Source organism: Coccinella septempunctata, chromosome 8 (assembly GCF_907165205.1).
Source record: "Coccinella septempunctata chromosome 8, icCocSept1.1, whole genome shotgun sequence".
Taxonomy (NCBI): Eukaryota; Metazoa; Arthropoda; class Insecta; order Coleoptera; family Coccinellidae; genus Coccinella; species Coccinella septempunctata.
The window spans coordinates 16,559,537-16,832,411 of NC_058196.1; the positions used below are offsets into that span (position 1 = coordinate 16,559,537).

The 272,875-nt window shown below is 35.9% G+C and overlaps 7 protein-coding genes across 15 annotated transcripts in view; 4 read left to right on the top strand and 3 right to left on the bottom strand.

Annotated features, from left to right (window-relative positions):
• LOC123318850 overlaps positions 1-2,567 on the top strand; it is a 7,957-nt gene extending 5,390 nt beyond the window's left edge. For both annotated transcript variants that reach the window (XM_044905608.1, XM_044905607.1), the window contains exon 2: positions 1,906-2,567. In XM_044905608.1, coding sequence (XP_044761543.1) covers positions 1,906-2,450 — 545 coding nt within the window. In that variant the 3' untranslated portion in view covers positions 2,451-2,567. The remainder of the gene's footprint in view (positions 1-1,905) is intronic.
• A 2,028-nt stretch (positions 2,568-4,595) lies between these two features.
• LOC123319565 (neurogenic protein mastermind-like) lies at positions 4,596-135,667 on the bottom strand. Of its 8 annotated transcripts, XM_044906605.1 has the most exons (13): positions 134,967-135,667; positions 134,613-134,916; positions 114,893-115,121; positions 65,777-65,897; positions 63,892-64,145; positions 59,409-60,038; positions 55,867-56,157; positions 13,221-13,680; positions 11,657-11,866; positions 10,728-11,018; positions 8,935-9,156; positions 7,231-7,472; positions 4,596-5,884 (listed from the first exon to the last, which is right to left on the bottom strand). In XM_044906605.1, exons 3-13 carry the CDS (start codon positions 115,073-115,075, stop codon positions 5,612-5,614), a joined length of 3,177 nt encoding a protein of 1,058 aa, XP_044762540.1. In that variant the 5' UTR covers positions 115,076-115,121; positions 134,613-134,916; positions 134,967-135,667; the 3' UTR covers positions 4,596-5,611. The 8 variants fall into 8 exon arrangements, with proteins under 8 accessions (XP_044762540.1, XP_044762542.1, XP_044762543.1 ...); XM_044906607.1 differs by having other exon boundaries at positions 65,777-65,894; positions 134,613-135,667; XM_044906608.1 differs by having other exon boundaries at positions 13,272-13,680; positions 134,613-135,666.
• Positions 135,668-154,232: 18,565 nt separating this feature from the next.
• Positions 154,233-187,176, bottom strand: LOC123319234 (CD151 antigen). The gene is made up of 5 exons (XM_044906103.1): positions 186,628-187,176; positions 173,452-173,673; positions 167,937-168,119; positions 158,241-158,450; positions 154,233-154,907 (listed from the first exon to the last, which is right to left on the bottom strand). Exons 1-5 carry the CDS (start codon positions 186,688-186,690, stop codon positions 154,602-154,604), a joined length of 984 nt encoding a protein of 327 aa, XP_044762038.1. The 5' UTR covers positions 186,691-187,176; the 3' UTR covers positions 154,233-154,601.
• A 3,896-nt stretch (positions 187,177-191,072) lies between these two features.
• On the top strand, positions 191,073-193,247 carry LOC123319313 (zinc finger protein 711-like). Its single transcript, XM_044906209.1, has 2 exons — positions 191,073-191,265; positions 192,218-193,247. Exons 1-2 carry the CDS (start codon positions 191,135-191,137, stop codon positions 193,245-193,247), a joined length of 1,161 nt encoding a protein of 386 aa, XP_044762144.1. The 5' UTR covers positions 191,073-191,134.
• A 2,390-nt stretch (positions 193,248-195,637) lies between these two features.
• LOC123318722 (protein mago nashi) lies at positions 195,638-196,284 on the bottom strand. Its single transcript, XM_044905441.1, has one exon. The coding sequence runs from the start codon at positions 196,173-196,175 to the stop codon at positions 195,735-195,737; it is 441 nt and encodes a 146-aa protein (XP_044761376.1). The 5' UTR covers positions 196,176-196,284; the 3' UTR covers positions 195,638-195,734.
• A 9,382-nt stretch (positions 196,285-205,666) lies between these two features.
• LOC123318715 (soluble guanylate cyclase 89Db-like) lies at positions 205,667-243,321 on the top strand. Its single transcript, XM_044905421.1, has 13 exons — positions 205,667-205,945; positions 214,938-215,137; positions 216,558-216,751; positions 217,858-217,994; positions 223,826-224,071; positions 227,586-227,824; positions 236,675-236,782; positions 236,842-237,010; positions 237,068-237,211; positions 239,286-239,439; positions 239,515-239,624; positions 242,483-242,572; positions 243,153-243,321. Exons 1-13 carry the CDS (start codon positions 205,904-205,906, stop codon positions 243,219-243,221), a joined length of 1,902 nt encoding a protein of 633 aa, XP_044761356.1. The 5' UTR covers positions 205,667-205,903; the 3' UTR covers positions 243,222-243,321.
• A 4,708-nt stretch (positions 243,322-248,029) lies between these two features.
• LOC123318833 (soluble guanylate cyclase 89Da-like) lies at positions 248,030-264,649 on the top strand. Its single transcript, XM_044905584.1, has 13 exons — positions 248,030-248,099; positions 248,149-248,348; positions 249,774-249,967; positions 250,020-250,156; positions 251,748-251,987; positions 252,055-252,272; positions 254,421-254,528; positions 255,716-255,884; positions 255,974-256,117; positions 256,431-256,584; positions 260,556-260,665; positions 264,039-264,128; positions 264,507-264,649. The coding sequence occupies exons 1-13, from the start codon at positions 248,058-248,060 to the stop codon at positions 264,576-264,578; spliced, it is 1,878 nt and encodes a 625-aa protein (XP_044761519.1). The 5' UTR covers positions 248,030-248,057; the 3' UTR covers positions 264,579-264,649.
• The last annotated feature ends 8,226 nt before the right edge of the window (positions 264,650-272,875 follow it).

The following is a 272,875-nucleotide window of genomic DNA, read 5'->3' on the forward strand; positions in this document are numbered from 1 at the left end:
AAAATCTGGAACGTGTCAGATTTTTGGAGGATATGTTAATTGGACCCAAAGCAAGCTTCTTTTCAAAGGACTGACAATTTGGACGTGACGCAAGGTCACAGCGGTCCTTTAAAAATGTAAAAAAAAAATCGTTACTTGTACTTGTACTCAAGCGTGTCAGTTTTTCATACAGATGGTTAATCTTGGTGTTGTAGACGTGTTGACCCATTAATCTGACACAAATCAGTAGGGGGGTTTCTTAATCTGACACTTTGAAGATTATTGAAATGCATTTTTTTCGAATATCTCCTTGCCTGTACGTCTTATCGTTTTTGTATTCATCATGAAAGTTGTAGATAATAAATTTCTATACAACTTCCGTTTGAAGCAATTTTGCCCAGTCTTAACCGTTTTCGAGTTAGAGGGCGATAAGTGCGAGGAGTTTAGCCACACATACGAAAGGCCAAGGTCAATGTAGAAACCCAGTCTAATGCACATTAATCGCCATATATCTCAAGAACGTTTGAACGTAGAAAAAATTGCTTGAGACAAAATTTGTAGGAAATGTTATGCTCTACAACTTTTATAATGAATGCGGAAAAGATTTGAAGCCAAGGGAAGGAGATAATTCAAAAAAACTGATTTTTGTGGCCTTTATGGCCAATTTTTATTGTTTCGGATTGTTGAAGTTACCTTTTTATTCCGGTTTTCATTCATTTTCTTCATATGGTCGTTCAACACTGGTATGTTTATGTCTTTCTAAATTAGTTCATTGGTATGATACCAAGGTGCTCCTTTTATCTATTATAAGCAAATGTTCTTTGCAATTTACGGATGCCTGAGTGAGATGTTTCCTTCCAGATCGCTGCTGCGTGTTATTATCGGCCTTATTTGTCTCGTATATTCTCAATTTATTTCTTCCATCTAATTTGCTGTTCTTGTTTAGTATTGGGTAGAGATAGCTTCTGATTTTTCTAGCTTGATGTTTATTTCTTTGATATTATGTGTGTTGAAATTGAGTTTTTGTCCAATGTAACTCCCAAGTACTTGGTGCTCTTCTTCCATGGAATTGGGATGCTATATGCTATTCCATGTGTAGATATAATATTACCACTAGGTTTGAATCCTGTGATTTTCTATAATAAAATAGTAGAGCACTGCTCCTTTCTGAATTCACTTCAATTCTCCTTTTCTTCATCTAATGATCTAGTCAAGCTGTCGCTTGAGCCATATTTATTGATAACCAAAAATTAACAGTTTCCGAGATATTTGAGTTCTTGTGTTTTTCAAAACATTTCTAACCTTACTTCATTTTTCGTCAATTTTTTTCTACGTTGACCAAGTTAGATTATAATTTTGGATTATTTTCATCAGAAAAAGATATGATACTTATGAAAGAAGCAGAACTATCCTGTATTAGATGTAGAGAAAGAATTAGTATGATTTAAAAGTTATTGGTACATGAAGAAAATAAAATTCAATTTCTAATATAAATTTGCCTGCATTTTTCAAATTCCAGAATTTATGTATGAAAAAATTATTTCAAAAACTTGCCTAATTCCTTCTTTATTTCCTAAAAAAGTTTTCGTTAGAATGCAAGCACTATTTATTTCAGCTGATTCTGATTTGAAAGGGGATAGAAGCAAAGGAAGAAGAGTAATGAATTAAATATTTTTTATTGCAATAAAACTCAAAATTTCATTAGAAAATGTATTCATAAATAATGTTCAAAATGACCTCCACCATTCCTTATACAAGCGCGTGACGAAAAATGAAGTAAGGTGTGAAATTTTTTGAAAAACGCAAGAACTCAAATATCTCGGAAACTGTTGATTTTTGGTTATCAATAAATATGGTTCAAACGACAACAAATGAGTGATACTAACACCTCTTCCAAGGTATATTGTTTTATCCATATTGTTACAGGTAATGTATGCAAGGAGCGATGGAACAGAATCAGAGACAACTATAGAAAGGCTTTGAATCTGCGCAGGACCAAAAGCGACCAAGGTGTATCAAATCTGAAAGCTCCAAAATACTCCCAAGAGCTCTCATTTTTGATTCCATATTTTACCAATGATGAAGAACGGCAATCAAACCTGTCACCTGAAGGCGTTGACAGTAACCTCGAGGAAGTAAAGGTTGAAACACCTCCTGATTTTAATAATCTATACAATAATGAAGCCAATGATACACAAGATTCACTATCAATATCGTCTGTGATATCGTCGCGGACTGTTGGTAAAAAGTCAGAGTGCGCAGCTTCACAAGGTCCAAATGCAGCCAATGTCATTCCAGAATACTCATCAGAAACAGCACTAAATAGAAGCCAGAGTAGTGATCCTTTACTTCACTTTTTCATTAATATGGCAGAAACAGTTAAGACGTTTCCGGTACCAGACCAAGTTACCATAAAAGCACAATTGTTTCAAATGGTTAATGAAGTAGAGATGAGACTTGCGCTTCAATAACCCCTGTTTAGATCAAAAATCTTCCTTTTCCACCTTGTTTCAAATGTAACCCCCTACCCCTTTTTTTCATGGCAATCTGCATAAGTTTCCTAAGTTACACCTGAAATTGGATAATTATTGTAATATTGTAAGTGCCTTCTTTCTAAAATAAACTAATGTTAATTTTAGTTTTCTTCATGATTCCTACGAACTGGGGATGAGATTGAGGAAATTTTCTTGGGCTACGAGGGTAAATTAATAGCGGGTCAGCAGATAATTTATGCCAGAGTTTTCTGAACCACCTCGAAACGTCGAATTTCCCCTCATATGACGAATTTTCGTCGTATACAGGGTGTAGTTGAAAGTGAGGCTTTTTTTTCAACAGAAGGTAGTCAGAAAAAAGTTTTTCTGCAAAAATCACCTATACAAAACTTTCAAAATGAACAAATTGAAAAAAAAAAAATTTAAAATGATTACCCAAATAGATCCTAATACGACCATGGTCCGTTTGTTAGGTGATTTATCGCAAAGCAGTGGGAAGAAACTAATCTCCTGATTCGACCATGTGGTTTCATTTAGGATAATGACTCGTTCGATATTTACGTGGTAATGAAAATGGAAAAGGATTGCCGAATTGTTGTCGTTATTTCTTAGTAACTTACACGATTTTATGAAATGGCTCATTTCGATACCAACTAGCAGAAAAGTCTTAGGGCACATGTGTGAAAATTAGAATAACACTTCAAAATCTCACCAATAAAATTCGTCTAAATTATTCACAACTTTGTTCACAATGGGCATCAAAATCTTCTTGTTCGAACATTCCAAAAATCGTCGTAAAATGGGGGAAACATCATAGCACTCTTTCAGCATAACCACTTTCAAGAAACTGCCTCGATATTCTACATTATTTTTGCGATAAACGATAATACAATTATGATTATCTTAAAAGTGACCTGATGCATCTAATCCGATGAACTTGGTACTGAACCATTTAATTGTCCAGCCATATGTTTATGTTTTGTTTTTTTTTGCGATGCCGGTGTTATGCACCTTCCATATTCTCGTACTTGATATTAAATGAAATTTTGTCGGGGTTGTATCTCAGCCATCTTGGATATTTTATATAGACAATTTTTGGTCAAACGACTTATTTTGATGAGTTCTACCTTCTGTCAAAAAAAAAAGTCTCTCCTTTGAAAACACCCTATCTATTAGCAGATGATGTAAGATTCTTTAGTTGGGTGTTAGCCATTGTGCTCAAGTTGAAATAAAATGATTTAATTCCTATAATGAATTACATTGACACCGAATATTTTACGAGAGGAATGAGGAACATCAGAGGTTTTAGGTAGATACAATTCAGTTAGGTATGAACCTCTGTCCTGAAGACACAAAAAATAAGTTCGGATGAGGCCCCAGATGGTTTATATTCAGAATCGAGCCTGGTTAAGTGATGTTGCAATCAAGTTATACAATTTTCTTCAAACAATTGGGACAATGATACAGTTTTAATTCCATTTCGTTCAGGTCCCTGATGGTTTAGATTCACAACTGCGTCCTTTAGTTGTTTCAGAAGGGATGAAGGATTGTTTTTCAAACGGAAGGAACGTTTGCATTGAATTGATTATTACCAGCAATAACCAGCTACAACTCGCTTGAAATCGATTAATGTGTGGTGTTTGGGAGAGGCACCCAAAAAAAATTCAAACAAATGTTTAACCGGGCTCTGTAGGTAGCATTACAGTTGAGTTACCCAACTGCTTGCCCAAACTCTATTTCACATCGTTCGGACAACGTGCGGTTTCCGCACTTGTTAGGAAAGTAACTATTTATTCCTAGATTTTTCAGCATATGACAACATATTAAACTTACTCACTTATGGTGAATTCCAGATTCATGACAGGACAACATTTTCCGGTTCAGCTAGTAAGTACTAAATAACTCTGAGAAAGGCAATCGGAATGGAATATCACCGGTAGTTCATGAAGTACTCAATCTGCAGAATGGCAGAATCTACACAAACATTCGTTCGAAAACAATTGAGATATTGGAACAGGCTAGCATTAACATTAACCACCCATTAAATAGAAAAATTGTACGATACAATATCATTCAATAATCAGATTAACTTTTCAGTTCAAATATCAGTAAATAAAACTACAGTTTATAACATTTGTTATTTTAATTTAATTTCACTATTATATAAATGCTTTTTCTGATACAGTTCCATCTTTTCTTTAGAATATGTTCGAAAATTTCGTGTACTTTATGTTCGCTCGAGATTTGTATTACCTAGAAGTTATAATACTCAATATGATAATCATTAATGGACAAACGATCTCAACAGGAATGGAACAGAAAAATAATCGCTATATAATGTAACCAAATTCGAATATATAACATATAAATGCATGGAAACACAACCGTACAATATTTCGATATATTTTTCATGGGCAGTGTTCAATTCGCGGAACTGATAAAGAACCATTAATAAGATCTTGCATCACACTTCACAATTGGTAAAAGAATGGGGGAATTTTTAAACAACGGATAAAACCATAAAGCAGTACAAAAATAATTCTGGAATGTTTCGAACAGTTCAGGAAGTGAATCAGTATAATTTCATAATCATTCAAGCTTGTCGATTATAAAATTTTACATAATAAATTCATTTACAAAAATCGGTGTATTGGAAACAAAGAAGATTAACATGAGAAACTGTAAAATATTGCTATGTGCCTGTAAAATTAAATGAACCATTAAAGAAATTAAGAATCCATTTATTTGTCATACCATTGTTATTCTGATTCAGGTAAGCCGAATAACCAAATACTCGATGATTGGTAGAGATAACAATTAGTATAACGTGAAATTTATACAAATATTCCTTAGTTTTTCAGAATATTGCTATCAGTTATTCCATTCACAATCAATATAATTTCGGGAGGGAAGCCATTATTCGTAATTTACAAACAGCACCTGCCTGGTCGTCATTTAAATTCTAAAATATCTCATTCCATTGAATTCAACACTGTCCGTTTGGTACTGAATTATTAAAAATATATTCTTCTCGAAATCATTAACAGAAGCCACGTTAAACTATGAACGTATAAATATTTACAAAAATATATAATATTCTTTTATAAAAATTATCAACAGAAGTATATAAAAAAATTACTTTAAAAATCTAAGTTGAACCCCGAATCGGCGTCGAACGAATTTAGCAGTTCTTGATCCGTGAAAGGGGCAGAGTCTGATGTTGGTAGGTTGTCCAGAAACTCTAAATTGAAGTCTGAAGCACCTGGATTGAAGTTGCTCAATGGATTGTTGTTAGCCGAAGGATTATTTACAAGTTGATTCATATTATTCTGCTGTTGTTGGTGCTGCTGTTGCAACGCCTGGTTCAAAGAAATGGATTGACTCTGTTGCATGTGGATATTTGTCATGGACATCTAGAATGGGGAATAAAATTAATCGAATAAAAGAGGATTGATTCATCCGAAGTATAAACTATACTTCATTCAAATTTATTTTAGCAGTCGGTTGGCCATGAAATATTTTTCTCAAGTTTTTGTAACTAGAACGAAGTTAGGTTGGCACTCATGAAATGTCGTTAATGTCATAACGCCGTTGCCACAACTAAGATGTTTTAGACATCTTAGCCACAACTAATATCAATTTCTATTACGAAAATTCGAAAATGCCGAAAGTGATTGAAAAAAGGGACAAGGTTTCAGGAAGTGCTATTTAGAATTCAGGTCCGCTCATTCAAATAGTTATACCCTGATATTCTAAAATCCACAATACGTCAGACGATAGCGAACATATTCAATGTAAGAGAATTTATATAATGTTTCATCTGAATCTAAAAGACTTATATTTCAGCTGAATATTTCCACAATCAGAAAGATTGTGAATGAAGAGTATGACAAAGAATTTCCTTCTATTGGAAGACCCAAAAAAGTGGTGGTATTTGAGAATTTTATTTTTGAGTGAATTAATGCGAAAAGTATACTACAGGATTTTCGATAAATGTCATCGGAGAATAAGTTCCCTAAAATGGATTTTTCTATTTTTCATTTTTTCATTTTTTTTTTTTCTATTTATTATAATTACATCAATGTATTAAGATGAATAGCCGCAAATACGCGCAAGTTGCCCTGTTACTTGTTTATTCATGTGAAATTTTTGTTCAACGGTGAAATTGCATCTTAACTTGAAACTTCCTTCAACTCCTTTTACTTATATTGATGCAAGATGATTTTTGTTGAAGAATTTAACATTCTTATAATTATCTGTTAATTCCTTCGGGAGATACCCATTCCCAACCACTGCATCATATGCATTTCATCTTCGGGTGAATATTTTCGAAATCTACAAATGATATAAGCCAATAAAGATAACGAACATTAACTCTCCTCAAGCGAGTGCATATTATGATATTATACTGATCTCTTGTATTTTCCATGCAAATAACTGGATTTGGTATGCCTTCAATCAGTTTGTATAAACTTCAATTATGTTCGTCACATATTTTCCGAAGAGATTCGACATTGTGATAAAATACGTAATAACAGAAACTTTTAAGTAGAACGGGCAACCTAGCGTTGATTTAAAACCCAAAAATGTTTTGACAAGCTTCATAACCCCACATTTTCGTACTATACAGAGTGAAATGTGTCAAATTTCCATGGCCAACCGACTGCTAAAATAAAGTTGAATGAAGTATACATAGCAAAGATTATAGATCTTTGCTACATAGTTTTTCATGTTTACATAAAAAATCCAGGATTCCTACCTGTGTGTTTTGCTGTTGCTGCATCATGTTCTGCTGCTGCATTAGCTGCATCTGCTGCTGATTCATACTGGCCATCTGACCAATTGGACCTCCAGCTCCTGGTCCTTGGTTCATCACAGAACCCATGGATTGCTGGCCGCCCGGACCCATACCTCCTGAGCCCATTCCGAGCTGCATTCGCATCTGCTGTTGTTGAAGCGAGGTCATCTGCTGCATGTTATTACCTGGGTTCATTCCAAAACCTACGACAGAGATGGGTGAATAAAATAAAACAGTTTCGAAGGTATACTCCTTATAGAGCAAAAATTTCGATATTATTTTATCGTTACGGAAAAAACTGAGGGCTCAAAAAGGTTTTCGAGTAGAGGTTGTTTCTTCATGATTATCTGTTATTTATAAACGACTGAACCGCATAACTCAAACAACGATGCCAACTATTTGAAGCAGCCGATCTTTTCTTGAAAACCAGTGGGTGCATCTAAGCACTGAATAAATCGATGCGACATCTGCATTCAACGACCTAAGCTTTTTCATACAAGGCTACCGAAAAGTAGATATTTGCGTATATTTTTCTCTCTGCCATCATAGTATTCTGTCGATTGTGAGGTCCCGTTGTTTTGATTATATTTCATAGCCTTTCGTCGTTTAACTCAATTAATTTATCAGTAGTTTCAATCCTCGCTTAAACCGGACGTATTTCAACCTCCCCCAGGAGTTTCTAAGAATATTCTGTTCTTCGATGATTTCTAAAAAACTGCTTCATTCCAAAGGTACAGGGTGAAAATTTTGCGACAACCTTGTTCAATATGAGTATGATCGCTTGATTGGTCGAGATGGACCATATTCGATCCTTGGACCTAAATCCCCTAGATTATTTCTTGTCTAAGGTTGAAAGTTCACGGTACTCCAGGGGGTGTAAATCAGTTAGAAACTAATCCGATGAGCTTGAAAGAGTTCTGTAATCAATGATGAGAATATTGAATGCTTATATTCAAGCTGGAAGAAGTCCTTTTGAAAATTTATTGTAGATTAAACAATGTTCCATGTGCTTCTTAATGATAAAATGTTCTCTCGCAAATTTGGCTTACCCTTTATTCTTCAAATGAAGGGGGTTTTCAAAAATCATCGAAGAACAAAATATTCTTAGAATAGTCCAGGGAATAACCCTTTGAATTTTTGCTGCCAAAATTTATCTGTATTAACTGTAGATTTGAAGAAACATATTTGAAAAATATTCAGGAAGAACAACTATGGGGCACATCACCTCCAATAAAATGGAGGCAGCACATTTCAAATTGACCATGAAATTACCGCATTTTATTGAGATACCCGCCCTCAGCTATCGCAACGTCTAACTTATTTTTCTCCTTTTTGGGGAAAACATCGATACTGCTTGCATTTCTGAAATTTCCTCATTACAAATTGTTTGTTCAGCTGATCTTTTACTAGCAAAGTTGCCTTTGGTTTCGCTTGTGACTTTCAATAATTTTACCACGTGTCGTGATGTTACATATTCCTCGTTTGATGATCCAAAATGATACATTTGTCACATCTAAAACTGCCGCCTATATTTCTCTTTGATATACTAGGGCACTAATTGAATTATTGCAAAATGAATCTGATCCGTATCAATCTCAGGGCTAATGAAATCATGTACCTAAATTACCACAAACTTCCAAACTCATGAGAGGAAATTGCGCTTACCGTGTTGGAAACTCGGCCTAATCTGATTACTGAAGCTTTGGCTCTGTTGCTGTTGCAAGAGCAGATGCCTCCATTCGGGTTTCTGTTGCATATTGTCCAGAGGACTGGCCATGGGGTTCTGCTGCCTTGGGTATATGTTTCTAGAAGCCATATGTTGCTGTTGCTGCTGTTGTTGTTGCTGCTGTTGCAGCATGTAAACGTTGTGTGGCCTCATCATGGGTCCTGAAATAAGTATTCAATTTAATGCTCAGTTAATTAGTATTGTGGCGAGGAAGTAAGTTCTCAGTAGCTGTTTAACCGTAGAAATTGAAGCCAAATAAATATGCATAAAAAAATTAATAAAATGAAGGTATTGAACGAATCTGGTGGAGATAAAAAAAATATTTTCCTCAAACCAATTTCGGGTCCTGTTCAATGATATTCGACAGTTTTTATCAAAATTTTCCTCGTGATAATATGTACAAAAATAACGCTGAAAATCACAGTTTCATAATCGAATGTATGGCCCCCTTTAATTTTAAAGCTTATTTTAAACCAACTAACGGCCGGTTTCTTAATCCAACCTAAAGTCGCTTTAATTTCAAAGCTTCTTTCAACCCTACTAAAAATGACACTAAAAAGGAAGCTTTAAGCTTAAAGTGACTTTAAATTTGATTATGAAACTGGACGTTAATTTGATTATGAAACTGGACGTAAAAATGACAGTAAAGGAAGCTTTAAGCTTGTGACTTTAAATTCGAATATGAAACTGGACGTTAAAGCCCGTTTGACCTTAAAGCTTCCCTTACGACCGGTTTCATAATCAAACCAAAAATAGCTTTAATTTTAAAGCCTCCTTCTTTAACCCTACTAACGGCCGGTTTCATAATCAAACCTAAAGTCGCTTTAATATTAAAGTTTCCTTTAAACCTACTAAAAATGACAGTAAAGGAAGCTTTAAGCTTAAAGTGACTTTTAAATTTGATTATGAAACTGGACGTAAAAATGACAGTAAAGGTAGCTTTAAGCTTAAAGTTATTTTAAATTTGATTATGAAAGTGGATGTTAGTGCCATATTGAGTAGAACTAAATGGAGCTTTATTAGTATAGATTTTGTTATAAAACTGGCAGTAAGTTTCAAATCTCTTCAACTGACTCGTTCGTAATTCAAGCTACAGGGTGCCGATTGACGAGCAGGTGGCATATGCGTGCGGGAACGAAATAGGAGGAGTTAATCCCGCATCGTTTGGGAAAATGACTCTTTGCGACTTGAAATGCGTGCGGGAAATAAGTTGAACGCGCACGCTTGTAGAAAATAGTTATTTTCCTATAAAGTGCGGGCAAGACACTTTCCGCAAGAGTTAGGAACAATATTTTTTCTACAAGCGTTTGAAATATATAAATATATCAATTGCACGATACAGATCATATCTCATTTGATTGATTCATATAAAATGACAGACGTAATTTTGCATGTCGTTACCATGGGTTACTCATCGTTGACGTTCGGTGCATAGAGACATGATAGAATTTAATTTATTCTATAAGATTTGCGTGCGGGAAAAACCCCTGCTAATCCAAATAGCAGGCGTTTTTCCCGCACGTTTTGGAAAAGTGACTCTTTGCAACTTGAAATGCGTGCGGGAAAAAGGTTGAACGCGCACGCTTGTAGAAAAACTATATTTCTGTAGTTGAACTACCATCCGTGGTCGCTTAGTACCAAGAATAGGTATCACTACTCTTCAAGTTGTCAAAGCACATGAAAATGATCTTGAAATTTTAACTGGCCTAACAAATAAAACTCATAAACTAACCTGATGGAGGAATGGGCTGATGCGGCATTCTCCTCATTCCTGCACCGTATCTGGGCTGCATCATTCCAGCACTGGTTTTGTAATCAGGAGGTGGGGGTCTGGCTATCTGTTGCTGTTGCATGGCTGCTGCGGCAGCTTGCTGTTGTTGCTGATTCCGGAACATCTGCTGCTGCTGCAACAGCTTCTGCTGTTGTTCCATCGCCATCTGTTGTTGCTGGCTCATCATTCTGCCGCCCATCTGGGCATTCATGGGGTTCATTCCGGGGTTCGGGCCCATGTTCGATCCCATAGCTGAGTGGAAAGTTATAAAATTAATCGATGAAAACATTTTTGTATTTTATGTACTTTCTAGAAAAAAAATCGGAACTCATAACGCGCGTTCTTTATAAATGATTTGAACATCGCAGTAGGCTCCGAATTATTCTAAATATCATGGAAATTCGAAATTTACAATTATAATTACTGTAGTCCCAATAATTATTGAAATTTCGGGAAAATTATTGAAATCTCGAAAATAACAATATTTCAACGGACACTCTGCGATGTTAGGATCATTAATAAAGACTCTGTACCATAACATTATGCCCACAATGAATATGTAAATACTCATGTTACAATAGTATTCATCAGTCTCCTAAAATTCGAAATAAAAACTACTCAAGGAAAATTCCTAGCCGATCCTCACACTATCCGAAATGCTAACTCGATAAAAGTGTTAGAACGGTAGTTCTTCAACGCTGAAAAGGATGAAGACCAACTTGCGAAACTTAACAGTCAACCATTTCAGCAATAGAAAATCTTATTAGGGAATTGTAGCAGCATCCGCTTTTCTATAACGAAGTCATGGAAGAGTTTGAGAAAAAGGATGAAAGGTGAATTTAAAAAAATTACCTCATAATGTATTATAAGTTCAATAAAAAATGACATACCTGTTACGCCGTTTGCTCTTTGTCTCAAACTCTGCTGTGTGAAATTGATGGTTTGATTTTGAGTCATGGAGTAAGTTTCGTTCATGCCACCCATCGATGGGTGTAGTTGTGATCCGCCCATCATGGAATTACCGCCCATGGCGCCCATGCCACTCTGCATACCTCCAGAAGACATTCCTCCAGGGTTCTGCATGCCAGGCTGCATATTCCCTAGAAAAACATAGTAACAATTTGAATTTGTTTCTTTATTCGCCTATTAAAAGAATCGGTTATGAACAAATGGGTTGGCCGGGAAATTTCAAGAATCTGGTAAAATTGATGTTTTCCAGGATCCCACGATTAATTTGACAGAGACTTTTAGGCGGTGTTTGCGAAACATTCTTTGGATGAGGCGAAGTCGAGTGTGCTTCGAGTGGTACTTAAAGCTGCAATCGACACGTTAAAAGTAAACACTCAATCAGCGCTGGCATTGTAAACATACCATTTCAGGAGAAATCGGGATCGGTTGAAAGTGAAAGACAGCAACTTAGTTTTCTCGTTTGACATCTTTTACGATGTTGCCTATGGATTCAAAGTGTATTGAAGTATTTTTTCATCGACCTGAATAAAAAGTGACAATCACGTACACATTGCCAAACGAAAAGTCGACTATTTTTGAAGGCGAGTACTTTTCGTACTGATTTACTTTTCGTCTGGGTTTCGTCACTAAGTGATATATTAGATCCCGGGGTGATTAAGATTGAATCAATTTTGTGAATACAGAATTTGATGAAAATATAAGTGCCTGTGACAATAACTGTCATTTGATGTTGTCAAATTAATTCTTTACGAAAGCGGCTAGATTTTACCAGTGAATTAGGTTCGTTGTCTGAATGTTAGTGTTCAGTATAATCAAGAATAGAGTGATAGCGATATGGATAACAGTAACACTTCGCCAGAGCTCAGGGAATTGGCAATTACGGAAACCTAGCACCTAGATGAGGCCTTTAAACGGGAAACTTCTTACCTTTACTTTCGTCGAAAAGATGGCAACATTTAAAGAACGTCTTTTTTCAATTTCACCAGGATACGAATTGTAGCCAATGGCGAGACTTTTTGAGAAATTTCTTCATGTAGAACTTCATAGAAGAGATAATTACACCTCGGAAAGTTGATAACATGGATGAATATTCGTTTTTCAATGAAACAAATTTTAAATTTTTTTTCCGTTTGAAGAATAAAAAAATTTCTGACTTTCCGTGGTGACCAACTGATTGAATTGAATTATAATGAAAACCCCATATAAATTAGTGGTTTCTGACGTTCATTTTCCCTTTTTGAACTGACCACTAAAACGTTGGTAAAGAAAACATGTAATTTAGTTCTTTGTCGCATACTTCTTTCTTCATTCTGATAAAGCTCTCCTGAAATTTCCCGGTATCCCCTCAGTAAATCTCTCGATTACAAAAGTCTTACTCTGACAGAGTTCTGCTGAGTATGATCCACCAACAAAGACACCCGAAAAGTTTGGTCGGAAGACCTACCAAACCATCTGGCTTAAAAATTTTGAAAAAATGACACCTACCTACAAACTTTCTGGGAACACCTGATTTCATTTCCCTCACTAAGTACCCACCTGGTCCTGGACCTTGCATCCCGACGCCTCCCATGTTTTGCATCCCTTGCATTGGGTTCCCCATGCCTCCCTGCTGGGACCCCATATGTTGGGAAGTGGGGATCTGTTGCTGTTGAGCGTTTGACATCATGGGATTGTTCATGCCCGTCTGGCTGTTCATATTTACATTGCCGTGGACATTTTGGGGGTTGTTTCCGCCCATCTGAGACTGCGCCTGGGAGGGCATCTGGTTCTGTTGGGCATTTTGCTGCTGCTGCTGTTGCTGCTGCTGTTGTTGTTGTTGCTGCTGCTGCTGGGAGGAGTTGTTTTGCGATTGATGTTGCTGGTTGAAATGCAAGCCTTGATGTGTGGCAATGGAGACATTTCCCTTGATGTCACCAGAGAGTTGTAGATGCTGGCCAGCGGAAACCTGGAAATGGATGAATATTAAATTAAACTTTTGTGAAACTACATTCGGTTTACTATCTGGATTTCTTTCGTTCGAAATTAGTAGGATATATTATACGAATGACATAACAAGGTCTACAATGTTGATAGAGAGAAACGTCGTGTTCATACTCTTCTGGAATAAATTTAGCGGTTATATCATGAATGCTCCGTGAGGGCGGCTCGTCATACAGATGGGCACCAAAATTCATGATGTACATACGTTTCGAACCTAGCGTAATTTTCATAAATGAATTCAAAAAATTAGAAAGCCTAGAATAGATATCCAGATGAAAATCCTCCAATTCAAATTCGGGATAATGTAGCATCCCATTGTATATTGGATTTCCAGAAATAATTTCAGGCAGTTGGATTTACTTGTCAAAAAATAACAGTCACCTCCACTTTTTATAAAATTGAAAAAATATAATTGACTGTGATTTTGACGATTTCTAAAAGTTCTCAAAATAATTTTTTTTGAAGTTACAGATCTGAAACTTGAACCTTTCATAGACAATTTTTTACGAATAATCCACTGACAATCTTCAATTTTTTCTGTTAGGTTTCGAATTATGAGGCAAAGTTTTGTTTTTTTAATGTTAACTATTCATTATTGAGAAGGTATCTCGATTCTCAGCAGAAAAACGTTGAGCCGGTTGGATAATAATTTACGAAATTTCGGTTCTTTCGAGTAAACAGCGCGAAAAATTATATCACATCACAAGCCTCACAAGGCTTGTTTCCGTAATCATTCAGCATTTTCCGAAGTTTTCGAAGCAGTTAGAAAATAATAATTTATAATAATGAAGTATGCAAATTTTATCAATTATAATTAATTCTTTGCCAGATAATTAGAAATCTAGAAGTGTCAAATTTTTCAAGATCATCAGTCGATTACTTCCTGTAGAAGGTTCAAGATTTAGATCTGCAACTTCAAAGACAAAAAAGTTATGAGAACTTTTCGAAATCATCAAAATCTTAATTTTTCCTAATAACTCAAAAACGAAGGCTCAAAGAAGGCTACAGTTCTCTATTTCTCTTAAAAAAAACATACGGAAACATCTAGTTTCCGAGATCCTTTCATTGGACATCGAATTTGGGACATTAGATTAGCTTTATTGGTGATATTGCAAAACAAGTTTTTGCTTTCACAAGTCATAAATACAAAACTTTAAATAAACACGAATAAGATAAATATAAAAGATATAGATCGAATAGTTAAAAGTCACTAAAATTGAATAATAAATAATAATAAAACAGAGTCAATAAACTATGATGTATATGTATATTTGAAATAAAATAATCTATATTAATAAAAGAGGATCTATGGTTTACTTCAAAATGCTTTATTGTTCAAACTATCGCACCAAATTGGACAATTCTTTTTTTGTTGTGTTTATTATTGTTACTGCAAGGTTTATATAACAAAATATTTCCAAAAAAAATTGTACAGAACAGAAAAAAAGGCATTCCTTTTTCTTACGACCAATCGAGCAATCACGATGAGTTAGTTATTATTATCTACCCTAGAAATAATTTAAATTGCAAAACTAGGTTTGCCGGGTCAGCTAGTTTGAAATAAACAAGTAGTGTTCAGAAAACCTCAAATTAACTCACAGACAAAGAAATACAACCTGTACAGGATGTTTTCAAAGGTGAAGCTTTTTTTGGACAGAAGTTAAAACTCATCAAATGAAATGTACCAAAAATCATAAATCATATATATATATATATATCACGGATTCTTTACAGCTGTCGCCGTTTCTCCGTCCCCAACTTCCATCTTTTCCTGTCGTGACATGTATCCTCCTCCAGATCTCTGGCCGACATCGCCTCTTCCACATCGTCCCTCCAACTTCTCCGTGGTCTTCCCCTCTTCCTTCGTTCCGGTAGTACCCATTCTAAAATCTTTCGGGGCCATCTGTCGTCTAGCATTCTCTTTACATGTCCAAACCAAACCAATTGCCTTCTTTCAATCTCTTCCGCTATTGACCGACCCATATCCATTTCTGCTCTTATAATTTCATTCCTAACTCTTTCTAATCTTGATCGTCTACAGCTTCTTCTAAGGAAATCCATTTCGGTTGCCATAATCTTTCTCCTATTTATCTGCGATACATCCCACACTTCCGCCCCATACAGTGCTACACTTTGCACCATACTTCTGTATATATGTTTCTTGGTACTCTTAGTTATATTTTTGTCCCACAGCAGAGAATTAAGTGTGCGTGTAACGGTTCTTCCTTTATTGATTCTCTCCTGTATCTCGTCCTTACTGTTCCCTTGTTTATTCAGAATAGCCCCCAGATACTTGCATTTTTCTACTCCCTTAATCATTTCATTGTCCAAGTTCAGATTTTTGATTTCTTCGTCGCCCACTATGAGATATTCGCATTTGGACATGTTCAGGGTCAATCCCGCCAACTCATATTCTTCCTTCAGTTTTCGGACCATATACGCAAGGTCGTCTTCATCTTCGGCTACTACGATCTGATCATCAGCAAAGTACAACGTGAACAGGTTATCATCTCCCACTTTAATTCCCATATTCCTGCATTTTTTTGTCCATCTCACTAGGGATCTGTCCAAATAAATCTTGAAGAGAGTTGGGGACAGACAACAGCCCTGTCTCAGGCCTTTTGAGGTTTCAAAGGAATGAGTCAGCTTAATCCCTAATTTAATTCTAGCATGGTTCTGTTTATAGTAGTTTTTAACAGCCATAATAAGATTTGCACCTATCCCTAGATCCTCCATTGCCTGCCACATTCGTGAGACCGGTACGCTATCGTACGCCTTTTCAAGATCGATCAGTGCTATATGTGTTTCTCTATTGCGTTGTACCCTCTTCTCTGCAGCGATTTTTATTGTGAAGATATTGTCTACTGTTGACCGTCCCGCTCGGAATCCAGCTTGTTCTTCAGGTTGCCTAGTCTTGATCTCTTCCTCAATTAGGTTTTTTAAAATTCTGGAGTAAACTCTTCCAATGGTAGGGATCACTGCGATTTCTATGTAATTCCTAGGATCAGATTTTGATCCTTTTTTATGAATTGGTGAAATGTAAGATGTTCGCCACTCTTCTGGGGGTTCTTCACCATTCAAACAGCGTTCGAACAGTTTTCTGAGCATTTCAAATAGTTTAGCAGGGCCATACTTAATTAATTCCGGATTTATTCCACCTGGGCCTGGAGATTTTCTAAGTTTTGTAGCATTTATTGCCTGCTGAACGACCTCAATATTCAAAGGAATCTTTTGTGTTTCCTCCATTTTAGATTCACAAGGAATGAAACTGTCTCTTGTTTCTACCAGTAAATCTTTGAAGTGCTTTACCCACATTGTCTCTGGTATGCTATTAAAATATGATGGGGTTCCATTTGAGGCTTTTATTGTCTTCCAAACCTCCGAGCTCCTAGTACCTCCTAGTTGGTTATCGATATATTGGCACCTTTTCTCCCATTCATTATTTTTCTTTTTTATAACTTGTTGTTTGATTTCTCTGTTCATCCGTTTATATTCCGCTCGAGTCTCATCGTCGTTTGTCTGTAAAAGCTTCAAGTATGTTTCTTTTTTGGCTAGAATTTTCCCTTCAATATCATTATCCTACCAGAACGGTTTATTAGATTTCTTCATGGCATTTCCAAGGGCCTCTTCAGCAGCTTTTTTGATACAATCTTTTATATGCTGATATTCGTCTTTTATGGATCGACTTGAGATTGTTAGCTTCTGTTCTAGTCTCGATGAATATAATCGTCTTGTACTTTCGTGTTGTAAACTTTCCAGATTGAATTTCTGATAATCTATGTTATCGGTATCTTTTGCTTCTTTCTGTAGGGTGTTTCCAATAAATGGTATATAAATTTTGGCCATTACAAGTCTATGATCAGATCCACATTCAGCCCCTCTATTTACTCTTACATCTTTCACTACCAAGCCAGATCTTTGCTTGATTATTAGGTAATCTATTATAGATTTTAAACCTCTGGTGTGTTGGTACCAGGTATATTTGTGTATATTCTTGTGGGCAAAGAAGGTATTCATAATTTTCAGCTCATATTCTTCACAGATATTTATTAATCTCTCTCCATTGTTATTCAGTACCTCCTCTCCGTGTATACCTACCACTTTGCTGCTGCGCTGTCTCCCGACTCTCGCATTGAGATCTCCTGCAACAATTATTTCATGGCTATTTGGAATGTCCTCTATAATTTCTCTTAGAGCTTCCTCAAAATTGTCTTTGGCCTGGACTGTAGCGTCATCGTTTAAAGCGTATACGCCTAAAATTGTTATACTTCTTCCTCGAAGTTGAATCGTCACTTCAATAAATCTTTCACTCAGTGGCTCCCAAGATCTTATTTTGTTTTTATATTTGTTATGAATCAGGATGGATACACCGGCTTTGGCTCTTTGATCTTTCCCTACACCAGAGAAGAAGTGTATATACTCTCTTAGACTCTCACTTCCGATTCCCTTTTTCTTGGTCTCTGATAGAACGATGATATCCACTTTCCGTTTCATACAATCTTGTAGTATTTCCTGTTGTTTATTGCGAATGCCCTGAATATTCCATATACCAAATCTCAAAGTCCATTTCCGTTGCTGTGTTCGTTTGCCATAAGATCCGTCCAATATCCGAGATTTATTTCTGTTGGGTTTTTTAGCGTTTAGCGTTTTTCACAAGTGTAGGTTGCTGGCCTAACGACTCAACCCCCATTCTGGAGGACCAAGGTTTGATTTCGGAGTAACCTTCTCCTAGATGGTTGCCTTCTCTACGGCTGAGGAGTCCATCATAAATCATATATAATATAAGTAAAACATTCAACATGGCTGACTTTGAAGGGAATTCAGTGAAATTTCGAATATGGAACCGATAATTCTAAGACAAACTGGCCGATTCAGTGGGTATGTGGAATTGAAAGGTACGGTCACACGTCGATCGTTTTGGTTTTATCCTTTCGTGAATTTCGAATCTCAAAAGATTGCAATAGGGAATACTCCTCCTGACAAAAATGATGTATCTTTTATGAAATATCTTTGAAACGTCACATTTTCAAATAACCACTTCAACCGTTTCCCAAAAAAAAATTATATTAAGTACTTAAAAATTAAAAATAAAAATGGGTATTTAAAATTTGAAGAGTTTTGTGTCAATTGCACGAGCTGGCAACGTCGACTGAAATATGCGTTGATAATAAAGGACAACAAATACATTATCTTGATGAGATAGACAAAGATGGCTGTCTATGAAGTCTGCGACGAACGAGGAAGGTCGTAAAATTTTATAGGATTTTTATGCCCGGTTGCTGTTGAGGCTCGCCAGTAAGTACGCGCCTTATGATGGCTGTTATTTTATAAACAAGGTGATCGGACATTGTTCTTCTCATTGTCTTGTATGCGCTGTTGCCGAATCGTAAACTCCGCACAAAGCGATTTAAATTTTAATACCCCATATTTGAAGATTGATTTTGAATAGTTTCCGTGGTGAATTTGAAAAATTCATGAATGACACTCATAATTATTCAGTTTAAACTTTCATATGCACTGATAACCCAAATTGAGGTGAATTCCCCATTGTTGGTGTAATAGTTTATTTTGAAGAGTTCTACCACCTTTTAAAAATGAAGACCCACACCTTTGAAAACATTTGGTATTTATGGAAGTATAGAAACTTCCCTAGTTTAGTTAATAGTTTGGTAAGGGTTTAACATTTCACGGCGACCTTAAGGTCTATGGTGCCCCACATCAGAGCTGTTCTCACAACTGCGCCATCTATACAGCTCGCCCTCCAGAGTTCCAATGAACTCCAGTATCTGAGAGGGCCAAGGCTTCAAGGAGGCAAATTCACTAGTGCCTCAAAATGTTATTTTATAGCCATTATGGAGGTCCATACCAATTTCAGTTGATTAGAAGCTCCAGATAGCATTCATTCATCAAGGCAGCTTCGATTTATTATCATAGCCGTTCGAAGTGCGAGCCGGCAAAGCAGCACGATGCGGACAAACGGCCCGGAAGATCCGGCAACGTCCGCGTGCATCAGAATCGCACAAATCGGACATCGCACACACTGCAACAATTCCACCGTCCATCGGCCTCCTGCCGGAGCTGCGCGCGCTCCGTGGCGCAGGTCTCATTTTCTCCTAATTGTAATTTATACCGGGAGGACGATTTTAATTCGCAATTCGCTAATTAGATTCGTGGAGACGGACGGGTGAGGAGGGAGCGGGGAAGGGGGAGGGAGGAGGTGGAGGAGAACCGTTAACGGAGCGGTGTCACAGCGCCGTGTCTCACGCTGGAGGTCCGGCGATAACGGAGGGTTCCAAGGTTCAGGCGAAGGCAATTGAGTTGCGCCAGTAGTTTCGAGTTATCGCCGAGGTGAAGTTGGCAAGCAGCGAAGCATGAAAATTGCATTTTCTCGTTTCTACGTTATCACAGGAGTAATAAGCGTGAATATACAGGGTGCTACCCGATGAGAGCTCCAAATTCATGTATTTTCACACTTATGCTAATTGAAATTATTGGTTCTTTGGAATTATTCATTCATTTGAAATTCAAGGGAACGTCCAACTATTCAACCGGTGAAATGAATTAGATATAACATCAATTAAAACATTGTTGCTGTTATCAGAAGAATATAAAACATGAAGTTTAACACATTATCTCGTAATTTCCAAACTTCACGAAACTCAAACATCGAAATCAAAATTTTCTGCATATCGACTCATATCCTGAAATGCTACCCATCATGAACCTCAAAAACATATATTGTTGAGATTTTTTTCGTCGAAATTCACAGGGTAGAGATGGAGATTAATGAAATTTAGTAGGAGAGTGATTGAACATTATAAATGACCTCAATCCCCTTCAACTTTTTTGTACCACTGTGGTAGTGTGGTGTAGATTTCATCGCTTTTCATCCTCCTGAATTTTTTTATTTTTTTATTTATCATTCAAAAATATTCGAAAAATGCCGATGTAATTGAATTGAAAGTCAGTAACTAGTTGTAAAGAACCAATAGAAAAAATTTGCGAAACTCCGTGGCGATAGCTCAACTAGAAAAAAATCAAATCAAAAAAGTTTGAACAAGCGCGCTAAAGCTCTTGACGTCACATCCGGATTCTGATCTTTCTTCTCGAAAGTGTACTTTTGTAATGTTATCATAGTAGTGGTATACTAATCAAATTTTTTCTACTGTGTGTATGTCAATTGGTTGCTATTGGTAACCTAATAGAATAAAGAGATATGGATGAATAATACTCTTTTCACTGTATCTCGACCAACGATTATAGAGTAGAAAAATGGGAAACAAAGCGACTGAAGTGATGTGAGCGCCATCTGTGTTTCAAATGTGTCACTAAAACCGTAAAACTGTGGTTGAAATATTAATTTGAGGCCATTTGCAGAAACATATGAAATTTTGTAACATTTCAGATGGCCATTTTGATCAAAGAGGTTCGAGGTTTTGATTGTTCAAATTCTCTTATCGTTATCAAATTTTTTATCTAATTTCTTGGTGAAAACCTCAAAATATCGTCCGAAAATTGTTGCATAGTAAAGAACTGTGGATCAAAAATGGATATTCCGAAATTGAGTTTTTTAATTTACTAATGAAAATGGAAATGTAAGTATTAAAACTCGTACCATGTGACTCGGTCATTGATTGATTTTTATTTTCAGTGTTCCGAAGTGGATGTTTGTTTTCTGGTTACAACAAAGTCGACATTGAAATTTAATACAAGGAATAGAATTTGAATTTCGCGCCCTTGAATATAAAACAGAAAACTGTTATCAAACAGTTTTTCAGCGTCATCTCATTGTCAAATGTGGCAAACACGGGCCAAAATGTAGTCGGTCTTCAGTACTAGAGATATGAGGGCGTCTCCTTTCTTTATACTGTACAATCTTCGATCTCTACTTTACTCTACTAATCAACCATAGATTAGAGTTATGTAGATTGGAAACTTCCATACTACAAGACGAAACCGTTTTTTTGCGCCCTCTCTTGACCTGGGGTGAATTAATGGGTGTTTCTTTCAATATACAATTAATAGATGACGCTGGAAAAAAGTAGATTTCCTTCAACCTTCAACTTCATTCACAGGACAAGGAGAGATTTGTGTTCTGTCATTTGAAATTTTGAAGATTAATCTTTTTGAATTGAAATGTTTGAAAATATTTTATATATCCTAGTTTAGGCAGCGAGTTATTATTCCTATAATTTTGTGAGGTTTTTTCATCCCCTTCAGGTAATGCGAAGGACATTTTCATTTAACTGTTTTATTTTTACCTATTGAATTATGCATTTTCAAATGGACTTGTTAACATTCGATACATTGAAGTTGTAACGAACGATACTACCAATTTTACTCACTTATGAAATGACTCAATTTTAATATTTTTCAACTATTGATCAATAAGGTATCGGAAAGAGTAAATCAAATATCAAAAGGGAAAATATCAAACTATATTTCCGGATATCCGATTAGAAAAAAAAATTCATTCCCGTGCTGGAGAAGGCGTAATTCTACGTGAAAGTTACGATTGTGGCGACTGTGAAATAGCTTATCATGAAAAACTTTCCCATACCTACTAAAATGGTTTGAATTTAAGACTGGACTCCTGGTATAAACGAAAAAATAAACCTTTATTGAGTTATATTATACAATAAAGAATGCCATATTATACTTATTTTTTCCTTTGCATTAATCGGTTTTTTACTTTGAAAATTATTCAAATGAAAGAATACTACTGCGGTGATTTCTTCGTATCATAAAAATACTAAACTACTGATATTTCATCTGAACTAAATACCAGTACATTGGTGTTTATATTATTTGATACGAATAAATTGTCAAGTAGTTTTCTTGCTTTCACATGGACAACTCGAATTTCCAGCAATGTATGGAGAATATACTGAAAACACAGAAATTATATTCGTTCTTTTTGTTTGACAACACACAGCTTTTTTTTCAAAACCAGATCTACTCAAGCTTCACCCCAGTCCACCAGAGGTCGCGGTGAACAATGTTTCAAAATATTGTGAGAGTTTCCTATCTACACCACCTTAATCTATGTAATCAACTAATTGACATACGGACACAATGACATGTTGACTCAATGGTCTCAATGACTACAACTGACATATGAAATAATTAAACTCTTTTTCTTCTTTTAACATCCTCGGAAAGAAAACAGTGTTCGCAAATTTTGAATCTCACTCAATTTTCGATATAATCAAACACCGTACGCCGCTGGCCCGTCTATCGTGAGGCCATCACCCGACTACTTTATCAGTAACTCATTCCGAATAGCAATGAGACTCGGGTTGACTCAAATAGGCGTTTACTCGACCGATTGATGAATTTGTTACATTGTAACAAAATCCCGGTTTCGCTTTAATCGTTCGTCACGTCAATATCCCCGTCGTGTGAATTAAACTTGGCGAACTGCCTTCGTATTTATTCTGAAGATTGATAGGGAGGACAAAAGAACTGAGAATTGGTAACTGGCAGCTATCGAGACAGCCTATTACATTTTTCACACTGCTACACGTAAACTGCTCATTTATGTATTCACGAATTCACGTAGCACATTTAAATAAACAATATTTGGATCAAATAAATTACTCCAATAGATTTGTTATCAAGTATTAAATCTTACAAATATTATAAATGTTTTAGTCTGTGCACAGCCTTTTGTAAGACGTCTCTGTAGACTTAATACTTCCGAGTTAAAAGCCATTATGATTCAAAATAAAGTTCCTTTGGAGATGGTCTTATGGTATGATATGAAACATAAGTATAACTAAATGTGACCCTCATCTTCGGCATTCACAGCTGAAGAAAAATGCTCCTTATACCCTTACCACATTTGGTTTCAACGATTATGGCAGGTTGCAGAATTACAAATTAAGGTAACTTCAAAAAATTATGTCTGCTACATCAACTGAAACTTCTGAGAATACAAGAGGCTGAGTATTTTCTGAGTTACTTCAAAGTCAGCTCGAGTGCATCAAAATCCGATTCTGACTAGGTACCTCAGTGCTGAAGTTAAGGATGTGCTCACTAGTATCGTCTTCCTGCTTAGGGTTTCATCGACGATATTGAGTTTGTTTACGTGTGCACTTATATTAGTTCTCACATAGTCCAGGAGAGGCCCTATGGAGGTTACGTACGCGACCGACAAGGGCCCAAAGTTTCGTCCATCTGTCATTGTAATTGAGTTCCTTCATCAGAGAGTTATTAACTTAGTTCCTCCTGCTGAAGATTAAGTCTATTGGTTTCCAAATGAGTTTCAGTATGTTGCACCCTCCTGATTCAGGGATAATCTATCTGCACTTGATGATTGCTTGATTATCCGATAGGATTTATATTGACCCTTCAGTTCAGATCCAATCAAGAAGATGTATAGCGAATAAGTTGATGGCGAAAACTTCTGCCTGAGGCGCAGTCGTAAACCTGCCTAGACTGGCCCTACTAACAAGTCTGGGCCGGTAGACCACGGCTCCAAAACAGTTTTGAAGCCGTCTGCAAATCAGTAATCTCCTTTCTGGTTCGTTGAGAGGTAGGTGTGATTAGATTCAAATAGCCTGGTCCTCTCTAAACAATTACATTTCATCAGCGCAGCTACCTAGTGATGTCATGATCAAAAAATTGAGCATTGAGCAGATGATATGTAAAAGGGAAGAATGGGAAAGGATAAACACCACACAAAATCTTTAAAAAAATACCATGAAATACTGATATGGGAGTGTCGAAGAAAGCTCAACGAAATAGGCAAGAAGAACAAGGTCTCACTAGTCTGGCTTCCCAGTCGAAGGAAATTAAGAGGACAACACACCTGCCAGAAAGGGAGCAAAAACGCCACCTTTACTGGCCCAGAACTTTTCTCTAGGTATAGGAAAATGCACTGGCCTCCTTTCAGAACATTGTCGCCTCATGAAGCATCTGATGAGAATGGGCTTATCAGAAGCTGACCAGTGTAGATTCTGTGGGGAAGAGGAGGAAACTCCTTGTCGCAGAGTGCCAATTGTAAGTCAAAGTAAAGAATGCCTTGGGCGAGAAAATATTAGGATGAACGAAAACTTCTTGAAACCTTCCTAGAACTGGAGTTCATTGAAGCTTTTAAGCTTGAGGGCAAGCTGTAGATGGCGCAGTGCTGAGAACAGCTATGATGGTCGAGCGCAATAGATCTTTAGGTCGCGTGGTTTAAGGTGTGATGATAAATTTATAGGTTGGTTAGGTAAGGTTAGATAAGGTCAGGTTAGGTCGTTTATACGTAGATTATGAAAAAAGTAAGTTGCTGGTGTTGACTCTTCTCGTACTAAAACGTAGAGCTATGGAGAGGTGGGGGAAATCGAAAAGCTACTCTATGGCAGCAGAGAATTATACGATGTGACAATGATTCCTGATGCTCAGAATCGATTTCAAATGGATTTATTATGAATTTGTCATTTAATGAATACAATTTTTCGATCGCCTCGTCGCGTTTTTGTGCTATCATCTGAATAATGATAGTCACAACCTTGTACATCATCATTTTCCCATCACCAAAGAAGTCTTGGAGCATATGGACTGCTCTGAAATTTTCTTGAATGTGCTCAAATTCAGGTTGACCACATCCAATCTGCCTTTTCATACTAAATACAGAACATATTCGGTTAAAGTAGCATCAACAAAGAATTTCCGACCAGAACATTATGACGCAGTAGTAAACATAGCAATTAACAAATACAAAAGGTTTTCAATTCATTCTTCGTGCTTGAGTAAGTCGTTGAGTAACTCGTGACCATGGCGGCGGCGTTTAATGGTACAAGGAGCAGCGTGGACGTAGGAAATGACTAACAGATAACGAAGAGGGGCATGCCGATAATGACCGGAGCGTGGGCATCGTCGCCGACGCTACTGGTCCTTCGAGAGGCGATTGCACCCTGAGAGCACGAGATTTACGTGCCTCGAGTATGAGTGACATGTTCAATTTCATATACATCTGGACCGGATTATTTCTGTTCGTAGTTGGGAGGGTCATCGTTTACTTTATATAACTGAGCTTATATTGTTTTACTTCTTCGTTCTACGAAGAATGACAGGAAAAATAAAGGGATTTTGACCAGAGACATGTTGTTTCTTTCTTCATTCCAAAATGAAATATCAATAAATATTTAACCAGAGTGAGATTTATTATCCGTAACCGTACGTTATTTTTGAAGTTACTTCCAGATTGAAGCAATGTAAAACGTATTTCTACAATATTACTAAAAATTACAAATGCGCTGCCAATGGGCGAGAGGACCTTTTGCGACCTTGACCTTGTCGAAATTCCAAATTCATAATAAGAGGTGCTGGGCTACCAGGAAAGAATATAAATTTTCAATTGTTCAAAACTAGTAGGTTTGGGTTAGTAGAGGTTAGTAAATAAAAACAGATTTGAAGGAAATTAGCAAAATCTACTTTGTGGTGTTGTGAAGATTCGTGAAAAATTTTATAACGCCATCTAATGATTCGAGTAAAATTTTGCACGTCTTCGTATCAGTACTTATTTATAACTGTGAAGTGAGTTTCAATTCTATGGAATCGATATTTTTTTCGTAATGGAGAAAAAAACTGAGTTGTCTATTATCCCGAAACTAGAGTTTATTTCCTGAACTTATGAAATTACCGCGAGGTACACGAAACTGAATATTGAATTATCAATATTGATCGATTGATTTCGAAGAAATCATGTTTTATAGTTTGATATCGGTTAATGGCCTCGGCCAGTCTATGGCAAAATTTGCTCGAAGTTCGTTTAATCTTTGCTCGTTCCTTATCTCTCTGACGTATTTCTGCAACAGACGATAAGAGTTTCGCACCTCTCTCTTATCAATTAGGATACGGTCGAATTTATTGTGAATGAGAGCATTTTATAGCGTATTTCATTGGAAGAAATTGTCAACATTTCAGTTTGGAATGAGGACTGCTCCTGTTGATCATACGTAAGATGTAAATCTGGCCGTTTACGGCGGAGCCGAACCCATCGAGCCAAGTTTGCACACGTAGAAAATAGAGGGAGCCATCAATTCGATCGAGCCTAGGACGTTTACTTCACTAGTATAAGTGCCGTGTAAATATGCATCTTCACCGTGATTTGATCTTGATCAACAATATGAATGAGAAACTTGTTTAACTGCCACTGCAGTTTGTATTTATGTGAAGAAGAAAACGAAAAAGTAGTGGCAGAAAAAATGGTTTGTCGAAATTAAGATGTCTAAAACTCACTGTATTCACTGATTCGATTTTGTTTTTAATCTCGTGGGGATATGGGATCAGTTTCGTTTTTCCTACTGTAGGTAGCGCTGTTTGGAATTTGACAGAGCATTGTCAATTGATATTTGAAAATAATTCGAATACTTTCCTACGACTACGACGAATATGTTGTATTTATATATAAGCGATTATTGTGTGTGTGTGAAAATGTATTAGTTTCGAGAAAGGGGTGTAGAACATTCATTTATGCAAATGCAACATGTCGTTCAGTAAGTTCAGTTTTCTGTATGCAGAATCAAGAACTACAGCTAAGAATTCGGTGTTGTTGGAATTTGAGGCAGAACCCAATCAGATGAACGGATATAGCTAAGTTTTATGGCAACTTCAGCAATATTTCAAAAAAACTGTAGCCCCCATCATACTTTTGTTGTATTGGCCCTGATAATATTTTTCGAAGTCATCATATCTTGAAGAAAAAGATCTTCTTGTTCATCCTAGTGTGCAGGATTTTTTCACCTATCACATATAGGTGCAGACGCTGTGTGATATTTACAACTGTACTCTGAATTTTTTTGGGTATTATTCAAAAAATAAGAACTGTTCAATCCTTATTTTCCTGATTGATTGAAACTGCAGAAATTATTGAAGATCTGTGACCAGATTTAAGCTGTGTCTGGACTTCTAAGTTCTACTGGGATGTCAATCATTCTTGAATGGACTACATCTTTTCGCATTGAAAATTGATATGACAGCACAATGTCCGAGCCAAACTGTCTCAATTGTGATTGCCGACACTGAGCAACTATCTGACTCCAGTCTTTGGACAACAATAAATGTTTATTTTCCATTCCATGTTCCAAGGTTGAAGTCTACCCACATCCGATATTTCGTACGTATTCAGAAAGGAACATACATATACCTACACACAGGCAAGGGAAACTCCCCTAGCTATCGAAACGGAGATCCTGATATATATCTATTTCTGTTCGATAGAAAAGGGGGTTCCTCATATGAAGGATCGGTTGAAAGGGTCCGATATGAGTGTACACCAGTAGAAAGCGACATTTGTCGAGCCGTACGGAACTCATTTACATAATGAATCCGCCGTTTCCTCTAAGTTCAGTGGCAGTACACGTATGAAACAAGAATTTTTATGCAGGAAGTATGATGTCACAAGACTTACATCACAGAGGGACATCATTCGAAAACGACAAAGAATTGGTATCTTTGCTAAATTGGGAAATCCTTGGTCATGCCATAACTTTAGAACGACTAGACCGATTTCATTCATCCTTTTTCTATAATTTTGTAATATTTTGTACCTGTAGAAGGATTTTATAGAAAGGAAATCCAGAAAAATGGAGCATTTCCCGTTGTAGTCCTACTATATTTGTGTTTCCTGAACGATTGGGATCGTTTTATTGAAATTTGTTTCGTGGGTTTCAGATAGGCCTCAGAAGATTCACAACCAAGCCCTGTAATTTTTTGTATACATGAGTATCCCAAGATAAGGCAAGAGTTCATAATTTGAGAAAAATCCAACCGTATGAAAAATTAATATTGTGTTGGATCTCCACGATGTCAAATGCACACAGAAATACTGACACACTCCTAATGAAAATGGTCGATTACCTTTCGAGATATCTCATCCAAGGCAACTTGTATAGGGTGTCCCAAATTCGATGCCCACAGAGATTATCTAGATAACTATAAGGTTTTTTGTCTAAAAAAATAAAAAATATGTCGAGAATGGTATCGAAAAACTGAATGAATTAAATAAAATTTTTGGAAAACCTGTAACGGGATGCTTTTCAAAAAATTTGTGAGTAAAAAACCGTGTTGACAAATATAGGGTGTCCCATTTGAAAAACACTGACTCTCCTCTATATCTCTGAAATGGTAATTAATTTCTATGATCAGTTACGAGCATCCATTTTTTTTAGTTCTTATTGAGATTTACAATCTACTTTCTGAAGTATCAAGTAAATGTGATGTATGCATAGTCTATACCCCATTCACATTTATTTTAGCAGTCGGTTGGCCATTAAATAATTTTCTCAAGTTTTTGTAACTAGAACGGAGTAAGGTTGGCACTCATGAAATGTCGTTGATGTCATAACGCCGTTGCCACAACTAATAGATATCAATTTTTATTACGAAAATTCCGGGTTAATCTTTTTGAAATCTACAACTGATGTAACGTATTCAAACTTTAGCCAAAGAAGATAACGAACATTAACTATCCTCAAGCTAGTGCAAATTATGATATTATACTGATCTCCTTTATTTTCCATGCAAATAACTGGATTTGGTATGCCTTCAATCAGTTTGTATAAACTTCAATTATGTTCGTCACATATTTTCCGAATAGATTCGACATTGTGATAAAATACGTAATAACAGAAACTTTTACGTAGAACGGGCAACATAGCGTTGATTCAAAACCCAAAAATGTTTTGACAAGCTACATAACCTCATATTTTCGTACTATACAGAGTGAAATGTGTCGAATTTTCATGGCCAACCGAGTGCTAAAATAAAAGTGAATGGAGTATATGAGAAAATGAATGCCGGTTGGTCGACACGTCTTTCTAGCTTCAGGTGGTATTTTCTTGAGTAGTTTTCTATTGCGGTGATGACAAAGGGGACTCATTATTATCATAATAATAATGAATGGTGTGGTTGGAGATTATCTGAATATTTGATGCTTTAATTCAACCCCAGAATTGGATGCCGTATGCCCTATTAGTTCGATGATTGCCTTGTAAATATGTAACTTATTTGAAAGGTTCAATTTGGATTTCCTGCCATTTTTCTGATTTTCAGATTTGTTTCGTTTTTTTTTAACATTGATATGTTGTCTCCAGTATCACACCCTTCGAATGTAAACAACATTCAGCCTACAAGATCCAATAACAATTGAGACATCAAATAACGATTTGTTATAACGATATGTAGGCGTCTTACTAATCTGAAATCGACAAAAAATGACCTATTGTTTTCCGTTGAGGCGGATTAATGATTTCTTTATGGATACACCAAGAAAAGCAACGGATAATTATCATCTTTCATAATTGGCGGAAAATAATATTTTTTTCTTTAATGAAACTTTGAAAATTTTTGTAACTGGATCATTTGAGGCATATCGTGTAATTTCACAGAATTGTTCGTTCGAATTTTCAATATGATAATTAGAACAACAGTTTCAGATTGAAAGATGTTTGAAGTAACGGTTCCATAAACCACATTTTCTTTCAACAAATCGATAGTAGCTTTAGAAACCTGGGTTGGAGTTCTTGATTGATTTTGGCTCTAGCTGCAGCAACAGCTTCCACTATTGTCAATTAGTTAGTGGAAACCGTTTCAAAGATTTCTAAAAATTTGTGTACTTTCAGTCACAGAACTGAAATATGTTAATCTAACCTAGAAAAGTATATGAAAATGAGAAATATTTAAATTTGCAGCATATTCATCAGCATTCAAAATTGACACAACTATGTTTCCAATTCGTACGATTAAATTGAGAACATAAGCAGCTATACAAAATTCAAATAACCGTCGGTAAGTGCATAGATCGGCATAGATTCACATATAATAAGTCTATAGATCGATTTCACACACAATACCAACCTGAATTCCGCAACACAAAATCTGAACTTATGCGCTATTACCAACTTAAAATCGATTTTCCATAGCCACCCGAGATGTCAATCATTCCTGAATGAACTATACCATGGAAACATCCAAAATCAAGCATTTTGGGATACCCTGTACAACCAATTATCCCAACTGATGTAAGTCTTTGTTCAAACCAATCGACATCAAGATACTTATGTTCAGTTTACGTTCACAGAAACTCGGAAATCAAAGGAAAAGAGGAGAACAAAACACCTGCCAGAAAAGGAGCACAAGCGGCTTTTATTGGCCTGTTACCAATAGAAAAATGAACACAGAAAAAAGTAATCCAGGAGGACAAAGAAAACGAAAAAGAAACACTGGTAGAATATGTCAAAAACTTCAATAATGCGGTATCTGAAAAGTATCTGGATCTTGGCGAAAATACACCTCCTGACTAGCATACCTACTTACAGAGCATCGTCGTGCGAGGAATGTAAGGCAGCACCTAATGAGAATAGGTCTAGCAAAAATTTGACTAATACAGATTCTGTAGGAAGAAGGGAGAAACCTTGGAACACTCATTGACAGAATCAACTCCATACTTTACCAATAAAGAACTAATTGTGGAATTAGAGGTTTTAGTTGGTATATAGTGTAAATTCCGCCGCATCGAAAGCAATTTTCTTCTTTTCGATAGTAAGGTCGATATGACATGAGAACTGACCAGCCTCCCAATCCCCCAAGATGATCTCGTCGCCACCAATTCCACCCCATAAATTCACCGAAGATTGGAGCATCACAGAGAGGGATTTATGTGGGAACGATCATTTCCAGAACTGGAAAACATCGTGGGACAGTAGGATAAATGAGTTCTCGCCCGCGTCTCTTCTTCTTCCTCGAGATCTATGGTCTTGACACTTCACTGGTAACGGATGAACGTGGACTGACCACTGAACCATATTTCTCCCGGAGATACGACCCGTATATTGTCGAAAAATCGCCACGGAAAAGTGGTTGATGAGGCGATAAATAAAGAGTCGGTCTGAAGGACTGTTGAGCAAAGATTCATTTGATAAAGTGGTCCTGAACCTACGGGACAACGACGCAATGTGGCGCGAAAACAGAGGAGAAATTCAATCCGACAATTTTTCCTGCGTACAGGTACCAGCAGGCGGAGATCCGACAAGTGCTCGTACACGTAACGAAATGAGGATTATCTTTCAATCATTCGCGTTTGTTCGTGGGAAAAACGTTCCACTTCCTCTTCGCAGCACCGTTAGATGGTAAGCAGTCCAACTGCTTGGCTCTGGGCTTTACGCGAATATCATTGTGAACAATTCCAACCGAGATTTGCAATTTTCTGAAACGTCAAGTGTATATACAGGCTGTGCCAGCAGAGGAATAGCGATTGAACCAGCTGCATCCAACAGAAATACTGCGGGGGGGAAACTGCTATCGCGTTCGTCTAATTGAGAAGTCTGCTTATCGCTTAAAATATTTTCGAATTCTAGTCAATTCCGGTTTTTTCACAATTTTTTGATCATGCTATAACTTTCAGAGATGTTTGAGCCTATTAGCAAATACTAACCCACACCTGCTGCTTCGCACAATAATTGAAGAAAGAGAATGAGAAGAAAATATCAACAAACCTCACCATGAAAACTGAAATCGACAAGAAATAGTAATTAATAATCCGCATAAAAAATGCATAAGTATGTAACGAAAACCCTCACGATGAAGAAAACTGAAAACAGGGGTAATTACTCCCAAGTACCCCCTCCCCCCGAAAATTTTAAAGGTCGTTGCAGTCGTTGACGATGTTGACATGTTAGGTGTCAACACTGTCAACATAGTTGAACATAGCAGCATCAACGTAATCGGAATTGAATGCAGTATACTCCATTCACATTTATTTTAGCAGTCGGTTTGCCATGAAATGATTTTCTCAAGTTTTTGTAACTAGAAATATCGAAATGTCATAACTCCGTTGCTACATCTAATGTCAATTCTTATTACGAAAATGCCGAAAGTGATTGAAAAAAGAGACAGGGTTTCAGGAAGTGCTATTCAGAATTCAGGTCCGCTCATTCAAATAGTTATATGCTGATATTCTAAAACCCACAATACGTCAGACGGTAGCGAACATATTCAATGTAAGAGAATTTATATAATGTTTCATCTGAATCTAAACGACTTATATCTCAGCAGAATATTTCCACAATCAGAAAGATTGTGAATGAAGAGGATGACAAATAATTTCCTTCTATTGGGAGACCCACAAAGTGGTGGCATTTGAGAATTGTATGTTTGAGTGAATTAATACGAAAAGTTTACTACAGGATTTTCGATGAATGTCATCGTAAAATAAGTTTCCGAAAATTGATTTTTCTATTTTTCATTTGACTTGTCCTATACATTGTAAATATCTTAAGGTAATAATAAATACCTAATTATTATTTTTATATCAATGTATAGAGATGAATAGTCACAAATACGCGCCAGTTGTCCTGTTAATTGTTTATTCATGTAAAATTTTTGTTCAAAGGTGAAGTTCATCTTGACTTGAAACTTCCTTCAATTCCTTTTACTTATATTGATGCAAGATGATTTTTGTTGAAGAATTTAACATTCTTGTAATTATCTGTTAATTCCTTCGAGAGATACACCCATTAGCAACCACTGCATCATATGCATTTCATCTTCGGGTTAATATTTTTGAAATCCACAGCAGATGTAACGTATTCAAACTTTAGCCAAAGAAGATAACGAACATTAACTTTCCTCAAGCTAGTGCATATTATGATATTTTACTGATCTCTTGTATTTCCCATGCAAATAATTGGATTTGGTATGCCTTCAATCAGTTTGTATAAACTTCAATTATGTTCGTCACATATTTTCCGAAGAGATTCGACATTGTGATGAAATACGTAATTTTACGTAGAACGGATAACATAGCGCTGATTTAAAACCCAAAAATGTTTTGACAGGCGTCATAACCCCACATTTTCTCACTATATATACAGAATGAAATGTGTCAAATTTCCATGGCCAACCGAGTGCTAAAATAAAAGTGAATGGAGTATAGATATTCATATTGCCAATCGTAAGCAAAACACAAAAATAAATAAATCTAGTTTTGCTAACTTAATAACCTTCAAAACACGGCGAGTTTGTATCTTGATATTTCGAACGCTTTGTAGTTCTGAGACAAGGATTATGATGCAGGTATTATGAAACAAATATTATATCTCCATTATTTTTTGCATCGTAGTTGGGAGCCATAGTACAGGGTCTTTATAAGTGATTGTGTAGTATCACTTTCAATGTATGTTATGTGTTATTTCCAACTGGAAATCAATGTTATCGCCGGATTAACTCAACGATCTCTATAACTCCCCAATACTAAATTTATTTTAAACTTTTGTTGAAATCTAAAAGTAGATGATAGTTTTCGTTTACATTGAGGAAGGGTGATTTTCTTATCAACTAATTAAAAGTTAATGGACAGTTTCATTTTCTACATTATTCATTATTCAATTATGGATTTTCATCAAGTATCGGCAACATCAATTCAATAAAAAATTTTTTGCTTCCCCTGATATTCCAGACGTAACTTATGGATTATTACATTAGGATAGGCTGTTTATGGAAAAGATTCCAAGACCTTGTCCGAAAATTAGTAGTCTGGTGGAGAAGGGATATAATAAGCTGCATCCACATTATGCAGCTATGTGCCGAGTGGCTTTGCCAATTGGCAAAATCTCATCGGCAAAGCCAACGACAGAAGACACATCCACATTAACATGGGTGTACACAGTCTGAATTGCAACTGAAGCTGCTCGAGGCCACTGAGGCCAGCAGTTGGCACATCCTCACTATACATTTCCATTGACTTCCTTTGATGGACACCGACAGTTCAGCGATTTTTCAGCGGCACACAGCGGCATGGTGGCATAAGCCGACAGTGCATCCACATACGCAGCGGCTTTGCTGAGCAGCCTTGCCAATGGGGAATTCTCCTCAATTTGGGTTATCACTGCATAAGTTTAAACTGAATAATTATTTTGAAATTCTCCGCGGAAACTATTCAAAATCATCCTTCAAATATGGGGTTTTAAAATTTAAATCGCTTTGTGTGGAATTTACGATTTGGCAACAGCACATACAAGACAATGAAAAGAACAATGTCCGATCAGCTTGTTTATAAAATAACTGCTGTTGATCTACAGGCGCGTACTTACTGGCGAGCTTCAACTGCAACCGTCCATAAAAATCCCATAAAATTTTACGACCTTCCTCGTTCGTCGCAGACTTCATAGACAGCCATCTTTGTCTATGTCATCAAGATAATGTATTTGTTGTCCTTTATTATCAAGGCATATTTCAGTCGATGTTGCCAACTTGTGCAATCCACATGAAACGCTTTAAATTTTAAATACCCATTTTTATTTTTCATTTTTAAGTGCTTTAAATAATTTTTTTTTGGGAAACGGTTGAAATGGTTATTTCAAAATGTGACGTTTCAAAGATATTTCATAAAAAATAAATCATTTTCGTCAGAAAGAGTAATTCCTATTGGCACACAGCGGAATAATGTGGATGCAGCTATACACACATACCTATAGAAAATATTGAAAAAAATTAAAGTTGTTGTGTTGTATCTAAGCAGGGGCTACTGAAACATAAACATGAAATTCCCACACTATTAGTTGACAAGGATCTCTTAAATTTGCATAAAGCTGCCTTCATGAGAACGAGACACAAGAAAATGTGTTGACTCGCAATAGGTAAAAAAAATTTAATAATAAAAAAGACATTCCTCTTCACGAGCTGTTCACCCCCCTATCCTGTCCCGACGTTTACCGGAGAAAATAATTCGATGGTACACGGTTTTATTAACTCACCCCTGTATATGAAGATTCATGGGAGGTTTATTCGCAATTCAGAATGGAGGTGCAGATGGGATGAATCCGGGAAAGAAATCGTTGGTTATACGAAATAAAACTGAACTCCCACATCCCTGAACTCCAATATTCGCACCCCTCCCCCATAACTTGACATTTCTGGCGTCACCCATCAATATTTGGCCCGAGGCGAACACCTCCAACATCTTGTCGTTCTCGTTACCGCGCTGCGACCAATTTCATTTGAATTTTAGTCGAATCATTTGCCCCCGCCGTTCAAACCGGCAATTTCTAGAGTGCTTTCAGCCATTACGTCGTCTAGGGCATCCCCTAAACCCCGTTTTCGACGGGGCGAACGATCTGGCTTCCAGCCCTTGGTCCCGATTCAATTTCCAACTCTACGTTCGAAGGAAAATCGTGAAACGCCAAACTTCGCTCGACAGAAACGGTTTAATTGATTTGGATAATGAGGATGTGGATAAACCATGCTTATTCCTAAGTTCGACAACCTCCGTTTCTTTCTGATGCGGTGTTACAGTTTGTGGTTAATTGGGCGTTCAGAATAATCGTAGAGAAATCTGATGAAATTATCGATACTTTCTAACGTTTTTTATGCCCCGGATTGAAGCAAATCTAGGGACATCCTTAGTTCAGTTTCGAGAGGATTTTAGGTTGAGTTCACATAGACGGCTACCTTGGTTCCTGTTTCTAAACATGAGGCATGTTTTGAAGCTTTGGATAACAAAAACAATTCCGCGGAAAAAATCACGAAATCTCATTCGGAGGACGTAGATTCAGAATCTGTGACAGAGTATAGTTGGGCAGCCCACAAAGCTAAATCGGGATTTACTCGAGCGTCCTGGAGACCTAGTGGATTTTGAAGATTAGATGGTAGAAAGAAAAAAAGGTTCTATTATGTATGCACTTTCAGCGGTGAAGAAAGCGTCTGCAGGGTCTCAAAGATGTAAATAAAAATCGTCAGGTGTACATACTCGATTGTGTCAGATTAAGGTACTGTATATGCCCTACGCGTCTCTGATAATGAATTCATGCTTATCTGACAGTTTGCGCGGTGGAACTGGCCGTACGGAAGAGTTGAAAATGGTAAAAAAAAAATTCCAGCGAGTCAGATTTTTTGAGGATATGTTAATGGGACCCAAAGGAAGCTACTTTTCAAGGGACTGACAATTTGGACTTGACGCAAGGTCACAGCGGTCCTTTGAAAATGTAAAAAAAATCGTTACTTGTACATACTCGAGCGTATCAGATTTTCATACAAATGGTTAATCTGGGTGTTGTAGACGTGTTGACCCATTAATCTGACACTAATCAGGGGGGGTTTTCTTATTCTGACCCTTTGAAGATGATAAAAATCCCCTTTTTTCGAATATTTTCCTCCCTGTACCCGTAATCGTTTTTGTATTCATTACGAAAGTTGTAGATAATAAAATTCTACACAACTTTTGTCTGAAGCAATTTCACATACTCTTAACCGGTCTCGAGTTAGAGGGCGATAAGTGCGAGAAGCTTAGCCACACATGCGAAAGGGCAAGGTCAATGTAGAATCCCAGTCTAATCTACAATTGTCAAACTTGCAAGGTATTTCTATGATGACAATTTCGAAATTAGTCACAAAAATTTTAGTGTTGTCTGTGACGGAACCTTAGAATGTACTATTTTCCAACGAGTGAATTTTCGCTTCAGCATGTATCGCTAAATACCTCGCATTAATCGCCATATATCTCAAAAACGTTTGAACGTAGAAAAAATTGCTTGGGACAAAATTTGTAGATAATTTTATGCTCTACAACTTTCATAATGAATGCGAAAAAGATTTGAAGCCCAGGGCAGGAGATAATTCAAAAAAACTGATTTTTGTGACCTTTATGGCCAATTTTCATTATTTCGGCTTGCTAAAACTGTCAGATTATATTTTTTCCGTTATTCTTGAATCATTAGCTTCAAAATAAGAATAAACGCCACCGCGCTCGAGAATGTACACGTGACGTTTTTTTTTTAACTTTGGCGCCCTCCCACACATTTTCGACACGCTTAAATTGTCAGATTAAGGGAATATATACTTTTCAACATGTAATTAACCACATATATCTTAATCTGACACGCTCGAGTATGTACAATGATCGTTTTTTTTTTTACTATTCTGACAGGCCGTCCTAGACAATTCCCCCTATATACGGGTCTAATTTTTGGTAGAGGTACTCTACAGAGTCCAAGATATGTCCCCTTATATTAATCTGACACGCTTGAGTAAATCCCGAATTTCCCTCTTTGGTATGTCCGTGTGTGCAATATAATATAATAAAAATGACGAAAATGTTGCTGTAACAGTTTCTGCAATGAAATGCATCTTTTTGGCCACATATCGTGTAAGTGCTGCAAAAATTCGAGCTGTTGGGGAAGGTTAAGGTTCTGAAGCAACTTATGCTCATCGTGCAAGAACACTAGGTAGGTTAAATTGCTTCTGTAGCACATAGTATGGTGACATTACAGGCCGTTTCTTTATTCGCATTTCTGCATATCACACCATATTGGGTCTGAAGGCGCGTATACTCTTCTGTCAATACAAAAACTTGAGTGTCGACTATCACAATGTCGTGTCTTTGGATGTAGAGACTTCATAAAATGAACCTGAATTTCACAGGATTGAGCCATGAGGCTCATCGTCATCGATTTGACACCAAGATAAAAAATAAACCAACGTGCCGACATGGCACGAAAAATTGTTGAAATATTCCAACTCCTTCTTGGTGACCCAGTTCATCTATCAATTCGAAATCAATGGTCACGAACTTATCCCTCGAAACGGAACCCAACTCACTTAAGAGTAACGTCTGATGACTCCCAACCAAGAAATCCGTTAAGCCTGAGGCGAACACCCTATACAGCGGGTAATCTAACATTGAAATTGCTCAAGTTCCCGTTGCTTTCTGCACCAGTGCACGAAACAACAATTGTATCTAGCACAGATGCCAGTTTGGGCGAAAATTCAGACCTTGGGATCTTTGTGTCCAACGTTGAGATGGTGAAAACTGTGGAAAAGGTCAATTCAATGGAGAACTGGTTTGCCAGCAATGGATATTTAGAGTTGATAATAGGTGAAGGCAATTATCTGTTGGATATTAGATTATTTTAATTTGGAGTATGCCATATGCCATACTTTTAAAACCTAAGCAAATCCCACAGATACGTGGTCAACTATAAGTCCCTACTCAGACTTACTCAATATGAGACTCCGATAGTTTGAAAACTGCCTTGGGCGTGGTGATGACTGACGCACTCAGCCGGTCTGAACACGTGGACTCCGTTTGCCGCAATCTTTGACAGAGTTTTTAGTAGCTGATCTGTTTCAACGTGTTTGCATCTGCTCAAGTCTTACATAAGACCTATTCTTGAATATGCCCTATGGATACAGTAGACCTGATTATAAATATAGGTTGCTCATCCTTAAACTGAGTACCCTTGAGCAAAGAAGATTGAAAGGCGATCTTATAACGAAATTTAGATTTCTACATGGGTATTCCGGAGGGGACACTTTTTGTCGAACAGAGTTTTCCATGTTTGGAACAAACTACCGTATACCTAATGTTGTGTGTGCGCCTAATGTAAACAAATTCAAGGTGATGTTTGATAGCTGGTGCAGAACTAACCAAAATTGATTTGATCCTTCTTTTTATCTTATTATTTCTTTTTGTTTTGTTTTTTTTCTGTATATTTAGGAATTTTCAGCTTTTTTTCTGCATATTGCCCTTTCGGCGTCTCTTCTTTTGTTCTATTTATTTTGAGCCACATAGATTATACCCCAGTTTTTGTATACTATACAAATAAATAAATAAATAAATAAAACTATCCTATCTGACGAGATATTCTACACTCTTATACCTGTACAAAACGGGTCATATGACGAAACCATCGGAGGCTGTGAAAACGTCAAAGTATTTGTCATTCATTCATTCATTGCTGTATACTGTTACCGGGAATAAATCTACAAAAAGACATACAAAAAAAAGAACAGACTTATAATTTCTTAGGGCTAATTGCGACTGTGTGCCCTCCTGTGACTGAAGAGACCCAACTGTGACCTACAGATTCTTCCACACTCATAGCATAGATAGTCACCAGATCGGGCCGCCGCTGTATCCTTCTCGAGTCTTCATTATAACTGTAGACCAAAGAGCTCCACTGTGATCTGTCTAACGCTAGTTGTTCCCAGTTATGATTTGCATTAACTGATTTTAGGGATTGATGTAGTGTATCCTTTAACCGCTTATACTGGCCTCCTGGTTTCCGGGCTCCCTCTGTCAATTCGTCATACAAATCTGTTTTGGGGAGTCTTGCGTCTTGCATCCTCAGAATGTGGCCGCTCCATATGAATCGGGCCCTTGTTACTTGAGTCTCAATTGTTGTACAACTCGCGCGTTGCAAGATTTCTACATTCGAAACTTTATGGAACCGTCTGCTGTGTATTATCTGTCTTAGATGACGTTGTTGCGTTTGTTCAAGCTGTTTAATATGTCGCCTGTAGGGCGTCCAGCTTTCGCTTCCGTAAAGAAGCGACTGCTTTGTAAACAGCTGTCCTGGTCTTCAGATTGAGGTCGTGATTTTGAAACACTCTGACCTTTTGTTTCCAGAATGCCTGTGATGCCGAATTGATACGGTTGTGTACTTCCGTGTCTAGGTTAGCCCTAGTATTTATGAAACTTCCTACTTATTTGTAGGAAAGAAGTGTACGTAGAATATTGTAAATCTAGTCAGAAATACGAAGAATTGAGCAGCTTTACATCGGTAGTGCAACGATATTTCTAACCAACTTAGAAGAGATTATTCGATTTTCACCAAATGAGTTTTTAAACCACTGCCACGTGTTTCGCTATGACAATAGCATCTTCAGGTGGGTAAAAGTAAACTGAAATATTTGGTATCGAAACAAAATATATAAGCCAGCAGAGCAATTATAGTAGATCATAAAATAATAATAATATAAGAAAATGAAACTTTCTATTAATTCATAATAAAATCTTTATTCCTCGATGTTATCGGAAACTATTATCTATCCTTAAATTTCAACGTTTTTTACTATCAATTTAATTTTTTTTTCAAGTAATTCAGCATTTGCGTTGCTTCTAATAACTAAATAATTAAAAAAAAAACCAGATTTTGGTTCTAATCTCTTTGTGCTTTCCAATGAGCCCACACATTTTGAAAAACGGAAGTTGCATAGGGTTGCGGCTAAGGGGTTGAAAAATTTTATTGCCGAAAAATCAATTGACGGGTTTTTATTTTGGGTTACTGGTTGAAGAAATATTAATTTCATTCCAGGCTCATGCCCAGCCATGTATATTAAAAAAGAGTAAATATTACTGATATGTTCATGAAAGTACTATAACTTTTATTATGAAACATTTCTCAAAATAATATCTTCCTCAACTAATCCTCGAATTCCCTTGATATCGAAGAAGGCGGTTTCATATTCCGAACTGGCAACAGCGCAGGCAACGACAGTGGCGGCGCACGGTCGACAACGGATTTCTATTGCAGGAGACCGTAACACATTCCGACGTCGTCGGTTCAGCAGGAATCGGCGTGCTCGTCTGCTGTTGCCACTTATTTGCCTTGGTGCTTATCGTAATCGCGATCTCGTGCTCGACGGTGCACCGGGCTAGATTGGCCAATTAAATTGTCGGAGCGGGTAGCTGTCATGGACTTAGAAATCCGGTATTTTTAACTTTTATACAATTCGGGAGCGCTCGCTTTTATCAGCCGATTGATGGAATAAAGGGAGAGGGAGGGAGCGCAATGTGTGCGAAATAAATTTATTCAATTTGAAATTATTAAACATCTGAATCTTTAGAAGCGAACACATAAAAATTTTTATTTATTAAATAGGGGGGGCAATCCATCTCCGCTTTTTCAAATTATTGGTTCCTACATATTAGTTTCCTAAGCACCGAGTGAGAGAGGCAAGGAGGGAAGACGATCGGATCTAGAAGGAGACAACAGCTCTATTTATCCAAACCGCTGCGTCTGGCCGGCCGCTAACCTAACCAAACGAAAGTCGATTAATCTGGGCCAGTAATCTCAAGATACGAACGTTGTGCATTAGTTTTTATTCACTCTGTATATCGTTGCCTTGGAAGCCAAAAGGTCAATGCCTATGGCACTGCACCGCTATTTCGAGAAAAATCGGTTTGAATAACAATCGACTGGAACAAGGTGATGTTAACTTTAATTTTAAAGCTATTCGATCGAGGTTCAGCAGAAATTTAAAAAATATATGGTTCTTTATGCATAGCATCTTAGATTTTGCGAAAGTTTCGTATTTGAAAAAAAAAGTGGGTTACGCCTTTTGCCTTCAAGGCGTGAAAGATAATATAGGGTCTTCAAAATGATTGTAACACCGCCATCCGTAGGTGTCAATATTGAAATTTTATGATATTAAATTCCCAACTTCATAATAAAGAGCAGCGCAACTGAAATATTATTTATTCATTCTATTGTTTACAGGGTGAGTCTTTGACTCGTACAAATATTTCAACTGTAGATTATTGGAGTAAGAAAAAGAGCCTTTTACCTTTACAATTTATTCCGAATCGGCTAGGTTCAAAAGATACAGGCTGTTGAAAAACCATAAAAAATATTATTTTTAGTTCTCCAAACGGTTTATCGAATGAAATGAATTTCGGAATATAGTTTTTCATTTACGTCTTCCAGTTTTCTCATTTTGACCATTACGTACCATAAAAATAACAAAAATTCAAAGAACCCAACTCTTGAAATTAAGCCGGACGCTATCTAATGAATACTTGAAAGTTTTGTAAAATAAAAAGGTCCTTCATATTGTCTCGTATAATGCGCCGCTTTCGAGTATTTCGATGTTCAAAAATGAAAAATATCTGAGAAATTCGAAAAATTGGGTAATTTGATCTAATGCAACTCTTTAAAAGATCCACAGATGTGTAGTGCCACAGATTCTGAAAATGATTTTGTTTTTATAGAGCTCATTATGAAAACTTGAAATGGCTGTATCTTTTTATCAGGGCCAAATAGGAAAAAATGGTATAGGAAAAAATGTTTCTTTGGACCTCAAGAATCTACTGTTGAAATATTTGTAAGAGTCAAAGCCTCACCTCGTATATGTAGAATGTTCTACAGGTTTATACCCAAAACAAGGCACGTAATAATAAAAAATATATTATGGTTTCTATAAGTGAAAAGATAATGAAAATAAATCGAAGTCAAAAAACAGTTGAAAATATCCAAATGAGGACTCACACAGTTACAGGAATCACAGATATTATAAAGTGGTAGGTAAATATTTAAGTGCATTGGTTCGCAGTGTTGGCATATAAAATGTCATTACGATAATTTATAATGACCCTGTATAGTGTGGGCAAAACTCGATTGAATTGCAGCTCTGCAACCGTAAAAGCTAGGGAAAAATGGATGTCATATTTTTGACCTCGATTTTCAAAGAATGGGTACCTAATGGACAAGACCTTAATCTTCTTTTGTTTTCAAGTTCAAGTGAGAACTAATTTTTCGACTCTTTGAAATAGTGCCTCTATATCGTTAAGTTTCAGTAGTATCGACAAACAAATGTGAGTAACAACCGAAGCATGCTCAGCAAATTCTCTCGAGCAGGAGCCAGCTCTGAAATAAGAAAAAAAGCTTCAGAAATTCGAGATTTTTGACGTTCATCATTTTTATCGAACGCAAACGTGAACAAATTTATTTCAGTCTTCAGTTTGACAAAAAAAAAGTGAAGTAAGCACCGGTAACAGGGTTGGTAATACCGCTTCAAATTATCGTTAACGAAGAGGTGTCCTCGTTATTTATATGAAATTATGTAATTTTATGGTTTTTTAAGGTAAATTGTCCCGAAAATGTGGATCCCTTGAGCTGCTAGTTACTTTTATTTTTCGAAATATACACCCTACGTTCTTTCACATATTCCAATCTCATTTTTTTTCATTCAGAATATATACTAACTATTCTTCGTATTTCGAATTAAAAAAAACCTCAAGTTAGCAGGTTATTTTCATTGTTAATGCGAATATTTGAAGTTTGTTTTCATTTTCCCAGCATCTTTTCGAATATATGAAATGAAAGTGATCATCTTATTCTCTCATAGACTGATATAACATAGAGGCATAAAGTTATATAAGTACGCTAGCGCACTATCCTATTATCACTGAAAATAAATGGTTTTTGAGTTTTTTGTTGTTGGAAGAACAATTAGAGACACAGAAAAAAATATGGGTTTGGGATATGTCAACAACGTGTTTGTACTGTATATAAAAAATAATTGAAACGAATTGAAACTGAATTGGCAGGCGGAAAAAAAATTTATGTACATAAAGAAAGTGACTGTGGAGTGTTACATTTGTTTTTCGATATAACTGAAACTTCATGAAATATAGGCACAATTTCAAAGAGTCGAAAAATGAGTTTTCACTTATAACTTGAGAACAAAAAAGACGGAGGGATGCAGTTTTGACCACTATCTATCTTTTGAAAATCGAGATCGAAAATGTTCCTTCCACTTTTTCCTATCTCTTAGCTCAGAGCTGTCATTCAATCCCATCAAATTTTGCCCATCCTGCACCCATTACTATATTCATTATGTGTGAAAAGTCTGTAGTTTCCTAGATTTTGCCCACGAATCACAAATACTTCGAATTTTACCTGCTGCATAATTGCATTAAAATTGCGGAAGCTCTAGATAAGTAGAATTAGAATTAAGAAATGTTAAGAAATCTTTGCGTCGTCTACTTAAGTAACTCAGTATTGCCTTCACCCTCCTGAAGAAGCGATGGTATAGTGGTAAGTGAAAACGCAACCTAGTGAAAGTCATGTAATTTAGTCTCTTCAGTTAAAATATCCCGTTGTGTTTTTTGTCCAAATCGAAGCTGAAGAATTATTTGTAATGATAAAAATTATTTTCCTGTCCCTATTCACGATTAACAACCACTAGTTCAACGGCGAGTAAACGCTTCGAAAAGAGCGTTCTTTTATGACGAACAGTTAACAGTCGTTTCAATGACACCCCTTATACAATGTCACAATTGCGTTCGTAGTGTATTATTCAATTCGTCCTACTCATTAAGGGTCAGGGGTGTGCCAAGAGTCAATGTGCTGATGATTGCCACGATCAGTTGGACAAACATCGATCCGGCTTTGGAAGGAAGGGAGGGTGAGGGGGGTGAGATATCACGACATGTGGGTTGAGCATTGGCTATGATACGGCCGTGCGGACTGTGAAGGTTATGCAAACGCGTCCCCAATTGAATTTCGTTATTCAACCTTGTGTATTAAATGATTGATTCCTGCATGGTGGTTATACCTCTGCCCCACAAAAAGGTCACTCAATAAGTTTGGGGCCAATAGGAAATCGACGTTATCATTTTTATTGTATTCGCGTAGGTACACTGAAGGCTTGAAAATAATTTCTGGAATAATCGAGGAGTTGAAGAGAGGATTTTTCAAATGATGTCGAATCAGCCTTCAGCTCGAATGACCAATCAAATATTCCTTTAAAATTGTATTTATTTAACAATTATAAATAAAAATGTGAGTTGTAATCATTTGAAAACTCGCGTTCAGATATATTGGTTTCCTCTCCCGTCTTTGGGGTTCTTCTAAGTAGGTGAAATCACGGGAATCGAATCGTTTGGTACTTGACTAGTTTTATATAGAGGTAGAGTATTTAGATCAGAATGTGAATGTGAGGTGAAATACTGAAGGAATTGGAGAATCAATATTTTGCTTAATACATTTTTTTTGAAGGAAAATTGATGACATTACATATATTATTATCCTCTTCTTGATAATAAGTATTACCATCGAACTTACTTTGCTCCCCTATTGAAAAGAGCAAAGTTTTCAATTGAAATGTACAGGTAAACATGATATACGAGGATATATTGAAAAATTCTTAGCCTACTTTAGAACCAAACAAAATTTCAATGTCAAAATATTTCATTACTTAACATATTCCCCTCTTTCTTTCTATTTATTACAACGAACCTGCAACGTCTCTAGACCTTTCAAAAAAACGTTTCTTCTTGCTCTGCAAACCAGACCTCCACAGCTTTTATTACCTCCTCGTTGGAAGAAAATTTACGACCTTTTAAATTTTTTTTCAGTTAAGAAAAGATGATAGTCGGAAGGAGCCAAATCTGGTGAATGAGGGAGGTGTTCTAGTAATTCAAACCCTAAATCACGAATTGTTTGCATGGCAACACGGTATTTGTGTGCAGGGGCGTTGTCCCGAAAAACAAAACACCTTTGGATAGCTTCTCGCGTCTTTTTTCTTCAATTTTTTCCCGTGGAGTGGTCAGTAATGTCGAATAGTAATCTCCGGTTATTGTTCTACCCTTATCCAAAAAATCAATCATGATTACTCCATGGCAATTCCAACAAACCGAAGCAAGAACTTTTCCAGCAGATTTTTGGACACGAAACTTCTTAGGTCTTGGAGTGTCACCATTCCATCGATTGTTGCTTTGTTTCTGGATCGTAGAAATGAACCCAAGTCTCATCCATAGTAACAATTCGGTTTAAGAATTCTACATCGTTTTCAAATCGAGCACAGATCCAACGCGATGCTCCTACCCTAGCATGCTTTTGGTCAACATTCAAACATTTGGGGATCCATTTTGCAGCAATTTTTTTCATGTCCAAATTGACGTGAACTATATGATGAACGCCAATTCGACAGTCTGGTAAAATCATGTCATGAACTGCATCGATATTTTCGGGGACTAACACAGAAACTGGCCTTCCCGATCGGTCATCATCTTCAATGGAAAATTTATCTCTTTTGAAGCTTGCAGTCCAATTTTTCACGGTCGCATACGAACGACATTGATCACCAAGGGTATTAAGCATATCTTCGTAAATCTGCTTACCTCTTGACCCTTTAAAATACAGGTACTTGGCTCGATACTCCAATTTTTCGATTTTCACAATTTCTTCTTTCTTTTAATTTATTCCGTAACTCTGGTTTACTTTTTTGACCTCAAACTTCACACTTGTAATGAGTTATTGTTCGTTGCTATGGTAACGCGATATTTTTTTATGCATGGAACTGGTCTTGGCTAACTATATATCAATACATCCTCGTAGACCTCGTATTTCTTCTAAAAAATGAAGAATAAGTCGGTTGTTCACAGAAGTAGTTGTAATAATTTTTTTTGTATTCAAACTGAAAATATTCGGAATTGTTGCAACCTTTATAACCTTGAGTTCGAACAAAATTAGAAAAACATAAGAAGAGCAATGAGTGCTGTAATAAACTGCCTATTATGTATCATTGACCTACCTCCACTGCCAGAAAAATTCTACATTCCCAACAAAAAAAATTGCAGCATCCAAAAAACCATCGAAAATTTTTAAGAAGAACTAGAAACGACAGTAGGTAAACGTTTTTTTGCTCTTTTCTTCTTAGGGCTGAACTAGCGAACATACATATTCTGTTGGAGACCAAACCTCTCAGAATTTCCAAAAACAAAGTCAACAAACGTTTCGGAGTCTATATCAGACTCCTTCGTCTGAGGAAGTTAAACTCCAAGGTAACTGCGTCCGTCGTAGGTGTTATATAGTACCATAACTTGAAGCACTCGCTAGACTGGGCCGGCTTGCCGTCCCAGAGCGATAAGTGTAAGAAAAGATTAAAGAGGACTTCGAAATCAAACAATTCGGGATGACCGAAATAAGTTATACCTACTACGTTATATGAGGGAATTAAACGTTATAATTCAGAGTTAGTTTCAAAGAATAAAATTTTTATAATTATTTTCTTTTTCTCGATTATTTTTCACCCTGCATACTCTGATGAACCGTCATTGATTTGAGTAAGTTTTTCTTGAGGAGAACATCCCTCAGCATATAGAATTTATGAAGAAGTGGTCTTATTCTTTTCGGTATGGAACCTAGATATATTAAGACCATCTCAAATGTTGATCGATAACGAATACTAAATACTTGATGTTGATGATGAGCTTCTGAAGGAGAAAAAAAATGAAAGAGAAACACTCTGGTGGAATCTTCCAAGGATCGACTCCAAAAAGTTCCTTAGGAACTTCAACATTTCAAAATCTAGGTAGAATCTGGATCGTAGCAAGAATATGCTACACATCCTTACTGGATTCCTCACAGGACATCTTCGCCTGAGGAAGAACCTAATGAAGATGGGTCTAGCAAAAACTTGTCTCAATGAGTAGAATATAAAAATCATAATACTATGAGCTGAGGTAGTATGATCGACCTGCCTTCGGCAACCTTTCACAACATTAATTCGCAGGTAATCAGACGTGAGAGAAGATTCTAATTTTCACTGCGTTCTCGATTTCAAATTTATATTTGAAACTAATGCAAGACAGAAATACAGCGGAGTTGGGTTACTTGAACGAAACCTACCGCTTTCAGCTAGAAACTCCAATGCAGATAGCGTCGGTCGTCGGAGATATCACTTATCGGGCAGGCCAAAGGGTCCGGCGCAACCCCTTCTGTGTGTTGTATCGATTGTGAGCGTCGACCACGTGATCTCCGCTCGTCGAGGACGTTCCGACGTACGTCGTAGAGGAGACACGCTCGTTTCCCGCTAAATTCTTTGACGAAAGTTCGCGGATTGGATCAACAGATGTTCGGATCAGTGGCGTACAGGGTGGATTATTGAGATGGCAGGGTTGAAAATCCCAAATTTTAAGATTGTTTGAGCGAGATGGATAAAAAAAGGCAAAACAACTGCTAGCAATACTAAGTCCACGGTACATAGTCATGTACTGTCTCCGTCAGTACAGGGTGGGCAAATTTCGATGTTTTAGCACAACAGCTTTTAAACCAGAGAAAATAGACAAAATCTGATACCCCATTCTCGTTCTCTTTTTCTGAGAAACTAACAATTGTAGTAGTGATTTTTGGCCACTTTCTTTTGTTTTTGAGTTATAAGCGAAAATTGAAAAAATGGCGATATTGAAATAAATTTATATCTCCGCTAATAATGATGATAGAGCTCTGAAATTGAAACATTATACAAGCACTTTTTTACGTAGAACCCAGTGGCGTGCTGGCCTTTTTAGCAGGATTTTGAATTACGAAGCTATTACCCAAAGTTATGTTTTTTTGAATGGGAACACTAGTTTTCTGTGCAATTCTTTGAAAGCTTAGTTTTCACAGATTTCAAAAATATATAACATCATATGGTTTGTATCAATATAAATGATAGAATCATTGTCAAAATGGTCAAAAACCTTTTTTCTCAATATTTCTATTATTTCAACTTTTGATGAGCACAGAAACATATAGCATCGTATGATTACCACTGTCTCCCTCTATAAGTCTTTTCATTATTATGGAAATTTATTAAATATATCTTAATTCATATTTTGTGGAAATTTGTAAAATGCATAGATAGAATGACATTGCCGGAAGGAGACTGCTTTTGTTATAGGAAACTCTATTTTTCTGTGCTCGTCAAAAGTTGAAACCATTGAAATATTGCGAAAAAAGGTTTTTGACCATTTTCTATTATTCATATTGATACAAACCATATGATGTTATATATTTTTGAAATCAGTAAAAATAAGCTTTCAAAAAATTGCACAGAAAACTAGTGTTCCCATTTAAAAAAACATATTATAACTTTGGGTAATAGCTTCGTAATTAAAAATCCTGCTAAAAAGGCGCCACTGTATTCTACGTAAAAAAGTGCCTGTATAATGTTTCAATTTTAGAGCTCTATCATCTGTATTAGTGGAGATATAAATTTATTTCAATATCGCCATTTTTTCAATTTTCGCTTATAACTCAAAAACAAAAGAAAGTGGCCAAAAATCATTACTACTATTGTAAGTTTCTCAGAAAAAGAGAAAGAGAATGGGGTATCAGATTTTGTCTATCTCCCCTGGTTTAAAAGCTGTAGTGCTAAAACATCGAAATTTGCCCATCCTGTATTCGTAAAAACTTACCTAAACTCGAAAATGAGCTAACGAATCGCAGACCGAAAAAAACGTGACAAGGAACATAATTATGCTTGACATCAATTGAACAGCCACTCAGTAAGATAGTTATAATAAAAGAATAACAGTAAAGATGCACTTAATTCCCAAGGCATAGGAGTCGCCTTCAATTTTCTAGTGATTATGAGGTGAGAACCTAAAATTAACGAACTAATCAAGGAGGCATGGCGGTCTTGAATCAGCAACCGGATGTACAGTTTGTGAAATCTAGGCGTAAGTTAACAATGCCAATTATATAAATAACAGCCATTCAAATGACATCGACTTATTCAGAATTCGGATCGAAGGTTGATGGTAACAAAATGCCAAGTGTATGTAGATATGTGGATAATTTTTATACGTTATAGGATGAATAATGTAGGGATGAATCTTAGATTTGTGGAAATATTTTGGGAACCGTTACTTCTCATCTATAGTGAAAAAATTTAAGGTGTGATTCCTTGTCAAAAAATTATGTAGGGTGTTTCATATAATTTTTTTTACCAGCCCCTGCTCAGAAACAGCTTCCTGAAGATAGCCCATGAAAAGCATTTTTTTTATGAAAATACATTTATTACAGCGAACCTGCTACGTCTCTAGACCTTTCAAAAAAAATGTTTCTTCTTGCTCTGCAAACCAGACCTCCACAGCTTTTATTAACTCTTCGTTGGATGAAAATTTACGACCTTTTAAACTGAGGAAAGAGATGATAGTCGGATGGAGTCAAATCTGGTGAATAAGGGGGGTGTTCTAGTAATTCAAACCCTAAATCACGAATTTTTTGCATGGCAACATGAGGTTTGTATGCAGGGTCGTTGTCCTGCAAAAACAAAACACCTTAGTAGAGTGGCCAGTAATGTCGAATAGTAATCTCCGGATATTGTTCTACCCTTATCCAAAAAATCAATCATGATTACTCCATGGCAATTCCAAAAAAACTAAAGCAAGAACTTTTCCAGCAGATTTTTGGATACGAAACTTCTTAGGTCTTGGAGAACCAGAATGTCGCCATTCCATCGATTGTTGTTTAGATTCTGTATCGTAGAAATGCACCCAAGTCTCATCCACACTAACCATTCGGTTTAAAAAGTCTACATAGTTTTCAAATCGAGCATAGATCGAACGCGATGCTTCTACGCTTTTGGTCAACACTCAAACATTTGGGGATCCATTTTGCAGCAATTTTTCTCATGTCCAAAACTATACCATGAACGCGTTCGTATGAAATATTCAGTGCTTCATATATCCGCTTTAGCCCAATTGGACGATCTGATAAAATCATTACATGAACTGTATCGATATTTTCGGGGACTGACACAGAAACTGGCCTTCCCGATCGGTCATCATCTTCAATGGAAAATTTATCTCTTTTGAAGCTTGCAGTCTAATTTTTCACGATCGCATAGGAAGGACATTGATCACCATGGGTATTAAGCATATCTTCGTTAATCTGCTTACCTCTAGACCCTTTCTAAATACAGGTACTTGATGATGGCTCGATACTCCGATTTTCACAATTTCGGTCACATCTTCTTTCTTTTAATGTATTGCGTAACTCTGGTTTACTTTTTTGACCTCAAACTTCACACCGACACTTTTAATGAGATATTGTTCGTTGCTATAGTAACGCAATATTTTTTTATGCATGGAACTGGTCTAGGCTAACTAGATATCAATACATCCTCTTACGTAATGAGAACACCAATTTGAAAATAAAATTCATGGCCTTCTTAGTATGAGTGCAGATATTTTCAGGAACATCTTCAAAATTTCTCATTTCGGTTCGAATCAAGACTTATGTTGAATATAAATAATATTTTTCAATGGAAAAATATCAATATGGCTACCATACCATATGAAAAAAAAATGAAAGTCTTATCTTGAAATCCAGTAGACAGATTCTAATAAGAATGGCATAATATCACTAATGACGACAACATTGAAGGATTTCAAAATTTCATGGAAATCGCCTGTGAAAGAAAAAAGATAAGCAATTTAAGAATATCATTTCCGATTTTTCATTATAAATCTAGAACAAGAGAAGATATTGAGATTTGTGGGACGTCATTTTGCAGGATTTGCAAAGGCAGAACTTTTTCGTAAATAAGCAGAATTTCTATCTGGCATAGTTTGGAAGAACTATATGCAGTGAGCATAGAATTTGTTGCTTGTTTTAAAATCGACACACGGTATATCTGGTTCAAGGATGAATAGCAAAACCGAAAACTACATAATTACGTATTTCGCCTTCAGGATGTTGAAACTCTTTGTTTTGTTACAGAACCGATTGTGAAACTCGGAGAAAACAAAGACCCAAACATCGTTCCTCACCTCAGCGCGCATAACAGCGCTCTCATTACGTAGAAAGTTTATTCATCTAAACGCGACTAATCGTCGAAAAATCCAATACGCAACTTACTTATCGCTATCGCCACGCAGGAACATCGCTCTCCGGCACGTCGTCGTCGTCCGTCGATCGTAGCTGCTGAGCGCGCGTCAAGGTTTGTCCCCGTTTCGCGATCGCGACAGAGCTCGATTATCCTCACTGTTTATTTACAATGCAGAATTATAAATATTTTCAAGGATAGGTGTTACGCCGAACGATCTTATTTTCGATTCGATCTCGTGGAAGCTCGTTGTAAGCGATAAAAAAATCGAATCGCACGTGTAAATAGGTGTGTATTTATTTGCTTTGGCTGATTATTTTCAATAATGAAGTTTGGAATTCAACACACAAAAATTATGCACAAACTCCATAAGAATTATTTTCTTTTAATTTTCTCTATTTCTGTGGCATAATGCCTAATCGATTAACTCCACAACGATTGAATACCACGTATTCAATTTATACCTACACGAATTTCGAATTCATACATCGTTCATAAGTTTTTTATTTTTAACAAAAAGCCACCCACATTTATGATTCGGCCATTTTTCTTTTTTCTGCTATTGGTTTTATTTAACATAATTTTAATTCCAATTCAGGTTTCATCGTTGGAAACCGTAAACATTTCGGACCTTTTTTGACATCCCGAGTTTGGAGATAACAACGCTTTTGTTCGTTAGTATCCATAAGCCATAGTGAAGACAATTTATCGACTTGAATTTTACAGATTTTCGGAACATAAGGGACATACCGTTTCCACACCCCAGGTGGGTACAAAAAAGATGTTTCCTGTCGGTCAATCATTCTGTATTCGAGTGTTCATTCAATTGTTTTTTGGCTTTGCGAATAATCAGAGTGTTCTTAAAGAATAGTCTTTCAGCCAGTACTCCTGTTCAAATTTAGTAGCCCTGCTATTTTGAAGTTTTCTTGCTGCGGATACGTTAAGTACTGAGAGGTTTACGGTTATAGATTATTCTCCTTGTCGTTTACTCGAGGGTTAACTACGTTCACTCCGAGTATCAGAACAACCGGTGTGACCGATGTCAAAAAAAGGCCGTGTAGCGAGTCCAGAGGTAAGCCATCATTCCGTACTGTCAATTTGGAACCTCAGCTTCAACTCATTCCGTCCTGGCTCTTCTCTCATTCTTCCCTATCACTGCTAGCTGGAGCTGAAGTCCACTGAACACGCTAAAAGCAAGAAAAGAGAGACATCCCGTCCTATCTGACCTCTACCCCTGCTGTGAGTACGACTCTTGGCTGGTGCGAAAGCCCGTTGAGAGCAGAAAACACAGCGGAGGACTACCCCCCACTGCTGTGCTTTGTTCCCTGACCAGCAAACCCGTTTTAAAACGTGGAAAGAATTCTTCTGATCCTAGTATTTATCGGCCCATTAGTTTATTGATGGCCTTATGCACCGTCTCATTCAACTGAGATTAAACTCTTAAACGGCGTTTAAGCATCATAGAATCTTTATGAAAAAAAAAAGACGTTTAAGGAATTGATCTCGTTTAATGAAAAGGTGCATACGGCTATTAGTGTTATTTTCGAAATTTTAGAGATGCTTATTCTTTTAAGGATTGAGTCGACTCTAGAAGACGCTTTCCAAAATTGTCAAGGAGGTTTCAGGAAAAATAGAAATTGTTGTGATCAGGTTCTGAGCCTTACCACTTTCATTGAAGTAGGTTATAACGATAAACTTAAAACAGGAACAGCATTTGTGGATTTATCTGCAGCACATTATCTTAAATTTTTGGTATGTGAATCTAGTCTATAGTTGAGAACCTTCGCATGTAATTACTCTTGGTGTATGAATAAAGGTTCAGTTATAGCTCCTCTTCTTTTAAATTTATATTTGTTTGATATCCGATATCCCTACGACTTCTTCTGAGAAATTTATTCACGCTGATGATATTGCCTTCGTTATTCTGATTTTAGATGTATAGAGATTAGAAATTTTGAGGAATTATTTTTGCCAGTGGCGTTTGAGTCCTTAATCATCAAAAATACTTATAGAAAATTGGACGTAGTTTTCGTTAATTCTTTTTTGGAACATAAACTTCAATCCAAAATATCTAGGAGCTGGATTCCTCGCTGAATTTCAAAGCCAATTTGGAACGAGTGTGAAGTTGAATACTAGGACTAATATCCTGCATAAACTAGTTGGTACTTCATGGGTGCTGATGCAACTACCCTTCGCAAGGCAGCTTTAGCTTCTTTTTTTCGGCTGCAGAATATTGTGGCCCCGTTTGGGTTAATCTCGGGGTTAATAGTGCTCATGTGCAAAAAACTTATGTACATTCCTATAGGAATTATAACTGGAACTATTAGATCTTCACCTATTCAATCGTTACCAGTTCTTTCAAACATGGTATTCGTAGATAGACTGTTACGGAGACGGAGACGGACTGTTATTGGAATGAATTTCACTCAATTCCCGACTTATTTCCAATTCTGTCCTATATTTCACTAAATACGTTTCCAAAACTGAAGTCGCGTAAACCCTTATGGTCCAAACATTTCCGTAATTACAATATAAGGGACAAGAAGAAGGCGATTTATTATAATTGCGAATGCAAGTGGCACTGAAAATTGCAGAAGACTAATTGTCTTTTCAATGTAAATTTAACTTCCAACCAAACGAAATTCAAAGAAAATTGAAAGCACAATCGCGATGTAGGTATACAGGGTGGGCCTTTTAAAACGAAACAGACGAGGCAACCACCTTAATTGTTGAAAAAAGTAATTACCAATAATAATTATTTCGTTGTCTAATGTTGACAATTAACGGTTACCATCGTAACCACAGAATGAATTAGTCAAATAATTAATGATTTCACATAGCATGGTTAGCGGGATGACTGGTACTGTACGAAATTCAAAATTGAATATCTCGAAAACGAATGCTTTAAATGAGGAAAAAATTAATACGCTGAATTTAGGATAAAAAGGCCTTTCGAATGAGGTATCACTTACCCTATATTTCCTATTCAAAATTTAGCGGTTGTTGTTCTAACACTAAGGGTTGAAGCGATATAGTTGTGAATTTTACCTTAAAAGTGGTCCCCCTCGAAACAAAAATCGACGTGTCAGAGCATTTTTTCGAAATAAATTTATTCCTCCCGTTATCTCTTCTGTTTCGTTTTAAAAAGCCCACCCTGTATAGAAGGTATTGTTCACCAATCACTCGAACTCACAATAATGGATTATTAAATGAAAACCAAAATGCTGAACTTTTAGAACCGTAAATATTGAGATCACGTTGTTCTTTAAAGCGTTTATGGCAAAAATCCTGTGATTCCACAAGTTTCAACCCCCGGAATAAGTCATATTATTTTCAATGAGATGAAATAATTTGTGTGACTGTAATTCTATTTTTCATTTGTCACAAGAAAACTAGCATTTGGGAGAGAAAAAGCGAAACGGATAAACTGTTTAATTACACTGCAACAAAAGCCCTAAAAAATGCCGTAAAAAAGCGATAGGATACACAGGAAAACGCACACAAAACTAAAGTCAATTTCCACCTGTTGAGATCGGGCACGCGAAGCGTGAGCAATTCAATAACACAAAGGCTGTTGGCCCTTGTATTTAGGCGCCCACATTAGGAACCGCGAACGGCGAACGGCGAACAAAGCGACAGGAATGGGAGAAAACTTTGATTAGGTTATGCGCTACAGGTAATTGATGAATTTTCCTGTTCTTACATGTCATTTTTGCTTCCATTATTTATTATTCAGGCATTCATAAGAATTTTATCGAAATTCTAGGGGTTGTAGCTCAGCCATCTCGAATATTTTATACAGACAATTTTTGGTGAAATGACTTATTTTGATAACTTCTAACTTCTGTCAAAAAAGCGTCACTTTTGAGAACACCCTGTATAAGTGATGGGTCGATTGCTTGATCCCATTCCAGATTCTACCATTCCTAGTTACAGTTGACCAATAGCTGCCATGCGCGGACCGCGGAAATTGAAAAACAATAATTTTCAGTAATAGACTCACCTGGATATTGTGGCCATGACCCTGCTGATTTATGTGCATCTGTTGGGCCTGGTTGATCTGAAGCGTGGTACCTTGACCACCACCTCCTCCATGACCACTTGGTGGTCTTGGAGGAGTGCCACCGCCGAAAGGTCCTCCGGAGGTAGAACCAGCGCTGGTGCTGCTGTTGGTACGCGGCAGGTAACCAGGACTGCCGTGGTTTGGGCTGCTATAGGGGGAATACTGCTGCTTGTACATGTTGGGTCCTTTACGTTTCATGGCGTCGTATTCGTTCCCTTGGAACATCATCTCCTGTTTGGGGTTAACATAAATTTAAAGGTAAGAATTTACTTCTACAAACATTATTTTATGAATACAATTATTATTGAACAAAATCGTGATCCAGTACACTCAGAGTTCAATCTAAGCCTTGATCTACTGAACACTAAAACAAAGTATAAAAAAAAACAATAAAACGAATTTGATACAGTGTTACAGTGAATACAATTGAAAAATAAGGAGAAAACAAATGTGACACATTCTACTAAATATGACACAGGATGTTGCCGAATAAGTGCGAAAGTTTTTAGGGGATGATTCCTCGGCGGAAATTAAAGGGGATCTTTCATCTGAAATGGAACTCTAAAACCTTTGTTTGAAAAATTACACGCCATCAAATATTATTTTTATTATTGCGATTTTATCTTTGTACTTTGTGGGCATGTTGTACCAATAAGAAGGTTATAATTGCGAAAACAAGCTAACATCTCATTTAGCGGCCGTGGCGCTATATTACAATGTGTGTTTTATATTAGGGAAGGCTATTCGCCATTAGGTTCCGCTGGCAGAGTAACTCACGCGTACATTAATACCTAGTTCTGAAGAGTTATAGCAAGGTGATAATTACGCCGACTATCCGGGAATATCCGAGCTTTCAATAGGGCCAATGGAGGCTAAGTTCCGCTGGTTTCCGCTTCTTTAGCGGTCCCGATGAATTCTCTCCTCTCGTGCCAACTTCAACTATATTCGATCTTCGAGAAGGATCATTTACGCAAGGAGTTAGCGATTATTTCAATTTAAATTTAACGTCTTCATGGTAAATCTGAATTTTTGAAACTTTGGGGTTAGTACTGCATGGAAAATATAATGGATAAAAGAAAGAAAATTGAACATTGCGACACAATTGTACATCTGTAGAGGGCGCAGTTTTGGGAACAGCTCTGATGGGGACACAAGAGACCTCAAGGTCGCAGGAAATATAATCCCCTCACCAAACTTTAAACTATTGTACATTGGATTTTGGGAAATGATTTCAGTCAGATTTTTCTGGCAAAAACCAACTTTCATCTGCACGCTGATTCTTTCTCAACTTCAAGGATAACCTTGAAATTTTATTTTCTGTTTAATTTTCCATTTCTCATATAAATATGTACTTAAATTTATATGTAAGAAGCTTATTATTGCGAAGTACTCATTGCTACTTCAGTGCAACTTTTCAGGTGCCACTTCTTGGCGGAGGCTGTAAGGAGCATTGTTCTTCAGAATTTACTTGGAGGGACGCTGACGCTGACACTATTTTCCTTAATTCAGTAATGTTGCTATAGGTGAACAGGGAATGCTCAGTTGTTTAATCCTCAGCTCCTCCTACACCAAAGGAAGAACCAGTCAACCTCATTATGTTGAGCACTGACCATTGACCATTGAAAGCACCGATAACAAGACTGGGCTATTTCCTTTCAGAAGCTGCGACTGCATTGGATTACTCCTTTTGGTCCATTCGGAGGAAAATTTTTCATCGAGCCAAGAATATATATAAACGAGGCACAATTCAGTCAACGCCGACTGGAAGGATATTGACGGTGACAATGTCAACCTCAATTTACAGAACTGAATCCGTTATCAGTTGCGTAGCAAGTTATAGTAGTTTTGAACAAGACACTACTGGTACACTGCTCAAGCAGAATTTTCTTGTGTTCTCTTCATTCATTCACTGCTGTATCACGTTACCGGGAATAAATCTACAAAAAGACAAAAAAAACGGTGCGAACAGATTTATAATTTCTTTGGGCTAATTGCGACTATGTGCCCTCCTGCGACTGAAGAGGCCCAACCGTGACCTACAGATCCTTCCACACTCCGGGCATGGATAGTCACCAACCAGATCTGGCCGCCGCTGTATCCTTCTCTAGTCTCCATTATAACTGTGTACCAAAGACCTCCACTGTGACCTGTCTAACCCTAGTTGCTCCCAGATATGATTGGCATAATAGATTTTAGGGATTGATGTAGTATATCCTTAAAGCGCTTGTACTGGCCTCCTGATTTCCGGGCTCCCTCTGTGAATTCGCCATACAGAGCTATTTTGGGGAGTCTTGCATCCTCAGGATGTGGCCGCTCCATCTGAGAAGGCTCTCGTTACTTCAGACTCAATTGTTGTACAGCTCGCGCGCTGCAAGACTTCTGCATTCGAAACTTTGTGGAACCATCTGATGTGCATTATTTGTCTCAGATGACGTTGTTGCGTTTGTTCAAGCTGTTTAATATGTCGCCTGTAGGGCGTCCAGTTTTCGCTTCCGTAAAGAAGCGTTGGGAGGACCACTGCTTTGTAAACAGCTGTCTTGGTCTTCAGATTGAGGTCGTGATTTCGAAACACTCTGTCCTTTAGCTTCCAGAATGCCCGTGATGCCGAACTGATACGGTTGTGTATTTTCCGTGACTAAATTATCCCTAGTATTTATGAAGCTTCCTAAGTATTTGAACTTCTCGACCTGTTCTAGACTTTCATTCTCCAGGCTGATATCTGTTTGATATCGTTCTCTTAGCAGGTAAGTGTTGACCTTGACATGAGAGAGGTTTTTCAGTGTTTCCTGGCTCTCGCAGCATATTCCATACGAATATTCTTTAGCCTGCAGACAAGAACATACAGTTCCTGCTACAATATGAAAGAGTAGTTCACGGTTGGGTCTCTTCAGTCACAGGAGGGCACACAGTCGCAATTAGCCATAAGAAATTATAAGTCTCTTCGCACCGTTTTTTCTGTTTTTTTGTAGATTTATTCTCGGTAACGGGATACAGCAATGAAATAATGAATGAATAAAACAGTAGATGAACAGGCGCCGAAGCGACCGTTTAAAGGCTATGACACATGGGCGTAGTCTCAGGGTTGAGTTTCGGGGGGGGTTTTAAATGAAATTTTTCTGATTTTGACATATAAAGTGAGACTTTTTGAAAATGATATTATGTATACCTTTATTATTCGGGGGGGGGGGGGGGGTGGGTTGAACCCCCAAACCCCCCCCCCCCCTGGCTACGCCCGTGCTATGACAGATAACTAAACTAATCGGACTGGCAGTCTCTATCACTAATAATTACCCTGTAGGTTCGTCAAAGCAGAAGCTGATGTTCGTTCAATCCTTTTTACGGGGTGCATTTCATCATCCGCCACAATTGCGAAAGACTGCGTGCCTTTTATTAGCACACATATCACATTCAAACCGTACGACTTATAATAGGAATAGGAACAAATCCTATACTTGGATGTCTGAAAAAAATATTTTCCTCACCTGCTTGATGAGATCTTGCTGGGGGAAGTTGGGGCTGTTCTTGAACTGAGGATTCGTAGGACTGCCGTAGTCGGAATTGTACTGGAAGTCTGAGTAGGGCGACCTCGCGTTAGGCACCCTTCCGTTAGGATTGTACGCCAGTCCCATTTGGTTCTTGTGCTGGTGTTGCTCCGCCATCTGCTTCAACGTCTGAGCCGCGGGGCTCAGTTCTGTCTTCGCGAAATCTAGGTTAGGGTACACCATGCGGGGGTTGTTGGCCTTCGTCTGGCCCATATTTTGGCCGTCGAACACCGCGGGGGAGTAATTTTGGTTTTGAACAAGGGGCGAGTTTTTGGCGGTATCCGCGGACTGTTGCTGTTGAGCGTCCTTAACGTCTTCCACTTTGAGTCCGTTTGCACTGGCGCTCGCGTCCGGCTTGTTGTCCTCGAAATCGAAGTCTTTCATCAGCTCGGGGAAGTTGCTGATGTCGGAGATGAGGTCGTTGAAGGCGTCCGACGTGATTATCTCGTCGTGTGAATCGTCTCCCATGAGGTCGGAGAAGTTGCCGAAGGCTGCGCCACCGTTGGCGGCGGCGTCCTTTTCCAACGCCGCTGCACACTGGTCCAGGTCAGCGAAATCGTTGTCTGGTTCCTGTAAAATCAAGGTGAGATATAAAACAACAGTGCAATCTAAAACACAAAGATTTCTTATTTCTTCGATATAACAATGTCAAAAAAGATCAGTCGATTAAACACAAAATATAAAAAGTGAGTGAAAATTTACAAACAAACCAATAAACAGAGATACGTGGGAAAAAAATGATTTTTTCGAGAAACGCTACTATTTATATTTATCGTTGAATAAATGTCGTTAGGAAATATATGTAATCCTTTTTTCAAAGCAACGTTACCACCCCACGTTGCTACACGTACCAACTATCCTCTATTTAACCAAAATTCTACGGAAAAATAACGATGCAAATTTGTTGCGAAATAACGTTGTTGACATACAACCATGTTTTTCACTCTTGCCAGCTATGGACATTAACCCTGAATTATAGTTTCCACTCATACTTTTTAGACAACACAGACACCCATATCAAGCCAGGACTCGAACCTAAGGCTCCGTTAGTTCTAGACAGGAACACTGACCGAGCTACACAACGAACTAGAATGAAGAGGGGTTTCTTTTTTACTATTTTCCTGCAGAACAATTAGAAGAAGTGATCTTCAGAAAAATAATTCGGGTATTTCTTAAGATTTTGCTTTTTTTAATTTCAATAACAACGTAAGTGATGGGTGAATATGTTCTAATATTCAAATTCAACATTGATATAAGGTTTATTATATCATACTAAGTAAACGTTGAGGAGAGACAGTGGGGAAACTTTTTATATTGGTGGCTTAAGTCACGGGTTGTTGAATAATTTCGCATTCAACGTAGATGTAATGTTTTTTACTCCTTATTAGTAGTTATAGTAACAAGTTGAATGACATACATGATTATAGGTGAAATTAACGTTGAATTTAGGTTTCGAAAAAAACGTTAGGAAATTCAATGAGTGAACTCTATCCAACGTTCCCTACCACATTCAAACGAAATCACCTGTTTGAGTTTATTTACTGTTTTGTTGAAAAATGCTCGGAAAGATAAATTTCCATTTCGAGTTACAAGTTATTTTTTTTTTGTGTAATTGAGGAAATAGCATACAACCTTCACGAAGGGTACCCTAAGGATGTTTCTAAGGATTATTTGGTCATTGATTTTTTTTTCACAATAGGGATGAAATGGTTCAACTTATCGAAAGTTTTAACTTGTCTTTTGTAAATGATGTTTTATTTGAAAGAAATAAATGAACGTCATCTTTTATTCAACTATACTCATCGAAATAGGCATGTTTCCTATAATAGTTGGAAAACATCTATTTTTAGTTGAACACAAAATACAACAAACTACAAAAAAGGCAAGATTGAATATGTATTTAAATTAGTCCTTATTTGTAGACATAACACTCTAAAATCCAAGATGAGTAAGCGATTCTCCAGATATTCAAAAATGACCATATTAATCTCGAACCAAACTACTGTGCAACTTTTCACTTTGCATTTGATCAGATTTTTACTGTTTAAGATTTAATTGAAAAGTCCATATTATGGTGCAACAGAATGAAATTATTTTTTCGAAGAGCTTTCCACTATTCCCTTGACTTGTCACTTTTTTTTCAATTCTGATAAATTTTCGTGGAATGTTATTTAACCGGAAAGTGCAAAGTGAAAAGTTGCAAAGGTCTCAAATCTATCACCAGTTGCGATATTGTTCGAGGTTCACTCCACAGCCTTCATAATTTTTTGAGGTGTTCATTAATTTCAGGATTATTCAACGTTGAAAATGCAAAACCTTTTGATTATCTGAAATTTAATATAACCTATTTCGAATAACAGTTGTTTTGATTCGATTTTTATAGTGCATCGCAATCTGAATGATATTTCACATTCATGCAAATATCAACAACAATAACAAATTTATTATTGATGAATGTGTAGGATATTAACTCCCGAAAAGCACGAGTATTGAGGTGAAAATTTGAAGATTATTATTGTTTTGGATAGAATTTCAAGATTTGATAAATTAAATTAATCAATGCACTTATCGTTGGATTTTTCATCCGTCATACTATTGGAATAAAGTATTTCTTGATTCACCTTAATTTTTCTTTCGTAGTTGGCCATTTCCAAAGAATAAGAATGTATACCTACTTTAAAAGTATAATTACCACATTTTTAATAGTGTTTCTCAAATCTCAAAACTATCTTATTTCTTGAATAAGTGCTTGGTGTTGTCTAAAACTAATGTGAAATTGCTTGAATTTTGATGGCAATGATTTGAAACATTTTTCGATTGCTATTGAATATGTAGGTAATGGTTATATTATGGTGTATTCATTTACATGAACTTTTTTGACTTGCTGCAATTCTGATGAGATTTCCAAAATACTTCCATATTTTCCCATTAAAAAATTTTATAGTCAATCTTTTTGGATGTGATACTGTCAGATAAACGACATAAAATTCTTAAAGTCTGTTCCCGTTTGATTTGGAATACATTTAATGGATTTCGGCCCAATTTTCACAGGATATTCAAAATGTGCCAATATTTTTTGACAGTTGGACCCATTCGCATTTCACTAGGGTAGAAGCAGTACTGGGAATTCCCCTGGTTTCCTATAATTATATACCACTGCTCCTTTTCAGTACCACAAGCTCTATAACACAGAACATAGTTTTCAAGAGGTTATAATTTCCGTCTCCTGGGTTGAAGTTTCCAAACTTATGAACATGAACAGTCGCATTTAGTATAATTGAAATTTTATTCTCTCATATTAATTTCATAATTGTATGCAAAATCTCATTTTTTATATGGTGTTTTTTATTTCCATTACTCATTTGACAATGTTGCAATTATATTATTTATGGCTTGAACTTATCATTATTATAACACAAGTTCTTTGAAAATATGAAAATGATCATTACATCTTATTGGGGGTTGAAATATTTTCATTTTGCAGATTGGAATAATTTTTACGGTTTTGAAAACAGCAGGTTAACGAAATTTAAGTAAGAATTGGGAAAACAATGATTGATTGACAATTCCAAAATTCAATGATATTTGTTAATAAACAGGGTTACCGAGGGTTGCATGGTCCATCACTGTATCTACAAACTAAATATTGTTTTTTTTTCCAAACGAAAGGTCCCAAAATTCTTGATATATTATCTACAGGGTCCGCCACCTCAAACTACCCACTTCTATAACTTGGTCAGTTTTTTAAATAATTTAGCGAGGGAGTCGTCAAATTTGAAACAATTGAGTTCGAGATCGATTTTTTTTTCAAGGTGGCGTTGCAAAACGACCGTCAATTGAAATTTGGTTTTCCTGGCGTTTCTTTTTGAAATACCCTGTATTAAAACACACTTTATTCTCCATTAGATAATTTTACTAGTTTTAATCTAACATTTCACACAATGGCAATAGTGTCTTGGTTCTGAATGAATTAAAAATCCAAATATGAAAAAATAAACAGGTATTTTGATAAATAAATAAAATTTTAGGAAAATAATTACAAGTGATATACGTTCAAAGTGCCTACTCAAAATTTCCAACCAATTATCTATTGACGGCCATTTTCCAACGCCACCCTAAAAAAAATGAAACTCGTTTGTTTCGAATTCTTTTTTTTTTAATTTCTTACATTATTGCTACTAAATTGTCAATATAAGGCACCTCGGTTTCACAGACTCATTATATCTGAATGAGTAGTATGTGCCAAAATAGCGTCTTACATGGACCCACACAAAAATATAGGGTTTGTGGGGTCTACTTTGTGGAATTTGATAGGAAAAGTGAGACAACCCCACAGCCCCTAAGCTCAATCTGGCTCACCCCTTATGAAAAGAGTATCAAGTGATGAGCGCCGAATAAAAAATAAAATAATACATGTGCTCACCTGCTTAACGCATTCAACGAGTGTCCCAACGTCCAGTCCAATGTTCTGCTTAGCCTGCTGCTGATGCTGCTGCTGGGTCTGGAGGTTGGTCGGTGTGGAAGGGTTGGAGGGATTCGGGGACGACACGTCAGTCTTGACAGACGTGTTGGTATGGGCCTTGACGGTGACATTGGCAGATATTTGGGGATTGGAGCTGGCCGCAGAGGTCGTGAACTCCAACTGTTGCACGATTTCCAAGGAGAACTTGGTGATACCTGCGAAGAAAATATCATATAAATTCCGTTAGATTTCAATGGATAAAGCAGTAAAGCGTGCAGTGTTATAACAGAAAATCACAATTTTCCAAAAATTCTTTACATTGTTTGAGAAAATTGATATTATCCGAGAAAATTATTGTCCAATATCTTATTCTTTCAAATATTTATTTATTCTTCTATTTAAAAATCTTTAAACTCTTTTTTGCTGAAAACTGTTATTTTTTTCGATGCTAACCTAGTTAAATATCACAAATTGTATAGAAACAAATATTTTAATTGGGGTATAATGGAATTCATAGGTAGAATCAAGGGCGGATCCAGGATTTTTTTCTGGGGGGGGCAGAACGGGCAGACGAGCAAAAAAATCAACAGTAACTGTGAGAAATGAACTTCACTTTTATTTTTAAGAGTTCAAGTATGTATAGAAAGATCCGTCCGTCTGGGGGGGGCACGTGCCCCCGTGCCCCCCCCCTAAATCCGCCCTTGGGTAGAATGATTTGAAGGCATTTTTGAACTGAGAATAAATTGTTGATTGGCCCACCCCCACTAGAGTTACCTTTTCCAAGATTTTCTTTGCCCTTTACGTTTACTCGTGACCTGGAATTCATGGTTTTCCGTGCTGTTAAGATTCCTTTTTTCGGATAACAAAACGAATATAATTTTAAAAAAATTGAGGATATTCTTATACTTCGTAGTACATTGGATTCAAACTCAATTTTTTCTAAGAAACCCTGTATACATGAATTTGGTCACAAGAAGCATAGTTTTTCATACGGACAATTAATAATTTGAAAGTTATAAATCAGACTTATAGCGACGATTTACGTTATATTACAGGTATCTCAAAAATTTCAAATAACAATGCAGTTTTTAATGTTTACAGATGAAGTTTTGAAAGTTCAGCCTTATGTTGAGATTAATTCAAGTTATAAATAATGAAAAATGGAATCAATAATAATAAAATAAGTTTACTATGAAAAACTTTTGTACGGTTCAATTTTATTCCTAATTTCAAGTTATCAAAATGATATAATCTGTTTGGAAGGAAATAAAATGAAAAGCTAAAATAATACAACTAAATATGTAGATAACTGGCTGATCAAGAACCCTAGAAATAATAATATTTGAAATGTGATTGAAATATTGATGTTAAGAATAATACAAAAGAATAATTGTTTGCAATGAACCTCCACATAGTACATACGATACGATCCTGGTGAGTTTAAGACTTTTACTGACTTTTATTGTATCTCCCCAGTGTCTGATTTTTAACTGCACAAAGAGCACATCGAAAATGCGTAGGCGATTTCGTCCATTTCGTCATTTCAAATGAAAGAAGTAGGGTCTTTCAACACATTGTGATACGAGTAGAACTGTTTATTTCACATTGAAACACACGTACTTATACGTGAAAAATTCAATGTAGGAAATACTGACATATGAAAACATCATGCGCAATGAATACCAAATTTCCTAGATAATTTTCAGCATATTCAAATATTATAACCAAATAATTATGAATAGAAATTTAATATTTCACTTTTCCGATATTTTGATTTTCATTTTGACTTTTTTGTGTAACTTTTTCGCATTCCCGATAAATTTTTGAACAGACTTGACGGGCTCACCTTCATTTTGATTCCCATGCTGTGTTTTGCACTGTAGTTTCACAGGAGGCTCGAAAGAATCAACCTGCGGCCCCCCGGTGGGATCCAGGTCCTCAGCTGGTCGCTTCAGGAACTTCTGCTGCTGTAACAAAAAATGAGAAATACATATAATTTTTCTGACATTTCAATTACGAGGCTAGTTATTGACGTGAATAAATTGACGTTGAAATATCCGTTGTAGGCTCTTTTGGGCTATTTCCATTATTTTTGCCCCTATTCTCTCCAACGTTTCAACACGGTTTTAACATCCATCTTCAGGGATTATATTGTTTTTAACTGACGAAATATTTTTCAGATATACATATTGATATAAAAATGGGCTACGAATGATTGCCGAAGCGTTGGACGAAATAAGCTTTAGGAAAGAAATAGCACATTTATCTCATTACTCGGACTACCTGTTTATCTGTTTCTCATTAAGAAGAACGTTACAATATAAATTATAAGGAAATCGAATAGATACATATTTTTGAATAATTCGTCTAGGACAAACCCTCATATGGAACTAATTTTAATTATTTCCAGAGATGTCCACTATTATAACTCAAAAATACTGTCCTAAAAAAAATTTGAACGAAAAATGACGAAATAAGGAAGAACGAAATAGATATTTCCATAATATCAAACATGTTTTATCATGAGTCATGCCGACTCAACCTTTGGGATGCTTCAGGCTGAGGAAACACAAGTCCAAGTGGCCCATTCATTGAATGTTGGCCAAGAAGGAAGCACGTTTACCTTCACGGTACTTAGCCAGTGGAACTACTATATTTGTCAAAGACCCAAAAGAACTGGATCATTATAACACCAGTAAAAGACCGTTTTTACAGATATCGGTGAGAACACAGCCTCTCAGCACTTGCAGAATGTCAAATCAACGTCTTCGAAATCTCATAGGTATTTCAGTTTCCCCCGGCATAGTCAGAAGACGCCTCTATGAAATCAGTCTGATATCGAGACGCTTTTGAAGAAGAGTTTTATCCATTGGCGAGCGAAAGCGTCAAAGACTAGAGTTGGCAATGGAGCGGATACACTGGCGAGACGAAGGACCATACGATATTCGTATTTACTGGCAACCCCAGATATACCGTCTGTTCCGATATTCCTCAACAGTACTGTCAGTATTTCAGAGACGATGCCTATTGGCCCAGTCGTTCGAGTTCTATTGTTATTCGATTGCGGTGCGGGCCAGTAAAACCAGCAATATCGGAACAGGCCCATAGAATGTATGTTTTTCAGATAGTTGACGAGTGCGAGTGTGAGAACATACACTCATACGAGAAACCGCAGCTCTGTTGAGGAAGTCCATCCTTTTCGAGGAAACACAATTATGGTTTGTGGTGCAGTTTTTTCGATGGCTGAATTCATTTATTAGTACTCCCGAGAACCATGAACTCTCAGACATAATGTTATCAAGTTCTCAACGGTGAAGTTCCACCATTTTACAACTAGCATTACCTGCCTGAGATCCTTTATCCTAAATAAATTGAGACTAATTATAAAATGTCCTCGATGCCCACAGATCACAATCGGAAACTCTTCAACAGCTCAGAGATCTTTTGCCATAATTTTGGCAAGAAATTCAGTGGGATTTACTAAATAACTTGATGGAAATCATGCAGAGAAGATGTGGGGGTTAAACTTTGTATCGAGGGTCATTAAAACTGTGAATCTTTTTATTGTCAGAAGTTTTTTTTTTTTTAAATTGTATACATTCTCAAGAAGCTATTTTTATATTGCTTATAATGATGTACCCTTCAAGGATAGTAATAAAAAAATTAGTATTGCCCTTTAAAAAATGATCGATGACCTCTCATCTCGAATTTATAACATTTTCTTACGTTAAAGAATGAAACGAACAGAATTATACAGTCAGCCTTTATACGCTATAAGCAGTTGTACTATATTTTTTTTAAGTAATTTCACAAATAGTAGCAAAATTTAAACCTGGCTTTTCCATTTAGAAAACTAGCTTTACTCTTGAAATATCGCACGTTTTTTGATTCATAGAACAAGGATTTTGATACTGGTATAATAAAAAATCTTATTACCGGTCGACTAATGAAACACGAAAAATGTAGTACCATAATAATAGTAAAATACTTTAAATAATTCTAGTTGTAATTCAGGAATGATCAATTGAAATTCAGATTTGTAAAGTTTAATTCAGAAACCGTCATAAGTATTTCAGATTTATCAGTTTCATTTCCGAAATGCTCATTGGAAATTCAGTTTAGTCACATCTCGAGTCACATTCAATTCAGAACACATCAAATTTAATTCAGATAAGTCAATTAAATTTCAGAAACCATCAATTTTAAATTGTAAATCTGATTAATCATTTGTAGTTCAGAAATCGTCATTTGTAAATCAGAAAGAACGAATATTATTAGGGTTATGTGCTACTTGTCAACTTGATTGATTTATAAATGCCCTTTCCCTCTCTTTAACTTTTTGTGAGACCCTGTCAAAAAAAGGTTCATGCAAAAGTTTTATGATTCAAAATGAATTGTTAAAAAAAAATTTCCACATATACACAGGGTATTGCAGAAAGCATGGCCGTGATCCTATTTCCTTATTTCAGTTGGCACCTAATTTTTCATCCAATCTTTTCGTTCTCCTGACAGTTTTGAATATTTTTTAATGTCAGTAGTATCTATCAAAGCATACTTAAATCAGTCGATTTCTTTCTGAATTACAATTGATATTTTCTGAAATAAATGTGACTAAAATGAATTTCGAATGACTTTTTCTGAAATTACATTGAATAATCTGAATGACATTTGATGTTTTCTCAAATCAACTAACAAATCCTCGAACAAATCTGACATACAAATACAAGTCACCTTTTCTGAATTTCAATTGATTATTTCTGAATTTCAACTGGAAATGGTGAATACTCCATTCACTTTTATTTTAGCACTCGGTTGGCCATGGAAATTTGACACATTTCACTCTGTATAGTAAGAAAATGTGGGGTTATGAAGCTTGTCAAAACATTTTTGGGTTTCAAATCAACGCTATGTTGCCCGTTCTACGTAAAAGTTTCTGTAATTACGTATTTTATCGCAATGTCGTATATGTGACGAACATAATTGAAGTTTATACAAACTGATTGAAGGCATTTCAAATCCAGTTATTTGTTATTTGCATGGAAAATACAAGAAATATAATATCATAATATGCACTAGCTTGAGGAGAGTTGATGTTCGTTATCTTCTTTGGCTAAAGTTTGAATACGTTACATCAGTTGTAGATTTCAAAAATATTAACCCGAAGATGAAATGCATATAATGCAGTGGTTGGGAATGGGTATCTCCCGAAGGAATCAACAGATAATTACCAGAATGTTAAATTATTCAACAAAAATCATCTTGCATCAATATAAGTGAAATGAATTAAAGGAAGTTTCGAGTCAAGATGAACTTCACTTTTGAACTAAAATTTCACATGAATAAACAATTAACAGGACAACTGGCGCGTATTAGTAACTGTTCATCTTAATACATTGATATAATAATACTAATTAGGTATTTATTGGTACCTCAAGACATTTATAATGTATAGGACAGGTGAAATGAAAAATAAAAAAATCAATTTTCGGGAACTTATTCTACGATGACATTCATCGAAAATCCTGTAGTAAACTTTTCGCATTAATTCACTCAAACATAAAATTCTCAAATGCCACCACTTTTTTGGGTCTCCCAATAGAAGGAAATTCTTCGTCATCCTCTTCATTCACAATCTTTCTGATTGTGGAAATATTCAGCTGAAATATAAGTCGTTTAGATTCAGATGAAACATTACCTATACTTCATTCAAATTTATTTTAGCAGTCGGTTGGCCATGAAATAATTTTCTCAAGTTTTTGTAACTAGAACGAAGTAAGGTTGGCACTCATGAAATGTCTTTAATGTCATAACGCCGTTGCCACAACTAATATCAATTTTTATTACGAAAATTCGAAAATGTCGAAAGTGATTGAAAAAAGAGACAGGGTTTCAGGAAGTGCTATTTAGAATTCAGGTCCACTCATTCAAATAGTTATACCCTGATATTCTAAAATCCACAATACGTCAGACGGTAGCGAACATATTCAATGTAAGAGAATTTATATAATGTTTCATCTGAATCTAAACGACTTATATTTCAGCTGAATATTTCCACAATCAGAAAGATTGTGAATGAAGAAGATGACAAAGAATTTCCTTCTATTGGGAGACCCAAAGAAGTGGTGGCATTTGAGAATTTTATTTTTGAGTGAATTAATGCGAAAAGTTTACTACAGGATTTTTGATAAATGTCATCGGGGAATAAGTTCCCTAAAATGGATTTTTCTATTTTTCATTTGACTTGTCCTATACAATGTAAATGTCTTAAGGTACTAATAAATACCTAATTATTATAATTACATCATTGTATTGAGATGAATAGCCACAAATACGCGCAAGTTGCCCTGTTACTTGTTTATTCATGTGAAATTTTTGTTCAACGGTGAAGTTTTGCATCTTAACTTGAAACTGCCTTTTGATTCCTTTCACTTATATATTGATGCAAGATGATTTTTGTTGAAGAATTTAACATTTTGTAATTATCTGTTAATTCCTTCGGGAGATACCCATTCCCAACAACTGCATCATATGCATTTCATCTTCGGGTTAATATTTTTGAAATCTACAAATGATGTAAGCCAAAGAAGATAACGAACATTAACTCTCCTCAAGCTAGTACATATTATGATATTATACTGATCTCTTGAATTTTCCATGCAAATAACTGGATTTGGTATGCCTTCAAACATTTTGTATAAACTTCAATTCGTCACATATTTTCCGAAGAGATTCGACATTGTGATAAAATACGTAATAACAGAAACTTTTACGTAGAACGGGCAACATAGCGTTGATTTAAAACCCAAAAATGTTTTGACAAGCTTCATAACCCCACATTTTCGTACTATACAGAGTGAAATGTGTCAAATTTCCATGGCCAACCGACTGCTAAAATAAAATTGAATGAAGTATATATAAATTCTCTCACATTGAATTTGTTCGGTACCGTCTAACGTATTGTGGATTTTAGAATATCGGGGTATAACTATTTGAATCGGCGGACCTGAATTCTAAATAGCATTTCCTGAAACCTTGTCTTTTTATTTTTTCAATCACTTTCGGCATTTTCGTAATAAAAATTGATATTAGTTGTTGCAATGGCGTTTTCACATTAACGACATTTCATGAGTGCCAACCTTAATCCGTTCTAGTTACAAAAACTTGAAAATTATTTCATGGCCAACCGACTGCTAAAATAAGTGTGAATGGAGTTATGAAAATTAAGTTTGTGCTAAATTACTGTTTATTTTATTTCGAACTACAAGTCTTGAAAGTCTCTTGAGATTCTTTGAATTCTGTATATTTGGAAGATTTTGGAAATATGTACTCCAATTTCGTATGGAATCATCAAGTTTCGAACCATCATTCGAAAAGCGCTGTCAATTTCATTGTCGAATCCGATTTTAAAATAATTACTTTTATATTTCAACTACACTCAAGATTTCTGAAATTTTTCCTTCAACTGGCCGACTTAATTCGTAAACTTTCGAACATTCATTAAACTTAAATAATTTAGCGAAATTTGCACTCGATCTTTGGGCCCTTTCACATCAATTCATCAACGGTATTTTAAGAACTGATCGGATTTCATTAGTTTTTCGGAAACTTCGAGGAAAAACTTCGATTTATGCCCCACCTCAGATTGTAATGATTATTTTTTTATGGATAGAATTCTTTATAAGGAATCGAATGGTGTTAGTCCCAATCTGCGGAAACTTATAGTTCGGCAGTTATTAATTTTTGAAATTTTTGTAAAGTGCTTTTTCTAGAATTCGACAAAGTGCCTAGGTCAGATATTTTTGCCGATTTTTTCCTGGATGCAGGAGAGGATACAAAATTTATTCGTATAACTATCAATCCCGGCAAACTTTCAATTTGAGAGAAACGATTTCATCAAAATACGTGCTATATCATTGTATTATTATGAAATGTTATATTTTCACTTAACGGTCCTTTAAACTTAAAATTAAAACGATAAAAATGATATTTTCATGTACGAAATTGTTTTTTCACTGTCCTTACCCAACCTAACAACCTGACCTAACTTCAAAATGATTCAGTTCAATTTTTAGCCAACATTGATCAATTATTCACATTTCTCCTAATGAATTACCTCAAAACGCCAATTGGTTGAGTTCTGTTGAGAAAAACATTCGAATTAATTGAGAATTACAGTGAACAAACATTCAAATCTCATAATTGAGTGCATTTAACGAACATTTCAAAAAATCATAGCTAATGAACTATAAATTTCCGCAGATTGATATTACTACCATTCGATTCCTCATAAACAATTCCATCTATAAAAAAAAATCATCAAAATCTGAGGTGGGGCATAAATCAAAGTCGAAACTAATAAAATGTGCCCACCTCCGATTTTGTCGTCGATTTTTTCTTAGATAAAGCATTGTATGAAAAATCAATTGGTACATGTCTCAACTTTAGGAGACTTGTAGTTTGGGAGATATGATTTTTTGAAGTTCTTATAAAAATTGCGAATATTCGGTATAAATCAGTCCAATTTTAGCATTTTCCCTGTTTAGCGCTCAAATAACTAAGTGCAATCGTTTATGCGTTTAATTTATATCTTAAAATGGTATTTTCATGTAGAAATATGATTTTTCACTGTCCCAACCTAAACTAACCTAACCTAACCTCAAAACCATTATATATTTTCATCGAAAAATGAAAAATTTCCCACATTTTCGGAATAAACTAACTGAAAACGTTAACTCATCGAGTTATCTTAAGGCTAACATTCGAATTCATTGAAATTGATGAGAAAATCGAAGACAAAAATCCAAGGTGAGCGCTAAAGTAAATCGGAGCCAAAAAAAAGGGCCTTACTTCCATAAGATCCGCATATCTCCCTCGATATACTCAAACATGCCCATAAGACTACGCTTATCCGAGGACCGCACTATCGACCCTCCGCCACTGGAGCGTTAGGGTCGACGCGACCGCGAACCACACTTCACGCCCGTTCTTCTATCATGACGCCCGCAGCGCGACAATGTCCGCGACACAATGCACACACATGATCCACGCTCACCTCGCCGATCGGAGACGGTCCCGCGGTTCACACCGTCCCGTAGTTCCGATGCAAATCGCGAGACTCGAGGATGGCAAGCGCCGATTTCCGAATTGTTCGACGGCGGCGTATCGACGACTATTGCGGGCACGGCAAACGACGTACTGGCCCCGACTGCTCGTTTTATCGAAAACGGACGTGTGCGCCAGGCGTCAAAAATCATATCACACGTGGTGGAGGCACCGAACGCCTCCTAGGTGCACCTGGGCGTCGGAACGATCCGCTACGAGGTAGCGGGAAGGCTGCGTTATTATCGGCGCGGTTCAGGTGGCCGCGGGACCAGCGGTTGCGTGATCGTCATGTTACGACGTTAGACGTGAATGCGTACGTACCTACGTTTGTTTGTTCGAAAACACGTAATAAACTGCTCCACATTAGTTAGGGATATTGACTTAAATTGCAAAAAAATATAGTTAAAATAAGATTTTTGTGATGAAAATTCATATTAATATGATTTCAAGTTGCAAATTAATTTTAGCCTGTAGGCCTGCAGCGTATACAGGGTGGTTAAGAAGAATCGAGTAAAATAACGAAATTTTATTCCCAGGGAATTCAAGCATTTTAAGACTATCTATTGATAGTCTTAAAATGCTTGAATTCCCTGGGAATAAAATTTCGTTATTTTACTCGATTCTTCAATGCATGGCCTCCACGGGCATCAATAACAGCTTGACATCTTCTTTGCATACTACACACGAGGTTGTTGAACATTTCTTGAGGACTTTGGTTCCATAAACGGGGCAGAAGCTCTCTCAGATCATTTAAGGATTCTGGGGTAGGTTGATGATTATCTAATCTTCTTCGGAGCATATCCCATGCATGTTCTATGCAATTCAAATCTGGTGAGAGCGGAGGTATTGGTAAATGTGGAATACCAAGATCCTCGCGCGCATTCTCAACTATGTCTGCACGGTGCGGTCTAGCGTTGTCCTCTAGAAATTGAAAAGTTTCACCAATCGCAGCGTGAAAATTTGGCACAACATTGTCAATGACATGCTCCCTATAGTGTAAGGCGGTCATATTCCCAAGACAAATGTGTAGATCTGTGCGCCCGTTGAAACATATCCCGGCCCATACCATAACACTACCCCCTCGGAATGGATGGACTTGGATATAGCGACGATTACGGGATATGCGTGGGATTGTCCTTACCCTTATTTTTCGAGAATCTGAAAATCGTCCATATCTGGATTCATCAGTGAAAATGACACTACGCCATTGATCGTTCCAATTGATATATTGCCTTGCCCATTCCAGTCTTTGACGCTTATAGTCAAGTGTTAATGGAACTCCTCTTAATGGACGTATAGAACCTAGATTCACCTCTCTCAAACGTCGTCTGATGGTTTCGATGGAAACTTGGACCCAATCTGCATTTTGAAGAGTATTCCGTAGTATTCTACACGTATATGTGGGGTTTCTTCTCGCCGAAACGGTGATGAAACGATCCTGAGCAGGTGTTGTTTTTCGTCTCCCACCAAGCATTGGTCTTTCCAACACGGAACCTGTCTCCCTGAACCTATTCCAAAGTCGAGATATCACACTTTGGCTGACTTGGAGCCTTTCCGCTACAACAACCTCAGTTAGGCCACCCTGTAGCATTCCGATAGCCCTATTAGCCTCAGCGTCTGTTAATTTACGTCTTGGCATTTTCAGAAAACTCGTTTCAAATCGAAGCCGTTGATAAACTGACTTCATTTCAAAATAAGAACATTCAGGAAGCATAGATGCAAAGAACCAAACTTCAGAAGAAGGCGACCAGATCGACGAAATGTCTCATACTGATTTTTATTGGATCTATTCAAGTGGATATTGAGTTTTAAATGATTTTACAGCGATTTTCTCGAAGATGACATACTTTTAAAAACGATTGAATACGATATCCCTAACTCTTGTGGAACAGTTTATATCCTTATCGATAGTTCTAACATTTTTTTTCAGAAATAATATCAGATCGAGTACCAAAAATTTCGTGTCGTTATGCTGATATCTAAATGAAATGCCGAAATGCACCAAATTTTCCATCCCTGGATACGAAGGTGAATTTCCATCAGAAACTTATGGAGATAGATTTCGAGACTTTCACAGAAATTGGTCGGAAAATTTGCTGGAAAATTACTTTACAATTCAGGCGATCATACAGAAACATTTCGTGTGATATGTTTTCCTGATTTTTGCATGCAGTGCACTGCCTCTACTTCAACAACTTATAAAAGGTGTATTCTAAGAATTGCACCGAAAGTGCTTGGAAAATTTGCTCAACATTATGTATATATTCTAAGCGATCGAACATAAATATTTCTTGTTATTAGTTGTGCTACTTTTCAAATGCAGTACACGGAATCTACATCAGAAATTTACGAAGATGGAATTCAAGAATTTCACAGAAATTGCTCCAAAAATTTGCTATAAACTTAAATTATATTCTATGAGATCGAACATCTACATTATGTGTTAAATGTTGTGCTGCTTTTCGCATGCAGTGCATTGAATCTTCAACAGACAATTATGGAGATAGATTTCAAGAATTCCACCGAAATTGCTCCTAAGTTTTACTGGAAAATCACATTACATTCTAGGCATCTAGGCGATCGAACTTAAATATTGCGTATTAATAGTTGTGCTACTGTTTGCAAGTAGTGTACTGATCTATACCGCGGAAACTTATGTAGTAAGTTATGTAAAAATTTTATTGTCGATCGAACATAAACATTTATTTTGTGCTGGTTTTCGCATGCATGGCACTGAATTTTCAGCAGAAAATCATGGAGAAGGAATTCAAGAAATTCAACAGCATTGCTTAGAAAATGTGCTAAAAGATTTCATTACATTTCAGTCGATCGAACATGAACATTTCGTGTTATATGTTATGCCACTTTCCACATGCAGTGCACTGAAACTTTTGAAGATGAATTTCAAGAATCTCGAGGAAATTGCTCCAAAAATTATATTACATTTTAGACGACCGGAAATTCTTCGTGATATATAGTGCTACTTTCCACATGCAGTGAAGGAAGATAGAAAATTATAGAGATGGATTTCAAGAATTGCACCGGAATGATCTGAAGAAGTTACATTAGATTTCAGGTGATCGAACATAAACTTTTCGTGTCAATAACTGTGCTATTTTTTACAAGCAGTGCACTGCATCTACATAAGAAACTTTTGTAGAAAGATTTCGAGAATTGCACCGAAATTGCTCTGAAAATTTGCTAAGAAGTTACATTACATTTCAGTTGATCGAACATAAACTTTTCGTGTCATTAACTGTGCTACGTTTTACAAGCAGTGCACTGCATCTACATCAGAAACTTATGGAGAAGTATTCGAGAATTGCACCGAAATTGCTCTGAAAATTTGCTAAGAAGTTACATTACATTTCAGTTGATCGAACATAAACTTTTCGTGTCATTAACTGTGCTACGTTTTACAAGCAGTGCACTGAATCTACATCAGAAACTTATGGAGAAGGATATCGAGAATTCCACCAGAATTCTGAAAATTTGCTAAGAAGTTACATTACATTTCAGGTAATCGAACATAAACATTTCGTGTCATTAACTGTGCTACTTTTTACAAGAAGTGCACTGCATCTACATCAGAAACTTATGGAGATAGATTTCAAGAATTGCACCGAAATTGCTCTGAAAATTTGCTCAAAAGTTACATTACCTTTCAGGTGATAGAACATGAACTTTTCCTGTCATTAACTACTTTTTGCAAGCAATGAATTGGATCTACATCAGAAATTTATAGAGATGAATTTCAAGGATTTCACAGAAATTGCTCCTAAGTTGTGCTGGAATCTTCCATTACATTCTAGGCAAACTAGTTTTCTTATTATGAATTGTGCTACTTTTTGCAAGCAGTGCACTGAATCTACATCGTAGAAATTTATGTAGATGGATTGCAAGAATTTCAAAGGAATTGCTCGAAAAATTTGCTACGAAATCACACTGCATTTCAGTCGACCGTATATAAACATTACGTGTTATATGCTGTGCTTCTTGTTGCATGCAGTGCACTACTGAATTTTCATAAAAAAATTATGGAGATGAATTTCAAGAAATTCGGCGGTATTGATCAGAAAATTTGCTAAGATTTTACATTACATTTTAGACGATCGAAAATCAATTGAAAAGAAGAAGAAAATTATTGATTATAGAATATGCCCTTGATTGAAGGTCTCCAGAATGTCATTCTCTTAATGAAGAAATCTGAAAATTGCAGGGGAATGTGGTATCTTGGTGGTATCCTGTGGTATCTCACTTATTTCTAACTTAACATCAGCCCAGAAATGAAACTGAATAGACAACTTGACTCTCCAATCAAGGTATTTAATGCGAATTAAACTTAGCCAACGTCAACTTTCAAACGTAATAGCACAATTACGATCTAGAAACATCTATGCAGATCTGCAACCAATATCCATCTCACCGTAGTGATGACCTAATTTTTACACTCTAATAATAATATTGACGATGCATGTCGCAATATACAGCGTCTTCAGGCTTCTACGTCGTTGAATTCAGCATTCGATTATGATATTTGTTGAATGGTAAATCGATAAAAATTATGACACAATATATGAATTTGAAAAGGTCTAATGATGTAACCCCTTAGACACAAAACTGATGGAATGAAATCAAGGGGGTCAAGAGGAAACCTGAATCCATCTCTGCAGTATTTGATCGGCATTGTATTGCTGACATTAAAAAAATATACAGGGTGTATTTAAAGGTGAGGCGTTTCGCCAGAAATCTCCTATATAAAACTTTCAAAATGACAATGTTGAAAAAAAATTAAAAATTATTACTGAAATTGATCCCAATACAACCCTGGGTCATTTGAATTATCGCAAAACAATAAGAAAAACTTATCTCGTGATGACTGACTCAACCATATGATTTCGTTTAGGGTATTCCCCTTACGTGGAAACTTGGATTGCCAAATTTTTCTCATTATTTAGTAACTCTAACGATTTTATGAAATGGCTTATTTCGGTACCAACTGACAGAAGAATACTTAGGACTAAGTGTAAAATATGGAATATTAGTTCAAAATCTCACCGACAAAACTGATCTGAATTATTCACAATTTTTTTCACAATAGTCATCACAATCTTCTTATTGTTAGAACCTTTCAACAATCGTCGTCAAAATGGGATGAAATAGGGTAATAATAATATAACTTTGTCTACATAAGAGAGTTGAAATGCCCACAATACGTTAGCCTGAACGTAAACGTTAACGTGAGAAATAACTTGAAATACATATAACGTTTACGTGTTTTAATGAAATTTGAGTTGAAGTGCTGCAATCATGAAACGTCAAACGTTAAACATAACAATAAGGATAAATTCTGATGCATACCACCCGCCGATATGAATATCAACAAGTGTTACGATCTGAATTGAACTAGCCAATTTGCCATCGTCAAGGCCCCAAATGGAGTACACTCCATCGAAGAAAAGCAAATGCTGACCATGGTTTCGGTCTCATTTGACCTCATCAGAGCAACATAGCATTTTTCTCCGATGGAGAACGTTTGGAATTGATGGAACCTTATTCAATATTGGCACGCGCTACTGAGTACTATACATTTACCCAGAGCGCCACCATTATTGTATTCATTGCCTTTAGGCGTGATCATTCTATTTTTCTTGTTGAACATAACCTTTTTTTTTGTTTTGCGTCAACTCTAATATCTAATATTGAGCCTCGACAGCTGCAATAATATTTGGAATATTGATGTTTTAATAATTTATATGCATGATAAAGAGAATTTTCAACTTGGAAGTACCTACATATTTTATCATCATTGAGTTTCAGCCATTTCCCTACTGAATTCAATCTGATAACAAAGTTTTATAACTTGATCCTTTCGATAACTTTAAAATCACTGCTGATTTCCTATAACTTTCATTCATTAAAAGAAAATACACGGAAAATGTAAACAATGACATTTATCATGCGTAGATTTCAATTAAAACGTTAACGTTTACGCTCATGGCAGCACTTTAACTCTCTCGGCACTTTCAATGAACCATCTCAATTTCATTTACCCCAAATCGAAGGATACTACAATTTTTTCAGGTGACCTGATGCAACTAATCGGATAGACTCGTAAGTACTGAACCATTCATTGTCTAGTCATATGTTTATGTTTTGCTTCATTTTTCCGATGGGAATCACCTTAGACAGTCCCGTACTTAAAATTCAATGAAATTTTGTCGAAATTCTAGGGGTTGCAGCTCAGCCATCTTGAATATTTTATATAGACAATGTTTGGTGAAATGACTTAATTTGATGACTTCTATCTTTTTATCACAAAAAATATATATAGAGGTATTCGAAAAATGGAAGAGCCAATATGTATCTCAAAATAATTTTCGGCTTTTTTAAAAACGGCCATTGGATTTGTAAAGTCAGCTTCAATTCATTGAAAAGGTTATTTAAATGAGTGCGAAAGTTTTTTCTTGTAGAATAATAATGACAGATGAATGTTACGGCATTTCCATAATTTATTTGTTTGGTACTTCTCCACTATGGCATTAATTATAAAATTATCTGAAAGTCAAATATAAATTTTTCTATTAACCAATATTTTTATCGTTAAATACAGCAAAATCTCGTTAGAAAATACGTTTCATACTAATTCCATAGCAACATAACGAGCTCATGTAGCTACATAATGTTTACTGACTGAAATGAAGGAGTGTTTCTATTTTTATTACATCCCTGCAGAAAAATTTGAAGTAATATCTATTAGTACTTCATTTACAACGTTAGTGGTGCTTAAATAAGAATTTCAACGCTGATGCAACGTTTCTTATATCCAATTGATTAAACGTTGAGGAAACACGATAAATACACGTTCCATATAGGTAGCTAAAGTGACGGGTTGTTGAATAAATTCGCATTCTACGTTGATGCAATGATTTTTACTCCTTATTGAATATACGTTGTAAAAGCACGATGAAAACACGTTTACTTTTGGTGGTTAGATTTTGGATTAATGCATTTTTGAATATTTTTACATTCAAACATGATCTTTCTTATTCAACACATCAACACGTTGATGTAATGCTACTCCTCATTGAATATATGTTATGAAGGCAGTTGAATCATATACGTTGATTATAGTTGAAACAGGTGGTTGAATTTGGGTCTCGTTGAAAAATTCAACGTCCACCACCACATTTTAAAGTATAATACGCGCGTATATGTTTATTGGGAGAGTGAAATTTTCCACAAAATAATAAATATTTTTTACGATTAGTTTCGAAAATGAGAGCGCAAAATCATTATGCTTAATACTCGTTTAGTTACATTTTGATGATAAAATAAGCTGCTTCCTACTGAACAGAACGGATCTCTAAACATTGAATCTCCATGGAAAATTTACAGCGTTTTTCGGGAAGTATTTAACATTTAATGATTCCACTAATTATACGAAACTGTGATTGGGATATTGAGGATTCAACGTAATCTAACTCGAACAGACGCAATATTATCCAAATATAATCATTTTTTTTTATCGCCTAGATACATAGTCGCAATTTCTGACAGATATCTTCATCGCAACGTCGAAACAGACCGTTCAGAAAGAAGCAACATTTATTATTATCGATGATATCGCAATCGTATATACATATTTGCAATTCTACAATGATGCATACTTTATCGATTTCGCCTAAACGAAGGTCATTTTCTTTCTGTTTAAATAGATCATGGCGTTTGGCGTCTATCTGTGGCTGAATTTATGATTATTTTTCGATCAAGGTAGAACTAAGCATTTTTTTCCACTTGACACTAGGTACACTTAAGGCTATGGAAATTAAAATTGAGCAACCCGATAAAATTATGAAATAAATTGAAGCTAATATAATATATTTTTACTTCGCTGGAGAGTATACCTACATAAAGCATACGTGATAATTTTAACTTTAATTGGGCGTAATACACTCACAGGCATATCAACTAGTAGGCCAGGAGATCCAGCTTTTCGGACCGATTTGGCTTAAAATAAAAACTATGTTGAAATGAATTTCATTTCACCTGTGTCCGTGATCGGTACCACACTTTCGTCAGTTTTTTCAAACTGACGTTGATTTTTTCACATAAGCGTTTAAGTTGGGGAGCCGACGATGCTATATAGGGATTTACTCGAGCGTCGTGAAGACCTAGTGGATTTTGAAGATTAGATGGTAGAAAGAAAAAAGGTTTTATGATGTATGCACTTTCAGCGGTGGGGAAAGCGTCTGCAGGGTCTCAAAGATGTAAAAAAATTGTCAGGTGTACATACTCGAGCGTGTCAGATTAAGATACTGTATAATGTTCTACGTGTCTCTGATAATGAATTCATGCTTATCTGACAGTTTTGCGCGGTGGGACTGGTCGTACGGAAGAGTTGAAAATGGTAAAAAAAAAAATTTCCAGCGTGTCAGATTTTTGGAGGATATGTTAATTGGACCCGAAGAAAGCTACTTTTCAAGGGACTGACAATTGGACGTGACGCAAGGTCACAGCGGTCCTTTGAAAATGTAGAAAAAATCGTTACTTGTACTTACTAAAGTATGTACAAGTCAGATTTTCATACAGATGGTTAATCTGGGTGTTGTAGACGTGTTGACCCATTAATCTGACACTAATCAGGAGGGGTTTTTAATCTGACACTTTGAAGATGATAAAAATGCTTTTTTTTTCGAATATTTCCCTGCCTGTACCTCTAATCATTTTGTATTCATTATAAAAGTTGTAGATAATAAAATTCTACACAACTTTTGTTTGAAGCAATTTTACATACTCTTAACCGTTCTCGAGTTAGAGGGCGATAAGCCCGAGGAGCTTAGCCACCATAGATTAATAAAACAATCTATGTTAGCCACACATGCGAAAGGGCAAGGTCAATGTAGAATCCCAGTCTAATCGACATTCATCCAATTGTCAAAATGACAAGGTATTTCTATGATGAGATTTTCGAAATTAGTCACGAAAATTTAAGTGTTGTCTGTGACTGAACCTTAGAATGTACTATTTTTCAACGAGTGAATTTTCGTTTCAGCATGTATTGCTAAACACCTCGCATTAATCGCCATATATGTATCTCAAAAACGTTTGAACGTAGAAAAAATTGCTTGGAACAAAATTTGTAGAAAATGTTATGCTCTACAACTTTTATGATGAATGCGAAAAAGATTTGAAGCCCGGGGAAGGAGATATTTGAAAAAAACTGATTTTTGTGTCCTTTATGGCCAATTTTTATTGTTTCGGCTTGCTATAACTGTCAGATTATATTTTTTCCGTTATTCTTGAATCAATAGCCTCAAAATAAGAAAAAACGCCATTGCGCTCGAGAATGTACACGTGACTTTTTTTTTGCAACTTTGGCGCCCTCCCACACATTTTCGACACGCTTAAATTGTTAGATTAAGAGAATACATACTTTTCAACATGTAATTAACCACATATATCTTAATCTGACACGCTCGAGTATGTACAATGATCGTTTTTTTTTTACTATTCTGACAGGCTGTCCTAGACAATTCCCTCTATATACAGGTCTAATTTTTGGTAGAGGTACTCTACAGGGTCCAAAGTATGTGCCCTTATATTAATCTGACACTCGAGTTAATCCCGAATTTCCCTCTTCGGCTCCCCAACTATTTGTTAAACATGAAAATTTCAATTTTTCTCGTTTTTTTTTCTCTTCAAGGTATTTCTTTATCTGGCTCCATATTTTAGAGCTGAAGAAACGCAGCGCTTTGTATAAATGGAGCATTTTCCGAATCCTCTAAATGAGCTGTATCCCGCGCCATTTCTCTCCCACCCATTACTTACGAAATTAGTACAAACTGACAAAGACAGAATTTTTTGCATTAACAGCTAACTTCAAAATTCTATGATATTTTTTGGAAGAAACGAACGGCACAAAATGATTTTAGTTTTTTCCGCAAATAAATATTCTGCCACGAAGGATATATTTTCAATATGCAAAAAATCTCCTTAACCTTAAAATCAAACATTTCGTCAGATCAAATGCCTGCATTCGATATCCCCCTGAAGCCTAAGAAACTTTTATTTCAAATATTTTTTGATCCAGGGTCTTCCCAACGTTCAACCTGTATACATTAGTGTCGGTCCAGAATGGATTCATGCAAATACCCTGAACTGAATCAACAGATAATAATTGTCCGAATATTGAAGAGATAATACCACTTTAAACCAGCAACTCAATAAGTTGTCTCATTTTAATGGCAATCAACGTCGACGTTGCCCCATCCTCCAACGAAGATTTCATCATCGATCCGGCAACGCCGGTCGTTATTCAACGTCTATCATTGCCTCAATGCAGGTGCAGCTATCGAATCCGCGGACCGCGAGTACTCGTAGCTGCGTTGCGGTAATCTGCATGGGCAGTATGGGTATACATCGGAACTGGAATCCGTTATCGTATAGCTGCGAATGCAGAGCTAGTAGCAACGCCCGGCGACCCTGCCTACACGACTCTTGATGTCGCTCGGACGATTATTTTGACACCAGTGGCGTACGCGATCACGCTAGCGGCTGACGCAGTCAAGAATGGAAGTTGTTATATTTCGACTAACGAATCCTCTACACTCTACAGCGTAGAATATATCCAATTCTGACGTTATGTGATATAATAATTGCAGTTTGTACCGGATATCTATGAAAGGATCAAGAAGTTGGATAAATCTAATTCTTCAAAACTCATGATATTCAAGTTACAAACTACATCAATAAGGATAATGGGAAATAGGAAGCCTATGGAAGACAACTCCTCAACCGAGCCGCGTTTCGTCTATATAGACTACGCAAAAAAATTAACGCACATTATGGAAATCTCAAATTTATTCTACAACTGAAGGTGTTCTCAATGATAATTATTTTTATCAGAATTATGCATGCATATGTTATCCACTTTCAACGGTTTTCTTCAATACAGTTGTTTTTTCCCAGCAGGAATAAAAAAAGATGATATTATCAGATTTTGAATGTAATGGCTGCATTCTAAAATCAGTTGTTCTCGATCAATTCTAGTGATCAATAGTTTTTCTTTCGTTTGATTTTCTACACTCGATCGCTATGCAACACGAAACACGCAATTTGACCCAAGAGGAATGTGCCCAAGCGGTAGTTTTGCGAGAAGAAGGGTGGACATACACAAGAATGGCAGAAAGGTTTGGAGTTTCCCATACAAGTGTGTCCAGAATGTTGTAGCGATTCAGGGAGACAGGTATGAATGTCCGAAGACCAGGACAGGGTAGACCACGGGTAACAACTGCCATTCAAGAACGTTACTTGAGAGTTTCTTCGTTGAGATAACGGTTTGCAACCGCTCGCCTCCTTCAAATTCAGCTTGAGCAAACTCATGAGGTGCAAATTAGCACTCAGACAATAAGAAATCGCCTCAGAGAACATGATTCAAGGCCTCGTGTCGCGCAAGAGGCCCAGCTCTTACCCCAGCCCATCGAAGGGCGCGTTTGGATTTTGCGAGAGAGCATATCCATTGGGAAGAAGCCGATTGGGAAAGAGTTCTCTTCACAGATGAGTCTAGATTCTACCTCTACCATTGTGATCGACGTTCCCTTGTATACAGACGTCCACATGAAAGATATGCTCAGTGCAATTTCCTGAATACTACTGGTTTCGGGGGAGGATCGATTATGGTATGGGGTGGAATATCTTTGACTGCTCGCACAGACCTAGTGGTCGTTGATAATGCAGCTATGAATGCTGATAAGTATATAAGGAATATTCTTGAAGAGCATGTAGTGCCATTTGCCCCAAACATTGGTGAAAATTTCATTTTTATGGACGATAATGCCAGACCCCATCGTGCGCGCATCGTTCAGAAGTACCTTGAAGAGGTTGAAGTCTCTCGAATGGAATGGCCAGCAAGAAGTCCAGATCTCAATCCGATTGAGCAGGTTTGGGACAACCTCAATAGAAGGCTGAGAAGTTCAGAAAATCATCCAGCTATTCTTAATGACTTAGGAATCCAACTCGGAGAAATCTGGGAAGGATTAGATCAGAACATTTTAAGATCACTCACTTTGAGTATGAACCGTCGTTGCCGAGCTGTAATTAACGCAAGGGGTGGAAATACCAAGTATCAAATCACTTATCAGCATTTCAGTATTTTGCAAATTGTTCATTTCTCTTCTTTCACATAAGATTCGTGGAAATCCTGAATTTTTCTTCCATTTAATGTGTCTTGTTTCGTTCAAAACCTTCCCTAGAGAACATAAAAAATAAGTTATAAAGTCAATGTAGAGTTAACTTTCATTAAAATCGAGATTTTCAGAATGTGCGTGAATTTTTTTTGCGCAGTGTATTTAGACTTCTTCAGAGCATTAGTTAACTGTTGTAGGCTAAAGGTGTACCTACCATATGCTCTCCTTGTTCCTATTCTTATTGACGTACAATTTGAAGGACGTGAACTGGTAGGTATGTTACAAAGTAAATTTTTTCTAGGAAAAACTTGAAATGGGGAAAATAGCAATTTCGAACTGATGCTGAAAATTTCAAGTAGGTGTTAGGCTGCGATGAAGCAACGAAACAACAATGCTATTGATTAGATTAATCAAGAATTTTGGAACAATTTCGCATATCATTTGTATTCCTCATTCTTAATTAAAAACTTTGAAATTCTGAAGCTTTCGAAATAAGAGAGCTAGACCCACATAAGCACATATTATTCAAGATCAGTTGAAGAATACCCACCACGAAATAGGAAAATACTCGGAAAAATAATACAGTTTTCCTTTCGAAACTATGAAATTGCATTCAATGTTCTCTACCATATGTTTACTTATCCTAATTGGTGTTATCCGAGGTGTTATCATTTCAAAAAAAAATATTTGATTTTGTACAATTTTTTATGACATATTTTATGAATTTATTTTTGTGAGAGGATGAAAGGGGGTCAATTTATAGTGATTAAACCGTTACATTTCAAACACGAAGTAACTAATTCCATGAAAAAGCTCTTTCAGTCCTCTGTTCGTCATTCGAAAATGCCGAAGTAATTAACAAAGGGTGAGCCAGGAAAAAGGAATTTCAAAATGGTTCTCTCCCTTCAGAATTCCCAAAAATTGATCCACAAAAAAATCAAAAACAGCTTCATCGAGCATAGAATTGGAATACCCCACAACTTTATATAGTATCATAAATCTTAATTATTTGATAGAAAACCTGTAAATTCGTTTATGATAAAAATCTGATGCTAATCAGTGAAAATGCAGTACGATCAATACAAGTTAGTTTAGCGACTAGGACTAGATTCCAAAACAGGTAACGAATTCAGCGTAGCGAGCAATAGTGTACAGTTCGATGAGCATACCAGTAGAAGTTCCGTAAGGAAATTTACATCATGACCAGCTCATACAGCAATAACTTTCTACAATAATTATGAATAATTTCTGTTCATCATGATCAAGATTATCGAGAGTAAAACAGTCCGGGATATTCGTCATAACATCTTGAAACTGGAGAAATTCAGTAAAGTTTCCCAAGATCATAAAGAAAGCGATTATCACACAAGAAGCAACAGAAGTACATAATGTTAGGTAAAACCTAACGAACGAACTGAATTAATTCAGATGCATACCACCCACTAAATCAAAAAATTTCAAGACCTAAATCGAACCACAACTCAAAATAAACAGCAATACCATTTCGTCGAGAAACAGTAGATCCCGACCATGGTTTCGGTCTCGTTTGCTATCGTCAGAGCAATACAACTCCTACCTCGATGAGAATGGAATGAATTGATGGTCATACGGAAAGGAATATACCCCACCACCATTCGAAAGGAAAATAGGAACAAGTAAATTTACTTTCTTAACTCTCAGAGTGATGATGCATACATCCACTTGATTTAATTCTCGTATAGCGGTAATCAAGCAGAGTTGGATCAAGGAAACGTTCGAATTCAACTGCAGTAGTCTGAAAAACGTCATTTCGAAGCCTCTTCAAGGTTTTCCCATTGTAAAAACCTTCTGAGAAGTGGAATTTCATTTAGAAAGTCTTCTAAAGATATATGTCTTCGTAGGCAGGTCAGTTCCGATAACTTTAGCAACTTCTTGACCTCAGAGATAGCAAACCGACGTGATATTCCTTCCATCTCTTGTAGAAGAAGTGTTGAGTCAATGTACTCTAACATCGATTGCTTTAGATCTTCTTCCAAGATTAGTGGTTCGTCTGCAGCTTTTCTTCTTGGCACCAATTTCTTCTCCTCATTGGTTGTTCTTTTGACAACAGGTGTTTCCATCCCGTTACAAATAGCTTTTGCAAATTCCATTGCCCTTTTTTTGCAAGACCATTTCTACTTCCAATCAAAACGGCCTCAAACTTCTCATTTTGATACGGCACTTTTCGACACTTTGCAGGTACTTTTGCGTGTGGTTGACTTCTTTTAGGACACTATTCCATAGACACTAAAAGAAACCAGTATTTACTCACAGCAGACAATTTGAGCTGCTTCCCTAATGTCGATAGTTTCTGAATGTTTACAAAGATCTTCAATGCAATAGCTAAAATCGTTCCAAAACGCGACTTGCTCTGCTTTCTTTTGCAAGGAACGTCAATCATAAGCTATTTTAAATATATTTTTGCCACCGGGGCGTTCTGTTCCCCTTGCGCAGCCTTTCCTACGCCAATGCTCCTAATGCTACCGTCACCTATCGAAGACTGTTGAGGTTCGGGTAAAGCGGCCCATAAAAGATCGTTGCATGTCAACCTGGTTGATAGTGAACGGAAGGAGGAACAAACGGTTGCAGCAACCAACCGCCTACGAGTGCACATGCGAGCAACATGGTTGTGAACACGGCATTTTGCCTATTGCCAACCTGGTCGACAAACATGTGGCTCGTTTGTCAGTCGCTTGATGCAGTAAATCCAAAAAGACATGAAGAAGGCGCAATTCTGTTCAGAGCCGATTAGAAGGGTGATTTCCTAATTTCATGATATATACAGGGTGTCCGGGGAGTAACTGTACATACTCATACCAGAGATAGAGTTGGACTAGGTGATTACGGATTGACTATAAAAAATTAATTTCTGGATTTCCCTATAAAGCTACAGGGTGATTTTACAACTTCATGGAAATACTTAGACCATCATAAAATCCAAACTTATTGACGGATTTTATTGAAACTTAGGAGGTTCTTGACACATGCTAAGGTTGAGTCAGAAAGATATCAATTATTCCATTATTCCAGGGCCGGACTCATTAATCTTCATTTAAAGTGTTCAGGGTAAAAAAACACTATGTATTACGAATTACAAATAATTGATTAGCTTTTTTGAAAGAAGCTAAATTATGCTTCAATTTTTGGTACCGATCGAGGTTGTCACATCAACAGTTATTTTTTTATGAATTTTTTAATTTGGATAGAGTTCGAAAATTGCAATTTTTTCACCTGAACAGGACATAGTCATCTTGTGCAGGTCGAAAATAAATAATAAATTTTCTTAAAAAAGTCACTGAAGGTGAAGAAGACTATAATAATTTGTTGATATACTGGGTGGCCACCCCAGACGCGGATTTCATTTTGAGGGAGTAAATGAAGGTATTTTGAAAAAAAAATTGGTGATGTGTATAGGGTATACAGAAGCATATTTCAAAATTATTCTTATGTATACTGGGTGTTCGACAACAATGATATACACCAAAGTTACACTTCTTCCAGTGAAGAGAACAGCTGATGAACAGAATAATCAACTGTTGCGATATTTTAAGAAATAATGGTGATATGATTCGAAAGGCTGCATCCAATTTGAAAATTCGGCAAGAGAAATGTATACAAGCTAATGGTTTTCATTTCAAAACACTTTTGAAATATCGTTGACTCAGCAATTCATTCGTTCCTATTTTTATTTTTATTAGGTACTCTTTACTGTATTTTAGTTTTTTTCATTTGTTATTGTTTCGTTGTTGAAGTGCTTATTAAAGCTCTGAACTTTTTTGTAAATTTTCTACTAATACATTCGCATTATATATTCAAACATGACATTTTCAGTTCTCTTCATGGTGAAAAATTCAAATTTTCGAACTTTATCCAAATTCAAAAATTTATAAAAAAATAATTCTTGATGTGACAACTTTGAGTGATACCGAGAATTGAAGCATAATTTAGCTTCTTCCTAAGAAGCGAATCAATTATTTGCCATTTGAAATATAAAGTTTTTTTTTTGCCCTGAACACTTTAAATGAATATTAATGAGTCCGGCCCTGGAATAATGAAATAATTGATATCTTTCTGACTTGACCTCAGCATGTGTCAATAACCTCCCAAGTTTCAATAATATCCGTCAATAAGTTTGGATTTTATGATGGTCTAAGTATTTCCATGAAGTTGGGAAATCACCCTGTAGCTTTCTAGGGAAATCCAGAAATTAATTTTTTATAGTCAATCCGTAACCAGTTAGTCCAACTCTATCTCTGGTAAGAGTATGTACAGTTATTCCCCGGACACCCTGTATATATTCTTTTGAAAAAGAGTGTGCGCTAATGTGACGTGGCGTGTGGCGATTTCGAAGTTACCCGAGTACTTCGGATCTCCTATTGCGCCTGCTTTCTATATCTCCTGGTATAAACCAAGAAGTCATAGGAAGTAGGTGCAAATCAAAGCCGATAGGAAGGGTGATGACGTAAAAGGTGGCAACGTCAAGCTCCATGGATAGGACTCGGTTCATAAACAGTGGCGTAGCATAGAAAATGGGTATTGTTATTGTTAGTATTACTTCATCCGGACATATATTAAAGCGGCAAACAACATTACACCATCCAACCTTCCCAAGAGTAATTCGAGATCTTTGAGAAGAAGAAGAATTGAATGTCTATGGAACGAATTGACGTACCTTGGAAGGCTAACCTAGCAATCGGCCCGTTTTATTTGGTCTACTTTGAGAGTCATCTTAGAGATCTAGTGTTTTAGAAATTAGAGGTCTAAAAAAAGTTACTAGCAGCAAAATTGTGTATTTGTGAATCATCTGCTTAGGTGAGTTGTTGAGAAACAAACTCTAGAAATCCAACAGTTTAAAAAAAGAAAATTGAAAATAACTTCAAATTTTGGGCCAGAACGTTATTTCTCTAATGAATGAATTACTAGAATGGCCGAAGAGGCTTTCACGAGTCAGTGAGCGGAAATGAAATAATTCGAATTTATTGCATGCCACCGCTTGTTTCAACGATAGCTACGCTAATACACGATAGTGTGGCGGTAATGGAAGGACCCGAGTATTTACATTTAGTATTGTGCCTCCTCGTAGAAACCAAGATATAAAAAAAAAAGTGCAATAGGAGATCGAAAGTACTCGGGTAACTTCGAAATCGCCACACGCCACGTCACATTAGCGCACAATGGCGCAGTCAGAAGACAATTAGGCGGGGCCGTGCAATGAATATAAATAATTTCATTCTTATCTACTAGCTCACCTACGACTTGAGAGAGTATCTGAACCACTTCCTGTGACTTATTCATTAGATAAACAAGGCTTCCTCACAAAGTTGAAGGTATTTTAAATAATCTTCTTCCTAACATTACCCGTTTTCTATGCTACGGACCGAGTTATGTCAGTGAGCTTGACATTGCCATCTTCTATGTCATTATCCTTCAAATCGCTTTGATTAGAAACCATCTATCTTATAAGGAACTCTAACGATTTGTCAAAATCAGCTAAGCGTTCGTTGTCGTGGGGCACACAAGCTTTTTCCTCAATTGATTCGCATGCTATTTTGGTCGAGTATTGTGTTTTGTGCATGTTTTTAGAAAAAAATGTTCTTTTCGACGTTAGATAAAACTATAACTTTTTCAGAAATGCCTCTTTATAGTAATAATAAAAAGCTTTGTGTGCCCCACAGCAACGAACGGTCAGCTGATTGTGACCAATTGTTAGAGTTCCCTATAATTATGTCAGTCATATTTGATTATTTTGACATTAAAAATGTCAAGAGAAATTGACATCTGGAATCAAGGATAGCTTGCCATTCATGAAATAGATAAATACACTATCCAGCGATGAAAAATCAAGTTCTACCGAGAAAAATTATACCCCAAGGTTCATTATGTAAAATGACGAACCGTAAGACATAACCCTTGGCAGAGGGAGGCTGTCGGATTTCTTGCAGCTTGCGCAACCGATCGGACGGTCGCAAAACGTGACCGAAAGTGCTCTGAGGACGAGCTGGCAATGTGTATAAATATATTGATTTTTGGTCACATATCATCGTCACGCCGTCGTATCCAGATCGGACTGTTGTGCAACCGTTCTCGGCAAGTGAAGTCTAGTAAACACGGACTCGGTTGATTGCAAAAAAACACCTGGAAATGATAGGTTAATTAACGGGAAAGATGAGTTCGATGTCTCCGGGGGACTGGAATTCGGGGGAGGAAACAGAAGGTAGTGCTGATATAGCTACGTAAGAAACGAGCATTGCTGGATATTTGAAAATATTTTTTTTGACGACACATTCCTCAATTTTATAACATTAGAAATTTGTGGATTTAAACCAAGAGCTTGAAGAATCTTTACCGGATTTCAGAATCAGATGGCTTAATTTATCTTAAGTACATATTATGTGTAAAGGGATGCGATACTAAGTAGTGTCTACTATAGGTTTGCCCCCTGTACACATCACAGTTACGTAGGTGGCTATGAAGACAGCTCTTATTGTCAGGGAACAGGGACAATGGTATGATAGTGGACTGTTTAGGGGGCACGCAAGGGCTTTCCTCTTTGAAGATGGTGAAGATGAGATGAAAATGCATTCCTTCTCCATAGAGGGAACCAACTTCTGCTTTGTCGAATACTACAGGGTAATTGTACCTGAGAGAGATCTATGGTCTATACCAAACAGGCTTCTTGTGCCTTGAGGTCCACTTGGTTCACCGATATCTCAGTGAGGTCCACAGGGACTGGAGTGGGGATTGTGGGACCTCGTTCAAACCAGTCGATTCCCCTAGGGAACAACTGTTCCATCGTGCAGTTTGAAAAGTAAGCTGCTCTTGTCGTCACACTGGAGAATATCCGGCATATTCGCATACGATACTCCAGAATACATTTTTATATGCTTGGACAGTCAGGGAACACTGAATTCCTTTTCTGGCCTTAATGATTTTGCTGTAGTGGCAATTTAACCAGTCGATTAAATTCGGATGGCCTTCAATTACTTTTACAACTTTTGTTGGTGAAGATCTAAGGTATTCTGGCATATTTTTTCTTCAAGTTGGATTGAATAAGACCACAAATTAGAGACCTACGGAATATTCGTAAACCAAAATTCCTACCATTTCTGCCATTCATATAAAAAGGAGGTGAGCAGCAGAAGGTTATGAAGCACATTCACATCCCTTTGGTACTTGCTTACACAGTGTGTCAATTTGAAGAAGTACCACCCTTTATATCTCAGCCCCACGCAAAATAACAAAATGAGGTACACTTTGGCTTGGTTTTTTAGCATTCAAATCGAATCCCAAAACAGATATTACTGTGGACACCGCAAGGAAAGAATAGAAGAGGAAGACCCAGGACAAGCTGGCGGGAAGGAATAGATAGAGAATTAAGGGAGAGAGAACTACCAGATGAACTATGGCTTAATAGAGAGGAGTGGAGGTTAGGTGTCGGAAAACGGCGTAGAACGTTATAAACCGACATATATATATAGGTACACTTTGGTTCGTACTGTATGAACCCTGTGAGCGTGTTGAGTGACACCTTCTTTCAAAGGTGATTCGACTGCCTTCTCAAAAATGTCGTATATTTAACCCTTTTAATTAGTACTTCTGAAAAAAAAGAAGAGTTGAAAAGTTACAACAGCAAGAGTCTTAATGAAACATGGAAATAATGAAGAATATTTTACTATATTACTTCGAAATATGTATTGTCAATTATTTTGTAGACAATAATAAGACCTATTATCAAAATCGCTTGAATTTCCGGCATGCTGTGTGTATTCTTACTTCCTCTTTTACATCTCGAGGTTGGGTTTCTATAAACGACCTACTTTAAACGTCCTCGAGAGAGAAAAATCTAAAGGTGTCAAGTCTGGGGAGCGTTGTAGCTATTCAATCGGGCCTCTTTCACCAATCCATTTCTCTTGGAAAACTCACGAAACCCCCCTTACCTCAGCCAGATTAGGGGATGAAACAAGACGGCACAGATTCACGACAGCTCACCCCTAGGTGCGTTCTTCACCCCCTGAGTATCCACGCCAGCGCGGTCCTTCGATAACAGTAGCGTTGAGCGTCGGAAAAACGAGGAAGGAAAGGGGGTTAGCCACTCCAAAGTGCGTTCTGCACCCCTTGAGTATCCAAGCCAGCGGCGTTCTTCGATAACAGTAGCGGTGAGCGTCGGAAAAACGAGGAAGGAAAGAGGGTTAGCCACTCCAAAGTGCGTTCTGCACCCCCTGAGTATCCACGCCAGCGGGATGCTTCAAAAGCAGTAGGAGTGGAGCTGGGGAGTAAGGGATAAAGGAAATTTTTGCCACTCCAAAGTGCGTTTTGCACCCCCTGAGTGTCCACGCCAGCGGGGTGCTTTAATAGCAGTAGGAGTGGAGCAGGGGAGTAAGGGATGAAGGAAGTTTTTCGCCACTCCAAAGTGCGTTATGCACCCCCTGAGTATCCACGCCAGCGGGGTGTTTTAATAGCAGTAGGAGTGGAACTTAAACTGAGGGGTACAGGAAGGGTGGAAAGGGAAGTTCCAATGATATAAAAAAAGGACGGAGTGTCGTCTTACCTAGGGTTTCGGCAAAGTCAAAAGAAATAAAGTTCTATTCTGAATTGTGAAAAATAAACTCAACGAAAAAAATCTTCTAAGAACACTAATTCGGCGTCACACGGAGCGATAATTCGGGTTCGGAGCAATTTCTCGTAAGTGAAGGGTAAGTCAGTCGACAGCAAGTGAAGAGCATGTGAATTAATGAAGTGACCTACGGGGGACATCTGATTTTATACACACAGGGGGTGTGCGGAAATCAGATGTGCCCCGACTGTCGAAATTCGGTAAAATTTGCGTCGATGAAGACGTCTTAATTTCGTCTTATTTGTGCTAGCGAACAAAAAACTCGTTTATCTTCCAATTCAGGATGTTTTATACGGTGCGACATCGTTTTTCAGAACTGAAAACGGAATAAAAACGGTGCGGAATGTTTACAATTCCGAACGATGTCGAAATCCTGAATTGGAAACTGAAAATATTTCTCTCCAAAATTAATTCAAAATAAAATAACTTAAAATGAAACTAAAAGATTATAATGATAAAGATAAATTCAGATGCATACCACCCGACGATATGAATATCAACAAGTGTTATGATCTGAATTGAACTGGCCAATTTTCCATCGTCAAGGCCCCAAATGGAGTACGCTTCACAGAAGAAAAGCAGATGCAGACCATGGTTTCGGCCTCATCAGAGCAACATAGCATTTTTCTACGGTGGAGAACGTTTGGAATTGATGGAACTTTATTCAATATTGGCATGTTCTACTGGGTACTATACATTTACCCAGAGCGCCACCCAATATGAAACGGTGTCCGATTCAATCCCCTTCAGATAGAAACCAAGACGAAGACAATGGGGTATTTTCCTAAATTTCAAAATATATGTCATAAAAATCCTTATAACTCAAATATCTCGAAATATATTTTTTTCGAATTTTAACATATTGCATTTTGTCTGTATTCGATTACGAAAATTCTGATTTCAGAAGTGCTCTTGTGAATATTCTACGTCATTTTTACAATCCGGCAACGCCCATTTGTGTCAGTAATGGTCATGAAAGTTTTCTGATCACCATAGATGTAATAAATATCAAGTTTGATGATCACATTATTCACATTTGACAAGAAAAACACACAATGACACAAAATGTCTATGGGTTTTATATATCTATTAGGGGAGACTGGGGAGGGTAGATACGTTTTTTGGAATTTTTATTCTGGAAACTGAATTATATGAAGAAGCAGGACTTTTCTTATATTATATAATTCTTCAATTAATCGTTCAACAAAATAAATATAGAAGTCGCAAAACATAAACATCTTATTCTGTACAGAACGTTGAACACAAAAACATGCAAACTGTCTCAAGCCTCCCCACATATGGGAGGATTGATACGATGTACTGGGAGAGTAATCGAGAGGATTATTCAGCTCAGTAGGTAGGTCAGCAATGATACTGGCTTGCTTTGGTCCTATAGGTGTAGAAAAATCAGGAAATTGTCAGTTAGTCACTTCCACACAAGAAAAGTCGGCCTCGTTAAATACATGGGGATTGTACGGTTTTTAAAAATCCCTTTGATATGTTGGATGGTGAAGACGCCTTCATGTAGGCCTATCCAACTAGCTACGGAATATTTTTTGGAGATTATATATGTATCAGGCCTTCCCACGACAAATGTCTCAAACCTCCCTGAAAGCAATTTTTAAAGTGATTTATGTTTTCATCTTATACCCATATATTTTGAAAAGCGAATAAAACTGTAAATTGAGTAGTTTTATGCATATTTCCCAGTGAAATGTTTGTTTATGCCGAAGAATTAATGCATGATCATAAAACCCTTAGGTAACTTGAGTAAAAACTTACAATTTCTCACCTCGAAACACTCTTCGTTGAATATTTCACAAACAAACTACTGTTAGCCTTACATATTAACGTCACGCAATGCCCTCTGCCAAAGAATAGTGTTCACTAGTATAATACTTTTGAAAACGGCTACAGATCGCGAATATAAGCCTGTATCAAGCCTCCCCATGTATCAATGCTCCCTAGTCTCCCCTATACTATATTACATAAATATATCTATTATATTAATATAATAGATATATGATGGGTTTTAAGAAGGTAAAGACACAGATTACAGAAACAATTTTTTGTAATCTGTGGATATCTTCTTGATCGGTTCCAGTGTTGTCGAATTAACAAAAATTACTATACTTTTAATAAAGGCATTCTACGTCACAAGCTTTCACATAGTCGAAGTTTCGAAGGGTGTATTTCTGAAATGTCTGAATTTTGAAGCGAATCTTTTACGTGTTGGATAACTAGTAGAAAAGGCTTTCCATAAATAATCTCAAATTCGCTTTTGGAGTTTTAGGAAACTTGCCCATAGCATATGTCCCATAATTTCTTGAATTTATCCTTATTATTGTATTCATTGCCTTTAGGCGTGATCATTCTTTACCAAAAGATTATTCTAAAATGAGGGTTTGTCAGAAAAATATATGTTCAATACACTATGTTATTTCCACAATGCGACAGATGATACCTCATATGCTAAAATACATAGAGCGTGCCAAAGAAATAGATATACATGCAACGTGCACGGCCCCTTCTGGGGCAGTTCGGTAAAAATTCCAAATTAATATTAAAATGGAGACCTTTGCACGGGTCGTCCATTAATCCATTCCCGACAATTACAACCAATAAACCACCCGTATCTTGTCATCGCCATACGATCGCCGATAATATTTATGTATCCTCATTGTACCGGCGATTTTCCGACGTTTCGAGGAAACGACGAAACCGAGTCCCTCGCCGCCGACCGGTGGCGATTATCGCCAGAAATTTGAATAATTTTCGACTGGCTCTTTTGTTCGTAGGGGACACGGTCACACCGGGCGAGACATTTATTCAAATGCGCCATCATCGGAAGGTTGAATTCGGTCGAGAAAACTGGTTTGGAGTGGCATAACAACTCATTGTGTATGTCGACTACAAAGACAAACAAGGTATGACACAACGTTTCCTTTCGATGACTGCCGCGATAAGGTGAAAACGGGGCATTACTGCTGGAACCGATTCCCTGGTGGTATGCCTGTACGGTGTCCCCATGCAAAAGGCCTATGTCGTTCCAAAGATATACAGAATATTGCTTTTGTACCTTATTTCAGGCTACAGTAGATTGCCTACGGTTTTGGCTAAAAACTTTGCCAATAAAAGTTGATGATTGCCAAATCCTTTGGAATATTCCAACTCACACAATTCCCATTGGAAATTGGATAACTATATTTGAAGCAAACTGTTTTCAAAGTGTTCTGGAAACATAGAAATGAAGTTCGAATCAAACCTGTCGCTTTAGTACAGGGTATCCCAAATTGCTTGATTTTGGTTGTTTCAGATAGGGAAAAATGTTGAAAGGAAAGGGCTCGATTTTGGGAAAAGTCCATTGGTGGAAACTGTTTGACGGTATCTTCATTTATACAGGGTGTGTCGTAATGAATGGATAATATTGAGCCTGGGGGTAGAGGACTCTATGGCGGTTCAGAAAAATATATTTTACGTTTTGTAAAAGTGCCTTGGTTTTCGAGATATTGGAGATTTTCGAAAATTCAAGAGAATTACACCCTTCGCCACTCGTTTTGCAGGCAAGACTTCAAATGAAGGAATTTTTTCAAACTGTTTTTTGGATAGTATTCCTGGATAGATGATCTATCGAATGTAATTCATTATTTTTGAGGCGCATGAATAGTTCTTCATGAAAAAAAGATCTAACTCAACTTTTCTGTTTTGCTAATTTTTTTTCATAAGTTCAACCCGGTGTAAAAAATAATATGGTTACCTAAGAGCCAATGCAAGAAAAAGCATGCCAGTTTCATTGAGATTCCGAAATGGTATAACTCTCTGTATTCTCAGCATTTAATACAAAATAAATTCCTATTGCAATCAGTTGAGGCCTAGTTTAATGTAAACAGTGTTTCTAAAATTCTTATCAGCTAAAATGAGAAATGCAAGCAGAATGAAGCAATCGTCTATAAGAAGGTATAGAGCATTTACTGAAGCTCATGGTGGCCTCTTAGAGAATTTTTGTGATATTTAATTCAATGATACGATACCTACTCATTTTGTTGATATCTATGCAATAAAGCTATGATTCATTAGAAAGTGTAGACTATAGAGCATGTATCAGAACTTATGGTGGCCAATGCATCATTTGTGATTTGTGAAACTTTATTCAATGAAAAGATATTTTAAAATTGTTATTTTTTCTCGTTTTCTTCTATTATTGAACCCTAACGTTGTGAAATCAATATTTTCAAGTTAATTTCAAGTTATGCATTAAATTTCAGCATTTTTGTAACAAGGGTCTTTACTCAATGTAATAAAAATTGCCTAATTTTCAGCTTTTTTTCTTAATTACAAAAGTGCTAAAATTCACTTCGTTACTTGAAATTCGCTTAACAACTATTAACTTTATAACTATAGGGCTTAATAATGAAAGGAAGAAAAAAAAACAATTTTAATATATTGTTTAATTGAATCCAGTTTTACAAAAAGTGTTCAAAGTGTGCATCAGGAGCTCTACTAGATGCTCCACAACTTCTTATGACTAATTGCTTTATTCTGCTTGCAAGTCTCATTTCAGTTGCTAAAAATTAAAGAAAAAGGCTTACGTCAAACTCTGCCTTGACTCATTGTAATAGAAATTTATTATGTATTTAATGCTGAAAATAGAGTGAGTTATAGCATTTCAGAATCTCAGTGAAACAGGCATGTTTTCTCTTGTTTTGGCACTCAGGTAACCATATTATTTTTCACACCACGCTGGGTTGAACTTAGGAAAAAAATAAGCAAAACGGAAAATTTGAGTTAATTCTTTTATTTATGAAAAACTATTCATGCGCCTCAAAAATAATAATTTACATTCGATAGCGCATCTATCCAGGAATACTATCCAAAAAAACAGTTTGAAAAAATTCCTTCATTTGGAGTCTTGCCTGCAAAAACAGTGGCGAAGGGTGTGATGAATTTTCGAAAATCTCGAATATCTCGAAAACTAAGGCACTTTTACTAAACGTAAAATATATTTTTCTGATCCGCCATAGAGTCCTCTACCTGCAGGCTCCATATTATCCATTCCTTACGCCACACCCTGTATAAAGATATAAACAAATTTTGTTATTTGGTCGATTTCGAAAATGTGCCATAACTTTTTTATTTTCGAAAATATCAAAAATCGATAAAACTTGTCTACAGGCACTTTTTCCCTGGGAATACGACAATTCAACTCTTTTTAAGGAAAAAAAAAAACTTCGCTATTTCAAATACGAATGCATTCTTTTTTGGATCTCATATCACACAAAAAAATAGCTTCTCAGAAATATATACAGGGTGAGTCTTTCACTCATACAAATATTTCAACAGTAGATTCTTGAGGTCAAAAGGAACACCTATACCATTTTTTTCGATTAGGCCCTGATAAAAAGATATATTTATTTTTATATTTAAGTTTTCATAATGAGCTGTGCCACCCCTGGAAAAACAAAATCACCTTCAGAATAACCGGCTAAATCTGTGACACTACCCATCCTTGGTTCTTTTAAACAGAGTTGTATTCAGCCAAAGTATCCAATTTTTCATCAAACATCAAATTATTCGAAAACGGCGCATTATACGATAAAAAATTCATTAGATAGCGTCCACTTAGACTCAAGATTTGGGTTCTTTGAATTTTGGTACTTTTATGGTACGTAATGATCATAATGAGAAAACTGGAAGACGTAGGTGATATTTATTCATCGAATAAATGAAAAACTAAATTGCTAAATTTATTACAATCGATAAAACGCTTTGTGAGATAGAACTAAAAATATTTTTTTTATGGTTTTTCAACAGCCTGTATCTTTTAAATCGAGCCGATTCGGAATGGTGAAGGTAAGAAGTGTTTCTTCTGACCTCAAGAGTCTATACTGTTAAAAAATTGTATAATGTATAATGTACGAGTCAAAGACTCGCTCAAGGCAAATTAAAATAAATTGTATAATTACATTATACAATTTCATAAAACGCTTATAGAATTTTTTGAACTTAATCTACAGGGTGTTTCCCAATTGAATGTCAATATTTACGGGGGTAATTTTTGGGCCCATTTTAAGAAGAAAACTTTATATGAACATATTTCCTAAACGTCTTACCTTTTGAGATACAGGGTGGTATTATTTAGACAGTCAGTGGCGCGCCACTGACTATGAGAAAATTTGATCTCTTGAATTTTAGTCCGACTCACGTGTTTCATCTAAAACAATAAAATCTACGTATGTCTCTTCATGGTGATATTGTCATATATATGTATTAAAGATATTGTTATGATCATGCAGAGAAACAGTTTTTATTTTTTTAAGCGGAAACCGTGAGTCCGATTGAAACAAGTCAAGTGATCAACTTTGGTAAGAAATGATTGGAAATTTCAAAAATAATTTTAATTTCAGGAAAAATCTGTGGCGTACCATCAATGTCTCCCAAAATAGGTAGGTCATATTACGTACGAACGCCACTGGTGGAACTAAGAAAAAGTGATACATTAAAAAATGCCTCTTGATTCATAGTATACATGTATGACAAATTTCATTGAAATATTTGAAGTGGTATTGTAGATATTGATAATAAATGATTTATTTTTGAAAACTTTACCACCCTATATCTCAAAAGGTAAAATATTTAGAACATACGTTCATATGAAGTTTTTTGCTTAAAATGGGCCCAAAAATCACCCCCATTAATATTGACATTCAATTAGGAAACACCCTGTAGAATTTGTTAAAACTAGTGCGCACTGAGTGCATTTTTTACTCATTTCAGTTCAATTTTTCAAAACATTTCAATTATGTTTTACCAATGGAATGTACTATTGTAATAACGTGGTTCTAAATATATTCTTGGGACAAACTTTCGTCATATTACAAGATGGTTTAATAAAACAAAACGAATCTTTTGATTTATTTCAGTGTTTACTTGCTTTTCAAAATCACACAAACTATCTTGATTCTCCCAGGTACTAAGAAACCTCAAGGAAATGATCGTACCATGAATTCACAATAAAAGATGATAAATTTTAAAAAAAAGGTGAATATTTATTTTAAAATAAAATAGAATAGGAATAGAAACATAAAATCCAGACAATTCTCACAATATTAAATTGAAATGAGCAGATACAGAAGCAAAAACGGATATAATTTTGTTCCCGATTTCGTATCGGTATTCTGAAATGAACCAAATGAATGAATTAGATTTCGTTATATGTATATGGCATTGACAGTTCTTTTTATCAATTCAGTCTTATCCTTTATCAAATCGGTCCTCTAGAAAGTAACCTCGAAAATGGTGTCAGCTCTCCAAGAAGGAAATGGAACGTTAATCTATGTAATCGTTCAGATATTTATATAGAAATATGACATCATTGAACTCTCTATGACTCGGATGAATTGAATATCAGCCTCTCTTCAAAATTTGTTATGCTTGGGATGCTCAGCTCACTGATGAGAGATTCACATCTCTTATTCTTTAACAATTTATTGTTTCAACAACAAAAGCATGGTACTTCATATAGGTACCACATAATAAAACACGTAACCCTTTTCAATGAGTCCGAATTTATTAAAGAAAACCCTTTGGACAAGTCAAACTTTCCTTCCTAAGCGATAACTATCCTTTGATGAGGATTTACCTCCTCCATTTACATCCTTCGAGCATCCAAAGCTACTCCTTGATTTTTGGAAGAAGGATGGAAAGACAAGTAATTTCAATTATTTTTCATACTGACTATGAAAGTTGAACTTTTTACATTTTGATTCAATAAATATGTTATTTGAAGAACAGGATGCAACAAAAAAGCTTGTCAGGGCTGTCATAGTTCTTGTGCTACAATGTGAATGATATCTTGTGTTCGGACAAGATTCATATCATTCCATAAAACCGTTTGTGAGATAGAATTAAAACAATCTTTTTTATGATTTTTCAACACCCTTTATTTTTGGCAATAAACTTTCTCTCAAAAATATTTTCGTATCTCGGTTATACCGGAAACAATCTACTACTTTCATATTTCAAATAGCACACCCAGTATATATTTTCACATCGTTAGAATTGATGGCAATAATAATAGTATTTCAGACCTTCTATAAAAACCCAATAGTTTATGAGTTATTGGATGCTTGGGAAGAAAACTGTTAAAACGGGAGGTTACACTCTTTGAATATTTCTACTGAGGAAGTTTCTTTCCATAAAAATCCTAAACATTATCAATTTTTCCATTATGTGGTATTATATCATTAGGTGCTGTTTGGACCAAATATGTATAAGGTATTTTAAATTCATTAAGTTGGACAAATCGAATTCGTCGGAACTCAAGACTTTCAAAATACAACCTAAATTTTTTTACGATTTTACGTAAGAGAAAAGGGGGAAGTTGTAATTTGAAAATATGTACTTAGTTTTGATGAATTCTACTTGCCTAACTCGATAATCAGCAAACAGAATGGAAAATTGTGAGAAAAAATTTCAAAAAAGTCTTCTTCCCGTTTTCGTAATTTTTTCATAAGAATTCCAATGAATCATAAACCGTTGAGTTCTTGCCCAAGATATGACAGTTGAAATTGCCATCAAATAAGCTATATATCTAACTATACAAAGATATACTGAGTGCACCATATTTAAGGAAGAAATTTCATTGTCGAAAACCACAACATGCAAATTTTCAGAATTCAGAATTGGCGAGAGGTGTCTAAAAAGTGCGAAGCTTAAATATCATCCTGTGTGGCGACTAGATCAAATCTTCTAGTAACCATAACTACCAATCGTGCAAAATCTCCTAAAACGGGACATCCTGAATAAAAATCAAAGAATAGAATACGCATCCATGTTGCTTTCTATTTATTATATCATTGAAACGAAGCGATCCACTATATCTAATGTAACTTTTTCAGATGTTTTCAAACAACTGGTTTGAGAATTGGCTGTTAAAATATTCAAAGACGAGCGAAAGTTTTGAGATAGGCTTCATTCGAATTCATGGGACGCCCTGTATATGACGAAACGGTGAAGAGAGCAATAACAGTGCTCATGCACTCCCGCATTGTATCTAACTGTTCCTCGAAAATGTAATAAAAAATAATTATCCTTTGGTTACGTTAGTTGCTAAGAATAACAACCAACGTTCCCACTGGACTTCTGGTTAGATTGCGCCAATTGAATTCTCTTTAATTTCACGGACACGCGATCGCGGTCGTGCTGTGACCGGACAACGGAAATCAAGAGACTCTACGAGGGGATGCCAACAACATACAAGTTGATTGAAACCTTACATAAAGATTATAGAGAAGAAAGATAGGAAACGCCCTCATATCTCCAGTACTAAAAGCTGAGTACATTTTGGTCTGTGTTTCTCACATTTCACAATTAGATGGCGCTGAAAACGTAGGTACTATCCATACAAAAAAACCGTCTAATAAAAGTTTTATGTTTTATAATTGAAGGGTGCAAAATTGGAATTCTATATATTCCTCGTTTGGGATTCCAATATCGAGTTTGTTGAGATCAAAAAACCAATATCCTGAGCGACAAAAAGAAGTAGGGTTTTGTATTTCAGTAATAAATACATACTCTGGTTACAATTTTTCAGAGTTGATCGATTTGAGGGTCAAACGATACTGGCCTAAAAAGGTAGCTATCAATAATAATGAACCAATTATTATTATTACAATGAACATTATGCGATGTGACGTTAAGTGATGAGGAAATCAATACTACTCTTTTATGCGCAACCCATTTTTTACTTAGCAAATGTTTCCGTGTATTTTGTATTGGTAATTCCATATAAGCGATACGCTTCCCAGTGTCAATTATTGTAAATAAAAGTTAGTAGACTTTTGTTTGTTTACATCGAGGAAAGGAAAATATTTGTTATTTTCACGAAAAATATACAGGGTGTTCCTGAATTGAACGTACAAACGAAAAGGGGAGATTCCTAAAGTGAGTTTAAGAAAAAAGTCCCATTAACATGGGGTCGCAAACGTTTCGTTTTCGAGATACAGAGTGTTGAAGTTTGAATTTTTTTCAAGTTTTTTTCTCATAGTATCTACACTTCACAAGATATTCAACTGAAATTTGGCATAGATATTACATTTTAGAGTTCTCACCACGTGACATGGCAATTTCGATAGAAGATCTACAGGGTGATATTTTTCTTGGAACACTGCCACCTGTTCTTCTGCAGAACTTTTTTTTGGTGAACAACTGTTAATTTGAAAAAATGTAAAAAAAAGCTTTGTTTTCATACTTAACATTTCGGTCTCTTGTAGTTTTGTCGTATCTACCAATGAAGTGTAGATACTATGAGAAAAAAACTTGAAAAAAAATCAAACTTCAACACTCTGTATCTCGAAAACGAAACGTTTGCGACCCCATGTTTATGGGACTTTTTTTTTCTTAAACTCACATAAGGAATCTCCCCTTTTCGTTTGTACGTTCAATTTAGGAACACCCTGTATATTAACCTTGAATTTTTGGTATTTTTGTGGTACGTAAAGGTCATAATGAGAAAACTGGAAGACGTGGGTGATATTTTGTGTTCGAAAAAGATTCATCACCTAAATGAAAAACGATATTCCGAAATTCGTTTCATGCGTTTGTGAGATAGAACTGAAAATAACATTTCTTTATGGTTTTTCAACAGCCTGTATCTTTTGAACCTAGCCGATTCGGAAAAATTGGTTAAGGAAAAAGTGTTTCTTTTGACCTCAAGAATATACAGTTACATACTTAAAATATATATACGGGTCAGAGACACACCCTGTATATATACAGGGTGTTTTCAAATTAGACGTGAACCTTGGAGGAGGAGTTAGTATCACTTATTTTCTGTCGTTTGAGCCATATTTATTGATAACCGAAAATCAAGATATACCGAGATATTTTGAGTTCTCGTGTTTTTCAAAACATTTCTCACCTAACTTCATTTTTCGTCAATTTTTTCAACGTTGACCAAGTTTGATTATAATTTTGGATTATTTTCATCAGAAGATGATATGATACGTATGAAAAAAGCAAAACTATTCTGTATTAGATGTTGAAAAAGAATAAATATGATTTAAAAGTTGGTATATCAACTTCGAAAGTTGAAGGCAAATTGATATTAGAAATTGATGTTTCCTTTCATCATATACCAAATTTTAAATCATGATAATTTTTTTTCCACCATCTAATACGGGATACTTCCGATTTTTTCATACGTATCATATCTTTTTCTGATGAAAATAATCCAAAATTAAAATCAAACTTGGTCAGCGTAGAAAAAAATGACGGAAAATGAAGTAAGGTGAGAAATTTTTTGAAAAACACAAGAACTCGGAAAGCGTTGATTTTTAGTTATCAATAAATATGGCACAAACGACAGCAAATGAGTAATACTAACACCTCCTCCAAGGTTTACGTCTAATTTGGAAATACGCTGTATATATTTTTTTATATTATCTCGATTCTCCGTATGTACCAAAGTACCCCTAAGATGCTCTGTGATATAACATTCACACAAACTTCATTAAGAAAATCATTTCTAATGTCCAGTTCAACTTGGAAAGGTCTTCTCAGCATCAATGTTGCAATTTTAGCCATTGTAGATAATGGAAAAAGCAGTACTGGTATCATAGCAGTGGCCGTCATATAATAATCAGTGTCTCTCTATTTATCGCGTAAAGAACCAAGAAGTTCGGACTCAAACAATATTAATCTGTTTTATCGGCTGATTCAGATCATAGTCAATCTGCAATCTACATTTAAATTCCCAATAGGTACTCGGTAATCTGTTGATTACGCATTATTGCTGCAATAAAATTGAGAAGATACTAATCGGATACCCCCCGTATAAACAGTCTAGCACTGAAACGATCTCCTAATTGGACGGAATTAGAATTTAGATTGGAGCTAAATATTATTCCTGTTAATACGGTGCGAGGCAACCAGGACGTAACGTAGACGTCACATTAACCGACTGCGACCCCTGGGGCACCCCATCTGTCCCCTGTCGCTTAATATGCTTTTCGAAGGGCTACGAGATTGAATATTGGGGACACTTCCGGAAATTTGGGTGGCTGTTCTACCCTCCTGGATTTTGAGCGTAACGATGGAGAATTCTTTTTAGAATTTTCACTGGATATAAACATGGCAATGTCAACCACTTATTTCGGTTTATATTATTATTCAATATATAACGACTAACCTATGTACATTCTTTTCAAAAACGAAAAATACAGGGTGGTCCAGATCGTTACCAAGAAATTTTAACCACGTATTCTACCTCAAAATTAAGAAATTATAGGAAAAAAAAATGTTTTTTATTAATAACTTTCACACTGCTTGAAATATTTTTATGAAATTTGAGACATGGTTTTTGAGCGTCAAGGAGCACTTTTTGCATAATATCATTTCTTTTCTTTTCTACCAGTGGCGTCCGTACTGCAGCGAGACTGAATACTTTCAGATGAAAAAATGATACGCCACTGGTTTTTCCGACAAATAAAATTACTATTTAGATCCTTATTTAATTTGGAGCAAATTCGGTCTCTTGACTTTTTGCTATACGAGGCACTGTTTCCGGTTAAAATAATAATAAGACTATTTTTGCTATATCAAATTTTTTCATGCATGAGAATGTGTTTTATTATTTTAAGCGGAAACGGTGCCTTGTACAGCAAAAAATCAAGGGACCGAATTTGCTCCAAATTAAATAAGGATTTAAATAGTAATTTTCATTGTCGGAAAAACCAGTGGCGTATAATTTTTTTATCTGAAAATATTCAGTCCCGCTGCAGTACGGACGCCACTGGTAGAATGGAAAAGAAATGATATCATGCAAAAAATGCTCCTTGACGTTCAAAACCCATGTCTCAAATTTCATAAAAATATTTCAAGCAGTGTGAAAGTTATCAATAATTTTTTTTTCTATAATTTCAAAACCCCGTATCTCGGAGAGGAAACATTTCTCGACATGTGTTTATATGACAAACTAGGGCTTATTTTTGATGTAAAATACGTGGTTAAAATTTCTTGGTTACGATCTGGACCACCCTGTATAATTACAAGGCAGATGAATTTTGGAGACGTCCAAATGTTGGAAAAATTTCGAAGCAATTGAAAAATGGTGATGCTTCCGCCACCAAAAAATTTGGCTTCGGTTCGTCCCTGGATTAGAGTAGAGTACACTTAAGTAGAATAGAGTGGGGTAGAGTAGGGTAGAGTCGAGTCGAGTGGGAAAGAGGAAAGTAGAGCAGACTAGCGTGAAGAAGTGAAAGGAAGTTGAATAATGTGAAGTAAAGTTAAAATTAAGAAACAGAAAACTAACTGTCGAAATGCGTTAGCCTTATTGGCGAATTAAGATGAACGCCGGCTTCATTGAGAAACTTCGAACCATTCAAGATACTCGAAAAAAAAATACCTAAAAGTCATTTCAAAATTCTAAGAACTAGTTCATAATCGGAATTTCTAAGAGGATCGATATTGCGCACGCCACTGTGCCACCCGCTCCTCGTCTTCCCTCTGCACTTGGTCGATGTCATCGGACCTGAAGCAACAGGAGGAGGATGGGATTGGCCGATAGCGTCTTGTGATTCACTCACTTCACATTACCCGGTACTAGAGAAGGCAAGTTTAGATTCGTCATCAACTGCCGGAGTTCTTGATAAAATCGCTTTGTTCTCTCTGATAATGCCGGCAGGAATTTACTGATTCAAGTCTCCGTGGAGTAAATAGGAGGTTTGGTTTGTGTCGAAACGGTGATAAGTTGGAACATAAATAACATAATACTTTTTAACCAAAGTCATGCCATCCGTAGACCGGTGCAGCAAAAGAAACTGCCGTTCATTAGTACAAATATGAAATTGGAAAACAGTCTGAAGCTTCTGAGCGCTTATTATGGAGGGTAGCACTTATTCGAATAGGAAATACTCCTTCTGACGAAAATGATGTATTTTTTATGAAACAAATATCTTTGAAACACATTTTGAAATAACCATTTCAACCGTTTCCCAAAAAAACTATTTTAAGTACTTAAAAATGAAAAATAAAAATGGGTATTTAAAATTTAAAGCGTTTCGTTTCTCTTGCACCAGTTGGCAACATCGACTGATATATGCGTTAATAATAAAGGACAACAAATACGCTATCTTGATGAGATAGACAAAGATGGCTGTCTATAAAGTCTGCGACGAACGAGGAAGGTCGTAAAATTTTATGGGATTTTTATGGCCGGTTACTGTTGAGGCTCGGCAGTGAGTACGCGCCTTATGATCGCTGTAAATAGACAACTGTTATTTTATAAACAAGCCATTGTTCTTTTTATTTTCTAGTAGGCGCTGTTGCCAAATCGCAAACTGGAAGCGAAGCGATTTAAATTTTAAAACCTCATCTTTTAAGAATGCGGACAGAAATAGTGTATAGTACGCGCGGCGCAACTTCTGTCAGAAGAGTTTCTTTGAGAAAATATAGATCGTCAATTTATCTAATATATAAAATTCTTGTGTCATAGTTTTCGTTACCGTACTCCTCCGAAACGGCTTGACCGATGAAATTTTTTGTGCTTATCCGGTATCTATGAGAATCGGCCAACATCTATTTTTCATCCCCCTAAATGTTAGGGGTAGTCCACCCCTAAATTTTTTTTGTATTTTTTAGACAAAATTTTTAATTTCTATTTTTTTATGATACAACATACAAAAATACATACAATCCTCAATTTTCACCCTTCTACGATCAACCCTTATTTTTTAATAGCCATTTCAGTAATTTAATCATTAGGAAATTATTTATATGGCAAAACAACGTTTGCCGGGTCAGCTATCTATGAGAATCGGCCAACATCTATTTTTCATCCCCCTAAATGTTAGGGGTAGTCCACCCCTAATTTTTTTTTATTTTTTAGACAAAATTTTTAATTTCTATTTTTTTATGATACAACATGGAAATTATTTATATGGCAAAACAACGTTTGCCGGGTCAGCTAGTCAGCTATAAAAGTCCAAAATTCGAAAAATCTGTTCTGAGCTCTGTCAGCTCGAGTAAAAAATCTCATATTTGCAATGTTGTCTTGAAATGAATGGAATCAAATTTCTAAATACATAAATAGAAGTGATGCGAAAATTATTATCAATAGAGCTTGGACAATTTTATAAGGCGAAAATCGAAGATTGAATTTTATAATGAACTTAAGAAAATCTTTTTCGTTTCCTCATTGAACCTACCTTAACATACATTGTGGTCGAGGAGAACACCCATTAGAACTTTTCCGAGATGTATTTATTCCTCTCTTCTCTGGAAATGTGGTATTTTCCAATTCTTATGATGACTGATGAATTGAAAAATCTTGTTTTTGCGATAAAAACTTTTTGACATATGAATGTATTTTCTGAAACTTTTTAGGGTTTTCACTCCCAATCTCTGGAACAAAATCAATCAAAAAATTGGAATAACCAATTTGCTCCTGCGCAAATTCTTGCATTCATTTGTCAGGAGCAAATCAAGAAAAAAAAAACTCTGAAATTATAATGTAGTATACATAATTATAATTTCAAAGTTCTTTTTTTCAGTTCATTGTCAGGCAACAATTTTTTCTACTTGATTTGATCCTGACAGAATAGTGCAAGAATTTACGCAGGAACAAATCGGTTATTTCAATTTTTTAAATTAATTTTGTTTCAGAGATTGGGAGTGAAAACCCTAAAAAGTTTCAGAAAATGCAGAATCCTCCCAGATTGAATTTAAATCTATATATGAATGTATGTTGTAGAACTTACAGAGTGCTTCTGAGAACTCGCATTACTCTGAGATTGTTTTGACTCCTCATTCAAAATGTGGATTTTTCGAATTTCGGACCATATTATAGCTGATAAATTGACATATTTAGTAGAACTCGCCGAGCCCTACGCATAACTCTCATCAGAAATCAGAATAAAAAAATCGAATATAATATTGTTCATTCAAAACGATAAAAAGTTATAAATTAGGTTTTCTCAACACCTTCTTCATTTCCACGAACCCTTTCAAAGAATTATTTATTTATATTTTTATTTTATTTATCCAAAAATACCATCAGCACTCCTGTTTGCGGAGGGTCAGGTTAGTGGAACTCGAAAAAAAATTGTATTATTTTCATTATACCGGCTCTGTAACCGGAAAATTTTGCGGTGGCATTGTCCGGTCTCTTTCCGGGCGAAAGACGACAATCAAGTCCTTTCTAGGCGCTGTTGACGGTTGATCAATATGGGCGCAGCTATAGGACGCTGCTGCATCGTTCTACATGGCGTTATCTACGACGCCTCGGAGACGGTAGGTCCAGTGGCGCATGCAGCATTTGGTGTTGGAGCCTCTGTGCGAATTCCTTATATAACTAAGAAAATGCGGTAGACTTTTTTGTTTATGCTAGTGGTTGAATTGCACAATGTTTTGAGGATCCATATACCCCATTTGCTTCAATAAAAGCAGTCAGCTGGCCATGGAAATTTAACACATTGCACCCTGTAAGGATCGAAAATGTAAAGCTATAACGCTTGTCAAAACATTTTTGGGTATTAAATCAGCGCTATGTTGTCCGTTTTACGAAAAAATCTCAGTAATTACGTATATTACCACAATGTGAATTTACTTTGGAAAATATGAATTCGAAAATATAATTCGACGTTTATACAAACTGATTCCTTATCTTGATATTTGCATGGAGAGTAGGTACAAAATATCAGTGTTATATATTCATTTTGCAATGAAAGAATATCAATTTATTGACACATAATATACTGCATAGCTCATTATGAAAACTTAAAATAGCTATATCTTTTTATTTAGGATGTCTCACCCGGTACTGCAATCAATGTTTACATATTTTCATTTTGGGAACATCTACCTTCAAAAGTCCATACCTACTTGACAACGATTTTCTTCTAACCCACGTTACAATACTATGATTGGTTGACTTATTGAATAGGTTGATAAATGGAACCCTTATTTATAGTTGGGGAGCCGACGATGCTAAATCGGGATTAACTCGAGCGTCGTGGAGACCTAGTGGATTTTGAAGATTAGATGGTAGAAAGAAAAAAATGATGTATGCACTTTTAGCGGTGGGGAAAGCGTCTGCAGGGTCTCAAAGATGGTGTACATACTCGAGCGTGTCAGATTAAGATACTGCATATGCCCTACGTCTCTCTGATAATGAATTCATGCTTATCTGACAGTTTGCGTGGTGGGACTGGCCGTACGGAAGAGTTGAAAATGGTAAAAAAAAAAATTTCCAGCGTGTCAGATTTTCAGAGGATATGTTAGTTGGGCCCAAATGAAGCGTCTTTTCAAGGGACTGACAATGTGGACGTGACACAAGGTCACAGCGGTCCTTTGAAAATGTTAAATAAAATCGTTACTTGTACATACTCGAGCGTATCAGATTTTCATACAGGTGGTTAATCTCGGTGTTGTAGACGTGTTGACCCATTAATCTGACACTAATCAGGGTAGGTTCCTTAATCTGATACTTTGAAGATGATAAAAATGCTTTTTTTTTCGAATATTCCCCTGCCTGCACCTCTAATCATTTTTGTATTCATAATGAAAATTGTAGGTAATAAAATTCTACACAACTTTTGTCTGAAGCAATTTTACAAACTCTTAACCGTTCTCGAGTTAGAGGGCGATAAGTGCGAGGACTGCGAGGAGCTTAGCCACACATGCGAAAGGGCATGGTCAATGTAGAATCCCAGTCTAATCTACATTCATCCAATTGTCAAAATGACAAGGTATTTCTATGATGACAATTTCGAAATTAGTCTCTGACTGAACCTTAGAATGTACTATTTTCCAACGAGTGAATTTTCGCTTCAGCTTGTATCGCTAAAGACCTCGCATTAATCGCCATATATATCTCAAAAACGTTTGATCGAAGAAAAAATTGCTTAGGACAAAATGTGTAGAAAATGTTATGCTCTACAACTTTTATAATGAATGCGAAAAAGATTCGAAGCCCAGGGAAGGAGATAATTGAAAAAAAGACTGATTTTTGTGACCTTTATGGCCAATTTTTGTTGTTTCGGCTTGCTAAAACTGTCAGATTATATTTTTTACGTTATTCTTGAATCATTAGCTTCAAAATAAGAAAAAAGGCCATCGCGCTCGAGAATGTACACGTGACGTTATTTTTGCAACTTTGGCGCCCTCCCACACATTTTCGACACGCTGAAATTGTCAGATTAAGAGAATATATACTTCTCAACATGTAATTAACCACATATATCTTAATCTGACACGCTCGAGTATGTACAATGATCGTTTTTTTTTAATATTCTGACAGGCTGTCCTAGACAATTCCCCCTATATACAGGTCTAATTTTTGGTAGAGGTACTCTACAGGGTCCAAGGTGTGTCCCCTTATATTAATCTGACACGCTCGAGTAAACCCCGAATTTTCCTCCTCGGCTCCCAACTATTATGCTACTTTTACTTAGTCACTTCTTCCTTTGATATGACAGCAAATATACGATGGGAAATGGCAATATTGAAATTTTTGGCTCATCTAATAGAGGAACTAATCAGAGAGTGCGAAATCTATAGCCGTTAACGACCTCTTTTTCCTTCGAGTCAATTCTAGGCATCAATAGTGGATCTGAAACGTTCATCTTCTTTCGAAATAGCCGACATCTCGGAATGGAGTCATAACTTTTCGTGAGCAAGGCTCCGTTACAAGTCTCACCGGGCAATAATCATGCAAAATTCAATTATTCTAATCGCGGTGGGTGGAGTACGTCCCAGATTGGGCAGAAAGAACCGTGTTAACACGACGTTACTGTGCCCATAAATGGACTTTCTAATCACGGCCGATTTCAATAGCAACGACGATCCCGCTGTAGTTCCGGAAATAGCCGGGCACGAGAACATGGATCCAAGGAGGAAGATACCGCGGCCTCCTTTACCTGGGTGGCAAGAGGTTTTTACCTGTACCGGTAAAGTCCGAACGAAAAAAGAGATGATTGAGTTGTTGCCTGTGTTTGGACAAGGGGGCAGTGTATTCGGTTCCGCCGAGAATAATGTTGGGACAAATAAAGTGCTTCACTGGAAATTCGAATGGAACATGGAATCTTCCCCCAAGGGCGCCATGTCTGTATTGACCGTACTCTATGATTCACAAGGATGAAAATTTAAATTTCATAGAGATATTGATGAGGGAGGAAAGAATCAGCAAAGAAGGACCATTGATCAAGATGGTGTCACATTGACATGAAAACAGATGTCTTTTTCAGTAGAAAAATCAAGATTTTGGAAAATCGCCTTCTTGAGGCGAACTTCTTTTACATAAGAACCCTCATCATATCATTTCTTCCCTCTGCGCGGCAACCTTATAGGGAAGATTGGTCGTGCGATACATTGGTGAAAAAGTATTTTCCTTCTGAATATTACAGTATGATTGTTTTTGAGATTTGATAATAAATTGACGTACATACAGAGTGGGCCATTGAAAACGAACAGCGGCATGTTTAACAAAATGGCCAGTTATGTAGAAAAATTGAAATATCTCAATAATAGATTCAATTAAAAAATATTAAATAAACTGAATTCCAAATAGAAAGGGCCTTCAAAGGAGGTGTTACTTAGTCCATCTTTTATACTCAGAATAAAGGAGTTGGGGTTGTAACATTAAGGGTTAAAACTTAAAACGAACTAAGGGTTATTTAACGAACATCCTGGAAAAAAGTATCCGCTGCTTACGTTGTGCAACTGGTTGCCAAAATTGATGCTTTTGGTTTAGTCGGAAATAAAAAAGAGGGTGCATGAAACAGACGAAGCGAGGGACGTGGCTGTCTAAGGTAATGTAGCAGTGGATCCTACTTTTGGTACTAGGAAATTGTTCCATGTATCTGGTGTTCCACTGGCCAAATTTTTTCAGATCTATTGGAGAACTCTATTTATCCAGTCCTCGTGCAAGTATTGGAGAATTCAAAAAACCATCAAACGATCATTTTCCATCAAGATGGTGCATCCTCTCATTTTAACCTGCTCTACATGATGAACAAGAAAAAAATATAGGTTGCCATTTGAAAAAATTAAGTTTTCATTGAATTTCTATTTGAATTTCCAACTTTTATTTTTGAAGACCCTGTATATCAGATTGCTGAAAATATAGATGTAACGTGTGATCCAATATGTTGACAAGAGCTGGGCAAAATTTGATTTTGATACATTCATTAGTTTCAGCTATTTTAGTGAGCACCTACAGCTGTCAAAATTTTAGTAAAAAGTCGAATATAACAGAATCGGTCCTATATAGGACCACAATTGTCATACCAAAGTTACCTCATAATTTGATAAGGAAATCAAAAATGCAATAATATACAGGGTGTTCCATTTAAAACAAGAAAGTTGATTCAAACGGGGAAAAACGGATCACCCTGTATTAAGGTGGGTTATAAAAAATAAAAGTTCAATCGATTACAGACAAGTTTTGTATTAAACTTTTTCTTCTAGCTCCTTTAGTTTCCACAATAAGGTATAGGGACACTTCAATTCGGACACCCTATACGCTACCCAGCCTGAGTAACTGGATGATTTGCGAACTCGTATCATTAATGAATGGCGTCAAATTACACCAGAAATCTTGAGTAATGTACGAGAACGTATTTAGCAAAACTTATATTATTGCATGGCAGTGAATGGTGCCCATTTAATGAAGTAATCACAAAAGTAAGTACTCTTCCACTATTTTACTTGTCATTTTGTTATCGATGGAAATTTTGAAGGGAAATTTCAGGCAAGAACTTCAACGTATGAGGTATCGCAACACCTCTCATCCCTATTCAAAATCAAGGGGTTGTGCTCACCCTCGTTGGGGGGGCTGCACCCTGAAAGTGGTCCCAAACGCTTGGGTTATAGACACTGAAGAATTCGAATTACAATTCTGTCCCTCCCTTCATAAACATTCGGAACTGCTGCATCATTGTAAAATATACGATAATAGAATCGATAAGAAAAAACGTCTAAATCAAATTAGGAAGAATTATCTATGCGGTAACAGTAACAGCAGTAGATAAGATGATCGACTCACCACGTGCACGCTGCTCTGTATGGAGGCCGGTTGTTGCTGGTTTCCACTCTGATCCGGCTGCTTCTTGTCCTTAGACTTCGGCGGCCTCTTCGTCTTAGCGTCCAGGTAGCGCTGCTTCAGCTGCAGGGTGTCCTGCAGGTTCTGCTCGCACAGCCCCGAGAAGGACTGGTCGAACCGGGGCATGCAGTCGGTCTGACGGCGCCTATAGGATTCGATGCGTCTCCGTAGTCTGAGAACAAAAGAAAAATTCGTTAGATTCGTTTAAAATGGTCTGGTTCTGTCATTAAAATTTTAGTGTTGTCCCAATCCATCATGTGGTCTCCTCTACAAATAAGAAAACGCGAACATAAAAATAATATTAAAAATAGAGAAATTAATCGATCACAAATCGCAGATCACATTTGTTCTAATACGGGAGACCACATGATGGATTGGGACAACACTAAAATTTTAATGACAGAACCAGACCATTTTAAACGAAAAATTAAAGAGTCTACGTGTATTCTATTAGATCAAGATAATAATTTGGCAAATTGTTCGGTAGGAATAGATCATATTTGGATCAATTTACTAAAGAAGGAACTGTCATCCGGTAATTTCAAAATTAAATGAATCAACGTTTCTGTGCAGTCTCTGTTTCTGTGTGTTGACAATTAATGTCAGACAAAAAGCGACAATTCAGAAGATTTTCAAAAGTAGATTTTTTCGTCTGATGAAGGAGTCTGATATAGACTCCGAAACGTTACAAAGAATTATAATTTCAACGTTATTTATTTTGAGTTCATTGTCAGGCAACAATTTTTTCTAGTTAATTTGCTCCTGACAAATTAGTGCAAGAATTTACGCAGGAGCAAATCGTTGATTTCATTTTTAATTGATTTTGTTTCAGAGATTGAGAGTGAAAGTTTATGAAGAGATCGAAAGTCCTTCATTAAAAGAATTAGAAAAGGCATAGAAGTCGGTTGAGGCCACGTAGAACATTTAATTTAAGTTTATTCTTTTTATGTTACATTGTTTTTAATTATGCTTTATCGTCGAAATAAATAAATAAAATAAATAAATCGTTACCTCAAATCCCCCTACGATGCTCTGAACTGTTCAATTGTGTTTGTTCAAAAACGAATGAAAAAATATACAATGAAATTATCAGCAAAAAGCGAAAAAAAAAGCAACTTTAACGCCCTCTATCTTTTTCCACAGCAATATTTTATTGAGGTATATTTGGTCCTATCGCCATATTTTGGTCTAAACAATCTGCCCTTAGCCTATGTCCCAATAGTTATGAACCACCCTGTATATTTCAACAGTAGATTTGTGAGGTCGAGAGAAATACCTACTTTTTCCCTCACTTTTTTCCATTTTCTTCTTTTCGGTCTAGATAGAAAGATATAGCCATTTTGAATTTTCATAATGAGCTATATGCTCATGGAGGCAGAATAACAAGCTAACTCTATGACACTACATATCTATGGATATTTTGAACAGTTGAGTTGGATTCAACTAAAGTAACGAATTTTTCGAGTTTCACAGATATTTTTTATTTTTTAATATAAAATTACTGGAAAACGGCGCATTGTACAAGAAAATATGAAGAACACTCTTCCTTTGCAAAATGATCAGATATTCATTAGTGAGAGTTCAACATATTTTTAAAGGGTAGGCTATTTTGAATATCTGGGTGATATAACCAAAATTTAATTTTTTAAGGTTTTTAGCAGCCAATATCTTTTCAACCGAGCAGAATAAATTAGAAAAAATGGTAAAGGAAACAATTTTTTCTTTTGAGCTCAGGAATAATTATCTGTTAAAATATATGTACAAGTCAAAGATTCACCCTGTATAGTGCGAGGATGAAAAATAACCAACGTCACTGGTAAAAGGGAGCATGATCGCATATTGTTGCTAAAAATGGATGCTTCAAATTTGATATGTAAAATGATTATTCGGAGTTCTTTTTTTTTCTAGCAGAAACGCCTCAGCTTTTTCACGGTGTATTTTTCAAGCTGTTGGCGAGCGACTTCAATGCTATAAATAGAAAATATCCATCTTCAAGGACAAAAAGCTCGTGAAAATAGTAATTTCCCCTCTCATATCCTGCGAAACCTTCATTATATGGGACAACCCTCAAACTCGCTGTGTTGTAAATTACTTTTCTAAGTCTCCCGCCACAGTTATGTAAGCAGTCGCAGCTTGTATTCTTGTATTACGTAGGCAAATGGGAAATTGACCCAATTAGCTGATTATGCTGATTAAAATATAGCAAACCTTCATTATACGACCTTGTCGGTCTCAGACAGAGTCTAATCAAAATGTCACATGTACCTATCTCGTTACGTTCGAGATATCTTTCAAGTGAACTCCCGCCATCGGGTTTTTGGTCGATAAAAGACATGATTTTGTTCTCCAAAAATTTTCCGACACATTTGTTGTATCAAATTGGAGGAATCATCAAAATTCGAGTAACTGTAACTGCCCAAATCAGTGAATCGATTATATCTTTTTCATTTCATGCATTCCTATCTAAACGATACTCAACATTGTAAACAGTGGAATTTTGATGTTCAAGCGCGACTTTAAACGAAATACACTGCGCAAAAAAATTAACGCACATTCTGAAAATCTCAATTTCAATGAAAGTTAACTCTACATTGACTTTATAACTTATTTTTTATGTTCTCTCGGGAAGGGTTTTGAACGAAACAAGACACATTAAATGGAAGAAAAATTCAGGATTTCACCGAATCTTATGCGAAAGAAGAGAAATGAACAATTTTCAAAATACTGAAATGCTGATAAGTGATTTAATGATTGGTATTTCCACCCCTTGCGTTAATTACAGCTCGGCAACGACGGTTCATACTCAAAATGAATGATCTTAAAATGTTCTGATCTAATCCTTCCCAGATTTCTCCGAGTTGGATTCCTAAGTCATTAAGAGTAGCTCGATGATTTTCTGAACTTCTCAGCCTTTTATTGAGGTTGTCCCAAACCTGCTCAATCGGATTGAGATCTGGACTTCTTGCTGGCCATTCCATTCGAGAGACTTCAACCTCTTCAAGGTACTCCTGAACGATGCGCGCACGATGGGGTCTGGCATTATCGTCCATAAAAATGAAATTTTCACCAATGTATGGGGCAAATGGCACTACATGCTCTTCAAGAATGTTCCTTATACACTTATCAGCATTCATAGCTCCATTATCAACGACCACTGGACCACTAGGTCTGTGCGAGTAGTCAAAGATATTCCACCCCATACCATAATCGATCCTCCCCCGAAACCAGTAGTATTCAGGAAATTGCACTGAGCATATCTTGCATGTGGACGTCTGTATACTAGGGAACGTCGATCACAATGGTAGAGGCAGAATCTAGACTCATCTGTGAAGAGAACTCTTTCCCAATCGTCCTCTTCCCAATGGATATGCTTCCTCGCAAAATCCAAACGCGCCCTTCGATGGGCTGGGGTAAGAGCTGGGCCTCTTGCCGCGACACGAGGCCTTAAATCATATTCTCTGAGGCGATTTCTTATTGTCTGAGTGCTAATTTGCACCTCATGAGTTTGCTCAAGCTGAATTTGAAGGAGGCGAGCGGTTGCAAACCGTTGTCTCAACGAAGAAACTCTCAAGTAACGTTCTTGAATAGCATGTTACCCGTGGTCTACCCTGTCCTGGTCTTCGGACATTCATACCTGTCTCCCTGAATCGCTGCAACATTCTGGACACACTTGTATGGGAAACTCCAAACCTTTCTGCAATTCTTGTGTATGTCCACCCTTCTTCTCGCAAAACAACCGCTTGGGCACCTTCCTCTTGGGTCAAATTGCGTGTTTCGCGTTGCATAGCGATCGAGTGTAGAAAATCAAACGAAAAAAGTACTATTGATCACAAGAATTGATCGAGAACAACTAATTTTAGAATGGAGCCAATACATTCAAAATCTGATAATATCATCTTTTTTTATTCCTGCTGGGAAAAAACATCTGTATTGAAGAAAACAGTTGAAAGTGGATAACATATGCATGCATAATTCTGATAAAAATAATTATCATTGAGAACACCTTCAGTTGTAGAATAAATTTGAGATTTCCATAATGTGCGTTAATTTTTTGCGCAGTGTAGATAATAGGTGAACACCTTTTTTCAAATATGATTACAATAAATCAATTTTCGAAGAAAAAACTCTCCTGAGAGCGGTATTCATTGAAATCGTCAATCGCTTCTCCATGAAAAAATCATAAATTCGACAACGAAACTGACCATCACAAAACTGAATGGAATATACAAGGTGAGTCTTCGACTCGTTCAAATATTTTAACAGTAGGTTAAAAAAACACTTTTTTCCATACCTTTTTTTTCGATTCGGCCCTGATGAAAAGATATAGCCATTTTAAATTTTCATAATGAGCTGTGACACCCATGGAAAAACAAAATTACCTTCAGAATAACTAGCTAAATCTTTGACACTACACATCTGTGGATCTTTTAAACAGAGTTGTATTCAGCCAAAGTACCCAATTTTTCAAATTTCACAGATACGTTTTAATTTTTGAACATCAAATTATTCGAAAACGGCGCATTATACGAGAAAATATGAAGGACCCTTTTATTTTACAAAACGTTCAAATATTCATTAGATGGCATCCAACTTCATTTCAAGAGTTGGATTCTGTGAATTTTGGTATTTTTATGGTATGTAATGGTCATAATGAGAAAACTGACGTATGTGATAATCTTTTGCTTGAAAAAGATTAATCAAATAAATGAAAATCTATATTCCGAAATTCATTTCATTCGATAAAACCGTTTGTGAGATAAAACTAAAAAAATAATATTTTTTATGGTTTTTCTTTGCCTGTATCTTTTAAACCGAGCCGATTCGGAGAAAATGGTAAGGGAGAAGTGTTTCTATTGATCTCAAGAATCTACTGTTAAAATATTTGTACGAGTCAGAGAATCACCCTGTATATGTACCCTATATTGTGTGATAGGAAGAAATCTACGAATACGTAGCAATTAAATCTTTGCGACGCACACGGGAGCCAAAACCTCAGCCAATGATAGAAAATGCATTCTCTCTGGTCGAATTCTAGTGATATCCTGTTCTGAACGATTATCTTATCCCGTTTCGTTCGAATTTCTGCAGATAAGACCCACGTGATATCTGGCCAATTGTTCGAGCTGCTCATTTAAATGGAACCACTATCTTTGGAGCGATTTATTTCAGGAAACACATATATGATAATTGAGGATTTGCAATCGGCTTGGATTCCAGAAGGAATGTTTTTTTGACTGATACAATAAAAAGTTTCTGTTTTTCATATGAAGTACTGTTATAAATCATATGATTCCCACAAGTTCCTAATTTTTTTTTATTAATTAAATGAATCTCAGTACCTATAACAATTCAACCTTGAGTATTCACAAAGAAATCACCATATATTAATTTTGTTTGGAAAAGTATTTTGAAGAGGAATTTATGTCCAATGGCATTCTCTTCAATATATTTTGTACGTTTTGATTGGACTGAAAAAATAACGAACCAAACAAAAATTGTAATTTCCGAAGAGTTTTGAATTTTGAAAAAATCAAATGTGTGACTATCCATGAATGGTTGTTGTGTTTTACTCGAGACAGTATGTGATGATTTCAAAACCAGATCATTAAAGACCTGCACAAAGTGTGCTATGCGATGAATAGTTTTTATTGCAGCTACTTCCAAGACAATCTCTCAAGTAAGCAATGAGAAATTACCTACGAGGACATAATATGCATGTAGGTATTTTTATTTCAATACGATTTCGATTAAAAATTGTAATTTATGTTTGTGTAGTCTTATCATTATTATAAGGAATGAGGGAAAAGTAACACAAAATTCATGTCTTCGGTACAGACAATTTCATAGAAAAACGCTCGACTATCAACTTTTCATGTGTAATGGAGGAGTTTGTTATACACCCTCTACGAGGAGTGGAGATTTTCTGAATGCCAACACTAAAGTATTGTGCCGGAACAGGATAAATCTTTGTTGTTGAGGATGATTATTGGTAGGGTTATTCATCAACCATTTTGTTATTATTTAGCTAAGGCCCGTTTGCACCAAACGCACTTAGTGTTAAGTGTCCTTTAAAATGAACCCTTAACTTAAATTACGTTGCACCATCTGTTAAGTGACATTCAAATGCGCTCCTGTAATGACCACTTAGGTATTTAAGGGCAGGATTCTAACCTAAAATAATTTGTTGAACTCAAAAACTGGCTGCAGAACTGCTGTGGTTTTTCTAATAACGTCAAGTACCTTTTATTTGACAATCCAATTCATTATCAATAATAATGCGAATTCAGCAACAAACAGTTGTCACTCTTTGATAATAATATAATAGTTTACTTGACACTGACTGACAGGACAATAAAGTTAGGTTGATGAAATGACAACGATCATCTTCAACCGGCAAACTATGGAGGCAAACCAATGAAAAGGCTTTATTGGACTAGAATGAAGTTGCACCAAAATAAAGAACTGAAATATTACTAGATATCAAAACTTAAGGGCCCCTTACTTAAGATTCTGTTAAGCCGAATCGTGCAACTGGAAATAAAATTAAGCGTCCGTTAACTTTAAGCTACGATTAGTTAAGTACTCATTTTAAGGGGGATTGGTGCAAACGGGCATTAATGGCATACACTTTAGGAATTATTATATTCTTGAAGTTATCTGAAATGAAAATTAGAAAAATAATGAACATGTAACTGATAAGTACCTACGTTTTTTCATCTTTCATCAATTACCTACGAAAGTAATATCAACCTCAAAATATATAAAAAAAATTATGATGGGGAATTCTTCTCAATTTGGGTTATCACTGCATATCTGCATATGCAAGTTTAAACCGATTAATAATGAGTTTCATTCATGATTTGTTCGAATGCACCGCGGAAACTATTCAAAATAATTCTTCAAATATGGTGTTTTAAAATTTAAATCGCTTGGTTTCTAGTTTACGATTTGGCAACAGCGCCAACTAGAAAATGCAAAGAACCATGTCCGATCAGCTTGTTTATAAAATAACAGCTGTTGATTTACAGGCGCGTACTAACTGGCGAGCCTCAACAGCAACCGGCCATAAAAATCCCATAAATTTTACGACCTTCCTCGTACGTCGCAGACTTCATAGACAGCCATCTTTGTCTATCTCATCAAGATAATGTATTTGTTGTCCTTTATCATCAACGCATACTTCAGTCGATGTTGCCAACTTGTGTAATAGAAATGAAACGCTTTAAATTTTAAATAGGTATCCATTTTTATTTTTCATATTTAAGTACTTGAAATAATTTTTTTTGGGAAACGGTTGAAATGGTTATTTCAAGATGTGACGTTTCAAAGATATTTCGTAAAAAATATAACATTTTTGTCAGAAGGAGTATTCCCTTTTCAAATGCAATGAATTTGAACTATCATGATTATGAAAATAAAAGAACATGTAATTGGTAGATTTTTCAACTTTTTTCAGTTATGTGCTACCCGATGAAAAATGCATGTTTTCTGTAGCACTTCAGGTGGGTGTCATTATAAAAAAATCGACTCCACCTTTTCATCTGTACAATGAAAAAAAGTTCGATTAAAACATCCCACAAATAAACCAATGACCAAATCATCCTCAGCAACAAAAAATTGGGTCGCCGACTACCCTCCCCCTTCTTAGAGAGGGCATAACAAACTCCTTGATTATACATGAAAAGTTGAATTATTCAAAATAAACAAATTAAAATAAACTGTTTGAGAGTTTTTCTACAACCAATTTTATCAATGTTGTGCGTTACTTTTTACTCAATCAGTATTGAGAATTTCGAAATTCTGAAAGCTTATTATTACGTAGATCCTCCGGATGTACCTTGACAGGGAATCAAAAATCGTGGTGCTCACTGCCGAGACTAACAGTGACTTCAAGTACCATTTTTCGATCAATTATGTCACTCAGAAAATAATGTAGCTTTCTACTGGTGAAAGAATTTTCAAAATAGGTTAGCTAGTTCCAGATATTACTTTTATAAACCCACAAACTTACAAGCTTCACCTCTTTAAAATATTAGTATAGATAAGGTAGATAGAAAACCGATTCAACAGATTGTATACAAACAAGCATCACTGTATCTATATACTTCACGAACCGGAATAAGCGTTCCCAAAACCACCCCTATTTTTTCACACCACACTATCGATAATGGCCAAACCTCTGAAATTACACCCGAAACCACACTTCCCGAAGCTACAATTTTACAAACCAGTCCGAAGAATCAATCCGGCCATATTCCAGCGGATGAAAAAAAAAAAATTTCGCCACAGAACAATATAAAGAATATGTCGAAGAAAGTTGACGTATTCGTGAAGAGCACGTGATATAAAAAGGTATGAATAATGTACGAGTTAAACCCAATTGTTATCTCTCCCAAGAAGGTATGTGTTTACCTATCGATGGCTGAAAGTTCAAGTGGGTTCAGCGTTATTGTCTGTTTTATGCGGTGCAGAGAATGGCACAAGCAGTGATTCTGAACATCTTGATACTTTGAATAAGTGAGACGATATTTCAAAATGAGAACATTTTTTGTACCCATGAATGACAAGCGGGTAAATTTTATGCGCCGAATCAAATGACGATGCTACAGTTTGTACTTCGGAATTGAAGCCCAAATGAAGTTATTTTTAAAAATATGGCTATTGATTTGATACGTTTCTTTACCCAATCGATATTTGGCAAAAATCCGAGCAAGTATGTAATTAAAAATCAATTGACAGGTTTCAGCGTTTTTATTTTGAGTTATCGGTTGAAGAAATATTAATTTTATTCCAGACTTATGCCCAATCATGTATAATCTATTCATCTTATGGGTCGTAACTTCGAAGAGCTGCTCCGCCGAGAAGCGTTTTCCGAAAATAAATTTGATTGAACTTCGTCCAATATTTTTTATCTCAGAATAGGATGGTCAATTACAAATTGGCCAATAATTCTGGAGCACACTGTCTGTTCCTTTCTGTGGCATCACCGATCTTCCCTATAAAACTTCACATATACATTTTTCCGAGCATATTGGGGAAATTGGTGTTTTCTAATTAAAAAACAAAAGAACAGTGTTGGAGGTTCCCGAGCCGAGCTTGAAAGTCTTTTTTTGAATAAGTCATGACGAAAAGTATTCTTAGATGATAGGTTATTCATGAATTACTATGATCAATGATGTGGTAGCACTGGTAACCTAATAAACTCTATGATTTTTGAATGTTATACAGCGTGTTTCCGAGAAGTGTTCATAAGACTAGTCATATGTATAGAGAAATCAATGAGATTTCTTCTGAAACTTTGTAGGCAGTCAATTTTCCGTTTATTTTGGAAGTTGGAACAAAGTCTGTTATTTCAAATGGGACACCCTATATGTTATATTATAAAACATTTTTGGATTTTTGAATTTTTTATTTAACCATGACACGTGCTTCGCTATCACCGAGGCTATCACAGTAGCAACTTCAGGTGGGTGAAAGTAGTTCACAGCGTAATTTTTTTCTGTGAGTTTTTAGGCATTGCTTGCACTTAAACACTATTGTAATAATAACAATAATTTTTGTTTTGGGAATTCAGTTGGGTCTCGATAAATAGCGATGAAGTATTATTGAAGGCTGAAGTCTCGGCTGAATTCACGATATCAAACATAATATTTCTACGTTGATGTGCATAATAAAATAATAACTCAAACATTATTAAGTTGAAATGCCCATATTTACGTTGAAATTACGACAAAATGGAGTGATATTCTGATGTTTTTTGAAGCTGAACACTGTCTTATTTTCAACAATTTTGTATTCGTAAAAATTTGTTAAACCCTAAAACCATTTTTGATCGGAATATATTTTTATGAATGAGTGATCTTATTTACGAGGATATATTGAAAAATTCTTAGCCTACTATAGAACCAAACAAAATTTCATTACTCAACATATTCTCCTCTTAATTGGATACATTTATTACAGCGAACCTGCAACGTCTCTAGACCTTTCACAAAAAATGTTTCTTCTTGCTCTGCAGGCCAGACCTCCATAGCTTTTATTACCTCCTCGTTGGAAGAAAATTTACGACCTTTTAAACTTTTTTTCAGTTGAGGAAAGAGATGGTTCTAGTAATTCAAACCCTAAATCACGAATTTTTTGCATGGCAACATGAGATTTGTATCCAGGGCGAGGTACAGGGGCGTTGTCATGCAAAAACAAAACACCTTTGGATAGCTTTCCGTGTCTTTTCTCTTTAGTATATTCCCGTAGAGTGGTCAGTAATGTCGAATAGCAATCTCCGGTTATTGTTCCACCCTTATCCAAAAAATCACTCATGATTACTCCATGACAATCCCAAAAAACTGAAGCAAGAACTTTTCTAGCAGATTTTTGGACTTGAAATTTCTTAGGTCTTGGAGAACCGGAGTGTCGCCATTCCATCGATTGTTGCTTTGTTTCTGGATCGTAGAAATGTACCCAAGTCTCATTCATAGTAACAATTCGGTTTAAGAAGTCTACATCGTTTTCAAATCGAGCACAGATCGAACGCGATGCTTCTACCCTTGCACGCTTTTGGTCAACACTCAAACATTTGGGGATCCATTTTGCAGCAATTTTTCTCATGTCCAAATTGACGTGAACTATATGATGAACGCGTTCGTATGAAATATTCAGTGCTTCAGATATCCGTTTTAGCCCAATTCGACGGTCTGATAAAATCATGTCATGAACTGCATCGATATTTTCGGGGACTGATACAGAAACTGGCTTTCACGATCGGTCATCATCTTCAATGGAAAATTTACCTCTTTTGAAGCTTGCAGTCCAATTTTTCACGGTCACATACGAAGGACATTGATCACCAAGGTTTTTAAGCATTTCTTCCTAAATCTGCTTACCTCTTAACCCTTTTAAATACAGGTACTTGATTATGGCTTCATACTCTAATTTTTCGATTTTCACAATTTTGGTGGACATGTTCTTTCTTTTAATTTATTGCGTAACTCTGGTTTACTTTTTTGACCTCAAACTTCACACTGACACTTCTAATGAGTTATTGTTCGTTGCTATGGTAACGCAATATTTTTTTTATGCATGGAACTGGTCTAGGCTAACTAGAACATGAATATATTCTCGTATATTTGAGGTAAGGTACAAAACCTCGTGGTTTTTGTTTAATAATTTTGGTTGGAATCAACATCGTTTCCTGTATTATGTACCTTTTTTATAATAACCTATACAGTCTCACAATGTCTCAGATATTTTAGTGAAGAGTAGACTGTCATTCGTTGAAACATGAAAAAATATTCGGGGCGGGAGTTTACCTCTGATGAGGTAAAATAAGACCGAAACCGATGAGATGATTCTTCTATTGGTGTCCCGAATAATGGAGTGTGTATAGTTCAACTGATAGTAATATTTTATGTGTTCATATTTCATCATCATCATCATTTCATATTTCATCAGATACCACCTCTATATTCACATAGAGGTGGTATCTCATTTTTTATTTCGAAAATGTGTTGGGAAATTTATGTTCAGGAGATTTCGGATATATTTATATTCCTTTGAATACCAGCAACACATAAAAAAAACATTCAGAAGGGCACTTTTTTGGAGGCCCCCGTATAACCAACCAGTGGCGCTTCTCCCTTATCTCTTGGCTGAGGAAGAACCACACGACACCGACGGAATTACTGAAAATTGTTTACGTCCGGCTCGTAAAGATAATCCCTTCCCAAGCTCGTGGAGTGTGACTTATAGCTGTTTAAAACGGACCAATGGCGGTGGACTGAATTTTCCAGTAATCGGTTTATCAACCAGATAGTCAGCTGAGTAAATCAAAAAGAGAATGGAAAGGAAAATAGTCCAGGAGTGTCTTTATTGATTTCTATCCTACAATATCATACATATGACATAAATTAAGCAGCAAATGAAGGAGGACAGCCAAAAAATTGAAGCGAGAGACGTGGCTGTCTTAGGTCATGTAGCAATGGATCCGACCTTTAGTACTAGAAAATTGTCCGGTTTATCTAGTGTTTCACGCACAACGATCATGAGAAGCCTTGAAAAACATAAATTCCATCCTTAAAGATACGATTGGTTCAGGAACTGAATGAGGATGATCCCGATATCTGTTGTTCGGACGAGTGTTCATTTTAGCTTAACGGCATTGTAAACCGGCATAACTGCCGATATTGGTCATATGAAAATCCAAGATTATTTGGTGAGGTGAATACTCAGTTTCCCCAAAAATTAAACATTTGGGTGGGTATTTAAACGATCATTTTCGAACAACACCAGCTCATTTTGTTCAACCGAATGTTGAGGAGTTAATTCTAGTTACTCATCGAATATGGGGAAGAACATCTTCAATATGTCGAATCGGAGCTTCCGTGCAGACCTTTAGCCACTTAATCTAAACTTAAACTACTCGGATTTCTCCGAGGCGTGTCATGATCATGAACAAGTAGTGCTTTGCTCTGGGGCTAATCCTTTCGCATATTATGTGTACACGGCTCGACGTGAAAGAGTACCGCCCGCAAGAAGGAGCTGGATAGACGTGGTACTGTCTTTCAGAGTGAATAACCCGTTATGTGTCTACTACATCCCTGCCATTTCGTACAAAGGCACTTCCTGCACGTTCCACGTTCTCAGTTGCCGGTGCTTTCGATACATATGGAGTCTACTCTTCAACACCTCAGTTTCTTCCGCTTGATCCTTATAGAATTGTGAATTTCTTCCATTTCTGCATTGTACGCCATATAAAATATAATAAATTAGAAAAAGAATTGGAAACGCTAACATACAGGGTAACAGGAGGATTAACAACCAGGTAAAAATTCCTAAAATCAAAGTAAAAAAAATGCTTTTTTCTGGAATCATAAAAACAATGATCAAAAACAGATTGAATGATTTCTCTCGTTATTTATATATCTTCTCTATCATTTCAAGAGTCAAAGGATATCCATTTATTTTTAAGCCTGAGTTAGGTTTGTTAAAACCAGCCGAAAGAATAAAACTGTAGAAAGTCTGAATTAGTAAACAGGGCCACTAAAATCTCGACTAAAATAGATCGAAACTGAAAGGTCACATCGAGGGTCACATTGACTTAACGAGGCCATGTGGCAACCCCTGACAAATATCGAGCCATCTTCGGTAGGTATTCGTCATCAAGTGGAATTTTAACAGAGTTATTATTGCTCTATGTGTTTGGACGATCTTACACCATTGTAAGGTAGATGGTAGATGAGATTTTGAAAACGGAACAGCGGCTCTGTAGGTCGGCAGATCCGAATTATATAAAAATGCTCAGACACGTCGATTTTTATTCCAGGGTGACAACTTGTAAGATCAAATTCAAAATCGTATCTCTTCAATAATCCTTAAGTGTTACAACTGCAACCTCTATATTTTGATGGGCAACAAGGGATACCTAATTGGAAGGGTTTCTATTATGAGTTATTATGAGTATATTATTTCATTCTTTTTCATTCAATCCATTGGCTTGGATATTCAAATTTAAATTTTGTACAGAATTGGTCATTTCGTTGAACATACTGTATGAATCGCTGATTTATACTATGGTTTCGTTGAAAATGGTTAACAACCATACACCAGACATCAAAATATAAGTTTATTTTATCAACAATCAAAATACTACCGCAGCTAGCTGATTATAAGCACAAAAATATCCGCTGAGAATTAGTTCATGTCAGTTAATGCTGATTAATTTGGTGCGGAAGTGCAGAAACTTCGGGTGAAATTATGTAGTTCCTTTCTGCATGTTTTAGAGAAGATCTTCACCCGAAGTTTTTTACGAATTTATTCAACGACAAGCAATGGTGAAGATTCAAGAACACTGTCATCTGGGGAGAACCTTCACTAAGCTTGTACTCGTATCGACTAGAAAATTTCTTCCCCCAGCAGGGGTAGAACTCAGTACCTTGCGGTTGCAATATACTGAGCCGAGACTTTAACCATCAAGCCACTGATGCTACGGACTTCTGTGAATAATTTTGATGAATTTTATTGGTCAGTTTCTAAACTTGGATAATATCAATTTTTAAGGCTATTTGCCTTTTTTATGTTTATATCAGGGGGTACAATTCATCATAATATGTACATTTCACGAAAAATCGCCTAAGAATATACAAAGTCAATCACTTTTATTCCCAAAGATCGAACGGCCACTCAACTCTTTATTTATTTTGGGAAGACCATATTCATGGAAGATGAATGGACATAGTATGTTAGATGGCTTTCTTATCCAGAAAGTAGCATCATATCGAGCAATTTATAAATAAGGAAAAACCTTAAGAAAACTTGTTCGATGATTTTTCACCTTCCGTCATTTAAAAAATTTCATACAGGAAACTATTGGTGAAATGGTTTATTTTAAATAGTTCTACCCTCTACTAAAAATGAAGATTCATGTTTGAAAACACCCTGTATATTTGTATGTCGATAATTGTATTTAAATGTGTTTCAGACACTAATTTTTCATTAAGACTGCGCCTCATACTTCTAGATCTGTATAAGGGCTCAGATCTCCTCAAAAACTCTACGAATACAGGGTGGGCTTTTTAAAACGAAACAAACGAGATAACAAGCGGAATGAATATATTTCGAAAAAATGCTCGGACACGTCGATTTTTATTTCGAGGGGGACAACTTTTAAGGTCAAATTCACAACTATATCGCTTCAACCCTTAGTGTTAGAACACCAACCCCTAAATTTTGAATAGGAAAGATAGGGTGAGTAATACCTCATTTGAAAGGCCTTTTTATCCTGAATTCAGCGTATTAATTTTTTTCTCATTCAATGCATTCGTTTTCGAGATATTCAATTTTGAATTTCGTACAGTACCAGTCATTCCGCTAACCATGCTTTGTGAAATCATCAATTATTTGACTAAATCATTCTGTGGTTACGATGGTAACCGTTAATTGTCAACATTAGACAGCGAAATAATTATTATTGGTAATTACTTTCTTCAACAATTAAGGTGGTTGTCTCGTCTGTTTCGTTTTAAAAAGCCCACCCAGTATAGGTACACCCAGCCAAAACTACGAATCATTTCACGATTTCTTTGCTTGAATACCGAACCTCTTTTTCTGTCACACGAACTAGAGTATAACTAAAATATTCTAGTTATTTTATTTGTAGTTGTTAGAGTTGTACTTTGCCTTGTGGCTGTATCTTCCTTTGGATCAAATTATCTCAAAACGTAAACTGTTCGATTGTTTACATTTTACTTAATTATTTGAAAGGAGGACAAATTCGCCCGATCCATCCGGCAACGTCGATATTTTCGATCTATCACAGTCGGCAGTGTCAGGCCCAGGTAAATTTTGGGGTTTACCATTTTAAACGTGTGTCTTGTTTCAGATTTTCGTGGCGTGCTAGATCCGTACGCGAAATGTTCGACCGTTTAGACCGACCAAATTGATGCTTGCCTGTCTGGCTGTTCAACAGGTAGTTAAATGTGGGTGTTGCCAACAAAGCAAGAAACATCGACATGGCCTTTTTGTCTATTTCGTTCGAAGGAGAAGGAACGGATCAGAATGAAAAACGAGTTACTGATTGTGCACTTGGGTTTTAGTAAAAGCAAAACGAATGAATAATGAATTCAATAATCAGGAATTTTTTTAAATCTGTAATGTCACAAAACGCAGACATTTCAGTATTTCTTTTCATGTTCGATTCCAAACTTTTTTTATACAGGGTGAACCAGAGTTGAACCGTCAAACGTTGAGGAAAAAATTTGGGATGAATAAGAATTTCAATTTGAGTAATCATGTGTGCTTACTTGATTCGTCGAGATATAGGCTGTCAATATTTTGACCAGTAGTAGTAGTAAAAAAATTACTCACACATTTTGGCTGAATCTGATAAAACCAGCAGAATGCATCTACAGAATATGTTGTCCGTTTGTGCTATTGCATTGAAAATATCTCGGAAAATATAGAGGTCAGCAGTTTTTCTGAATTTCGACGTTAGACATTTTTAAGAAAAATTTGAGGGGTGACTCCTAGTGAAAAAAATAGTGTACCTAGGTCTTTCATATAATTTGTGATTTTTCTAGTAAATCAGGCTACTGGTCAATATTATTTGAATCTGTTACTTATTTTCAATCAGGAAACCATATGGTGGTACATGTTCATAACTATTATCAAACACAATATCCTCATCTTTCATAACTCCATAGCCTTCTTCACGACTTTTTTGAGCGCTGGTTATCTTCATTTAAATCAAAACTGAAGGCAGCAAGAGGAAACTGCGTTCGAAAAATACCGAAGTCGAACGAGACCAGCTATAATACAACTGGTCACCCACGTGACACCTGTTGAAACGACTCCCACGCAATGCACTCGGGAAAAATTTAATCTTGCATACTCTGCACACATGACTATCCGTCTGTTCCGATATTCCTGAACAGTACTGTCAGTATTTCAGAAACGATGCCTATTGGCCCAGTCGTTCGAGTTCTATTGTTATTCGATTGCGGGCCAGTACTAGCAGCAATATCGGAACAGGCCCTATATCGATACAGTTTCTTCTGAGATGTATCGAACTTTGATGTAAATGCATAACGATTCGTCTTTAGAAATGCTATGGAATTTTTAACGTCGATAGTTTGTGCGTGGACGTTAAACGTAGTTTTAAGCTCTTATCATATAATAATGAAAACGTGCGTTCACAAAATTTCGTCAAGTAGACATCGGGATTTTAAAGGTTGACGTTCTGTTCCTAAACGTAGCGATTAGCTTGTACCACAAAATTATTCGTAGAGTGAAAATCGCGGTGAAAATATTGTTAATATTGTTAAAATATATGTTAATAACATTAAACTGTAGAGTAATTTTTGATATAAAAATTTTTCAAGAAAAATTCCTAGCAGTAAAGCAGTAACGCTTACTTGACAATACATATTATAAAATTTGAAAGATAATCGCATTATGCTATAATAAAAGCTATAAATACTCAAATAAGGATATCAACGAGGATATATCAAAATTCCATAAAATACTTGGAACTGTCAATTCAACGTTTCGGATTTCACGACAATCATCTAGTATTTTTTTTAAAGCTGATTTATGTCTGAATATGTAATTTCAATGTTCATAGACTATTATACTGGCTACTATACTAACTAATACTCTCGCTAATACTACTGAAGCCTGAATATAATGATCAAAAAGGAATATCATTTGAATCTATTTAGAACGAGACTTAGAAGTATTAAAAGTATCGATATTCCTCTTTTTATATGAAAAAACTATCGATCGATATAACAATGTTGGAAATATCGACGGAAACATTAATAAAATGAACAGGGCACCTTGAATATTCAAGAATGCATTCCAATTTAGATTTGCAGCAATATTTATTCAACTTAATTAATTTTTCAAAGTTTACATATTATTATAAATTTTGATCAAATTCACTTTCGTACAATAACAAATATTTTGAATCGAGTTTTGAATACGCAACTCCACCAAGTCCCTCAAATTTTTGGAAACTCTCTTTTGAGTTTGAAATACCAAATTCATCTGAATTAATTTGAAAAAGGTCAAATTTCAATCAGTTCTGAACAACTCTCATTAAAATCTTTTCATCTCATTTTAATAAATGAATTGAGATAAGTATACAGATGTTGAATAGGACTTTATTTTTTATCTGAAAATACACAATAGCACCAATCGATGAACCGGTTCAACAATACTGTGCGACACTAAAGAATTCCATCTAAATCTTAATACAACATAAGAAGGAGATATAGCTATGGCTTCTTGATAAGAATTAAAAAGATGCTATATATAGCTTCTTCTTGATGAAAACCTATTCAAACTACCAACTTTCTCCATAAAAAATAACTAAAATATATCGAGAGTTCCAAAACGTAGACTACATCATTGAAATTCTGTGCTTGAACGTAGTTCAAATATTCGGCATTTCGGATTGTCGTCACTTGAGTTGTGGGGTAAACAAACTATCCAAGACATTATGAGCACAAAACTTCAAATTAATAGTGTTCACTCTAATCTATGTTCAAATTGTACGTTTCAATATTGTCAAAAATAGTAAGTTTTCTATCATACAGCACCTTCAAAGCACCATAGTGAAGAATAAATAATATTCGCTGAATGACATTTCTTCAGAAAATTTATAAAAACCACTGTAAATCACAAAAACATGAACATAACCACCACTTGTGTAGCCCCATAGACTTATAATATTATAAGTCTATGTTTACCCCTCACATGTCCTGTCAAAATCAGCTGATGTCTATGTTGAGGTTATCTTCCAAATTTGAAACTGCCGATTAAGTTTTCAATTGAAGTTGAGCTTGAAGTTTTTACTTAAAAGCTCATTCATATAGGAAATTACGATAGAAGCTAGTGATATAATTCACATATTCAATTGAGTATCTCCAAATAATGTGGTGGCAAATGCACAGAAGAAGAGTTTATTCAATAATTTGGTTCTCTACACATTGAGGCCAGTCCTCATTATCCATCATGGAAATGCAGGGATGCTACCTAAGCATGGTGCTTCAGTTGAGTCACAAATACTCTGCATATCAACCTTCAAAATTCCATAGCCTACTTGATGACAAGTCTTTCTAAACTCTACTTGACAACCTCTCGGAAAACCCCATTTTCATAAAAAATTGCATATTGATGTGCCTCTATCATAGAACTTCTTGATTCAATAACAAGATAGAGCATTGGTGATACAGGTAGTAAGTGCAAGAACTTTTCATTTAAAACTCTATGATGCAGCAGTCTTGATGGTTGCATCATTAGTAAAGGATTGAAGAAGAAGAAGGTTGCGTCACCTATATGCTATTTTTCTTATAGTGCTCGATAGGTTTTTGGAGAACTTTGCGAACAATATAAGGAAGATTCTACTTGATGTAGAACTGGGAAGTAACTTGGAGAAATTACTTTTTCCAACTCATCCTCAATAAGAAACGGATACCAATTTATTTTGCATCGGAAGCTTCAAACTTGAAGGAACCGTACTCTTCATTTTCTTTAAATTATGGTGAATGCTTACCAAAAAACTTATTTTATCGAACAATGATAAACTCTCAGTAAAGAACCACCTATTCCAAATTCTAAAAGAACTGAATAAACGAGTCAACATGCTTTATTTTATTTAAGTGAAATTAAATATATTGAGTATGCACAATGAATTCAAAATCGAATTGATACAAAAACAAATTCATCATGATGTAAATATGGTAAATCTCCACTCTCTTGGCAAAGCAGCAGTAGGCATAACAAATATTTCAGCAATAATATTCGTTCATAACAAAGAACTTAATTAAAATCCTAACTGTTTCATTTGATTAATCAAATGCTGTCATCCATTAATTTGCCAGTTTCTTTCCAGTCTCAACAATAAATAAGAATAGTCACATGCAATTTTGTCTCATTCAATTCGGACCTCCATATACTTTTCCATCATTCAATTTCTATACATACTATCGAAGTACCTAGAATAATGTGAACATTATCAAATAATCAAGGATGGAAAGCATAGGATGTCTTACAAATACTACAAATTTCTTCGTGTATGCCTCCAAACACTGAGTTTTTATATTCAGTATTCTGCTTCCACTGTTTAGTTCTACCTCTAGTCTCTACGAAACTACTCTCTTCGACATACCTGTCAACTACAGCCTGCCTTTTAGGTGTTATTACTTCTTGATGCAAAGGAGACAGTCCTGGGGGCTGGGGAACGACGGGGGGTACTGGCCCACCACCGTCTAGACAACCCCCTAAACCAGAGCCCACTCGATCCAGTGTGTCAGTCAGTCAGACCAAATTCACATCTCCCGTTAAGTCAAAATTTGAACTATTCAGTCAACATACAATCACAACCGATTAATTCACTCAAATAGTTCTCAACTGTATGGGGCTATGCATTTTTGACTAATTTCAATTTTCAATCTGATTACAGATGGTAGAACCTAAAATGAAATATTGAGATCTTATAAGCTTATAAGTAGTCCTTCCGTACTATTAAGAGATCACAATCACTATCACATTCCTTCCAAGTCCATGAAGATTATGTTCAAACTTTCAGTTCAGTTATAATTCTAGATGGTTCAGAGCATATGCAGTGTTGTATCCATGTGCATTTTTGCTGGGGTACTAGAAAACATCCCGTATTCCATACGGAACTTCAGTGTAAGTCCTCCGGTACCCAGTTCATCTCAAAGGTAAATCACATAAACAACAGAGTTCACTGTACCTTAACAGGTAGTTTTGTAATAGCACATATCACTTGTTAGTTAAAATCCAGATTCATGAATGAAATTGGTTTTACATCACTCCAGTACCACTGAACACAGTGCTCAGAAATATCAACATCTTCGATGTTGTTATTTTGAAAACAGAACCGACCAAACAATAAGGTTATATCAGGCTGTTGGTAAGAGTGTTGAAACGTTATTGTCTGCTTAATTCCCACGCCTTTCGATTTATACAATAGATTTTCGCCGCGAATTGTTTCAAGAGTGTTTCGAAATGTTCTCATTCAATATCGTCGCACAACAGTACACTTTCGCTTAGCAACTCGACGCAGCCATCTTACAATAGCGTGCCATTGCAGCTACAGCCACCTGTCACACGCGAAATGATGGGTGTCTGCGTCGATCTCGTCGCGTGCGCGTCGATGCGAAGACTGCCGAGTTGCGCCGATGCGGCCGATGCCTTACCGAGTTAAACTACGGCATCAATGGATAACTCAACTGAAACTGGATGAGATTTTTGAATACAGTCAATGAAAAGGTTGGATGGTCCTTGAGATAAACCACAATACGGGTTAATACTAGGTAGGCATCCCCGCGCCTTTTATACCTCCATTTCCATGAATATAATTTTAGAATTTGTTGTAGTAAGAAATGTAAGAATAGTAAAATACCAGATACTAATTGTCTTGGTTAATTATCGGTTATGATTATATTAACATCAATGGTTTCTATAGTGGTTATTTCTCCAGTTTTATCTGCGTTTAAAACCTTGGGAGATATTCTTATCTCAGGAAGAAGTGTTTTCATAATTACTCATCGAAGTTTTACGAGCGTCTTTTTTATTTTTTACATACAGGGTATCCGGATTACGTTCATATTTCATATATTTCAGGAGGTGATTCTGGAAGTCAAAACATGAGGAAAACTTCATATCAACTTAGTCCTTAAATGCATCTCAGTTGCGCTAGAGCAATAAGACCTCCAAAATCCAGTAAAGGCCCTAGGGTTGTAAGCATGGTGATTTAGCCCTTGGAAGATATTTGAACAATATTGATAGAATTTGTAGGTAACCAATGATGTTATGAAATCCTGAACGTTTCAGATCTCTAACTCACTTGTTTTCTGAGAAAAAGCAAATTATTTTGAAATGACGAAAACATTTTTGTTTCAGAAACTCGTAAATCGATTGTTTCCCTTTTTGGATATGTTTTTGGCTGACGGTGGCTTCTAGAAAAAATAATTATGATCTTCATCGGCTTGAAGGATTCGTGAAAAATGGAATTTTCATTTTTCATTTCAATTTCTTATCACGAAACAATTCTGGCACAATTATGAAACAATTTTTTTTGGTAACCTCGTCACTTTTTCTATAAAATCGTGATATTTTCAGATCAAAAGAAGGTACGCCATAGACGAAAAAATAAAAATAATGTTTTCTTTCGCCAAAGAACAGAGGCGCCTGACCTAAACGCCACATGTGATTTTCAGCACAAACAAACAAAACAACCGGCATAAGCATAGTTAATTTTTGTAAAAATTTAGGCCAATTCCAATTGAATTCAATACATAGGAGTTTTTGGATGAACTGAATCGTCCAGTCATAAAAAAATTGACCGATTACCATTAATGGCGGAGATATTAGATTAAATTTTTGAGTTATTGAGCTGATCATTTTAGTACAAAAAGGGTATCCTTAGTTGAAAGCTTTGAGAATTGACATTCTCGAGAAAAAAGTGATTCCGTGAGGATATATGCTTTCTCTAAAAATATAATATTGATATTCATCAGCAATAACGTGCCATATTGACTTCTACCATTCTTTATAGTATAAAAAATAGTTATTCATTTACCAAGGACGAAAAACTGTCTGTTACAGTCGAGCCTGCAAATTGACAGCCGAGCCGTAGCCGAGGCTAGCAAGCAGACGAGACAATATAGACAATTTATGCGCATATTGAATTTTTTCGTCGACTTCACATACCTCTATGAAAGTAAGTAGAAATTGCACTTTCTGAAACCCTGTCTTTTTTTTCAATCACTTTTGGCATTTTCGAATTCTCGTAATAAAAATTGATATTAGTTGTGGCAACGGCGTTATGACATTAACGACATTTCATGAGTGCCAACCTAACTTCGTTCTAGTTACAAAAACTTGAGAAAATTATTTCATGGCCAACCGACTGCTGAAATAAATTTGAATGAAGTATAGGTACCTGCTCACTTGAGTGCTGTAAATTCAACCTGGTCGTAGTTCCAATATCCTCATCTCTGGAGGAGTGTTACTAATAACCATATCGTTATCACTACCCATTCTTGAAATGTATAATAATATTCAAACCACGTTCTTAATTCACTCTTAAAAGATAGTAGATTTCGTAAAGTGCAAATTACAGGTACTGTCACAGAAACTCATGTTTCCAATCCTGAAGGAACAGGAGCGGACAAAAAGTGTTCAAGGACGAAAAGTTTATGGCTACGAAATGTACCGTCTGGCCTTCAAAAATAAAATAATCTACTTTTCGTTCGGAAATTAGTACGTTGAATGTAATTTTTTGTTTAAGTCAAGGAAAAAATAATTTAATTTGGAATAAATAATCCAAAAAAGAAGAATAAATTTTATTCGTAGAGGAAGAGGTCCCAATATGGGCCACCGTATCCGTATCAATGGTGTAGATATAAGATCAGAAAAAACGAACTACTATTGGGAATATCTCAAGGCAGCGTAGCTGGAACATTATTTTTTCTCATATATCTGAATGACTTTGGACTAGAAGCAGGATGGAGACACAAAAGGGTGACTAAAACACATTTCATTGATGACACAAATCTCCTAGCAAGAGAATCCTTATGGTCAGACCTGAAAATCCTGGTTGATGCAATAATGCAGTACCTACACTGAAGACTGGTTCCAAAACAACAATTTAATACTTAATAAAACTAAAACCAAAATAATCTTATTTCAACCCACTCAACCAAATATAGAAAAAAAAAGAAAAATTCAAAATCGAAAATGAGGAAAACAACTTATCAGAGAACACCTAATTCCTTGGCGTCTACAGGGTGTTTCATGAGTCGTTGGCCATAGCTCAATGGTGAATGCAGATCATCCAGGCCTTTCAGAAAACTTGCTTATTTTGTACTCTAAGGCTATTAGTTTCGGAGATACGGGGTGATTCATGAAAATTTTATGGGTTTGTCCATTTCAGAAAGCTCTTCCTAACGGTGGAGGAAATATAAATATTTTTAGGGCAGTAGTCAGAATATCATGATTTTTCATTCAACCCCCAAAATCTATATTTTTTACACCCCTTACAGAAATTTCGTAATTGCCATGAAAAAACTACATATCGAAAAAATGACATAAAATATGAATTCGTCCGATCCCTATTCCCTTGTGACAAGTGTACCATGCAAAGTGAAAATTGAATTTCTTAGAATAAACTATGAGTTCTTCATAAAATAACGAAATTTCTGGAAGGGATGTAAAAAAATATAGATGTTGGGGCTTGAAAGAAAAATCAGGATATTCTCCGTACTGCCTGAAAATTTTTTTATTTAACAAACCCATAAAAGTTTATAGAAATCGGACCTTGCAGTACAGAGTTATGGCTATCGAAAATTTCAGCAACTATTCATGAATCAACCCGTATCTCCGAAACTAATAGCCTTAGGATACAAAACAACCAAGTTTTGTGAAAGGCCTGGATGACATGCATTCACCGTTAGGCTATGGCCAACGACTCATAAAACACCCTATATATTGATGCAAATATAAAGTGCAAAAAGTGAAATACGCACATAATACTTACTATTAGAAGGAAAAATTGTATCATCGATATATTTCTTCAGAATAGCAGCATCATATTTAAATTCTCAATCACTAAAAATGGTTTATCATGCCATGATAGAATCGATATGGACTGGTTTTCTATATGGTTCGGATAACTTATCTTCACTTTTTGTTCAACAAACGAAAGCAATCCGAATATTATGCAATTTGAAACACAACCAGACATGTAGGGGAGTTTTTCGGCAAAAAAAGATTTTAACACTATATGATGCGATGTACATACAAAAATGCTTACTATTTTTTCACAAGAACAACCACCTCTTTGAAACACATAAATATTTCAAGAATAGATACGAAACAAGAACACTTAACTACAACTACCCTAGATGCAGACTAACAACTACACAGGTACAGTTAGAATATAGATGCCTCCAGCGGTGCAATAAACTACCGAAGAGAATACAGAATATTCAAAAAAGAAATACATATTTGGTTTCCTGGTGGAAAATGAACCATTCTGTTTGGAGGAGTATAGGATTGACCGAGGAGAGTGATTATCAAACTTGACACTGTTTAATTCCATATCATGTAGACGTTGTTATACATTGAGATGATTTGAAATAAAGATTTCTATTATTATTAGGTATCTATAATAATAATAATGAGGCGATTTCTCTGCTTAAATTAAGTTGAGTTTTTTTATTCATTTGTTGGTTGTTGGTTCTTTTTCCCTCGAAGTAAGAGGTCTTCAAACTTAGGAAGAAGTTTTTATTCAGAATCTGCATCGAGGAGGAATGTTGTTTTTATCCTCAAATTCATTGATTTGAAATCATGAAGAACTGTCCAAACGTTTTCTGGCTTCAATATTTGCAAGAATGAAATCAAGTTGAAGACTAGTATAGCTAATTGATTCTTAATTGTGAAATAACATTTTGAATGTTTGTAGGTACAACATTTTCTTATTTGTTAGTAAAACGATCCTAAAATTGTTATCTCTCTTCGTTTCTCTACCTTGAACTATATTTAATGAGTTTCAATTCTACGTCATCGAAATTTTTCAAATAGATATGTATTGAGAAAAATATTTCAGATAACTGACCAGATTTCGACAAGGAATGAACACAACCTACCCTGAAAATTTCAACTTCCTAGATCATTTCTTACGGATTTTAGAAAGTTAAGTGCCTGACAGAAAGATAGAATGAGGGCGAGTTCCGACATTGCTGGTGTTAGAGCCCAAGGAGATATATATCTCCTTGGTTAGAGCCTTATTCGAACTTCAAATCAACAATAGAACCGGAACGACCAGGCCAATAGTCATCGCCTCTGGCCTCTGGGAATACTGGCACTACTGCAGAAATGTTCGAAAATATCGGAACTACCCTGAATGTGGGTATTCACGAATTCTTCGTCAATGAGTCAAACCATTTTCCACTCAAAATTCTAAAATAACATAACAGACATATTTGTGAAATGATGTGATGTTCCCATAGGAATAAGTGCACCAATCGAATTCAATATGAAACTTTTATCGAGAGTTCTTCTACTCTTGTGCGTTTTTATCACTTTTCCTTTTCCGCACTCATTCTAGTTTCTTTCCATGCATTGGTAAGAGAAAGTGATTTTTATCTTCCATTGGTACGGGAAATTTGTACTTTAGAAACTGAAATTAGTGAGGGAAAATGGAGAAACAAGATTGTAGAAAACAAAATGTTCACAACTCATACATCGAGTCATTAATATTAGAAGAATATTTTGACGATTGGCAATTAATTGAATTTTACAATCGTCTACCGGACCATGTTAGGAGTGCCAGGAATTTTAAGAGTACTCTCTATGAATTTTTAGTGGAAAAGTCGATTGATAGTTTTGATGAATTTCGGAATTGAATGATTTCTCAATGTCGTGTATTTTGCATTTGCCTACATGCGTTTCATTTATGTGCTGTATAGGTGTGTGTATATATGTTTATGTGTATATGTTATATTTGCAAATTTAATTTTTTATACATTGACTATTAGGCTATTACCATTTGTTGTTGTAATACCTTGCGAAATAAATTATTTGAATGATTTGATTTGAACTTGTCGATTCAAAAGTATCATGAGAAACTAGCTTCTAGATAATATAAGGGACGTTTCACTTCTTCATGTATACCTGAAGATGTTGACTTTTACCGAAAATTTACAACATCGTAAAACAACCTTAATGACCCAAACATTTTGTCCGATCGGTGGCCGAAAATCATAAATATCATCTATATTATTTGTCCGTCATATCTGACTTGAAATCTTTCCGGTGCGGAATTCTTGTCCTATTCAATGGTCGTAAATTATCCAAGTTTCGTGCATTTTTGAATGGATCATTTGAACATTTTGAACCCAGCCAAGTACCTAAGTCGGTAAGTGTTTATACTGTATTGGGTGAATTCTTGGTGAATTGGAATTCGGAGGTACCTAACTTCATCTAAAAAAGATTAGAGTTTTTGCCCTCTGAATTATCCACCTTTTACATTGTAGCTTAAGAAAAAGTTTGAAAACTTTCTGATCGTGTTTCATGTGATTCTTTCTTTTCATTTTCTTATTTAGTATTATGTAATCAATATAAAAGTATATACTTCATTCAAACTTATTTTAGCAGTCGGTTGGCCATGAAATAATTTTCTCAAGTTTTTGTAACTAGAACGAAGTTAGGTTGGCACTCATGAAATGTCGTTAATGTCATAACGCCGTTGCCACAACTAATATCAATTTTTATTAGAAAAATGCCGAAGAAAGAGACAGGATTTCAGGAAGTGCTATTTAGAATTCAGGTCCGCTCATTCAAATAATTATACCCTGATATTCTAAAATCCACAATACATCAGACGGTACCGAACATATTCAATGTAAGAGAATTTTATATATAGATAATGTAATGAGGGGATGACAAAGAATTTCCTTCTATTGGGAGATCCAAATAAGTTCCCTAAAATGGATTTTCATATTTTTCATTTGACTTGTCCTATACAATGTAAATGTCTTAAGGTACTAATAAATACCTAATTATTATTATTACATCAATGTATTAAGATGAATAGCCACAAATACGCACAGGTTGCCCTGTTACTTGTTTATTCATGTGAAATTTTTGTTCAAAGGTGAAGTTCATCTTGACATGAAACTGCCTTTAATTCCTTTTACTTATATTGATGCAAGATGATTTTTGTTGAAGAATTTAACATTCTTGTAATTATTTGTTAATTCCTTCGGGAGATACCCATTCCCAACCACTGATCATATGCATTTCATCTTAGGGTTAATATTTTTTAAAACTACAAATGATGTAAGTCAAAGAAGATAACGAACATTAACTCTCCTCAAGCTAGTGCATATTATGATATTATACTGATCTCTTGTATTTTCCATGCAAATAACTAGATTTGGTATGCCTTCAACCTTCAATCAGTTTGTATAAACTTCAATTATGTTCGTCACATATTTTCCGAAGAGATTCGACATTGTGATAAAATACGTAATAACAAAAACTTTCACGTAGAACGGGCAACATAGCGTTGATTTAAAACCCAAAAATGTTTTGACAAGCTTCATAACCCCACATTTTCGTACTATACAGAGTGAAATGTGTCAAATTTCCATGGCCAACCGACTGCTAAAATAAAAGTGAATGAAGTATAGATGACAATGACTATTCGGAGCTAACACTGTCTGTTTCATAGAAAGCGAGCATCATAATAAAAAAATTGAACACTGTTTTTACACAGATACTGACTCAAAAATAAAGAACACTTTTACATATTCCCGATTCTGAATTCGACTTTTTCCTAAAATTTTGACAGCTGTAGGCTCTCACTAAAATAACTGATACTAGTTTTCTAATGAATATATCGAACCCAAATTTTGCCCATTTCTTGTCAATATATTGGATCATACGTTACATCTCTATTTTTAGCAATCTGATATAGAGGGCCTTCAAAATTAAAGTTAAAAATTCAAATAGAAGTTCAATCAAAACTTGATTTTTTCAAATGGCAACCCACCTACAGCTGTCAAAATTTTAGGTCGAATATCTTAAAATCGGTGCTATATACGACCATGGTTGTTAAACCAAAGTTAGCTCAAAATTTTACAAGGAATTCAAGAATGCAATAATATAGAGGGCGTCCCATTTAAAATAAGAAAGTTGATACCAACAGGGAAAAAACTGAGTTCCCTGTATTAAGGTTGGCTATAAAAAATAATAGTTCAATCAATTGCAGACAAGTTTTGTATTCAACATTTTCTTCTAGCTCATTTAGTTTCCACAATAAGGTATAGGGACACTTTAAGTCGGACACCCTGAACATCTGCATTAAATGGTTTATAAATAGGTTCTAGGTTCATAAAATAAGAGTTGTAGTACAATAATTTGGAGTCAAAATTCTTCATGTACTGAATAGATCCTACTCCTCGTCATCCTACCTCAGCTAAAGTTTGTGTGAATTTCGCAAAATTTCCAATATCTATCAAGAATAAAATAATTGATTATTGAAGGTCTTCAGTGAAAAGGAACATGTATTTTATCAATTTTTAATGGAGATTCCGATTTTAGAGAGGGAAAATAGATTTCGGATTCTCCAAGCATCTCTTCTTCCCTATAAAATCTGCCGAAAATCAAAAAATCGAAAGAATATAACCCAACTATGAGACTAAGGCACAGATTACAGCACAGAACACCAATATATACAGGGTGTCTGTAAACAAATGCGAAGGACTTGGGGAGATGATTCCTCGATGAAAATAAGCAGGGGTAGTTCCTACAAATTTTTTTCGAAATCGACCTCCCTTCCAAGATAAAGCCTTTGGAAGGCGATGACCAGTTGAAAGTTTTAATTTTTTCACGGGTTCTAAAAATCGCTGAGTCATAAAACTATTCATAATATGAAGCACTAAGTAAATAGATCTATGAGGCAGAGAGTTGATGCATGTATTTTAGGATGAAATGAAATGAAAAGTGATCAGCACTGCTTGTTAGTTTTTATTTATTCCGAGAAAAGTATCGACTCTATCGAAATTTTGCAAGAGACTTTTTTTCTCCAGAATTGAATGAGAATTATATTTTTCGAAAATCTATACCACGAAAACAATTTTTGATGAAAAATCATAAGGGGTGTTATTTTCGATCCCTAATAATAAAGTTATGAGATCTAAAAAAATTGTGTGAAAAACATCTACTTAGCGCTTCATATTATGTAGGAAAAGTTTTATGACTCAGTGTTAGAACTCGTAAAAAAAATCATCGCATTCCAAAGGCTGTATCTCGGAAGGGAGGTCAAGTTCGAAAAAAATTTATAGGAACTACCACTGATTATTTTTATCGAGAAATCATCTCCTTAAGTTATCCGCATTCGTTCACAGACACCCTTTATATTGAAATAAATATATGCTTTCAATCCGTCATGTTATTTCAAAATTTCCTAATCGTCGCCACTGTCCTATTATAGAGTCACAGTATTATGCTATCTGCCCATGAAATGAGTTCTTTTCTTAGGTATTAGTTGTTAGTACCTCTTCAAAAACCCACCATTTCATTTCATAACAATATACGAAATAAATCAAATAATTTAAACAGAGCCGAAAGCCCTGACAAAAGAAGCAAAGTGTCCCAAACTCAAAAACAAAGTTTACGCTACGAATGCTACGATCGTGATCTCATGATATCATGCTACTCTCTGTCGCCTAAAACTGGCAGAGCTTTTTGTGCCATTGTTAGGAGAAACGAGAACCTTATCATCATACCATTTCGAATTTTGAGTCGAAAATGGTTTCAAACGATTGGGGTTGACTCATTGATAAAGAATCCGTAGCAGTGGCGTTACGACCGAAGGGGCATTATCCTCCGGATAGATTCTAGGGGACCCCTTTTGGCCACATTTAATTGTTAAGTTGTTTTCATCAACACCATCATACCAGTCACAAGAACTCGCGATGCCCAATGCCTATGTAAATAAAAGAAATAGACAGTACAAAATTTTATCGACTACTTTTGTAGTTTTTAACAGTAAGCTTGGTCGTCGAATAAATACATTTTTTTTATGCGTTTTTGTTCCTGGGAACGAAAGCATTATTATTCTGTGCACTGTATGTATTTAATTCTCGATTTTTTTACCAAGAATTGTGAATGCACTCTCATGGATCTATATATTTTTAATTTTCATAAATATGGAAATGAGGAAAGTAGAAACAAATCTGTATCTAGAATCAGAAACTATTTGGGGGCTAAACAGTGTTGGCCGAGTTCAACACCTGGATGAATGATTGCTTTGGTTCTGAATTTGAAGCAAAAGCTTGTGACTTAATTATTGGAAATAATGAAATGAAACAAGACAACCTTTTTCAGCTTAAATGAAATGAACTTTTGAATTCACTGCATCTGCACCTGCATCCTTATCTCTTTTAAGATAACCCAATGTTATAAATATCAATTCATTCAGGATGCAAGAGGAGAATTAATTCATAAGTCAATCAGTTACTTAGCTTGTCTCAATACATAGAGTAGTCTCTGGTCATTGTTGTAAATTTCCGAAATAAAGTTTGTGTTTGGAAAAACGGATTTTTCATCGTAAAAAATATAATTTTATATATTCTTTTGAATACATTTTTGGTTATCAAACAATGTAGGATATGTATGAGTTTTAGCAAAGGTTGTTGTAACGGGGTACCATACAATTTGTAGTATGATACAAAAGCTTAGGGACAAACCTAATTAAAAAACCCTGTCTCCCCGTGAGTAGTGTAGTGATGACAAATTTGTTTACAGAATAAGGTTTTAGTACTGAAGGGCTAAGTCACCTTGCTGATCGAGAATAAATTTAATGTTAATATCGGATAGCCAACATAACAGCCTGAAACTATGGTATTTAACATATTTTTCTGAAATTCTTTCCTGGGAGTTTATTCTCCCTCTCTACCACTTTTGCAACATAAAAGTGTCAGACGGATATAACCATCGTCAATTCTGTCACTGGCATGGTCCATCTCTGAAAGTTTTTGAAGTAAATATCCTTTATTTGAAATTGTTTGAAACGAAGGTTAGTAAAAATAATTATTCATTTTCCTGTCAAAGTAAATAAATGAATATTGTATTGATGCTGTCTTATATCAATCATCATCAACCCCTGCAATTTTTACTGCAGGTGAAGGATTTTCACAGTTATTTCTGTTGCAATTATTACATGCAACTGAGCGTTCAAAGTCACTATTTCTACACCCACATGAAGATAAAAATCCAGATTTACATCTCCAGAAAATAATTTTGACCAAGCCATATCATAGAGTTCTGTTTTCTTCTTTTATTTTTTTTTAACCGATGGATTAAAAGCTCTGAGATATATGAGAGAAGTGTGCCGAGTGACGACTAGCCGTCAGAAGCCAGATTCCAACCGCTCATCACCCCGTTACCGAGTTCAGAGGTAAGATAGCTTTCTGTATTTTACTTGGGAATCTCAGTTTCAGCCTGTTGTGTACCTGTAATCCTGTTTCCTTTCTCCGTGTTGGGATAAAGTTTCTGGCTGGTGTGAAAACACGTCAGAAACCGAAACCAGCGTGGTAGCCCGTTGTGCACATGTAATCCTGTTTATCCGTGTTGGGTAAATTTCTGGCTGGCTTCAGAAGCGGAAAACAGAGTAGAGGACCGTTACCTAGCCCCGTACAGTGTTTTCCCCAACCTCCAATCGCGTAGTTTGAAACTGATCCCCGATTACCTTACCTGTTCGGGGTATATTTGGTTCTGGCTGGCGAACGATTCCGTAACATCCGTAAAACGTTTGAGATCGGATTCCCTTTTTCTTTCTTTCCGTCCGTTCCACTCCGCGAATCCACCATTTTTGTATATTTGTACTTGATTCCGACGAAGACCTCCTTAGTTCTGTAAAATGGACTCCTATTCTGTTCCAAAACACAGTACTGCCATATTCACGAGGTCTTACTCTTATCAGGTACCTAAAGTCATGAATAGTTTGAAATTTGAATACAGACAGTTCACACTGGATAAGTTTGAACAACATATATTGAACAATTTCTGCAACGACCCAGTATATTAGGTTGATGTTCACACATTCATGGACGTTCATAGTGAACTTTTTTTTTTTGGCGTAAACTTACAACATTTCTAAATATTTTGGAGATTTGCCTGAGGTGAGGAGTTTCAGGGCTAGTATTATGTTTAGTGCGGCATTGTCTGAGTTACATTTTTGTCTTCGGTTATGCGCTCACTTCAAATTGTATTTTCATAGTGGATTATAAGGGAGGGTTAGGTGGAAGAATAGACGCATGGTTTTGGAATTGTTTCAGTTTTTTGATACCATTGTATTCTGCCCAAGATCATGTGAACGAAATCTCGCCCTCTGATATGTAAACATTTCACTACTGTTATATGAGTTATAGAAATAAAGACCTTTATTATTATTATTATTATATTCTATTATTTTTTTTTTCACTCGATCAAAACTGTAATAATTGTGCCGGTTGTATTTCTTACTACGGGTCAACGAATAAACTTGTGAACTCCGATTTTCACTTTCACTGGTTATTGCTAACACACCAGATAACACCGAACCTTTGTCTTCGACTTGAAGCCACCAGGGTAGATTTGCTATTTTCCCTTCAAATAATAGCTGCATGCATCTTATCCCATGAACTCAGTACTGAACCATTCATTGTCCAGCTATATGTTTATGTGTTGTTTCGTTTTTGCGATGCCGGAGTCACCTTCCTTCTACTTGAAATTCAATGAAATTGTGTCGAACTTCTAGGGGTTGTTTCTCAGCCATCTTGGATATATTATATAGACAATTTTTGGTTAAACGACTCATTTTGAGTTATTTTGAGTTCTACCTTCTGTCAAAAAAGAAGCCTCACCTTTGAAAACACCCTGTATAAAGTCACTGCATACTGGTATCGTTTGGCAGATCAAACATTTGTTATTCTTTGGACCAATGATTCCGTAATCACTAGGCCACAGCTGATATGGTTTGTTTTTTAACCTTACGTCTTATCGAAGAGGAATCTATCTTTGGTCTTATTGCCTTCTGTATTGAACTCAACCAAGGGGCACATATACGTTCTTCTAGTTAGGTTTGCCATGGGAGAACTTGATTACTGAGTAGAAATAGAAAATAAGGTGTTAGTGGTCGGACAACTTCAGAATGCAGCACGCTGTTCGATCAATTCAAGTACACGAAAAAACTGAAGGATATCACAATGGTCTAGGTCTAGGAAATAATCTTCTGGAGAGGTTTTGCTGTTGCTTGATGGTAATGCCGAACCTAGCCTTGGTGGTTACACCATAGTTTGCAAATGACTCGTATCTTCGTCTATTGATCCAATGTCCATCCTTTTTAATTGAGTCTTGTCTAGGTCGTCAAAATCTGCGTTGGCAACCGATTCATATTCCAACCAATCTTTTGTTTCCTCTAGCTAATTTCTAGCTGATTTCTTCATTTTTTTACATGAAAGGTAGCATTTTTGTGGATATTCTTCAATAACTGAAATAATTCTGTATATCTTCAATCCACCCTTGCCGTCCCTTGCATTGATTAGGGATTCCGGAATCGCCCAAGTCCCAATCGAATCGAATGCCTCTAATCTACAAACGCTCAGTATAAAGGCACATCGCACTAGGTGCATTTTTACATAAGATGGACTAGATTGTCCAGTTGCTATTTTACCTCTGGTTGTTATTATTCTTGTTAGCAGTTTGTGAAGATTTTTGAGGTAATAGGTCTATAGATTTCCATCCGTAAGTCCGGTCGCCTTTTTTAAATCACATCGAAATAATGACAGAATTCAGGTAGGCATTCTTCCTTCTTTAGGACATTTATTCATATTAGTGCAATACTCGTAAGTACTCATTTCAGCCCTTTGTCTCCCAGGTTTAGCATTTCGCTCGTTATTCCATCGTCTCCAGATGTATTGATTGTTTTTCGTATAGATCGAAATTCTAAATAGTAAGAAGGATATCACATTAGGACTTGTTCAGTCAATCCATAGGATATCTATTACGGACGTTCATATAGGATATCTATTTATGGATATCCATAAGATATCCAAAGAGGTCACACTGTCACATCCCATGGACGTCCATATGATATACTAGATCCTTCAACGGACATTCTTCGGACGTCCAACATATCCATCATGGATATCCATAGTATATTCATGGGATGTATGTGTGCTATTTGGGTATCGTGAGTTGCATACTCAGAGTGACTCAGACCCAAAAATTAAATTTTTGAGCGGGTGTTTATGGAAATCACATAATAGGTCTTTTTTTTTCATACACTGGCCGAATTCATTTTGATCTATTGGAGAATGCTATTTATCCAGCCCTCGAGCAAGTATTGGAGAATGCAGAATACCATCAAACAATCATTTTCCAACAAGAAGGCGCAGCACCTCATTTCGTTCAGTTGGTGCGTCAGTTCTTAGATGAAAATTTTTCCTCACGTCTGGATTGGAAGAAAGGGAGGTATTGACACCAGATATGTCTCCACTGGGCCTTTTGCAGTTACAGGAAAAATAGTTCCCCCGAATCAGAAATTCTCGGAACCATTCTAAAACCAGCAAAATCGAGGTGTTAAGTTTTCGTTGGACCACACTATGTGTATATCTACCTCTAGGAAGTGATACTTTATCCAAGTCTTCTAAAGAGAAATTGGAAGGGATTATGCAAAAAACGTATGACAAAGATTCAATACTGCTGTGTACATAGACACTTTCATCTCACCATTGAGCAGTTGAAATCGCTACACACCAGTATTAAATCTTTGTCATACGTTTTTTACATAATCTCTTCCAATTTCCCCATAGAAGACTTGGATAAAGCATCACTTCCTAGCGGTAAGTGAAAATGAAAGTGCAATATGACAGATCGAGTAGACATGAGGTGGAAAGGTTCAAAAGGGGGCGATTTCCATGCCTTGAATAGCTGCTATCAGGGCTTATTATTATTATTATTATTAATTCCCAAAAAGAGTAGGGGTTATACCCATAAACTCAAAAATACAAAATAAAATGGAATGCTCCAATACATAAATTAGAAGAGACAATAACTCGCACGTATGTTCACAGTCACTTGAAAAGTCACTTGAAAAATCACTTGAAAAGTCAATTCTGGTTCTGAATGAACAGATCGAGTCGGTTTTTGAACGTATTCACCGAGTTGGCACCAACCACACTATGTGGAAGACGATTCCATCCATCGAAAACTCTATTGGAGAGAAACACTTGACGCTGTGTAGTTCTAAAATTCTCCTTGGCCAGTTCGAAGGCATGGCCACGGAGTTGTGTGCTACTTCTTCTATAGATGTGATCGAGATTCACGCCAAAAAGCCCATGCAATGCTCGATACGTCACAATAAGATCTCCTCTATCTCGTCGATCTCCAAAGGTTTGGAGATTCATCAGTCTCAAACGAGCGTGATAGTCTGGCCTTATCTTCCCAAAAGGAATCCTTGTGTTCCAACGCTGCACAGACTCGAGAAGAAATTGATCGCTTTCAAGAGAAGGACACCACACTGGTCCAGCATACTCCATCAAAGGGCGCACATAGCTGCAATAAAGTGTCCTACAAGTTTCCAAGCTGCAGCCCCTAAAGGATCTCTGAATCATGTAGGTCATCTGTCTGGCTTCTGCTGCAACAGCCGCCACGTGGCGAGACCAGCTCAAATCATTAGAAACTATGACGCCCAGATCATTATAGTGGTCGCATCAACGGGGCTCAAGCGATGACCATCGACCACATACTGGTAACGCGGATTATTTCTACCCAGATGTAAGACGTGGCATTTGCTGGGGTTCAGTGGCAGCAACCAACTTCGACATCACTCGTCCACAGCCCGCAGATCGTCCTGCAGTGCCCCCGCATTCGACGCATGGTTATAGATTTTGGTGTCGTCTGCAAAAAGTGCGCTTGGAGATTTCAGTAGTCGAGGTAAATCAGACGTATAAAACAAAAAGAGAATGGGACCCAGAACTGATCCCTGCGGGACACCACTGGACATGAAAATATCTTCCGATGAATAAACATCTCCCACTCTCACTCGAAATGATCTACCAGATAGGAAGGCCCTGATCCACGCAAGCAAATCGCCCCTTATGCCAAGGTGATGTAGTTTAGACAAAAGACGACGATGTGGGACCCTGTCAAAAGCCTTGGAAAAATCCAAATACAGGACATCCACAGGAATACTCCGATCCAAAGAGAGAGTCCAATCTTTCAGACAGCTCAGCAAGTTTGTCATGGTGGAACGACCAGGAACAAACCCATGTTGTTCGTGGGGTATGATATCATGTATCAACCCGAAGTGGAGAAGCTGATCAGTCACAATTCTCTCCAAGATCTTGCATACAGAGGAGGTAAGGCTTATGGGTCGATAATTATTTGGCGAGAACTTATCTCCCCCCTTATAGATAGGGGTAACAGGGGCCTTCAACCAGTCCTTCGGGAGGGTGGTACCCAGCGACCTCTCGAAAATGAGGGATAGGGGAAGAGCAATGGCGGAAGCACATCTTTTTAAAGTAAAAGGAGATGATTCCTTAAGATTCAATAGATGCTTGAGCACCAAGTCCTTATCGACGGATACAATCTCAAGTTTCGCATCCGGACCAGTCATACGGACCGTGGGCAATGGCCCGTCCGGCTCAGAACAGTAGACGCCAGCGAAAACCTCAGCTAGTGAATCCGCAGACTCCTTGACATCTTCAGAAACTTGCTCCGCAGAAATCCTGACCAACGGGACAGAAATTTTCGAGTTTATCGTTGCTCTCATATATTTGAAAAAAAATTTCTGTCACTGCTTGAAGCAAATTGACTCTCATAGGAGGCTTTAGCCTTATCAATCGCAGATGAAACGAAGTTGGAGTAAGATCTGTGGTTGCGGTAATCTGAATCCGATCGACTACGGAGATATCTTTGCCACAAAGATTTTTTGCATCTGATCATTTTCAGAATATCTTGACTTATCCAAGGTTTTAGTGGGTTGAGTTTGATAGTTTTCTTTCTAGTGAACCTTGAGAGCGTAGACCTCATAATATCAATAAAGCTGTTCCACATATCATCGACATCATTACATTGGTTGAACAGTTCCCTCCAGCTGATTCCATGAAGCTCGGTGTTCACTGCTTCATAATTTATTATTGGGATCGTTCTGGTATGCCGACGTGAAGTATGTAAAGGAGTCATCTGGATCATCGCAGTCAGGACAACATGATCAGACTTGCCAAACGGTGGTAGATAGTCTATCCTAGAAATCAGGTTGGAATCGGAGGAAATCATCCAATCCAACAAAGAGGGATTTTGACCACTTCTACATCTGGTCGGTTCCAGAACAAGCTGCTGCAATCCAGAATCAGCAAATAATTTCGCATAAGGGTACGATGATGAAGTACATGGAGGAACGTGTATAAGAGGCCAGTGAAGGTCCGGGCAATTAAAGTCTCCAGTAACAAAAATGTTATCCTTTGTTGAAGATAGTTCACACAAAAAATCAGACAAAACGTGATCATAAGCACAGGGTCGTGGACGATATATACTTACACCTCACGGTGATTGAGAAATCTTTACACGAGATGTCCAAAAACATTGATTGGTTGATTGATTGGTTTTTCCTTCTATCACGTATGGATGTAGACTCTGGAGTAAATGTTTTTTACGAAATTTTGAATGACAGTAGCTCCTTTCGTTTGCATAAAAAGTGTAGCACTTTTCTACATTCGATTTGATTAGCACCAGTGTAGAGGAAGTGTAGTTTATTTACACATAGTCAAAAGGAGATGTAGATAAACTACACCTCCTCTAGACTGGTGTAAATTCAATCAGCAAACGAATACTAAAATCGAGTGTAGAAAAGTGCTACACTTTTTATGCAAACGAAAGGACCTCTTGTCTCTAAGCATATACCCAAGATTAACAGCAGCAATAAAGTCCCTCTTTTTCTCAAGAGAAGTATTTCAAATCATCAAAAAAATTCACAAAAAATATAAAATTTATAAGAACAAATGGGATTATGACCTCTTCGACCACCTGAGAAAACTTTCTAAGAATTTAATGTCGAGGAATTTCCACAATTATTTAGACCAAGTTTAGCAGAAACTTTCACACGATTCCGCTGAATTTTTCAGATTCATATCGCACAAAAAAATCATGCCATATTCCCCTTACGGATGAAAACTGGTAATGTTGAAGCGTCGTCGTCAGAGGATATATACAATCATTCCAATCTATATTTGCAGAATAGGAATAATGAACTGGAGGTAGTGTAGGATGAAATAAAATTCATTTTTTCTACTACAATTTCGAAAAATGTTCTTATCGAGAGTGTGAATTCAATCATACATAATAAGCTATATACTACACCGAATTTCATTTTTGCACTGGTTGGTGCTTAGGGATAGAGATACAGTTCTGTGATAGGCACTGTAACTGTTCAACTCAGTTCAACTCGATTTTTTGAACTGTAAAGTTTACTTGTAATACCAAAAAAGGTACGGACTACTGCAGGAGATTCTCCAGGAAAAAATTCCGGGTAAACGCGGCTCAGGCCGTAAGAGAATTTCATGGCTGAAGAACCTAAGGACCTGGTACCTTATCAGGATATATTGAAATAATTTAATGGATACTTTATTCTCAATTTACTGATTTGTGATACAAATGAAAATTATTCCACGATTTTTTCCAATTCCACTGAAATTTTTCAGAGAGTTTTTGTGCATGTGTTTGACTTTTCAAACCACAGTAGGTACTCTCATTTGAAAGTATACTATCCCATCAGAAGGAAAATCACTTCGTCTATATTTTATTTTATCAAAACACAAGGTATACATAGGTACAATTTTTGGCTTAAATATTTGGTACAGTTCGAAATTACATTCATTGACCAGTATACTGTATATTCAATATAATTAAATTGAAAATTATGCACAACAGTTTTGAATATACATTACCATAAATGAAGCTATCTTAGATTAAATACGAGTTACAACTACTAGTAGGTATACAATTTTTTCGAAAAAACTTTCACTATAGTACATTTAGGTGTACAAAGGTATTTCATATATATTATCTCATCAATTCTGATCAAACAGAACGTTTTGTAACTGAATTTTATAGTGAATGAACTTTTGACGAAAAGCATTTCAGTAGGTACCAGAGAATAAGCTACAGGTGGAATTCACTTGTTAAACATATCTCAGGTGTCTTAAAGGGCAACGCTAGTGAAGAGAGAAATCTTTGTATTTCCGATTATTTTCAATAAGCATAATTTTTTTATTCGGTCACAATGAATATCTGACGAAAAAAGATTAGAAATTCTTTGGTTTGCATCATTTATAGCAACATAAGTCGAAGTATTTCTCCATTTGAACTCTTAGACGTCACTAATTTACGACTAGCTGAGTATACTCAACTCTATCATGATAAAGGTAGATCCTAAAAAAATTTAAATTATTCATCTTTGATACATACAAATCTTAAAATTATCCTTTTCTGTACATATTCACCACAGCATCGACTCTATCTCATTCTGTTTCAATGTGTAAGTGCTCGTGGGCAAAAAAATGCCCTTCAACCACCATCATACAGTGTCAACAAGCTTGTAATTCTGCCTGAAGCTGTCGGTTAGAGCGTACGTCTCGTTACTGTAAGCGGCCAAGGGAGATCTCCTGTGGAACTCCTCTGTTTGCCTGGTACTTGGTTTCATTGTCTGTGGCGTTCGGGCTCCTACAGATTCCTTGCACTCCTGTTTGTACTGGTAAATCTTGGCACAGTTGAGAAGTGTGCTGAGGAGTACCATGAATTCAACGAGGACCAGAAGAAGACCAGCAGCGAAAAGGATCATGTATTGATCAGTGTACCATTTTTCCAATGAACTTTGGCAACCCTGAGCAGAAAAGGTTTGTTCAATATTGAAACGGATTCAAGGTCATGGCTTTTTTCGAAATGTATCTAATGACATGTACACAATAATTAAAACGACTTTTGATCTCATACTAACATTTCAGCAATATTTAATACCACTCTCTGTATAAAAAACAGAAAAAAGGAATGTAGAAAAATCCAGTAGGTATTTCAGACACCGGCACAATAACAATAACAGCTTGCAATGTAACAAAATATACTAGTTACTCATACAACAATTGGTAATTGGATGAACATTTTTAACTCACTTCTTGAGGTAAAAAACACTTTTTCCTTTACCATTTTTTCCGATTTCGATCTATTTTGAATTTTAAGTTTTCATAATGAGCTGTGCCGCCCTGGAGAAACAAAATTTTCCGAATATCACAGATATTTTTTATTCTAGATTTTTCACAGGATATAGGAAACGTGGATGGTCCAAAAACTAAACCCAACTAATGACGACGTTTCGCGGATATATTTCCACTTCTTCAGGGCTACAAAAGATACAATTTTTCAAAGATCTTATCTTACATAAATCTAATCATATAAAATCCATCAACAGAGAATGCAATAAAGGCTGAAATAACATTTAAAATTTCCAAGAGTACGAAACAAAATTCAAAAATCCAACAAGATTTTTTTATTATTTTCTTTTATGATTCAAAAAGAAGTGAAACACGAACTACACTTACATAATCAAAAATACACAAATTTATCAACTTTTTCGGAAAATAAATTAGATTGGACGAAAAACTGACTTGAAACACTCACCAAAGCTGAAATTATGTTTTCCATCCGATGGATCTTAAAAACAGTGTGATGACCAATACAGACCAGAGACCCATGGAAACTCGAAAAACTTCGTCAGAAAATTCTATATTGTGTCGATCAATGCAGTGCATCACCTTCAATGAATGTGCCAAAACTGATGCGATCTCCCATATCGTGTTTATGACAGGTGGAATCAACCGTATGAAATCAATTGGTTATCAACATAATTCATATATTTTATTTATCTTTTTTGTCTTGTTTTGAATTTACCTAGTATTTATTTTTGAAAAGGTCCAAAATGCCAGTGTATACCAAGCTCAAGTTCTGGGTGTCAGTGCGACAATTTACAGTATTGTTCAATTTTATGTATATCTTTTCACTTATATTTCTTTTCATCCAATTATTTTCTACGTCTAAAATGGAGACTGCCTGAAAATTGAAATTGTGGTGTTCACTGAAATGGTAGGTTGCAAGGGCTGTGTTTTTCTCTTTGGATTTAAAACTTTCGTTACAGTTATATTTGTGCTGTTTGATTCTATTTCCAAAAAGCTGTTTCGTTTGACCTATATAACATTTGTGACAATTCATGCAGGGAATCTTATATATTACTTCACTGCGGTCCAGAACGGTGTCAACATCTTTCAGTCTCGAAAATAACGAATTACAAGCAGAAAGGCTGTATGATGCTAATTTCACATTTTCAGAAGCACCCCTGATTAAATTCTTCATCTGGTTGCTAAGTCCCTCGATATATGGAAACTTGAAATATTTCATTCTGCCAATCACGTCTACGCTGTCTGAACCCGAAGGTCCACTGACCAAGTTCGTACTCGAAATTATTTTATCACTAAGTGACTTAGGGTAGTTGTTGAGCTTTAATATTTCTCTTATCACTTTTAGATTGTCATCATGGAACGAACGGTCACTCAAATTAACTGATCTATATATTAGGTTTTTAACGGCGGAAATTTTATATGCGAAACTGCAATACGAATTATAGTTCAAAATTCGTCCTGAACTTGTTGGCTTTCTGTACCAGTTAGTTATCAAGGAGCCATCTTCTCTCCTGTGTACGATAACATCCAAAAAGGGCAAAGAATTTTCCTTCTCCATCTCTAGAGTGAATTGAAGGCGGGGATGAAATTGATTGAATGCGGTCAAGAGTTCACGACATTTGTTCGCGGGAACCATCAAGAACAAATCATCCACATACAATGCTATAACTGGAACCCAAAATGATAGTTGGTTTATACACTCTTGTATGAGTTCTGTCAATACTAAATTTGCTATGGATGGACTAGCTAGGTTTACCCATAGCCATTCCATCAATTTGCCTATAATACTCATTATTTAACTTAAAGTAACTGGACGTGAAATTAAATACAATCATTTCCAAGAACAGTGTTTTCGGTATGTTCGTGAAGGCCGAGATGTACTTCCACCGTTTTTTCACTATTTTAACTGTTAAGTCCTTGACGACGTTAGTATACAATGAGATGACATCTAAGGAAATTAGACGATAACCCTTCGGGACAGCAACTGTTTTAACAAGAGATACCATATTTTTTATTTTTGAACATCAAATTACTCGAAAACGGCGAGTTAAGGAGAAAATATGAAATGTACTTTTATTTTACGAAATGATTAAATATTCAATACATAGTGTACAACTTAATTTCAAGAGTTGGGTTCTTTGAATTTTTGGTATTTTTATGGTACGCATTGGTCATAATGAGAAAACTGCAAGACGTGGGTGATATCTTGTGTTCGAAAGACTCGCCCTGTATATGATATCTAGTTAAATTCACCATAAGAATGAAATGTGCCGGAAAAAATGGCATAGGTCAAGAAGACACAAAGATAAATGATGACGAATGGGGTATTTCGAAATCACAATTTCATGTCGATTCAGAATATGATATAAAAATTGGGTATTCTCCTTTGAAAGACCAGACTAGTATAATGTATAATCCCTTTCAGACCAACGTATAAAATCAAAAATAATTTTAGCTAATGCGCTAAGTACAGTCATTCTCATCATCATCGGAGCTCACCGACAGGCTTTCAGGTTAGTAAATTCAAAATTTGATTTCTGCATCTGTGTTTCATCTGAATAGTCTACTTAAATTGATATGTGAATTCATTCTTGATTCACAAGATCACAAGTTTATATTTTCCTTTAGTATTATTAGACACTCCAGTCTAAAATAACTCCAGGTGATGCATAGACACGCCCGTATTGCCATTTTTTAATTCAATTTCAAAGGTTACTCTTTTTTTAGTTGTTATTTGTTGCTGAAAGCAGATTATTGTTGTTTTTTGAAATTTCTTATTGACTCCACTTTTCCGAAGCTTCTTGTATGTTTCAGGTAATTTTCTCTTCAATTTGGTGTATATTTTGTTAGATTGTAAGATATTTTTTTGGGTCGGTGTCAGAAATATTATATTTTGGTATACGATTATACGAACATACCATAAGTTTTTGTAAGGTGACCCGCCAGTACATTCTTGAAATTATAAAAAATAGCTGCGAGTACTATACCTTCAGATGACGATAATTCTCATGTCTTCCTACTTCCAAAGCTTGACAGAGGGTTGTGTTTGTAGGTATCGGATTTAGGTATGCTTTGGTATCGTTCAAGTTGCTCAGTTTGCAGCAAGTTAATGGCACAGCTAAAGAATGGCTCAGAGATTGCAACCTCCATAGTGAGGTGTCGTATTCGTTCGCTGATTCGATTCCACAGCATTGGAACTGAAAAAAGAATTATTCAGGGAAGTGGAAAATAAGGGTAGTATTATAGTCTATTCATTTCAATGCCGCAGCGGGCGGAACAGTTTAGCACAAATCATACAATAAAAGTATGTTGTACCTTATATAGAAACATTGTCAAAACTAGGAGCGGGTTTCACAAAACGTTGATTGTCCGATCAAAGATTTTACAGTCACTTGATTTCTGAGACGAAATCACTGTAACCTTTTCATTTCTGTATATATTCAAGAAAAAGCAATTGAGAGTCGTTGAATGGACGTATAGGTATATTATTTGACGAGGGAATGCTATTCTGAATGCTTATGACTGAATATTACCGATTGAAAACAAATTGACGTTTATTCTCCAATCAAGTGTTGATTACCTGATCAAGCTTTGTTAAGGGGGTTAATCAATCAAAGAAATCAAATGCACATCAAACTAAAGTTTTTGTTGAGAATTAAAATTTTGCATAATCTTTTTTTATGTATCTTTTTTTTCGAGTAGACCAATGTTTGGAATATATGTCATTTCTCTCAAATTTGCACCAAATCTGGTAAGATTGACAACGTCGTCGAATCGACCAGCAATTGCTAGTCATGGAGAAATAAGAAAGCCCCTCTCTACTAGACGGTCGAGTTTGTTTCGATAGAAACATTTTGGAAATTCCGAGAGACATTCTGTATTCTAGAATACAGGGCCTAGTCGATGGTAGGGAAAAAGGATGGGTCGAATTATCATTTTGGATCATTGTTCTACATTTAAATTTAATTTGATCTATTTCAGTGCACTAAATGTTTTTGTCGTGTTAACTGTGGTACTTAAATGTTAATGATAAATTAATAAACGGCACAAATTGGCAAATTACAAAGTCGGTATATTAAATAGTTTATTTATTTATTTACATAAAGAGTAGAGGCCAAACATATAAACTCAATAAAAAAGCAAAAAAAAACATTCAGTGTGAGCAACGCCCAACATAAAAAATTTTCATTCTCAGATAACTCAAGACAGAGTTGTCACTTGGATTAGTCCGACATAGAGAAGTCGTTGGAGGCTATTGACGCTATTGTACAGTACAGCTTTCCATCTGTCGTATCAGTCCTTGAAAGCATTGACAGAGTCAGCCTCGATAACTGATCTCGGAAGGGCATTGCACTGGTCGAAGACCCTGTTGGATAGAAAACCTTGTCTGGTGGATGTCACTGTACCTGTTCGTCATGCAGAACGGATTTTTTCAAAAACCAATTCATCCATGAATTTTTCAACCCCCTTAGAGAGAAGATACACTTCGTAAATGCAAATATCACTTATAACTGCTCCATCTAAATGATGTGAAGACCGATTGGATTGCCATTTTGTCTCCAGATTGATGTAGCCCAGTAAAATAAGCAAACGATTTTGGAAAAATTGAAACCAAAGATTTAAGTGCTGAAATAGCTTCAGATATATCCCAAGTTTTCCCCTCAGTTGTACTTAAATAGTAGGGAGCTAAAGAGGACCCCGCGAAGGGGTGTTTTGGGGGTTTTTCAAACATATCTCCTGTAAGAATGAGAATTTCAGAAAAATGGCTGATATAAAAGATGTCGATCATTGAATTTTGCCTCAAATGAGATTAGACTCATTCATTTTGGACAATCCGTTTCCGTAGTTCAGGTCCTCAAAATATGACCAATTTTGCAGAATAATTAAAAATGTTCCTCTCAACACTAGTTTTTCGAAAATTTCTTCCAGAATAACGTATTAATGATGAAAGTCATATCTGCAAAATTTTGTGAGCATTGAATTCTGCGTCGAATGGGGTTAAGAACGTTTTTTTCGTACCACTCATTTCAAAACCATTGAAATTCGAAATTTCGATCATCAGCCGTGGTATTCGAAAATATCAAAACTCAAAGTCTTCAGCTGGAAGGACAATCAAAGACCATCATGGCAGAAAATTGCAAGTTTATCGCCGGCCGTTAAATTAATCTTACTAGGCCGATGGAATATTCTGATTCCATGTAATGGGGGACTCAAACTTGAGTTGTAGTCGAAGAATGATGTTTAAGACCAAATAGTGGTACCCAGGTACAGGAGGTGCTTCAGGAGATCCATGATGGGGTTGCCTGAGGACATCTGGGTGTGAAGAAGACTGAAGAGGAGAGTAAGGGACCGATTTTACTGGACCGGTTGTCGAGTTGATGACCAGAACTGATACAGAGGCAACCCATATGAGAGAATCGCCATCACCTATGGCCTCCCAAAGCAGGAAACCATAGATGTTGCCGACGTCTCGGTAAAAGAGTGGATAGGTCGATTCGGTGTTCCACTGGAGCTGCACTCAGACCAAGACAGGCCAGCCTCCTCCAAGAAATGTGTCAAAAACTGAACATCCACAAGAGGAGCCAAGGCGCTTCACAACGACACTGAGAATGTATTCTCGGTGTTGTTGTTAGTAAGCAGTTTGATGAAATGGTGGAGCAAATAAACACGACGATCAACCGCTACTTGTCCAAGGTTGTCTCTGACCATCAAAGAAACCTGGACCAGTATCTTCACTTGTTCCTGATGGCCTATCAATCTGCCAAACTCCATTTAGTAGGTGTTATTATGGGCCGAAAACCACGACTTCTGAGTGTTTTCCAGTTCGCAGTTTGGAACGATACGTCATCGAACATCGACAGATGATGGATGACATCCACGAACGAGTCCGATTATCTACCGAATCTCTAAAATCACCGGAAGAGGAGATGACTTCCCAGAATTTCCTGTCTCTCTATTCAAACAGGCAAAAAGTTTCACATGGAGTTACTAGAGAGGATCCACCAGACTCTTTACAGGGGTCTGCTAATGACGCATAAGCGTAATGTGTGGATGAAGATCTTCAAATGTCCAAGAGCATTGATGTAGTGTTCTTCAAGAAATTCAATCAATTCCAAATACTGTGTGAGAGGAATCCAAAGGTTGGAGGATGGTACAGTTGAGAAAAGATCAGAGAAACATATTCTACCTGGATATGAAGAAGCGCTTCCAAGATAAACTGTGTTATGAAAATTTCAGGAAGAGTCTCGCCAAACTAAGAGACACTATAGCCCACCAGAATCTGGAGAATCTAGGGGTCGTTCAGAAAGTCATTTCGTTTTTTTTTTGGCGAAAATGAAACACGATTTTTTAGAGTATATAAATATTTTATTAAAGTATATATTCTCCATTTTGGCCCAATACTTTTTGCCATCTTTCGGACAGGTGATTGATTCCAAGCTCATAAAACTTCTCATCTTTGCTGGCAAAAAACTGGTCCAAGTGATATGTGACGTCATGATTTGAAGTGAAGGTCTTCCCTTCCAAAAAATGTTGCAGAGACCGAAACAAGTGTAGTCTGAAGGTGCCAAATCTGGAGAATATGGTGAGTGTGGTAGTACATTCCATTCAAGTTTGTGACGAGGCAGATTTTCGCTCCGCCACAAAAGGAAATTTCTTTACCGATACTTTCATAAAAAGACCTGACCACCGAAATATTTTTGAAGAAAACCGTTATATCATCATAGGGGGGCTTTACCGATTGATATTTTGACATTGTTTTCCACCGACCAGTTCCATATTTGTAGCGGAAACCGTATGTGTCTTTTGTTTTCAGAATTCATATATTTAAGAATTCTTTCCGTTCAACTGTACTTTTTCTAACTCGAAAAAGGTTTTTCAACTTGTTCCGTTCTTTCTTCTCTTCAGTTGTTTCCGTCTCTTTCCAAGCCAGCTTATGGACCGAGGAGAGGGGTACTTCTTCGCTATTTTCCACGTTCTTTAGTCTGTAGGACTGGCTGAAAATACCTACCAACCCGTTTAAACTTGACCTAGTTATTGAAGGCCGTGTAGAGTGCCGACTTCCGCGACCGTTCGACCGCCGTTGGGTCCCAGGAGGGCTTGGGGTTCCTACCGTATTTTTGGTGCTCATTTTGTTGATATTTTGCCGACTTCCGATCGATCAAGTTACAGGTTGACAGTTTCTTCGACCTGCTGTCTGACTGGCAGCCATTTTGAGGGTCACAGAGAGAAAGAGAGAGAGGAAGAGAGAGCGAGAGACAGGGTGCACTGCAATTGGACTGAGACCAGCCACCGTACCGATTTCCGCCGACAGAGGGAGTGACTAGCCAGGATTTCAAAAGTTAACCGTATTTACCGCCTATTTCCACCATACTCCTCTGGAGTGACCGTACAAAACTTACCATATTTACCGTCTATTTCCACCGTACTCTTCTGGTGTGACCGTACAAAATTCAACCGTATTTACCGTCTTTTCCAACCGTATTTTCCTGGAGAGACCGTATTTCATCAGCCGCCCCACACCCACCAGGCCGCCGGTTGAAATCAACATTTATTATTACTTGTACATTTCTGTATATAATTTAATCCAGTAGGAATAAAGAATTGAACGTTTATTTTGTTGCCAGTTATTTTGCCAGTGTTAGACAATTTACTAAATCAGTTTCATCTAGGTGTGTAGTTAGAAGAGATAGGTGCTCTTTTAACGCCTAAAGACCGTTGAAAGGCAGACACTTAGAAGACGCTACCACCCTAGTCCTAATCGATAACCTTCTCCACTGACACTCGAGTTTACCCGGGCTCTCTAATTCTTTGGAGATTCTGTGAGTGGAGTGGGGTTTCGCTGATTGCCCCACTGGCGCCCGAGCAAAGGTAAGGGTCGGCCAGGGTGAGATAAAAAGCCCGTCACAAGTTTTAAAAGCTATTGGCGAGTTACTAAACTTGTATGCGGTCTCGCATTATTGTGGTGGAACACTACACCTTTTCTATTGATTAATTCTGGTCTTTTCTGTTTGAGCGAATCATTCAATTTGTCCAGTTGATCACAGTACACTTCAGAATTAATCGTGATATTGTTCGGTAGAAGCTCACATAAAAAGATCCCCTTGAAATCCCACCAAGCAGATAGCATAACCTTATTTCGGTGAATATCGGCCTTTAAAGTGGTTTGGGCTGATTCATCTTTTTTACTCCATGATATCTTGCGCTTAACATTTTTGTAAACAACCCATTTTTCGTCGCCAGTAATAATTATCTTCGAAAATGGATCATTTTGTTGACGTTTGAGAAGCAAATCACAGTCGTGCGGCGAAGCAAATTTCGCTCTGTAAGAACATGTGGATCCCATATTTCAAGTTTTGAAATTAAATCAAGACGTTTCACGTGATTATGAACGGTCGAATTTGATAAATTCAACCTCCCTGCAATCTCACGAGTTGTTATTCGGCGGTTTGCATCTATCAATGCCATTATTTTGTCTTCATCGGCTTTAACGGGCCTTCCAGAACGTGGTGCATTTTCAACATCGAAATTGCCGGAGCGAAATTTTGCAAACCAATTTTGGCATTGTCGTTTGGTCAATACATCTTCTCCATACGCATCACATGATTTTCGCTTTGCTTGAACAGCATTTTCACCTTTTCGATAGTAAAAGAGTGAAATATGTATGCCGAAAATGCTGCTTTTGATTTTCCATCTTTGATAGAGCACCAAACAAAAACTATTGCAAAGAATGGAATAAAAATTTCAACAAACAAGTCTTACTTTATCAGCTGTCAAAATATATAATGATTATGCGGCTTGAGTGTGAAGTTTGCTGTAAAAATAGAATTAGACCATCTGTTGACAAAAAAAAACGAAATGACTTTCCGAACAACCCAATAGTTATACTGGACTGGAGAACCGTTAGAAGTTGGAGACTATATTCAAATGGTTCAAATCGGTTTGCATCTCTCACTACCAAACATGAAGACTGTTGAGTGTTACTTCCATCGAACTTCATGGTGCAGATATGGTTGCTGATGCAGATATAGTCACAGTAAAAGTATCATATTTCGGGGCAAAATGTTCTTAAGAAAGGAGTAATGTAACGAACATAGGCCGGACTTGACGTCCCATTCGTGCGTCAACTGCGTAGGGATCTGGAGAAAAAAAAGTCTGAACGAAGTACTGACACGGAGTCAGTACAGTAAAGGTGGGTTCACACTACTCCTGCTCGTGCGCTTATGTAACTCGTGTGGATTGCGAGCGAGTGGACGAGAGCTCGAGCCAAGGACGAACGCGTGAGCCTTACGAGCCTATAATTTGAAAGGCTCCGCTTGTTGCCGGTACATCAAAGGAAAGGATCGCTAAGCTAACCTTATCGCTTCATTATCTGTATGGTTCACTGAACCAATTCGGATCATATACAGGGTGAGTCAATATGTGTACCGGGCTTTCTTGGGGTGATAGTACATTGAAAAATAATTATAGTTTGATAAATAAACTCATGGCCCAAAATGCTTATTAAGGGAGATATATCCTTCCAAAGTTGATAAAACTTTAAAAAATTTCTCCGCATAACTTCTAAACGGTGCATGCCACCATATTGAAATTTCGTACATAAATGTATGTTGTTAGACTACATTTTTTTATTTTACTTTTACATTCCTGATTGTTATAAAGGGTGTTTTTGGAGGGTGAGTCATGATTTTTTTGGGACAACTTCTCTCGTTGTATACTTTTTGGTGAAAAAAATAGAAGCATTCGATGGAGCGAAGAAAATTACATTATTTATATCATCGACGAATAAAGAACAGAATTGTTCATGGCCTGCTAAAATATCGTTATGGATGAATCTCGCGAATGTATCTGCTGACATCATGCGACTATAAAAACTCAAATAACTCGAAAACGGTAAAATTTTCTGTATTTGGATAAGAGTACCTTTTTCTTGCAATTTTCTTCGCTCCATCGAATGCTTCTATTTTTTTACAAAAAGGAATACAACGAAAGAAGTGGTCCCAAAATAAGCATGACTCATCCTCTAAAAAAGACACTTTATAACAATATCAGAAATGCAGAAGTGTAATGAAAAAATAAATTTTAACAACATATATTTTTGCACGAAATTTCAATCTGGTGGCATTCACCGTTTAGAAGTTATGCGGAGATATTTTTAATTTCATCAACTTTGGAAGGATATATCTCCCTTAATATGCATTTTCGGCCGTGAGTTTATTTATCAAAGTATACTTATTTTTCAATGGACTATCACCGCCAGAAAGCTCGGTACACATTTTTGACCCTGCATACATTTGTTTTATATGTATTTTCCAAATTATCTTAGTATAAATGAAGAAGTTCAACTAAAGGTACTATTCAAAAAAGGAAAAAAATAAATGTACGGAGATTTTTCTGTTCGAATTATTACTGCATAATGTTTCACAATCTTTTCCTGTTCGATTTCTGTTGTTTCCTAGTTTCAATCCTGAATTACATTCGAGTTGAATATTGCGAGCTCACGAGGTCGTAGACTAATAATATGCGTCCTATGAAATATTGTGGTCCGAGTTCTGGATACCAAGAAAGGGATTCGTTCCACTAATTAGGGTATCCCTTGATCAATATCTAGTTTCACATCCGGTTTGTGTCAATGAACCTACCACCCCAAATAACGCATGGAAAACTCACTTCAAACATCCTAGACTAGACTGTTTCAATTCTTCATAGTTATTTCCACTCCTTGGAATTATTTTTTAATTTAATTAATTATTGTTATATTGGGTTATGACACATATATGGTCTTGGTCTTTTTGGGAAGAAAGCTGGAAATTTTTCATTATTCCTGTGTCCTGTGAGGTCCACCAAATCTGCTATTTATTACGCCGATCGTCAATTGCTGGGTTTTTTGCAATATTGACTCATTGTATACAGGGCATTTCGTGAGCGGTTGGCGGTCTTATGGTGGAAAGAGGTCAACTAGGCCTTTCAGAATCAAAAAATTGCTTCTTTTATACCCTAAGGCTACGAATTTCGAAGATACAGGGTGATTTACGGATTTCGGCTTTAATTTTCGAGATATTCGAACTTGAGAATGAGTGGTCCGATTCTTATGAAATTGTGTAGGCTAATATTTGGTGTATGTTGATGATTCAGAATGATGAATAATTGAAAATAGCACCTATACTCAGAAATGAACATGGAATCTTAAGCTATGGTTAACCGCTCGTGGAATACCCTTCTTACCAAAGGACTTTCCATGCTCAAGGTATCACATTTTGGGCACTTTCGCGGGCTATATCCCTCATCTTCAAAGATGAAGGGTCGCGATGGTACTTTTTTTTGAACTAAAAATTACCCAAGCAGAATTTTTATACCTTTTTTGGATTTAAGAATTGGAAAGTGTTACTTTCCAGGAACCACTCGTATCTCAGTTATCTTCAAACTTCTTGAAGAAATTAAAAAAAATTGTTTTTTTCTTGGAACTTTTTGTTTTTCAGTTATAAAGCAAACAAATATTATTTTCAAATGAAACACCTTGTATATTATTTTTTATTTTCATTATGCATGAAGTGGGCTTTCCAAAATTATGAAATTGTGTTCGAGATCCAAAAACAAACTCAGAATTTCAAAATTCTGCTTATCTTTGTTTTTTCTTACGTTGAGTTTAAGGTTTTGCTGTTTATTCGATTTTATTTGTTTTGAGTAAGAGCCGATAATTGAGATTAAATCTATGACAAAACTCTTTCGATTAAGTTTCAATGACAGATTTATTCGATGAATAGCACTATCTGAAACTGAAAAGACTGCATTTTTACTTATCCTAAGAATAAGACTTATCTATCGAAGAAATTAAGTTATTCGCACGTGGAAGTACCGGGCCTAATGTAATAAATTATTGGATGGAGAATTGAAGAAATATATTTTGAATTGAATTCAAAAATAAAATAAGTTCAATGAACATTTTTTTTTTCAATTTTAGGTGTTCTCTACTACTTACCTACCTATTAATTGCAACACAAAAGAAAATTTTTGTGAATCTTAAATTCTGAATCTGAGCTTGTTTTTAACAAAAAAATCATCGAGTACAATTATATATTTTTGGAAAGACAACCTCATACCATTGAGTATTAAATTTTAATACTCAATGCTCATACCTAATGAACATAGAAAATAATATGAACGTTCAACTGAAAAAACACATGTTTGCTTCATAACTAATAAACAAAAAGTGACAAGAAAAAGCTAACTACGTCACTGGATACCAAACATTTTTTTATTAGAACAAATTTTAACACTTTTCATAAGTTCGAAGATAACTTAGATACGAGGGATACCTGAAAAATGACACTTCAATTCCATTTTCTGAATCTCAAAAACCCAAAGGAGTATTAAAATTTGATTCAAAAGTAGCACACTACCGAAAAACCGCAATCTTCTATACCCCGCAAAAATCCCCCTTTTGGGATACTCTGTACATATCCACCCTATTATATATTTTTTTAATTTATACACTCACCTTTTCATTTATCTTCATATTTAATTATTTTTGTGATTAATGTGTTCAATTTATAATTACTAAAAAATGAATTTTGACTGGATTTGTCATTCAACATAATTAACAAAATTATCCGTAATGCGAAACTATCGAATTTGTCGAATAGAATTAGAGCCCTTAAGTTTCAGTCATACAGAGTCAAACTCACCAAGGTCTGCGCCAAATCTACAGCTGCTGTGAATTCTTCCCCCGATTCTTTTCCGAATCTTCCCTGTACAGATTTTGTGAGCTCGTATGGATCCAGAACTAAGCCCAAGCAATTTGGCCAGGCCCAAATCGTGGCGAAAAGTACACATTCGAAAATGAGCACCAGGATAATGATCAGAAAATACTGAAAATTAAACGAAATAAACACTTTTTTATGCTGTAGAACTGAGATAGCTTTACTCATATTTATGAGCTGAGTAACCGATGAAGCACTGAATACATTTTCAAATTTTAGAATTTAAAACGTTTTTAACAAAAGAAATAAAAGCTCGCAATATCAGGGATTGAAAATAATACATTCAAAATACGTTAATCATACTCAGGTGATTTTTGACAGGTTTCTAGGTCGACGAATTATTCAGAAAACCAGGTTTTGGAAAAAAGGCCAACTAGTTTCGACTTTATTATAAAATCTTCATCAGGGCTCTGAAATGGTACAACAAAACTACAATAATTTCGGATGTTCGAAACTTACAATTAAAGATCAAAACCTTATTTAAAAAAAAATTATTTTCAAAATACATACACACACATATACTATTATAAATGAGGAAAAGGGTTCGGAAAAATTGTGAGAACTTTTAACTTACATTTTCACCTTTTGTGGTTCTGTTGTCATAAATTTCGATGTCATAAATTAAAATTAAAGAGAATAAATTACTGCTCGCATCTAAATCTTTGAAAAGACTGATGTGATGATGTTAAATTATCAAGTTAGATGTTTCTGGAGTATGCGCGGACAATTATGGCAATTTACACACTCGGGTTGGACAACAAGCTTCTATTTATTCTTTATTTTTCCAATTAAATAATAATATGCGGTATTTAACCTCTCTATATCGTTTCTTTTGTTAATGGAATTTTCGTCTTGTTTTATGGATATCATTTCATCTAATAACCGCTTTTTTAAATTTGTTTGCCTACCCAATATTTTTACTGACCCAGGATCGAAATTAAAGGAATGAAGAAGACTTCCTACATGCTCTGAAGACCTATGAGTACGAATTCAGGTGATTTTTGACAGGTTTCTAGGTCGACGAATTATTCAGAAAACCAGGTTTTGGAAAAAAGGCCAACTAGTTTCGACTTTATTATAAAATCTTCATCAGGGCTCTGAAATGGTACAACAAAACTACACTAGACTAGTCGCTACCTTAAGGACAGAATTTCAGAACACAAAAGAGACTCACTCAACATCCTTAATCCTTTGAAAAACAAAAAGGAAAACAATACGGCACTCGCGGAGCATGTAGGAAGTCTTCTTCATTCCTTTAATTTCGATCCTGGGTCAGTAAAAATATTGGGTAGGCAAACAAATTTAAAAAAGCGGTTATTAGATGAAATGATATCCATAAAACAAGACGAAAATTCCATTAACAAAAGAAACGATATAGAAAGGTTAAATACCGCATATTATTATTTAATTGGAAAAATAAAGAATAAATAGAAGCTTGTTGTCCAACCCGAGTGTGTAAATTGCCATAATTGTCCGCGCATACTCCAGAAACATCTAACTTGATAATTTAACATCATCACATCAGTCTTTTCAAAGATTTAGATGCGAGCAGTAATTTATTCTCTTTAATTTTAATTTATGACATCGAAATTTATGACAACAGAACCACAAAAGGTGAAAATGTAAGTTAAAAGTTCTCACAATTTTTCCGAACCCTTTTCCTCATTTATAATAGTATATGTGTGTGTATGTATTTTGAAAATAATTTTTTTTTAAATAAGGTTTTGATCTTTAATTGTAAGTTTCAAACATCCGAAATTATTGTAGTTTTGTTGTACCATTTCAGAGCCCTGATGAAGATTTTATAATAAAGTCGAAACTAGTTGGCCTTTTTTCCAAAACCTGGTTTTCTGAATAATTCGTCGACCTAGAAACCTGTCAAAAATCACCTGAATTCGTACTCATAGGTCTCATCATCATTCATCGTTAATCATACTTTTTTGACAAAAAAGATTAGCTAACCCATACCTAGTTATGATTGTACTTTAAAAATAAGGGGGTTACAGCTCACTGCGACCTTGAGGTCTATTATGATACTTTCAGGTGGTAGATATCTATTATAAAATGGTTTCCATAAATAATTTTCAATTCGACTTTGGAGTTTTAGGAGAATTGCCAGTTATTGGTTTTGGCAAATTAATGAAATAATTATATCATATAATTAATAAACAATAGGTAATCTCAGTTTCAGGACCGGTGAAACAGCAGAAGAAGGAACAAAACCTTCAGAACAATTGCCAACGTTTCGAATCTGTATTGATTCTTCATCTACAAAAAATTGGAATTGATAACACCTCATTAGAGGAACAGAACACAACAACAAAACAAACTCAGTAAATTACCTATTCTCATATCAAAGAAATTCAAGTATTTCTTAAAATAAAAATGGGATAAAAAACTCATTAAACCAGATGGAAACTGCTCAAAAATTCAAAACGATTTTTTTTCAGAGCAAGTTGTTTTGTTTTTGTTTCTTTTTTTCGCTGTTTCACCGTTCTTCAAGCTGAGATTACCGATTGTTGAATAATTATATCATACAAAAATTAAAAGCTGGATTTGCTGCTCAAAAACTTGTAGTAAAATATACCAATGTCTTAATATATGGGTCAAAATCACCAAGGTGGAAAATTACCTTTGACAGAAAATAAATCACTGAATTCTGTCTTTTTCCAAAAAAAATATAATTTGTAAATTCACACCTGTGTTCATTTTAACTACACATAATATATTTTACTTCAAAAATGAAACATATTCATCATTATTTGAAGAAATACGTACAAAAAATCATTTCGGGAACGTGTCCGGAATAGCAATCTTTGGAAACTAACATCGTGAATATTCATAAAATGGAATAAATTAGACAAGTTTTCTTTCTCATTGGCCCAAAATTGTATCTTAAATCAAGTAATTAAGGGTTTTGTTGAAGAAAAAAATTGAATTTAAGAAAATCGATACAAAATATCATGTCCGACAATAAGAGCGTCATTTCAGTGAACAGTTTTGATCGCCCGGAAAACCTATGTTTGTTAACGCAGTATTTATATAGATGTGGTCCAGTGTCGTAGGAGGTCTAAAGGAAGTGACTGTCTAGTGAGGTTTTCATCTAAATAATTGAAAATAAATGGTAAGTACCTTTCGATTCATTTTTTATAGACCGTACATCAATAGGTCATCATACCGGGAACGCGTTCATTTATTATGTGTATTAAACAATATATGTTTTATTGTGTTTGTAACGAATACTTACTTCAAATATTTTACATAAATCAAGCCAAACGCGATATCGCAAATGACTGACGTAAGAAAATGGGGTTCGTATTTGAGAAAATCATTACGGGAACGGTCATTTCGGGAACGTTCCCGGACTTGATGGAGCGTTCTCGAAATGACTATGATGTTCCCGAGATGACTATTTGATTGCCAAAATGGTATATGTTATAACCATTGATCATTTAATTCATTTTGTATGGTGTAAACTCGGTTTTCAATAAATGTTTCATTTTTCAGCTATATGGAGTCTCATAAGTCTGAAGAAAATAAAAAAAACGTACGAAAAAACAACTCAAGAAAAATAGTTCAGCTTACTTGCGAAATCTAGAAAAGGCTAATGCCAGAAAAAAGAAATTTTTAGATAAGATGACTGAGAATGATAGAGATATTAAAAGGGCTAAGGATAGAGCATACTACATGCTGAGATAACTGAGAGAGTAAAGCGAAAGCAGAGAAAAATTTGGAAAGAAGCATCACAAAAATACAGAAAAAAGAAGAAAGCATAATCAAATATGATGAAAAATAATTCTTCACATTCCAATGATGATGCAGCTCAACACTATCAGTGAGGAAAACGTCATTGGGAAGAAAAATTGTGCGGAAAGATAGATCCAAAGCATACCGCAAAATAATGCGGCAGGATAAAATGATAGCTGAAATTAAACGTAAATATGAAAATTTTTAGAGGACACTGAGAAGAAATGAAAAAAAGAGGACAAGAGAAAACTCAGGTACAACAACACCAAAGAGCAAAGTGGATGCATTGCAAGGAAATATCGACGAACCTCCTGAAATACGCAAGACTCTTTTATCCAACGAAGTAATGACTACGCAATTGAAAGACAAAGCCAGTACTTCGAAGAAAAAATTCTAAAGAGAGGGAAGTTTTCCAAAAATGACTAAGACTTTTTTGCCAAAACAAAGTAATAGTTCATCGATTCTGTGTGTGATACAAAAATGCGTAAGATGGTTTTGAAGCCGGAAGTTCAACAAAAAGTTGAAGATTTCTTCGAAAGGGATGACGTTAGTAGGATGTGCCCAGCCAAAAGAGATTTCGTGAAGAAGAGAGGCATCAAGAAACAAAAACTACACCTTTTATTCTCCGTTAAAGAACTGATGTCAAAATTACTCAACGGAGCTGCAATAAATTTGTCCTATTCAATATTATTAAGGGCAAAAACATTTTGGGTAGTTGCCCCAAGATTAAGGGATAGAGAAACTTGTTTATGTGTCAAGCATGAAAGTTTCGAACTCAAACTGAACAAATTGAAAAACTTACAAAATATCAAGTACGGAGGTGTTGAGAGAAATATCATGGATTAGTTGCGATATAACTTCCCATGACTATATGAATGGTTTATGTGATAACTCTGAAAATCCAAAGTTTGAGCCAGGTGATGATACAGATTCTGTGGCATACTTTCAATGGAAGTGTGTAAATAAAGCTAAAAACGTAAAGGTTGATGACTTTAGAATGATTAATAATTAAGAATGAACCAAATGTATAAATATGACATCTAAATATCTGCTTATGATTCGATAATTTTACATTTTATCTTTATCGTCATTTACGGAACACATACATCATTCCGTGAACACGTCGTCATTTCCGGGAACATCACCCAAAACTCAAATTATACTGTATTATTTCAGATATTCAAGAACAGGATCTGGTTATATTAAAATCAATAGGGTTCCTCATACCTACAGATTATTTGTTTGTATATAATTCGGCGATATTAGCATATTTGCAGAATTCAATACCAAGAAACAATCATAAAGCTCAATTCATAGCGATCTCCTGCTCCTCAATGTTTTTGCTTGGGATTTCATTAGAGTTTTTCAGTGTTAGATTATTAACTGCGCACTACTGCTCTTGGACAGAGAGGAAAAAATTACTTAGATTATCCCCCCATTTTATTATCAACATCAAAAAAACGTTCCCGGAATGATTGTTTTATGCGATAGCTCAATTTAAAAATGAAATTACTACTGAACTATTCAATTCTATGCTCTGCCAAAGTGAACATAGTTCATATACAAGTTGAGTGATAATTTGAGCTGATTATCGAAGTAATGGCTGCTAGGTATATTCATCATAAAAGAGAATGTGGAATTTGCCACCTTGGTGATTTCGACCCATAAACTACATATTTGCTCTATTCCTTACAATAGTCAGCATGCAGTAGCTATGCATACACGAGGCCCAACATCCAAGAACTCCTGTCATAGCTAAGACGCATCCCATTATCGTTATCCCTATGGAAGCGTAATACAGAAGAGGGTAGTGGAGGCTGGATTGCACACCAGAAACCAATAGTTTTGAAAGAAGGATCCTGTCATTATCGAATAACAGAAGTAGCCCTCCACTGACCAGTGTGAATCCGCAAACCTGAAACAAATTTGAATAAAATAAAATATAGGTACTATCAAACTTCATTAGTCAAATTTAAATCCGAAATGAATCTTCAGCAAAATTGCAAAATCCTTCTGGGGAAATTTCACAGTAGATATCCTTTCTAGTGCACGAAAATTCTGAGGTGAATGAGATATGAATGATCATATTTTCCAAAAAGGTGGATAGGGCGGTTTATAAGTTATGATTAATTGAAAAAATGAGGAAAATCAATAAGTCACCCTGCATCTTGGTAATGAAGAATGATCGATCTATAAAATATGGATTATTTGGAAGTATCTGAGCTTTTCTCCATCTATCCTGATTGTATGCGCATTTCCCAATGTATCACCCCATGTAGTTTACTTAAACGGTGACAGAGTGCAGAAAGTATGCACAATCAAAAATTTTCTCATGATTTCTTCTCAGTGGTGCAACCCAACATTTTGTCGAGTACTAGTTCTCGTCAATTTATTGCTTCTTTCAAGATAGATGAAAAAATTCTTGCTCCTTCTTAGAATTGATTTTACAATGAATAGGTATGCATGTATCAATCTTTTCTACGGCACTGGCTAGTCTATAGTCAAGTACATTGCCAATCCTGAGTCATCTGATTGTTTTTCATTAGCACTAACTTACTGAACATTTCCTGCGTAATGCAATCGTTCAAACCGTTCTATGCAGTTACAAATTTCATACCTAAATAACGTTAGAAAGTTTAACCCATGCATATCTCCTTAAACGAATACCATTGACAATTTTCCGAAAAATTATTGAAACGATTTTGATCTACAAATCAGTCTGACGGAGATTGAGAAATTCGTCTGTTGCTTTTGGTGTATAATTCATGTTATTGTTCTTGCGTTGAAGGTCACTTTCTTTCACGACCGATAATATGATCATTTTGTCATTACCTACCTATGTGAGGAAAATCGATGTAACATATTTAAATATGGATTGAAGAATATTTAAAACGGAACATCCAATTTAGGAGAAATTTCGATAGGTTCACACTCGCTTAATCGGAAATAGTTTATTCATTTTACACAGAGTGTGTAAAATATTCATATGCAGTATAGGTATTCACTATTTTCTAGAAAAATTTCTGATTTTTTTTTTAAATGGAACCACATACTACTAACTTTTTGTGCAAGACACAGATTGCTGAGAAATCTGAGAATGGTTTTGGTCATCGAATGCTTTTTATCAACACTTTTATATTATTGGGATGAACAATGTAGTTGAAGTTATTGAATTCGAATTTTTAATTTTTCTGTACATGGTGAGTTTTTGATTTTTATGTACATACATATCTACATTTTAACACAAGATCCCTGAAGCCGAAAAAATAATTTTTTCCATTTCGGCTCGGTTGGAGAGACACAGGCTATTGAAAATTCAGAAAGAAATTTTATTTTGATTAATATATCTCGCTCACAAACGATCATATCGAATGGAATGATTGTCGGAATATAGTTTTCCTTGATGTGACGAATCTTCTCCTAACACAAAATTAAACCCACATTCTCCAGTTTCTTCATATTGAATATTACGTACCATTATTGAGTATACAGAGTGATCCTCTAATCATTTTTGTTTTGGTCGTCTTGAAACCACCCATAGCGTGGTGGAAAAGGAATAGTCGAGAAGCTAGTAAGTACTACGGAAAATACAGCCAATCGGTTCTGGAAAGAAATCGAGGAAAATACTCTATTGAAAGTCGATAAAATAGAAATTTCTATTTTCTCGTTTGGGTTCAAGGAAAAGTTCTAGGTTGGGAAGTGAATTCAACCCAAGAGTGTATGTTGTTTTTATTTTTGTTTTGTTGACGAGAAATTTCGTTTGTTGATTTGCAATTCAGCGATTCTTGCTTGAGTTTCATGAAATTGTAAATTTAGGTAAGGGAGTGCTGAAAAGAAGTTCTGTTCTTTTTCAATAAATCAAATGAAATTTTTATTTTAGTTCTCCTCAGAAGAATATCTTTGAGACTTAGTCCTCTCCTTCCCTTTCAAAAAGGAATTAATTTTTTTACATCTCAAATATAACATCCCTTGTCCAATAGAAAGCCGCTCATCCAGTGATGACGACGGGGGTGCTTATTTCACATATTCTCATTTTGTAGATCTAAATAATTTGTTGTTGTTTTGAAAACAGATGGTTTTCGAATTTTTAATGAAAATTGAGATTAAAATAATTAAAATCACTGTCAATGATAGCCGGAGCCGTAATGGATAATTCTAAGCATTGCCCTAATTACGATTTTTTGGGGGTGGACCTGTGAAGCTCACAGTAGTTTTATGCTTGCTCGCTCGAAAATTTAGTCGATGTAACAATCATTTATAAAGTCTGATAGACATGGTCTCCTGGATAATGCATCAGCATTAGATACCATGTGTTTTCCCTGCTCGATGGTTTAATTTAGCCTTCTTCTTTCAGTTGCGCCGAATATGACCTCTCTGGGTGAATTGCTGGCCCCTGATTTGTACATATGTAACTTTTTTCTTTTGTTGTCTCATCTCCAAAATTTTAATTATTGACAACGAATCTATTGACAACGGAACCACACAAAGTGAAAATGTAAGTCTACAATTCTCACAATTTTCCGAATATTTTTCCTTGTTTTACAACGTCTGGATGAAAATCTTCCGATTCGAACTCGTGAAAATGTAGCATCACTTCCTTGAGTATTAACCCCTAATACTTCGTGGAATACTCAATGTGTGTTGCATCACAGCCGTTTATAGAAGCCGTCTTTAGAAGGCTGAGGTTGCATATTAACTTTGAGTATTCAACCACAGCCGTCTAAAGAGAGCCTTTAGAAAGCTGTGATTCAACCCTCAATAACAGTAGTGGAGGCTCTTCGGCAATTTGACTCCGCCGACGTACGTTCACCACAGCCCTCTTAACACAGAGGGCTGTGCGTTCACTACGTTCACAGTTCTCATAAGCTTTCAATTTCCAATAGGCAAAGAAGGCAAATAAAAGCTCCGTTGGATCATGGGCGTAGCTACCGCGGTATCAGCGGTATCAGTGATACGGGGCCCCCAGGCTTTAGGGGCCCCCGACTGTCTGTAAGCAAAAAATTCCTAAAAATATTATCCAAAACCTCTTACAGGTTTTACAATAGCATTTTCGAGAATAACTGCTAAGACAACCATTCATTTCAAAATCCCGTTCATTACACCGAATTGATCATTCAGATAGATACGAATACTTAAAATCTGAAATTCAGAAAATTCGTGCCATCAAAGAACTTTTAGAGTTAGTCCTGATAAAATTCAATAGCCTTGCATCCAGTTTTCTGGACGTTATTACTGCATGCCTTTTATTTTTGACCCCTCCGGTTACAACTGCAACCGCTGAAAGGAGTTTTTCAAAATTAAAACTCATAAAAAATTATCTGAGGACTTCTATGGGACAGGAACGGCTTTCAGACCTTGGAACATAAATACATGGAATGGACATTGACGTGCTATGAATGTATTTGTTGTGGTACAACCATTCGATGCATCTCTGTCTAGCGCGACACTAAGACAGTGGCATGAAATAAATAAAATGACGTGACAATGATGTCAGATTGGACTATCTCCATTGTGATTGGCGACACTAAGCAACTATCTCACTCCAGTCTTTGGACAATAACAAATGTTTATTTTCCATTCCTTGTATCTATGTTCCAAGTTTCATGTCGTTATTGTCAATAGAGGGCAGAGGGGAACAACTTAAAAAACTGAAATCGTCATCAGCTATGGCTGATTTGATAAATAGATTCGCTGAAATAAAGGCTAGAAAAGTGTATCTTTAATTTTTTGTATTGTTTGTTCATTTTATGTTGTTTGTATATTATTTCGCTATTTTCGCATCAAGTATGAGTTAGAATTTTTAATTATAAGTAGGTACATATAATTATTTCGATACAAATCGAATATTTTTTGCTACTTTTATTTTTATTTCACCCTTCCTTAGGGCCCCTCCACACATTTTGATACAGGGCCCCTCTAAGGCAAGCTACGCCACTGCGTTGGATATTTACAGCTTCATTTCAATCAAACGGCTTTGTGGTTAACTCGAATTATGTAATCTTTGTGATTTTGCTGTCAATATTATAATTGATTTACTGCTAATACTTGAATCTATGAAAATTTTAGCTTCCTCGGTTCAAATGACTACGACCGCCACTGACTTAAAAAATAATGAACCAATATGTAAAATATACAGCATTCTTTTTCGTTCTGGATTCCAAAGATGTAATATGGGAAATAATAAACCAAAATGCTCAGACTGGGTAACTTTCTGTTTATGAAGACTTTTTCTTCCTATCTGCGTCATCATCAGTCGAATATTATTATTGTATATGTTTGGAATTCCGTCAGGGATACCTAATTGTGGGGTTTGCAAGAGAATTGAGCGAAATTTTGTTGAAATGTGGCGAAACATCCACTACATTAGTTCCAGCAAATTATGTGTGTTATTAAGAATAATACGATCGAATCGAGGAAGTAAATAAGGTGCAAAAAGGATTTGATGGTATTTAGTAGATGCGGTAAGAATTTCATCAAAATTGAAAAGAATACTCGATCAAAATTAGATGTATCTTCAATTCTTCACACTACTGGAATTAATACGGGATGTTTGTGAAAAGTTAAAACAAACTGAATTGAAATTTCACATTTCTCGAATTTTCAATAGTGTCTATTATGATTGGATACTCAGCTTAATTTTCAGCTTGAAGAGCGCTTCTTTTCATCACGATTGATGGAATAGACCTGTATTTCCAGCTTAATGTAGACAAGATTAATTTTCTACATCGAAATGTTTTTCTGCTTCATGTTCGAAAAAATGATTTTTGCTGAAACTTTCCACCTTTCAACATTCTCGAGTTAATCAAGTGAGTGATCCTTCGAATTAATGCAGGCAATAATAATCGAAATCAATTCAACTATACAACATAACATTAAAGATGGTAAGATGGCGGACGATGAAGACGTTTTCGAACAACGCTGCAGAAGAAGTACTTTGAATTACGAAGGCGTAGAAGGGCCACATAATATTTTGAAAATATTTTTCCTTAAATTCCGAGTTCAAAGTCGGAATTTAACTAAATTCCGAGTTCAAAGTCGGAATTTTGTCAAATTCCGAGTTCAAAGTCGGAATTTTGTCAAATTTCGAGTTCAAAGTCGGAATTTACTAAATTACTACTTCATACTCGGAATTTTATTCAGTTCCGAACTTCTACAGGATGTTCTACGACGACGTAGATTTGTTCCTGAATTACAGTTTGATCAAAGTATATAGAGTAGAAAGATGGGAAACGAGGCGACTAAAGCGATTTGAGCGACATCTGTGTGTCACGCGTGTTTTTAAGACGCTAGGACTGGTTAAAATATTAATTTGAGTGCCATTTGCAGAAATATATGAAATTTTTTAGGATTTCAGACGTCAATTTTGATCGAAGAGATTTTGAATGTTTTGATTCTCATTCCGCTTTTTGTTTATCTGGCTCGTTCTAGTATGGTTCTAGTTGCTGATTTTTGAATTTTTTTGTCTTATTTCTTGGTGAAAACATCAAAATATTGTTCGAGAATTATTGAATGGTGAAGAATGGTGGATCAAATAATAAATTGTATTTTACGTGATTGAGTTTTTCACTCAACTAAGGAAAATGGAAGCGTGAGTATTAAAAGTCGTAACATGTGAATCGGTCATTCATTGATTCTAATTTTCAGTACTCCGAAGTGGATAAAATTCTCAGGGCTTGAAGACAATTACTTCAGCAAACACTACTAACTACACCATGTGCAATGAACATTTTACTGCAGGTCAATTGAGAACTGTTCATCGACGTAAATTGTTGTATGCAGAAAACATCCCTTGCATGAACGGCCTATTAAGGGGAAATTATGATCTTCATAGGTTCATTCAATGATTCTCAATTGCTACTCTTTCAATATATTCAGAAATGCAGAGGTTTTATTGATTTCCATTTGGGAACCGAGTGACTGTCAAATTGTTGTTTAGAAAGTAAAAGTTTTATGAAACCTGCTGTGAGTGTTTTGTTCATTCATTAGTGAATTTGTATATTGTGTCATGAAGAGACCATATCATAAGGAAATCATAAAAAAAGCACCAAGAAACTATACTGACATACAGGTCTTGCATATGTCTGTAAGGCTTTTTTTTAGTGTGGTTCTGAAAATTCTTAAAATAATATACCTACATATGTAAGTAACTGGAATATGTATGCTATGATGGTATATTGAATATTGGTTCATATCAATTTCTGATATATGTATATTTTACAAATTCAACTAAGTTCATTAATTCAGAACAACCTTTTGTACAGAAACACCTTCGAGGTATAGCAGATCACCATATACTTTACTGTCCTAGTTAAAGCTTTATTTATTGCCCACTATTTCAATTTTTGTAAATTTTTTATGAATTGAAAATAAACATATAGCACATCCAACAGCGTTTTTCGTTGATATCAATTGATTCCAAACAATGTTTAGATGAAAACTAACATCTTGATCACAAAACAAAACCATACTTTTGTTTTGTCGCTCAGGATGTTTGTTTTCTGATAGAAACAAAGTCAATATTGGAATACAAAACGAGAAATAGAATTCGAATTTCGCGCCCCTCAATTAAAAAACAGAAAACTGTTATCAAAAAGTTTTCCTGTATTGACAGTGCGTTTTTAGCGCCATCTCATTGTCACGCGTGTTTTCACTGGCCAAAATGTAGTCGGTTTTTAGTACTAGCGATATGAGGGCGTTTCCTATCTTTCTACTCTATAATCTTTGAGTTTGATTTTCTACAAATATTCAAATTCATATAATACCACATTTATGATGAATGAATAATTATGTACACAGGGTGTATATTATTTGACTTCTCTTCTATGAGGTCATAACAATGACAACCTTTTACAGACATGACATGAATATGTTTTTAGACATAACTGTTTTTTAGGTATATTCCGGATATTTTATGAAAAAATTTAATTCTCATATGTACTCGTGAGGCTATCTCAATGGACAAGAGGTACACCCGGTGTGTACCTCCCCCCCCCAGTACTGAAATAGTAACCATAAAATAACATTGAGCTCCCAGTTCCCCCCCCCAAAAAAAAACGGCTTCGCCAATGTAAGGATTTTATGTATACAGAAGGTTCTTGGATATATTCTGCGTTTTTCTCATGAGGAAGTTGAAACTACAGAGTGAGAACCACATAGAGCTCGTTGGATATCTCTTCATTGACGAAAACAGAACCATGTGTACATAATATTCCTTATCGATTTCCATTATGTACCTGTACCTATGTACCTGTACCTATGTACCTGTACCTATGTACCTGTACCTATGTACCTACATATGGAAAACTAGTTTTTATAAGAGATTCTGTATATCGAGAGAGCCGAAGCCGTCATGGAACAGCCTGTATAATATTTTAATAATACATACATATATTACATATGATTTCATGCAAGGAGATTTGAATAATATCAAAGAACATCCTGTATAAATAACAATCACATTCATTATAAATGTACGAACACACAATATTAATGAATTTCAGTGTTCACTAAAACATAACCACATTGTATTACGAAAGCCAAAGCTCCCATCAATCCCTCTGTATATATGGAGAAATAATCTATGCCGTCGTAGAACACCCTGTGCATCTAGCCTGTATCGGTTTCGAAGTAAATAAAATTCCGACTTTGAACTCGGAATTTAGTTAAATTCCGACTTTGAACTCGGAATTTTGTTAAATTCCGACTTTGAACTCGGAATTTAGTTAAATTCCGACTTTGAACTCGGAATTTTGTTAAATTCCGACTTTGAACTCGGAATTTTGTTAAATTCCGACTTTGAACTCGGAATTTAACTAAATTCCTACTTCAAAGTCGGAATTTAAGGAAAAATATTTTTAAAATATTATGTGGCCCTTCTACGCCTTCGTATTGAATAGATGTTACTGTGGTAACAACATTGTGATCGAATCAGCCAGGTGCACGAAGTGTAATGAGGTATTTTTAGTTTTATTTCATCCATCATGCCTACAAAATGTAGGCATAAAGCCAGCTGAATTGATTGATTTGATTTTGAATCAACGTCTTCGTGTATTGACAAATTGATGTCAATTGAGAAACTACAATTCAGAAGATTTTTTAAGAAACCGACTGATGAAGGATTCTGATATAGACTCCGAAACGTTACAAAGTTATCATTTTAAAGTTTCATTTTTCGTTCATTGTCAGGCAACAATTTTTTCTATCTGATTTGCTACTGACAATTTGGTGCAACAATTTACGCAGGAGCAAATCAATTATTTCAATTTTTTATTGATTTTGTTTCAGAGACTGGGAGTGAAAACCCTAAACAGTTTCAGAAGATGCAGAGTCCTCCCAATCGATATCAGAAAAACAATAATCGCAGCCACCTGTTCAGGGTGGGCAAAATTCGTTGTCTACTGAGGGGATCTCGAGAACTATAGCAGTTAGAAGAAAACGGATAACACATTTCCGAACTCTTCTTCAGATAAACAAAGAATGGTGAAAACTGTAGCCTCCTAAGATTCTTCGTTTTTGAGTTATTAGCAAAAAATGAGATTTTGACGATTTCGGAAAGTTCTCATAACTTTTTTATCTTCGATGTTACAGATCTTAAACTTAAACCTTCTACAGGCACTTTTTTCATGTAGAATCCACTGATGAGCTCAAAATATTTCCTCATTTCGAATCATCAGGTGAACTTTCGTTTTCTTAAATGCAAACTTTCATTGAATTTGTTATTTTTGAATTGGAAAAAAAACTTTTGTCAGTATATTCTACGACGTATGAAAGTGCCTAGGAAGGTTCAAGATTCAGATCTGTAACTTCAAAGACAAAAAAGTTATGAGAACTTTTCGAAATCGTCAAAATCTCAATTTTTATTTATAAGTCCAAATCTAGAAATGATGGGCCGGTTCTGTTTTCAGATTTGGATTAGTCAGGAAAAAGAGCTCGAGAAAGTGTCATCTAGATGCCAGTAGACAACAAATTTTGCCCACCCTGTACATCCAGATATGCATTTCGCATTCGACTAGTAAATTCTTAAAATGGATTTTTCTCGAAAACGGTGCATCTACGGCCGTAGAGCAGTAGAGCTGAAAAATTATTTAAATTCTTTTACCAATGAATTGATGTCTGGTAAGGTGTATTGTTCGAGGAAAGCTATAGCACCCTTATGTTGGGGAATCATCTTCCATTGATAAAACGAGGAAATCAGGAAAAAGGAAGGAAATACAGAAACGCTATTTATTTTACACAATAATTCTTGTAATCAATCACGAAAAAATATTCGATATCGAATTTGTTGAAAATTCAATGAATTATAAAGTGAAGGCATCGTACAAAACTGTTTCTGCGCAATTAATCATAATTCAAGTATAGAGCGATAGTAGAAAGTTTTTTTTATTGATGAAATGAAGTATGAAATGTTCAGAATTCATTCATACCTGAACACCGTAACTATTATAACTATTTTACGATTCACTAAACATCTGTCTTTTGCGGTGTTACATTCCAAGTCGTTGAGTTCACAACATTAGTTGAGACAACTTACCTACTTATATTAAATGAATTATAAAAAATAGCTTCAAATAATCAGAGACAACCGAGAGATTTCTGATTCACTCTAGAAACGTTAATTGTTTTAATTGAAAATAACACTGTTTCTGATCTGAATGCGAATGTAATGACATTCTTAATTAATCTGTTCCAATTGGGACTACTCGATTGGATTGTCATCATTTTCATTTTTCTCAGATAATATTCATTCCTAGTGTTATTTGATAGATGAAACGGTCTGTACTGGAATCAGGAAAACGATAATATTAGGGAAATTGGGGGAGAATAAGCTAATGAGGGAAAGATCAGTTCAAGGGTAGTAATTTTTATTGAAATTATTTTCACTGCATATTAGCAGTGGCGTACCCCAAGGCTGCAGCTGATTGCTGATTGATCATCGGTCATTCATTTCCAATTCCAATAAGGGGAACGTTGCTAAAAACCTGTCGTTATTTCAGAGTCTAGTGGGTGTTATCAAGTAGATCAGATCTGTAGTTTTGGAAATATTGGGAAAATTAATTATTCCTTCGGGGAGCCAAGCAGCGATGGAGGAATTCAGTAACTGGATGGGTGACCGCACTGGATATATCAAAGAGTTACTCTTTGGTTATACATTGAACACCGAAAGAAATGTATCGTTCAGTTTGTGACTGTTTAACATTTTACAATAGTTTGACAAAAGGACCTAACTGATAATGTAAGTAAACCCCTATTCACTTTTTATTTTTATATTTTATGTATCCTAAGTAATAAGTTTCTCTTTCACTCACACCCTCAGATATCCCACAAGTTTTTTTGCTGTTTTTAGAGTTGTTGGGTTTTCTCAACTGAAAATGTATTTGTGGTTTTTTGTGTTACCTACTCTTAATATAGGCTGACCAGATTATCCCCAGTTCAATGACGGACGGACCTGGTGAATGTGTATATATTTATATACAGGACGAGTCTTTGAATCGTCAAAATATTAAACTAGATTATTGAGGTAAAAAGAAAATTTTTTTTCATGTATCTACCATTTTTTTCGATTTAGCCCTGATAAAAAGATATAGAGTTGCATGCGGTCAAAGTACTCAATTTTTCGAATTTCACAGATATTTTTTATTTATGAACGCCAAAATACTCGAAAATTATATTCCGAAACACATTTCATTCGATGAAACCGTTTGTGAGAACCATAAAAAAATGTTATTTTCAGTTCTTTCTCAGAGTTTTATCGAATGAAATTAATTTAATCTATTTGACGAATCTTTTTCGAGCACGAGATATCACCAACGTTGTCCAGTTTTCTCATATGGCCATTAACAAAACTTCAAAAAACCCAACTCTTGGAACTGAGTTGAGCGCTATCTAATGAATATTAGAACGTTTGTTAAAATAAAAGTATTCTTCATATTTTCTTGTATAATGCGGCATTTTCGAGTAATTTGCCGTTCAAAAATAAAAAAAAACTGTGAACTTCGAAAAATTGGGTACTTCGACCGAATGCAACTCTTTTTAAAAGATCCACAGATGTGTAGTGTCACAGATTTAGCTAGTTATTCTGGGGGAAATTTTGTTTTTCAGGGGGTGGCGCAGCTCATTATGAAAACTCAAAATGGATATCTACACTGCGCAAAAAAATTAACGCACATTATGGAAATCTCAAATTTATTCTACAACTGGAGGTGTTCTCAATGATAATTATTTTTATCAGAATTATGCATGCATAAGTTATCCACTTTCAACGGTTTTCTTCAATACAGAAGTTTTTTCCCAGCAAGAATTAAAAAAAATGATATTATCAGATTTTGAATGTATTGGCTCCATTCTAAAATCAGTTGTTCTCGATCAATTCTAGTGATCAATAGTTCTTCTTTCGTTTGATTTTCTGCACTCGATCGCTATGCAACGCGAAACACGCAATTTGACCCAAGAGGAATGTGCCCAAGCGGTAGTTTTGCGAGAAGAAGGGTGGACATACACAAGAATTGCAGAAAGGTTTGGAGTTTCCCATACAAGTGTGTCCAGAATATTGCAGCGATTCAGGGAGACAGGTATGAATGTCCGAAGACCAGGACAGGGTAGACCACGGGTAACAACTGCCATTCAAGAACGTTACTTGAGAGTTTCTTCGTTGAGACAACGGTTTGCAACCGCTCGCCTCCTTCTAATTCAGCTTGAGCAAACTCATGAGGTGCAACTCAGACAATAAGAAATCGCCTCAGAGAATATGATTTAAAACGTGTCTCAGCAAGAGGCCCAGCTCTTACCCCAGCCCATCGAAGGGCGCGTTTGGATTTTGCGAGAGAGCATATCCATTGGGAAGAGGCCGATTGGGAAAGAGTTCTCTTCACAGATGAGTCTAGATTCTGCCTCTACCATTGTGATCGACGTTCCCTTGTATACAGACGTCCACATGAAAGATATGCTCAGTGCAATTTCCTGAATACTACTGGTTTCGGGGGAGGATCGATTATGGTATGGGGTGGAATATCTTTGACTGCTCGCACAGACCTAGTGGTCGTTGATAATGGAGCTATGAATGCTGATAAGTATATAAAGAACATTCTTGAAGTGCATGTAGTGCCATTTGCCCCATACATTGGTGAAAATTTCATTTTTATGGACGATAATGCCAGACCCCATCGTGCTCGCATCGTTCAGGAATACCTTGAAGAGGTTGAAGTCTCTCGAATGGAATGGCCAGCAAGAAGTCCAAATCTCAATCCGATTGAGCAGGTTTTGGACAACCTCAATAGAAGGCTGAGAAGTTCAGAAAATCATCCACCTACTCTTAATGACTTAGGAATCCAACTCGGAGAAATCTGGGAAGGATTAGATCAGAACATTTTAAGATCACTCATTTTGAGTATGAACCATCGTTGCCGAGCTGTAATTAACGCAAGGGGTGGAAATACCAAGTATTAAATCACTTATCAGCATTTCAGTATTTTGAAAATTGTTCATTTCTCTTCTTTCACATAAGATTCGGTGAAATCCTGAATTTTTCTTCCATTTAATGTGTCTTGTTTCGTTCAAAACCTTCCCGAGAGAACATAAAAAATAAGTTATAAAGTCAATGTAGAGTTAACTTTTAAATTGAGATTTTCAGAATGTGCGTTAATTTTTTTGCGCAGTGTTTATTTATTAGGCCGAATCGGAAAAAATGGTATAGAAAAGAAGTGTTTCTTTTGACCTCATGAATCTACTGTTGAAATATTTTCACGATTCAAAGCGAGATTCAAAGACTCACCCTGTATATATAAATATACTAAATTCACCAGGTCCGTCCGTCATTGAACTGGGGATAATCTGGTTAGCCTACTATAATCGAACTCCCTAATTATATACTTACCAATAGAAAAAAATTGGTAATGGCCAGCAGCGCCTTACTGACCCCTAACGTCAAAATCCCCATCTCAAAAAATCGCACCTGATTTCAACAAAGAAACAAATAACGCGCACACAGCTTCGCGTCCATCGTACTCTCACCGAGCCGACAAAAGTAATATTGAGAAGGTACAGCACCACACTGGAACCTTTAATGGCTCAATTTCGTCTCATTACTCGAACCACAAACGATCCAATCGACTAAAAAGGTCTACACGACGATGTCAACAGAGTTCAAAGGGGACGGATCTTAAACAACGTAGATCCGTAGCAAGATTCACGTCAACGACAACGAGGGTACTTCTTGTCGCTCGGATCTAGATTTGAAAAACGCTCCGGCAAACAGGAAGGAAATAGGAATTAGCAGAGCAGAAAGAGAGCAGGTGGAGGAGTGAGGGGTTTCATGGTCAGTGCATGGTGGTTCGATCCCGCGTGTGTGATGAAAGCTGAAAGAATTAATATTTATGGGTTTATATGAGTGTTTTAAGAGGACTCCGGCGGGATTGATCGTTGTTGCGCTTTTCTCGATACAAGATTGTGGAATGAGGAAGTTGAACCGACGATTTGATTGCCCTAATCGAGGAGGATGTCCGTGCAAAAATTGAGGAAATTGTAATTAGCAGGTGTATCGTGAAGTGTATTTATAATTCCGAATGTTATTGGAAAGGAAGCAATTGGGACTGCCCATCCTCATCTATCTAAGTCTAAACGTACTTAGATCCAAAACTATCGACTATCTTTCAATGATTAGAGATTAGTATAATACCTTCTTAGGAAGTCAGAACGTAATAATCGTAATAATGCGGATGCCTAACACTCATTGATATAGAGTAATTTCCGGTAATATGGCACACCATAAGCCTTTTTGGAAATAAAATATAAAATTTTTAAGATAGAACAATCTTTATTCGATGTATCTCTTCTTCGAACTTAAAAGTACATAACAATGATAAACTAAAGCTAATTAACATCGAAACATAACTCAAACAACCCTTCTTGTCAAAATTGAATATTCATTAAACAAGGTAGGCCAATATGGCCCAGGCTTGGGCCCAGGCCATTCTAAGGTGGCCTTTCTCCCTAATTTCGCTTTCTCGCCTGGTAGATCTTCTTTAGATGCCAAACGTCTCAATGTTGTTCGGGGTACATTATTTACAGTTTAGTAGCTTTCAGCCTTTCAATTAACCCATTTTCTTCCATTCGCTTTTTTCATGAACTCCTTGCACCAAGTTTGCCGTTTCTTCTCTGCAACGGGTTTTCTTGGAGCCATTGTCTTAGGAGAAAAAAATAACCATTTAGAAAGACGAGATAACGGGTGGACGATATGGCCTGGTAGTCTATATAAGCCACCATCATAGTGGGCCATAATGTCCGCAGGGTTCTTTTCTGATCATAAAGAATGGAACCTGAGAATTTGAGGACAATTCTTTCAGAAAATGCCACTACAATATAGTATTATAGATTACCTACATTAATATGCAACCGCAATATAAAAAAAGATAATGCATGACGAGAGAATAAGTTGAACTTACCTGAAAAATAAGATCTCTTCCGATAATTTTCGATTTCCTCACAGACTTCGCACATGCGCACTGGGTGCGGCACAGGGATCAACTGAGAGTACTGAGACGGTCAAATGAAGAGCCTAGACGATATAGATATAGATTATTGGCCGCATAGGCCATATTACCCGAAACTACTCTATATTCAACAATTGTAACTATCCGAATAGTTACTAGCCAACACACCTTCATTTAGGGTACCTAACCAGAAAGACCATTCCACATTCCATCGAGAAACAGGTAGCTCTTCATTAGGGCCTGTCAAATCCGTAATCCGTCCCACCCAAGTGGGAGTTGTGTTGCCCTGATAATGTCAAATAAGACCAAAACCATGGTCAGCATCTAATCTTAATCAGTGGAATGTTTTTTCTGTGGGATTCTCGAATGATGATGTGTTCACTAATTCGAATTAGATCGTAACACTCATTGATATCTATAATATTGATTTAATTTCCATTTCTAATACCTAAGTTCACAATAAGAATGGAAAGATATACTGTAACTAAAAAAGCGGCATTACACTAGCAGGACACCTCAAAGAATTTTTATGATTTTTATGCCCTCGTTTTGCTCTCGTTTTGCTCCGTTTTGCTCACCACTCAGTTTATTTTGCGATGGAGTGGAGGAGCTAAAAAAGAAAAAAAATAGTGAAGAACAGGAGGGATGCAACGATTGCAATGGAGCAAAGAAATATCAGATGATTTATAAGTGTTAATAAGAATGATGATGAATAAAAGTAGAAACATAGATAAACTGAGCGAGAAGATGGAAGAACAGAGCCCAGAAGATGGAAGAATAGAGCAAGAAGATGACAGATGGGTTGAAAAGAGAAATAAAAGAAAACAATTCGAAACATTAGGAAGAAAATGGAAGAACAGAAAATAGAGATTACAAAAGAGTTTGTAAAATATGAAAATAAAAATCAGAACAAGAATGAAGAACGGGAAGAAAGAAAAGATGATATTTAAATCAAATATGAACTCACATTTTATACATGAATACATGAAAAATATCAATGATGTCAATATCAAGACATCAAAAATACAAATAAACAATAATAAAAACAAGGATTGAGAGGAGTTCGAGAAGCTGAGAACCCTCTTTGAGATAGATTTTTCAGGCAGTTTCAAATTTAAATTCAAACAATTTTTTCTATAGATGTTGTGGATTCGTATTCTAATTTAATTCATATAAGATTTGAAAAAGGGGATCTGAGCGGACCATAACAGTACCCACGTACCTACTCGTAAGTGCGTATTTAGTAGATTAAATTCTTATTTGTCATTTGGAGCCCTCAGTTCCAAGTATATATTTCACTTTTAGAAATGGTACAGAAAAAATTCCTCAGATTCCTTGGTGTGGTGTTTTTATCTTACGTCCCTTTTACATACACCAAGTTTTTAAATGACCTCTAAAAAAGTCTGAAATATACTGAAACATTGTGAACGATATGTCCAGTCAATGTTCCAGCATTGTAGGTACAAAAATTTTAATGGAATCGCATTAGACTTGGGAGGATGATAACTCCGCAACTTGAATATTTTTGTGGGGGGGAATAATTTCGTCTGAAATTAATGTTCTCTTGCTCCTCTCCGTAATGGATCTGTTTTGGTGCTTATGTATATAGGAACTATAGACTTTTACAATTTTTTTCCGCGTTACCTTAACTGATCTTTAGGCTCGGCTAGATAATAATAACATATAAGCATCGAGTATTTTGAACTCAATGATATTAGGTACGTCTTTGTGTTTGTGAACCTTTGAAGTTTCAGAAATCAATCGAAAAATTGAATATTCGAAAACAGATTTCACCTAAAAGGGCAATCTACAATTTTATACCTGAAATGTATATTCGAAAATTGAAATCAATATACCTACTGGGTATGCAACAAGCAACAATCTGCATCAAAATGCATAGAGCGATTCTATATGATTCAAAATGGAATATAAATTCGCCTTGAACACTTTTGGCAGGCAACTTTTGATTCATTAAATTTAAGGGGGGTCAGCCGTTACCTTCTCGGAGGTAACGGGTCAGCGTAGTATCCAGAGGCAGAGTCTCTGCCAGAGGTGTACATAATAATAATAATAGCTTTGATAGTATCTTTCTCACCAGAATGGAATTATCGTTAGCAAATTATTTCATTCATCTTATTTACTGTTATTATTCTTCTTCATCTTTGTTATCTTTTCTTCTTGGATGCATTCTGTGATTTACATCTGTTGATGTCATAGACCATAGACTTAAGCCATATTTTGGCGATTAAGCGTCTTAATCGATGTCTTAAAGCGTCTTTAAGCGTGACGTCATTAATTTTGTTGTCGCAAAAATAGAATATCGCTGATGGTTGAGTCATCTGTCGTTGTCATTAGACAGCGAATCGAATTGTGAATTTTTCAATTTCTGTTCTTTGGCTATTATTTGAAAAATATTTATTTATTCTAAATGATAATGCAGAAACTGCATTATTGGCAATAAAAGCACTCTTCCCTAGTAGGAATTCAAATCAAATTCGATATAAACAAAATATTCTCCCTTCTTCTTTATATTACCTCTTTCCGCTTAAGACGACACAGGCCAGAGACAAGATGACTCTATGACACAGGCGCTCTCCACAGACCGCCAGGTTCCGCTTAAAGCGTCTTAAAGACTGACGTCATGACTTATTCGCTCGAATAGCACCGCTTAAAGACGCTTCACGCGTCTTAATCGCGAAAATATGGCTTTAATAAAGCGTCTATGGTTGATGTTGACAAACAAACAGAAATTGTAGAAAACAGAGACAACCTCTCTGGTAGAAAATGTATTGATCAAGAAGTGATGATATATAATAGATAGTTTGTGATGGAAGATTAAATATAAAATAGTTGAATTACTTTGATGAAAAAGTGGCATCTCAAACCTTGAATATGGAATTAATTTCTCCCATAAAAATTGAAAGGAACTGTGAAATAGAACGTGCTGAATATGGGAACATGAACACATTAAAGCAAAAGAAAAATGGAATGAAATTGGATCTAGAAAAAATATTAAAAAACAGGTGCTATTCTACTTTTGAAAATTTGTGTACCGAAATGCCTGGGCAATTTAACATTTGCCTCCTGTTAACTTTAGTGCTCACCTCAGATTTTTGGATCCTTTTTCTTTAATTCCAATAAAGAGAAGGACACTAAAGTACAATTTCAGCTAACACAAATCAATAGTAGGAGCTACCTCCATATTATTTGTTAAATGAAGATATTGAGCGTTCCATTGGGAAACAGAAAATGTGGAAGTTAATTAGGGGCACCAAGTTAGACCTTGATATACTGCTATATTTGCTCTGACTGTCTTTGTAACTGAGGTAGAGGCCTAGAGGCTGTTTTAGTATACTGTTGTTTTATGAATTTTGCTCATTTCTTCTTGCAAACAAATATGTATATTTCCTTTCCCATGTTTCTCATTAAAGCTTAAATAAATCAGTTGAGAACCAGGACAAAATCAGGACCCTATGTAGTTAACAAAAAATTATGAAACAATTGTATCCTTGAAACAACACCCTGTATATGGAAATTTTGAGAATCTGTTTGAATATGTGAAAAGAACACAAAGAACCGAACTGAAATGTACTTTCAAAATTTCACAATGCAGGATGTTGTTTCAAGGATAAAAATGTTTCCTAATTTTTTTTAACCCAAACCTGGATTTTTCTTGTGGTTACTGAGTGATTCAATTGAGCTTTGAATAGGAAACATTTGAGCTAAATATGCAGAAAATATACACAGTGGTTTGCTTGTTATGACCCCAGGAAGAAAGAGCAAATTCATGAAACACAAAAAATGTGGTTTCTAGAACCATCACCCTCCAAAGTAAAGATAGCTATGATGATTGACAACCCCCCTCGCATAGATGGCACATGAAGAAGAACCATCTCCTATGTTTGTCTTAATTTCTGTTTCCCAATGAAACAGCCTGTATAGTAGGAGTTGTTTCAAAAATTTCTTACATTACAGTGTTGAGCATCAGCCATATGAAAATGAAAAAAATATGTGTAATAGAATAGATATCAAAACGGAAAATCAAGAACTTGAAAAATTATTTTTCATTGAAAGTCAAGGTACCCATGGCAATTTAACAGGCATTGTGAAAAATGAAAATGAGGACTTATGGGTTTACGCCGCCAGTGAAAAATACTGCCAGCAAGAATTCAATCCTTTGAACTTGGAAAAAGATGGTAGTAAGGTCCTTCCAATATTTAAATGTGATTATTGTGATTACACAGCAAAGAAAAAGCATTACCTAAAGTGCCACATTGATAAGGTCCACCTGAATGCGAAGGCTCATAAATGCCATTTATGTGATTATGCAACACACAATAAATACCTGCTCCAAAGCCACTTGACTGTTGTTCATATAAAATTGAAGGATTTCAAGTTCCATTACTGTGATTATGCAACAAATCGGAAGCATCGCCTCGAGTCGCACATCAAAGGGGAACACATGAATTTGAAAGAGCATTGTTTTATATGCGAATTCTCCACAACTAACAAATCTAATCTGAAGATTCACATAGATTCGGTCCATATGAAATTGAAGAATTATAGGTGTCACTTATGCGATTATGCCGCCAATCAAAATTGTATTGTGAAAAGCCACATCGAGGTGGTTCACTTAAAATTGAAGAACTTCCAGTGCGGGTTATGTGACTATGCCACAAATCGGATGTACGTTCTAAGAAACCATGTAAATGACGTCCATGGGGAATCGAGAAAACATAAATGTAGGCGGTGCGATTACGTTACACTTTCGAAATACGATTTCAAGACGCATACTAAGGTAGCCCACTTGAATTTGAAGGAACATAAATGTGAGTGTTGCGAGTATGCTACTAGTATAAAGAGTAATCTTACTAGACATATCAAGACGAAACACAGTACCATTGGATCAGTCTTGAATTGTGATGTGAAACCAAAGGAGACAAAAGATAATAAAGAGGATATTGTGATGATGATGAACTCCAGGGAGAATATTAAGAAGAGATAAAAACTGAAATTATACATAGTGATTTGTTGGGAAATGCACATAGAGTAAGAGTTGATTGAGGATACTGAGATGTATCTAAATAACCACATTATTTGGGCCTATCATTCTTCATATCCAAATACAGGGTGATTCATTGATTTCCCTCATTACGAAAATGTAAAACTCAAAACCGAAGTATCGTTCCTACGATAGCCTCCTATGCAGCCTCCTGGCTGCGGTTTAAACCATTCTTTGTTTCTCCGAAAAAGAGCTCGGAAACGTGTCATCCGTTTTTTTCTAGCTGCTATAGTTCTCGAGATCCTCTCAGTAGACAACGAATTTTGCCCACACTGTACATATCAGTATTTTGAAATTTTATTTTAAAATTTGATAAAAGCAGGAAAAGTTGGGTAAGTCATTAACATGAGTCAAATCTTTGCTTCGAAAATAAAGTGGCACAAAAAAAATTGCCCTCACCAAATGGATCCCATCCTTATTAAAAGAAGGACATATCTGCATTTGGGACAAATTATTGATATGTATGAAGTTACCCTGCACTTTTTGATTTTCGAAAAAAAAAATTGTACAGAATTGTGCTAGGTTTGCACTGCTTTGCGAGTTGAAATTTTCTCCTTTTTTCCATACGTTTCTCAAGGTATTCTACAAAATGCATCAAATGGGAGAATCCAGCACATTTTGGAAATTAGGGTTTTAACAGCTGAAAAACAGGTTTTTGTGTAGTAGGCCCAGTTGTGGAAACGCCCATTAAGATTTAATGCCCCATTAAATTTTAAAACTAATTTTCAAAAGAATAGTGAAGGATCAAAATTCAATGGAGCATTAAATTTTGATGGACCTTTTTGCAACTTGGCTTAATCCTTACCGTTTATCTAAATGAAATTTGATGCCCCATTTTTTAAATTAAAATAGCGATATTTTTCATGGAATGGTAATTTTTCCTCATTTTTATATTTGGCAATGAATAAATATGATGAATCTTGATCATGAAAAACGATAGACCAATATAATATAGGCTTTTTAGAGGTGTGCTCCATCTACCCTTCAGCCCATTTCCCAATGAATCACCCTGTATGCTGAAGCACATAAACCAAAGAATGTTCATAATACAGTGAGATGTATATAAACAGTGTGATATAGAATGCCAATTGGATTGGCAAGAATGAAAAGTTCCTGATTGAAATTTCTAGTGAAAAAGTTGATTTTTGAATTAAAGAAAATAATATACATATTTGAATTTTTTTTGTTAATAGAATTATCTTATTCATAATAAACACAAAACATTATATTGCTTGTTCAAGAGTTTAGTTGATAAAATAAGTTTCTTGAATTTTTTAAATTGAATTCACTTGAATATTCTGCTATCCAATGAATGTTGGTTATAGATTTATCAGCGTTTTGTTTATTCAAGGATGTCGATCAGGTGCTTACTGGAGCAATGAAGCTTTGTGTAACTCAACCGTTGTTCCAATAAAGAGTTTATAAGCTACTTGTTGTTTCAATCTGATGGTCTCCTCTGTCCCCAGCAAAATGAATACAAGTAATCTCAACTATGGGTAACAAAAATAAAAAATGTAAACCAACAAAAAGTGGTTTTTAAAATTAACTAATACACCTCACAGGTGCTATACAGAGTGTTCGGTGAGTGACTGTACCCATTGATATGACAAGTATAACTCAACAAGGAGAACCTAAATACAACCCAATATTAGTTAAGTCTACTCAGTACGAACATACAGGGTGATTATGTTTTGGCAAAAAAATTTGTACCCGCCATAGCTTCGATGACTCTTTGTGGATTTTATTTGAATTTGCTACACTTGAACAATTGTTGACTGTTATCAGATAAATTGAATTCAAAAACACGCAGCCTGTATGTATTCCTCGGTTTGCAAACATAGTTGACATTTGGTTGAATCAAATGAGCTTTTTGACAATGTTGCTGTACTAAGCAACACTATCAGTGAGTTTAATTTATTTGAGAACAGTTAACAAGTAAACCAAATTTGAATAATAATAATAAGATCCATGTTTAACCATTGAACAATGTTGAACCATGTTTAACAAATTTCGTTGCCGAAAGTAATCACCCTACATTATTCTAATGGGTAGACTTAACAACTATTTGTAAGTAGAAGCGAGGTTCCATTGCTGAGTTAAACTCAAAATATAAGTTTGCCAAGTCACTCACTGAATACCCTGTAGAAGAAGATTGGAATACTATTTACTCTTTTGGAACCTGAAGGTTCACAAACTTTCAAAAAGAATCGAGTATGCCATAATGAGAAAATTATAGTAACTATGATGTTCGTTGAAAACCTTCCAATGAGGAGAGGCAAATTGATGTTACACTTATTGATAACGATCCCGTACAAGTATCTAAGGAAAAAGTCTTTTTACTACTGAATATATATTCAGCAATCATACAAATAAGTTATCAAAATTGTTTTACAGATACGAATAATGAATCTTTCCTTCACAAAGCACATTCTATATAGGCTTAATTTTAAAATGGAGTCCAATCAACGAGAATACCAAACATTTGAGATCTTGAACCAAATAATAGAAACACCTCAATCCTTCAGGATCTTTCGACTGGCTTACGTCTACCAACGAGCCAGTTTTGGAGGTTGTGAATGATATATGTTCATCGTTGATCACTATTTCCAATTCCTGACGGCCAATCCTGTCCGGTGGTGGCCAGAGAGAATCATCCTCTTGCATTATTTCTGAATCCACTATTATCCTCTTCAGCTCTTCCATAACGCACTGGTGTACGTATACCTCCTTACGGATCATTGTATCGTTTTTGTAATTTGAGTTGTTGGCGTACCTTAGCTTGCCATCAGGCCTGAATTCAAATTCCAAGAATTCGTGGCCGAATTTACCTTTGTGGCCCACATAATACCGAATATAGAAATCGGCAGTCATAATACTACTTTTTGTATCAGATATCGATTAATTTTTGAAATAGTATTGAAAACCGAACTAATTAGACCCGTTATTTAACCTCAAAAGTGGAATGCCAAGTAACTGTCAAATTCCAGCTGGAATCAGAGATATAGAATATCTCTGGCAGAGAAAGAATTCCTCTTTCTTTGGAACACCTCTACGATGAAATTACGAATTCGGATACTAGCTTGTGAAAAACAAATTAACATTTCATTGGAAATTAATCTTTTGAACTAGATCTCTAGTCGATATTGATAATCATTAGGTTACATTTATATTCATTATTTTATAATACCTTTATAGATGTATTGATAGTTGCCTGACTTCACAATTTGAAATAGCGTTTCCCAAAGATAGAATAATAATAATATGTGTAATATCTTTGAAAGTTATTCCCATAACTTTAGAAACACCGAATATAGCTAGCTATATTCAGGGTAACACCAGTTAACACAGGACATCCATTGGGACCATTGGACATCCATAAGAGGTCCATAATTATAATTGTTACACATGGACATGCACATGCTTTGGAGGTACATTGTACATCCATTCATGGACGTACTGTAGATAACCAATAATGGACATCAATTGTACACCATTGAACTAAAGTTAGTTCAATGTTGTACACTCATTCATGGACGTACTAGGGATATAATGATTATTGTCGATAATTTCATATTGTTCAGTACAATATGAAAATACAACGTCTATTGCTCCAAAAAGTACTAAACGATGTACACTGTAATCATTTGTTGTATTATAGTTAAATGCAGTGCCATTCAACACAATCGCAACATTAGCAGGTCTCAAATATCGGTCTCTGGTATTAGAACTTTGTCTCTGACACACTCTCAACGAAGAATTAGAAAATATTTGTTTCTCTAGAATGGAATTTTAACCAGTCCTAGCGTCCTAAAAACACGCTTGACACACAGATGGCGCTCACATTGATTTAGTCGCCACGTTTCCCATATTTCTATTCTATAATCTTTGATTTCTCTATTTTTCAGGTATAGGGTGTAGTAATACCTTTATAGGTTACTATTTATATGTTTTGTTTTTTGTTCCTTATAGTATTTATAGTATCAAAAAAATTAAGGTACGACTGAATAAAATTATTCCGACCCCCCCACTCTGCGGTGGCGTGAGCATTCATATAATACTTAATAATTAATATGCTGAATTCTATTATCAATCACTAATCACAATAATTAGTAAACTGAGCAAAAATGCTGGAGTTTGTGAAGTTAGATCAATTTTGGCTTGTTGTTCATGTTATCAACTGTCAAACGCCATTAAATGTCCATTACTTACCCAACATACACTTGTGCGCGAAATTTTGATTTCGTTTAGTTTTAATGATTTTCCCAGTTTCCCAGGCAAGTTGTCCAGAAATTTCTTCCGTAATAACTTGAACTTGACACGAATTATGGGAAAAATTAATAAAAACTGTTGAGCCGTTTTCACGCTATGCGATGAAAACGCAAAACAGGACTTCCAAGATATTATTCACATCTATGCTGTTCAGTTGAGAACTTCTGCTCACCAGAAAAATCCTTCTTCCACCGATCTGGAAAATTGTCTAATTCAAGAGTCTCCAAACTACGGCCTGCGGGCCAAATCTGACCCGCCAGTTTCAAGAATCCGGCCCGCGAAAACTGATTATATGTATATACAGGGTGGGCTTTTTAAAACGAAACAGACGAAACAATCACCTTAATTGTTGAGGAAAGTAATTACCAATAATAATTATTTCGTAGTCTAATGTTGACAATTAACTGTTACCATCGTAACCGCAGAATGAATTAGTCAAATATAATTGATGATTTAACATAGCATGGTTTAGCGGAATGACTGGTACTGTAAGAAATTCATAATTGAATATCTCGAAAATGAATACATTAAATGAGAAAAAAATGAATATGCTGAATTCAGGATAAAAAGGCCTTTCAAATGAGGTATCACTCACCCTATCTTTTCTATTCAAAATTTAGGGGTTGGTGTTCTAACACCAAGGGTTGAAGCGATATAGTTGTGAAGTTGACCTTAAAAGTTGTCCCCCTGGAAACAAAAATCGACGTGTCCGAGCATTTTTTCGAAATAAATTTATTCCGCCCGTTATCTAGTCTGTTTCGTTTTAAAAAGTCCACCTTGTATTATTACCATAGACTTAACTATGTCTTTGATTATTACTGTTGCTGTAATACCATATATCTATTATATTCTATATCGATAATGAGGCAGATAAAAGCATATATCTATTATATTATAATAGATATATGCTGTAATATGCTGGATAAAAAACACAGAAGGATGGTAATTCGACTCTATTCACTTGCATGGTAGGTGAAGCTTATTGACAAGCATAATATTATGTTATCTATATATATAGACTTCAACATAAGAAAAATAACTAAAAAGCAATAGGTATTGCAGTGAATCCCATAACAATAAAATTATAAACTAACTGAAAACTAATTAATGAGATTTGTGTAATTGGGATTTTTCACAGAGAATAGTTTGCAATTGTAGATCAATTTTACTAGTACTAATTTTATCAGAAGAGAAAACAGCCCTCTAGCAATTTTATGCAAAGATAACGTTTAAAATTTGTTCTTAATGCACTGTAAATCTATAATTTCCATTTGAAGTTTCGGGGCTAGAGTTTCAATACCAGTGTCAAACGGATTTTGAAAAAATCTTTATATCATTCGCAATAACATCAAAGTCGGAGAATCGCTTATCAAAATTGATCTTCAAAGCACTCAAAGTTTCCAATGCGAAATAGGCGGAAAACTAATAGTCTAAGATCCCACTGCAGAATTACTACGTTCATTACGTACAGAGACAAACACACATTTTCACATACGTTTATGGATAGGAGAGTACACTGATAACACCGCAGCTTGTCAAAAGTGGCCGCAAGTAATTTTAATTAAATTAATGTTAATCAATATTTCAAGAGAGATTTCGTTCACTCCGTTTAGAAATAAAATATCATCCACATCATAACAATGCATGTAAAGAATACTAAAATCCATAGCAGCCGTTGCACACTCGGCCGCAACTACCTCGCAGCCAGGTGTAAGCAGGTAACATTTCGATGTATTTCTACGTTCATGACGTACACGGATGTTTTTGATATCAAATTAAAGCTAATTTTTTTTTCGAATAGGATGATGTATGGCTGCCTGTGAAAAAATAGCCGCATGTTAGGTCTGCTATCTGTTAAAATAGCGAGATATCCGAAATAAGGTAAGAGAGAGTAAGACTCACCCATCGGGTTTTTACCCGATGTTCCGAATTATATCTACTGATGGGATCTTTCACACGTGTTCCGGTTTAATTTCGCACTGGAAAACAACCAGATTGCACTTTCGGCGACGCTTATCGCCACGAGATTCGAGAGCTGGACGTGCCCACAGTACGGATAAAACCCGATGAATAATTTTTAATTCGGTTGTTTCCGGTAAAAACTCGACGGTAAAAACCCGTGGTCTGAAAGGAGTCTTAGGGTTCTCAACAGTGCATCTGAATTATTCTTACATTATAACCACGTGTTAGAGCTCGTTGTTCACAACGCTGTTGATATTATTTATGTATTAACCCTTCGTCGGGCGCTATACGAATATTGAGAGTTCGGGCGCAATGCATATAATAGATTCTAATAAAAATAAAGTCCAAATAAATTAATATTGAAACATAAGAAGAATTTTTTAAAAAGATGATTAGTCTCACCAAAGTTCATTCCGAAGACACTGGACGATTTATCATGTTCAACAAGATGTATGCGGCAAAAGAGAATGATGAAAAATTCATTAAAAAAATCAAAGGGTTTGTTTCAACCCACATTTTTTCTTGTTGGAAGTCATTGAAACAAAAGGTGCTACTGACGATTTTCGTCAATTCGATGTTGCTCATTGCTACTAAGTACCTCTGTTTACAGTTTAGTGCTAAGAATAAATGGTTGGCTTCTTCTGGATGGTGCTCTGAAACCAACATGGTTTCTGGGAAGTTCAACTCCGATACAAGGTGAAAATGTATTATGTAATTGAGCTAACACATTTTCAGATGATGAAAAAAACTCCGATTTCGACGACGATAGTGACAACTGCGATTATGAAAGCAGCGAGGAATCGGACTAGAAAATGCAATACACTGATATAAAATATAACTTAATTCAAGAGACTGATTTTGAAGAAACACGAAAAAAAATTCTTGAGATTCAATTACATTTGTACTTGTACTATTTTTTATTATAAAATAAATCTCTTAATACTTTAAGTTTTTTTCCTAATATTCATTACGTGATTATAATTTTGTAAATGTTAAGTCGTTCCTACTATTGTTTGAGCCGCCGGCTACGAACCCTATCTATCGATGCATGCACAACGGCTTTAAATACTCACACGGCTGGCATCCACCATCCTCATCTAACAAGTGGCGGGCGTGGCGGGCGTGGCGCGCCATCTCTTTCATTTTATTTCGGATATCTCGCTATTTTAAAAGATGGCAGACCTAACTTGCGGCCATTTTTTCACAGGCAGCCATATATCATCATATTTGAAAAAAAATTAACTTTAATTTGATATCAAAAACATCCGTGTACGTCATGAACGTAGAAATACATCGACATGTTACCTGCTTACACCTGGCTGCGAGGTAGTTGCGGCCGAGTGTGCAACGGCAGCTATGGATTTTAGTATTCTTTACATGCATTGCTATGATGTGGATGATATTTTATTTCAAAACGGAGTGAACGAAATTTCTCTTGGAATATTGATTAACATTAATTTAATTAAAATTACTTGCGGCCACTTTTGACAGGCTGCGGTGTTATCAGTGAATTCTCCTATCCATAAACCGCATAAACGTTTGTAAAAATGTGTGTTTGACTCTATATGTAATGAATGAACGTAATGATTCTGCAGCGGGATCTCGTACTATAAGTGTCAGTAGTGTGGCTGAATATTTCACAAGTTTTGAAGTATGTGAAACATTTTTTACGTAATTGTGATTGAAACAATATTATTTTCTACCGGAACGATTTTATGTTAGCGCATAGATCAGGGAGAAGCTGATTTTGACCTTGTAATCTCAAATTTGGTTCGTTCATATGTTTTGTCGAATCGACATAGAATGCTCTCTTCCACAGTCATACGCTATTTTGTAATTCATTGAGAGGATGATGCTTTTCAGTTAAAAATATTCCAATCGGTGCTCAAAGTTCAAAAAGGCGCTGTAGTACTTTTCCGCAACTAAGCCAGCGTACCGCAGTATGCAGTATAATATGGTAAATAATTTTCTCCTATATCTTCAATGAATTCGCGGAATTGTCGGTGATTCAGCCCATTGGATCTGATTAAATTAACAGGTTTCAGAAATTCTGACATATCCAAACATTTTCTGTACAAAGACTGTTGATAAATGATGCAATGTAACACAAACGGTTTTGAAACACCATCATTTTCTACTGCCTTCGACACAAGTGCAACCACTTCTTTATTTTTACCACACATGTTTTTGCCTCCATCAGATGTAATAGATTTCAAGTTTTTCCAACGAAGGTTGTTTTTATTGATGGCATTGATAACTCCTCTAAAAAGATCCTCCCCAGTAGTCGTGCCGTGAATACTATCGATATCAAGAAGTTCTTCATACACTTCATAGCTTTTGCTTACACCTCTAATAAAAATCAACACCTGAGCCGTATCACATCCGTTGACTCATCTGAGGCCAGAGAAAACCCGTACAATGTTTATCACGAAACTTCAATATGCAGACGACTGCGCGCTTATCGCTTGCAGCTCAGATAATGTTTGACATCTATAAACATATATACGAAGCGTTAGGCCTTAGACTCAATAGTGACAAAACCAAAATCCTGGTAAGTCCGCCAGAAAGCCTTCAAACAGATATCAGCCTGGAGGATGAAACTCTAGAACAGGTCGAGCAGTTCAAACACTTGGGAAGCTTCATAAATACTAGGGCTAACCTAGACACAGAAATACACAACCGTATCAATTTGTTTTTGAGTCTTTTTGTGGATTTATTTCTCGGTAACGGGATACAGCAATGCATGAAAAGGAAGGCCAAATTCTTTTTACTATCAACTGTGTTTATATGTCTTGAAACTTTGCTCAGCAGTGTCAATTGTTGACAGAAAGTTGAGATGTTATATTGACTGCAATGTCTTGCACCCTCCGAGCCACTGTGTTTGCTGACAAACTGACAGATTTGAATGAATTTACCTTTTCGGGGAAAATTTATTCGGCTACTGCAATTACGCATTTTTTGATCAGTTCTCCATCGGTGGACGGTTTTCCACGTTTTGCGATTTCAAGAGACACACGATAGCTCGCACGTGTTGCAGCCTCTTGTTCAGTATTGAATTTCCTAAACAAAGATTGCTGCGATTTCAATCCGCGCTTAAACATTCAAATTTTTCTACCCACGAACTTCCTTTATATTTTGAATAATTTTGGGAATGCTTTGTTTCATAACAGTGGCGGATTAACCTAACTAGGGGCCCTAAGCGCAAGACAAATCTGGGGCGCCTACTAAGAATACAATGTAGGACACAGACATATCTTATGTAAATACATACCGAGGGCTTTTTTTCAATTGTCTATGAAGTGAGTTAAGCTACTTTTTACTTATATCTTTATTTCAATACGAACAAAAATAAAGGGTCGGAATGAAATTAATAAGAAAAATAAATAAACATATTTGAATAATTGAAAATATGTAGAAGATATAGAAACTAATAAAACTATTTTATTCTACAGGAAAAAGAAAACATAAAACTACTGAACAAAATTGAAAATTCATAAAAATGACCACAACAAAATGAATGGAATATTTTTTTAATTTAATTTTAATGAAATAAAAAATCGCTTCTATTTTGGCCATAGGTTTCGTGGAGCACTTATTACACTCAATTGCAAAAGGACCTCTTTAATATTTTTGTAGCTATCAGCTAAGGCACAAACTTCATCAGCTCTTGATTACCATCTAGTATCGCTGATTCTCTTGATATGTTTAGCTTTGTCAGTCAAGCTGTTTTGCTAAATATTCCATCGTCTTGTTGAGGCAGAGAAATAAACACATAAATTCTTAACGAAACAGAAATAATGTATGGCACCTCGACATGATTCGGCTGCTGAGTTCCCCACTAAATTGAGAGAGTGGCTGGCACAAGGTATATATGCAATAGGCTGTTGGACCGAATTCGGATAAGTACCTATTCAATGCAGGACAAAAAATTCCCTTCCTCTTAGATTTTTCTCCTTCCCTGTGGATCGAGAAGTGATTCCCAAAGAAGACAATAGTTTCACAGTATCGACAATCTTTTTTAGAATTTCACGCCAATAATTTTTCTCTGCATCTAACTGTTTCATTAATTCTGTGTCAATACGTCCAACAGTCATGCATCGTCTTCTGAATGAACACATTGCAGATATGCGTTCATTTTGAGCATATTTCTCAAGTCACTGAAACCAGTTGTCAGTTTTGTGGTTTTTGAAAATAGTTTGCAAACATAGCAGTAAGCATTCGTTGTCTCTGAAAATATCAGCCATTCTCGTCTTTCTTTCCAACCATTGATTTTCACTGTGTAAAAATCTGCTTCTTGTAACTGCCTTCGATAAATCCTGTTTCTCTCAGTATTTGTCAGTTTTTATTTTCGAAATATCCCCGATATTACAGGGTTTATATCATTTTATCAGTGTTTTCTACCGGCCATGAAGCTATGTCATGATAAAAGGTTGTATTATTTGGTTCATTAATTGATGATGTCACTTTATAGACAACAATAGTCGTGCTGGGGGTGTCACGTACGGAATTTTCATTTTCTACTTCCTTCTCCTTCAACTGTGTTTTGGTACTCCCTGGGTTCAAATTTTCAATTCCCTGTTTTGAAACAGAGTTAGATTCAGCAGCCACTAAAAATGAAGATAAGAAATTCTTCTGTTTTGCACATTGCTCCTCTCGTCGTCTCCGTTTTCTTGGCTTTTCAGCACTCAAAAATGTTAAAAAATATGGGAAAAAGTTCGCATGAATTTGTAGGCCGAAGCACTATCTTTCTTTTGAGCCTTCACCCCGATAGTTGGCGAAGCGAATTCCATAGGCCTGCAATTACTAATTAGGGACTACACTCTTGTCAGACATAAAAACAAGCCCTATTTCTTCTGGGAATAGATATCATAAAATATGAGGGAGAAAGTTGGGCTCGAAATTGTAATGTGAATGATTGGTAAAAATTGCCAGATGTAGGATTGGAACAGCGTCAAAACGAATAAGAAAACACGTGTGTTCGGGTGTGGTGCAATTTTTGATGTTTGTAATAAAATTATTAACGATAAAGAATTTTTTTCCCATGAAAACGGGGATTTTTCGGAGAGCCGGGGGCCCCTATAGTTGCAGGCCCCAAACGGATAAGAAAGCACGGTCGGGTGGAGTGCAATTCTTATGATCTGTAATGAAATTCTGACAACTTTTTTTTTTTGGTCCGACGGAAACGGATATTTTCCGTAAAGCAGGGGGGCCCCTTTTTAGTTGGGGGCCCTAAGCGCGCGCTTAGTGCGCTTCTGTGATAATCCGCCACTGTTTCATAATGACGTCTAATATTGTATTCTTTCATAATAGCTATGGTTTCCTTGCAAATCAAACACAGCGCCTTATTACTGGACTCAATCACGAAATATTGAAAGTTCCATTGATCTTTGAATTTTCTGCATTCACTGTCGATTTTTCGCCTCTTTTCCATATTACAAAATGACACAATATGCGCTTTACTTTATTCCACAATATACACTTCCACTTCTTACGCCTTTCCTAGGTCGACTCACAGAACAGACCCATCTTGACTTACTTTATGGGTCGACTGAGACGCGTCAGCGATGGTGCTTCAACTTCTGCGCGAGTCCCGAACTACTGAGGGCCTGTTCCGATATTGCCTGCAATCGAATAACTCGAACGACTGGGCCAATAGGCATCGTCTCTAAAATACTGACAGTACTGTTCAGGAATATCGGAACAGACGGTGAATCAAACAGTTGAATATTTTGGCCCTTCGCATATGTTGAAGTAAATATTATGGCCCTTAGGCTGAAAAGTTTGGAGACAATAGTCATTTTCCTTCGTGGCGCCCACTAAATGACATATTTTCAGGCTCGGGCAAACAACACAAAAAGCAGCGTTGAGCGAGTTCAGAATTGGAATGGATGACTGCTCCGATTATGAATTTGAACAAGCGCTGAAATGCTTCAGTGTTTATCAGCATCGCCAGTTGTCTATCAACATTCCGGAGATGCACGTAGCCAGTTACACCCACAGAAAGGAAAATATTTTTCTTTCCGTGACTTCACAAATGTGACGCATGCGAAAACACGTTCGAAATCTCTCAATCATAATCAACCAATTTATTACGTAATAACGCCAGACCGCGGAGATGATAGATGGAAATACTCCATTTTCCCGAGCCGTCCGTCCGGAAAAAACAATTTCCAGGAGTGAATCAAGCTCGGATCGCACGCTGTCCGCCAGCGATATGCAAGGATCCTCTCTACATGCGTCGTTAACCGTGGTAGGAAAAAGGATTCCTACCTCAATTTTATCGTCAAGTTCGCTCCGAGCTGCGAATAACTGCACGCGTTTACTTTTCCTGTTGATTTAGTGCTCTCGATCGTGATTGATACTCAAAGATGTATGGCATGCTGTTGGAGAGCGTGCAGCATTTTGTGCAGGTTGGTTACACTGAGAATTTATTTACTCGCGGTGTTTTTTTCGGACGGTCGGTCAATTTTTTTGTCGCAAGATAATTATTTGATCCCGTGGTATCGAAATATATTTCAATTTGTATTTTTGATGATCATTGAAGCTGCAACCAGCAGCTCCTCTTGTATGAATGACAAATTTCGTGTCATTAATAGGGCATCATAATATAAACAATTTGGTTTGTTTTTGCAGTTCCTTAAGACGTGATCCGAAATGCATTCACAAAACGAATATAATAAAATAACAATTAAGAAAAATAAATTGAAAATTATAATTGGAAAAGAGGCTTCTGCAAATTTGAATTCGATATGTTTGATGTCAAGTTTTTTCTAATTAGGAATCTGCATATTCATATAAGCAGTGTATTTTGCACTGTGCATTTTAGAGGAGAATACTCAGAAGCCCACCAATATTAAAATTAGGGTACAAAAAAAACTCATTGCGGATAACTGTAGGTATAACATCTAATGATTTCGATTAATATTTCAAACAGCAAATGAGAATTTTTTTTATATTGGATTTTCCTCAGAAACTACTGAGAAATCAGTTCAAAACTCGAATGCCTCCAAGATTCATGCTCCAATATACCCATTGAAAGTTAAAAATTAGGGAAAGAAAAATAAAAAATTACACTCATGAATATCATACAAAATGTAACACTTTGTACTGCACGATAGACGTTACCTAAGTATCAATATAATAGCCCATGCTCCAGAACACCAGAGACATTTTCTCATTCCCTTATAGATTTTGAGGGGTGATGGGATAGATCGTGAAATAATACTAAATGAATAAAAAATGCTTCAAAACATATTTTATCGTTTCATAGCTTCTTATTTCCCTTATCTAAAAAGTTTTATTATGAGGTATCACAAAAATAATAACGGTCAAGTAGAATCGAAATGGTCCTTATGATAGTTCCGTTTTGTGGAAGAAAGGGTGAAAAGTTTAAAAAATTCTAGGTACCCTATTTAGCTCCGTGTTTTATTGTGCAACCTTTCTCTACGTGTGTCGGCCTATGGCAGATGAGAACACATCAGGCATGTAACAACTACGTGTTGGGGACCCACATTCAAAATTTGTATTGAAATTTTTGAAGCAGTATCTCTGTATAACCGAATTTTAGAATGATTGGTTTTGAAATTATAATTTGTCTCATAAATAAGAGATTAGCTTTAGCTTTATTCGAAACAACACAATCCAAAAGTATAGGTTCAATAGATATTGCGCATATATCTAAGTATCATACATTTGCATTCGCATATTGGTAGAGCTGTAAGAGAATGGTAATGGAGAAATTATAATCGATCATATTCAGAACACAAGATCAAAATGGATGAGGACTATAATACATTCGAATTAGTCCTAGTCATTCGCGTTTCATCGTCATATCAAGTACAAGTAGATATTTCACTTTTTTCTTCTGAGGCCATGTAGAGAATATTTACTTCACTAGAACCTAGAACATAATTTTTTCTTATTTTGAAAAAGATGTGGCTATGAATTGAAATTGAAAGTATCAAAATCGTCTATTCAAGATTCCTTCGCAGAATCCTTTTTAATCGTCTAGTGACAGAAATATTTCATTTTTCAGTCTGTTACTATGGAAGCAAGTATACTTTTATCATCAGTTGCGAAATATTTTAATTTTCGTAAGTGGTTACGAAAAGTCAATGAGTTTTGAAAAGTGTCACTTTAAATGTCAAAATTAGAAAAAATAATTTATGTAGGTATTTTTAAATATTTATATAACTCTAAAAAATAAATAAAATGCAAAAAATATTTTCAGTATTAGCTAAATCATGCGAAAAGAAATATATTTTTAATAACTAAACATGAGAAAAATGAAGAAGAATCATAAGACATTCGATACGAAATTTTTGCGGTTCAGTGACTGCTAATTTTTGTGGAATATTAATTTGATTACAGTTCACATATTGGGTGTTCTCCAACCAATGCCATGAGGGATCATTAATTCGATATGAAGATATTTTTTCCTAAACCTACATTTGATAGCATTATTTTTCCAAAATTCGAACGAAAAGAACCAACAAATCAAATGCATAAAAATCCGTTCATTTTTCCTCACATAAAAACGAATTCGTTTCAAAAACATGGATCAAGCTATTCACAACAAACTTTTTATCGTAAAATATAAAAATAGAAAAAAAATTGTTGCGAAAAAAAAACGCTTAGGTATGGTTTTTACTACTCCTTCCATTCATAGACGAACACCATAAAAAAAAATTTCTGAATCCCTTCTTGCTGGCATAAAATATCTGCTTCACTTCATTCTTTCCTGTCAGTTTCTAGATGTTCAAGAAAAAATTAAAAACTGCTTCTCGGACCGGACGCATCTTTAGGGGATGCCTAAGCAGGCAGGGCACAAAAAAGAAAAGTTATATGGAAGACCCACTCCACATATATTTATATACACCTTGTATATGCTCCTCGGATATCCGACTGGAATCTAGAATTTTAATTGGGTAGAAAATTCTTTCTGAAAAACGTCGTTTGCTTTCAATGCTTTCTATGTTCATATAAGCTGTTCCATGTGCCAGTGGGGACAAAAAGAAATCGTAGAGATAACTGGAATCTATTGAATTCGCCCTTATCTTTCAGTCTTGATCAGTTCTTAGAAATACGTTGTGGGTTCTTCCAATAAATCTTCTATTTAAGTAATTTGAGGTTTTTGGATTAACTTACGGCCGGTTTCATAATCAATATTGTATCATATTGTATTGTATATATTTTTGGATTTTATCAAAGGTTTTAGTTTTAAAATTTATCACAGTACGCTATTTATCCCCTTCTCTAGAGTATTTGATAATCCATCACATTTCAATAGGTTATCAAAATCACTCCTTCGGATCTAGATTAAAAATTATCGCGGTATCCATGTAGAAGTTTTTATTTATATAAAAAAACCACAAAAATAAATGGTGGAAGTTAACCTTTTTGACTAACCATGACGCAGATGTCAACTATATTAGAACTAAGCGGAAGTCAAACTGGCCCTACAAAATTATTATCGGGTATCAAAGTCCCACAACAAATCAATTTCACCCCATTTGACCTGGTTAGATTGTTTAATAGGAAATTTATTTTCCAAAATTCTACAGCCTCAATACAAGGGGTGTGATATTGAAAAATGCATACGGTGTTATGAGAGAAAAAATAAGTTGTTTTCCAACTTACAATAAAAAACGTTATATCTTGATTGACAGGATCATCGAGAAGTCCTTCTTCTCCTCCGCCGAAGGGAACAGTGTTGCTATGTCAACGATGAATTGTTTTCCTCCTCCCAAGGAAAAAGACATGTGCTTTTTGTGAAAGGTGACAACCGTAACTGGTTGCATTTTCCAATAATCACCCAATTATAATGATTGTAAATATAAATCAAATCCATAGGTTGATGTCCAGATTATTATGAATTTCAAATGAACGTATGAAAAAAATAACATATTTCATTCGGGGAAAAAGTTAATTTTCATGGCTCGCCTTCACATACCCGCCTCAAAACTCGAAGGGCAAACAGACTCGCCAGGAAATGTGACACTTCTCTTATGAAAAACATACATGTGTTCCTACGAAAACTTAACCACTCGATTTTCCGTCCTCAAAATGAAAATGAAGAAAATTGCTCGGACCCATCAATTCGAGGGGAACAACTTTTCCGCTCTTTCCTCTTTGAATAGGGTTGCGAAACTTCATGTTGAAGATCTTATCGAGTACCTACTATCTGATTCTGAAATTTCGCTTCAAAATTTTCATCGTTAGTGAAAGAGTACTTACTTTTCTGATTAGTTTATTAAATGCTGGAAATGGGAACCATTCACTTCCATATGCAGTAATATACTGCTCCACAAGAGTTAGGGATATCGTATTCAATCGTTTTTAAAAGTATGTAATCATCGAGAAAATCGCTGTAATCGATCCAACAAAAAACAGACATTTCGTCAATCTGGCCGCCTTTTTTCTGAAGTTTGGTTCTTTGCATATGCTTCATGAATGTTCTTATTTTGAAATGAAGTCAGTTTATCAACGGCTTCGATTTGAAACGAGTTTTCTGAGAATGCCAAGACGTAAATTAACAAACGCTGAGGCTAATAGGGCTATCGGAATGCTTCAGGCTGGCCTAACTCAGGTTGTTGTAGCGGAAAGGCTCTAACTCATCCAAAGTGTGATATCTCGATTTTGGAATAGGTTCAGGGAGACAGGTTCCGTGTTGGAAAGACCAAGGTTTGGTGGGCGACGAAAAACAACACCTGCTCAGGATCGTTTCATCACCGTTTCGGCGAGAAGAAACCCTACATCTACGTGTAGAATGCTACGGAATACTCTTCAAAATGCAGATGGGGTCCAAGTTTCCATCGAAACTATCAGACGATGTTTGGGAGAGGTGAATCTAGGTTCTAGGCGTCCATTAAGGCCCGGCGCAAATAGAAACGCAGGTTAGTGAGGTGACGCAGAGTGAGTTTTTGTAAAACATAGAAAAGACCAATACTGCGCAAATAAAGCGTGACAGTGACTTGTCAGATAGTACGTGCATCGCAGGAAAAAGCTGCGTCACCCTGCGTCACCTCACCAACCTGCGTTTCTATTTGCGCTGGGCCTAAGAGGAGTTCCATTGACACGTGACCATAAGCGTCAAAGACTGGAATGAGCATGGCAACATATCAATTGGAACGATCAATGACTGATATGGACGATTTTCAGATTCTCGAAGAACAAGGGTATGGACAATCCCACGCATACCCCGTAATCGTCGCTATGTCCAAGAAGTCCATCCATTCCGAGGGGGTAGTGTTATGGTATGGGCCGGGATATGTTTCAACGGGCGCACAGATCTACACATTTGACCTGGGAATATGACCGCCTTACACTATAGGGAGCATGTCATTGACAATGTTGTGCCAAATTTTCACGCTGCTATTGGTGAAACTTTTCAATTTCTAGACGATAACGCTAGACCGCACCGTGCAGCCATAGTTGAGAATGCGCGCGAGGAGCTTGGTATTCCACATTTACCAATACCAGATTTGAATTGCATAGAACATGCATGGGATATGCTCCAAAGAAGATTAGATAATCATCAACCTACCCCAGAATCCTTAAAAGATCTGAGAGAGCTTCTGCCCCGTTTATAATATAATTATATAATTCCTCAAGAAATGTTCAACAACCTCGTGTGTAGTGTGCAAAGAAGATGTCAAGCTGTTATTGATGCCCGTGGAGGCCATACATTGTATTGATGGTCTTAAAATGCTTGAATTCTCTGGGAATAAAATTTCGTTATTTTACTCGATATACGCTGCTGACCTACAGGCTAAAATTAATTTGCATCATTTTCATCACAAAAATCTTATTTTAACTAGGTATATTTTTTGCAATTTAAGACAATATCCCTAACTCATGTGGAGCAGTTTATAAGTTTGTTTGAAAACGTTCATGTACATTACTATATATTTCTGGTGTGATTTGAAGGCATTAATTAATGATCCGAGTCACGCTGGGTAGCGTAAATCTTGGATTTCAGGTGATCCCATAGAAAAAAGTTCAGTTGAGCGAAATCAGGTGATCTGAGTGGCCAATATGTCAAATCTAGGCATGAGGAAAATTTTCATCTGAGAACTGACGCACCGGTTGAACGAAATGAGGTGGTGTGCCATCGTGTTGGAGAATGATCAGATCAATAATCTTCTGCCATCTCCAATACTTGCACGAGGTCTAGATAAATAGCAATAGATCTAAATAAATTTGGCCAGTGAGATATAGGGTATAAAAGAGGGACGAACGTGTATTCTGAGTGGTGGTTTCAATGCACCACCGAAAAAAGCTAATTTGAGATCCATTGAGATCCCCAGGGATCATCTTTTACACAAGTTGGGGGATCATCTTGCCTCAAGCATATAAGGAAGCAACAAATATAAAAATCATTGTGATCAACCATTCACAACCAAAGTAGCATAATCTTAAATTTAACCTAACCTTAGATTGAGTGGTCACAATTTATATTTTTCACACACCAGATACATCGGATAATTTCCTAGTCTACTAAAGGTCGGATCCATTGCTACTTGACCTAAGACAGCAACTTCCCTCGCTTCGTATCTTTCATGCACCCTCTTTTTGTTTCCGACGGAACCAGTCTCGTCAAATTTAGCAACCAGTTGCACAACGTAAGCATTTTTATCCAGGATGTCATTCGCTAAATGAAGCCGCTGTTTTTTGCGCAGAGTCATTATTTCTGAAAAATTTTCCATTTCCACTCTTTCTTCTACGGAATACAAAATTTTAATTCTACTACAAATTTACAATCGCTTTGACACACTTTGTAACGTTCTCAAAAATTCACGATAGACTAAGGTAGATCAAAAACATGATTCGTCTACTTTTTTGGACAAAAAATTAACAACATAACTACTAAATACCTTTGAAATATGTTGGATATGGATAATATTCTCGAGATAAATTCCATATTGTCTCTTTTCTATTTCTATTTTCACTGTTATTTAGTACTAGATACGATCTTCAAAATTAGTTATCGCAATACCTCTCATTCCTATTCAAAATCAAGGAGTTGTGCTAAACCTCATTTGGGGGTTGAAGTTACGGAGATGAAAAAAACAGAGAAATTTTTCCTCGAATCAGAAATTGAATTGAAGGGTCCCAGCGATTTTCCACCCTTTCATTGTAAAGTCCACCACCCTGTAATATACCATCAATATACAGGAAAAATTTTCACGTAAGCTCCCAATGAAAATCGTCATTTTGCAAACAAATGATAAAAAACAGCCAATCATAACATAATAACAGCGATAACAAATCCCTTGGGTAGTTATCGCTCATTGACATCAGTTCGAAAATGAAAAATGTCAGGATTTGGAGCTGACACTGGCGAATTTACTTCATTGAACTTTCAACTTAGGCGACAATAATTACTTTTTTGCGCGTACAGCGCCATATAGTGAAAGTGGATAAAAATTTTTAAGACATATTTTTATTTTTTGAAATAGAATCTAATTCTGCCCTAAAATAGTGATTGTTATTTAATATTTCAAAGTTACTCCCTTCCCCATCTACATATGTAGATAAGGATGTATGCGTAATTCAGTACTAGCGGATGTAGCCTTGTCGTATATCAAATTTTTGCTTTTGTTTTACGCATATATTTTCAAAATGTCCACCAGTAAACAGATGAACAGTATCATATTCGAGACTCTTGGCAACAACAAGCTATATCAAGATGAATTAATGAAGAGATGGAAGACTCATCTGGATCTGATGAAGGACTCGACAATAATTTTTTAAACCGAGCTATAATACTCCTCAGTAATTTAGAGTGGAAAGTCTATATCGTTCACTCAATTTATTGATATTTCCATGATGCACTAAAGACATTAGTTGGGGAACCGACGATGCTATATCGGGATTTACTCGAGCGTCGTGGAGACCTAGTGGATTTTGAAGATTAGATGGTAAAAAGAAAAAGGGGTTCTATGATGTATACACTTTCAGCGGTGGAGAAAGCGTCTGCAGGGTCTCAAAGATGTAAAAAATAATCGTCAGGTGTACATACTCGAGCGTGTCAGATTAAGATACTGTATATGCTCTACGTGTCTCTGATAATGAATTCATGCTTTTCTGACAGTTTGCGCGGTGGGACTGGCCGTACGGAAGAGTTGAAAATGGTAAAAAAAAATTCCATCGTTTCAGATTTTCTGGGAATATGTTAATTGGACCCAAAGGAAGCTACTTTTCAATTTGGACGTGACGCACGGTCACAGCGGTCTTTTGAAAATGTGAAAAAAAATCGTTACTTGTACATACTCGAGCGTGTCAGATTTTCATACAGATGTTTAATCTGGGTGTTGTAGACGTGTTGACCCATTAATCTGACATTAATCAGGGGGAGTTTTTCTTAATCTGATACTTCGAAGATGATAAAAATCCCTTTTTTTCGAATATTTCCCACCCTGTACCTCTAATCGTTTTTGTATTCATCATGAAAGTTGTAGATAATAAAATTCTACACAACTTTTGTCTGAAGCAATTTAACATACTCTCAACCGTTCTCGAGTTAGAAGGCGATAAGGGCGAGAAGCTCAGTCACACATGCGAAAGGGCAAGGTCAATGTAGAATCCCAGTCTACAATTGTCAAAATGACAAGGTGACAATTTCTATGATGACAATTTCGAAATTAGTCCCGAAAATTTTAGTGTTGTCTGTGACTGAACCTTAGAATGTACTATTTTCCAACGAGTGAATTTTCGCTTCAGCATGTATCGCTAAACACCTCGCATTAATCGCCATATATCTCAAAAACGTTTGAACGTAGAAAAAATTGCTTGAGACAAAATTTGTAGAAAATGTTATGCTCTACAACTTTTATAATCAATGCGAAAAAGATTTGAAACCCAGGGAAGGAGATAATTCGAAACAACTGATTTTTGTGACCTTTATGGCCAATTTTTATTGTTTCGGCTTGCTAAAACTGTCAGATCATATTTTTTCCGTTATTATTCAATCATTAGCTTAAAAATAAGAAAAAGCGCCACCGCTCTCGAGAATGTATAAGTGACGTTTTTTTTTGCAACTTTGGCGCCCTCCCACACATTTTCGACACGCTTAAATTGTCAGATTAAGAAGATATATACTTTCAACATGTAATTAACCACATATATCTTAATCTGACACGCTCGAGTATGTACAATGATCGTTTTTTTTACTATTCTGACAGGCTGTCCTAGACAATTCCCCCTATATACAGGTCTAATTTTTGGTAGAGGTACTCTACAGGGTCCAAGGTATGTCCCCTTATATTAATCTGACACGCTCGAGTAAATGACGAATTTCCCTCTTCGGCCCCCCAACTACATGTCATAGTAAAAAAAAATCAGAAACTTTTTTAACCAGATTAATAATAAGTATTACCAGAACTATTATTACCTTTTCAGAAAGAATATGGGGAAGATGTATGGTTTGAGGTCTTGAAGATATCGGAGTGCAAATATAATGTTTTCAGCACTCACCAGGTATATCCTGATCACATCATGGCTGACTTAGCCCGAGCATTGGAATCAATCACATCGCAATCCTACGACGATTTCATGACATTTTTTGGAAGATGCTTCGTTAGATATTTCAGTAATTATGGGTGAGTCTGCAAAAATTTGAGTTTGACGAAGGACTTGTTCGAGAGCAACAAACATAAAATTTTATTGTTTATATGTTTTTAGAGAGTGAATTCGCAGTAAATACTAAGCAGGATCTTGAGAATATAAAATTTTCTTTATTTTTTGTTGAGGCCAGAAAATTCACCACATCCGGAAACCCCCGCATAATTTATTTTATTATTTGTCTGTTTAAAATTACCCCAAGGTGAATATCAAGACGTTGGCTGATTTGGAATTTTTTCAATATTTCTTCATTTAAACCTTGTTCTGGTGGCATACCAAGGGGCATTTGTTATTATTTCTTGTGAAACAAAAAAGTTAAATGAAAACAAGTAACTAGAGTAGTATCGTATCAAGGGAAGACGAGGAAGGATATTTATCAATTAGTAGTTTTGTAAAAACATCATTTGTTGAAAAAACCTGAAAAAATTCATTGTGAACATGCATTTACATTATATTTCTAATTAGTCTGAATTATTTCCTTGAGTTGAATCATTTTCATTCCTTCATTTTCTAATTAGCTGAATTCGTCGAATATCTTTTAAGAATTAAGAAATAAGAATTGGATATTTGATTCGCATGAGTAAGGTACTTATTGGTATACTCTTTGAGGAGAGTCAAAAAAAATCAGGAATTCAGGAATCAGCCATTTGAAAAATTATAGATGACATCAAATCTCAAATTTAGAACAAGTCCTATAACATTTTCTTACACCAAAAAGAACGCAATATTAAAAACTATATTAACCTCAAATTCAGACACCATGTATTTATACATATACCTGCATACAGGGTGGGCTTTTTAAAACGACGAGATAACGGGCGGAATAAATTTGTTTCGAAAAAATGCTCGGACACGTCGATGTTTGTTTCGAGGGGGACAACTTTTAAGGTCAAATTCACAACTATATCGCTTCAACCCTTAGTGTTAGAACACCAACCCCTAAATTTTGAATAGGAGAGATAAGGTGAGTGATATCTCATTGGAAAGGCCTTTTTATCCTGAATTCAAAGTATTAATTTTTTTCTCATTCAATGCATTTGTTTTCGGGATATTCAATTTTGAATTTCGTACAGTACCAGTCATTCCGCTAACCATGCTATGTGAAATCATCAATTATTTGACTAATTCATTCGGTGGTTACGATGGTTACTATTAATTGTCAGCATCAGACAACGAAATAATTTTTATTGGTAAATATTTTCTTCAACAATTAAGGTGGTTGTCTCATCTGTTTCGTTTTAAAAAGCCCATCCTGTATATGCTCCTGATTTTATTTCATTTATAGTATATCTTGAGATCTAAGTTAATCGGAATTTGAATTCTATTCCATATCTAATTGAAAGAAAAATGCAAAGCTCATTTTGTTACTAGAATATTTTGCATGCACATCAATTTCAGCTATGACAAAACCATCAAAGCTACTGGTAGAAGCTTCACGGATTTCTTGGAGAACGTCGATAACATTCATTCCCAATTCAGACTGTCCTATCCAAAAATGAAGAGTCCTTCTATGTACTTGACCGAAGTGGACGAAAATGGTTGTGTGCTAGTTTACCGAAGCATAAGACAAGGTTTCACACATTACCTAATGGGTAAGTAAAATGTTTTTATGCGGAATATTTATCTAATACGCAAAGGAATGTGGACTTAGTGCCAAAAAACTGAACTCTAATTCAATTATGATCCTTTTCTTCTGTTTTTTTCAGTATAAACTTTTGTTGAGTGAAATAAGTCGAAAAATAATATAATTGAGTAAAATCTATCAATTACACCTAATCATATGAGATAATTTCTTAAACAATCTTGAAAGGAACGTTTATTGACTGAAATTTCAAAGAAAACGAAAATGTATAGTAACAAACAATCTATTTATATTAATATAAGAGGATCTATGGTTCACTTCAAAATGCTTTATTGTTCAAACGATCGCACCAAATTGGACAATTCTTTTTTTGTTGTGTTTATTATTGTTAGGGCAAGGTTTATATAACAAAATATTCCCAAAAAAAATTGTACAGAGCAGAAAAAAAGGCATTCCTTTTTCTTACGACCAATCGAGCAATCACGATGAGTTAGTTATTATTATCTACCCTAGAAATAATTTAAATGGCAAACCTAAACTAGGTTTGCCGGGTCAGCTAGTTTCTTATAAATATGCCTAAACTAATCAAAATCTACAATTTGCTCCAAATTACATATGGATTCAAATAGTAATTTTTATTGTCTGAAAAACCAGTGGCGTATCATTTTTTTATCTGAAAATATTCAGTCTCGCTGCAGTACGGACGCCACTGGGAGAAAAGAAAAGAAATGATATTATGCAGAAAGTGCTCCTTGACGCTCAAAACCCATGTCTCAAATTTCAAAAAAATATTTCAAGCAGTGTGAAAGTTATCAATAAAAAACATTTTTTTTCTATGATTTTAACACCCCGTATCTCGGAGAGGAAACATTTCTCGACATATGTTTATATGACGAACTAGGGCTTATTTCTGATGTAGAATACGTGGTTAAAATTTCTTGGTTACGATCTGGACCACCCTGTAGAATCTCTATGAAAAAAAAAAAGACGCTTAAGGAATGAATCCCGTTTAGGGAAACGGTTCATACGATTAACAGGCTCACAGAGGGTTGAACGTGTTGAACTACTGAGATTTTTCGATAGTCATGCCATCCTTGAAATGTTGAGCTTTTACAGGTCAGCTACAGGAAATAGCAGTTAGTTTGTTCAATCTGAACTTGGAGACCAAAGTCCTGTCCAGTGAAATGTCAGAGGCGAATGGAAAGAAAATCAGGATTGTTACTTTTCGCCTGAATTTCGACAACAGTCAATATGTAAGATTCAATTTTTCATTACATAATATATGTCAACATTCTTATTGAAATCGAACTGATCGCACTGCACCGACCGACGTAACATGTCAGGAGTCCTTGTATGTATGTATATTGTAACAAATTCATAACTAAGGTAGTCACCTATCTAGGTATTGAAATGACTGAACTCTGCTCTGCCCACAGACAAAATAATTTTTACGATATTTCAACAATTCCGATTGAAATTAAATCTACTAGCACTTTGTTGTAAAATTACGTTTCGAAGGTTCGTTAAAAATCTGAGTGTCATTCAGCGAATAGTTCTGAGATGCACAAATTTTCCTTTTTTCGTGTTTGGTGTAATTTAGACCAGTGTGAAGTTGGCTACGTCCACACATACACTCCACGAAAAAAATTGGTTCGATATATTTTCAGGTTTAGCAAGGGCATTACGCGGAAAATGTTGTTGAATTCATCCAATGGAATCCCTCCTTTTTTTCTTTTAACAGGCCGTCAGTGGTGTGGGAGGAGGTAGTTTATGAGAAATAATTCCATAATTAGAGGAGGATAATAGAGGAGTACCGTCTGCTGCATTTAAAATGTGTTTAAAGAAAAAAAAATGAATCGAATTACATCACCCCCATAGTTTGTCAGGCAGTCAGGGGGGTGGTTTATGATGAATAACTCGATACTTCCTTTGAAAAGAGGAGAACAGCATGAAATATGCTGTTGCTATATTTTTGTTTCCAATTTATAAAAAACTTTGACAAAAATTCAAGATTATGAACAACAACAACGAATAGAGCTTTCAATAAAAGACACAAATGTATATGGTGATCTCTGTTATACGTCAAAGGTGATATTTCTGTTCTATACATTGTTTTGAATCGATAAAATTAGTTGAATTTGTACAATTTATATCAGGAGGTAAAATCAACCAAGTTACAGAATTTTCGGAACCACAATTTAAAAAAACCCTCACAGAGGTATTAAAATAACTTTATGTAAAAACGGAATCACTATAGTTTCTTTATGCTTTTTCCTATCATTCCTTTCTTATGATATGGTTTCTTTATGTCACAATATACAAATTGATTAATAAATGAACAAAAGGCGCAAAGCAGGTTCCACAAAACTATGACTGCGCCGATCAAAGATTAGACAGTGAGTTGAATCCCAGAACAAAATCAATAAAACCTTTTAATTTCTGAAAATTTTGAAGCAGTGGCAATTCAGAATAAATGGACCGGTGTCCCGGGAACTGTACATACTCTTATCAGAGAGAGAGTAGCACTAGCTGAGTACCGATTGACTATAAAAAAGTAATTTCTGGCTTTCCCCAGAAAGCTACTGGAAATATGGAGAACATCATCAAAGCCAAACTTATTGACGAAATTTATTGAAACTTGGGAGGGGGGGTACTGACACAATACTGAGAACGAGTTGGATAGATATCAGTTATTTCAATATTCCAGGTTTGGATTCATTAATCCTTATTTGAAGTGTTCAGGATAGCAACATCACTTCGTATTTCGAATTTCAAATAATGGATTCGCCTTTTATCAAGAGCCTTAATTGAGCTCCAATACGTGGTACCACACAAAGTTGTCACATCTAAAATTATAAATATTGAAAAATTAATTTATTCAAATAAACAGGACTGAGATATAAGGTAGGGGAAAAAGAAATATGTTATTTTTACTTTCATATCATAGCTTTATTCACCATAGTTACAGTCATTAATTCGTTATGGATCAAGTATGCGCCCATACTTGACTCGTTGCCATTTAGAAGGTAATTTCATAATGCCCCGTTCTCATAACGTCTTGTTTCTATTGGCAAAAACCTGCGTTAGCCAGTTTTCACACGCCTCTCTTGAGGACTTCACACCACCAAGAGCATTTGACATCGACAGAAATAGATGATAATCGCTTGGGGCCAGATCCGGACCTTAAGGTGGATGCATAAGAAGCTCCCAACCAAGGTACCGGAGCTTCTTCTTCTTCTTCAATCCTTGTTTGGCCACCGTTTGGACGGATTCGCCGTTCTTCGACCATGAAAGTTTTCGCCTGACATTATCGTATGTGACCCATTTCTCATCCCCAGTCACCAGTATGTTAAAAAGGCCCGATTACGTTACGTTTGGCCAAGGAATCGCAGATGGAAACAGGGTCTATCGAATTATTTTCCGTTCGTTTTTTCAGCTCATGCGGCACCCAAACATCAAGCTACTTTTTGAATCCAGCCTTATGCAGATGGTTCAAAACTGTTTTGTGGTCGATCCTTAGCTCCTGAGCGATGCTACGACAGCTCTCATTCCGATCATTTTCATGATTTTATCGACATTCTTGACTATAGGCCTCCCAGTGCGTGGTGCATCTTTCACATCAAAATACCGGAACGGAATCGATGAAACCAAAATTACGCGTGATTGGCTGTTACAGTATTGGCACCATGAACCTCATTTACATTTGCAGCCGCCTGACTTGCATTTTCCCCTTCATCAAAGCAAAATTGTAAAACATAAAGAATTTTTTCTTTGTTCACTATCATCTTTGACTCTTTAATTGACAACTGAATCGTTCGGTCATAACAATGACAAAACTTGTTTTGCTAGTACATGAATTCCTTTTTCCAACGAGTATAAGTTTGTCCCAATGCGACACATGCATAACAAGGTATAGGATTTCTTTTTCTCCAACCTAATATGTCGTGAATTAATAAGAGGAGTTTATACCACGGGACTTTTTCTTTTTTCAATTTCACCAGGATACGAATTGTAGCCAATGGCGAGACTTTTGGAGAAATTTTTTCATGTGGACATTCATAGACGAGATAATTTCAAGTCAAGTTAATAACACGAATACAAAAATTTCTGACTTTCCGAGATGACGAACTGATTGAATTGAATTATAATGAAAACCCCATATAAATTAGTGGTTTCTGACGTAAGATATTCATTTTTTCTTTTTAAACTGACCACTGAAACGGTGTAGACCCCTTTTAAACGTAAGAATCTTCTTGAAAAACTACGGGAAGGTTGAGAATATGATGTTAATTAGCTAATATATACTATGTCTCATAACAGCATGTACAGTTACTCCCGGGACACCCTGTATAAATCATGAATTTCCCCAAAATAGGCCCTTCATGCATGGGGATAGTTCCTGCATACAACAATTAATTTACGTGTATGAACAGTTTTCAATTGACTTGCAGTGAAATGTTCACTTCACATGTAGTTGGGGAGCCGAAGAGGGAAATTCGGGATTTACTCAAGCGTGTCAGATTAATATAAGGGGACATACCTTGGACCCTGTAGAGTACCTCTACCAAAAATTAGACCTGTATATAGAGGGAATTGTCTAGGACAGTCTGTCAGAATAGTAAAAAAAAACGATCATTGTACATACTCGAGCGTGTCAGATTAAGATATATGTGGTTAATTACATGTTTAAAAGTATATATTCTCTTAATTTGACAATTTAAGCATGTCGAAAATGCAGTGGCGTAGCCTTGTATCAAAATGTGTTGAGGGGCCCTCAGGAAGGGTGAAGTAAAAATAAAAGTAGCAAAAAATGTTCGATTAGTATCGAAATGATTATATGTACTTATAATTAAAACTTCTAACTCATACTTGGTGCTGGGAGCGAAGTAATACACAAATAAATAACATACAAACAATATAAAATAATATACAAACAAATAATATACAAACAACATAAAATGATAAACAAACAAGTAATAAACAAAAAATACCAAAAATTAAAGATACGCTTTTCTAGCATTCATTTCAGCAAATCTGTTCATCAAATCAGCCGTAGCTGATGACGATTTCAGTTTTTTAAGTTGTTCCCCCTCTATTGACAATAACGACATGTCTGACAGCCGTTCCTGTCCCATAGAAGTCCTCAGATAATTTTTTATGAGTTTTAATTTTGAAAAACTCCTTTCAGCGATTGCAGTTGTAACCGGAAGGGTCTAAAATAAAAGGCATGCAGTAATATCGTCCGGAAAACTGGATGCAAGGCTATTGAATTTTATCAGGACTAATTCTAAAAGTTCTTTGATGGCACGAATTTTCTGAATTTCAGATTTTAAGTATTCGTATCTATCTGAATGATCGATTCGGTGTAATGAACATGATTTTGAAATGAATAGTTGTCTTAGCAGTTATTCTCAAAAATGCTATTGTAAAACCTGTAAGAGGTTTTGGATAACATTTTTAGGAATTTTTTGCTTACAGACATTCGGGGGCCCCTAAAGCCTGGGGGCCCCGTATCACTGATACCGCTGATAACGCGGTAGCTACGCCCCTGCGAAAATGTGTGGAGGGCGCCAAAGTTGCAAAAAAAACGTCACGTGTACATTCTCGAGCTCGGTGGCAGTCTTCCTTATTTTGAAGCTAATGATTCAAAAATAACGGAAAAATATAATCTGATAGTTTTAGGAAACCGAAACAATAAAAAATTGGCCATATGTTTTTTTGAATTATCTCCTCCTGCGAAAATTCACTCGTTGGAAAATAGTACATTCTAAGATTCAGTCAGAGAATAATTTCGAAATTGTCATCATAGAAATTGTCACCTTGTCATTTTGACAATTGTAGATTAGACTGGGATTCTACATTGACCTTGCCCTTTCGCATGTGTGGCTACGCTCCTCGCACTTATCGCCCTATAATTCGAGAACTGTTAAGAGTATGTAAAATTGCTTCAGGCAAAAGTTGTTTAGAATTTTATTATCTACAACTTTCAAGATGAATACAAAAACGATTAGAGTACAGGCAGGAGAATATTCGAAAAAAAAAGCATTTTTCTCATCTTCAAAGTGTCAGATTAAGCAAACCCACCCTGATTAGTGTTAGAATAATGGGTCAACACGTCAACAACACCGAGTTTAATCATCTGTATGAAAATCTGACACGCTAGAGTATGTACAAGTAACGATTTTTTTTACATTTTCAAAGGACCGCTGTGACCTTGCAAAGTACCTTGAAAAGTAGCTTCCTTTGGGTCCAATTAACATATCCTCTAAAAATCTGACACGCTGGAAACATTTTTTTTACCATTTTCAACTCTCCGTACGGCCAGTCCCACCGCGCAAACTGTCAGATAAGCATGAATTCATTATCAGAGACACGTAGAGCATATACAGTATCTTAATCTGACACGCTCGAGTATGTACATCTGACGATTTTTTTTACATCTTTGAGACCCTGCAGACGCTTTCCCCACCGCTGAAAATGCATACATCATAGAACCTTCTTTTCTTTCTACCATCTAATCTTCAAAATCCACTAGGTCTCCACGACGCTCGATTAAATACCGATTTAGAATCGTCGGCTTCCCAACTAATGATGTGTAGTGATTGCTCATTGTTTTTACGCCCTGAAAATTCTGTCCACTTGGGAGCACTGAGAATAAAAATCAACCTTAGTTAGGTAAAAAACTTAATTTCGGAAAATCCTTTTTATTTGATCCACAGTTCTTCACCATGCAATATTTCAATAATCAGCAACTAAAAGGAGCTGGATGAACAAACAGAGGTACGAGACTCAAAAACATCTTTGATCAAAATGGCCATCTGAAATTTTACAAAATTTCATATGACGCTTGATTGGATATGCCTCTTTGGAAATATTGGGAAACCAATTTTTTTCGTGTCAAGGAGACCTGGATTAGTCCTAGAATGAGTGACCGCACTGGTAATGAATTTGAGAAATTCCATTTTATGCAAAATCTGATTAAGTTTATAGGGAAAGATTACTTAAACTACATTATTTTCAGTTGACTTCAATCTTGAGCAACGATTTTACAGCAAAGTCTCTTACATTCGATCTATATTTCTAGATGAAAATGAAAATCGAAAAAGCCGCCCACTTGGAGACAACCCTGCTCGCTCCTTTCCCCTGCGACCTACTGCTACGACTTTTCCCCTTCGGCATCCTGTTCAACCCGGCCATGGTTATAACGGGATGCGGAGAAAAGATAATTGAAGTGGCAGGAAAAGGAGGAAAACAAAAGTTGTTGCTGAAGCCGATAACAAAATATTTCAGACTGAGGAGGCCGAAGGGGATCAGTTTCACCTGGAAAAACGTAGGTAGCCTCTTTAATTTTGCTTATTGCATCATGTAAATCTCACGGCTTTCCGGATGAGAAACTTCAATTTTCCCATTCCATCTACATCGAGGTTCTCGCGAGATTGCGGATTCGATTGGATTGTTTCGACCATTATTTTTAATGAGAATTGATTCAGCGAACGTTTTTATTTTTGTTGTTGTGTTGACTGTTCCTTGTATCTACTTATTCAAATGTCTTTTGTTTGTTAAGAAAAATGAGAAGAGCTACACTAAACTGTCTAGTTTCCACAATTACAATACGAGAAATGCTAATACTTTGTTCATACCGAAGCATAGAACAACAAAATATGAATCATCTGCTAAATATCAAAGTGTTATTTTATTCAATCATCTACCTGATTCAATGAAGATATTGAAATTGTCTAGTTTTTCTAAAAAAATTAAAAATCTACTTTTATCAAAATGCTATTACAGTGTTAATGAATATTTGAATGATAACTTCATTAGTTAATTTCACTGTTTCTCTACCTGTCTGTTCATTTATTGAATTATTTTGTATGACTTGTCCTATACACTGTATTTGTGTCTGAATGGATGAATAAATATCATTTCATTTCATTTCATCGTATGGAGAGTAGAGAGAAGGAGAACGATCGACGTACTAAAAATGTGTCCCCGAAAACGGGAAACGTAGGATAGGTGTCGCTGCGATTGCAGCGGGTATCGATAAGGGATGGGGATTCAAGCGTCAATTTGAAATGAACAGCCTTCATTTTATTTTAGGTTATGTGTCATCGTGGTTTTTCTGATGATTTTTCAAATACCTTTCTTCAAATCTATATTCAATATGAGTTCTCTGAATTATATGCAATAAAATGCAAGTCGAAATCAATGAAACTCAAAAGAAATCACTGATCCAAAAAATTGTACCTACTTTTGTTTATCATTGTTTATTGAAAGCAGCTATGTTAGGTGGTTTACCGTAATCTTCAAATTATATAAATCCGTAGTGAGGAGTAGTACACATCAAGACAACAAAAGGTAGCAGTCTCAGATTTATCACTTAGGTATTAGAGTAGATTCTTTTGCCAATACTCAGCTGAGAACCGATATAAACCATATATTATGTTATGCCAACAAAATTCTTCAAGAATATTTACTTTTGAACCATGTAGTTTTATTGGTTAGATATTCTTATTCAGAAGAGTCAACTTCTCACGAGGGATGACAATTTCGATTTCGTTTATAATGAATCCATCATCTTTTTGATATCTTCATAGCAAAAGTGCTCTTGACACACAAATTGATTCGGAGTTGATTCTTGAGATAAGGTTTTTTCCAATTTTCTCTCAAAAATGCTCTCGGAAATTTTATCTCTTCTCCTTTTCTTTCCGATGCCAAAACACTCTTATACTAGCGCACGCTTCACTTCAACATTTCACCATGGTCATATGTTGTTCTCTTATCAAAAATCGAAAATAATAATATTCCTATCATCTGTCACCAGGGAAACAGTTCACTCAGCCAACGAGCCAACTACAATTTGATTTGTGTAAATCAAAATTTCGCACTCTCGTGATGGCCAGCGCGCCTGTTGGCAAAAGCATGAACTACCCTATTGGTACATATTTTAGGGGACAAAAAATCTATGGTCTCAAAGCAGCGATCGTTCTCCTTCTCTCTACTCTCCATATTTCAATTTTTGGCATTCTATATCACTGAATCATGCCGAGGAGAAAAACTGATGTAATGCATTGAAATGAAATTTGAATCATAATATGTGAATAAGAAATAGAACCTATCATTTTATGCGAAAGAGAAGCAAGACTTTCAATAGTGCTCCTAATTTACCTGTTGAAAGCAAGGAACTTGTTGAAGAAACTCGATAGGTCTCGATAGATGTAATGTCTTCTTTCTTGAGTTTGAAAAAGTTGTCGAGAAATATTGTGCGTCATATGTGTATTTTGTTACATGGTGTTATTCGAAAAGTGTGAATCTTTTTGAAGAAGTTCCTACGGAAGGAACAGGAATGAATAGTTAGAGAGCGTGGTAGTCTCTAAACAAGTACATCTCATCAGCGAACCTACGAGGATCTATTGATATCTAGTTAGCCTAGACCAGTTCCATGCATAAAAAAAAAATATTGCGTTACCATAGCAACGAACAACTCCTTAGAAGTTTGAGGTCAAAAAAGTAAACCAAAGTTACGCATTAAATTAAAGGAAAGAAGATGCCCACCGAAATTGTGAAAATCGAAAAATTGGAGTATCGAGCCATCATCATATACCTGTATTTAAAAGGGTTAAGAAGTAAACAGATTTACGAAGATATGCTTAATACCCTTGGTGAGCATGTCCTTCGTATGCGACCGTGAAAAATTGGACTGCAAGCTTCAAAAGAGGTGAATTTTCCATTGAAGATGATGACCGATAGGGAAGGCCAGTTTCTGTGTTAGTCCCCGAAAATATCGATGCAGTTCATGACATGATTTTATCAGACCGTCGAATTGGGCTAAAACAGATATTTGAAGCACTGAATATTTTATACGAACGCGTTCATCATATACATAGTTCACGTCAATTTGGACATGAGAAAAAGCTGCAAAATGGATCCCCAAATGTTTGAACGTTGACCAAAAGCGTGCAAGGGTAGAAGCATCGCGTTCGATCTGTGCTCGATTTGAAAACGATGTAGACTTCTTAAACCGAATTGTTACTATGGGTGAGACTTGGGTACATTTCTACTATCCAGAAACAAAGCAACAATCGATGGAATGGCGACACTCTGTTTCTCGAAGACATAAGAAGTTTCGTGTCCAAAAATTTGCTGGAAAAGTTCTTGCTTCAATTTTTTGGGATTGCCATGGAGTAATCATGATTGATTTTTTGAATAACGGTAGAACAATAACCGGAGATTACTCTTCGACATTATTGACTACTCTATGGAAAAAAATTAAAGAGAAAAGACGCGGAAAGCTATCTAAAGGTGTTTCGATTTTGCAGTACAACGCCCCTGCATACAAATCTCATGTGGCTATGCAAAAAAATCGTGATTTAGGGTTTGAATTACTAGAACACCCCCCTTATTCACCAGATTTGACTCCATCCGACTATCATCTCTTTCCTCAACTGAAAAAAAAGTTTAAAAAGTCGTAAATTTTCTTCCAACGAGGAGGTAATAAAAGCTGTGGAGGTCTGGTTTGCAGAGCAAGAAGAAACATTTTTTTTGAAAATTGAGAGGAAAATATGTTGAGTAATAAAATATTTTGATATTGAAATTTTGTTTGGTTCTGTAGTAGGCTCTGAATTTTTCAATATATCCTCGTATGTTTTATATGGTTATTTTTGGGTTCGAAACATTTTTATATATAAGCCTTTTAGAAAAGATGCAAAAAGAAAAGATTGGGTTTCAATATCATCTTACGTAGATTTAGCGAATGTGTATAGCATTGAGTGTTAACCTTTGCTGAGTACTCAATGCTTATCGTGACTATAGCTTGCTGTCTTATTGGCCTTATTTCTTTATTACAGACATTCTACCTTAAATCCGTCATGTTTGAGATAGAGTTACTGAGAGCAGAGTTTTTGAAAACCCCATCGTTGGAATGTCAATCGCCGAAAGATGAAAGGGAAATTGAGATAGACGGAAAAAGTATATCTCCCTATTCTCTCAGAAGAGATAGTCAGCCAGGTCTGAAAAATATTTTGCTGAAGGGGAAGATGCAATATTTGAAGGACATTAACGCCATCATTTTTCTCTGCAGTCCAGTGTGAGTAAAGTATTCATTTGATCATTTTGAAATTAATCTATGACGACAATCAGTGAGTAACTATTATAAAATTATACATTGAAGAAATTTCACGAATGGCTGTGCCAGGAAGTACGTACTTCCCGGACTAGGTCGGAAAATGCTACTTTCTCAAAGAAAAAGCGTTCGAGAAAATGACATCCCGGACGGTTGCCGAAAAATTACTATTATAAATACCTGTTGGACGTTTTGAAAATTTTATGTGAGTATTATGCATCATTGTTTTGAAGAGATCTTTGACATGATGTTCAATCGACCAACATTTCTCAAAGCAAAAATTTGAGATACACACTCTCCAAAAAAATTAACGCACATTCTGAAAATATCAATTTTAATGAAAGTTAACTCTACATTGACTTTATAACTTATTTTTTATGTTCTTTCGGGAAGGTTTTGAACGAAATAAGACACATTAAATGGAAGAAAAATTCAGGATTTCACTGAATCTTATGTGAAAGAAGAGAAATGAACAATTTTCAAAATACTGAAATGCTGATAAGTGATTTAGTACTTGGTATTTCCACCCCTTGCGTTAATTACAGCTCGGCAACGACGGTTCATACTCAAAATGAGTAATCTTAAAATGTTCTGATCTAATCCTTCCCAGATTTCTCCGAGTTGGATTCCTAAGTCATTAAGAGTAGCCGGATGATTTTCTGAACTTCTCAGCTTTCTATTGAGGTTGTCCCAAACCTGCTCAATCGGATTGAGATCTGGACTTCTTGCTGGCCATTCCATTCGAGAGACTTCAACCTCTTCAAGGTACTCCTGAACGATGCTCGTACAATGGGGTCTGGCATTATCGTCCATAAAAATGAAATTTTCCCCATTTGTATTTGGCAAATGGCACTACATGCTCTTCAAGAATGTTCCTTATATACTTATCAGCATTCATAGCTCTATTATCAACGTCCACTAGGTCTGTGTAAGTAACGTTCTTGAATGACAGTTGTTACCCGTGGTCTACCCTGTCCTGGTCTCCGGACATTCATACCTGTCTCCCTGAATCTTTGCAACATTCTGGACACACTTGTATGGGAAACTCCAAACCTTTCTGCAATTCTTGTGTATGTCCACACTTCTTCTCGCAAAACTACCGCTTGGGCACATTCCTCTTGGGTCAAATTGCGTGTTTCGCGTTGCATAGCGATCGACTGTAGAAAATCAAACGAAAGAAGAACTATTGATCACTAGAATTGATCGAGAACAACTGATTTCAGAATGGAGCCAATACTTTCAAAATCTGATAATATCATCTTTTTTTATTCCTGCTGGGAAAAAACATCTGTATTGAAGAAAACCGTTGAAAGTGGATAACATATGCATGCATAATTCTGATAAAAATAATCATCATTGAGAACACCTTCAGTTGTACAATAAATTTGATATTTCCATAATGTGCGTTAATTTTTTTGCGCAGTGTATAAGAATTCGATGCTGGAGGCGTAAAGCTGGGAACGAATGATGAAAGCTTGTAAAACAGCATATTTCCGTACCGTTGACATCCTCCACCTCAATGAGGTTCCTTTTTTAGTATACAAGCGTTGAAACCTCATACCTCATACTTTGACAGGAGAGCACACAACACTACACAACACGTCGCAATTAGCCCTGAAAAATTATAAGTCTGTTCGCACCTTTTTTTCTTTTTCCTTTCTTTTTCTTTTCTTTTTGTTTTTTTCCTTTTTTCTTTTTTTTGTAGATTCATTCCCGGCAACGGGATACAGCAATGAATGAATGATTCATCATGTATACCAATGGAAAATAATTCGAAACTCGCAGCGTCTTGAAAAAGTCCACTACAAAATGAACATTTAATAATCTGATAGTCGACATACGATATCTGATATCTCATCTCAAAGTTGAATTCCCAAGACTTAAATTGCTTCTAGGAAAAACGCGTCATGAATAACTATGTATTTTTTGTTTCCCTGTAGGGACTCGAAACTCAATATTGCAGTTTCTTTCCTTCCTTATCGAGTTTATTACTAGAGGAACGTGTGTGACCTTTGTTTCAACCGCAGGAATACAAATGAGAAATAAGTTGGAGAAACTTCGGATATCTCGGATGGGAATAATGGAACTATTGATTGTTCAATTCTGGCATCCAGAGTTTTCTGATAAGAAAATTGCCTTCGAGTTTATATCCCAGACTAGATTCACTGAAATGATAACACAAATTGTCCTGAAAATGTCAGGGAATAAACTGGGAATTTTAAAATGAAATAGGATATTCTTGAAAGCGCAGAATTATCCTCATTTATATGCATTTTGTCGATTTTAAAAGGTACCACCTTCAATATCTCGATCTCCACGAAAATCAGAAAAAAAGCAAGAGGTAAACTTTGGTTCGTAGGGGGACATTTCATACACTTGGTTCCAATAAGTTCGTATCAACCCTGTGAGCGTGATGACATTAACCCCTAAAATCCTAAAGGGGATGGAGGTTGAATGAAAATATGCTTTAAAGGTAATTAGATTGCCTTTTCAAAAATGACGTATACTTGAACTTGAACTTTTTTGTTAATTCTATAGAAGTGAAATAAAAAGAAAAGCGTAAAAGAGTTACAATAGAATGAGTTGCAATGAAACTATGAAACATGAAAATAATGAAAAATTTGGATGGAATTATGATTTTAAATTTAGTGAGGCAATGGCTCAAATATTTTATCCAATATAAATAGATTGGTAGAAGAGGACCGATTGAATGGTCACCCCACTCTTCCCACTTGACACATTCAGATCTTTCCCAGCGAGCACAAAAACATCTCAGAGATGTTAAAAGTAAGAGATTTCGAGACATTAAACATCCACTGCGATGTTCTGTTTATACATGAATAGAACTTTTATAGAACAGCCAATGTCCGCCGCAGGCGGCTATTATATGGATGTTCCTGGGATGTCACAAAAAGAACTACTCAGAAGTTTTTTTGATAGCCTTTTCATGTACACAATAGAACATTTCTAAAGCGCTTTGCGCACACGAAATCGCTGTTTGTAAGACTTTATACGAAATTCTTTTGTGAGGCCTTTTTTCTTTCATTTGAATGTTTGAGGATACCACATTCAATTTTAAATGAACTACAAAGTTTTTAAATGAAATACAGAATACTATATGAGAATAAAAATATTTTAATGATACTTCAACAGGTACAAAAGGAAAAGAAATCACATTTCACATAAAGAATTGAACAACAAAAAACAATCGATAAATATTATACTACAGAAAGGGAGAATAAACAAAAAAATATATCACATTCAATAAAACAAACATGAATAACCAAAAAGAAATATCACATTTAACATAAAAAAAACAGAAATAATAGAAAACAAACTGATTATGATTTTAGATGTACCGAAAGGGAAAATGAAAAAAAATTTATGAAAAATTTATTTTCCCTTCATTTTATCGTCCCTGCTCCTCTGCCTAATATGCCTTAACCAATCTTTGGCATAGAGTTCGAATACTTTCCTAGTGATTTGGAATTTTTCATGGATCACATCTACAAAATAAAAACAATTCAAACAATTAATTCACAAAATATATGAAGGTTAAGATGATTTTTTCCAATTAAAATAACAGAGAAAATAGCTGCATGAAAGGATCTGGTTGTATAGCTCTCCTGACCAGGTTGATTTGCGAAACGATTTTATTTATTTAATTATTTGTACTGGTATTTAAAGATACAATACAACAATTTAAAGGAGTTTTCAAAAACAAGAACTTTTCTGGGACAATTTGAATTATTTTCTGATTCATGAATGATTATTATCATCGTCGGAAGAGTAATCTTACAAAATATTCTGGGAATTATCAACGGCAGAGATAGATTATCGAAATATGTTGAAATCCTCGATGATATGGCTTTAACGTCCAGTTTCATAATCAAATTTAAAGTCACATCAAGCTTAAAGCTTCCTTCAGTGTCATTTTTAGTAGGGTTAAAGGAAGCTTCAAAATTAAAGCGACTTTAGGTTTTATTATGAAACCGGCCGTAAACTTTATAAAGTTATTTCTTGAATAATTATAATAACCTTCCATATACCATTCGATTATTCCAACCAAAATAATATTAACCACGCAGCGTGGATTCTTTTGAGGTTATATGTATGTTTTTGGACATTATACTATACATTTAATTCATGTAATACTTACTTATTAATTGTATTTGGTTACTATGAAGAGATCGATCCTAAATTCACAATCAAAACCAACACAGAAGTAGTTAATATTATACAAATCACCAATCAACTTTCAACTCCGAACAGTCCACAGTCCAAACTACGAAGAAAGTGGAAATGGCGGCAAAATGCGACGCCAAGAGAAGATATCCACACGTTTACATTATTTTCAACACGACAGTACCTCTCAGTAGGTAGACGAAGAAATGCCACAGATGGCACAGATCAGAACAAATAAAGATTTCCAATAGCCTTTGGAGACCTCTTTGGGAAGTGCATATTACGTTTCAAAGAAACATCCTCATGCCAACATTTTCGAAACATCCCAAAACATCCCAGGGATGTTTGTGCTCGCTGGGTTTCCTCTACGAACATTCAAAGTCGGTTGTACATATATAAAATACAGCCACGAGATGTGGAAGAATTGAAAGTATGAATTTATTTATTATTTTCATGTTTAATTGCTCTTGCTCTCTTAAACATTCTACTCTTTTTTTTCTAACAAAAAAGGTCCGAGTGTATGGTATATGGTGTCACGCAACCCTCCTTCCCATGCTCATACGGTTGATACAAATTGGCAAATTGTTTGGAACCAACCATATAAAGGGCCTGTTCCGATATTGCTGGTTTTACTGGCCCGCAATCGAATAACAATAGAACTCGAACGACTGGGCCAATAGGCATCGTCTCTGAAATACTGACAGTACTGTCGGAACAGACGGAAAATGTCCCACAACGAATTAACGTTTGCCTGTGACACACTGCATTAATAAATCGGTCAATTGCGATAGGGATGTGAATCATACGAGTGGGGAATTTTATTGTATATACTTTAAAAGTCTGGCAGCCCCTTATTTATTATATATATTATTGTTCAAAATCGAGGGTGTTATGATTTTGTAATCAAAGAGTAGTGGACTGTATGAAAAGATAATTGAGTTGGAGATGGTATAAAAACATTTATTGAGTATCGTTCACAATCATAAAATGAATATGTCACCTGCATGAAGCTAATACAGTAAAGCAACTAATATTAACCACATCTATAAACTCAGAGAGACAATATCCAACTAAAAACAAGAGATGTTCCAGAGCAGTTCAAATGAGAAGTCACTTGATGTCAGACTTAGACGTTGAGGAGTTCAATAAATTCAATATCAACACAACGGTTACACAGTGATAGGGCAATCAATTGAAAATTGATTGCGAGAGCCTCCTTATTCTATCAGAAAACGCGAAGGTTAGAATACTGAATTTTGAAGAGAAGACGCGATAGTACTGAGAAATAGGCCAGAGGTGAAACTGCAATGTCTAAGTCTGATCATCAACGAGAAATCGATACATTAAATTTGAGTTGATCAATAATGTTAATGTAAGTATGAGCAGAACAAGAGTAGCACAAGTTAAATGAGAAGCACAGAATTAATGAATTTGAGAAGTACTAGAATATTAAAAATAATATGAAAAGGTCAATAAATTCTAATTAAATGAGAAGTTCAATAATAATTAATTAAATGAAAAGGACAATCATAATTAATCTGAGAAGAACATAGTATAATTCATATACATTGAGATGATCTTGAAGAGTGCAAAAATTTATCAATGAATTCAACATTTACAGAGACGAACTGCTTACAAGTAAGCACGATTAGAACGTTCATCAGAAAAATAGAAGAAACAATTGATAAATTAAGAGAAGTCATGAGAGTACTGAGTTGAATAAATCTCTAATCGTAGATTTTGAGAGGTGCTGAAGGCTGAGAAAACTAACATGTATGTTGAGTCCGATGAATGAATATAGAACAGAACCAACGAGAGTACATATTATAAAGAGTAGACCATACCAAATGAGTAGACATGAGTGTTCGAGCAGACTTTCCAGGGTGGAGCCTAGGTCGAGGTGTATCGAGCATTATCATTGATCGCTTAACGAAAGTTGAGGTGTTCACATCCTGTTCTGAAGAAAACAGCTACATCCAGGGTCCACCCTGGAGAATATGAGGATTCATTCATCTGAAACTCAACAACAGTAATTAGTCATATGTACTTCGAGGTGATCAGAAGAGTTGTCATAAAAATGATTAAACTGATTCTAATAATAAAAAATATTATGAGTAGACAGTGAATCAGCAATCATTTTTATGGAGATGAACTTGAGAAGTCTCAATCCTGGTGCTACATACCCATTTTCATGTGAGAAGATCTAGAGAAGTCTGAAAATCTATATAAATCATGAAATATAATAAAATATATATTTCTGAGACGGCAATGGTTCGAGTTGTCTTGAGTGGACGTTTCAGTTGAGCGGTGCTAGCAAGGATTATGAATCTATTTCAAGATTCTAAAATCTCTTGCACGTGGACTTATTTCAGCAGAGTGAAATTATCATGAAAATGGAGTAATTAATAATTTTGAGTAGTCTGAGTGTACTTTACCTTATGAGAAGAACAATTTAGCACCAGGATTGTGCGAGAAGACTTAAAAATTGAGAACAGCTAAAAGAGGTGAACTTAAAATGAGGAGTTACAAATCAAGATGATAGCAGCGCGAAGTTAATTCAACGGAGCTAACAAAGAGAATCTTCAAGAAAAATGTGTGTTTGTGTAGTTTTTCACTTCGGAAAAAAACTGAGAGTGGGGCCGCTGCGTCCTTCAACCAGCGCACCGCAGAATCGGAGTACCATACGTGGCTACCGGAGCTGGTCAGGAGCGTCGACTGGAGAGAGGTCGGAGGGGGGCTTCGCTCAATTTTTAACAATTATATATATTATATATAGGGGCTAAGGGGCCTTATTTATAGATAATGTAGGTAACAAAAAAAATTTCAAAACCTTTAAAACGTCAAGATGACATATTTAAAAAAAAATAAAGCTACCAGAAAGTGAAGTGTAATCTGGTAAACGAGTCCACACAAATAAATTTTCAGATGATTAAAATACAAATCAAGAAGAGAAATTTGAATTAACTAACCTGGTTAAGCCTATCAGTGAGCTTCGATGATGCTTCAAAAGTAGCTAGCAATTGGTATGGTGAGGACTTGAACATTTATTTACTTGGCCGCATGAAGTTAGCGAAAAGTTAGTTGAATTAATTCTGAAACTAAGCTCAACAATATTTCGTACCTAATTTGTTCCGTAATTTTTTCAAGCACTGATTGGGTTTTTGAGTAATTCGCATTTCTATGATTTAATGCTAGGTTCACTCAGCACCAACATTTTCAAGTTTCGACAAAGTTTTGATGCCAATATTTACCTAGTAATCAATTTGTTTTAATTTTTTTTGTTGAAATTATCTCAATATCTATCTTAATAGAGTTGTGAATTTCTCGTTCACACCAAAAATTTATGTGTCTCTGTATTATTGTGAGAATTTAATTTTTAGTTTTATGTTATTTTTATCATTGTATCATTGTAATTCATTTGTAAAAAGGTCTTGAACCGTTGAATAAATAAATAAATAAATAAATATCTCACATAGATATTAATTACCTAATTTATTCGCATTCATAACTTTCAGTGTCCAGTTCACACTCAGCACCAACACTTTCTGGTTTCGAAACTATTTCTATGCCAATATTTAGTACCGAATTTGTTCCAATTTGTTCTGTTGAAAGTACTTCAATATCATTTTTGATTTTCTCTGATTCGGTATTGTTTTGTATGAAAACGCTAACATGAAGTTAGCGAAAAAGTTTCAAACTTCTTCACGCCATTAATCAGTACCCGATTTGTTCCGTTGGAATGAGTTCTCTATAATTAGTCATTCTTGAGTTATTCACGATCGATTTTCTTCATTTCATATATTGGTATATACATTTTTTCGAAACTAGAAAGTGTTGGTGCTGAGTGTGAACTGGGCACTAAATGTAATGAATGCGAATAATTAAATATCTAATTGGGATATTGAGATAATTTCAACAGAACAAACAAGAACAAATTCGGAATTGGCATTAAAATTCTACCGGAACTTGAAAATGTTGGTGCTGATGTGTGTGAACTGAGCACTAAATCATGGAACTACGAAATACTCGAAAACTTAACGGTGCTCGAAAAGTTTTTTACGTAACAAATTAGAACAAATTGAGTCCCTACCAAATATTGAGCTTAGTTTCAGAATTTGTTTTACCAACTTTTCGCAAAACTTCACGCGCCCTGTTAAGGGCATAGCGTTGACCTAAGTATTTTGCCAAAATATGACCTGCTTTGAATCACCCTTACGCACAAAGAGACAAAGCCAACATGATGCATCTAGCCAATATATGTACAAGTTAAAGACTCACCCTTATAAATGGTTGTATATATTTCTTATTTCAGCAAGGCTTGTTTTCATATTTCTTGTCGAACTATGGATGTTCTATGTCAAAATTTATAATAATTAATTAAAATCTCATCTGTACAACGGAATCTTATGTTGAGAAAATGGTAAATAATGAAACATCCACAAAAGTGAAAACTCACCTTATTTGGCGAATTCGTAAAATTCCACATTGCCACTAGCGGCATGTCACTATTCGAATGATGTTGGTCTTATAAATATGAAGAAAAAATTGCGGTTCCTAAACATAATATTCAGAAAGTTATAAAATGTATATGGGATATTCTGTAACACACGAAACGATTTTCTTCTTCAGGATAAATGACAGAAACGAATTACCAGATCTTGGGCTGTACCTCAACGATTTGAATCAACATGGCCTCAGCAAAGAGATGGTGCTAACAGGGTGGCAGCACAGCTCTAAGTGAGTTAGTTCTACATTCAAGTCTAAAATACGGATTTAAAAATTTCTGAACTTCGCAGGTTGGAACTAGTATTCGACAAGGCTGAACAAAGAGCTTCTGAGCTGGAAACCAACTACGCTCTTTTAGATACGTGGAAGAGGCGAGGGGATGACTTGTTGTATTCTATGATACCTAAGAGTGTTGCGGATCATTTGAGAAGTGGTCATTCTCCCCTTAGCACTTGTCAGGTAATAATTCTAATATATTATAATATATAAGTAACTGTTATTTATATTTCATTTCAGTCATTCGATTCCGTTACAATAATGTTTTGTGAGCTTGTTGGTTTTAATTCTTCGACCGTACAAGATGCTATGGAGCTAGTTTCAACAATGAATGCTGTGTTTTCTTGTTTTGACTCTTTAATGGACAGATTTAATGTTTATAAGGTAAGTGAGACGTTTACCGGTTTACCGGTCACCCATCTCGATTCGCATATCGTTTGTTTTCGATAACTTTTGCTTTAACTTCTTGGCGTAAATTGATAAGAGGAGAATTTAAAATCAATAGAACAATCATATATGTTACGAGGGACAGTTTTTTGCAATTTCTTCTCAACCACAGTTCTTATGTTTTGGGGTACATTCTTGGAAGTTCTAACCTTAGCGAATGTTAAGTCGTAGATAGAGGAAAGAGATGATATCGCATTGCGCAGCTACGAAGGAGAGCTCTCTGTGTCCAACATCAACTTGTTTTTGTTTGCGTTTACCCCGAATCTATTTTCGGCATATTTTCCACAAATTACACAATTTCCTGGCATGTCGACACCGAAGTTCTTGATACTCAAGTCTTAAAACGTACGAAACACTATTACATCGAACACAAATACGATAATAAACATTCAAATATTGGGGTAAACGTAAACAAACATACGGAGTAGATGCACAGTAAATGTCAACAAAAACATACAGATGTTGGACACACTTTTCTTGTTGTTTACGTTATCTTCCCCTTCCTCTATCTACGGGGTAAGTCCATTCTTTGAGCATTGATGGAAGACCAGATGTCTACATTACCCAATTCTATTAACGACATTCATCCCAATATCAATTTCAACTTTGAAATCGAAGTGGACGGAAAATTCAATTTTCTTGACCTTCCATCTTTAGATTCAACACAAGCTTTCTTGACTTCAAAATCTACAGGGAATCCACAGAAACGGATGCACATTTCCATCATCCCCCATCCAATAAATTGGCACCTTTGCGTTGCTATACCCAAAGAAACCTCAACATACCCCTGTCCAAAGAGAATAGATAGTAAGAATTCAACAAAACAAATAGCCTTTAATAACGGATACAACCCAAGTTTAGTAGATCGGCTAGGTAATAATATATTGTCAAAGACTCACGCCTCGTACAAGGAACACATCTCTTTTTTTATTTCTGAATTTTTATTTTCGAAGAGAGCATAAATTATGCAAATATTTGTTCCATATAAAGATATATAATACATTAATGTAATATCAAAAAAAAAATTGTTTCTGAGAACGCCTCACCAAAAAAATTAAAAATTATGGAAATTAATATAAACTATTGATATAATATTGAACTCGAATTTTGTGTTTTCAATTGGCGTGTTTTTATCAATCATTGTCGAAAAGAAAATTTGAAAATATCTCTCATCAATTCGGTGAGGTATGTAAACGACTGAACTCATGTTCAATAACTACTAACTTCATGAATTTCAAAATACAAAATTGATATTAAAAGATGAGTACACAAAGTAATAGCACTAGAAAGAATATATTACACCATGCCACTTACTGGGTTTTTAACTGTTCTCCAAGAAAAATTAGAAAATTACTCTCAAGTTTAATTCTCAATGGCATATGGAATACTAATTTTTACTACTTTTCTCCGTGATTATTATTTTGCATTGAATTTATGAATAGGCGAATATATTTTTTCACCAAATTGATCTAACTCTTTTTGTCGGGATGTTGATGAATCTCATTAAACATAATTAAAATTTTTTCCATGGAATAAATGAATATTTCATATATCCACCTTCACAATTGTAAAATTTCAAATACTTCGGTATTTCTTTTAGTTATTCTCTGGGTTGTTTCTTGTCCAAAACTCTGAAATGTGATGATTGGTTTCTGTTGCTGCGTCGAAATCAACCACATTGGCTAATTTTTAGATAGATCCACTCTTTATCTTATGCCGGTCCTCACATTTTGCATAGTCAACGTCACACAATTTGTGCATATGCGCTCTTATGCCTTGCTTTCTCAAAAACCATACATATGCAGTGTTGAAAATATGAATAATTATGAGCAGTTGATTTGATTATATTAGAATTATCGAATTGTGAAGTTCAAGAAGCATTTTTCTTATGGTAAATTTCTGACGAAGTGACATATAGTTAGTACCGAATTGAAAACTTAAGTATTTCATTGAATACTTAGGATCTTCAATGATTTTGATCTATTTGGGATGATTTTGATTATTGTTATAGGTAGAAACAGTGGGCAGAATCTACATGGCAGTCAGTGGGGCACCAGAAAAGACAGACGAACACGCAAGCAATATTTGTGACGTTTCTTTGTGTATGGTGAAGCATGTAGACCAACTTCAAATACCCTCTGGCACAAAAGTTGGCGTCAGAATAGGCAAGTCATACCTTGACGGATTTCATAAAAAGCTCAGATCTGTTTATTTGAAGAATACTTATTTTTCTTTATCAGGTATACATTCTGGACCAGTAGTTTCAGGAGTTGTCGGAATAAAAGTACCACGATATTGTTTTTTTGGTGATACAGTCAACACAGCGTCACGGATGCAATCCACTAGTGAGGTGAGCTAGAATGGTCTATTTGAAATTCTTCATTATTCACAATAATAAACTCATTCCAAACAATTTTCATCAAAAGCGAGAAGATTCTGCTTTCGAATAATTTTTTTTAAATCTCTTGTGATTACGTTATCTTGTATCACAGCATGAATATATTTGAGGATAATCGTTACTATTAACAATTAACATTTCTCTATGGAAATGTACGAAAGTTAAGAGTTATTATGCTTACTTATCCTATGTAAATTGTAATTGTAATGGGATATCCGTTCTTTCGTTATACCCAAAACGCTTTAAATTTCATACTCGTTATTTCTCGAGTCAAGAAATATTTCAAACTAAAACTAAGAAGGAAAAAATTTAGGTATCAGCGAACCTCGAACCCGAACGGAACGAAATAGTGGTGGGGTCGATGTTCTCGAACAATGCCAGAGGCAAAGATTCTTCTAATCTTTGGCGGAAAGGGTATCACTGTATCAGATTTATGCACTGTAACCTTGCTACTACCACAGACCTCTTAAACACTACGCTACTCCGGCTTCGGATAAATGGTAGGGAGAGTAGCGACTGCGCTGACATATTCATTGAAAGCATCGGCAAGGAGTCATTATTCTTCTGAAAAAAGTGGCGAATTTTAATCCGTCTCTTACGAATTCATTTTAAATTTTCAGTTTCGATGAAATTTTATCAATAGAATGAATGCGAAATATCGAATTCACATAGGTTGAAATACTCTCGTGAAAGAAAAAATATGGTACGTGGAGAGCCAAGCGATAGAAATGAAACTTCTTCAATTGTTTATAAATGTAGGAATAGACTTAAAGTTATGATAAACTACAGGGAAAACGTATTTCATTCGAATAAAATTATAACTTTATTCATTGTTGGAAAATAATATTTTCATGCAATTTTATAAAGGGGTGTTTCAATAAGAGCTCAAGATTCGAATTGCGCGCAATGTTTGACAGTCATTATGTCACATGATTATGACGTGACAGTTTATAGTGCCTCATTTGGAAGCTATTGATTTTGACGACATGTGGTTTGAGCAGAACGGTGGCACATGTCATTCCTCCCATGAAACATTGATGATCTTGCACGAGTATCAATTAAATACCACCACATGTATTGAATAACAAATTATTGGAAATTACGTCAAAAAGGTATGCATATTTCAGCAAAGCCGTGGCGGCCTCTTACAAGATCTTTTGTTTCATATATAATTCCCAAATATATATGTTTTAAATCAATAAATATTTTAATACATCAAATCTTGCGTTTTCGTTGAGACAACTCACAAAATAGGTTTGTGGAAACTGAAATAGGATATTTTTCAAAATCGCATTTTGTAAAAATTGAAGTGGTAGAGGTAGACTGTTACCAGATAAGTGAGTTGGAGGTGGTAGTGTAAAAACATTTATTGTATATCGTTCACGATCATAAAATGAATAATAAGTTACCTGCATGAAGCTAATACAATAATAAAAGCAAATACTAAAAACATATATAGACTGTATAGACTTTTATTCAACTAAAAAACAGAGATAATATAGATTACCTAGTTCAAATAAGAGGTCACTTGCGGTCAGACTTAGACTCGATGCATTCAAAGTCAGCCTGTTCATCCCATCAGAAAAACAGAAGGTTAGAATAATGAAATTTAATGAGAAGGCTGAATTGAAAGTGAGGTGAAAACTAAATTGTCTAAGTCTGGGAAACCACTAATCGTTGGTTTTGAGAAGAGCAGAAGGCTTGAGAACTAATCTGTATATCGAGCAGAATGAATGAATTTGAGAATATATCAATAAGAGTACAAAGTATAAGGAGCAGATCATACCAATTGAGAGAGTACACGAATACCAGAGCAGACCTTCCGGGGTGGAACCAGGACGAGAGACTGTCATGGCTTACCACTGAGAGTTGAACCATATTTGAGAAGATCACATCGTGTTCTGAAGGAAAACTATTAATTCCAGAGTCCACCCTGGAGAACATGAGGATTATTCACTCATCTGAAACTCGGCAACAGTAATTAGTCATATGTACGTGAGAGGTGAACATTAGAGTTGACTTGAAAAATGGAATAAACTGATTCAAATAAATGAGATAATCATGAGAAAACAATAAATCAGCATTCATGATCAATGAGAAAGACATGAGAAGCTACATACCCGTTTCCATGTAAGAAAATCTAGAAAGGTCTGAAAATATATTTGAGGTGTAAAATATGATAAACTATTTATTCATGATTGGGGTACTCGAGAAAAACTGTGATATTAATTTTGAAGAAATAGTTAGAATTTCCCTCAATTCCAATTGTTGACATCCGCGCTATGGTTATTCGAAAAAGTAACCAGATTGAAATTGATTATTGCCAATTTGCTTCTGATTGATGTTAATTTAAAATTGATGTTGATTTGGACTAATGTCATTTTGATTCTGATTAGCGCCAATTTGAACTTGAAAAGGTATAGATCTTAAGGGGTGACTTTGATAACCTATGTAAAATATGAATTATTATCGAAAGAATCTAAAACCCGATACATTATTTCCGAAAAACTAAATTGAGAAGGAGCCTAGTTACCGCACTATGATGAATTTTTTACATAAACCACTTGATCAGATGCAAAAAGGCTGTCATCCCGATCTGATTATGACTTTGAGAATGGGGTTTCAATCTTTTATGCTCAAGTATATAAATAATTGAAAGGTTCTGGAATCCTGAACCTCTTCATTAGGCATTCTTGGAATTTGACGTATTTTCTAAGTAATTCAATGTGAACTCGAAAAAGCTATTAATATCACCATTTGATGGTATCCTATATTATATAATAATATCTTATAATATATTATTTTTTCAGCCTGGAATGATACACATATCTGCAACAACGAAATCGCAACTACCGGAAGATAAATATAAATTCCAGAATCGTGGAGTTGTGAAATTGAAGGTAACATGAACTTGCAATATTATTCATATCTTCATTCCATGTTCTAAAAATATAGGTACCCAGGGACTTTATAGGAGAGTTACATCCAGAAAAAATAATTTCATCATCTTAATTTTCTGGTAGAATTCAATAACGAAACTACAACATTTGCAAGAAATTTTATTCACATGTATTATACGATGAATAATAAAATCAACAATATTTCTGGTGACTATGACACTCAGTACACTTCTGTATGCGTTTAAGTCTAAGCACGGAGAAAATGATATTTCTGTTCGTATAAAACCCCTTCTACCTAACGTGCAGAGCAAAGATTATAGAGTTAACCATAGAACACAAATAACGGAACTCACCAGAAAGCTCACACAAGAACAGGTATTTAGAAGAAAGGAGATGAAATTTTGTTATAGCAAAAACAATGGAAAGTTTTTCAAATTTGAGTGTGTTACCCATCAGACGAAAGTTGACGAACCCTTTACAAAGAGGAAGAATGAACTGATCCTTATTAATTCGTATATTTTTTGATTCTGATATTTTGATTTAAGTTTTCCTGAATCTTTAAAACTTTTGAAAATTTCAGGGTAAAGGAGAAATGGAAACCTATTGGATTCACGAGATCAACGAGGAAGTGATTCAACTCAAGGAATGAAAGTAATTCGATGTATACTAAACCATCAACTAATAATAGGATAAATATTATATGTACATTTTCAAGACAGATATATGGAAAATTAAATATTTAATGAGCACTCATAACTTCATCAACCCAAACCCGTCGAATATCTTTTATTATTTCTGTTTTCTGGTTGGAATATTTGGAAGGAATATGAACAATATTGATGGCTATGAGGGCATATAAATCAGATTTAAGGAAGAATAATATAGTATTGAAATTCTTATCGATTGTTACTGTTATTAACTGATGTTTATTTCATTATTCTGAGTAAAATTCATTTTTAGATATAATAATAGTAATAATGTTTATTCAGATTATCATGAACAAACTGTACTTACAGGTAAGTTATTGAACACTTGCTCCGAGTGTAAATACACGATTAAATCAATAAATAAATCAATAAGAATAAAGAAACACATATATCAGAACCAGAATACCTTGAGGTGCAAATGTGGCGTGAAAAAAAATTATAGCAAGCAATTTCATTGTACAGCTGAGCAGATATTCAAGACCTCGTCATAAGGAAAAAAGTGTTTGCCGGAACGGACTTCATCGCTCAAAAGAAACTGAATCAAAGGCACCGGAGTCTTCCACTTTTCAGTGGAAGGCAGTGAATTCAAAATTTTTGGCGCATTGTAGGCATAAGATGTTTTGGTGAGTGATTTCCGCACCCTTGGCACAATACAAGAATGTTTTAACCTTACGTTATAGGCGCTTAATCTCTTCAGTCTTTTTGTTGGACTTTACTTAACTATCATAGAAAATGTATAAAGTTGTCTTATATTGAAGACTCCTGCCTACCTGAACAGTTGTTCTGTCGGGTATAGAAGTTTTTCCGAGTATAATCTTCAGGAACCGCTGTTGTATTACAAGTACAGGTGATACGCGTGGTACAGAACGAAAAGGTGAGGGTTTGGTAAGATCTTTTCAAATTTTTAAATTCTATATAGAATGTTTTGTACTTTCCTCCATGTATATTTTGCGTGGACGTTCCACTTCAAGTAACAGTCCCAAATATTTTCATTTATATATATGTTGAAAAGCAAGGGTCCAAGGACTGAACCCTGAGGCACCCCATGCGGAACAGCGAGTGGGCCGATCGTCACCCCATTCAGTTTCAGAATCTTTCGTCTTCCAAAAATATAGCTTTCAAATAAATCCAGACACCCACCTCTAACACCAACACAATCCAAGGACTCAATGAGGAGCTCGTGGCTGACGTGGCCTTTGCCAGATCAAAAAATACGCAGAGCCATGGCTTGCTCTCATCCAAGGATAATAACAGGATCATCAACTTTCAAACGATTCGATTATCGTCACAGATAACAGAATCAACGTTATATTATTCGCGTCAGTATGGCAGCGCTTGTCATAAAATAAAACTGGATAGCTACGTTGAGATGTTGGGAAATTCATAGAGGACTAGCACTCGCAGCTTTGCTCGTGTAATACTTCATCGTGAAATAGTTAGGGAGCCGAAGAGGACATACCTTGGACCCTGTAGAGTACCTCTACCAAAAATTAGACCTGTATATAGGGGGAATTGTCTGTCAGAACTGTCAGAATAGTAAAAAAACGATCATTGTACATACTCGAGCGTGTCAGATTAAGATATATGTGGTTAATTACATGTTGAAAAGTATATATTCTCTTAATCTGACAATTTAAGCGTGTCGAAAATGTGTGGGAGGGCACCAAAGTTGCAAAAAAAAACGTCACTTATACATTCTCGAGCGCGATGGCGTTTTTTTTATTTTGAAGCTAATGATTCAAGAATATCGGAATAATCTGATAGTTTTAGCAAGCCGAAATAATAAAAATTGGCCATAAAATTGGCCACAAAAATCAGTTTTTTTGAATAATCTCCTTCCCTGGGCTTCAAATCTTTTTCGCATTCTTTATAAATTTGTAGAGCATAACATTTTCTACAAATTTTGTCCCAAGCAATTTTTTCTACGTTCAAACGTTTTTGAGACATATGGCGATTAATGCCAGGTGTTTAGCGATACAGGCTGAAGTGAAAATGCACTCGTTGGAAAAATAGTACATTCTTAGGTTCAGTCACAGACAACACTAAAATTTTCGTGACTAATTTCCAAATTGTCATCATTAAAATACCTTGTCATTTTGACAATTGGATGAATGTAGATTAGACTGGGATTCTACATTGGCCTTGTCCTTTCGCAGGTGTGGCTAAGCTTCTCGCCCTTATAGCCCTCTAACTCGAGAACGGTTAAGAGTATGTAAAATTGCTTCAGACAAAAGTTGGGTAGAATTTTATTATCTACAACTTTCACAATGAATACAAAAACTATTAGAGGTACAGAGAGGGAAATATTCGAAAAAAAGGGATTTTTATCATGTTCAAAGAGTAGATTAAAAAAACCCCATTGATTAGTGTCAGATTAATGGGTAAACACGTCAACAACACCCAGATTAACCATCTGTATGAAAATCTGACACGCTCGAGTATGTACAAGTAACGATTTTTTTTACATTTTCAAAGGACCGCTGTGACCTTGCCTCACGTCCAAATTGTCAGTCCCTTGAAAAGTAGTTTCCTTTGGGTCCAATTAACATCCTCCAAAAATCTGACACGCTGGAAATTTTTTTTTCACCATTTTCAACTCTTCTGTACGGCCAGTCCCACCGCGCAAACTATCAGATAAGCATGAATTCATTATCAGAGACACGTAGAGCTTTTACATTATCTTAATCTGACACGCTCGAGTATGTAGTCCTGCCAATTTTTTTTACATCTTTGAGATCCTCCAGACGCTTTCCCCACCGCTGAAAGTGCATACATCATAAAACCTTTTTTTCTTCCTACCATCTAATCTTCAAAATCCACTAGGTCTCCACGACGCTCGAGTAAATCCCGATATAGCATCGTTGGCTCCCCAACTAAAACTTTAGGGACGTTAGCTATATACGCCACGGATTAGAACAATTTAAGAAAGCTCATGAGCAGATAATCAACAAACCTGACTTCGAAAAATGAAAGGTAAAATGGAATCGAAAAGTAAGTATAATACCTTATAATTAACAACGATGAGGAAAACCACAAACAAACTGCAATTGATGAAACATAATTCTAGTCCAAATAGAAAAGATCATAATATCGATCGTGACCCTTCTAAATCTCGCTTTGAAGTAACGGTGACACTGCCCAAATTCGTATTCATTCAACCTGTAATCTGTACCTGTCATATCTTGCCATCGTTCGGTTAAAGGCAGTCGCATACAGGAATGTATCATTTTCCGCTGGGAAAATAACTATTTCGTGAAACAACAGGATGACCTGTTGTTTCAATATAATTTCAGTGTAACACGTTCGCCACATCGGGAGATTCACAGAGAGACGTTATTTCACTTTTCTTGTTAAATTGATGTTAATGATTTTAAACATGAATATAATCTATTTTTACGATGAACTTGTTTGTTTTTCAAGTTTTTGACCATTTTCCGTAGTGACCCACCGGTGGGGTCCATAAGTTATAATTATCTCCCATAATCGTCGTGTCCCACCGGTGGGTTTACACAGGGGTGATGTATAGGGTTTTTCAACAAGAACTTTGTTTTTCACTATGGCCCCACCGGAACTACATGAAAGTTTTGACATTTAGTTTTTGACATATTTATAGTAGAAACTTGGGCAATTGTCACCATAGATTGCTATACCTATGCCTTAATTACTTCCAAGCAATCCGAACATTCATTTGAATATCTTTCATCGTTTTTCTGGCTAAATATCCCGCCACATACGGTTTCCTCAAATCATTTTTCTCGTCAAAAGTTTTGACTTCCATCACATTGTTGTTGTTTTTATTCTTTTTCTTCTTTCTCAACCAGAGTTGCTGGTTATTAGAGTGAAGTATTGTATACTTCAATCAACGTTATTAGTATTAAATAGATATTCGTGAAGAAATCTACTAGAGTAGATTTCAAGGGAGTAAACCCCCCCCCCCTGATTGTCTCAATGAATTCCATTTCACTCAAAAATCGTTTCAAAATAATAGAAATTCACCATGAAAATGGTGGATCTGTAAAAAATCGGTCAACACAATCGAGAGATGTGAACAACTAAATTTTGGCCTATTGTTGAAGATATGGATATCACAAATATGTGGTTTCGATAAAACAGTGCCACAAGTCACACATCTACCGAAACAATGGATTTATTGCAAACCAAATTTCCTGATCCCATAATTTCACGAAATTATGCTAGCTAGATCATGCGTCCATGCGATTTAACACCGCTGTAACCGTGGTCGATGTGGACATTTATAATAATTGCCAAACCATCCTTTTCTGAATAAAATAGAAATTTGAATCATTGCCATCTGAATTTATTGTTTCATTTTGATTTACAAAACAAAATTTTTGTTGAAAAACCCTATATTAGAATGATCAAATGACTATTTTTGTTTCAGATAATTGATTATACTTTTGTCTGTAGCTTTGAAAATAAAACCTTTTTTCGGCTATGCTAACACAATTTTTTTCATCTCTCATTTCACTTCCAATTACTCAACATTTCCTTACTACGGCCGGACAACCTCTGCCGCGTGCGTCAACTAGTTCTGAATATTTATTTTACTCGTGACCTATCCTATTCCAAAGCTTTTACCTCTTTTCTATTCACACTATACGTTTCCCCAAAAGCTTTTAGTTGGAACTAATTGAAAGGGACACGAAAATGAAATCATTTTATCTAATTAATTGATTTGTCCACAATCGAGTGGAGGTAAAATGAGAGGTTTAGTGTTATCAGTTGACGCTTTCCTTGCACACACGAATTTTGTCGAAATGTATGGGATGTTGTTAGAAAGTGTACAATATTTTGTGCAGGTAATTATTACTAAGAAATACTATTTTTTTTTCTAATTCCCTGTTTAAGTTGGAATATGGTGAGGAAATTTGGAATGAAGTTCTACGAAAGGCGAATTGTAAATATACGGAGTTTAACACTCATCAGGTTTATCCTGACGAAACTATGGCTAGTTTAGCTGCTGCTTGCGCAGATGTAACACAAACTTCTTATGATAGCTTCATGAACTTTTTTGGAAGATGTTTTGTTCGCTATTTTTCAAAATTAGGGTAAGTATCATAGCCTAGCTCTTTTCTAATCTTCATATGGATTTCCCTCCTGATATCTGAAATAGGTACCAGAGGCAATTTGTTGAAACAATATTGCCAAAAAATTATGATATTGAATAAGCAAATTAAATTCTTTGCCAATATTTCCCTTGTATTATTCGTATTCAAATATTGCATTAATGTGACCGATTCTCGATGGAAATCCTTTATTGAAACAAAATAATATTATGTACCTATATGATTTTTACAAAAATAGTTTTTGAACCACAAACTATAATCAAGGTATATGTTTTGTGTTGTATTCTTTTTCAATTTTACTTTCTTTCGCAATAAAGTTAGCGCAATATGATTCCTTTTCCGTGAAGGTTTTATATTTATAAAACCTTTTGGTCCCGACAGAGAATTTTTTTGGTATAATTTTTTCAGTGAAGTGGACCGTTGACCTATAATAATGAGAGATTTATCAATATTTCTGATATTTTCACAGCACGAATGATAAATAATAATACATCTGAGTATAAAAAACATACAGAACAAATGAGGAAAAAACAACATAATGTAAGGTTTGTAAAAATAATGAATCATACTGAACACGAATTTCCACAAAACGATTGATTGCATCATGTTTTGGTTAACGAAATTTCAAATTTCGAATACGATCACAGTTTTCTGTTGAACAAAAAACAAATATTTTTATTTTTTATAATATGAGTAATAGTAACTTATGAAGAATACCACTCTGAATTTGAAAATTTGTGAAAAAATTATTGATTTCTTGAGTTATGACATGTTCAGGATAATATGGTGAAGGTAATGAAATACATATATTGTTGTAATATTCATATTCCCTATCAAAAAAATCTACTTGACCTTGGAATGAGCTCGAAATCAAACTCCTAGGACATATTAAATGTATGCATTCTATCCGAAGACTAAGGAACCTTCATTTGAAACATTTTTTTTAATTAAGCTCTTTCCACTTCATATCTCAAGGAAAATTCATTTTATGAAAAAAACCGGAGTATAAATATTTTTCGTTTTTACGATTATCAACATTCTGCAAAGCAAAAAGTATATTTTTGAAATCAAACTCCTAGGTCACATTAAATATTTGAATTGGATGTCCTTCTGAAAAATGAGAAAGTTTTATTGAAAATTTTTTGATCAATGAATTATTTCAGTGGGTCATTCTGTTTATTAACGATAACAATATCATATTCAGATGAATAATAGTTCATCCATCTGAAGATATAATTGTTATAGTGAAACACGAGCAATGGTTTAAACAATTTATCCTAGTGAAAATAGGGTAACTCAGATTTTGGTTTAATATTTCAAGCTTAAGATCTTAGTAAAACATTTTATATAAGCTGCAAAACATGAAAATTTCCAACATTCAAGTGGAGTTTTCGTTATTATTTGTAGGTATGACGTGACAGTGAAGTCTACTGGAAGATACTTCACAGATTTCTTAGAGAGCGTTGATAACATTCATTCCCAATTTTGCTTCACTTATCCAAAAATGAAGAGCCCCTCCATTTATTTGACTGACATAGATGCCAAGGGGTGTGTTTTGGTTTACAGAAGTGGCAGACATGGTTTCACGCAATACGTGATGGGTAAAGGTGAAACTAAATCTTCCTGTACTGTTCACTATTCGAATGATTTCAGGTCAATTGCAACAAATATCCAAAGATTTTTATGATCTACATTTGGATGTCAAAGTGCTGGAAAAAGCGAGTTCTGCGAGTGGATCTAAAAAGAATTTAATCGTTACATACAGATTGGATTTTGATAACCGAAATTACGTGAGTGAATATGTTTTGGATATTCTAAAAGTTTATTTTCTGAAAAGGTCATGGGGTCACCAGGGGTCTGAGGGGGGAAGTTCAGTCCCCCACTCTACTCTACTCAAAAATTAGTCCATGAAACGCACGAAAATCACAAGTCGGTGTTCAGAAAGTGTTTAGTTTTGCCTTCCCCCTTAGCCAATGGCTAGTTGTATTGCTCCTCAATAACCCAAGGGCTGTCAACGCCTCTGGATAGTGAATTAGTTTTGCACAAAGATTTTGATTGATTATGTTGGTTGATAATTTCGAAATTCCTGCTTCTATATCGGTTGATTAATTTGAAATTGACAATGCTTGATTGATTGATCCATATCCTCCCATTAAAATAGAAAGTGGATCTTTCAGTTCACTTCATCGCATATCGATTGTGTATTGTGTATATTGTGAACACTTTGTCTAAAATATTCGAGAAATGCCTTTAAGTGAAGTGAACTGATATTTTTTACAAAAATAATTCGGTATTGAATTGAACCGAGGAGGTCAAAATTTTAAAGAACAGTGGATTCAAATATCCGCACTCAATCAATTATATTTTCTTCGCTATAATAAAAAATGATATATTTTCTGAAATTGATTGTCTCTGATAATAATTTCAAGGTAGAAGTGAGTGAGAGTTACTTTTTGCCAGGAAATTCCAACTGATTGAAATTATTCATCGAAATCAAATGTGGTGGGCCAAAATCGGTGAGATAGAATGGCAGCTCCGTAACCGAAAGAGCTAAAGAAGGATAAAGGCAGAAACCGCATCCATCTACCTCCTTTTGTTTTCAAGTTATTATAACTAAAAACTTATTTTTTGGCTCTTTGAATTGATGCCTCTATTTCGTTAAGTTTCAGTGATGTCAAAAAAAAATGTTACATTCTACAGACACTTCTTTATGTAGAATAGCCTCTAATCAAAGATTTATTTTCAGTCTGCTGCCACTTCAGTAATATAATAGTAACTTTCATTTTTTAAATAAAATAAAAACCCCATGTTTTTTAACATATTCCAGTCCCATATTATTTTCTGATTAATATTTAATATATGTACCTACGTCGGTCGTGTCTCTATAGGGACAATTATAATTTTTCGAAAACCCTGAAAACTAGTTTCGGTCAAGTTGGTAGGTTATTTTCATTGATATATGTAATAGAACTTATTACTATATTTAGTACTTATTACTAGCTATTTTTCTCAAAAACCTTGAACTTTAGCAGGAAATTACATGGGACCTGATTTGCTAAAAATGGAAGAAACTATATCCAAAATTAATTTTTTTTTAATATGGAAAAAAGTTTCTTGCGGAACAAGGTTAAAGGGTGACTTTTCCTACACCTTGAAATCATAGTGGAACAACAAATTTTTGAGTACCTACTCGTTCGCATAAAATTAAAAACTGCTTTTCGGGCCCCCTAAAGAGGGGCTGTAACTAAGCAGGGGGCACATAAAAGGAACGTTCATATAAAAAACCCACCAAAAATTCGACAACGCGCAACTGGGCAAATCCAGTTTAGTTATAAAACCGTAAGGAGTTTTTGATTGTGAAATTGTGTATCTCTGTTGCAGATGTTACATAAAACACAGAGGCAATCTCGTAGGGGCGATGGTTTGCTATCACCCGTTCCTTGTTCATTGCTCTTGGACCTTTTTCCTTTTGGAATTATATTCGATACAGAAATGAAGATCATTGGAGGTGGCAAGAAACTCGTGGAGGTTTGGAGAAGTGCCAGTAGCTTCTTGAACCAACCAGTAACGAAATTTTTCAAGTTGAGAAGGCCTAAGGGCATTCTACTCACTTGGAAAAATGTAGGGTCTCATAGTTTTTGGATAAGTAGATGTGCTTCAATAAAAAATCATGTTGCATTCATTTCAGATTCGAAATTTGAAGGCGGTAATGTTCGAGTTAGAGTGCAACGTTGGAGCTGGTGATTTCTTATACGACGATCATGTAGAAAAAGAAGATGTGTCAATTGATCAGAAAGAAGTCCCATCCACTGAATCGGTTGAAGCTAGTAAACGTAATATACTTCTGAAAGGACAGATGAAATATTTGGATGATATAAATGCCCTTGTCTTTTTATGTAGTCCCATGTAAGTCTACCAGTCAATGGAAATTTCCCATTTAAAAAAATAATAAACTACCTTGGTTCAGCAAAACTGCTTATTGATAGTGATGCTCAAGGGTCCAACGAGAAAAGAAAAGACTTTACTGAAGTCTCATCTCATTTCACCGATCAGAAGTCTCGTCTCGGGTCTCGTAGTCTCGTGGTTCATAACGTTTTGTAAAAGTGAAATATTTAAAACACATATAGTAGAGTTACAGAATTACATCTCGGAGGAAAGAGAGCCAGCAGACTTTGCTCTGATTCGTAGATAGACGTAGATCTACGCTCTGATTGGACGGTATTGACGTAACAGATTGAAAAGATGGAAAAGATGCGATTCTGGAACGAGGCAATATGTACTCTAATATTAACTAGAACCCGGTAGATTGCAACCGGGTAATTTTTTTCAATTATATAATTCTGGAAGCATAATTATAATAGTGGTAATTTTTTTAAATTTGTTGAATGAATATGGTGTTTTCCGACGAAAAATTTTAAATTTTCGGATTCAATTGACTTATTCTGAAGTTAATGTTATAATATGAAAATTTTCAGAATATGAAAATTTACATTCGAAGTAGGTACCTTTTATGCAGGGTGACCCATATGACACCAACATTAGATCATTTATTATTTTCGAAATATTTTTGTCGATCATAGGATCAGGGGTCAGTTTTTAATTGAGGATAGCTCTTTTAGCTCATATTAATACTAGTTCATTGTATTATCAACCTAATTAAAATTATTTCTGAGTATTCGATCGACAACCCCAGTAAATGTAAATTAAAAGAATTTTTTTCTACATAATTCGTAATACTCAGAATAGAAGGGGGTGATAATACAAAAATCTAGGGTTAACATGGGCGGCAATCAGAAATTGGCTCTGTGATTGAAAAAAATTGTTCGGAGATCGGCAATTTTAGATTAGGTTTTTTTGGAAACAGTACATTTTCGGTGAACTAATGTTGGTGTCATTCGATAGTATTTGGTCTACTCTTTCGTGGTGTGACGTTTGATTCACTAGTTTTGGGACACCCTGTAAAAAGCCTTCGACACACGAAACTGAATTATGATGGGTTCCGCTGTTATCGATTAATTCTAGTAATTAAATTCTCATACTCATTAGGTAGTAAGTTAGTTTGGATAGTTAATTCAAAATTCTCTCAGGTTATAAACTGTTCGTATCAATTGGGGAAATTCAAGAAAGCTATTCAAATAGTAGATATACCTGATATAATACACCATTTTATAAAATAAACTGTCTTTTAAAGTATCAATGAACAGTTTGATTCATAACCATTGGAACATTGCCTAAGGAATAATAAGGAATAATAATTTGAATCAAGATTTGAGAATGGGATCAAGCAGAACCCAATGAAATATTGCTGTGGAAGATGAGTTTTTTCCTTATTGCTGATAATTTGAGCATTTGATTCCTCAAAAATGATGAGAATAATTGTCCCAAGACTAGAAGATCGTCAACAAATGGATAAAAGTATAATATTCCACCAATTCATCGAAGGCAGACAGAACAGAGCGTTTTGCTTTGCTGCAAAACGCAAGATCCCAACTAGTTGAATCGCATTATTATTTGTTTAAGCCACACTAGCTACAGCTGATTCACTTTACGATCTATTCAGTTTTTCAGAGTGAACCCACAAATTAATGGAATATTTATGAAATAATAACGTATATAAAAAACCACCGGCTCACGTTTTACATAAAGTTTTTACCGAGTGCAAGCGTCTTGGTATGTATATTTCAGCAGAATGAAGAATTTCTGCTCTCGATCATTGTGATAATATTTTCTATGAAAACTTATTTTTCTTGTGCTTGTGAAATCTTGTATGGATAATAAATAGGAAAACGTTATATGAATACGAAGAAGTGATTCCAAAGTTTTCAAAATTCACCACACAGTTGTAATTTTTTGATGTTGTGAAGAAATATCTTGAGGGAAATAGTTTCAAATTCAGAATTTCCTTAGAGATTAAAAAAAACTCTGTAATGATTTTTTGTGTGGTCAGATGAGTGCATTCTCCTAAAGTCTATATTGAAATATTTAGGTAATCCCTACAAAAATAGGCCATTATTCAGAAATTTAAACTTCTCACAAATTTTCATTTATCTTCAGAATAAACGATCTTGATGAACTACCAGAGCAGGGACTATATCTGAACGATTTGAATCCACATGGACTCAGCAGAGAAATGGTTCTAGCTGGATGGCAACACAACTCAAAGTAAGAAAAAATCATCATTGCTAAGATGTTTTATAAACAAACTGCTGTCCGTCAATTAAAAAACGTTCTCCACCGGAGAAAAATGCTATGTTGCTCTGATGAGGTCAAATAAGACCGAAACCATGGTCAGCATCTGCTTTTCTTCGATGGGTCATACTCCATTTGGGGCCTTGACGATGGTTCAATTCAGATCGAACACTTGTTGATATTCATATCGGCGGGTGGTATGCATCTGAATTTATCCTTATTATATTGACAATGCACTCCCAGAAATCTGACACACACCGACGATCTGAGGCTACAGTTCGAAAGGTTCACAGTGAAATCAAGACCGTCCCTTATCTGAAATTTGATTATCTTGGTTTTATCCAAATTAACAACAAGGAGTTCCTTCAGCACCCAGACAGTAAAGCTTTCAATAAGAGATTCACATATCCTTCTCAGTTGTCTAGATTACGAACCACGAATGTATCATCAGCAGAAAGAATCACAATTCAAGCCACAATATACTGAGGAAGCTTGTTAAGAAAAAGAAGTGGCCCCAAGACTGAACCTTGGCGGACACATAATTCAGGTAAATATCTTCGGATGTCACCCGGCTTAACCACCATGGACCTGTTTGAGAGAAAGCTCGAGGAATACTCCTCGAAAACCCATCTGATACAATCGAATGCCTGAGTTAGAATTTGAAGAATTTGTAGACCGAATAGAAAAAAAATTCTAGAGCATCAATACAAGAAACAACAGAAGGGTTGAAAAATATAGAGAATGAATTCAAAAAGAGAACAGGAGAAGATTTCATAAGAATTTATGACATTTTCAACATAAGAGTAGGGGGAAACAGAGGAGATATTAGACATGAAAATTGGAATGATTGTTCAGACTGTATAACTTTTATTGGGCTGTATTTGATGAATTTAATTGGTATTCCTCCAGGTCCAGGAGCTTTATTGTTCTTCACAGCTTTTTGACTCTTTTAGACACATATATCTACATTCTGATTTTCTCATTGCTCGAATATTTGTCTCCTTTTAGTATATATACCTTGAACATTCCAAGTTCCAAAAATCAATTGCCGTTATCTCTGCCTATGTCGTTTACTGTCATGTCTATACGAAAAGAGGCTCAGCGTTTGAATTGAAAAATATGAAGCTCTGAAAATAACCTATATAGAAGCATTATTTCAGACTAGAAATAATGTTTGACAAGGCTGAGCATCGCTCGGAAGATTTGGAGAAGAATTACGAACTGCTGGAGCAGTGGAAGGAGAAAGGTGATGACCTTTTATATTCGATGATTCCGAAAACTGTCGCCGATAGATTAAGATCAGGCATATCTGCATTAGATACCTGCGAAGTAAGTCTGAACCACCTCCTATATATGGGCAATTTTTATCTATTTCTCTACGGTTTTGTGGAAATCTAGTGATTTGATGAACTTTACAGAGTTTTGAAGCTGTATCAATACTTTTTTGCGAGATCGTTGGTCTTTCTTCGGAAACCGTCAAAGATGCCATGGATGTCGTTGCTACCATGAACTCCGTTTTCACTTGTTTCGACTCTCTAATGGACACTTTTCATGTATACAAGGTGAGTGTTACGAAGGAGTAGAAGGACCAAGGAATTATTATATTGTCGATAAAAATTTATCGAGTTATAATTCTCCTTAGAAAGATTGTATAGATTTTAACAGTGCGAAATAAATAGGTGCTGGGTAAATTATTATCAATTAAATCATCAGAATTCGTTACAATGTGATTATCGAAGATTAAACAAGAATTTCAATTTTTGTGAATTTTGTACTTATCATCTTTTCGTGATTCATCCCAAAAAAATTTTTCTCCTAGTAAATGTTATTCGCAAATTTATTTCAAATCCTCATTTCTATAATACAAAAACTCAGGTAGAAACTGTTGGACCAATTTATATGGCTGCAAGTGGAGCGCCAGAAAGAACGCCCCATCATGCAGAAAACGTGGCTGACGTTGCTCTGAATATGGTACAGAAGATGAGGAACTTCAAGGCACCATCAGGAAATAATGTTGAGATAAGAATAGGTAGGTTCAGTATTCCTTTATTTTCAAAAATTAACTTGGTAGCTTAGAACCTTCTATCCTCGTACATAAATTACCTATTAATTGGCATCATCTATAGTGATGTTTATGAATAAGTATGAATACTTTTCAAAGTGAATATGTTAACTCGAATAACAGGAAGGTATTGTTCTAACAACTCCAAACAGGCAAAACTTTACTGTTCTCGCGGAATACTATCCGGTAATCCGGTAACGGTTTTCGTGCGCCAGCTATTTATATTTAGGGAAATAGCAAATCTTCCCTGTTGCGGCTTCTTACGAAAGCGCTGAAGTGCCACACAAAAAAAAATCCAAATGTACAATTCCGACTTGCAAGACGGAATTCTGAAATACATATCAGAATTCTGAGATACAGGTCGGAATTTTGAGATGCAAGGCAGGAGGAGGGCTAAAATAAGTCTAATGACCTATTTTAGCCTTGATCCGTGAATGTGTTTTTGGCTTCTTGGAGGAATTTTCGATGAATGAAATGATATTCTATTTTTTTTCTCTTCGGTTGCACCGTAGCTGAGCTGTCCAAAAGCTTCGTGCTCAGTGCTTGTGAAAGCACTTGGAGTATTTTTGTACTCCCGAAAATTATGCTCCTGGGAACTTCTCAAAATCTTTCATAGTGCTTAGTGATTCGAGCACTTTATCAAAATTCCTACATCCAGTTTCATTATCAAGTTCAAAGTCACTTTAAGTTTCGTGTAGTGTTGGTTCCGGTAGGGTTGAAGAACAGCTTTAAAATTGAAGGGGCTTTAAGTTTGATTATGAAACTGGCCGTTAGTCCTTAGTTATCCCTATAAAGTGCCCGCGAGAGGCCTTCGTGTCAAAACACGAAGAAGCGACCGACTTGTCACCCTACGAGCATATATGGATACTACAGATAATATATTATAATATATTATCATATTATCCTGATTCCCCGTAGGTAACGACGAATCCCTCGAAGCTCTGTGAGCTTGTCAGAATCAATAACGTCTGTTAAAACTTTTGAAAGAAAAGAGATAGAGTAGGCGTAGGTTGAGGGTCCAAATATGCCTATATATACCTTAAATGAGACAAATCTGCTGTATAGAGGGCATTCTGATCACATGATTCGGCAAAAATCGAATGCAACAAAGAAAATGTCATTCGACCAATTCTAGCCCCACTACTGTCTTGCATCTCAATTACACTCAGCCACTGCCACTGCCACTCGCGCTGCCGGAAATATTTCCCGAAATACTTCTGCGGCAGTATCGAAGGCAGTGAGTATTTACACTCTGCTCCATCATTTCTCTCGCGGCCAAGTTTCGGCAATGACGGATGAAGAGATAATTGCTTCAATTCCTCAATTGGAATATCCCCCATATTCCGACTGATCCTTTTCCAGGCGTCGTGAACCTTATGTTTGATTTTATGGGCTTTGTCGCTTTTATCCCATATCACCCTTTCACCTTCTATGAGTTCTAATAGCATAATGATTTTTTCATTGTTCCACTCTGTCGTGGACATTTTTCCCAATAATATTGATTTGATATATTATATTGATTATTTTCGAAACCCTTCGCCGCTTACGTTGAGAGCAGCAACCCGGTTGAATGTAATACCTCGATTACACTCAGCCGCAAAGAGCAGGGAAGTGAGCAGGGAAGTGGGCAGCATGAGAATGTAATCACTACACTTCTCCTGCTCCTGCCGCTGCCACTCGCGCTGCCCTACGCTCCCTAAATTGGCGGTTTTTCGTGCGGAAGTCAAAGGACCGGCAGTGCGAGCGGCAGTACGTGTTTACATTCAACCGGGTTGCTGCTCTCAACGTAAGCGGCGAAGGGTTTCGAAAATAATCAATATAATATATCAAATCAATATTATTGGGAAAAATGTCCACGACAGAGTGGAACAATGAAAAAATAATTATGCTATTAGAACTCATAGAAGGTGAAAGGGTGATATGGGATAAAAGCGACAAAGCCCATAAAATCAAACATAAGGTTCACGACGTCTGGAAAAGGATCAGTCGGAATATGAGGGATATTCCAATTGAGGAATTGAAGGCGAAAAAAAAATCACTTATGGCCACATTCCGATCACTTCTGAGGAGAAAAATCCAGTCCATTAAGTCTGGATCAGGAGCAGATGATGTTTTTCAACCTATATGGCTGCAATTATCTCTTCATCCGTCATTGCCGAAACTTGGCCGCGAGAGAAATGATAGAGCAGAGTGTAAATACTCACTGCCTTCGATACTGCCGCAGAAGTATTTCGGGAAATATTTCCGGCAGCGCGAGTGGCAGTGGTAGTGGCTGAGTGTAATTGAGGTATAAACACGTACTGCCGCTCGCACTGCCGGTCCTTTGACTTCCGCACGAAAAACCGCCAATTTAGGGGGCGTAGGGCAGCGCGAGTGGTAGCGGCAGGAGCAGGAGAAGTGTAGTGATTACATTCTCATGCTGCCCACTTCCCTGCTCACTTCCCTGCTCTTTGCGGCTGAGTGTAATCGAGGTATCAGAATTCTGACTTGTATCTCAGAATTCCGACTTGTAACTCAGAATCCCGACTTGCAAGTCGGAATTCCGACTTGTACCTCAGAATTCCGACTTGTAACTCAGAATTCGGACTTGTAACTCAGAATTTCGACTTGCAAGTCGGAATTCCGACTTGTATCTCAGAATTCCGAGTTGTAACTCAGAATTCTGACTTGCAATTCGGAATTCCGACTTGTAACTCAGAATTCTGACATAGCAAGTCGGAATTATACATTTGGATTTTTTTGTGTGGCCCGCCAGCGCTTTCGTAGCTTCTAGTCGAAGACAAGGTTCTCTATTATCTAGGGTGTTATCGATAATTATTGAAGGTCAATATCCGATTTCACAAATTTATTCAGTCTCTTACACACAGTTAGGTTAGGTTAGGTTAGTTAATTTGGGCGTTTCTAACTTTGATCATTATCTCTGTTTCTGTTTGAGCTAGGATGTTGAAATGACACATTTTTTATAGCAGTCCAGTGACGTACTATGATTTTTTTCTACAGGTTTATTGGTTGAGCTATATCATAAAGTTGTTTTTTTTTATTATGAAAACAGTAGTTTAAAATGACTTAGAAAGAATCCCCATTATTTTACCGTTTCATAAATATATCATACATCGCCCTCAGTCTTTCTAAGTCATTTTGAACTACTGAAACTACTAGAAAAACATATCTTTATGTTATAGCTCAGCAAATATACCTTTTGGAGAAAATCATAGTATGCCACTGGATTGCTAACGAAAAAGTGTCTGTAAATGTTTTTATTTCAACTTCCTAGCTTAAACAGAAACGGAGATAATGACCAAAGTTGAAATTTTAATTTTGACTCATAACTCGAAAACAAAAGAAGATAGAGGAATATAGTTGATGGCCTTATTAGTTTCTCGAAAAAAGACGACTGTTATGTCTTCTCGTTGGATTGAAAAAGTTGTAATTAAGGTATCACCAATTTTGCCCATATAGCAGCAGGAACTGGTTGTTTCACAAAGTGAATTAAACGGGAAAAAAGGAGTTGTTTTTCCTTTCCCTTTTCGTCTTTCCAGGGGCTTTTTCACCGCCAGTCAAACTATTTCCGTTAGGGTGAGAACTCGGGCAGAACGAGGTTGGCTTAATGATTCTTATGAAGGCTATCGAAGCTCCTCGAGATTGAATATTAATAATAGGCGCTAATTCAGCTAATTACACTCACCACCCTGTTTGAAACGTTATTAGCAATAACTATAAACGATAATGTCCTCCGCAATAAACTTAGTATAGGTGTGTTTTGGAATCTAGGACGAAAACAGCAAGCTGTTTTTTTTTACTTTATATTAAGCAACGTTTCGCAGTACTATTTCATCTGCTTCTTCAAGCCTACAAAAATATTCCCAACATAAATTATCGCGGTATTATCAAGGTCCTAGGGATATTAGGTACTACTGATAATCATTTTCTCTCCATAGGAATTCACACCGGATCAGCAGTTGCTGGTATTGTAGGAATAAAGGTTCCGAGATACTGCTTTTTTGGCGACACAGTAAACACAGCTTCAAGAATGCAATCTACTAGTGCGGTGAGTGGAATCGAAATGATTACTTCTGCAACTTTTATTTTTGAGCCGGATCGCAAATTGCAGCTATACCATGGTAATATGATATTTAAATTTCTTCAACGTATTTCCCCAAGATATTTTTCAAGAAATAGAAATTTAATTATCTCTAGGTTTTTTATTGAATCAAAAGCTCACAATGAAAAACTATGTGAATTATCAGAATCATATAAGCGAAATAGAAATAGAGAATTAAAGTATTGCTTTCTAATCCCTTAAATGTTTATTGAACAGCTGGCCAGTCATTGCGCAAGTCACCAGACACAGCTGTTTCTTCTAGAGGCCAAAGGTCTCTTCTCAATGGGGGGCATCGACTGCCTGAAACCATTTTTTCGTGCTCCATTCAGAGGAATCTAATAAAAAAGTTCCTGATAGATGTACAAAAGATGGTCAGAGTTGGTTTCGGAACAGAAAAAGCTAAGCGGATCACCGCTTAGCTAGTATGTCTGCCTTCTCGTTTCCAGGAAGCCCAGCGTGCGCCGGGTACCAAATAACTACATTACCAAAGCCCAGCTCACCCAAAGCTTTCTTGCATGTCCTTACAAGTATAAGTTGACCTATATCCATATATCTGGGAAAGGTGATTTAGTGTTTCTTGTCTATCACAGCATATACAGCGCATAATATGGAAATGGAGGACTCCACCAGGTGCTAACAGGCTACGAAATATCTAATTGGAGAACCAAATTCCGCAGAATTGTCGCCTCCGGTTGAAATATCTATCACTAAACTGTACTGATGAGGGGGACAGTGATCCCGAAACCGATCTACAGTTGTCTTTATAGATGTTTTCAACTGCTCGAGAATTATCCTACGCTTGTTCATGACCTAGCTCGCATTATTGGAGCGCTAATTCTACGGAATTGGTTATGGTTACGCTTAAGCAGTGTTATTTTTTTCAGATTTTTTTAACGCAGAATAATTAGGGTCAACTGGGTCTTCATTTTGAAATTGTTTTTGAATATAATGATCAGGAAAGTAGCAAGAACCGAATATATGTTTTTTCTTACGAAACGCGCCGTGTAAATTACTGCAGATTCAGAAGACATGGTGAAAATTATACTAATTTTATTTGGCATGTACTTTGAATTTGACGTTATTTCGCTTTTTCGTAAATAAGGGCCTCGAAAAAACTCGATAACTTTGAATGGAATGAATTTGGTGAAATGATATTTTGGTTGTGAATACTAGAATAATGGAAATAGATACTGCATTTATCATAATTACTCGAAATTCTACTGCGTGTGCGAAATGAGACAACGCATTGGCTATTTATGGTACCATCACCCCTGATTGGAATTATTCTAAGTTGGTAATAGAAAACCTCAGTTGATATGTAAATTAAAACAATTTTTTTTTCTACATAATTTTTATTACTCAGAATAAAAAATAATTTTTTTTTGCAAACAGTTTTGAAAACTGCGAAAAACCTTATCCTTAATCACAAATTGGTCCCATGATTGAAAAAAATAGTTCAAAAATCCGCAATTTCATGTATTTTCATAAAATTCTAATTATTTTTGAAACGGTACATTTTCGCTTAACGTTGGTTGTTCTTCAACAGTATTTGGTATACTCTATCGGGTTGAATGAAAATTAAAAATGAACTCGTAGGGAACGGCTCGATAATATAATATGCCACGTTTTTCAGGAAGAGAAATGATTACCGGCCAATCCTTCAATAACTATCGGCCGAAGACCGAAGACAAAGCGTAACAGGAAGATCCCAGTGATTCCATTAAAACCCACTTCCGCCGCTACCATGTTGTCGATCTTGTTGGAATAGAGCACTCCGCCACTATTTAGTTTCATTCGGTTGTAACGCAGATTTGAATAAATCGTTAATCACTCCCTACGTCCAAGCGCGCCTAAAGAAGTACCTACCTACTCACTGCTCTTCACCGAACATGAACGGTATAACTCTGTTTTCCACAATTACCTAGCCTAATCATTGGCTTGAGCAGGAAATGGCTCTCTGCGTTGCTTAAGTTACGTCTTAGACCTTGTCGTCTCAGGATACCTGTGCCACAAGATTATCTAGTGGAAACCGCAACCAAAGTTGCACTGACAGCGTTACCAGTGCAGCTTTTAAACACCTTCTAACGCAGCTCCTACAAAAATATGGATCAGTGGAACAGGACAATATTTGGATCCGGAGGTAAAATACCTTCCTAATCGGATCTCCGGAGGAGGGTGCCTGAGCGAGTGAATCATCGTAACACCATCAATGAAAAGTACATAGGTTTTAAGGTTTTTCATCATGGAACGTCAGAACCTTGCTAGACAACCCCGAGAAGGGTACCGCCCTAATCGATAAGGAACTGCAACGAACTTCCTTTGCAATGGTTGCCTTAAGAGACACGCTTTTCGGACGAAGCTAGCTTGATAGAACAAAAGCGTATACTATTTTCTGGAAGGGCTTGCCAAAAGGCGAAATCAGACAACATAGCGTAGGAGTAGGGCCATTAGAAATGACCTGGCTGCCAAACTAACCGAAAATCCAGTTGGTATCTATGGTATGATGACCCTACACTTTCCTGCAGCAAATAACACGTTTGTGAACATCACTACAGTATACGCACCCACTTGAACTCCAGAACTCCTCTGACAACTTAAAGGACACTTTCTACGAACACAATATGTGTATAACGAACACCTATTTTATTACGAGACACAATTCAAGGGGGACCTGGCGCCACCCGCGCTCAGGGCATTGGCATACTCTCGACTATGTAATTGTGAGAAGAAAAGATCTCAAAAAGGTGTTGGTCACTAAAACCAGAACAGACCTGCAATGCTGGACTGATCATAGGCTGGTAATTTCAAAACTGAAGATCTCAATGCTCCCAAAATACCAACGCAAGCTAAAGTTCCTAAGAGAGCGCCTTCAAATCCCCAAACTGCACAACCCTTCTACAACACAGATTCACAGCTGCCGTCAAAGATGTCTTACCATCGGATGAAGACATTGTCAATAGTCTTCTAATGATTCGAATCGAACTAGCCAAGTACCATCACTCAGAGAGCCAACTTAGAGATCATTCCATTGAGAAAGATTAGAGGCGGACTATGGTTTTGGTCTTATTTGACCTCGTCAGAGCACCACAACTACCACCTCAGTGGAAAACGGCTTGTATAGCTACAGAACCAAAATTAACCCCCAACAGCGTGTATTGATAAACAGTCCATCATTTTCGAGTTGCAATACAATATATCAATCATTTAGAAAGTTATATTTTTTTGAGTATTCGGTATATTTATACTCATTTTACTTAAAACACGTTAGGAAAAAAATTATTCGTACGTGAGAACTTTATTTTATAAACCCATTTTTCAGCCTGGAAAAATCAACATTTCTAGCCATACGAAGGAAATTCTTTGTGCCGATAGATACATTACAGAAAGCCGAGGTGTCGTGCAAGTCAAGGTGGGTAATATAATATATTCCAGTAACCTTATCATCAAAAAGAAGTCCACCTTACATAGTTTGAGGTGGTAGGTTTCCTTCTCTCATATTGTTTGGGGCCGTACAGAGGTGCCAAATCCAATTTTTCGACCTCGGCGACCCATCAGATTACCGCCATATAACCCAAACGGCTAAAAACTAACACTTTTCGCCATTTTTGACAATGAAGCAGTATTTTTACAACGAAGACAATTCTATGAAAAAAAAAAACAGTTGTTTTTTAGAATAATGGAAATTACCTAATTATTCGTTATTACTTTCAGTTCGAACTCAAAATATTTTAGTATGCACTCCATATTTTGAAAAACGATGGTATATAATTTTAATTATTTTTCACAGGGAAAAGGTGAAATGGAAACATATTGGCTGCTAGGAAAAAACAAGAATGATGATCTTCATGAGGACATCTAAAGGAAAATAGAAACTCGTACCGTTAGAAAAAATGTAATAAAAATTTAAATTTAATAAAAAATAAGGGTGAACACGAATGCGTTTTCTTATTATCACAAATTATCATAATTTGGATTGGCCAGGATTTAATATTTGATCTTTGATTTTTCTGTGTTCAAAAAATATTTTTTCTTAGATTCGGAACATATTTTTTCCTGGGGTCAAAGAATATTTTTATCTAAATCGAAACTTCTTTTTCTTATTGGTAGAAAAATATTTCGAGACATTAGTCAGACACATTCTTGAGTCCGAGAATTCGAAAATGATTTCAAAGCAATTTAATTTCAAACCCGAAAATTCGAGAATTGAGTTGAAGTCAAAGGCAAACCTCAAAGATGAATTTGAATAGTTGACCTTGAAAAAGGAGACAAGGCGAAATAGAATGACTCTAAGAAGTAGCGCTGAAAAAATATTTTTTGTGCAAGCGTGCACGTTCAACTTTTTCCCGCACGCATTTCAAGTCATAAAGAGTCACTTTCACAAACAGTGCGGGAAAAAGCCCCGATATTTCTTTTTCGCACCCATATGCGTGCGGAAAAGAGACAGTGGCTTTTCCCGTACTCAAATTTTATAAGGTAAATCAAATTCTGTCCAAAGATTATAGAGTACTCTACTACTCTATAATCTTTGATTCTGCCATGTCTCTATGCACCGAACGCCAACGATGAGATATCCATGGTAACGACATTCAGTATTGCGTGTGTCATTGCATATGAATTAATCAAATCATCTTTGATCTGTTTAGTAACATGGATAGGTATTTCTATATGTTTCAAAAGCTTGTAGAAACAATATTTCTCCTAACCTGGGAGGAAAGTGTCTGCCTCGCACTCAACTGAGTATCACATTCCGCACTTTTTAGGATAATAACTATTTTCTACAAGCGTGCTTGTTTCAACCCTTTTCCCGTAGTCATTTCAAGTCGCAAAGGGTCATTTCCACAAACGGTGCGGGAAAATCGCCTGCTATTTCTTTCCCGCACTCATATGCTAAGTCTAGAGACCGCTGCAAAAGGAACATTATTCTGAATTAAATTTTCAATGTTAAAACTGATTATTAGTTATCCTTAAAAGTAAGAGATATAATAATAATAATAATAAATCGACTTTATTTTCACCTGGAAACTGTACACAGACACATGAACATATGAGATATCATAAGAACCAAGCCGAGGCGGAGTTTAGTCGTTAGACTACTGTTACACTCAACCCCGTTTGGTTGTTATTTCCAGAGATTACACACTCAGCAACAACAAAAAATCAATAATACAACGCTTGAACTGTGCATAGGTCAGATTGAAAGCATCCCTGTCCACACTGTTGAGGAAATTTACCGCATTATAGGTAAAACACTTTTGAAATCTTGCAGTACGATGCACAGGAACTGTGAAGGAAAACGTGCGTCTAATATGGTGATATGGTGATGATGCATCATTTGTTGATTTAGGCCGTTGCCGTTCTTTTTGTAGGCGGCGTAGTTTTTGTTGATCTGTTTAACCTTGTGTTTCTAATAAGGGCCGCGTTCGTGAGGTTTGATGTCGCCGGGCCTGTGTTGATTCAATACAGTGTTGGCTGGACGGAAAATTGGATTATGACTAGGACGACCCATGGCCATAGAATGATGCATCATTTGTTGATATAGGCCGTTGCCGTTCTTTTTGTAGGCGGCGTAGTTTTTGTTGATCTGTTTAACCATGTGTTTCTAATAAGGGCCGCGTTCGTGAGGTCTGATGTCGCCGGGCCTGTGTTGATTCGGTAAAATATTCCTCTCGGGCATAAAATGAAAGCCAGGATGGTGGTGGATATTTGGCTTTATCAACTTGTGTCTTGGCTTCAACAAGAGGCGGTCTGCAAGGAAAAATATAAATCAATATTTCGTGAATACAAAGTAGTTTAGTAAAGGATTAGGTGTTTCAAACAGGGCTGCGAATGAAAATATGACGCGATAATTTTCTGTCACGATGAAATAAGCATAAAGAAAATAACAACCGCACAATATCATACATGTATGTTTAGCATATATGAATCGTAGACATAATGGTGGGTGGTGAGTTCATGCAGAGTTACTACGAACTATTACCTAATAAAGATATCAAGAAACTCTTGCTGTCGTAAACGCAATCAGACCTTTTGGACATTATTCATACGGAACGCACTTCATAGATTTTTACACATTGTAATTCTTTGAAATCATGATGAAATAAAAGGATTTAACGCCTTTAATATACAAAGTGTTTCACGAGTAAACACACTTTCACATTAGTTGCATGAGTACACATTAGATTTATGAGTACACACACATTAGTTTTATGAGTAGAAAATATATTCAACGTGTATCATTGAATCTTTTTCTTCAACATATATATGTAATTTAATCTAAAGTTTATAGTTTAATAAGGGGGTTACATGTCACTGTGACCTCAAGGTCTATCAGAGCTGTTCTCAGCGCCCTCTACAGCCCGAACTCCAGCTCCAGAGTTGGAATGACTCAGTATTTGAGAGGATTTCAAGGAGTTCTCTTTCCCACAAAATCTACACTCGTCGGTTTCTGATAACCCCATTTTCATCATATGCTTTCTAAGGCGACAATGCCCTGTAAGGAAGCACTTGAGGAAGCGTAAATTATTATTGCTCAGATCCAAATACTTCTTGGAGTTAAAATTCCGGAGGAATTCCTTGGAATGATCTATTCCTGGAATACACTCCTCCAGAGTGTTTCTTATTGGCTTCTTCCTTCTCCAGAAACTCTTTCCTGTATGTGCATTTTCCTATACCACAGAAAGGCTCTGAGCCAGTAGGTGGCATTTGTGCTCACTTTCTGCCGAGTGTGTTTACTTCCTCGTGTCTTTTGATTCCAGAGTAACCTGGAACCCAGACTAAGGAGACTTTGTTGTTCTTGCCTATTTTATTGAGTTTCCTTCGGTGCTCCTATGACAGTTTTGAGTCGATGACATATGAATTCAGTGCTTTGATAGCGGCTTGACTACCACAATGGATCACTTTGTCACATCCTTGATAGTTTATTTCCAGGTTTATGTCGACGCATATTTCGATTGGAAGCTCACATACTCAACCCTGTATACTCGTAAATCCAGGAAGTCATGCACGCCGTTTCAAGCCGAGTCTTAAGCTCATACATAACCCCAATAATCTCGAGCGGGAAAATAAGGATAATACAGGGATGCGTGATGTGCTGTTTCAAGCTCACATACACAACCCTGAGGTGCCCCTCAGGGTGGTATTTTGGGGGTTCTACTGTTTCTGATGATTATTAATAATTTAGAAGAGGTAACAAATGCAATAGAAGATTCAGAACTTACAAATTATGTTGATGATACCAATGCTTTGATAGCTGGGGCGGATGCTGACTCGCTGAGGGAGAGATGTAGCTTGCTGCATGACCGCATTGAGAACTGGTTTATGAAAAACGATTTTACTATAAATAAGAAAAAAAACAAGCGTAATAATATTCAGAGCAAGTACTACAAAGGAGAAACCTTCAGATGTTTATCTCGGAGGCCAAAGGATTGAAACTGTCGGGAGCACCAAGTTCTTGGGAGTCATAATAGATGAACTCTTGAAGTGGAATACACATACTGAATATCTCTTAAAAAAACTCAACAAAGTTATATTCGCGTTCAGAATTATTAATAGATATGTTAATGAAAATGTAAAAAAAATTCTATACTATGCCAACTTTGAATCATTACTGAGATATGGAGTAATATTCTGGGGTACAAGTACATCTATGCAGTCCATATTAAGGAGCCAGAAGAGTATCCTGAGGATATTCTTGAAAATGAGGTTCAGAGACTCTTGTAGGGGTAAATTCAGGGAGCTAGGGTTGCTTACGGTACATGGCCTATACGTGCATGAATGCCTTCTCTACCTTCACAGAAATAAAAATGAATTCCTTAGAAATAATAGAAATTTCACACATAACACAAGAACAGCTAATATTAGTTAACCTCAACATAAACTTACATTAACTGAAAAAAATCCATTATATATGTGTATAAAGGTTTTCAACAAATAAATGGATTATATGAAAAGAATAGAAAATTACAAGATATTCAAGGTGGAAACAAAGAAATTTTTAATAGATAAGGAATCAAATAGTTTGAGAGATTATTTGATGTGATGGTTTTTATGTATATAAGACACAAATTTAATTAATCTGAAATAAAGAATCTATCTATCTATCTATCATCTATCTACTCGGAAATTTAGGGAGTCATGAACGCAGTTTCAAGCTCATACATAACCCCAAAGACCTCGAGCGAGAAAATAAGGGTAATACAGGGATGCATGATGCGCTGTTTCAAGCTCACAACCCTGTATACTCGGAAATCTAGGAAGTAATGCACGCCGTTTCAAGCTCATACATAACCCCAAAGATCTCGAGGCGTAAGTGATAGGGTACAATAATGGGGAGAAAATCCAACAGTGGGTCGATACATCAGCTATCAAGAAAATAAATCATACCTGAAAGTCTTGCCATGCGGAACACCCCTGAGATAACTTGCTTATATGGTCAGTACAGCGGTAGAAAGAAGACTAGTACGAACACTCTTGCATCATTGACCCAGTCTCCTAAATCACTCGAATTTATACCCCACATGGCCCTTTTTTGCTTAATTGTCTAATGCGCAATTAACGAATTCCGGGATTTACCATCCCCACCTGTCTTCACATCGAAGACATCGCGATCTAGGGACATATGGCCCATATGGGTTCACGCGACCCGCAATCAGCCGGTTTAATCAATTCACTCCGCGGAAACATGAAAATAATGCACTCTAGAATAAACAGGACCGAATAAATTTACAGTTTCGTTTACTAAATAGCTAGTACTTGGTAATTCTAATAGGTATTGAACAGAATGTACTCTAAAAAATCGTTTTTAATTATCAGGAAGAGCGCTTTCGGCCAATCGCCATCCTCAGTACCTCTACAGGGTCTTTCACGACGAACCTCACCCATATTTATACGGGAAACTACTGAACGTATTTTCATGAAATTCAGCACTTTTAAGTATTTGACGATGCTGATGAAATCTAAAATATTTTCAAGGCATGAGCACCTCCAGTTTTTCCGGAAATGACGTCAACTTCCGTTTTTCAAATTAGAACACCATTTTTTTATTGCAGAAATAGATTCCTTAGAAAATTTCAAGTTATTTTGATGTAACATTTTTCAGTTTTGGTTGGAAAATTCTCTCTGAGCGGGAAAATTCGAAAAAAAAATCGAAAATAGAGCTCCGCTGAAACAAGAATAACTTCGAGGTTTTTGGATGGAAAAATTTCATTTTTGGGATTTTTCAAGATGTAAGATTGATGTATCCACTTTAAAAATCGAAATCGCGATTCATGATACAGGGGGTGAAAAAATCGCTTTCAAAGTTAGGGATGACAAAATCGTGAAAAATCAATTTTTTCAAATTAGAACCCCATTTTTTTATGGCAGATATTGAATGTACGTTAAAAAATAATGTGAGTGTATGCATCACACTCTTGCCCTAAAATGGATATTTTCTGAGTAATTCACAAAAAACTGTTTTTCGTCTTGAATTTTCATCTATTTCTTTTCCCTTCACGCCAAAAAGATGAAATTTTCAGGAACTGTTATTTGAACCATGCTGTAGATTTTTCACCCCTTCTTGAAACCGACTTCAAGTTACTATTAGGAGAACCATGGCAAACTCTCGCAGTTATAACTAGAGAAGATGCTCAAAGTTTTGACCGTTAATTTCTAGGCATTTATTTATACGTCTCAGGAATGCTTCGTGCGTTGCTCTTCTTATTTCATCGGGAGGAAGAGATCTGCAAAAGTGTTTAAAAACCAAATTGAGTTTCAAAACTATGAATCTAAAAATCTAAACAAACCTGAACGCATTTCTGACTCGTTCTATGCAGTCCTCCTTATCAGTCAGGGGAGTTGAGTAGACAATATTTTTTATCCTACCCCAAACATAATAGTCTAAAGGAGTTAAATCGGGAGAACGTGGTGGCCAAAGATGTGGACCATTGTTCGCCAACCATCGATCTTCAAATAGCCTGTAGAGGATATTTGACACATTGAGTGAATTGTGTGGAGGCGCGCCATCTTGTTGATACCATAAGTCATTATGGTTCTGTACTAGCGGCTCAATTATTTGAGTCAATATGTCAGAATATCTATCTCCTAAGGGAGAACATTCTTTAAATAATGCAAACATGTGTAGTGTTCTATCTTACCAGTTAAAGTCCCATCATAAATGTTAACATCGAGAATTGCATTATTTTTGATGGCGCAAAAAACATTGAAACTCCAGGTCTCTTGAAAGTTCCATTGTCTGAAGTGGTGGTTGTTCTCTTCATCCCAATAATGACTGTTATGCCTATTGAAAGAACCATTCTTTGTGAATTTAGATTCATCTGTCCAAATTATACAGTCCAAAAAGTTTTCATTCTCTTGAAATCGAATCATCATAGCTTTGCAAAACTCTGTTCTCCTGACGAAATCAGTTTCCTTCAAATGCTGTACCCTATTGAATGTATATGGGTGCATTTTATGTTTTTTTAATATTCTCCAAACACTCGATTGAGATAATCCCAGATCAATCTCGGCATCTTTGAGAGAATTTTGAGGATTCACACGAAAATATGCAAGAACAGTAATTTCGTTGTTCTCATCTTCTATAATACTACACTTTTTTCTCTGTGTATAGTTTTCTTAACGAAAGATCCGACATTTCTCAAGTTTGTCATGGTTCTGTTAATGGTATCTCTCGTTGGTCTGGGTCGGTCAGGAAACCTCTCAATGAACAGTCGAATCGTTCTATCTACAACTTTATTACATTCTCCATGAAGTAGAATGAGATTTAAATAATCTTCATTGGTAAAATTAGGCATAGTGATCGATTTTATAACTTAATACGAATTATCACCAAATTAATAGTAAACACAAAATGCTACTGAATAAAGAGGAATTTGGCAGATGTAATTAATGATATCTATCATTAAAAAAAAGAATGTAAAACATGGTAAGTTTTTGCATATGGTTCATAAGGAATTATTTATTTATCACTGGAGAGAAAACCGATGGCCGATTAGTTGAAATAAAGAGGTTTCCGATACAAATTCGAATCAAAATTCGCCATCTATTTAGGAACAACCTGTAACCTTTTTCTCTTGCATATTAGGGTAGTAAAATCTAAAACATGGTTTAAGTAACAGTTCCTGAAAATTTCATCTTTTTGGCGTGAAGGGAAAAGAAATAGCTGAAAATTCAAGACGAAAAACAGTTTTTTGTAAATAACTCAGAAAATATCCACATTAGGGCAAGGGTGTGATGCATACACTCACATTATTTTTTAACGTAGATTCAATATCTGCCATAAAAAAATGGGGTTCTAATTTGAAAAAATTGATTTTTCACGATTTTGTCATCCCTAACTTTGAATGCGATTTTTTCACCCCCTGTATCATGAATCGCGATTTCGATTTTTAAAGTGGATACATCAATCTTACATCTTGAAAAATCCCAAAAATGAAAATTTTCCATCCAAAAACCTCGAAGTTATTCTTGTTTCAGCGGAGCTCTATTTTCGATTTTTTTTTCGAATTTTCCCGCTCAGAGAGAATTTTCCAACCAAAACTGAAAAATGTTACATCAAAATAACTTGAAATTTTCTAAGGAATCTATTTCTGCAATAAAAAAATGGTGTTCTAATTTGAAAAACGGAAGTTGACGTCATTTCCGGAAAAACCGGAGGTGTTCATACCTTGAAAATATTTTAGATTTCATCAGCATCGTGAAATACTTATAAGTGCTGAATTTCATGAAAATACGTTCAGTAGTTTCCCGTATAAATATGGGTGAGGTTCCTCGTGAAAGACCCTGTATAATATTGACAAATTAATATAACAAGTTGTTTTGTTGAAATTCGTTACTTACTTGTCAAGTTAAATATTACAAAACACAATTATTCGATTCATCTCTACACCGACAATAAATAAACTAAATGCATCCACTATTCCTACTTTTGCAAATTTTCTAGATCTCAATCCCATAAAAATTGTGGAAATTGCGTGAACAATTTTTTCTAGGTTAAGTCAAAGAAGTAAAACAATATGACATAGAATATGTTCGATAGATAAGCAGTTCTCCCAACACCATCACCAAACCATGTATACATATATCATTTATCCTCCCCATATAAACACAAGAGTGACACTCAAAGGCAAAGAAATAGCAAACACATCAATTAGAACAAGA

What these genes read in the sequence shown, in the direction of transcription:
- LOC123318715 (XM_044905421.1), top strand. Translation starts at nt 205,904, where the DNA reads ATGTATGGCATGCTGTTGGAGAGCGTGCAGCATTTTGTGCAG. An exon ending in AGATATTTCAGTAATTATGG is followed by an intron (nt 215,138 to 216,557) that starts GTGAGTCTGCAA and finishes CATCAATTTCAG; the next exon opens with CTATGACAAAACCATCAAAG. An exon ending in GTGGAGTTGTGAAATTGAAG is followed by an intron (nt 242,573 to 243,152) that starts GTAACATGAACT and finishes TGAAAATTTCAG; the next exon opens with GGTAAAGGAGAAATGGAAAC.
- LOC123319234 (XM_044906103.1), bottom strand. Translation starts at nt 186,690, where the DNA reads ATGGGGATTTTGACGTTAGGGGTCAGTAAGGCGCTGCTGGCCATTACC. An exon ending in TTACCAATTTTTTTCTATTG is followed by an intron (nt 173,674 to 186,627) that starts GTAAGTATATAA and finishes AATTTGTTTCAG; the next exon opens with GTTTGCGGATTCACACTGGT. An exon ending in TAGATTTGGCGCAGACCTTG is followed by an intron (nt 158,451 to 167,936) that starts GTGAGTTTGACT and finishes TTCTTTTTTCAG; the next exon opens with TTCCAATGCTGTGGAATCGA.
- LOC123318833 (XM_044905584.1), top strand. Translation starts at nt 248,058, where the DNA reads ATGTATGGGATGTTGTTAGAAAGTGTACAATATTTTGTGCAG. An exon ending in ACACTTTTCATGTATACAAG is followed by an intron (nt 256,118 to 256,430) that starts GTGAGTGTTACG and finishes ACAAAAACTCAG; the next exon opens with GTAGAAACTGTTGGACCAAT. An exon ending in TAATGTTGAGATAAGAATAG is followed by an intron (nt 256,585 to 260,555) that starts GTAGGTTCAGTA and finishes TTCTCTCCATAG; the next exon opens with GAATTCACACCGGATCAGCA.
- LOC123319565 (XM_044906605.1), bottom strand. Translation starts at nt 115,075, where the DNA reads ATGCCCCGGTTCGACCAGTCCTTCTCGGGGCTGTGCGAGCAGAACCTG. An exon ending in GCATGGGAATCAAAATGAAG is followed by an intron (nt 64,146 to 65,776) that starts GTGAGCCCGTCA and finishes TTTTCTTCGCAG; the next exon opens with GTATCACCAAGTTCTCCTTG. An exon ending in AAGAGCAAACGGCGTAACAG is followed by an intron (nt 11,019 to 11,656) that starts GTATGTCATTTT and finishes CTTTCCACTCAG; the next exon opens with CTATGGGATCGAACATGGGC.
- LOC123319313 (XM_044906209.1), top strand. Translation starts at nt 191,135, where the DNA reads ATGGAATTAATTTCTCCCATAAAAATTGAAAGGAACTGTGAAATAGAA. An exon ending in GAAAAAATATTAAAAAACAG is followed by an intron (nt 191,266 to 192,217) that starts GTGCTATTCTAC and finishes CTTACATTACAG; the next exon opens with TGTTGAGCATCAGCCATATG.
- LOC123318722 (XM_044905441.1), bottom strand. Translation starts at nt 196,175, where the DNA reads ATGACTGCCGATTTCTATATTCGGTATTATGTGGGCCACAAAGGTAAA.